Here is a 288,358-nt window from a genome sequence, read left to right as displayed (position 1 = left end):
TATACTATTGTACTCATTCAAACCAAAAATATTATCTCTCAATTGTAACTAAAAAAGATGTCAATACCTTTACCAAACAAAATCATCAATCTAGAATTTACAAAATAATTGCAACTCACTAAACAAATCAAAATTATATTGGTTTGTTATAATTGGGTTTGGGGAAGAACACCAACATGATTTACTTTCTTCTTTCGTAATTTCTAAACCATCGTTAATTTCAACATCATGTTTGTTAACTTTAAATTAAAATTATTAAAGATAAGTTAAGTTAGGTTAGTTAAGCAAATCGGTCCCCACGAAATATCTCGAGCTGGGAAAAAGGTAGCGTGGCTGATGAGGATTCATTTTAAAGCTTAAGGTCCAAGGACGGTGGGAAAAATATTAGAACAGTCACAAACTACCCCTGCTTTGCCCCACAGGCCGTCGAAAATCCAGTCATTTTCTAATTAAAGTACTGCTACAGTGATTCTATATGCTATATTAAATATACCATCTGATTTAAGCATTGCATATTGGTTTGTTTATTGATTTTAGTGTTCTGTTTTAATTTTTATTTATGAAAACCAGCCCCGTTTACAAATACTGTAGCATTGGCTAACTCATATGTGTATCCGAATACAATTAATTGCCTACACTATAAGCGCTGAAAACAATGCTAGTAGTAAGGTCAAATTTTATTCAAAATCGTTCACAGCCAGAAAGGCACGAATTATTTTTATATTCTGAAATATTCAGTCTCTACAGAATCCAATATTATGATTTAAACTTTTTCAAGACTGGTAGTTCTAAAGGTATCAGTTAAAACCCACATTTCAGAGCAACGCAATGGACTGAGACTTCAGTTAAGCTAATTTCAACTCACGTACAAAAATATCTTAAGCTAATGTTTGTAACAAATCCAGCTTCAGTTACGATAAACTCCGTATATCTATTGGGCCATACCGCAGTATGTGAAAATGTTGTCTTATGACGTTGGCAACGCTCCGTGCATTGAACGCGACCAAGAGAATTCCTCCACGGAACAAATTAATTAGAGTTAGTGGGTTTCCGGGTCAGGCAATTCTGGAGTATGGCGGTTAGACAGTTTTACCACCCGACACGGGTTAGCGAGTTTTAGAGTTAGCCAATTCCATCGTCTCTCACATGTATAATACAAATGCAGTCCCTATAGGATACAAATCTATATTAATAAAAACTAATCCCTTTTATATGTTATTATATAACTCGGGCCAGCTAGTATTATTATAAAATTGCTTTCTAAATTATGAACTATGAAGTAATAGTTTTTACATGAGCATTAATACATACAGTATAGGTACTAAATAAACATATTATGACCAACAGTATTAGACAAGCTGAATCAACACACGATAAACACATAAATGAATGTCGTCTGAAGACGATATTAGTTGGCCAGCAACTCTTTGGTAGGATCTACTTTGAAGCGACTACAATACTACCTTACAGAGCTGATCAGAACCCTCTATATCAAACATCAATATGTGCAGGTGATAATCTATGATTATTTTCTGGTTTCATTTTAGCCCGGCTGTTTACTAGCTGTATAGGCTGTTTAGGTTGTTTTAGGTAGGTTGTGATCAAATAACAAACAAGCTCTTATTTTATTTTATTATATATTTAGGAATAAATATGTTCTTGGTAAGTGGTTATCAAACATTGTATGGACCAACATTCTCAATTTATTTATTGAAAGTGTCCCTTGTTACGTTAAAAGAGGTGATAGTTTGGTAATAAACGGCAAAAACATACTTCCTCCATGTTTAAATCCTCTCAGTTATTAAAAACATCGTCTTAAAATTAATACGTTTTAAAGGAGTGATATGAATTAATGTTAACTGATTTCACAGGGTTTTGTTTTATGTAAACTCATAATCTAATCAACTGTTTATCCATCCTTACACTCTCATTTCTGCCAAAGTTATGTTTTGTCAAAGCAATCGACTTGATATCAGTTTCGTGTTTTTTGTGCAACAAAAAATTATTTTATATTATTTAGTGTTCAATAATTGTCTTAAATTTAAGTTATTAAAATATAATTATTGGTGTTGAGAAATCTTCAATGTTCTAAATGCTTGAAAATCTAATACTAGATTATCGAATAATTTCAATTATTATATGGTATAACATAATTCAGCACTTGGCAGGAACTGTTGCCAAACAAAGTTGAACAGTTGGAGCTCTTCCCTCAAACTCAATTACAACAAACCAGGAGACTGTTGATTTGATTAGATATTTGAATGGGTCGTTGTAATTTAATGAGGAAAATTGAATCTTTATTCAACTTTAAAAAATGTGTTTAATTAAAATATAACTGAACTTTAATGATAATTACTTAAATTTAAAATGTTGTTTTTATTCACAGGGCATAGCTTCCTAGCTAAGAGGAAAAACAATTACTGTATATAAATTAGAAACTATAGAAATTAGTTGTTTTATTATCGTTTTCCAATTCAAAATTAAACTTACGTAGTTTAATTTTTTTTTTAAGTTTTGAATTAGATTAAGATAATGTTTCTAAAGTGGGTCTTGTTTTCATCTTTAAACATGTTTCATAATTATCAGTTGAAGAAAATCAAAGATAACAATGTTTATGTGGAAAAAAATTATCTGATTATCGAAGTGGTTAAAAAAAGTTATTATTTATTTTATCTTTATTTTTACCCATAGAACCCTGACGGCTTTCAAAGTTTCTATGCTGTTCTTATGAATACCCTTAATATTAGCATTGTTAAATTAATATATTAGGATTTACGTTTGAAAATTGTTCTGTTGGTGCTTTATCAGAATTGTGGACATTTATTTATGAGTTAATAATTGTTCATACAGCATGTATGTATACAGGGTGATTGATATAAGTGTGCCAGCCGTTTTATTAAAAAAACTATAAGAGATATCAAAAAAAGTTAAAGTGTAAGTGCCTTGGATTTTTTATTTAAAAAATCGTAGTCAAGTCAAAAAAAATATTTTAGCCACCATTTTTCCAATATGGCCGCCATCTTTGATCTTTCTTATGGAACGCCCTGTATTTTGTGATGTATTCTGGTAGAAAATGTAATTTTAAGACGATTTTATTCTTGTAATTTTGTTCACAAACCTGACCGTTTCAAAGATAATAATAGTTAAAGTTTTGAAATTTCTGCATGAGAAAGAGTTTCGATAATGGCCTAAGCAAGCATGCCAGCTGTTTTATTCGAAAACCATTCAAAAGTCCACAACTTAAACCATTATTATCTTTGAAACGGTTAGGTTTATGAAAAAGAATTACAAGAATAAAATCGTCTTAAAATTACATTTTCTACCAGAATACATCATGAAATACAGGGTGTTCCATAAGAAAAATCAAAGTTGGCGGCCATATTGGAAAATGGCGGCTAAAATAATTTTTTTGACTTGACCATAATTTTTTAAATAAAAAATCCAAGGCACTTACCATTTAACTTTTTTTTATATCTCTTATGGTTTTCGAATAAAACGGCTGGCACACTTATATCAATCACCCTGTATAGAACATAATTATTATCTTTAGCGTTCTCTTCCTGTTGCGAAGCTCAAGACCGTTTTATCAGGATTCATCAAGTTCTATTTTGATCCTCCCTTAGATCTCACCAGAACTCAGTTGAATCAATGTAGTTTAGATGGTCGGAGGAAATGTTCAGACTATATGCTTACCATGATAAATGGAACCATTGACTGTCCAGAAGCTGCTGGGAAGAATACCATTCTACATTCCAAATTGGTACCGTAGAAACAAGTTAATTGAACTGAAGTTCAAACTGGTTGGTGATATAAAAACTTAAAGTTTGTACTACACAGAACGACATTTCCTGTTATTAAATAATTGAATTTCACGACCCGGAGCAATGAAGCTACATTAAAACTGATGGTTGTTTAACTCTTTAATTAAAACTTTGTATTTTTTGGCTCCATTTCCTGTCTCCATTTTGATTGTTTTTCTGGCCCAATTTTCAATATAATAATCAGCGTTATTACCTAAAGTGTAGTTTTTTTTTTTTAATAGTGCCCTCCGATTCATGAAATAGCCACAGGATCCGACAAATACTATGAGTATTAAACATTACGATAGGTTATTAATAAACTTAAATTAACAAAGTGTTATTGGTTATTGTGGTTAATTGAACACGTAATGTACCAGTACATAGTCTCATAATATAAACGCGTATAACTATCCTTACTTATAAAATAGTTTCTGTGATTTGTATAGTGTTATCAAACAGAACTATTGTTTTGTGAGTGTTTGGATGACCGTTTTGAATCTCAATCTATACTTATAAAAGGCAAAGCCCTCACTGACTCACTGACTCACTGACACACTCACTCATCACTAATTCTCCCACTTCCCATTTACGTAGGAGGCTGAAATTCGGTACACCGATTCTTTGGGCATTAAATAGGAAAACTAAGTAGTTTTTATTCTAATCGGGCTTTCGGGCTCCGCCCCAGTGGCTCTGGAGTTTCCCATGTTAACCTTATGATTTTTTTTCATATTTAAAAGGAATTAATGAATCTTAACAGCTGTTTCAATTAAACAAGTTGGTTTTGTTCTATGATGTTCATTAGCATTAAAGTAACAAGGATTACCAACAGGGTGCAGCACTATTATTTTTTTAAATTTATGACAACAGCTAATTTGCAACCAAAAGGTGAGTGAGCGTAGCGAACGAACTTCTACCTGGAGGCGAGTTAGCGTAGCGAACGAGCTAACCTGAAGGCAAGTGAGCGCAGCGAACGAGCTCCAACCCAAAGGTGAGTGAGCGTAGCGAACGAACTTCAACCAGGGCGTGATTGAGCCATGCGAACGAGCTCATCTTGAAAATTAAGAAATTAAACGGGGCAAAGCCCGCGGGTACAGCTAGTCTATCTAATATATAAAATTCTCGTGTCACAGTGTTTGTCTGCAAACTCCTCCGGAACGACTTCACCGATCGTTATGAAATTTGGTGTGTAAATTCTGTAGGTATGCGAATCGGACGTAAACTATTTCCCGTTTCGATATTCTTAAAAGGGCTCCGCCCCAGTGGCTCTGGAGTTTCCCATGTTAACCTTATGAGAAATGGAATTAATGAATCTTAACAGCTGTTTCAATTAAACAAGTTGGTTCTGTTCTATGATGTTCAATAGCATTAAAGTTACAAGGATTACCAACAGGGTGCAGCACTATTATTTCTTTTACATTTATGACAACAGCTAATTTGCAACCAAAAGGTGAGTGAGCGTAGCGAACGAACTTCAACCTGGAGGCGAGTTAGCGTAGCGAACGAGCTAACCTGAAGGCAAGTGAGCGCAGCGAACGAGCTCCAACCTAAAGGTGAGTGAGCATAGCGAACGAGCTTCAACCCAAAGGTGAGTGAGCGTAGCGAACGAACTTCAACCTGGAGGCGAGTTAGCGTAGCGAACGAGCTAACCTGAAGGCAAGTGAGCGCAGCGAACGAGCTCAAACCTAAAGGTGAGTGAGCGTAGCGAACGAGCTCCAACCCAAAGGTGAGTGAGCGTAGCAAACGAACTTCAACCAGGACGTGATTGAGCGATGCGAACGAGATCATCTTGAAAATTAAACGTAACGGAGTTAGCGTAGCGAACGAGCTAACCTGAAGGCAAGTGAGCGCAGCGAACGAGCTCCAACCTAAAGGTGAGTGAGCGTAGCGAACGAGCTCCAACCTAAAGGTGAGTGAGCGTAGCGAACGAACTTCAACCAGGACGTGATTGAGCGATGCGAACGAGATCATCTTGAAAATTAAACGTAACGGTACTTAAATTATAAATAGTCAAAGGCAAGACAACGTCTGCCGGGTCGGTCTGTCTTAGGGGAAACCTATAACTTAGGCGATACGAAGTTCGCCGGGTCAGCTAGTCTATATATATAAAAGGCAAAGCCCTCACTGACTGACTGACTGACTCACTCATCACTAATTCTCCCACTTCCCACTTACCTAGGAGGCTGAAATTTGGTACACTGATTCTTTAGGCATTAAATAGGAAAACTTAGTGGTTTTTATTCTGATCGGACTCTCGGGCTCCACCCCAGTGGCTCTGGAGTTTCCCATGTTAACCTAATGAGTACTCATATTTAAATGGAATTAATGAATCATAACAGCTGTTTCAATTAAACAAGTTGGTTCTGTTCTATGATGTTCAATAGCATTAAAGTTACAAGGATTGCCAACAGAGTGCAGCACTATTATTTTTTTTTAATATTTGACAACAGCTAATTTGAAACCAAAAGGTGAGTGAGCGTAGCGAACGAACTTCAACCCGGAGGCGAGGTAGCGTAGCGAATGAGCTAACCATGGTACAGTGTACAGAACAACAGAATATAAATACAGAATATAAACCAGCTCATGATTTGCATGAGCTAACCATGCAAAAAAGTAACCATGTATTCTATTTACAGGGGTTTTAGTATTTTGATTACTATAAAATACTTTAATACCTTTTCTGTTTTCTAATAGCGATATATTTTAATCAGTGGTCCACAATTAATGCAACATCTATACGGTACCGTAGCTATGTTTATACAATCAAATTTAGTGTTGTATTTCTTTTAACTTTCTTTTGAATACAATTATTAAATACCCCCGTTGCAGCAAACCTACGGACTAAGAAAGAAAATGGTTTAAATTTGAACCAATGTTTACCCCATAAAAATCCCCCACAAAACCCTGTTCCCTATTGTTAAATTTGTTAAATTGACTATTGTCTAATCATGCTGGCTCTCAAACTCGTTCAAATAAATTGGAGTTTACACCTTAGTGCCAAATTTAATAAAGAAAATGTTTTTTTACGAGTTCAATATATATATATATTTATATATTGAACACATAGTGTTTATGCCTCTAGGGACATCAAAACTAAAAGTAAATCGGACCCGGGTCTAGGTTTTATCATGATACCTACTGTAATAGCTTATTCCCTATATGGGGAATTCGCCAAAAGCTGAGTATAGTTTATTCACACGTAATAGCTTATTTAACTAAACAACTAGAAGAGCAGTTTCAGTCCTTTAAATTGATATTGCTATGTAAATATTATATCATATTAGACAATAGGGACACAAATATAGCCCACAACAGGTAGGAAATCCGGCATGCATTAGGAATAACAGTTTTAAAGAAACTCTCCAAGTTCTTTTCCCAGGTGGTACATTATTTGACTTTTAAACAACTTATAAACTTTTCAAAGGGACTTGCATAACTATACCTTTACTTTTATAACTTCTTATTGCAATTACACATGATGTGCCAAAATCAATTCGGTATCAATTGCAAAATACAGTAATGAATTTAATATTAGTGATATTGATTTTTTAAGCACTAAAGTGCAATCTTATTGGTTAACCTTTACTTCTTCAGACGCCTATAACGTTAAAACTTTAGAGCTTATCCAAACCCCAGTATTTATAGTTTATATAACATTAACTACGTATTTTATCAAATGTTTAGGTAAATTTAAAATGTTTAGGTATTGTTAAATATATATTTAAAAAGGTTAACTTATTGAGTATAATTAATTGATTTTGGTAAGAGCCCTTCTTACCTGAGTAAACATTAAATGTTACTGTATTTTACCAAACCTATATTCCATATTAAACTGAAGTTACATGGTTCAAATTTTTCATAGAAAATTTGGTTAAAGTTATAATTTAAAAAATACGCATATAAATAATGGTCACCCCCCAATGAATATTCAAGTACACTACATATTTATTAAGGACCATTGAATAACGTAGTTTAGTACTACAGAACTACATTGATATACATTTTTGGAATGCTATTTATTCAATAGCATTTTCTAATGATTATTTATTATACAACTTGAAACCTCATGATAATAAATACAGGTTGTAGACTGATTACGAATTTCATATAAAAGATTCCAAATACATACTTTTTATTCAAACTTTAGACAACCTTTTAAGTCGTAAAGGAAAGTATAAAGCTGATTTAAATTTTAAACTTAGGATGCACCAAACAGAGCTCACAATTTATAGTTAATTTCGATTTATTTCTGAGGGGGAAAATATATTCTCAGGCAGATATTAATTTTATACATGCTTAAGCCTCTATTTAAGTTTAATTGTTTACTAGCTGCTATACCCGTGATTCGTAACGGGAGGAGGACACGAAACAAAACAGCACGGTTCATTAGATCTGCTGTATACAATTGTTAGTCATTCATAAAAAATGTAAATACCCCCGCATCAGCAAACCTGCAGAATAAGCGAATGTCCATATAACAGTATTGAATTTTATAAATTAAATATATATACGTAACATTAGATTTAACAAGTACTTAGGGTTGCTGCTACAGGGAGAGTATATAATAAAGTGTGTTTTTTAGTAAAATATAAATAGCTTATTATTGAAATAAATAAATTTGCCAGTTTGATAAAAATATAGCCATAAACAAGCAAACTAAAAGAGTTTTCTTATTCTCAGTAATAATAACATGAACATTTTTAATTTACAATTTATTTAATTTTCTTCGTTTCTAAAAAACCGCACAAAAACACGCCAATATACTAGGCCTATATTATAATTTGTTAACTCTTTTAAATGGTGTAAAGGGAAATTGGGATATTTTATGTTTTGAAGGTCAAAAATAATAAAAACCAATTTTTATCCCATAAGACCCCCCATAACATCCCGTTTCCATAGTATTGGCCACGGGTCTAGGTCTTACCGTGCCACCTACGGTAATAGCTACTTCCCTATAGGAAAATTCGCTAAAACTAGTAAAATGAAAGTATTTCTTTTAAATTTAGGAAAGGGGTCTGCATTTCCTTAGGTAACCTATTGGTGGTTTACAATATGTACTGTAGACGACATTTGAACCTGTACGTGTAGAGACTCCTAAACGCTACACTCGTCAGTGCAATGCCTACCAACTGAGCTACCGTTCCACGGACAATCCACTTTAAGCACACTTATCGCTTATATAGTTTACGTCACTTTACGGTAAAAGTAAGGTAGATATTTTGTATTTCATTCAAATAACATAGGATACACGATACGTATATACTGGGCACATACGTTATTTACTTATGAAAGTTTTGCCCGAAACTTACACGTAATTATACTGTATCATCGCTGTGATGTCCAAAATTCTGTGATGTTAGGTTAATGATTCTTGATACAAACAATATCAATCTCTAATAAATCATTTTAATTTAATTTCTTTGAACTTAGTTCCAATTGTAAATCTGAGCTTTTATAACCGTTTCTACCTTTAACACTCTTAATTTAGAGATTATTATCTCGTTGTATAAATATTTCATTTTTTTTTTATTTTCACAGTTTCAACTCATCAAAGTTTTGAGTTCTGAGTGGTTGGATAAATACTTATTTGGCATGAAATCATTTTCCATAATATGTCCTTGAGTTGTTAACATCAATAAGATTCACACATTAATAACATCATGTCTCGTCATCTGTAACCTGGTTTAAAGTTTGCTTTCTTACTTAACTGACGATACCCTTTGTTACATGGTCCTTAAACCATTTTTATTTTTAAATTCAACCATAGTTGCAATAAATAAACACCCAGATTTGTTTGTGAATTTAATCTATACAAATAAAATTATCTTATTTAAAATTAAATGTACTTTCAATAGCTAAGGATCTAATGAATGGTTTCTAGATTTGATTACACTCGGAAAATGCAACGTATAACGTATAACGTGTCATGAATTACATGTTTGTTCGCTATGTGTAACTAAATACGACTACTACACACACTGGAAAAAGGTTTTAAGTAAATAAAATTGTTATCAATCATCGATCATTTCCAATAGTTGGTATATTACAAGAAAATAACTCCAGTGATTCTAAACCTTTATTTTTATTTATATATTTTTATAAATACACAGTCTTTAGCAACTATAAAAGTGTTAAGTAGATAGCAAACTTTTGTTGACTTGTACCTTTAAGTTAAAATCCAGTCTGTGTAAAAACAAATGGAACATGAATCAACGTCTCAGAAATCTGCTGTATCTTGCAAGTTACTTTCCAAAACAAACTCAGAAATTCTCTCTCATCGGTAACGTCATTTGAACATTTAACTTGTAAAACTTAGCTGAAGCTGATTTATTCACAATCTTTAATTCGTATAACTGTAAAATATCAACCTAACACGATATGGGGCGCTAGGAATAACCGTTGCTAACACTTATAATTTAAATCTGTAAATATAAAGTCATAATTATTGCTTCCAGCATTGAATTCTTGGACTATTCATTGCCAATGGTTGCGTTATTTAAAACGAATGTAATAGTAATTAGTTAACTGTTAATGAACATTAAAATGTAATTTCCAAACATGGTTAGGTTGTTATCTGTGTGTTGTCTGTTATTATTTCTGTAAAAATCACGGCACAACGTTGCGTATGTCTTTTAATCACACCAATTATGATCTTAACAAGTAAACTATTTTATGAGTTATTAAATAATTTATTCGTTTTTTTAGCCCCATTTAAGTGATCATAATATCAAAGAGACATTATGTCCAACCCTAAAAAAAGGTATAGTTTTCACAAGCTGTTTCGACATTTTAACTGGACTCACTGCGTTACCACTCATGTAACTTTTTACATTTTTGAATACATTATTTCAATTTCTATTACAAGGGAACATAAAAGTTCTTGTGTTAGAAAATCAGATGGTTAATTATCGACGAAACATTTTTACCAAAGATAGTTCTATTTTGAAGAAGTTCAGTTAATACCGCGTGAATGCTATTGCATTGCTTTGTCTTGAATCTTTAACCCCCAATAGAACTATGTATGTAGTTCAAAAATATAATTTACCTGGATGTATTTATTAGAAACTTTCTTCTAAATCGTTAACTAGCAGATCAATTATTTTTGACAATCAGTTCACAAGGAACCACCTTAATGTTAATGGTTATCGGCATTTGCATAATTTTAAATATTTAAGCTACCGGTATGTTAACAGGTTATTATGAGATGTTAAGATATTCCAAAATTAAAGTTAACCCTCAATACATGGGAATGCCCAACTTGGATTACGGCCATCTTGCAGAGCTAAACAATGTTGAATGGCACCCACATATATGCTTTTTCAAACATTCCTATCAGCTCTCTGTTCTTACGTATCCCAACTTCAATTTTTTTTATGGCCGGTATATCTTCTCCGCAATCTGTTCTCAAACCCAGCAATAAGGTTTTTCGGTTCTTTGCCAGGGCCCAAGTTGCTGAACCATACATCACTGCTGAAATAATTATAGTATGGTATAAATTTAATTGGTAGTGGTAGTAATGTAAAATCGTGATTCCTGATCATCCTTGATCTCCTTGTTTAATAACATCAATATTCCCTGGCCTAATCCAAACCAAATTTGCGCAGTCAAACATTTACTGTAAACTAAAAGCTGCCAAGATTAATTAAAACATGTAAACATTGTTAATTTCCTACTTATTTCTCAAAACCTCTAGCAGTAAAATAGTTTTCTTAGGCTTTTCTTTGAAGGCTCGTGGGCAGAGCTTCGATTTGTATACAGCAATGGTATTACTTATCTCTGTGGTCTACTTATATTTACTAATCTTACTTTATCAATGACAAAATCATAGACTAAATAAAATAACCTCATGAATCTATAGAATATTTTGATATCCATCCAGATCAACAACAAATATATGTTCAAACAAATTATATTGCAATAAAACAAACCTAAGAATTTAACCTAAGACCTAAAGAATTTAAACCTAAGAATATTCCCTGGCCTAATCCAAACCAAATTTGCGCAGTCAAACTTTTACTGTAAACTAAAAGCTGCCAAGATTAATTAAAACATGTAAACATTGTTAATTTCCTACTTATTTCTCAAAACCTCTAGCAGTAAAATAGTTTTCTTAGGCTTTTCTTTGAAGGCTCGTGGGCAGAGCTTCGATTTGTATACAGCAATGGTATTACTTATCTCTGTGGTCTACTTATATTTACTAATCTTACTTTATCAATGACAAAATCATAGACTAAATAAAATAACCTGATGAATCTATAGAATATTTTGATATCCATCCAGATCAACAAACAAATATATGTTCAAACAAATTATATTGCAATAAAACAAACCTAAGAATTTAAGACTACTCTAAAAATCAATTAAACATCTACTATATTTTTACTTTCTCCCCCTATACCATAGTATATGGAGAAAGTATTTCGTCAAAATTTTCGAGTTTGAGTTTTGAGTGGATATATTCGTTTTGGGTCCCCCTGGACCCAAAAAAGTGGTTTTCGAAGTGATGTCTGTGTGTGTGTGTGTGTGTCTGTGTGTCTGGATGTGTACAGAGCTAGGGACTACACCTGTGGTCCGATTTCGATGAAATTTGGTATGTAGGTTCTAATCCATGGTATCTCCAGGCGTTTTTTTTCATTTTTTGAAATTTTGATTTTTAATGGGGATTTTCCCATAAAAACCCATAAAAAAACTGAAAAATCGGATTTTCTCGAAAATGGCCCGAAAGATTTTGATTAAATTTTAGTATGTTGTAGCCCTTTAAATTCTGAACAAAATGGTACAAATCCCATTTCTGTAAAAATTACGGTTCAAAAGTTATGGTAAATTATGTTATTTTCCCATAAAAACCCAATAAAATAACGAAAAATAGGATTTCAGAAAAAAATCCGGTTTTATTTTAACATAGTATGTTATGGTCCTTAAAGTTTTGATAGTTTTTTCATTTAAAAAAAATTTTAATTTTTAATGGGAATTTTCCCATAAAACCCCTTAAAATAACAGAAAAATAGGATTTTCCCAAAAATGGCCCGAACGATTTAGATAAAAAATGTGTATGTTATAGTCCTTTATATTCTGAACAAAATGGTACAAATCCCATTTCTGTAAAAATTATGGTTCAAAAGTTATTGTAAATTATGTTATTTCCCCATAAAAACCCCATAAAATAACGGAAAAATCAGATTTTCACAAAAATGGCCCGAACGATTTGGAAAGAAATTAGTATGTAGTCCTTTACATTCTGAACAAAATCGTACAAATTACATTTCCGTATATTTACTTTCACCGCTTACAAATGATAAAGGTTGTTGACAAACTTATGGGAGAAAGTATGTGTCAGAATGCTGATACCGTTTATTTAATGTATATTTAAATAATCTGTAACCTTCTTATCGAATAAATTAACTTATCAATTATTATAGCAATATACATAGTATAAATAAGTCAACGCTACGCATGTCATTTCATTTTTATGCAAATGCTGAATTTGTTTCGAAAACGCTGAATGTTTATTAATGTACAGCTGTTACGTTAAGCAAATATAATAAAAGCTAGAGTAGAATGTTAGCGTCGGCTGCTAGACTTTTTAAAATTTTAAACTTAATTTCTAAAAAACTGAAACCCTAAACTAAAATTATGGCTTCGTCATTCCCTAGTTTTTGAAATTCCATTCAAAACAAAAATCATGAAAATCCGTCAAGTGGTTGATTCAGAATCGTGAAATAAAAAAACCCCGTCACATTTTAATATATATACGAGATGTTAGCCCGTCCTACGTACGGGAAATCAGTAGTCAGTTAAAACCGTGTACAATTCAGATCAGCTAGTTTACACATATAAAGACAAAGTTTCTTGCAGTTTTAATGTGAAAAATCATCTTGTAAACAAAATGTTGTGTGACCAAATTTGTTATTCCATCATAGGCCTATACGATATGCATTTTAAATCCGATAATTTTACAATAAAACAGCAATTCTGCAATTTTTACGATGTGAAAAGCGTTGAAGTGAGATTTGCAAGCGATTCGCACAGACGCACACTGATTATAAGTAGCCTACAGTAGAGAGAGTAATAGTCAATTGAGAAGTGTATAGACCTAGTCAACGATACCACCTTCCATAGCATACCTGCCTCTTCCATAATTATTATTACCACCATACAACTACTATACACAATTTCCAGTAAGACCTACTGGTCCTTTCTATTCTGTCGTTTCTATTCAGACCGAATAGAAACGACCTAAAATAAAACGATAGTATCCAATAAAATTCACAATACACATGATTTAACTTTGGTGTCCTGACATCAAAACTAATCGTCACACCTATCCTTTATATCAATTTCACTGCATTAATTGTTAAATAAATCCTATACTCTAATACGAGCAAAGTTTGCTTGTATGTATGCTTGCACCAAGATCTCGAAAACGGCTCCGACGATTTTCTTCAAATGTTGTATATAGTTTATTTCTGGCCTAAAAACGAGTTTACTGCAATTAGAACTGCCAACAAAAATCTTATTACGTAGAAAAATGAAACTGAAAATCACATTTTTTTAACATTAGTCTTATGGGTTGCTAGGTAACCATGTTGGCTGAATTAAATAACAAGGAAAAAGTAAACAAAAGACTTGTAATAATTTGTCTATCCACAGTATACTAGCAAAACAAAATACAGTACAAAAGGAAAAACATCAGTTGTTACTATTGAGCAAAGATTATCTTCCGATCACGGATCAATAGTCTATTCGGGGGAATGATTCCTTTTACTTACAATGTATTGTAATATTGTTTTTATTTTATGGAATAAATAATTTTGACTTGACTTGACTTGATTATACTGAAGATTACTCGATTCTATAGTCAAGGGTAGCAGTGTGGAGTGTGGGATCTGTTTATGACGATTAGATTACGATATCTGCAATTCCTTAAATGCTATGGAAAGGGAAGAAAACAGGTCCCCGATGTAGGAAGTGATGAAGGAAGTAGTAAAGGCGAGCAGTCTGGAGTGTGGGGACTGTTTATGATGATTAGATTATGGTATCTGCAATCCTAAAATGCTATGGAAAGGGAGGGGAAAAGGTCCACGACATAGGAAGTGGTGAAGGAAGTAGTAAGTAAAGGCGAGCAGTCTGGAGTGTGGGAACTGTTTATGACGATTAAATTAAGGTATCTGCAATCCTAAAATGTAATGGTAAGGGAGGAAAACAGGTCCGCGACGTAGGAAATGGGGAATGAAGTTGTAAGGTTAGAAGTGCAGAGTGTGGGAACCGTCTGTGGCATTTATATACCTGCAATTCTAAAATAGTATAAGGAGGGAGGGCAAACAGGTCTACGACATAGGGAGTGGTGAAGAAAGTAGTAAAGGTGAGCAGTCCGGAGTGTGGGAATTGTTAATAACGATTAGATAAGTTATCTACAATCCTAAAATGCTATGGGAAGGGAGGGAATCAGGCCCGCGACGTAGGAAGTGGTGAAGGAAGTAGTAAAGGCGAGCAGTCTGGAGTGTGGAAACTGTTTATGACGATTAGATTAAGGAATCTGCAATCCTAATATCCTATGGGAAGGGATGGAAAGAGGTCCGCGACGTAGGAAGTGGTGAAGGAAGTAGTAAAGGCGAGCAGTCTGGAGTGTGGAAACTGTTTTTGACGATTAGATTAAGGAATCTGCAATCCTAAAATGCTATGGGAAGGGAGGGAATCAGGTCCGCGACGTAGGAAGTGGTGAAGGAAGTAGTAAAGGCGAGCAGTCTGGAGTGTGGAAACTGTTTTTGACGATTAGATTAAGGAATCTGCAATCCTAAAGTGCTATGGGAAGACAGGGAAACAGGTTCACGACGTAGGAAGTGGTGAAGGAAGTAGTCAAGGTGGGCAGTCCGGAGTGTGGGAATTGTTAATAACCATTAGATCAAGTTATCTACAATCCTAAAATGCTATGGGAAGGGAGGGAATCAGGTCCGCGACGTAGGAAGTGGTGAAGGAAGTAGTAAAGGCGAGAAGTCTGGAGTGTGAAAACGGTTTATTACGATTAGATTAAGGAATCGGCAATCCTAAAATGCTATGGAAAGGGAGGGAAACAGGTTCACGACGTAGGAAGTGGTGAAGGAAGTTGTAAAGGTGAGCAGTCCGGAGTGTGGGAACTGTTAATAACGATTAGATCAAGTTGTCTACAATCCTAAAATGCTATGGGAAGGGAGGGAATCAGGTCCGCGACGTAGGAAGTGGTGAAGGAAGTAGTAAAGGCGAGCAGTCTGGAGTGTGGAAACTGTTTATGACGATTAGATTAAGGAATCTGCAATCCTAATATCCTATGGGAAGGGATGGAAAGAGGTCCGCGACGTAGGAAGTGGTGAAGGAAGTAGTAAATGCGAGCAGTCTGGAGTGTGGAAACTGTTTTTGACGATTAGATTAAGGAATCTGCAATCCTAAAATGCTATGGGAAGGGAGGGAAACAGGTTCACGACGTAGGAAGTGGTGAAGGAAGTAGTAAAGGTGGGCAGTCCGGAGTGTGGGAATTGTTAATAACGATTAGATCAAGTTATCTACAATCCTAAAATGCTATGGGAAGGGAGGGAATCAGGTCTGCGACGTAGGAAGTGGTGAAGGAAGTAGTAAAGGCGAGCAGTCTGGAGTGTGAAAACTGTTTGACGATTAGATTAAGGAATCTACAATCCTAAAATGCTATGGGAATGGAGGGAAACAGGTCCGCGACGTAGGAAATGGTGAAGGAAGTAGTAAAGGCCAGCAGTCTGGAGTGTGGAAACTGTTTATGACGATTAGATTAATGAATCTACAATCCTAAAATCCTATGGGAAGGGGGAAAGAGGTCTGCGACATAGGAAGTTTTTTTTTTTTTTTTTTCTTTTTTTTTTTTTTTAAAGAGGTTGGCGGCCTCTTTTAACCTTGCATTTGCCCGTCCACATAGACTAAGCGCCCGTGCGTGGATCGTTAACAGCAAGGCAAGGAGTGAGCCGGTACAGTACAAAGGTGAACTGTACTGATAAATTTTTATCGGTAGTGACCAGGATCCGAACCCACGACATCGCTGCCTTGGGCCCGAAGTCCGCGACGCTACCGACTGAGCCACCGACTCACTAAGTGTAAAAACTTCCGAAGTGGTAAGGAAGTAGTAAAGGTGAGCAGTCCGGAGTGTGGGAAATGTTTAGAACGATTAGATTAAGGTATCTACGATCCTAAAATGCTATGGGGATGGAGGGAAACAGATCTGTGACGTAGGAAGAGGTGAAGGAAGTAGTAAAGGCAAGCAACCCGGATTGTTGGAAGTCTTATTGACGATTAGGGTATCTGCAATCCTAAAATGCCGTTGAGAGAAACAGGTCTGCGACGTAGGAAGTGGTGAAGGAAATAGTAAAGGTGAGCAGTCTGGAGTCTGGGAACTGTTTATGGGAATAACATTAAGGTATCTACAATCCTAAAATGCTACGAGAAGGGAGGAAAACAGGTCCATGACGTAGGAAATGGTGTAGGAATTAGTAATGCTATCAGTGTAGAGTGTGGGAACTGTCTTTGGCATTTATGTATCTGCAATTCTAAAATGGTATAGGGCAAACAGGTCCACGACGTAGGGAGTTGTGAAGTAAGTAGTGAAGGTGAGCAGTGTGGAGATTGGGAGTGGATTAATGTATCTGCAATACTTTTCAGTATAAACTAATAATTTTCCCCGAGCAAAGCTCGGTCCCCAGGTACTAAGTGTAAACAAAGAAAGGTAAAAACAATAACAGTTTGTTTTGAAACAGCTGTTTGGTTCAAATAACATTCATTTGAAAAAAAGAACTGGTCACATGTAGCAGAAATATTAAAAGTCAACACGCTAGTAAAGCTAATGACGTAATTGTCAATGTTTATTATCCATACCGTTATCAGTTCTATCCTTGATAATTACCCACCCTCAATGAATAAATGTACATCGTAATTTCCCATATTAGTTAATTTAAACTACAATATATTCATAGTTGAAATTAAAGCGATATTTTTACGTTTAGGGGCGCTAATATAGGCACCCCCAAACGTAACCACAACTGAACACGATTTCATAAAAGGATGGTTTGTCTAATTGCAGTATCCTAGGTCAATGTTGACGTTGTGTTCAATCTATGTTATCCATCTGTTTATCTTTGTATAAAACCCGGCTGAGGTTGTGGTGGTAATTTAAAATCGTGATTCCTGATTATTCTTGATCTTCTTTTTATGACATCAATATTTTCGGGCCTAATCCAAACAAAGATAAAGCAGACAAATATTAATTGTAAACAAAATGCTACCATGAAGAATTAAAAAATGTAAACATTGTTATTTTTCTAATCTTTCCTTGAAAAGTGGAGCAGTAAAATAATTTGCATTTATCCTTTTTTATTAACCCTCGTGTACAGAGCCTCGATTTGTCCTGTGGTTTAATTAATTTTGATCTAAACTATTTTAAACTGTGGTCTAATCATCTCTAATAATCTTACTTATTTCCTATAATCAATGACAAAATAAGAGTAAATAAAATAACCTCATAGTTCCATAGTTTATATTTAACCAGCTGTTAGTTAAAACAAATTATATTGCTCTAAAACAAATCGAAGATTACAAAGATTGCTTTAAAAAATAATTTAAACATCTTAGTATTTTACTATGTATATTACTATGTATATACTATGTATCCGTCATCCTCTTACAGAAGAGTTGAACGTATCAATGATTAGCATTACACATAGTATAAATAAGTCAACCCTAAGTATGTCTTTACATTTTTATCCAAATGCTGAATTTGTGACACAAAAGCTGAATGTTTACAGCTGTTATGTTAAGCAAATTATTTTATGCCAAAAGCTAGTTTTGAATCTTAGCGTCGGCTGCTAGACTTTTTTAAAATTAAAACTTAATTTCTACAAAACTGAGACCCTAAACTAAAATTATGGCTTCGGCATTCCCTAGTTCTCAAAATTATCTTTCTTTCAACACAAAAATCATGAAAATCCGTCGAGTGGTTGATTCGTGAAATAAAAAAAACACTGTTTTGTTTTAATATTATAGATGACTTCAAATTAATTGCTTGAAAAGAGACTATGTGATAAACTAATTACGCCATTTTTTTATTTACAAACACAACTTTTTATTAATTCCTACAAACTTGCATTTATACAAGTTATAATATAATATAAGTTATCCTTCTCAACAATAAAGCTACCTAAATCCTTTATGTGTTCAAAATTCAAATGTTCATAATGAATACTGCATATGTACTGTATGTAGGTAGGTACTGTATACGGTTTTATAAAAACCTGTAAATTTGACATAAATTGAAATCGTGTAGAAAGAGTCATTACTAAATGAAATACCCCGCCGCAGCAAGCCTGTAGACTAAGAGAATTTTAATTTTCCTGGCAAAATGTCCACTAAAATATTCCCGACTTAAAACTGTCAGATTTATTTTCTATTTTAAAAAACAACAATTTCAATTCAAACCGTTAGACAAACAACAATGTTTCATTATACTAAATTATTTATTTTGTAAGCTCTAAAAAACTGTCTTACTAAATTGCGAAATGTTTTTAGAGTCAAAAATAGGAAAAACCAATGTTTACCCCATAAACCATCATTTCCATTGTCCGGCCATACTGGTTTGCGAACTCGTTCGAATAAATATGGGTTTACATATTTGAACCAAATTTCATCAATTTGGTGACTTGGGAGCCTAACCATTCAATCAGTGATGAGATTTGTCAAAGCATCGTTCTTCACAAAATGTCTCATTGGTAATGTTGGACGAAGCATGTTATATGTGCTTTCAACCCAAATAAAATAAATGGTTTGGAATAATTAGGTTTACAAAACAAATAGGTTATATAACTTTGATTTTAATTTAAAAGAGGGACAGGTTTTGTAAAATGTTTGAATAAACACTTTAAGTAGAAAAAATAAATACTTAAATCAATTTGAAGTAATTTAAGTAATTTTAAAACTATTCCTCTTTCAAATTAAAATCAAAAACAAAAACAAAATCTTAACTACTTATAATGCAAGTGTTTTTGGGACCCTGTCACAAAATAGATGAAAATTTAAACCCCTAATTAAGGGTTTCCGGTCCGAAAATTCTAAAGTATTCCGAAAGCATGTTTTAGGCTTTAGTGAGCATCACTTATACTCGTCTAATTATATGAATATAAAATAAACCCCATAATTTCAATCAAGATAAAATCCAAGAAGAAGAAGAAGAAGAGAATTGGAAAATAAATTGCAATCTCAAAAAGCCACTAAGAAGAGAGGCGTTACCGGAAACAGTGAGAAATAATGCTGCAATAAACTGGCAGTGCTGAAACTGCAAACTACGACTTTCAACTTTGTTGGTTTCAGCAAATTGACGTCATAAAGAATATAATATTGCTGAGATTAGTGTCGCAAGATGTCGAACCCGATCAACTTAAATGTTTTATTAAGCAGTTATGTTTATTTTACAGAACTTGCTACTAATGCAGTTATCTGTGTATGGTTGCATTTCATACCGATGAGACGTGTGTTAAAAATATAGCGTTTATCAAAAAGCTTACAGTGGAAAATTTTAAATTTTAAGCCTTAGGTCAGGAAATTATTTATTTATACTATGTATAAAGCAATTACAGCTTATTTAATATGGAGTTGGGTAAATGTAAACCTGTTCAAAACTAACTAACTAGTTTTTAGTATTCTAAAGAGGTTTCACATTACTAAAGTTATTTGTAAGATTCTTTGGCGACTAGTTTAAAAAGCGTATATTATACGTGCATGTTATGCTATTTTGATTATATAGCATTCTACAGGGTGTTTTTTTTTATCTGCTTCTTTAATTATGTAAAAACTGCAATATATAGAGATATGCAGTTTGCAGGAATCGTCTATTGACGTAGGGGCCACAATTGTTGTGAATTTAATGTGAAGTTTCCATTCACCCCCTTTCTCCCCCTACCCTTAACTTAAAATGTTTAAATTGCAAGGTTGTTTGACATGCTTTTGACATATCAAATGTGAGGGCACGACAATAGATAACAGAATGGCGCAAACTAGAGATCTTTACGTCAATCATATCAAAAGTATACTGATGTAAGGGAAATGTTAATTAAATTTAAATTATTTTAATTCACAGAATATATGATGTACATATAATATCATGATCAATGGCTAACCAGTTTGACTGTTATTACACTTCACCTTGTTGGCAGAACTGGAGAACAGCTGTTAATAAACTAAAGTCATAAGCAATTTATTTTCCAATTCTCTTCTTCTTCTCTTATATTTTGTAATGAGCTGTTTCTTCAAATCTTTCTTAGTTGGCTGATTCCCTTAAAAATTGTATAAACTCGTGAAAATGTAAGTAGAAAACATTTTAAATATAAGAAAATTGATTTATGTGGTATTGTATTGTTAATAATCTTGTTTACCATGTTTTTACCTATGATTATATATATTCTTTTGATTGTCTGTCAGTTAATAACTTTGTAAATGTCAAATATTAAATACTCAACTTTCATGTTACATTTGGATTGAAAAAGCACATGTTCTGAGAATATTTTATAAATTGTAAAATCACCTTAAATTAATTATGTTTGCCTCAATTATGTGAAACTAGTATTACTTTAGTTTACCTGTTATTATTTCTTTTGAAATTGTTACAGACGAGTTCAAGCATTAGGCCTACTGTACTTGAAACAGTCATAGTCCGTAGGAACTGGGAATCACAGCCTATTTAAGCCAGTCAAACCGTAGGAATTTTACCAAGTAAGACTGTTGCCATTTAATTACTGATATAGTAATATTAGATATCATTTATAAGGAAGATTATAAAGGATTTTCATTATTTTGAATAATAAAATTATAATTTGTTAATACCATGCATTGGAGTAATTTGTGCAGCATCCTACCATCTGAGGGAAAACACCAAATGATAGGTTATCTCAGCAAACACCGTCTTAGCTGTTAGCTTGGTGTTGAAGAATAATAATTCTAAATTAAATCTTGCCTACCTACTCTCCGGTGATTGGCCATACAGGGGTACTGGGTAGCGTACAGAAGTGCGCAACTCTGCTGGTATATTATTAATTTCAACCCTTGCGCTTATTTAAACCTAGACATTGTGGTGAACTTTGCTAACCTCAAGATAACTTTGCTAGCCTACAAGAAAATTTTAAGAAGTGACATAACTTCTGCCATAAAATTAGTTTGTTTCAGCAAGTGATTCATATAAACTGCCAAAATTATTCTGTGTATGAATAGGTCTAGTAATTTCCGACAATGGAAAAATTCAATTTAAATTATTTAAGTAAAGATGAACTTAAGTATGAAATTTTAAGTAGAGGAGAAGATTCTACCTTTGACAACGTAGAAGCACTCAGGAAACAGCTCAGATCTATTTTACAGGTTCAACCAGATGTAAACAATCTTATTGGGAAATTAGCTTTAAGTACTGAATTTCAAACCGTAGAAATTAAGGTAGATCGATTTCAGCTACTTATAGAACAGTGTGATACCCAACCGAGCAACCTGTACATAGCAAGAATGTCAGCTCTATGTACTCATCTGCACCTTAGAATAAGTAATATAAGCGCATGTATGTTAGGACCTAACTACTTCGGTAAGTTGGACAAATTGAAGGTCAAGTTACAAGAACTGCAAAGCAAATTTGATGAAATCAAAAACCAATTATCTTTACATGAATTGAACCAATATGAAGAGGATTTAAATAAGTCAATCATCGAGGAAGAAAACTTAGTTGAACAGTTAACTAGCCCGACAAAACCAAATAGGCCTAACCTAAATCATACTTATACACCGGAAGGGACGAATCAAGAAACTACGATTAAACCTATAGAGCCTACTGAAACTAACCTAAATGAAAACCCAAACATGCAAAATATGTTAAATATGCCTACAAATCATAATCACACGCAAACACACACCATGCCTATATACAAGTTACCTAACCCCGTTGAAGGTTATCTCAGTAAGATAACAGAATGCAATGGACTCGAATTGACCCCCTTGCTTTCATTTTTACGAAATGCAATATTAAGCAAAAATGAAGCTAACATCACTGATCAACATTTGTATGGCATCTGGCCCAATCACACAAAACGGCCCTTGAGCACAAAAATCATGGAGTGTAAAACTGTTGGTTTCACAATGAATAAGTTAGGCCTACTAATCGTAGAAACCTATGTTCCTGTGACGTTAAAGGAAGAAGATGTACCAGATCAGAAGGAAAAAGAACTCGATTTACAAGTCAGCCTAAATACTGCCATCAATGCATCGACCAAAACCTCCAACTTCAAATTGATGTTTGATCATGAGCCCAGCTGTGCGCTAACCAACCTGTGGGACAGTAAGAGTCTGCTATCCAGCGACCTAACGATGGAAGAAATGAAGCAAAGCCTGAACCAAAGCATGAGAAATTCAAGAAACTGTGTGAAATTCGACAGACATTGGTGGAGATTATCGCCTAAGAGAGCAAAACATCCATTTAAGTTAAAGTCTCATGTACTTATTCGTACACATTACTTAAGCAATGAGGCCAAGAAGTTTCGTAAGAAAGGTTAAATAAATGTTTAGTTCAATGCAACCCATCAGAGTAGGCCTAAGCTAGTTGGTTATTTCATGTCATAATTTAGGTCACGGGTTTTATCATGAAAGCAAAGTCCAACTTGTAGATACTTGAAACTTGAATGGAATGATGCCAGGGATGCAACTTTAGTAGAAAGGGAAAAGTTATGTTATTATTAAGATTGATGTATAATTAATTAAGATCGTAGGGACAGAAATTTTTGTTATTTTAATATTGTTAAGTTAGGCCTAGTGATTTGAAATGAAAATTTTATGGAGTTCGCTAATAAGTTATTGCACCACAGTATGATTGTATAAATCCGTGAATGTTTGTGACACGAATGGTTTGTATGTTTGTATGATTTGAATGGTAAGTTACTTTTAGATTTAAGGAACACTTTAACTACACTAGACACTTTCACACACAAAATAAACACAAAACTATAAATTTAAAGTAAAACATCACACGACACACAAAACACAACACACTAGTAAGCAAAACAAAACTGAAATGGCGATTTTTCTTTAAAACAAATCACTTGATGTTATTTTCCAGGTTGGCCAACACAGAGTTTTTTATTTGAGATTTTGAATGTTGATAAAACAAATGAAAAATGAGTTCTATGATCTTAATGTTATACAACTTCTTGAATTGTCAGGGTATATGACTTAAATGTATTTGTAAATAGTTTGTTAGGACAAGAAACATGAACATTTTGAATTATTTAAAAAGATGATTATTGATTATCAATAAAGATATTGCTTTGAATGTTGGTAGCACCGTAGCACGCATGTTGAAGGAATTGATTATCTTGTTTGATGCTGCCATCTAGTAGCCTCTGTTGTAACTATGTTGGATAATAATAATGTGTCTGTTCTGTATAGCTATCTCGCGGTGAATTTTGGTACTAAATACTCATCGCAAAGAACACCGCATAGTATTAGAAAAGTTCACAGATGGGAAATATATGTTTTCTTTTTTCATTTTGAATTTGAATTATGTAGATATAAGTGAAAATTTTGTTGTGAAGATTAGTATGTTTAGTTCTTTGATTTGTATAAAGAGATTTTAGTTGGATTTTAAAATAATTCAAATTTAAAAAGAGGTAGAGGGATATTTTATACTGATGTAAGGGAAATGTTAATTAAATTTAAATTATTTTAATTCACAGAATATATGATGTACATATAATATCATGATCAATGGCTAACCAGTTTGACTGTTATTACACTTCACCTTGTTGGCAGAACTGGAGAACAGCTGTTAATAAACTAAAGTCATTTTTGTAATGAGCTGTTTCTTCAAATCTTTCTTAGTTGGCTGATTCCCTTAAAAATTGTATAAACTCGTGAAAATGTAAGTAGAAAACATTTTAAATATAAGAAAATTGATTTATGTGGTATTGTATTGTTAATAATCTTGTTTACCATGTTTTTACCTATGATTATATATATTCTTTTGATTGTCTGTCAGTTAATAACTTTGTAAATGTCAAATATTAAATACTCAACTTTCATGTTACATTTGGATTGAAAAAGCACATGTTCTGAGAATATTTTATAAATTGTAAAATCACCTTAAATTAATTATGTTTGCCTCAATTATGTGAAACTAGTATTACTTTAGTTTACCTGTTATTATTTCTTTTGAAATTGTTACAGACGAGTTCAAGCATTAGGCCTACTGTACTTGAAACAGTCATAGTCCGTAGGAACTGGGAATCACAGCCTATTTAAGCCAGTCAAACCGTAGGAATTTTACCAAGTAAGACTGTTGCCATTTAATTACTGATATAGTAATATTAGATATCATTTATAAGGAAGATTATAAAGGATTTTCATTATTTTGAATAATAAAATTATAATTTGTTAATACCATGCATTGGAGTAATTTGTGCAGCATCCTACCATCTGAGGGAAAACACCAAATGATAGGTTATCTCAGCAAACACCGTCTTAGCTGTTAGCTTGGTGTTGAAGAATAATAATTCTAAATTAAATCTTGCCTACCTACTCTCCGGTGATTGGCCATACAGGGGTACTGGGTAGCGTACAAAAGTTATGGCAATTCAAAATTAGAATTTTTCGGCCCCTTTTTTAGGAAAACACGTTTTTTAAAACGTCTGTAGCTCAAAACCTGTAAAAGCTAGCAAAGATTTGAAAGAATTTTCATGGCAGGAATTAAATTTTCTACAAAACACTATAAGGCGTTTTCCGATATCACACTTCTTCACCTTCAAAAATCGCCCTACTTCTAAAACTTGTAAAATTTCTCGTATAAAAACACTTAAATAATAAAATACTATCTATCTACTACTTAAAATACTATCTTAAACTAACGATTTTTAACGAACAAGCATGCCAGCTAGTCACACCTTTGAAAAATGCTTGTTCAATAAAAAAAAACCTCAAAAATTCCGAGAAAATTTATCCAGGATCAGCTATATAAACGTATTGCTGAAACTCGTGGAACACAAACTCCCCACTGGATTATACAATGAATAATTTTCCTTTGTGCGCATTACAAGAAGGAATAGTTCACTCCAAAACCCAAATGAAGCAGCGCTAGGATTATAGCGCTAGATTTGGGTTTGTAACAACCGGACCAAAGGTTCTAAAACATCATTTTTTAGATTTTAAAGGAAGTTACAGAATATTGCAGGCCAAGGTCAGAGATATTACTATACAGATGGTTGGTGACAAATAACATATGCCTACTATAAATAATACTGTTCCAATAGTGATTTAATTCAACCCGTATTTTCATAAAATGACCTTGCTCATGATAAATTAGTTATCTGTTCGTCATTAAAACTAAACCGTTCAGTTGGAACTTATCTAATCTTATTCAAGCAGTAAGTTATTCACTTGCCTTCCTTAGTTTCACTAATTATATTACTTGGTCTTGAAACCAACCAGCAATTAATACACCTGGCTAACTCCTTTCTTATCTCCAAATTGACTAGATACCGTACTATAAGTTCATCTCATTTACTACAAAATACTTTATTTTGATATTTCAACCAAATTGTTATGCACCAATAAACTTTTTAGTAAACTAGTTCACAAACTATACTTTACAGTCTGATTATTAAAACATTCCTGCAATGAAAGTTTTAACTGGCCAATTTCTACTCATGTACAGTAATAAACCAAATTTGTTCAGGAAAACCTCAGAGCTTTTCTTATGAAAATAACTGCTTGGTTGATATAAAATGTAGAATCTAATTAAGAGTGATTAAGCGATTAAATAGATATTCTTTCTCTATTTTACAATTCTGATTTGAAGATGAGTTGGAATATAAAGTACTATTATATTATATGATTATATTATATTATGAGGAGCATCACAAATACTCTGTTATTTTCATAAAACCGTAACAATTTAGGCTACAATGATGTTTTTCTTGTTGTTTGCTCAAGAAGGCCAAAAAGAAATAAAAAAAAAGAAAGCTGGTTAAAAAATTAACAACTGAAAAAATACCTAGCTGGTCACATTACAGCTGAATTTGTGAGATATTTCAAGCAGGCGTGTTTAACTACGATTATTGGTTCCATTAAATAGATACTCACTTAATGTATCCCCTATTGTTTGCTAGTATTTTTTGCACTACTGATTCAATAGAATTTACATTTTATATTGTACTTAAACTGTAGGATACACATTAAAAACATTGTCTGCACAAAGCATGTGCAACTCCTGGCAGCAAGTGTTCACAGGTTGGAAGACTTAGGACTGGTGTGGCTGGATCAAGGCAAATGGTGTTGCTAGCTTCTAATATCAGATCTTGGTTCACACGTCGCGGCATAGACTAACCAATGGAGTATGTTTTATCTATGGTTGTGGTTGTAGATTGGTTGCATGTTTGAGACTGAAGGAAAGTGGCGAGAAATATTAGTGTCACAAGAACATTGTTCAATCTTCTCCATTTATAGTATTCTTATAATTAACCTACATGGTTCTAGTTATATGGCTATTTATTTTATCATCATGAAAATACTCTTAGAAATTTCTTAAGATTTTATGGAAATACAGTAATTTGCTTGTTTCCATACTAAATCAAATCAATATGACGGTGCATACTTACAACTATTTAAGTAAATAATCAAAAGTTCACAGGAAAAAGTAAAAATCTTAATTCCCCAATTAGTAAATTCCCCCAACTATAATATCACAATTTTTTCTAGAATAACATGATGCCTATAAGGCTAAATCTCGTTTCGTTAAGGTTTGGGGTTAAGATATGAATCAACGTCTCAGAAATCTGATGCGTCGTGCAAGTTACTTCCAAAACAAGCGCTGAAAGTCTCTCTCGCCAAGGACATTATTTGACTTTTAACTTCTTATTAAACTTTTCAAAAGTGAATTTAACCCCAGTTTCCTCTTATTGCATTTCTTACTGGGGCTAAGCTTTGGACCTAGTGTCTGAAAAACTAATGAGAATAATACAACCCTTAAGTTCTACAGTACTTTTCAATTTTATATTATTTAATAAAATAGTTACAAGGAGGATATCTAAGGAGGATTTTATTGTATACTGGCTATAATGGTAGAAGAAAAATACTTTTGTAGAAAGTATTTTCTACAAAAAATTCCTACTATGCTCAAACACACATGATTATGATTAGTTCACGATAGATTGAAAGAACCAATTAATAGTCTGATTAACCAATTATTAATTAAAGTATTTGCTATTATTAAAGTTTAACATTATAAGGATCCGATTAAGATGGTCAACTTATTCATCCTAGTACTCTAATCTCTAAATATTTTAATTTATTAGTGAATTTACCATATAGGTAATAAGGTTATGGTTAAGACCTATCCCCGGGACCAAATTACTTTATCGTTTTGAGGTCCTCAGAGGCCAAAAAACCATCCGCTAAAATTCATATATGTATATAGGCCTAACATGTGTAATATGTGTGTCCGTTAGCTCGATAACTTTAGCAAAATGATCCGATTTAAATAAAACTCCGTACAAACATGTAAATTTACATTTATTCGAACGATTTTGCAAAACTTTTTGTATTATTGAAGCGTTATTGTATTTATAATTGTTACTAAAAAAAATTTCAATACAAACTTCCTTCGTTATTTAAAAAAATAAAATAAATAAACCGTCGTAATTCGCTTGTTTATGGATATGCTTACATCAAATTTCCCATTTTTGTTTATTTTATATTAGGCTATCAACATTTCTTTAAAAAACACCTTATTACCTTCCTTGTAGCAGCATGTCTATGTACTTAAAAATATTACTTAAAATAGGAAATAAATCTGATAATTTCAAGGGAATATTTTAGTGGACATCTAGCCAGGTAAATTAAAATTTTCTTAGTCTGCAGGTTTGCTGCGGCGGGTGTATACATTTACGGTTTCTCTAAGCTGAGATAAACTCTTACATATAATACATTCTATAGTTATTTTCCTACAGTTACCTAACAATGTACATGTTCTCTCACTGATTTGAGAAAGCAAAGTGGACAATTCGCTCATCAGTGAGACAATGTTAACATTGTCTCACTCTAATTACTTTGTCTCACTCCAGATTTGCAACGTGAAGGCACGAAATAGTGAGCGCGTAACATGCAGGCAACGTCGTATGCGCGCGAAATACGTTGGCAGCACTGGCTCTAAATCAGCTGGTCAGCTGTTGTACCGTTGTATTTGTCACTTCACGTTAAATGTTATATTAAAAGTTCACTTCTGTGTAAAAATAGGTTATGTTTCTTCACCAATTTATTTGTTTTATGGTAACTGTAGGAAAAGTATAATGTGCAACTCGAGTTCAAAGTACAATTACCTCACTCGAGAAACCATTCCTCACTCGCCTGTCTCGAGTGAGTCAATTGCTCACTTTTCTCACTAGTTACACAAATAACTATTGTGCAACTAGTGAGCAAAGGGAGCAATTGACTCACTCGAAAGACGGCTCGTGAGGAATGGTTTCTCGAGTGAGGCAATTGCACTTTGCACTCGAGTTGCACATTATATTTTTCCTACATTTAACATAAAACAAATAAATTGGTAAAGAAACGTAGCATATTTTTACACAGAAGTGAACTTTTAATATGACATTTAATGTGAAGTGACAAATACAACGGTACAACAGCTGACCAGCTGATTTAGAGCCAGTGCTGCCAACGTATTTCGCGCGCATACGACCTTATCTGCATGTTACGCGCTCAGTATTTCGTGCCTTCACGTTGCAAATCTGGAGTGAGACAAAGTAATTAGAGTGAGACAATGTTAACATTGTCTCACTGATTAGTGAATTGGCCACTTTGCTTTCTCAAATCAGTGAGAGAACATGTACATTGTTAGGTAACTGTAGGTAGGTTGAAAACTCTGCTTGGGGGATCCCTGTGGTTCCGGCGATAAAACCAAATGGTAATGTGAGATTATGTGCCCACTACAAGGTTAAAAGTCATTGAAGAGGTAAACTATCCCATCCTCGTTGCCATTGTTAAATATGAAAGAAATAACTATCTTCAGAATCAAACACAATCATAAAATTCATTTGAATTCTTAATCAAAACCAAAAACAATCAACTGTAAACAAAACTATTTTAAACATGTGATTTTATACATTAACCAATATTAATTGCCACATATGATTTAAGACAATATCCATCAATAATGGAATATTTTTTTAACAGTGCCCGAACCAATTACGGTAGTAAAGATGCGGCACTAATCTCAGTTATATCTTATTTTTATGTATGAAAAATAGAAAAATAGGGCTACTATATATAGATAAAGATTAAACATTAATAAACTTAGTACCCAAGTAAAATTATTATTTTATGATATCAGTTTGCTGTACCTAACAAAGTTAAGCACTGTCAGTTTATTCCAGCATTTTATCTTAAAGTTTTCGGTAACGCCCCTTTTCGCATTGGCTTTATGAGATTGACATTATTATTTTACACTTCCTTCCTTCGTGAATTTCTTCGATTTATCTTATAAAGTTGTAATAAGTAAAGTTGTTTTCACATTACATCAACATTTAGTACGACCACTCTGTCTTTGCCATTGTCTGCGTTATTTGTAGTAGTTCATATAATGAGTACAGTAGATTTATACAGGGTGGAACGAAGCTAAAATGTGTTAATTTATCTAGTGTTAAAATTTTTATTAGTTTAACTACTAATATTGGTGACGAAATGGCCTCCAGTTAGAGAGAGGTTAATAAAGCAAGTTTTTTTAATAAATTGTCAATACTTAAGTATAAAAAATTAATGATTATTTGCAAGTTTAATCAAAATACGGTGTGTTAAAAAAGTCACGGAACGGTTTAATATTTTTTTAACCAAAATAGATACGGTGGTGCAGTTTTGTATCTATATATCTATCATGAAAACCTACCTTTTTAAGTAATTTTCAATTTTCCTCTCCTCCAGGGGGACAGCACACAAGGAGTAAGAACAAAGTCTTGAAAGTAAGCATAAGTTGATATGCACATAAAATTAAAAGTCTTTACTAGTAAAATACAAAGCCGTAAATTTGAACCAAAACGGACAGTGAGCTCACAGCCCTAGAAGGCTATACCCTGTTTAGAACATACAATAGCCTCAATCAATGTGATGGTCTGGTTGTGTACTTTTATGACACGTTATTAGCGACACGTAACCAGATTTGTATTGGTGGAGTCGCCACCAGCTTGTCCATAGTTTTTACCTGGGCCAATATTTATTGTGAATTAATATGCATCTACAGAAGTCCCTCCTCGTCACTAGCTTCATTTAACGACAGTCTTCAAACATTTTTTAGTACGACAAACAAAAAGTCACTTTAAATTATCACCGGTGACATTAACTGTGACATTCGTAATCCATGTTTAAATTCACAAGAGGAACGATACCTTGACTTGCTTTATGAATTCGGATTTATTCCATGTATAGATAAAATCACGCGGCCAGTTAGTGATACATGTATCGATCATTATTTTATAAAACTGCAAAACAGGCTGAGTGTCAATGCTTCTGTTTTACAAACTTACATTACAGATCATTTTATTGTTTCTCTTGAACTGAAAAGCATTACAGGTATTAGTAAGGTCAACGAGTTTACATACAAGAATACTAATTGGATACATATAACAGAAACCTTTAAAATCTCAAAATTGGCAACAAGTTTTGAATTCAAATGACTTAGATGCAGCAACTATTAATTTGATTTTGCAGAATATCATAGAACAAAACACGTCCCAACAAATATTGAGAGCTAAAACGGCTAAATTAAAACCATGGATTACGAATGGTCTTCTTACTTCTATCCGCACTCGGGATAAATTAATTAAGTAAGAGGGTTAAGCAAAACCCATTCAACACACAGCTCTGTGTTAGATATGTCAGATACCGTAACTCATTGAAATCCTTAGTAAAACGTGCAAAAAATGATTATTATAGAAATAAATTAGACGAGTCCCAGGGAAATCCAAGAAAATTCTGGGAAATTATTAATGATGTAGCGGGGCGTCCTTCTGGCAAGTCTAAATTTCCGTTGGAAGTTTTCAGTGTGAACCGGGATACTGCCCCCCACCAACGATATTCAACACATTTGTGACACTTTCAACGGATACTATGCCTCTGTTGGATCTCAGCTAGCCGGAGCGCTGCAACCCGCCGGCCCCTTGGAGGTCGATGACGCTGACCACGCCACCGATTCCCAGTTCTCTCTTAGGCCTGTCACCGTTGAGGAGCTTTTAAAAGTTATAAAAAGTATTAGAGGCAACTCTGCACCGGGATGGGATGGCATTCCCTCAATATTTAAAAAAAATAATGTAGACTCTCTCATTTTACCAATATTATACATAATTAACCTTAGTATACGGGAAGGGAAGTTCCCAGAGGTGTTTAAAGTCGCAAAAGTCATACCTATTTATAAGTCTGGCCAAAAAAACCTAGCAATAAACTACAGACCAATTTCATTAATTTGCACAGTGTCTAAAATTCTTGAAAAATGTGTAAAACTCCAGCTTTCGGATTACCTTGAACAAGAGAAAATTATATGTGACGCGCAGTACGGATTTAGACAGAACCGCAGTACATCACACTCATTATTTGAAATAACCAAATTTATTTCTGAAGAAATAAATAATAAGAAATGTGTATTGATAACATTCCTAGATTTGGCTAAAGCATTTGATTCCATTAATAGACAATATCTAATTTCTAAATTGAGACTAGTTGGCATCGGTGGTCATTCATTAAACTGGTTTATCAGTTATTTAGAAAATCGTTTACAATATGTGTCCATCAACGGTGTTGATAGTGATAAAACTAGCATTGACTATGGAGTGGTCCAAGGTAGTACACTCGAGCCCCTCATATTCTTGATATATATTAACAATCTTTTAAAAGTTAGAACTAAAGGGAAAGTTTTTTTTTGTTTGCTGACGACACGGCCATGGTATCGTCTGGACTCACGTGGGACGAGGCATATGAACACGCATCTACAGATATTTATTAAATTAAACGCTGGTTAGACCAAAACACGTTAACCCTTAACATAAACAAAACAAAAAGTTTACCAATATTTTTTAAGAGTGAAAGTGACCCTAGCCCTAGGCAACTATTTCTTCATACCTGCGGCGACTTTCGGTCAGCAGCTTGTACTTGTGACGTCATAGAGCGGGTAGAGAGGTACACTTATCTAAGAATTATAATTGATCAAAAATTTAGTTGGGCTCACCACATTCATTATCTCAAACAACGACTTAGAAAGCTCATATATTGCATTTTCTTAACTTGCTGGTGTGCTGACCACGGATTACTGCAGGACAGTTTACTTTGCCTACGTGCAAGTCTTTGCTTCAATATGGTATACTGGCGTGGGGCGGTGTCTCAGCCTCTATGCTTGAGCCTCTGGCTGTTGCGCAGAGGTCATTAATCAAAACCGTCCTAAGCAAACCATCGAGATATCCAACAGAGGATCTGTACTCAGATTTTCGTGTTCATGATATACGACAGTTATTTGTTAAAACTCTTTTAGTCTTTATTAGGTCAAACAAAAACAACATTTTTACAAATTTGCAGCATAACTATCCCACAAGACATAGAATCAACTTTGGTTACCAATTTCTTAGATTAAATATAACCTCCCTAAAAATTAACCCATATTTTATCGCCCATATCTTATATCACAATCTCCCGCCACAAATCCTGCAGTATGAGGAGAGCAGTGTCCCGGTGTACAAAAGAAAGGTGAGTACTTGGCTTGCCAGCATTGGCCGGACGGCTACGGAGGCGCTGATAAAATCCCCATATAATTGAGCTTATTAGAAAAAAAAAAATGTTAGTAAACTGCTGAGACCCTGGTATTGTAGATACAATTTCAGTTGTTAACTTTAATCTGGTTACTTTAGGAAACTCTACTCTGAAATTACTTATTGTGTTATTTTGTCCTAATTTAATTTAGTACATGTTAACTTTTAAATGACGTTTTTATTTAATATTTACTTATTTTTAAGGAATAGTCACCCAGTATATTAATACATGTTTTACTTAGACAAATAAAATTATTGTATATCCAGAATGTAACAGATATTGTTTATAGCAGATCTAGAATTTTTTTCTCAGAACACGGGCTTATGCCTATGCGGAAAAATATATTTCTTTATAATTTGTATCTGTGTATTGTTTTGTTTAACTTTTGGAAATAAACGATTTGACTTTGACTTTGACAACCGAGTCAAAAATTGCAGCCATTCAAAGATATCTAGGAACTGCAGTTTTGAATTTTTTGGGAAAAAGTTTTTTTTTCTTTAGGGAAAAGCTTATTCCCTAATATAAGAAATTTGCTAAAAGGAAACTCAAAAATAAATTTTCGAAATATCGTTTTCTAGTTTTAGTACAAACAAACAATTGCTAACACAACCACAGGATATAGGCCTACTTATATGGAATTCATTAAATCTTAAAAATCCCACATAGAAGTAATTTTCCATTTTCCCATTCCAAGTAACAAAATAAAAAATCTACCACTCATTCTATCACTTATTAAAAATCTATTGACCTCCGAACTCTCAGATGACACGTTATGTAAGGCTAGATCTTGTTTAATAAAACGTGGTGTAATATGATGAAACTAATATGAACGTTGTTTAATATGATTCAACGTCTCAGAAGTCTGCCCCGTCTTTGCCAGCTTTTTTCAAAATAAGCTAAATGCTAAATGCTAAATGTTAAAAGCTTTTTTCTAAATAAGATTAAATGTCTTATTGCGGCAAAGCTTTAGACATAATGTGTGAAGAACTACGAAAAACATACGATACAACTAAATAAAAAACATCCTTTTAAATTGTAAAAAAAAAACATTCGACTGTATGTGTAAAATTTATATCACTAAACAGGATACTTTAGAATTCGTAACATAAATTTGTAAAGTTATTATGGCTGAAAGAATATTAATAAAAAATATTATCCTTGATATAAAGTAGGTCACACATAATAAAACTATTTTAAAAAACTGTATATGTCTAGGTTTCCCTCAGATTAAAGAGAAATAGTATGAAGAGGAAGCTTATTATTACGAGTAAAGATGAGCAATTATAATTTTAAAATGTACAAATAAAAACTATGACAAATATGTTATTAAAAGAAACTGATTTTAATTAATGAAATTCAGAGTGCAACAGAGTGCATAATGTACTCCAAAGTGTAAGTTATTTAATTAAACCTTAGTTTCTCTAATTACATCGCTTGGTCTTAAAACTCGCCAACAATTAATACACCTCTCTAATCACTTCCTCGATATCCCAATAATTGATTTGATTAGATGTGTTCATATTATTTGGTAAAGTACTTTCATGCGCTCAAACCAAATGAACTGCGTTATCGCTGCTCTCATTGGTGGAATAAGTTTGATCGCTCATTTCGATGATCAAACTGAGTACAATTTGATTGATTAAATTTATAGACCAATGGGTAGCTCAACTTTTTGTATTGCGAATACAAATATGCAACCTTTAGTGACATGTTTGATAAAACCAATAAAATGAAACCTTTAAAGTTGCAGTAGTGTCTGGGTTGTTTCATGTCATAGAAGCAGCGTGAAACACCACCTTTGTTTGATGTAAGAGAGTTTAAAAGCTATGTTTAGGATATACCCGAGCAGGTCAAAGGGTCACTAAATGTGAAGCTGATTTCAAATTAATAAAAAAACTGTTAAATGATTTCCAAAATGTAACTTATATCATAAAATGTAGCTCATACCTGTTATATGTTTCAATATGAGCAAGAGTTTTCTCGTGAACAATTCATGGAAACTTATTTAAGGCCCTTATCTAAAATAATAACGTCATTCGGTGGAGTTTGAAATGTCAAATTTTAAATCTGTTGTGTTCAATTATCTTTTAAATGTACTTTTTTAATGTTTGTTTTTAAATAAAAATCTATATTAAATGTATTCTTTGGATTACAATAAATGTTTTGTAATTATGCTATTTGCCTATGCCTTTTGCAATGATACCATAAATTCCATGAATGTTTTGACTGAGAGTGCTTATTTCTGTTAATTTTAATAAAGCCCTACGTATTATTTAACAGCTAATTTCAAATGCACGGTAGCTAAATTCTCATGGAGCTTGTATTTAACAAATGGTTCACTGAAAAAACAAAAGAGAGCATACTGCAAAGTTTTAGAGGAAACCATACTAAAATAGTTGTCCTATGAACTAATGCTCTATTTGCTGTAACCAAAAAATTTTAAAGTCGTAGTTTCCAGTTTCAGCGCTGCCGTTTATTGAAGAAATATTTCTTACACTTTCGGGTAACACCTTTTCTCTTAGTGATTTTTTAGAATCTTATATATTAAAATGTGACAGGGCTTTTTATTTCACGATTACGTTACAGGTTATTTGTTACAAAAATATTGATTTTCGGTGTTTGCCTACATACTACTTCACTTTAAAATAAAGGATATGTGTAATTTTGAACTATACATCTCAAACAGTTGCGTATAATCAAGTTTAGTCGTAAATGCACTCTGCATAAGTATAAGTTTATGTATAAAAAGGTTTTAACTGATGTTTGGGAAATATTTGTTCAACAAACTATCACTTAATCGTGATATAAGTGGTTTACGTGTTGATACTTTTTTTTCTTTATGTTTGAATGTGTTTGTGTCGGCAAACCAAAATGTTGGATGGTAATAAAAATGGCAACCGGTGTAGTAGGTCACTAGATAACTGTCCAATAAGCTGCAGGATGTCAGTAGAAACCAAAATGGAGTCATGCCATACCATAACTATCCCAGTAGTATGTATGGTTCATAAACTTGGCCACTGACCAAAGAACCGAAAACCTTATTGCTGGCTATAATACAGGGTGTTTTTAAAAGAATGCCGGGATTTTAAATGGTAATTGTTTGGATACTATTCAAGGTAAATAAACGTTTTATACGCCAAATTGAAGCTAAAATAACTAAGTTTTGTTTCCCGTGTAGCAAGGGAGGAAACATTGACCTTGGCATGCGTAAAACAGGTGCGGGGTGATAGGCCACTATTGTGACTCATACGCCTGACGCCAGTCGCCAGTACGACGGTTTAGGGCACAACAGAAGGCACAGATTGCAATTTGTAGTTCGCAGAGTTTATATCCATTGCTAAGTTAAACTAAATTTAAATCTACTTGATGATAAAGAAACTTTAAGCTGGTTTAATGAGTTTCGTGGCACCGAAATGTTTTGAAAAGACATTCACCTGGCCGGCTAAAAACAAGCGATGACATAGTCGAAGAAATCCGACAATTCTGCATCAGAAGCCCAAAACAATCGATTGTCCGACGAAGTCTTCAATAAAATATAGAGTCTTTGTGCCGAAAAATATTCATAGTTAAGACATCAGATAAACCTGCCGATCGCCCAACGCGTACAGACTTTGCCGGTTTTACGCTCATATAAGATTGATTAAAATTTTAATTTTAATCAATCATTCCGAATTGTATGAAAGAATGAGAAAAAACTTTATTCTTTTCCCTTCAATTTGACGTTTAAATCGTTTAATTATCTTGAATAGTCCCCGAACAACGACCGTTTGAAATCCCGGCATTCTTTTAAAAACACCCTGTATTATGGTACAATACCTCGTCAAGTAATCCAATTGTTGATTGAGGTTAACAACCTACATGTTTCGCCGTAAATCCGGCATCGTCAGGCTTTTCAAATATACACAATTGCTGTTTATTTTTTAAACTATCGGATTTAAAATGCATATCGTATAGGCATATAATCGGATTAAAGAAATAGGTGGTCACGTGACATTTGTTTACAAGATGATTTTCCCTATTAAAACAGTTTCAATTTGTCTTTATGCGTGTAAAATAGCTGTTCTGAATTAACAGTTCAGTTTTAATCGATTACTCGATTGCCATGCTTAGTACGGGTCAACAGCTCATTTAATTTATTTTTCAATTTATTCGTTCGTTAATTCTTTTTGGTTAGTAGTGGTGAACCCAGAAAGATACCCCACTTTAGACACGTTTTTCCCATAAGAATAACATGGGGATCATTTTTTGGCCACCAATTCCAAAAATCCTGATCTTTGCCCAAATATCCCTATAAAATTGTCAAACCTTATTTCTTAGTTATTCCCCATAAATATATTCGATATCAAGCAAAAATAAAAAAAAAAACTAATTATTTCATTTATTGACCCATGCATGTGTATATGTATAGTAGTATAGGTTGTCGCCGCCGTTTTTTGTGGCACGAGGTTTTTGGGCCAACTCCCCCCCCCCTCACCCTCACCATTCCCCTCTGCCCCATGCACAATTGCTAGTACATCTACCATTCCCCTTTCCAGTTGATATATTATATTTCTATTTCAAAATCATGTATGTGCGAACTCGGCTCATGGCGTGGGCGCGCTCCCGGCTCATGGTTGTTTCTTGCTTCTAGTGGTGACATGGTGAAAACGTCACTCACTTGGGCTTGCTCCTTGCTAGTCTTGGATCTGTTGAAGTAATTTTTACAAATTTTTAATTTCTAGCTGAAAATTTTTAAAATTTCCAAAATTTTGAAATTTTCGAAAAGTCTATAAATAGAAGTGACACAAATTTTTTTTGTTATATATAAAAATGAGACCCACCTGTCAACACTGCTCCGTATCGCTCTCCACCAAAAGTAATATGATTCGTCACTACAAGGTAATTCATCAAATGAATGTATGCAAAGTTTGTAATTTAATCTGTGATAGTAACATTGCTCTAAAATCACATATATTACAAAGTCACAAGAAGTGTAATTTCTGTAAAACGAATGTTGTTGGACATTTTAGAAGACATGTCAATTCTTGTATCAAATGTCCATACACAATGATTAAATTTGTTGGTGAATCGATTAGAGCTGACCTTGAAAATACTCTGAAGTCTTGTCCTCTTCCGATAAAATGGACGTTAGTTAGGAGAATCAAATTTATAAAATATTCAATGGATCAAAATGGAAAATTAGTTAATGAGAAAGATTGTATTGCGGATTTTAGAAGCCTTACTATCTTAACTATTGAGAAGAGAGATTTAAAGCCTCAAATTGAAAATGCACTTTTAAAGATTGACGCTTCCATACACAAATATCAAGCCCAAGGCAGTGGATGGATATATGACCATACTAAATATTGGCAGTTGCACGTTTACAAGTATAAACCCCTAACTCCAAAATCATATATCCCCACACCAAAAAGTATTCAATCAAAACATGCTGTTTTAAATATAAAGAATTATGATAATAAATGCTTTCTTTGGTCGATTTTAGCAGCTTTACATCCAAGGAACTCTAATGAACATGCTGAAAGGGTTTCTAATTATGTACCCTATGAAAGTCAGTTAAATATGGCAAATATAATATATCCAGTAAAAATATCTGATATAGATAAATTTGAAACACAGAATAATATAAGTGTTAATGTATTTGGGGTTGAATATGATAAATTTATACATCCATTAAGAACAACTAAACTAAATTCTAGTAATACTCATGTAGATTTATTATTATTGCAAGAAGGCCGTAAATCACATTACTGTTTAATTCGTGATTTTGATAGGTTAATGCTACGGTCTACAAAAGATAACAATAAGAAGTATTTTTGCAAGTTGTGTTTGCAACATTTTTACACTAATGATATATTAGAACGTCACACAACATATTGTAAAAACTTTGATGCTCAACGAGTGGAAATGTCTAAACAAGATACAATACAATTTAAAAATTATAAATATCAACTTAAAGCCCCATATGTAATTTATGCAGATTTTGAATGCTTTATAAACTCTAATATACATATTCCATCGGGATTTGCATTTGTCGTAGTAAAAGATTCAAAAATTATTTCTGAAGAGTTGTACAGTGGCAAAAATGTTATGGATGTGTTTTTTGAAAGATTATTTCAGACTTATGATTATATTAAAAATCAAATGGCAATATATATTCCTCTTCAAATGACCCCTGAGCAAGAGGTATCTTTCCAAAACTCAACACATTGTCATATTTGTGAAAAGCCCCTATATTTTGATAGGGTGAGAGATCATTGCCATTCCTCTGGCCAATACCGTGGAGCTGCCCACAATGATTGTAATTTAAACTATAAAGTAACAAAGAAAATACCAGTATTCTTCCATAACTTGAAAAATTATGATGGTCACATAATAATGCAACATTTGGGAAAGTTTAATAAACGTAAATTAAATTGTATAGCTAAAGATATGGAAAAATATATATCATTCTCTGTTGATGATTTAGTATTTTTAGATTCATACAACTTTCTGTCCCTTCCATTATATAAATTGGCTTCCAATTTGAACACATTTAGATTCATACAAAATCCACTACTACAACGTAAAGGTGTATATCCCTATGAATATATGACGGGTCCAGATAAGTTCACAGAGTCTCTACCCCCAATTGAAACATTTTACAGTTCTATAACTAAAGAACATATCTCTCCCAATGAATATGAACATGCTAAAAATGTATGGACCCATTTTAATATAAATAATTTACAAGAATATCATGATTTATATCTCAAAACAGATGTATTGCTACTAGCTGATGTGTTTGAGACATTTAGAGACCTATGTTTAAAAGATTACAAACTTGACCCTGTACATATGTATTCACTCCCTGGACTTACATGGGAGGCCTGTCTTAGAATGACAGGAATAAAATTACAATTATTCAAAGATATTGACATGCATTTGTTTATTGAAAGTGCGATCAGAGGAGGAGTCAGTATGATTTCTACACGTTACGCTAAAGCCAATAATAAATATATGGGCGAACACTATGACCCCAATCAAGAGAGTGTCTATTTAATATATTTAGATTGTAACTCGCTATACTCAACAGCGATGTGCGAGCCACTGCCTGTGGATGGATTCAGTTGGACTAATGAGATAGACTACAAATATAATCAAAATGACGAGTTTGGATACATTTTAGAAGTTGATTTAAAATATGATAAAAGCTTACATGATTTACATAATGACTATCCATTAGCACCAGAGAAAATGAATGGCAAATTAATACCTAATTTAAATGACAAAACTAAATATATTTTACATTACAAAGCATTACAAAAATATGAGGAATTGGGTTTGATTGTTACAAAATACCACAGAATTTTAAAATTTAGACAGTCTAAATGGCTTGCGCCCTATATTAATTTTAATATTGAAAAACGAAAATGGGCTAAAAATGATTTTGAAAAAGACTTTTATAAATTGTTAAATAATAGTCTCTTTGGTCGAACAATCATGAATCAACGCAAGTTTCGTGATATATATCTCAAGGATGAGTCACTATTAACAAAATATGTCACTAATCCAAGGTTTGATTGTAGCAAAAAGTTTGATAACAATTTACATGCTATACATTTAAATAAATTAGTTGTAAAGTTTAATAAACCGATATATTTGGGAATGACCATTTTAGATATTAGTAAAGTAATAATGTATGATTTCCACTATAATTATATGTCAAAATTTAAGAATAAAAGATTTCTAATGACAGATACAGATTCATTAATGTATGCTATAGTTACAGAGGACTTTTACAAGGAAATAGAATGTGACTTACACTATTTTGATACCTCTGGATATAGTAAAGACCATTTCTTATACTCTGATAAAAATAAAAAAGTCACTGGAAAGTTTAAAGACGAATTAGATGGTCATATTATGTATGAATATTGTGGTTTAAGACCAAAGTTATATTCTTATATTCCTCTAAAATGGTTATATGAAGAAGACAAGCAAGCTTTAGAGGTGAAGAAAGCTAAAGGAGCTGATGGTGCCACTGTTAAACATCTCCTCAGACATCAACATTATTTGAACTGTCTTGCAACTGGGCAAGATTACTATGAGAATGTGACAAGAATTAAATCTATAAATCATCATCTTCAAACCTTAACCATGAATAAAAAAGTACTATCTTTTGATGACGACAAGAGGTTTATTCTGGAAGATGGGATCAACACTCTTGCGTTTGGTCATTATAAAATTGATGTTCAAAATGTGTAAGATATATAATAAATACAAATGTAAAAAAAAATCTTTCATTTATTTACCCTTACCATCCTCTTGATAGAATTGGTCAAACATAAATCTATATTTGCCATTATTCTTTGACCTTTCTTTGTCTATTACGAAAAAGCCGTATTTAGTTTTATCCCAACATTGATGACAGAGATTTTTAAATTGATCAAATGAAAAGTCATTACCAACATGATTGTGATATACATGTTTTAAATTTAAATCATCTTGTTTGAATAATATTAGGAAATTTACATTATCACGTAAATGTTTGTGTACTTTGCTGTAAGATTGACACAGGTAAAAACAGTTAATATTTTTATGTCGACCCATTGAGAAAAATTGTGTAATATTTGGACTATTTATGTCATCAAATACAACAACTGACTGTGATTTTACATCATTTGGTGTGATTTCACAGTCAGTAAACATGTGTAATTTCACTTCATCACACAAACTAAATATTTCAATTATTTTTTTATATTTTTCTTGTTCTAACGATTTGGATATTAAATATAAGTTTGTAAATTTTAATCCTTCCTTTCTTACAATTAAGTTATAAATTACAACCGTCTTCCCACTTCCACTTGGACCGCAAATAACACATCGAATATTCGTAGGAAATAGACCCAACTTCTTTGGTATATTTTCCTTAGTATGTACTATTTTAAATTTGTGTTTTTGTTGAATAAAAGACATTTTTTATATAATAAAAATGGTAAAAAATGTTAATAAGAAAACATGTAAAAAGGGCAAAGGTTTATTCCTAAAGCCATACAGAGGTCGAGGGTTATTGAATACTCTTATAAATAACCTTCCATTCCCACTTCACATACCATCATATCGATACTGTGGACCTGGAACGAATATACGTGAGAATCTAGCTAAAAATGTATCTCCAAAAAATAAACTAGACTCTTACTGTAAAGAGCATGACATATTCTACATGAATAATCCCGATACCGCTGCTCGGAACAAAGCAGACATGAGATTAGCAGACTTAGCTTGGACTAGAGTTACAGCCAATGATGCAAGTCTTGCTGAAAGAGCTGCTGCTTATGCCGTGACAAATTTGATGAAGGCTAAAGCAAAGATGGGAATGGGATTAAAATTTAATAAAAAAGATGGACAACTACCAGCTGTTAGAGGCCGCAAAAGACGTGCCTCACTTCAGAGGGGTGTACCTAAAAAACGAGCTAAAAAATCTAACACCAAGAGTAAAAGAGTGCGGAATAGTTAATTTAGACAGTTCATCTGGCACACATTGGACAGCTTATCGTAAAAATAAAGATATTGTAATTTATTTTGACCCATTTGGAATCCAACCTCCAAAAGAAGTAATTAAATATTTTGAGGGATATAAAATCTACTATACAACCGATCAAATACAAGATTTAAATAGTTCTATTTGTGGAATTTTATGTTTATCATTCATAAAAAATATTTCTTTATAAAAATGGATTCATTTACTATAACATTTTCGGGTACAGAGCCAGAGCTAAAGTCAGTATTCTTTCCTCCCCTAGAATTAAATGATGATTATGTTATTGGATTGGTAGATTTTCAAAGTTATAATTCAATATTTAATGTTAAAAAACCACTAAATACTTTAACATATTACAAAGTAGAGAAAATGACATTACCAAAAGGAGATATCTCAGTTGATGATTTAAACCGGTTATTAAATGGAAAACTTAAAGTTATAGTAGGTAAAAATGGAGAAGCATTAATTAATACTAAATCCAAACTTTTATTCAAAGGGCTTATTCCAAAATTAAATCAACTTAAAGGAAAAAAGTTAACCATTAGTGAAGGTGATGATGTTTTCTATTATAACCACAATGCTCCAGTTACAATAGAAATTTCTGAAGGAACATATGAGGTGGTTGAGCTTGCAAAGGAAATTCAAAAGCAAGTCCCAGACTTTTTCCTTACAGCTAATAATAAAACTATGAAAGCGACACTACTTTCTAGCCACGTGTTTGATTTTACAAAACCATGTTTAGGGTCTATTTTATTAGGATTTAAAGGTGTTTCTACTCCTGGTGTTCAGTTTGAATCTACAAATAAAATAAACATTAATAATGTAAATGTGATTAGAGTAAAATGTAATATTGCAAACGGGTCCTATTTAAATGGCAACAAATCACACACCATACATAGCTTTTATCCAGAAGCTCCTCCTGGCTACAAAATTATTGAAGTTCCAAGAAATATTATATATTTTCCTGTAAATAAGAGAAGTTTAGATGTTGTCAGTATTACATTTGCCGATCAACATGACAAGGCAATTGACTTTAACGGAGAAGAAACTACAATTACTTGTCATATAAAAAAGATATGAGAATTTATAAGAATTTATCTATAAGTGTACAAAATGCTAGGTTCCTAAAGTCAATAGGACTAAAGTTAAAATTTTCTATTAATAAAAATGGAAGATTTTCTAGACGTTACAGGGAAATCCCAATTCGACGATAGTGTGGTTAAAATTACAAATCACTCCTATGTTCCCCACAACACTTTAGCAATAAATAATTCTGATGAAATTCGAATATGTATTAATAATCAAGATTTGCTAACTCTCCCGTGTAGGAGTTATCTGTATATTAAGGGAGAAATTAAAAATCATGAAAAAGGTCATTTTATAAATAATGCATTTGCGTTCTTATTTGATGAAATTAGATACGAAGTTGCAGGTAAAGAAATAGACATTGTAAGAAACCCAGGAATTTCTAGTCTTATGAAAATATTGAGCTCTTACAATAAAACTACTAAATTGTCAAATGTAGCATTTGATTCTGACACAAATTTAAAAGAGTTCCATAAAGGTGGCAAGTTTAGTACATGTTTGCCATTAGAGCTGTTAATGGGTGTATTTGAGGATTTTAATAAGGTATTAGTAAATGTCAAACAAGAATTGGTGTTGAAAAGATCCAAAAATGATTTGAATTGTATATTAACAACCACTAGTGCTCCAGCCAGTGGCACTGCTGATACGATTCCCAAAATTACACTTAACTCTATTCAATGGGTCATGCCACATGTGATACCATCAGATGGAGAGAAGTTACAATTACAAAAGATGTTATTGCAAAATAAAAATTTGCAAATTGCATTTAGAAGTTTAGAGCTGCATGAACTTCCATCATATCCCAATACCACAAGACATACATGGTCAGTAAAGACATCTTCAAGTTTGGAGAAGCCTAGGTATATTATATTTGGTTTCCAAACAGCTAGGGACAATAGTGCACGAAAAAGAACTGATGAATTTGATCACTGTAAATTAAAAAATCTCAAAGTATTTCTAAACTCTGAATATTATCCTTATAGTGATTTAAATCTCGACTTTGAAAATGGAGATGTCTCTAAAGCTTATGAGATGTTTATGAGGTTTAGAGAGACTTACTATAATACTATCCCAGATCCTATGATTAGTAGGGCTGAGTTTATGAAGAAATATCCACTAATTGTAATAGACTGTTCTAGACAGAACGAAACAGTGAAAGAAGGAATTGTTGATATTAAATTAGAGATTGAAACTGCAGAAAATGTGCCAGCAAATACATCTGCATATTGTTTGATAATACATGATAAAGTGTTTGAGTACAATCCTTTGTCAAATGAGATAAATAAAATGTAAATAAAAGATGAAAAACATTCAACAAGAATTGGTTGACTCTGCAAATCAAATACGAGAGAAATATAGAGCTTTAAAACGTGGCAAGTTTCTAGAGGCTGAAGAGAGGTTCCAAACATTCCAACCTTTAATAGAGCCATTACAAGAATTAAAGAAAATCACATCAGAGAGGCCTCGAATGGAGATACTCCCAATGACTCCATCTAGAATATCAATGATACCAAGATTACAACCATTACAACCATTACAACCATCCACCCCACAGAAATTAGATTTTGGTCTTTTAGCATCAGACTATTTAGGAAATTACCTCAGTAAAAGTAGTATGACAGACACTACATATGGTATTAGACGAGAAGCAAATAAATTTTTTATTGGAAATAAGGAAGTTGATATTGGCAATGATGATGTTACAGTTGCAAATAAAACCTACAAGGGGACAAAAGGTTTATGGGAATTGTTAACGTTAAAAGAACCTGAGAACTATACTCAGGCTGATTTGCAAAATTATAAAGAGATTTTGGAAGCTACAAATGGACATTTAAAGAGTTACAAAGATGGTGCACCAATTTCAAGTAATAGACATACTAAATATCTTAATATAATTAAACCTCTATTTAAATCTGTTGGTGAAGGTTTGAGACAAGTGACTGGTAATAAAATAGACTATATTTATTGGGATGATCCTAATGAGCTTGTAGATAGGTTAAGACTTCTTTGGCTAAGTCGCCAAGCCGGTAACTCAGGAGTGGATAATGAAATAGATTCCATTATTGAGGAATTGAGAGAAAGTGGAATTATTTATTAAATAAAAATATGTTTATAGATAAATTTTATCGTTTATATAATCCATATAATAAGCCTGCAGAACCCAGGGCGGCAACCATGAGTAGTGAACCTACTTTAAATTTACAAGATGATAGTTGGAATTGTTTAAACCATAAAATTGGTAATGTTAAAGATGGGGAGTTTGTAGATGATGTATCAACTTTAGGACAGACATTAACTAGAAAAGGTGATGTCTTTTTACAAGGTAAAACTAAATATGAGTTTTTAGAATCTAAGAATAAAAAGTGGAATGCTAAAAAACAGAAAATTACTAATGTGGAAAAGGGTGAAAGTTTAGATGATGTGCCCACTTTACAACAGACTTTAATACGAACAGATGGTGGTACATTTGTACAAGACAATAAAAATTATGAATTTTTAGAATCGGAGAATGGTGTTTGGAATGCTAAGAAACGGAAAATTACTAATGTAGAAAAGGGTGAAAGTTTAGATGATGTGCCCACTTTACAACAGACTTTAATACGAAAAGAAGATGGTAAATTTATACAAGATGATAATAATTATGAATTTTTAGAATCAGAGAATGGTGTTTGGAATGCTAAGAAACAGAAACTTAGCAATTTGATGGAAGGTACAGATAGTAAAGATGCTGTGAATGTTTCACAAGTTCCAAAAATGGAAGCAGGCTATTGGAGTTTTTATAATAAAAGGTTAGTACGTGTTAAACCTGCCATTGATGAAACTGACTGTGTTATAAAAGAACAGACTATAACTTTTGATAAAAAAGAAAAATGTTGGGATGCCAAAAAACAATTTATAAGAAATCTACCAGAGGGGGAACATTCGGATGATATTTGTCTAATGTCACAAGCTATGCATTACGATGGATCAAAATTTGTATATGGAGAAACAATTTTTAATTTGATGGAATATAATCCTGATTTATTAGTTGCTGACCCCACATCTTTGAGTGGATTTAAGTATATAGATAATAGACCATATATACCAGAAAACTATGTATTTAAAAGAATGGAAGATAATCTATTGATTGGGGCTAATGGTGATGTATTTAGAGTTACAGGAAAGGATGATGTTATAAAAAATGAATGAAATTGCATACGAACTTCATAAGCCTGCAAGAAAGAATTTCATTAGAAGGTCTTTTAAAGTATTGGGTATAAACGAAACTGTACAAATAGATTTAATTGATATGCAAAACTATGCTAGAGAAAATTCTGGCAATAAATATATTTTAACTTTAATAGATACATTTTCTAAAAAAGCTTATGCTGCTCCACTAAAGAATAAGACAGGGTTGGTGGTTACAGAAGCCATTAAAACCATTCTACCAAAGGGGGAAAACATTCAATCCGACAATGGAAAAGAATTTTTTAATCAATATTTTAGCAAACTAATGAAAAAATTAAATATTAATCACTATCACACATTTTCTACAACTAAGGCTGCAATTGTGGAGAGGTTTCAGAGAACTTTAAAGAATTGGTTATATAGAGAATTTAGTGCTCAGGGGAGTTATAAATGGTTGGATTTACTTCCAAAGTTAATTCGAAAATATAATAATAAAGTGCATAGATCTATAGGAATGAAGCCTAACCAAGTGAATATTAAGAACAGTAAATATGTGCATGAGAGGTTGCATGAAAGGACTTCTAAAGTAGTGCAAGTTAAAAAGCCAAGATATAAGGTAGGTGATAGCGTAAGGATTTCCAAGTATAAACATGTTTTTAGAAAAGGTTATACTCCGAATTGGACAGGGGAACTATTTACAATAGCAGAAGTAAAGAATACAAAGCCTGTGACTTATATCTTGAAAGATGAAAATGGTAATATAATCAGAGGAGGCTTCTATACAGAGGAGTTGTTAAAGACCAAGTATAAAGACATGTATTTAGTAGAAAAGGTAATTAGGAGGAAGGGCGATTTATTGTATGTCAAATGGTTTGGGTTCCCAAGTAGCCAGAACTCATGGATTTCCACAAAGGATGTCCAAGGGAGCATGCCCGCGACCAGGAGCGCGCCCACGCCATGAGCCGAGTTCGCACATACATGATTTTGAAATAGAAATATAATATATCAACTGGAAAGGGGAATGGTAGATGTACTAGCAATTGTGCATGGGGCAGAGGGGAATGGTGAGGGTGAGGGGGGGGGGGAGTTGGCCCAAAAACCTCGTGCCACAAAAAACGGCGGCGACAACCTATACTACTATACATATACACATGCATGGGTCAATAAATGAAATAATTAGTTTTTTTTTTTTATTTTTGCTTGATATCGAATATATTTATGGGGAATAACTAAGAAATAAGGTTTGACAATTTTATAGGGATATTTGGGCAAAGATCAGGATTTTTGGAATTGGTGGCCAAAAAATGATCCCCATGTTATTCTTATGGGAAAAACGTGTCTAAAGTGGGGTATCTTTCTGGGTTCACCACTACTTTGGTTAACTAGCGTATGAAATTATCACTTAATATGTTAGCATTTTCCATACAACAACATCATTGGTAAAGCTACACTGTCTTTTATAAATACCCATTTGTCCCCATTTGTCTTTTGTCCTCATCATTTACAATTAAATAATTATCTATTATTAATAATTATTGTCAAACATCTATCCATCTAGGTGTCTATTTACAAGCAACACATAACAGATATAAAGTCCATGATAAGTTGAAGAATTTATATGATTAATTTTTGATCGCATCAATTACAAACATTTTATTTTGTTTCATTTTTTCGGTGACGTGAATTATTTAAACACTTAACTCTAATATTATATGTTAACTATCTTTAACATGTAACTCTAAAAAGTGTTTATATTCATTATACGTCATATATTGTTGACAATAATACCAATAATACACTCGGTTGATTTCCTTTGTATCAATGTTCATGCTCATATGCTTGTCAAACCACATCACAGACCAAATGGTTAGGTACGCATGACAGTCATGGTGTGAGCGATGCTGCAGATAGTAATGACATAAACCGCTATTGACGAAGGTATGTAGAAACTACTGCTTTTAAAAGTGTTCAAATGGTATATGTAGGTCTACTAACTTTTGGATTTTTAAAAAGTGACATCAACATTAGCGTCTATCTTTAAGTAGGCTAGTTTTTTTCATTATTTTTGTTGAATTCTGGATTAAATGTGAAGTTTATGGAATCCTATATTTTAGAAAAACGAGCTATGTCTGTTTATCCGTCCGTCTGTCTGTCTGTCTATCTGTCTGTCGGTCGGTCTGTCTGTAATATACTCGAAATCCAGCTGAAGGAGTTTAATTAAATTTCGGAATAAGGGACTTATGGGCCTAAAAACGTGATTGACGACATCCACTACCTCAGGGAAATTCGTATTTTCTTACACAGCCCATTTGAAAATTTAGAAATGTAAAATTGGCCTTATGGGTTGCCAAGTAACTATGTTGGATGAACAAAATAACAAGGAAAAAGTAAACAAAAGAGTTGTCACATGTGTTTATAAAAAGCCATCCACAGTAGGCCTATACTATCAAATAACAAAATACAGTACAAAGGGAAAAACACTAGTTGTAACTATTGAACAAAGATTACACAAAAGATTACTCGATATAGGGGAAATAGTTCCGATCAAATACTGATATTTTTATTTAGACCTATCCTACCAAAACTTAATCCCCGAAGTACTGAGGCATTCCAAGTCAAGTAATTACATCTCGGGTGTTTAAATTGGCATCACACTATTACCGCATGCTAAATCAGAGTGAAAAAATAGCTTATTCCCTATATGGGAAATTCGCTAAAACAGACAGATTCGCAGACATAATTTTTTAACTAGAGGTGATAAAGCGAAAAATCTTTGTTAAACGCAATTTTGAAACTAATATGATTTGGTTTAAACCATATTTTTATCGCTGTCATTTGTGAGCGTAAAAGTCGAACAACGAGTTTCAATAAAAAGGGGAAAACATTCTGTGCGAGTACCATTTAAAACCTAAGCAATATCATAAAGTGTATTTTATTTTTGTTTGATTGCATTCTTATACATTACAGAGTTGTTATTTCAGCGATCAAAAGTCTATGGTTTGTAACAAAAATGATTGACTTAAATTATATAATGTATGTTTACAATACTTTTTACGATTAAACCCAATTAACCAAACCGAGCAAGGCTCGGTCCCCCAGTACTTAATAAAGATTCCGGAAATGTTTAAACTTTTTTCAGCAATTTAATTTTTTGAATGCAATTGATATTGTTTCACAGGTTTTTAGAATAAAGTTTAAAGAAGCAAACAGGCAAGTAAATAAACATGCCAGAAGGTTAATTCTATTAAAGTATTGGATTTGGTTAGGTAAACATTTTATATTGGTCGTAAACAAATAATAATAATAGAAATGTTCCTCCCATCTCGGACTTTTAAATTATCAGCACCACCTTAAATTTCTTATGGAGTGTAATATAATTTTAACACGTTCCACAATCTATAAGATTTTTGTATTGGACACTGTTTGCTTATGGAAATTTGAATTATGTTGAAGAGAATAAAAAATAAAAATATATCATTAATTTGAGAGACTTTTTTTTGCTAAATTTTCCCATTGGGAGGTAGCTATTACCGTAGGTGGCAAGGTAATACCTAGACCCGGTCCCAATTTACTTTTTCATTTTGATGTCTCCAAAAAAATAGATAACAGAAGGCTATCTGTTAAAAAATAGATGTCTAAAGGCTTTAAAGTCTTCCCGCACAATACATTTGAGAGTACTTTAATACTTTCTTATTAAATGGCGACCATACAAAGTAGGTATTTTAAGCCAAGTATGAATGGAGATGAGTGTAGGATGAGTGGCGCGATCTTGTAGTCTTGTTAGTGACTAAGGCCCACTTATTCCTTAGACACAGCTGTTAATTATTAGACCATACAGCTAATGGTAAATAAGGGACCTACAGTTTATAGTGGAATCCAAACCACATTTTGCCTTATATACGAATTGGTCTAATTATCAGGATAGTACTCCGGATGGTCGTAGTACTTACTCGTGCGGACGTTAATCCACACCAGGGAGTATCGGTCCACAGTGCATGTCTATAAATATCCACAATTCGTGACCTCCTAGTAGTTGGATTACAGGACGACGCCACTCGTCCCAGTCATAAGACACCTAATGAGATTAAGTCCATCCACCCGCCATTCCACGCAGCTTACGAATTATTTTTTATGCTACATACACTTTGAAGATGTTTTAAAAGTGTATGTTTTATTTACAAGTATGTATGTAGGAAAAAAAAGGTAAAAAAAAATTACGCAATCTCTTCGTCCACGGTTTTTTTCTACGGAGCTGTCCACACTGAACGTTACAACACATTTTTGATATCCTCACAAAGAGACTAATTTATTTATCAAAATTCGGAAAAACTCGGTATTTTGACAGAAGAATATTAGAAATAAGAAGGCATTATTTTAGTCCCAACGTCCAGCGGTCATTTACATTTCATCACATTCATAAGTTAAACATCAGACGGTTTACTCGACCTTTGACTGGACAAATATCGTGGAACGTTGGTAAACCTCAGTAGTTTACTTCCTTGAAATAGCAGAAGTTTTTATATTACATTTGGAAAAGTAGTCCTATCTTTACGACTACTTTTTCAAATGTAATACAAAAATTTAAAATGTGAAACCAAGCAAATAGTCTTTAAATCATTTAAAACATTATATATTTCGCCTATTCTTCTGCATAAAAATAGTAAATTAAAAAAAGAATTAGACGAGTAAAATCCTATCCTTATATAGTTTTTAATATCACTTCAAACTTTTACTTTTATTTTTCCCCTTATACAAAGTATATGGAGAAAGTATTGTTTTCGTCAAAAGTTTAGAGTTTGAGTTTTGGGAGGATATATCCGTTTTGCTTCTCTCTCGGTTAAAAAATACCCCTGCCGCAGCAAACCTGCAGACTAAGCGAATTTCCATTTGCCTGATTGGATTTACACTAAAATATCTCCTTAAAAATATCACATTTATTCCCTATTTAAATAGTATTAGTTAAACGAGTACTTAGGTTTACTGCAACAGGGAGGGTAAAAAAGGTGTTTTTTATGTTAATAGTTTAGTATGAAATGAATGCATTTTCCAGATTAGATCAAAATATGCTCATAAACAAGCAAACTACAACAGTTTACAATTTTCTCCATGAGAATAACATGGAAATTTTAAAGTTGCAATTTTTTTGAATTTTCTCCGTAGCCATTAGGCGCATACTAACGCTTCAATATACAAAATTATTTGTTTTTTTAAGCTCTACAAAATGGTTTGGAAAGAATTTGTTAAATTTAATGTTTTTAGGGTCAAAAATTGGGAAAAACAATTTTTACCCCATAAACCCCTGTTCCCATAGTCCGATCATGCTGGTTCGCGAACTCGTTCGAATAAACGTAGGTTTACACGTTTGTACCAAATTTAATCAAAATAGGATGATTTTTGCTTGAGTTATCGCGCTAACGGACACATATATAAATATACGTATATGAACTTAAAATGATGTATTTTTTGCCTGTAGGGACCTCAAAACGAGAAAGTAAATCGGTCCCGGGTCCAGGTCTTACCATGAGTACTACGGTAATAGCTTATTCCCTATATGGGAAATTCGCCAATAGGTTTTCGAAGTGATGTCTTTGTGTGTGTTTGCGTGTGTCTGTGTGGATGTGTACAGAGCTACAGACTACACCGTACAGTAGTCCGATTTTGATGAAATTTGGTATATAGTAGTAGTATATAGTTTGGTATATAATCCATGGTATTTCCAGGCATTTTTTAATTTTTTGGAAATTTTGATTTTTAACGGTGAATCTCACATAAAAATACATAAAATAAAGGAAAACTCGGATTTTCTCGAAGACGGCCTGAACGATTTTATTTAGTAAGTTGTAACCCTTTACATTCTGACCAAAATGGTATAACTCCCATTTCTGTAAAAATTACGATTCAAAATTATTGTAAATTATGTAATTTTTCCGTAAACCCCCACGAAAAAACGGAAAAATGGATTTTTCTGAGAAAAAAATCCACTCTGAGTATTAGTTGTCTGTTATTGTCCTTATAGTTCAAATTACTACAGTGCAACCCCCCCCCCATTCCTGTAAAATTTGGGTTCAAAAGTGAATGCAACTTTTGTGATTTTACCTTTTAAATATCATAGTTAACCTCATTATGATAAGGTTACTTTTTCCATAACAATAACATGGAAGTTTCAAAAGCATAGTTTTTTTGTGATCATTAATTCTAAAACAACGCTTCCATAAAAACAATTTTTATTTGTTTTAAAAACTATAAACCATGTTTTCAATGAAGATTGAAAAAACAATTTGTGATAAAATGTTTTATTCCAGAACATCCCGTTTCAATTACTCGATTTTGCTAGTTCAAGTGTTTGAGTTCATGCCACTCCTACATGAATGGCGCCAAAATCAAGGCTTCTTTCCTATAGGGGAGTTTGCTAAATGGCTATGTCCGTAACATTTACAACATTATTTTGGGATCTGTAACAATGTCTATTCTTGTTGATTTTCTAAACTAAGAAAGGAAAATCGACTAACAGAGGTTTCTAATTATTTTAAAACTGATTGAGATAAAATTATTGATATTATCATTTTTATTTAGTTACGTTTTTCCAGAATAATGCGGGTTATTGTACATACTATTCGTTTAAGGTTGATAGGTATTTTAAGTTTTGAAAAAAAAAATTGTATTTCGTATGATAAATAGCAATACCGTACTGAAAAACTTCGAAACAACAAATAACCCTTCTATAATTACTCCTGTAGATTGTTGGTAAAGGAATTCTAGAGTTCAAAATATCGTAGGTAAATAAAATTACTACTTCCTCATTTGGAAAGCTCATTTAAAGTCAAAATGAGATGTGTATACGTTGCATATTGGTTACATGGAAAATGAGTTTCAAAATGAATAGAGTTATTTCTACAGAACTTATTCAATTACAACGACCCATTCAAATAACTAATCAAATCAACAGTCTACTGGTTTTGCTGTAATTGAGTTTGAGTGAAGAACTCCAACTGTGTTAACTTTCCTTGCTTACACTTTCGTGCTAAATGTGATATTATTGGATACCAATTGATTGGATTTAAATCAGAGATCGGTGATTTAAATAGATCACTAATCCCTAAAAGGTGACATACAGTAAGTGTAATAGGAGGGTCAAATATTGTAAAGAGGAAGTGTTTGGCAATGTTGTGTGAGTAGGCTGGTAGTGTTGTTAAACAATAACTTGTTGTGCTGACCTACTGAAGGCTGTTGCTTTAAGTAGGCCAGTGCACTTGATCAAGGGGTCAGTTTTTGGTGTGTAGTGTTTGTGTGGTGCACCTGAGGACGGGGTCCTGCTGGGGGAGCTGGAGCCCAAGGCCCTTGGCCTTGGGTCCAGGTAAGAAAATGTTAAGGGTTTTCAAAATTGGGGTTTAGAGTCTTTTCCAAATTGGGGTTTAAGTTCCTAACTCATTTATACAGTTCCAGTCTACTCTACCTTTTTGATTGTTAGTTATCTCTGTGTTCTTTGTGTTGTTTTGAGTAATTAATAAAGCTGGGTTTTGTAAGCGAGTGCTGAGTTTCATTCCTGAGCTACGTCACCCAAAGTAACAGTACGTATTCCAAGAGGAATACGACCGTTACAAGGTGATGGAAGCGCCAGGAGTTTTGTAATTTTTTACAAAACTTCGATCTTGGTACCTCTTGGGCTAAATAATTGGCTTTAATTTTTGGGGTTCTAGTGATGTGAAAAGTTTGGTTTTTGAATATATTTTTTTTTAATTTGTAATCACCACTTTGGTGCAGTTTTAATCAGTTTTTTTGGGAGTTCAGTGTGTTTTGGGACAGCAGTGAACGGCTGGAATGTCGTAAATGTGAAGTTTTCCAGTGATGTTTAGTGCGAGTTTATGTGTCATGTGCGGGTTGCACGTGAGTTCGATATGTGTTCGTGTTTGGTTACACGAGTGTTCTTTGCGTCATGTGCGGGTTGCACTTGAGTTCGATATGTGTTCGTGTTTGGTTACACGAGTGTTCTTTGCGTCATGTGCGGGTTGCACGTGAGTTCGATATTTGTTCGTGTTCGGTTACACGAGTGTTCTAAGCGTCATGTGCGGGTTGCACGTGAGTTCGATATGTGTTCGTGTTTGGTTACACGAGTGTCCTTTGCGTCATGTGCGGGTTGCACTTGAGTTCGATATGTGTTCGTGTTTGGTTACACGAGTGTTCTTTGCGTCATGTGCGGGTTGCACGTGAGTTCGATATGTGTTCGTGTTTGGTTACACGAGTGTTCTTTGCGTCATGTGCGGGTTGCACGTGAGTTCGATATGTGTTCGTGTTGGGTTACACGAGTGTTCTATGCGTCATGTGCGGGTTGCACGTGAGTTCGATATGTGTTCGTGTTTGGTTACACGAGTGTTCTATGCGTCATGTGCGAGTTGCACGTGAGTTCGATATGTGTTCATTGAGTTTATTGTGTATCGTGTTTGGAAGCACGAGAGTTTTGCGTTATGTGCTGAGTGCACATGGTTGTTAAATGTTACGTGCTGGATGCACGAGGTATTATGAATTGTGATGGATGCACAGGGTTTTCATTTGTTATGTGCTGGGAGCACAAGATGAATTTGTGTTATGTGCTGAGTGCATAATGTATTTTTGTGCTGTGTGCTAAGTGCTAGTTGCAAAAGGTTTTTATTTGTCCTGTGCTGGATGCACATGTGTAATGTGTGTTTCAGATGTTGTTTGCTGTGCACAAGTGTGTGTATTTGCCTGGTTAAATTTGTGTTGAATCTGGGATCTTGTAGTTCCCACGTTTCTTGATTATGTGATTCTGTGGTTGCAGATCTGCTATTTCCACTCTAGAGTGTATATTGTGCGAATAATGTGGCAGACACATGTTGTCAAACTAGTCTGTTTCAGCTCTTTATGCGCAGTAGATGCAGTGAATAATGGATCAATATATTATATTTTGTAGAAGTAGTATGAGGGATAATTAATTATTTATAGTGTATTATGGTGTATTGTTTTAGAAATATATTTGAGCTTAGACTTAAATTTGATAGTAATACATTTTTTTCAGATGGGGATTTTTACGAATGGTTAATACGGTTAATGATTATAGTAGGTGTTTATATGTTGATATTTCAGAGTATAGCACGAGCAAAGTTGTGGTGAGAGAAGTCAGCATGTTTGTAGGCTGAGGAATGCTGAGCGTGGTGTAAATGGCCTCTCTGTGACCTGACCTTGCTGAGTGCTGACCGTGTTTTGTTACAATGTTTACCTTTTAATACTGATGCCTAGAGTTTGCTTTGGGAAATCAGTAATGCATGAATGTTTTATTTTGGGAACAAATTTTTGTTTTTACAGGTGATAGATTGTTGGAGAAATTTTTAAAGGGAAATAGGTTTTGCTTACGGGTTAGATTGTAACGATTTGGGCCCAAATCATTTTTTTTCCAGCAATCTGGTTTTTTAATTTTTATTAGAGAATTACGCATGAAATTGTTTAAGTACATTTTTGAAATAACTTCTTTTAAGATGTTGAAAAGTATGTGATGTAAAAGTAGCCTGTGAAGTAAAATGTTTCCTTTGTTTTAATACCGAAAAAAAGTAAAGAGTGATTTAAGATTTTTGTTTAACTTTTATTTTTATAGTAATAAATTTTGGTTGTGTTTTTAAAGATACTATGGGAAATCGAATTTGTTTCGGGAGATAATTTTGTTTTGTTAGTTAAGAGATAAATTGCATGACTCCCCGAAAATAACTGTATTGGGAAATAATGTTTTAAATGTTGCAATAGTGTCCTTTAGTGAATTTAATAGTCTCACAAAATTTTGAAGACAGGACGGATTATGTATTACAAAAATATTTTATTGAGATATATTTTGGTTTTTAGATTTTTAAGTATCAGGGACTTCAGTGGGAGACATATTGTTTACAGTATTTTATTTTTGATTCAGACTTAAATTGCAAAGTACCAGATATGAGAGACAACTGTTAAACTATTCCTTGTTTCGAATGCTTTAAAAAGGTCATACTTGAAGAGTTAAAAGTAAACCAATCAGAAATTATATATAATGTTTTGTTATTTAATCGTATAGGCCTATGATTTGTTAAGGTAACACATTCCAAACACTTCTCTTAGTTTCAAAAATTTTTGTTTTAATGTTGGTTGTTTTGTTTTATTCTTAATGTGAGTTTAAGAATTTCTTTAAAAGTCTAGGGTTTTTATAAGTGGACGTAGCCTAAATTCTATGATGATTCGTTCCTCTATTATGATCCTATGTTTGATAAACACAAGTCCTTATTGTGGCATCGCATCATAGTGAGATCAATATTCTTACATATAGATTACGTTGCTCTGCAAATAACAAAAGCAAATAAAAAAAAAAACAATTTGAATACAGATGATAAACATTGAAACAGGAAATATTTGAAAGTACAAAATAAACAAAGAACAAAGGCGTTAAGTACTACTTGGGTGAAATTCAAAATGGTGTTTTTCGAAAGATAAGTAGTGTGAATCCCAAAGTTTAATGGGGAGAAAGTAAGAGGTTGAACGTTTATCGGACTTTGCGTTTAATACCAAATTGTCATTGATATTGACGTTGAAAAGGGCATTTTGGAGAAGTAGCTACGTTGGTAGTGAATGTTTCAAACTGTCTTCAGACTCAAGATAAAATCAAGAAGACTGTTGAAACAAGAATAGTACAGTGCAATTAGCTTAAAAAAAGAGCAAACCGGGACATCAAAAAAAAAGTTTCAAACCAGTGCCAAATTGTTGAATACACTTCCCTCAATATGTAAAAAAAGTTACACTGATTTGAGTGTCGGGTTTGGGGGGGAGGGGGTGAAAATGGGGTAAAAATAGGACTTTTTTTACTTTTTCACAAATACCTCAAAAACGGTACGTTTTTCTTAAAATATAACCAGTTACAAAAATAATCTACATAAAATTTCGAACAAAATGATACCATACAATACCTATCTACTATGAACGGTTCAGGTAATATTGAGGGGTAAATGTGATTTTTTTCTTAAAATTCTAAAAAAGTTGTTTTTTAAATTGAGAAACCCATGGACACCCATAAAAAAAGTTTCTAATGAGTGCCAAATTGTTCAATAAACCTCCCTTAATATGTATAAAAAAGTTACACGGATTTGAGTGTCGGATTTGGGAAGGAGGGTTAAAAGAAAAGGGGGTGGGAATGGGACTTTTTTTGCTATTTTACAAATATCTCGAAAACGGTGCGTTTTTTTAAAAATATAGTGAATTACAAAAATAATCTATATTAAATTTCGAACAAAATGATACCATACAATACCTATCTACTATGAACGGTTCAGGTAATATTGAGGGGTAAATGTGATTTTTTCCTTAAAATTCTAAAAAAAAAATTGTTTTTTAAATGGAGGAAACCCATGGACACCCATAAAAAAGGTTTCTAATGAGTGCCAAATTGTTCAATAAACCTCCCTTAATATGTATAAAAAAGTTACACGGATTTGAGTGTCGGATTTGGGAAGGAGGGTTAAAAGAAAAGGGGGTGGGAATGGGACTTGTTTTGCTATTTTACAAATATCTCGAAAACGGTGCGTTTTTCTTAAAATATAATGAATTACAAAAATAATCCATATTAAATTTCAAACAAGATGATACCATACAATACCTATCTACCATGAACGTGTTAGGAGATATCGAGGGGTAAATGTGATTTTTCTTTTTAATTCTAAAAAAGTTGTTTTTTAAATGCAGGAAAACCATGGATAGCCATAAAAAAGTTTTTGTTCTTTGCATTTTCTCTATTAACTTACTCGTTTATGAGCTACAGGATGCGGAATGTACACAACAAGCCTTTTTTCCATAAGTTTAACATGCTGTAACTCCTAAACGAGTAGCTTTTAAGAGAAAATGTCAAATTAAAAATGTTTTTAAATTGGATTTATATTCTAAAACAATCATAAACTACAGGGTGTTCCATAAGAAATAACAAAGTTGTCGGCCATATTGGAAAATGGCGAACATATTTTTAAAATTGGGAACCATTCCAAATCGTCTAAAAAAAATGAAGGGGAGTGTCCCATAAGAAGTCGACTGTATAACATATGATACAAAAGTTAGCTATTGGTTCACTTTAGGTGAGACATCCTGTATACAGGGAGTCCTGTAAGTAAACAGCCAAACCCCAGGAAATGGTTCTATGGGTGAAAATAAAAAGGCAATGAATAGCGCCCTGAATAGCGTAGCCTTGATCACAATAATTTTACAACTAAAAATCGTTGTAACTTCAGTTATTTTTTATTCGATCTTCTTAATTCAAACGGTAGAAAGTTCACCGTGTTCCCGTATCTAGGTAGGTTTGTCTTTTTTAGGTAGGTAAGTCATATTTAGTTATATTGTAGTTTTATTTGTGTTAAAATGGAAAATAAAAAGTGTTACTTAACAAAATTTACAAAATTACTTATGAATAAAATTCCCAACCCCATTTTCACACCCTCCTACCCAAGACCGGCACGCAAATCAGTGTAACTTTTTTACACATATTAAGGGAGGTTTATTGAACAATTTGGCACTTGTTAGAAACTTTTTTTTATGGGTGTCCATGGGTTTCCTCCAGATAAAAAACAACTTTTTTTTAGAATTTTAAGGACAAAATCACATTTACCCCTCAATATTACCTGAACCGTTCATAGTAGATAGGTATTGTATGGTATCATTTTGTTCGAAATTTTATGTAGATTATATTTGTAATTTGTTATATTTACAGAAAAACGCACCGTTTTTGAGGTATTTGCAAAAAAGTAAAAAAAGTCCCATCCACCCCCCCTTTTCTTTTAACCCTCCTTCCCAAATCCGACACTCAAATCCGTGTAACTTTTTTATACATATTAAGGGAGGATTATTGAACAATTTGGCACTCATTAGACATTTTTTCATGGGTGTCCATGGGTTTCTCCATTTAAAAAACAACTTTTTTTAGAATTTTAAGAAAAAAATCACATTTACCCCTCAATATTACCTGAACCGTTCATAGTAGATAGGTATTGTATGGTATCATTTTGTTCGAAATTTAATGTAGATTATTTTTGTAATTTATTATATTTTAAGAAAAACGCACCGTTTTTGAGGTATTTGCGAAAAAGTAAAATAAGTCCTATTTTCACCCCCTCCCCCCAAACCCGACACTCAAATCAGTGTAACTTTTTTTTACGTATTGAGGGAAGTGTACTCAACAATTTGGCACTGGTTTGAAACTTTTTTTTTTTTTGATGTCCCGGTTTAGGTCTAATTGCACCGTACTAGAATGCTTTAACAAGTTTCAACAGTCAATAGGAAATGGGGTTTGAACCCTCGAAACTTGTCAACTTCTATTCTTCAATCTAATCATGAAACACCAAAGTTCCTTCAAAACTCTGATGATCACCATTTCAAAGAGCTAGGACTGCAATGGTCTCCAGCAAAAGTTTTTAAATTGTACCCTAGGAAAGATGGTATAGGTAGGAAAAAACCAACCAGCTGCTATAGCCGGCCTACAACAAAACGTTGTGTTCCTGTTCTGGGAACTATTGAAGTGAGGACACTTCAAGGCCGGGAGTATGTTCAGTTCTTTTAGTTAATTTTTTCTTTAGCCTGTTTAAAATTAATTAGAACAGCAGATGAGTTTTAAATAATTCTGTTCAACCTCTATGGTTATTTAATTATTATTTCACCATATGTTTTTATTTACTTTCTTTAATAATAATATTGTCTTGTTTTTGTGTCTTGATTAAAAACAGTTTAGTTTCTTTTGATCTTTTAATTTTTATCTAAATAAGAAATAGAACATGGCACAGTCGAATGAAGAACCCGTATCCCTGAACATTAAGCCTCCTGAATCCTTTTCCTTCAATCCTCACGACTGGAAGACATGGAAGACTCGCTTTGAGAGGTATTATTCAATTATTCCCTTAACAATTTAGCTCTACATTCTGGTAAGCACCAGATTGACATGCTTATCTACTGTATGGGGGGAAAGGGAGAGGATATACTTAACTCATTCAGGTTAAATGACCATGACAAATCTAATTACAAAGTTGTTCTAAAGAAGTTTGACGATCATTTCCTTCCAAAAAAGAACCTAATTTTTGAACGGACAAGGTTTCTAAAACTTAAACAGGGTTCCATGCCGATTGAGAACTTTATCACAGACCTTCACAATCATGCAAAAAACTGTGATTGCGGTCAGATTGAAGAGGAGATAATTCTGATGGTTTTGATTATGGGTATGCAGGACGAATCACTAAGTGATCGTCTTCAACTTGAACCCGAATTAAAACTTAACACAGCTATTAACACTATCCGTAGATCTGAAGAACTAACAAGACAATATTATTATTAAAGAAAGTAAATAAAAACATATGGTGAAATAATAATTAAATAACCAGCGATTGATCTCTTCAAACTCGAAGGAACATGGTTCGTAGTAATCACTGACTGTTTTCCCGTTATTTCCAATTAAAAAACCTGTCAACTGCTAAAATAATCGAGAAATGCAAATCTGTTTTTTGCCGTCACGGTATACCAATTGAGCTGCGGTCAGATTGTGGCACACAGTTTGCTACCAGATACACTGGTCTTGAAAACTCTGAATTCAAAAAGTTCGCTCAAAGCTATAACTTTAAACTTGTGACAAGCAGCCCAAGCTACCACCAAAGTAACGGTACAGCTGAAGCTGCAGTCAAAATAGCAAAAAGTGTACTAAAGAAAAACAAAGAAGATCCATATTTAGCTCTCCTGACTTATCGCAATACACCCCTGTCCACAAATGGATACAATCCGGCTCAACCAATATTAGATCATTACGAGATAACCTGCCTGTTTTACCTAAACAACTTGTTATCAAACCCGATCTCTCTCAACTAAAGGAAAAAGAAGATACTTACAGAGCATCTTACAAGAGAAACTACGATAGACGCTACGCTACAAGAGAACTTCCATCGCTGCATGTAGGTCAAAAAGTATGGATCCAAGACTTAAAAAGAGAGGGGATTATTATCAGCTTAGGACAAGAACCAAGCTCATACTGGGTTAAGACAGGAAACACTACGTTGAGAAGGAATCGACACCACCTTTTGCCTTACAAAGGTAATACAAGCAAACAGAGCAATCCTGTTCCTTTATCCATCAAAGATACAATGACAGATACTCTGCCATTTACTACTGTTACTCAAACCAACTCGTCCCTATCAAATACTACTGAAAAAGCAACTACTACTCCACCTAGAACACCCCAAGATTACAGTAAATCTTTTTCACGACCACCAATTCCCAATCAAGAAGCTGCAATTAAAAAATCATCAAGAGGCAGAATTATTCAGACCAACCAAACGATTTCCTGAATAAACTTTGAAAAAAAAAAACTCAAAGGGAAAGATGTTCAACCTCTATGGTTATTTAATTATTATTTCACCATATGTTTTTATTTACTTTCTTTAATAATAATATTGTCTTGTTTTTGTGTCTTGATTAAAAACAGTTTAGTTTCTTTTGATCTTTTAATTTTTATCTAAATAAGAAATAGAACAAATTCATTATATTGTACAAATAAACATTATTCTATTCTGGTTCTTCTTGTTAACATGACTTACTCATTTTTCTCTCATAATTTTCATTTATTACACACAAACACTCTACAGGCAGGGTGGTTTCCCTTACAGAGTACACAAGAAGGGGCTCATCCCTTGGCTTGGTACACGATTGTATATCGTGTTGTTGACCACATTTGACACAGCGTGGTTGATACCAACAGTATGTCTTGGTATGACCATAATTTTGGCAATAGTTGCAATCAATAACTATCTTCTCGACGAGCTAGAGAATTGAAACTTGAAACATAGCTCACAAATGGATGAAAATGCAATATTATCTATCTATCTATATATTAATTACGTAAGCAGATTCTTTGCGTCAAAATTGTGGGCGACTGGGAGAGGGCTCAAATTAAAGGCCTCGATCCCGTGACGGCGGGAAAAATAGTGAAATTCCCTAAATTTTAACACAAAATTAGATATAACTTAAAATGTTCTCCATAAGAATAGCATTAGAAGCCATTTACTGCTGATTTTTGTTTACTTCAATACAGCTGATCGTGATTTATCATCAAACCAGTAAGCAATATTACATTCGGATTACTTATTTGCCAGTCAATTCTGCGATTTTCTGTATACTATATAAAACCAGGGATAACGTTACCTATAATAATTAAGACTTTTTAGTTACGTCTTAGAAAGTTGAAGTCAATTATTTTACTGTGCAATTTGCAAACTTGTGTATTTTGAAGTAAATTAGTCAAGCGTATGATAAGCAGTAGAATCGTAGGAGATGTCTCAAATCAAAGGAATTGCCTGTTGCTCTAAGCAAAAAAGGTTCAAATAATATAGTTTAGCATGCACGGTAGTAAAGGGCGCATCCATCAACAGCAAAACCTTGAGGTAAGTTTTTGTTTCTTTAAACTAACAAAAAATATGATGTTGAAGATATTGATGAAAAGTAATTTAGTGATTGGTTACGATAACTGGGCAATGGAACCCTAAACAATCGCAAAATAGTTAGTAATCAAGCGTTGATTAGGCCTAGGCCTTTTTTGGTAGAATATGTAAAGTCAATCGCACCTTTAAGAGGAATACCAAAAACTACATACGCTTACACTAGGCTAATAGTAGTTTTATTATTGTTGATCAGATATAAATCTAGGGTTTGGTCAATGGGATGCCTTTACTTATCACTAATTTTGTTAAACCTTTATAAAAGGAGTATAAACTTAGAAATAATAATAACTGGGTCGGGGTGCTAGTTTAGTGGATTTGACCAAGAACTAAGCTTATTTCAACACACCTTTATTTGACTTTTCATAATTGACGAAGACAATTTCCATATTTCAATCAGGGAAGCCTTTTTATCATCATAAACCAAAAGACCAAGGCTACCTTGTAAACCAATTCACATACATGTTTGCTGCCTTTAGCATAAAGTTAAACCTCTGGCGGCATTCAAATTATTTATTTAAAATAACATCAACAAAAGCAAGCAAAGAAAAACTACACGCTGTTTTTTTACACAAAAGAGATGTTGTACATGGATACCTATCCTGGCATATAGATAATTTGATTATAACAGGCTACGTACCTTGACGTCCACAATTCCTTAGTTGGTGTCTGTTGACTATAGTTTCGACTACTACGTAGTCATTATCAAAAACAGAACGTTAAAATAATTACATTCGTTGAATGTCGTCAAATCTTAAATATATCGAACACACAAACAAACATAACACGGACACGGTAGACATTTAACATAATTGGCCGGCCGGCACACGTCACTGAACTGGTCAGACGAGTCGTCGTCGACCAGTTCAGTGACGTGTGCCGGCCGGCCAATTATGTTAAATGTCTACCGTGTCCGTGTTATGTTTGTTTGTGTGTTCGATATATTTAAGATTTGACGACATTCAACGAATGTAATTATTTTAACGTTCTGTTTTTGATAATGACTACGTAGTAGTCGAAACTATAGTCAACAGACACCGACTAAGGAATTGTGGACGTCAAGGTACATAACCTGTTATAATTGATTACCAATTCCGGAAGGCTTCAACATGAATAAAAAGATAATTTGATTCTGAGTTTGTTTAAATATTACAATAATTTGTTTTACATTCGAGCTTTTTAGGTACTTATGTCCCTACAAGCCACTAGTATAATTTAATTTTCATATTTCCCTTGGGCTAAGCCCCATGGTCTTCCGAATTTTTCATGTTTACATTTTGAAAGGATGTATGCCTAAATATATCAATTGAAGTCAGCTGTAAATACTAAAATTTGACAGTTTGAAGTGCAGAGGTTAAGAGGTACAGGTTCTGGTCCCGAGAGATTCTAAATATAAAATAAGCAGTTCAACGTTCAAATTCAAATCGCTCAGCGACTGCGACTCTGACCCTCAAGCAGACCTGCTACAGTCGCTGTGTTCAGCCGCTAGCCGCTCCAGTCACAGTCGCATCAAGGACAATGGTCCCATTTTAAACAACGCTAACCAGTGTTTAGCTACTATCGCTGAGGGCTGAGCTACTATCGCAAGAGTCGCTTCAGGGACAAAAGCCAATTAAGCAGTTACCTTGTTGTTATGATAATCATTGTGAGATCTTCAAAATCATAAAAAAGTATGATATAGCTACTACAGGCCTCATTACCTCCTCCTTGGCTTGATACCCGCATAAGCTGCGTCAATAATTACAGTTTAAAAAATAGCCTAGTACATCCTTAATTTCAATAGGCTATCTACTTAGAAAAGTGCCTATTCAAAAGGCATTACATTATGAGCAATAGCGTTTTAAAAGTGGAAAAAGGTTTAATTTTAAATTTACAGGCATCTAAAATTTGGGGGAAATAGGTAGGGGCGTACTCGTTTGCCCAACCTATAAAGCATCTGATATACCATTTTGTCATTGCAGTGTTTAGGCATTGACTATTGGACAAATGTTATTAAAAACCTGGCTACAACTTTAACATGGGGATGGAATGTCTAGTTGATGTATTAATAGCCAAAGGTTTAGGCTAGTATTTTGAAATGTTTATTTAACCAAGCTCTAGCAAAGTAATCCAATCAAAGGCAAAAACCATCTAAAAGGGTTGAATCTTGTATCTCAAACTGCTGGTGAGACAAATAATTAATTATGAAGAGGCAGATCATTATAACAGGAGTGACGGCCCTGTGCAAAAGCAGGGCAGACTAACGAACGCTTCTTGTTGTAACTGTTACATTTATTCAGTTCATTTTAAAAATAGTTGTTTAGCCTCCGGATTACTGTATTATACTTAAAATGGTTTAAAATACCTGCATATAGTAATCCTTTGTTGCTGATTTAGGCAACTAGTTTCGGTTCTTGTTTAGAACCATCTTCAGGCCTCAAGGTGTCAAGTGATCACTTCATTCGAAGGTCGTTAACAGAGTTCAATAAATAAAACATATACAAAACACGATACACGGAACGGACACACATTACAAAAAACACGAAAAACACGAAGGGACATTGACAATCGATCGTGACCGGGCTGAGGTAAAGTCTAGACTTTATTCAGTTCCTTTTTACTATAATGAGAAAGCAGTAGCATAGATTAAACATACTCCCTAAAGCCGGATTTTCCTAGGCGCGGAAGTGGGGAGCGGAGAGCGGACTCCACTTGTCTTAGGTAATTTAATGTTACTGTTTTCCTAGAAGTGGAGCGGAACACCATGTTAATCTCTTTTCTGCTCTCCGCGTTCCTCTCTCCGCTCTCCGCTTGGCAGGGCCGGTTTAACCCGTACGCGAACTAAGCGGCCGCATATGGCGCCACGAAAAATTGGCGCCATATGCGGAACAATTTTTTTTTTAGTGATCAACGTTATTTTGTTTATTTTCGCTCAGAGTTCAAGTATTCAAAGCACCACAATAAAGGCATTTATTCTGTTTGTACCAACAGCATATGAAAAATGCGTATATTTGTACAGCACTACAACTCAAGGACTTAATGCCATTTGTATAGTAATACCACGAACAAAACAACCTGCGCAGAAATGAAAAGATCACGTGGTTCGCGCCGGTAGGTGTGGCGTACCATTCAAACCTGCGCGGCTCGAAACGGCCCAGGGTTTCTTTGTTTCTGGTATTACTATAGTTTCGATTTGTAGTGAGCTGACGCTCGGCAGTCGGCAGTCGGCAGCGTACTACAGCGCGGCGCCTGTGGGTTTCATTTCATGACTCATGTTCTGAACCACATTGATACCAACTCTGCAATTAAAGAACTTGCCAAGATCAAAGCTAGGAAAACTTATTTTTAACTGCTAAGAGCTTTTGAACTGTTGAAATTGATAATTTTGTATTCTTTTTGTCAAGGCACTGTAATAAATTTGGTTTTCATGTTTTCTTCATGTTTAATGTGTTCAATTAGGCTTTAACTTATATCGCATCCAAGTTATCCTGTAATAGTATATTACGTTACTAGTCCCGAAAATAAGTGTTTACCGGACGAGTGTGGTCGTTCCCGTGCGAGACGGTCTAGTACGGGATTACCATACGAGTCCGGTTAACACATTTTGGACAAGTTACGTACGATAGTTTACGCCATACTACTAAATCTGTACAAATCCTTACATATTACCACCAACTAAAGGACTAACCTTTAAGAGAGGTTATGTTTTTGTTTATAACCACTCATTGTCACCCAAATACAGTGTAATCAGCTGATTGGTGTCCGGTAAAACTCATTACAGTACAGTAGTGCGCAATGAAACCCCATTTGATTAAGCTGGCGGCAAACAGCTGTTTTCTGGACTAAATCCTTGTGTGGGAAGTTCGTCAAAATAGTGTAGTGTGGCGTATTGTTTTCACATTTATAAATAAATTGTTAACTTAGGCCGTGATGCTCGTCAAGCATGACGTCACGATAGAAGACGGCAATGACGTAGGTATTTATTTATTTATTTTCCAAGGAAAGATTAAAACAAGCAGCTGATCACAAACGGCAAACATTACGTCATTGCCGTCTTCTATCGTGACGTCATGCTTGACGAGCATTATGGCCTGTTTTTTTTTTTTTAGTGTAGCCTTGGTTTTGCTAAAGTTTATACGATGCGTAAAAGTGTAAAAATGTTAAATTCCTGGGAATAATAAACAGTCTTTTATTGCAAATTCCAAGTATTCTTCTAACCTAAACTTATAAAAAAGTTCTTCCCAAAATCTTTGGGGAAAAATTCACAAATAGAGTTAAGTAATGTTCATGGGTTGTGGGTGGGGTGGTGGGGGGGGATTCTAAGTGGCGCTGATTCGGGTGTTCGCTAACACTGAAAAATTCCTAGAACCGGCCCTGCGCTTGGGTGCCTAGGAAACCCCAACTTAGGCCGCGGCCTTCGAACTGGCAACGTCGCAAGTGGTGTTGTAACAGCGGTTTTGTTTGGAAGTAGCTAATGGTATTTGCGTATTTACGAAAGATTGGTTACTGGACTATGACAATATTGACTCGCTTAAAATTGTACAGATATAGATTTTAGTTCATATTGTTTCGATTTTCAATTCTGTATGTTTTATTTTCAATATTTTAATAAATTTATGTTCATAAATTTAAATTTAAATCAATAAAGTGCGAATTAATGAGCTGATGTCACCTGTCTACCATGTTATCTTATGGGACGTCTGTTACTGAACAACACCACTTGCGAAAATGACAATTATACCAGGCCGCGGCCTGTAGTTAAAGGCGGCCGTGGCTTAAGGGTGTATGTTTAATCTATGGCAGTAGTCTGTTACAGACCATACAGACCCTAGGAACATGTTCCTAGAGTTAAAAAAAAACTTAGGATTTATTACTGCGGTGAGATGGTCGTTTACGTTTCTGAACTGATTGAACTGAACAAGAAGAAGAAGAGTAACGTTCGTTCGGTTCGTCTACTCGACGTTCTGTACCCACGAGCACCTCAGCTTCCACAAGCAGAGAAGGCCTTCGAACAGTTCCTGGGATAACAGGTATTTGTGTAATAGCTTCACCGTATATCTTTATTGGACCTGTTTCTGTTTAGATAGTTGTTTTTTTCAACAGTTACAGTTGCGAACTGTGCATTGTGATTTTGAAAAGGTGTTTATTCTTTAATCTTTACTGTTTGTTATTGTTTACTTTTGACTTGAGCTGCTTGAAAAGGTGTTTTATGATTATGAAAATTTACGTTTTGTGAGTGTGCTGAAGCTGATTTGTTATTAGGTAAGTATTGACAATTAGCCTAAATGTTTTGCGTGCATGAATTAATTATAAAGATATAAATGTTTACTTAACCTATATTTTTCGGATTCCTCAAGAGAGAGTGATTGTTAGGTTAGGTTAGGTGTTTGCTTGTGTGTGAATTTGTTAGATTGCAGTTTTGGTAGTGGTAGGTCTAAGTTAGCCTCTAAGGTAAACTTAACTTAGACCTAAACTCCACTGAAAGGCCCAACTAACTTAATCAAAATAAACCTAGACCTACCACTACCAAAACTCAAATCTAACAAATTCACACACAAACGCAACTCAACCTAACATTAACAATCACTCTTTCTTGAGGAATCCGAAAAATATAGGTTAAGTGAACATTTAAAACTTCATAAATAATTCATGCACGCAAAATATTTAATTGTTAATACCTGATAACAAATAATCAGCTTCAGCTCACTCACAACACTTTAATTTTCATAATCATAAAACACCTTTTCAAGCAGCTCAACGCTGCTCAAGTCAAAAATAAACAAACAGTAAAGAATAAACACCTTAAAATCACAATGCACAGTTCGCAACTGCAAACAGTGCAAACTGCAACTGTTAAAACGAAACAACTATCTAAACAGGTCCAATTAAAGATATACAGTGAAGCTATTACACAAATAGCTGTTATCCTGTGCATATGGAAGCTGAGGTGCTCGTGGGTACAGAACGTCGAGTGGTTCGTCTTCGTTCCGTTCTGTTGTTTTTGTTTGTATTCGTTTCGTTCGTAATCGTATCGTTCGTATTGTATTGTAAGCATTGTCATTGTAGAGGTTAGGTATAGCATAGCAATCAATCAAATTTCAAATTTGTTGTTATTTAATTACCAGTGAAGTGAAGACCTACTACAGATATTTATCGAAATGGCAAGTATCAATATTTATAAGCCATAGTAACTTATTTGTTTCATGCATATCTTCTACTGAACAACGTTAAGCTTAAGTTTTATAGCGTAGGCTAGCCTATTACATTTCGGCCTGTCTTATAGCGATGAATACGCTTGTTAGTTGTCCTTACTAACCTTAAAACCGGCATTGCCTAACATGTTTCCTATGACTGCATTTAGATTTTTTACCTTATTTTTAAACATGTTAGGTCCACTTATAATTCATTTTTCAAATAACTTACTACACTTTAGGTTATGTTCAAACCCAGCTGAACGAAAATATAATAGCCTATAAGCTATAAACACGAAATTACAGGTTAAATTGTAGTTATAAAAGTCAATCAGCTGATCATAGTATTATTATCTTTGAGTGTTGCCAACTTATGACCAAGCGTACACGGATTACTTGCATAATAAAATGGGGTAACAGATTTTTATCCCCCTAGAATTTTACCCCCCAGGGCAAACGTGACGTCACGAACCAAGGGGTAAAATTCCGGCCGCGAACTTTTGAGTTTCACGACATCAGTTTGATGGATTAAACACGGAATTATACGTACGGTAGGTAGTAGGCCTATATTTTAACGGTTGTGAATTTAATCAGAACACATCAAATTATAAATACCACCCCCGCCGCAGCAAACCTGCAGACTTAGCGAATTTCCATTTGCCTCATTGGATTTACACTAAAACGTCTCCTTAAATATATCACATTTATTTCCTATTTAAATAGAATTAATTTAACGAGTACCGGTACTTAGTTTTGCTGTAACATGGAGGGTAAAAAAGTGTTTTTCATGTAGGCTAAAATGTTAATAGGTAGCCTACTGTAGTTTAGTAAGAAATGAATGTATTTTCCAAATTTAATCAAAATATGTTCATAAATAAGCAAATTACAACAATTGACAATTGACTCTCCATAAGAATAACACGGGAATTTTAAAATTAAAATTTTTTTGAATTTTCTCCGTAACCCTTAGGCACATAATAACGCTTCAATAAGTTATAGCCTACTAAATTATTTGTTTCTTTAAGCTCTACACAATGGTTTGGAAAGTAATTGTGAAATTTTGTGTTTTTAGGGTCAAAAATGGGAAAACCCTATTTTTACCCCATAAAACCCCCCATAAACCCCCGTTCCCATAGTCCGATCATGCTGGTTCGCGAACTCATTCAAGTTTATCCTGCTTTACACCTTTATACCAAATTTCATCAAAATCGGACAAAAATTACTCAAGTTACCGCGTTCACGGACACATATATACATATATATATATTACATGTATAGGCTATATAAAAATTTTAACAAATGGTGTTTTTGGCCTCTGGGGACATCAAAATGAAAAAGTAAATTGGTCCCGGGTCTAGGTCTTACCATGCCACCTATGGTAATAGCTTACTTCCCTATAGGGAAATTCGCTAAAATCTAGAAACGTGTAAGTTAAGAAGAGACATGGGCAGTCACCATTTGTAGAGGCCAATTAAGTAGGCCTAAGATTGGTCTACGACAAAGTAAAAAAAAAAACTAGACCTCTGTGTGGTTTCATTTTAAAAGGCAAACTTATCAATAGGCTATAAAACATTATCATCCACTTTTTCTTTCACTGACTATAATGTGTAATGTGTTGGGTAATTTCCTGTTGAAGGGTACACCCCCATTCATTATTATCGATGAATTGTTTTGATATACAGTAACTTATTGATATTTTAGTTTTTCTTTATGGTGCACATTCCTTCTGTTTGAATAACTTATCTTGATCGCATTTAAATTACAAATTGACAACTAATCTTGTTTGGGCAAAATAATATAGTCTATGTATTAAATGACAAATGACAATTCTTTATTGCACATAACATCTGTTAAAGTTATTACAAATGTAATACACAGACAGGTACATTGTCAAGGTTTCTAATAAATAAGGAAATCTAAATAGGTATAAAAAACCTAGGATTTAGCCAGTAAGTTACCCCTACAAAGCTACAGCATGGTGGAACTGTTTATGTTAGGAGATGTTGATGAGAGATTGGGTGTCTGTTACCACTACCAGGAGTCGTTGAAAAATTCCTCAAGAGTGTAATATGCTTTTTCTACTAAAACTGTTTTGATTTTGTCTGTAAATTTTGCTAAGTTTAATTGCTTTAAACCATTCTGTGTTTTCAAAGAAAAACTCTTAGATTTAAGAACAAAAAATGAAATAAGCAGTAAGTTAGGTTTTTATACATTATTTTAAAGATTATTACTTGGGAAAATTTTTAGCACTATTTGACACTGTCTATAGTTCAGAGTAGCATAGAAAAGCCTAAGTTACGTGAAAGTTAAGTAATGATGTATTCTCAAAAATCACAAATTTAAACTTCCATTGTAGAATACGGGCTTAGCCTATACAGATGTTTTATCTCAATTGGGCCGAGTTAATAAAAACGAGTAAAGGAGTTTACAAGTCTTAAATGTTCATAATTTGAGTATTTACTTGAACAGAAGTGATTAAACACAAGTATTTACAAGTCTGTTAGTAAAGCCTTGCCAAGGAAGTAGGCCTATACCCTCAGAAACCTGTAAATTTTGTGTGAATAATCACGAGCAAATACTTGCCTAATGAGTAAATACTTGTTTTTCAACAAGTTATCAGTAATCCATGCTCGTTTAAGTTTACCAGTTGTCGATAAATGCATGTAACACATTCAGTATAGTGTAAAACATTTATTTAAATGATGATGCATGACTCAAGTGATTTACGCAAAATAATGCATGGGGAAAAGATGGAACCTTAATTAAAGAGTCCAAAAACATAGATTTTTTTTTTATTTAATTTTTAACAGAAGTGGAACTGTATTTCTTTGTTATGTTCAAGCTATGTGTTAGGCCTAATGAAAATCCACAAGTCTCAATAATGCAAAACCTTCACAATTTAAATGTTTAAACAAAGTTCTTGGACCGTCAATAATAATATGAGATGCTTGTACATCAAGCTAGGGTTATTTATCTTTTTATGTCTCAAAATAGCTTAAAAATCTTTCATTTGAGCACATAGGCTAATGTTACAAATTTTCCGTGGTGTGGAAGGACCTCCAGATCCCCCTGCAACATTCCCCCCTAAAAATATACTAAGTCTAGGACTGCCCTTGCAGTGAACGTATGCACGGGGTAGCGGATTTCTACCCCCGGATATTTACCCCCATGAAAAAACGCCTACGTCATTTTGACGTCACGAGGGGCGGGGCTTATATATGTTCGAGAAACTGCCCGCAGCTGGAAATCTACCCCCAGACATCTACCCCCGGACATCTACCCCAGGAAATCTACCCCTTAGCTCTGCCGCGTATCGGCCAATATTCATTGTTGTAATTGATTTTATAAATTGCTTTACCTTCTTATACCCAGTAGTAAACATGCGATATGTCAATGTCTGTTTTAACATTATCCATATTTATAATTCAATGGGATTTTTATTTTGTGGGGAGCTTCCGGTTTATTCAATGTAGGCCTAGTAGTGATAATTGTTTAGTAAACCAAAACTCAGTTGTAAACTGTTAAATTGAGAAAGAGGATCAATAAAAGTCAGGTGTATAATGGTAAATTTTTCATATCATCTAGTAGTAAAAAAATTTAGTTTCTAAGATTTTAGATGCGTACTAAGAAAGGATTTAAAGTATCTTCTCTTAAATACCTAAAATAAGACAATTTAGTTTTAAACTTTAAACTTTAGTTTTAAACAATTAAGTTTCGGTTCTTGTTTAGAACCATCTTCAGGCCTCAAGGTGTCAAGTGATCACTTCATTCGAAGGTCGTTAACAGAGTTCAATAAATAAAACATATACAAAACACGATACACGGAACGGACACACATTACAAAAAACACGAAAAACACGAAGGGACATTGACAATCGATCGTGACCGGGCTGAGGTAAAGTCTAGACTTTATTCAGTTCCTTTTTACTATAATGAGAAAGCAGTAGCATAGATTAAACATACTCCCTAAAGCCGGATTTTCCTAGGCGCGGAAGTGGGGAGCGGAGAGCGGACTCCACTTGTCTTAGGTAATTTAATGTTACTGTTTTCCTAGAAGTGGAGCGGAACACCATGTTAATCTCTTTTCTGCTCTCCGCGTTCCTCTCTCCGCTCTCCGCTTGGCAGGGCCGGTTTAACCCGTACGCGAACTAAGCGGCCGCATATGGCGCCACGAAAAATTGGCGCCATATGCGGAACAATTTTTTTTTTAGTGATCAACGTTATTTTGTTTATTTTCGCTCAGAGTTCAAGTATTCAAAGCACCACAATAAAGGCATTTATTCTGTTTGTACCAACAGCATATGAAAAATGCGTATATTTGTACAGCACTACAACTCAAGGACTTAATGCCATTTGTATAGTAATACCACGAACAAAACAACCTGCGCAGAAATGAAAAGATCACGTGGTTCGCGCCGGTAGGTGTGGCGTACCATTCAAACCTGCGCGGCTCGAAACGGCCCAGGGTTTCTTTGTTTCTGGTATTACTATAGTTTCGATTTGTAGTGAGCTGACGCTCGGCAGTCGGCAGTCGGCAGCGTACTACAGCGCGGCGCCTGTGGGTTTCATTTCATGACTCATGTTCTGAACCACATTGATACCAACTCTGCAATTAAAGAACTTGCCAAGATCAAAGCTAGGAAAACTTATTTTTAACTGCTAAGAGCTTTTGAACTGTTGAAATTGATAATTTTGTATTCTTTTTGTCAAGGCACTGTAATAAATTTGGTTTTCATGTTTTCTTCATGTTTAATGTGTTCAATTAGGCTTTAACTTATATCGCATCCAAGTTATCCTGTAATAGTATATTACGTTACTAGTCCCGAAAATAAGTGTTTACCGGACGAGTGTGGTCGTTCCCGTGCGAGACGGTCTAGTACGGGATTACCATACGAGTCCGGTTAACACATTTTGGACAAGTTACGTACGATAGTTTACGCCATACTACTAAATCTGTACAAATCCTTACATATTACCACCAACTAAAGGACTAACCTTTAAGAGAGGTTATGTTTTTGTTTATAACCACTCATTGTCACCCAAATACAGTGTAATCAGCTGATTGGTGTCCGGTAAAACTCATTACAGTACAGTAGTGCGCAATGAAACCCCATTTGATTAAGCTGGCGGCAAACAGCTGTTTTCTGGACTAAATCCTTGTGTGGGAAGTTCGTCAAAATAGTGTAGTGTGGCGTATTGTTTTCACATTTATAAATAAATTGTTAACTTAGGCCGTGATGCTCGTCAAGCATGACGTCACGATAGAAGACGGCAATGACGTAGGTATTTATTTATTTATTTTCCAAGGAAAGATTAAAACAAGCAGCTGATCACAAACGGCAAACATTACGTCATTGCCGTCTTCTATCGTGACGTCATGCTTGACGAGCATTATGGCCTGTTTTTTTTTTTTAGTGTAGCCTTGGTTTTGCTAAAGTTTATACGATGCGTAAAAGTGTAAAAATGTTAAATTCCTGGGAATAATAAACAGTCTTTTATTGCAAATTCCAAGTATTCTTCTAACCTAAACTTATAAAAAAGTTCTTCCCAAAATCTTTGGGGAAAAATTCACAAATAGAGTTAAGTAATGTTCATGGGTTGTGGGTGGGGTGGTGGGGGGGGATTCTAAGTGGCGCTGATTCGGGTGTTCGCTAACACTGAAAAATTCCTAGAACCGGCCCTGCGCTTGGGTGCCTAGGAAACCCCAACTTAGGCCGCGGCCTTCGAACTGGCAACGTCGCAAGTGGTGTTGTAACAGCGGTTTTGTTTGGAAGTAGCTAATGGTATTTGCGTATTTACGAAAGATTGGTTACTGGACTATGACAATATTGACTCGCTTAAAATTGTACAGATATAGATTTTAGTTCATATTGTTTCGATTTTCAATTCTGTATGTTTTATTTTCAATATTTTAATAAATTTATGTTCATAAATTTAAATTTAAATCAATAAAGTGCGAATTAATGAGCTGATGTCACCTGTCTACCATGTTATCTTATGGGACGTCTGTTACTGAACAACACCACTTGCGAAAATGACAATTATACCAGGCCGCGGCCTGTAGTTAAAGGCGGCCGTGGCTTAAGGGTGTATGTTTAATCTATGGCAGTAGTCTGTTACAGACCATACAGACCCTAGGAACATGTTCCTAGAGTTAAAAAAAAACTTAGGATTTATTACTGCGGTGAGATGGTCGTTTACGTTTCTGAACTGATTGAACTGAACAAGAAGAAGAAGAGTAACGTTCGTTCGGTTCGTCTACTCGACGTTCTGTACCCACGAGCACCTCAGCTTCCACAAGCAGAGAAGGCCTTCGAACAGTTCCTGGGATAACAGGTATTTGTGTAATAGCTTCACCGTATATCTTTATTGGACCTGTTTCTGTTTAGATAGTTGTTTTTTTCAACAGTTACAGTTGCGAACTGTGCATTGTGATTTTGAAAAGGTGTTTATTCTTTAATCTTTACTGTTTGTTATTGTTTACTTTTGACTTGAGCTGCTTGAAAAGGTGTTTTATGATTATGAAAATTTACGTTTTGTGAGTGTGCTGAAGCTGATTTGTTATTAGGTAAGTATTGACAATTAGCCTAAATGTTTTGCGTGCATGAATTAATTATAAAGATATAAATGTTTACTTAACCTATATTTTTCGGATTCCTCAAGAGAGAGTGATTGTTAGGTTAGGTTAGGTGTTTGCTTGTGTGTGAATTTGTTAGATTGCAGTTTTGGTAGTGGTAGGTCTAAGTTAGCCTCTAAGGTAAACTTAACTTAGACCTAAACTCCACTGAAAGGCCCAACTAACTTAATCAAAATAAACCTAGACCTACCACTACCAAAACTCAAATCTAACAAATTCACACACAAACGCAACTCAACCTAACATTAACAATCACTCTTTCTTGAGGAATCCGAAAAATATAGGTTAAGTGAACATTTAAAACTTCATAAATAATTCATGCACGCAAAATATTTAATTGTTAATACCTGATAACAAATAATCAGCTTCAGCTCACTCACAACACTTTAATTTTCATAATCATAAAACACCTTTTCAAGCAGCTCAACGCTGCTCAAGTCAAAAATAAACAAACAGTAAAGAATAAACACCTTAAAATCACAATGCACAGTTCGCAACTGCAAACAGTGCAAACTGCAACTGTTAAAACGAAACAACTATCTAAACAGGTCCAATTAAAGATATACAGTGAAGCTATTACACAAATAGCTGTTATCCTGTGCATATGGAAGCTGAGGTGCTCGTGGGTACAGAACGTCGAGTGGTTCGTCTTCGTTCCGTTCTGTTGTTTTTGTTTGTATTCGTTTCGTTCGTAATCGTATCGTTCGTATTGTATTGTAAGCATTGTCATTGTAGAGGTTAGGTATAGCATAGCAATCAATCAAATTTCAAATTTGTTGTTATTTAATTACCAGTGAAGTGAAGACCTACTACAGATATTTATCGAAATGGCAAGTATCAATATTTATAAGCCATAGTAACTTATTTGTTTCATGCATATCTTCTACTGAACAACGTTAAGCTTAAGTTTTATAGCGTAGGCTAGCCTATTACATTTCGGCCTGTCTTATAGCGATGAATACGCTTGTTAGTTGTCCTTACTAACCTTAAAACCGGCATTGCCTAACATGTTTCCTATGACTGCATTTAGATTTTTTACCTTATTTTTAAACATGTTAGGTCCACTTATAATTCATTTTTCAAATAACTTACTACACTTTAGGTTATGTTCAAACCCAGCTGAACGAAAATATAATAGCCTATAAGCTATAAACACGAAATTACAGGTTAAATTGTAGTTATAAAAGTCAATCAGCTGATCATAGTATTATTATCTTTGAGTGTTGCCAACTTATGACCAAGCGTACACGGATTACTTGCATAATAAAATGGGGTAACAGATTTTTATCCCCCTAGAATTTTACCCCCCAGGGCAAACGTGACGTCACGAACCAAGGGGTAAAATTCCGGCCGCGAACTTTTGAGTTTCACGACATCAGTTTGATGGATTAAACACGGAATTATACGTACGGTAGGTAGTAGGCCTATATTTTAACGGTTGTGAATTTAATCAGAACACATCAAATTATAAATACCACCCCCGCCGCAGCAAACCTGCAGACTTAGCGAATTTCCATTTGCCTCATTGGATTTACACTAAAACGTCTCCTTAAATATATCACATTTATTTCCTATTTAAATAGAATTAATTTAACGAGTACCGGTACTTAGTTTTGCTGTAACATGGAGGGTAAAAAAGTGTTTTTCATGTAGGCTAAAATGTTAATAGGTAGCCTACTGTAGTTTAGTAAGAAATGAATGTATTTTCCAAATTTAATCAAAATATGTTCATAAATAAGCAAATTACAACAATTGACAATTGACTCTCCATAAGAATAACACGGGAATTTTAAAATTAAAATTTTTTTGAATTTTCTCCGTAACCCTTAGGCACATAATAACGCTTCAATAAGTTATAGCCTACTAAATTATTTGTTTCTTTAAGCTCTACACAATGGTTTGGAAAGTAATTGTGAAATTTTGTGTTTTTAGGGTCAAAAATGGGAAAACCCTATTTTTACCCCATAAAACCCCCCATAAACCCCCGTTCCCATAGTCCGATCATGCTGGTTCGCGAACTCATTCAAGTTTATCCTGCTTTACACCTTTATACCAAATTTCATCAAAATCGGACAAAAATTACTCAAGTTACCGCGTTCACGGACACATATATACATATATATATATTACATGTATAGGCTATATAAAAATTTTAACAAATGGTGTTTTTGGCCTCTGGGGACATCAAAATGAAAAAGTAAATTGGTCCCGGGTCTAGGTCTTACCATGCCACCTATGGTAATAGCTTACTTCCCTATAGGGAAATTCGCTAAAATCTAGAAACGTGTAAGTTAAGAAGAGACATGGGCAGTCACCATTTGTAGAGGCCAATTAAGTAGGCCTAAGATTGGTCTACGACAAAGTAAAAAAAAAAACTAGACCTCTGTGTGGTTTCATTTTAAAAGGCAAACTTATCAATAGGCTATAAAACATTATCATCCACTTTTTCTTTCACTGACTATAATGTGTAATGTGTTGGGTAATTTCCTGTTGAAGGGTACACCCCCATTCATTATTATCGATGAATTGTTTTGATATACAGTAACTTATTGATATTTTAGTTTTTCTTTATGGTGCACATTCCTTCTGTTTGAATAACTTATCTTGATCGCATTTAAATTACAAATTGACAACTAATCTTGTTTGGGCAAAATAATATAGTCTATGTATTAAATGACAAATGACAATTCTTTATTGCACATAACATCTGTTAAAGTTATTACAAATGTAATACACAGACAGGTACATTGTCAAGGTTTCTAATAAATAAGGAAATCTAAATAGGTATAAAAAACCTAGGATTTAGCCAGTAAGTTACCCCTACAAAGCTACAGCATGGTGGAACTGTTTATGTTAGGAGATGTTGATGAGAGATTGGGTGTCTGTTACCACTACCAGGAGTCGTTGAAAAATTCCTCAAGAGTGTAATATGCTTTTTCTACTAAAACTGTTTTGATTTTGTCTGTAAATTTTGCTAAGTTTAATTGCTTTAAACCATTCTGTGTTTTCAAAGAAAAACTCTTAGATTTAAGAACAAAAAATGAAATAAGCAGTAAGTTAGGTTTTTATACATTATTTTAAAGATTATTACTTGGGAAAATTTTTAGCACTATTTGACACTGTCTATAGTTCAGAGTAGCATAGAAAAGCCTAAGTTACGTGAAAGTTAAGTAATGATGTATTCTCAAAAATCACAAATTTAAACTTCCATTGTAGAATACGGGCTTAGCCTATACAGATGTTTTATCTCAATTGGGCCGAGTTAATAAAAACGAGTAAAGGAGTTTACAAGTCTTAAATGTTCATAATTTGAGTATTTACTTGAACAGAAGTGATTAAACACAAGTATTTACAAGTCTGTTAGTAAAGCCTTGCCAAGGAAGTAGGCCTATACCCTCAGAAACCTGTAAATTTTGTGTGAATAATCACGAGCAAATACTTGCCTAATGAGTAAATACTTGTTTTTCAACAAGTTATCAGTAATCCATGCTCGTTTAAGTTTACCAGTTGTCGATAAATGCATGTAACACATTCAGTATAGTGTAAAACATTTATTTAAATGATGATGCATGACTCAAGTGATTTACGCAAAATAATGCATGGGGAAAAGATGGAACCTTAATTAAAGAGTCCAAAAACATAGATTTTTTTTTTATTTAATTTTTAACAGAAGTGGAACTGTATTTCTTTGTTATGTTCAAGCTATGTGTTAGGCCTAATGAAAATCCACAAGTCTCAATAATGCAAAACCTTCACAATTTAAATGTTTAAACAAAGTTCTTGGACCGTCAATAATAATATGAGATGCTTGTACATCAAGCTAGGGTTATTTATCTTTTTATGTCTCAAAATAGCTTAAAAATCTTTCATTTGAGCACATAGGCTAATGTTACAAATTTTCCGTGGTGTGGAAGGACCTCCAGATCCCCCTGCAACATTCCCCCCTAAAAATATACTAAGTCTAGGACTGCCCTTGCAGTGAACGTATGCACGGGGTAGCGGATTTCTACCCCCGGATATTTACCCCCATGAAAAAACGCCTACGTCATTTTGACGTCACGAGGGGCGGGGCTTATATATGTTCGAGAAACTGCCCGCAGCTGGAAATCTACCCCCAGACATCTACCCCCGGACATCTACCCCAGGAAATCTACCCCTTAGCTCTGCCGCGTATCGGCCAATATTCATTGTTGTAATTGATTTTATAAATTGCTTTACCTTCTTATACCCAGTAGTAAACATGCGATATGTCAATGTCTGTTTTAACATTATCCATATTTATAATTCAATGGGATTTTTATTTTGTGGGGAGCTTCCGGTTTATTCAATGTAGGCCTAGTAGTGATAATTGTTTAGTAAACCAAAACTCAGTTGTAAACTGTTAAATTGAGAAAGAGGATCAATAAAAGTCAGGTGTATAATGGTAAATTTTTCATATCATCTAGTAGTAAAAAAATTTAGTTTCTAAGATTTTAGATGCGTACTAAGAAAGGATTTAAAGTATCTTCTCTTAAATACCTAAAATAAGACAATTTAGTTTTAAACTGTTAAATTGAGAAAGAGGATCAATAAAAGTCAGGTGTATAATGGTAAATTTTTCATATCACCTAGTAGTAAAAAATTTGATTTTAGATTCGTACTAAGAAAGGATTTTAAAGTATTTTCTCTTAAAGACCTAAAATAAGACAATTATTAAAATTCAAATAATAGTCACATTGAATTTTTTTTAGCATAGCCTAATATATTTTAATATATATCAACGGTACGCCTAAATACCGCCATTGCAGCACATTCGCATATTCAGAGATTGTATAAAGTCTTATTGGAAAATCCTGCCTTAAAACCAAACTTGTCAACTTATGTCCTTAAAAAAGTGTTCAAAAGATTCATTCATAAGAATACCATATAGGCTAGGAAGTGAATAAGCAGGTTTCCTGCCAGTAAAATGTTAAAATGAGGCATTTTAAGGTACTGTAGTATACAGAACAGAATTAGGTGAAACCCGTCGACATTGACGGTTACTTTCAAGGCTTATGCTAACTTAATTCATATAACTGCGATAGATTGAAGTAATAAAAATTTTGAGCATTTAGCTCTTTAGCTTTTTTGATGAGTAATAAGTGTAAAAGCAATGATTACATAATGCTCCGTAATCTTTGGTAAAAGCAATAATGACTATTGCGTTAACCTAGTTACAAAATATGGTTGATCATTCAATGAATAAAATTGTACGTCATAAGAGTTATTATTACAATGTTATCTGGTTTCTCTTCTTTTGGAAGAACCTTTTAAATAGTATTAAAATCGTATTGGTCAATCTTTTGTGATAAACACTTCCGATCTGCACTCGTGCATGCGCCGTTAGCTGTTACTGTATGTGAAAGTTGGTCAACAATTTAAATCACTGTCTGGAAATAAATAAAATGCTTAAGGGTCACACTTTTGAAGCCCTTTATCAACATATATTTTTAAATACCATTTTTCGTTGCGCTGGATCTTAAGATTTAAAATTACACCTCAATCATATATGCACCCCCGTATGCACAATCAACTATTATAGTTTCATACGTACTGAAGAAGTGCTGTTAACTAGTAACAAGTTGATACACGTAAGAGCACATAGGGAAACCCGTTTTAACTTAATAGTAGAGAAAGGCAAATTTGTTTATGAGGAATAAGCTGCAAGCATTCGTACTGTATAAAGTTTACTTTGGAAGTAGTATAAATACTTGCAAGTATACCCTCAGATCAGTGAGTTACCCTCTCATTTAGGTAAGTATTTTACTTGCAAGTAAAGAGTCGTTTTTATTCACAAGAGTTTACTTGGAGGGATGAATGAGGATTCTGAAAATGACACGTTGAAATAAAAGCAATCATTAGTAGTCATTGTATATTTTAGAAGCAAATAAAAAAATAATTTGAAAAAAATCTAATTTTGTCTGTTAGGCTACTGCCTACCTGTGAGGGTATGCAAACTGAAATTGATGCCATTCTGTCAGTAACATCTTCATAATCCAATAGTCAATGGTAACACCTAGTAGTTTAACACATACAGACACTATTCGTTCTACCCTGTATATGTTCTTTCCCTATTTACAATCATTTGTCATTCATAACTTATTCTTCTGTTGATTTCTTTCTTTCAGCTGCCACTTTCACTTCTTCGGACTGCTCAGAACCACCCTATGGTGAGTAAACAAAAAATTTTACTTACACCACATAGTCCTATTTATTTTTATCTCTTTGTTCATGCTGTTGTTTGTTTTTTTTGTTGTTTTTTTTTTCACGTTTGTTTGTTATATATTTTATGTCTCTGTATTATTGAGACCCGTTTACCCTAAACTTAATGTGCTTGGAAATTGAATATGAATCTGAATAAAAACAGTTTTGAATTTAATCTCAGTACGGTAATTGAATGTGTAAATTACTTCAAAATAAGTCAATGTAATGTATCTTCTATTATTCTAATTCCGTAAGGAATTTCTTGTGCACAGCAAAACTCTTTTATTTATTAACCGATTTTGATGTTTGATGTGTCAAATTAAAGGGAGTTATCTGCAGAAGTCATGGAATAATTTTTGTCACGCTCAGTTCAATGTGCTTCGCCCCATTGGACTTTAAATTTTCCATGTATTTTTAAATATAGGCTAGGCCTAAGTGAATATTTAGTTAATTTTATCAAACATATGATTCATTTGCTTTAAAAAATCATCTGTCTTCATAAAAGTAGCCTTTTTCCCTACTGTCATTTTAATGTTTACTTTTTCTGTTTACCTATCAGTTTACTTTCAAATACAATGATAACTTATGAGATGGGATAGTTTATTTATGCAGTTCCATTCATAGGGAGTAAAAATCAATCTATTTCATTATGTGATTGTATTTTTTTCAGATAAGGTGTATTTTAATGTTTTCATAGATATTTTTATGTGTTGGGTTTTCCAATTTTTAATTTTGATTATCATAAAATGCCACCTAGAAGAAACAATTCCGTGTTCGGCTAAGTATTAACAACAGAGATCGTATGATAATAAAGCTTGAAAAGTTACCTATGTTGGTTTTTGAAATTCAAAGGAATGTTATGCGAACGCTTGATTATTTTTTAAATATTGCTCGGACAGATGCTGTCACAACAGACTATTTTGACTTAGGAGATCTTAGCGTACAGTACAAAACAGATTTAAATTGCCAATACAATAAAATGAGTCAGTTTCTGTTTTCGAAATAAAATCCATAAGTAAAGAAGCTAAATATTTGTAAAATAATATTATGGGATGAAGCTTTTATGTCCAATAAGTATGCTTTATCTTCTGTAGAATTATTAATGCGAGATATTGCCAGAAGAGAAGGCCAAGACAAGCTTTTTGGTGGAGCGGTTTTTGGAGGTAATTTCCGGCAATGAGCTACCATAGTCTCTGGTGCGAGTCGCTGTGCAATGGTAGAAAATTCAATAATTAATGATATCACCTTTATGGCCAATGTTTAAAAATATTTCACTTGCTAAAAACATGAGAGCAAATCCAAGTGAATCAATATTTGCTGAATATCTTTTACGAAAAGGGAAAGGCCATAATGATCTTTGTGAGACATTGAAAAGTCTTCCTCCAAAATGTTTGTGAATATAAGATATCAAAATATCATTGACAAAATCTTCAGTGAAGGATTCTCTCAAGATGCTAAAAAAAGACAAAAATCATGCAATAATTTCACCAAAGAATGAACATTAAATAATAAAATAGCCAACCAACTATAAAATGACGAGTTTCTTCTCAGTAGATACTTTGATTCAAGAAGGAGAACAGTTACATCCACACTTTAGCACCAAGTGGTTTTATGTCTCATAAGTTATGCTTTAAAAAAGGTGTAATAGTAATTTTACTAAGAAATTTAAATCCATAAAAAGAACTGGTTAGTGGAACCAGATTAATGGTGAAAGAGGTTAATTATTTTAAATCTTAAATCTGGAAATGATTACTGGAAGTTCGGCTGGAAAACGAGTTTTATTATTACTTTTAAGTTTAGAATCATCAGAAGGAAATTTTCTCCTGAAATTCAAACGTCGGCAGTTCCAATGCCAAATTGCTTTTGCCATGACCATCAAAAAAATACACTTGAAAAAGTTGGTCTTATCTGCCATGCTTTCAACATGGGGCATTGTACGTACCGCGCTTTTGATTTTGAACTAAAAATAATGGTTAAAGAACAACGAAACCAAGGTCATCCGGTTCAAGACGTTATTATTTGCGCAAAGAGATCGTATGGAAAGAGTTTCACCTTAAACATTTCAAAAGTAAGATATTAACTGTTCTGTAGGGCAGTATTCTGAACTCTGTTAAAACCTTTATTAAAACGGTATTGAGTATTGACTTTTGATTTATTATGTAGTGACAAGGTAAAATGGTATTTAAATAATTATTAAAATGACATTGAAATGTAGTTAATATTATTAACTGGAAACAACTAGTTATTTACTATTATTGGTATTTAACTATTTGTTGAGAAGAATATAGAACCAAACTTATGATTTGACTTGATTTCGTTTTGAAAAGGATAACTTATCATGTGTCCTCTTAAAAGTTTAAGGGCTGATTATTTTGTGTTTGATTGAAGATTAAAATTGCACTGATAAAAGATTAGACTTTTGCTAAATATAAGTAGCCTATGTCAGAAATCTTTAATTGTTTGAAAATAAGACTGTTTTATTAATAGACTTAGGTAGGTATTCTAAAAGTAGGTCTAGTATTTAGATTGAAAATACATGCATCAATTTCAACAGAGTTAATTTTTTTTTGTCATCTGTGAGTGTATTTAAGATGGAGGATAAATAGAAAAAATGTACGCTACAAGAGTTTGATCTAAGGTAATCGATTAACATCTATTCCTAAAGACTGAGGAGGTTGATATAGGCTATATGGCCAGAAAAAGTACCTTTAATTATTTATTTCTCAAATTGTTTAGTTTTTTTCTAACTCACTTCTAAAGGGACAATATTTTAGATTCATTGGACTTTCGGTGACGACTGTATCAAAAACAGGAATGTTTCAGTCCACCATTTAAGCCTCAATCATAGACAAATAGAATAAATATAGACTGTCAAAGGAAGCTTCCGGCGCCCACCGCTAGGAGTGCCGTGTAGTTACAGCACACACCGCTGCAGGCAAGGAGCACAGGAGCCGTATGCTACCAGCAGACGCTGCAGCGGTGTGTGCAGTAACTACACGACACACCTAGCGGTAGGCGCCGAAACATATACTAACCGCAGCACTGCTGCTGGTCTATATTCATTCTATTTGTCTATACCTCAATCCAGAGAGCCATCTTCAGGATGACTTAACTTCCACACAGTTGACATATAAGTTTATCCTCAAGATGGTACACTGGTACACTACATGAAGGCCGAAACAATGGTGAACAGACAGAAGTGTTTCATAGTTTTTCACATGGTTGTAACCCAAAAATAACAGATCAACATATGACAGTGGAATGCTATTCCATGCAAATTAGACAAAAATAGGCTAAAACTGTTTTTGATTTAATATTAGTCTCTACTCTAAAATAACAATCAGAAACTGTTACAATACTGTAATACTTTTTATCATATGAAGGTATCTGTGCCAAATTCTAATGTCTGGTTTATTATTTTCACCTGTACATCGTACAGCTGGTAGAGTTGAAGAATGGAGAGACTTACAACGGACATCTCGTCAGCTGTGATAACTGGATGAATATCAACTTGCGAGAAGTCATCTGTACCTCAAGAGTATGTATTTGCTTCTTGTTACATATCATATAAATAGCCCAGTGAGCAAAAGGATAAACTCCATGGTTTGTTAACTATGGTCAAATAGATTATAGAATAGGACTGAAACCAGTTCACTTCGGGTAGGGAGAACGTGGGCTAAGGCAAGCGGCATCCAATCAGTGTTCAGAAGATGGTCCACTGTTGCCGAGGTTGTGTCACAAGCTCAGTCTCTGCCCATCAGCCGACCTGTCATTTTGAGTAAATCCTCTCGTTGTGTTTCTAAATTGCCTGAGAACTTTTATCCACGCAATGAATACGGACATATTAAGCGACGTTGGTGGCCAAGAGTATGCTTAAAACGTTAATGATGTCGTAAATGAATTATATGTAAACTTTAAGTTATTTTTTTTAACCGATATCAAATTTAATGCCGTAGACATATTTAGACAAACCACAATATTAGAAAGTTAACTGTCAATATTGAGTTCTCCGTAAGTGTGAGCTCAGTCGAGCGGCAGTAATAAGAATAACGGAGCTAGCGTCACAATAGGTGTTTAAAGAGAGGTAGTTAGAGAGCTTTGAGGTGATCCCTAAACATTAAACAACTTTGTTTCCGAAACAAAACGAAAATATCACTGAAAGTAACATTAAAGTATGCTTAGCCTATAGTTCTATGGAAGGTTTTATCCTCTTCATTTCCATGTTTATTTTGTTTCATAGCCTATGTCAAACTCTAAGCTGAGAAACATGATATTTTAGAAATTATATTTAAAAGTTGTTTGGAATACATAAAACTAAATATTACTCTTCTTGTACAATAATTTCTTTAATGTCTCAGTTGGTAATCGTATGACTATAGACAGAAGAATTAAATATAGACTGACAATAGTGCTGCGGTTAGCATATATTCTGCCGTCCACCGCTAGGAGTGCCTTGTAGTTTCGGTGCACACAGCTGCAGCGTCAAGCACTAGCGAGCATTGCCATGACACGTTGATAGTTGGAGCCAGGATTGCCAACTTCTGGAGAATTCCCCGTAATCTGGGGAGTAGGAGTTTGTTCCGTTATCATTCCATGTTTTAAACATATCTGGGGATTATAAAATATGGGATTCAATTATAAAATAACGGGATTTCAGATTTTTGTGAAAATTTTTTACTTTACCCATTATGAACAGTGGGTCTGATACATTGGTAGCATTTAGTTTGCAAGGGTAGTAGTGCTCAGCTGGTAGCAGAGGGTGAATCGACAAGACAAATATGAAATATTTAGTACGCTCTAGTGGCACATCACGGAACCTTCCTTTGTCAGTCTATATTTAATTATTTTGTCTATGGTATGACTCTAGACAACATATTTCTAGGGACATGTGACCATATCAAATTTATTTTCATTTTGTATTTATTAATTTTATGATTATACCTTTTTCAAAAACAAAACCTAGGAGCCGTTTTAGCTATTTTGGAGAATTATTTGTAGTATTGAACTACTCTACAAATTGTAAGATTGGAGGTAGGGGATGCCAGGCTGTGAAAGTCGGCTCAACAGCCAAGAACGATTCCCAAACAAATCTAGTGCCATCAAACATCAAAGCAAACTCCAGTACCAGTCCTATTCTGTAATCTATTCCACTATAATTATCGGGTGATTAAGCTTTATCCTAACTAGCTGCATCCCTGCGCTAAGGACTTACACGATAGGGCGCATGCGGAGTAAACCTCCGCAAACTGACATTGCGTCACTGAATTCCAACTGACAGCAAAATGAGGAGGAATACGGGGGTAAAAATAGCTTAGGGGCATTCCCAGGATGAGGTGCGTGAAGTGTAGAGCAGGACACGACTGCTGACACCCATTATTCATATTTATATTAACAAAAACTACAGGTGCGGAGGAGAACTCCGCAAGCGCCCACTCAAGGGTTAACAAAACAGTAATTTACCCCCCCATGGCTCTAAAAAATTAGGGTTTAAAAGTTATTGCAACTTTTGGGGTTTTACCCATAAAATGCCATACTTAACCTACTCCCATCGTTTGGCATGATAAGGGTTGTTAACAAACTAATGAGAGAAAGTATGTGTCAAATTGTTGATCACCATTAAATACTAATAAATGTGGTAGTGAGTGACACTTTGTTGACTACTGTCACACAGCTCTGTGCAGATACAACACAGCAAATCAGCACTGATTCATCATCTCATGATACAGTAACTGGTAGTATTGTTCTGTAAATGCAATTCATGAACCCACACCAGAATTAACAGTTAGGACCTAGAGTTTTAAAAATGCAATAGCCATGTCAATTAATGTAGCCTACACAATGAGGAAAATTGCTTGTAAATTAATTGAAGATGCAAAACCAACGCCAAATTGTATCATGATATTTCATGAGGGAAGTGTAACACAAGATATTTTTTATTCCAATTAAACCTAAGGTAGGATTCTAAAGATTATACTTGTTTTAGGATGGTGACAAGTTTTGGCGGATGCCTGAGTGCTACATCCGAGGCAGCACAATCAAGTACTTGCGTATCCCAGATGAGGTCATTGATATGGTGAAAGAAGACATTGCAGCCAAGAACCGAGGACAGCGGGACATGAAGGGCAGAGGTGGTGGTCAGAGGGGCAGAGGAGGAGTCAGAGGTAAGAGATACGAAAACAGTGTGTAGAGTGAAAAGGCACTACTAGTCAGAGATAAGAGATACGAACACAGTGTGTACAGTGAAAAGGCACTAGTAAGAGGTAAGAGATAGGAAAACAGTGTGTAGAGTGAAAAGGCACTAGGCAGAGGTAAGAGATACGAACACAGTGTGTAGAGTGAAAAGACACTAGTCAGAGCTAAGAGATACGAACACAGTGTGTAGAGTGAAAAGGCACTAGTCTGAGCTAAGAGTTACAAACAGTGTGTGTAGTGAAAATGCACTAGTCAGAGGTAAGAGATGCAAACACAGTGTGTAAAGTAAATATGCACTAGTAAGAGGTAAGAGATGCAAACACATTGTGTAGAATGAAAATGCACTAGTCAGAGGTAAGAGATACAAACCCAGTGTGTAAAGTAAATATGCACTAGTGAGAGGTAAGAGATGCAAATTCAGTGTGTAGAGTGAAAAGCACTAGTCAGAGGTAATAGATACAAACACAGTGTGTAAAGTAAATATGCACTAGTCAAAGGTAAGAAATGCAAATTCAGTGTGTAGAGTGAAATGGCACTAGTCTGAGCTAAGAGATAAGAACAGTGTGTGTAGTGAAAATGCACTAGTCAGAGGTAAGAGATGCAAACACAGTGTGTAAAGTAAATATGCACTAGTCAGAGGTAAGAGATGCGAACAGTCTGTAAAGTAAATATGCACTAGTCAGAGGTAAGAGATGCAAATTCAGTATGTAGAGTGAAAAGGCACTAGTCAGAGGTAAGAGATACAAACACAGTGTGTAAAGTAAATATGCACTAGTCAAAGGTAAGAAATGCAAATTCAGTGTGTAGAGTGAAATGGCACTAGTCTGAGCTAAGAGATAAGAACAGTGTGTGTAGTGAAAATGCACTAGTCAGAGGTAAGAGATGCAAACACAGTGTGTAAAGTAAATATGCACTAGTCAGAGGTAAGAGATGCAAATTCAGTATGTAGAGTGAAAAGGCACTAGTCAGAGGTAAGAGATACAAACACAGTGTGTAAAGTAAATATGCACTAGTCAGAGGTAAGAGATACAAATTCAGTGTGTAGAGTGAAAAGGCACTAGTCTGAGCTAGATGATACGAACAGTGTGTGTAGTGAAAATGCACTAGTCAGAGGTAAGAGATGCAAACACAGTGTGTAAAGTAAATATGCACTAGTAAGAGGTAAGAGAAGCGAACACAGTCTGTAAAGTAAATATGCACTAGTCAGAGGTAAGAGATACAAACACAGTGTGTAAAGTAAATATGCACTAGTCAGAGGTAAGAGATGCAAATTCAGTGTGTAGAGTGAAAAGGCACTAGTCAGAGGTAAGAGATACAAACACAGTGTGTAGAGTGAAAAGGCACTAGTCAGAGGTAAGAGATACAAACACAGTGTGTAAAGTAAATATGCACCAGTCAGAGGTAAGAGATGCAAATTCAGTGTGTAGAGTGAAAAGGCACTAGTCAGAGGTAAGAGATACAAACACAGTGTGTAAAGTAAATATGCACCAGTCAGAGGTAAGAGATGCAAATTCAGTGTGTAGAGTGAAAAGGCACTAGTCATAGGTAAGAGATACAAACACAGTGTGTAAAGTAAATATGCACCAGTCAGAGGTAAGAGATGCAAATTCAGTGTGTAGAGTGAAAAGGCACTAGCCAGAGGTAAGAGATACAAACACAGTGTGTAAAGTAAATATGCACCAGTCAGAGGTAAGAGATGCAGATTCAGTGTTTAGAGTGAAAAGGCACTAGTCTGAGCTAAGAGATACGAACAGTGTGTGTAGTGAAAAAGCACTAGTCAGAGGTAAGAGATACAAACACAGTGTGTAAAGTAAATATGCACTAGTCAGAGGTAAGAGATGCAAATTCAGTGTGTAGAGTGAAAAGGCACTAGTCAGAGGTAAAAGTTGGGAACACAGTATGTATAGTGAAAATACACTAAATAGATAATTGGCCAGTAAAAATAGGTTTTTGCCCGGAAATAATTCTCGGAAAGCTGGAAATCGTTTTAATCCTTTTGTTTTATATAGAAGTAAAAGGATTTGAAGTTTGTCCCATTTTTCCAGCTGAGATTCTGCCTGGGACCACAAAAACCTTGAAATTTAGGGTTATTTTTTAGTTTTTACTAAAACGTAAAAAAACCGTCCAGCCTACAGAAAAACAAATAGTAAAGGAATTGTAGAGCATAAAATTCCGCATCCATTGAGTATATGGTGATGAATATCGAACCAATATTAAGCTATTTATAGTAATTTAAATAAAGTTTTTTTATTAAGAAATTACTGAAAATTGCATATTTAAATTTTTTATTTCTTCTAGAAAATGGATTCCAAGTACATTTTTATTTACAAAGTAATTAATACAAATTACAAATACCCTTGCCGCAGCAAACCTGCAGACTAAGTGATTTTCCATTTACCTGGCTGGATTTATACTAAAATATTCCCTAAAAATTTTCAGATTTATTTCCTATTTAATTAATATTAATTTTAGTGACTACTTAGGTTTGCTGCTACAGGGAAGATATTGAGATGTGTTTTTTATTGCAATGTCGATAGCTTAGTATTAAATAAACAAAGTTTTCAAATTTGGTTTAAATATATCCATAAACATGCAAACTACAACAGTTTATTTATTCTCTGTAAGAATAACATGGGAATTTAAATTTTTTTTTAAATTATCCCTGTAGTGATATGATCAGAAAAAGTAAAATCACGGTGCAGTATAACATCCAAAGTCTTAGCAGTGTGGCTCACATTCAAATCCTTCTGATCAAGTTTCATCAGCACGTCTCCATCAATTATCCTTTGGACAACTTTGGGCGTAGCAATAGCAATGTTGAGAACTGTGCATTTTTTTCTATTTAACTTGAGACCATGTCTCATTGACCACTCACTGACGTTTGCCAAATCCGAGTTCACGCTCGCAACAGCCTGGTCAATTAAATTGACATCATAGGATAAATGCAACTGACAGTCATCAGCATAGGCGTGCACATTGCAGAATTGTACGCTACTGGAAAGGTCTCCAGTGTTAAATGGGATCCAGACAGCTCCCCTGCACGCCCCTGACTTTGGCAAGGGGAAGTGACACATCAGCTCCCACTCTAGTCACCTGTTTTCTTTTTTCCAAGTACGACTGCACCCAAGCAATTTAGTCTTAATTTAGCTAGTAGTAAACTGGGGCTAAATGCACTAGCCATAGTTTACTTAAAAAACATTCTTGGTAGCTGTCACTACAATCGTCTATATATTAGTTAGTGAGCATAGAAATATATTATCATCACCATCATGTTGTTCAATTTCGGAAACTTTAATTTCGGAATCACATGACGTCGGTCGGGTCACTGACCCGATAAAGACACGCTCAAGGGAATTTGTATTCCTATGTGCGACCGGAAGATCAATTCTGACTTTGTATGTTGTTTTTGTTATGTTACTTTCTGAATGTGTACAAGCAGATTTTCGGTATTACATTTTGATGTTGATAATTATTTTTCAAATAAATCTAGTACAAAATGACGTTTTTCTAGATGTTTGGTAATATTTACAGCCGATGCGCGAACGGAAGATCTTTACATACAATACTATTATTTAAATATCAATTCCTTGGTGTCCTTCAGATTACATTTTCAACTATTACATATTAAAAATAAAAAATTAAAATTTTGCAAAAATATGAGTTTTTTTTCAAACTTTAGAGCACATGCTCGACTGGAATATAACGACCAATATTTTTAATATCTTTACCCTGTTTCGGTCTTACAATTTAGCAACTTTTCCAAGGTATTACAACTCAAAAAAAAGTTATTAATTTTTTTCATTCCAACCTACTATGCATTGTAACAATAACAATGCATATCAGCTGATTGACAATGAAGTAAGGAAATCAGGGATACCGACATCTGCTTGTTTTGTTGGTAAATAGTGTATCACAGTAATTGTAATTTGAACTGTGTTTATGAACAATGCCCTGTTCCTAAGAGTATAACAAGTAGGCCTATAAAAGAATAACTCTTTCCATTAAAATTACCTAAGTGGTATAAAGGTATCAATTATTTAAAATGGGGATGCCACTGTGTGCGTATTTTAACACAAAGATGAGTGTAGGATGTGTGGCGTGATCTTGTAGTCTTGTTAGTGACTAAGGCTAACAATGTTGGCCTTAAGTGAAGGTTAAAAAATAACAAGAGTGTTCTGTTTTAGGTGGTTTTGGAGGGAGAGGCAGACCTGGTGGCCCCTTGGCTCGTGGTGGCGGTGGCAGAAACCCTCCACCAAACAAGACAAAGCCTTTGGCTAAATAAGATCCACGTAGATAAATATAGTACTAAGCAATGTAAATATATCTGTAAAACTTATATCTGTAATGTAAAATAAGTAAGTTTATTTGTACTTTATGTACCTATTTAATGGACTTCATGACTAAGTTTCTAATTATCCCACACGGGATATTTGTTTTAGGAGTTTTAATCCTACAGAGTATTTTTTTTTTTTTTTGTGTTAGGATTTGTTTTCTATTAAGTAATATTAATTTTTAATTTGTAAGTTGTTTTTGGTTCAATAAACATGTAAATATTTTTTGAGAGTTTTCATTTATCTTTTTATTAGGGGTTTGTTATTATTGGTATTGGTAGATGCAAACACATAATAGGCCAACCTTGTCTTCTGACCTAACCAATAAACACCTCTGTGCCGCTGTTGTAGAAACTCTGGTTGGAATCATTTAAAACTATCATTCCTTTCTATCTATTGTCCTGAAATTGTATGTCTCAAATTTTGGGATAGATATTGATTATGAAAAGCACTTACTTGGTATCTTCAAACAAAATCTTTGCTTTAAAAAAGTAAAAGGTAAGATAAGTGATTTCCTCCTTTTCTTTGACAGTGTTTACAACCTAAGTGACCTTACCTCCCTAATTCGATGAAGGTGTTTCCTGAAATGTCTTAACCCTTTCAAGAGTAAATCCAAGCCAGTTTTTCTAAATTTACATCTCTGTGAAGCTCTGAAAATATCAATTACCCTGAGTGCAGTTCAGTTGTCTTCAGATCAATAATTATATGTTTGTTTGTGTCAGATGCTGTATGTTGGTTAGGCTATGGTAGTAACACTCTTAACCGAAATGCAGAGCGAGCAAAACAGTTAATCCTTCTAATATTATTTGTGAGAAAGTTTGGATGTTTGTGACAAGTAAATGAAAAAAACTGGTCGGATTGGGCTGAATGAATATCTGGTGCTGTTAGGGTTTGAGTTAGACTAGTATTTTTCTCCCCACTATAAATTCGGAGGTTGCTTATTTATTTTGCAAATAACTTTTACATGGTAGGGAAACCTAGTAAAGTGGACAGTAATATTCTGAAAGAGAATATAATTTCCTACAAATTAGAAACTATACATTTATTGAAAATACCCAATAAAGGCAGTCATAAGTTGCCTCCAAATAAAAATTTAAAAAACACAGTAATTAATGTATTTATTCAAGAAAACGTGTTTTATTTTTAATTTTCATCATACATCATAACAAAAACAAACTCTCATAATTATTTGCAAATCTACATGGTTTAAGCTTTCCAACAACCCTTCAATTAATAAAATCGGTCGTGTAGAACTGTAGATTTAGTTGTACAAAGTTTAACAACAATTAGGTACTCTAATTCAGTATTTTCTCACCACTATAAATTTGGAGGTTGTTTAGCTTTTTTGCAAATAACTTTTAAATAGTGAGGATATTGACCAAAATGGAAGGTGATATTCTGAAAGAGAATAACATTTCCTACAAATTACTATTATGTAGTTTTTGAAAATACTCAATAAAGGCAGCCTAATGTTGGCTAAAAATAGAAACTTGGAAATAAAAACTTGAAAAAAGCAGTTTTTAATGTATTCAATTCTTGGTTATTTTGTCTTTTTCAACCTAAAACATAAAAAAAAAATCAAAATTTCTTAATTATTTGCAAACCTACACAAATTAGGCTTTCCAACAAAATCGTTCACTGTAGAAGTCTAGATTTAATTCTACAAAGTTTACCAAAAATATCTCTAATTCAGTATTTTCCAACAACTATAAATTTGGAATCGCTTGGCTTATTTGCCAATAACTTTAAAATTGTCGGAAAATTGACAAAAAAAGTAGCTCCAATATTTTGAAAGAGAATACAATTTTTTACAAAGTACTACTATGTTGTATTTCTTCAATATAGGCTACTTAGGCAACCAAAAGTTGGCTATAAATTAAAACTTGAAAACAGAATTTAAAAAAACAGATTTTAATTTATTCATGTATTTTTTACTTTTTCATCACAAATATTAAATAAAATCGTACTTTTATAATTTTTTGCCAATCTACATGAGTTAGGCTTGCAAAAAGGAAACTAATAAAGTGTTTTTTATTAAAATATCGATAGCTTTGTATGAAATATATAAATCCGCCAAGTTTAATCAAAATATATCCATAAATAAGCCAACTACACCATTTTACAATATTCTCCATAAGAATAACATAGGATTTTTAAATTAACAATTTTCCGAATTTTCTCCGTAACCAATCACCGTACAAAGACACTTTGATATACTAAATTTATTTGTTATTAAGCTCTTTAAAAAGACCAGGAGAAAAATTTATAAATTTTGTGTTTTAAGGGTAAAAAATTAGAAAACCCATTTTCCCCCATAAAACCCCCCCGTTAAACCCGTTCCCATGGTTAAACCCCCCGCCTCACACCTTCAAACCAAATACACACACACACACACACAGATATATATATATATACATAAAACACACACACACATTTATATAAAAATTTGAACGAATGGTGTTTTTGGCGTCTGGGGTCATCAAAATGAAAAAGTTAATCAGTCCCGGGCCTAGGTCTTACCATGAGACCTACGGCAACATCTACTTCCCTATAGGGAAATTCGCTAATATACAAACATATTGCACACAAATTAGTAAAATTAGTAAATAAATATACCCCCGCCACGGCAAACCTGCAGACTAAGCGAATTTCCATTTGCCTGATTGGATTAACACTAAAAATGTCTCCTAAAAATATCAGGTTTATTCCCTATTTAAATAACATTAGTTTAACGAGTACTTTGGTTTGCTGCAACAGGGAAGGTAAAAAGGTGTTTTTTTTTTGTAAAATGTTACTTAATAGTTTAGTATTAAATTAATTCATTTTCCAAATTTTATCAAAATATGAACATAAACAAGCAAACTACAACAGTTTATAAAAGGTATAAAATTACCTGCGTACTGCCAGAGTGATCCTGTTTGTTCCTTACGGATAACGCGTTTCGAAGACTAAGTCTTCATCATCAGATCTTGTACAAGAACATTAAAACACTGTCACTTTGAAAAGGTCGTCAAGAGTTTACATACAAAACACGGAAACATATTATGTACAAACGTGGATGTTTTACGAATAAAAACGAGTAGGCCTACCGACGAAAACTTACAATGTCCGACCGCACAGTTACAGGTGAAGGTGACCTTTTCCATGACCTTTTCGAAGTGACAGTGTTTTAATGTTCTTGTACAAGATCTGATAATGAAGACTTAGTCTTCGAAACGCGTTATCCGTAAGGAACAAACAGGATCACTCTGGCAGTACTCAGGTAATTTTATATTTATACCTTTTATAGTTTGTTCTGCGATCCAGAGACAAAACAACTCAAAATACAACAGTTTACTTACTCTCCTTAAGAATAACATGGGAATTTTAAAATTACAGTTTTTTGGAATTTTCTCCGTAACCATTAGGCGCATAATAACGGTTCAATATACTAAATTATTTGTTTTTCTAAGCTCTACAAAATGGTTTGGAAAGAAAATGCTAAATTTTAAGTTTTATGGGTCAAAAATGGGAAAAACCAATTTTTGCCCCATAATACCCCCCATAAACCCCTGTTCCCATAGTCCGATCATGCTGGTTCGCGAACTCGTTAAAATAAACGTAGGTTTACACGATTGTACCAAATTTCATCAAAAGCGGATGATTTTTGCTCGAGTTATCGCGCTAACGGACACGTATATAAATATATATATATGAATTTGAACGGATGGTGTTTTTGGTCTCTAGGGACCTCAAAATGAAAAAGTAAATCGGTCCCGGGTCCAGGTCTTACCATGAGTACTACGGTAATAGCTTATTCCCTATAGGGAAATTTCGCTAAATAGAATGAACGAATTAGTAAATTCGTAAAGTACAACAACTATAATGAAATTTATTAAAACAAGTTTAAAAAAATGTTAATATAATATAATAAAAATAAATAGTTCAATATGGTGGTAATAAATTCCCGGAACAAATTAATATTTAAAATAATTACAAAAAAGGCAAAGCTAAATAAATTACATAAAACAAACCGTTACTGACATATTGCACACAAACTATTTAAAAAATTGATTCGTAAAATAAAATTATTCTAATGAAACCCAATAAAACAAGTAAACAAATATTAATATATAATACAAATAAATACATATTCTTATTATAAGAAGGTTCCAACTGAATAAATGATCCTGTCCGTAGAACGGGTACGGTACACAGCTAGTTGTAACATATACCCTATTACTAGATGAGCAATTCATGTATATATCTTGGATCTAATTAAATTTTGTATTCAGGTGTAGTTTGGATTTTTAAATGCACATAATGCAGTTAAATTTTGTGTATAGGAAATTGAATTTAAAAATGAAAAAATATAAAATAGGGCCTTATGAGTTGCCATGTTGGCTACGAAAAATAACAACGAAAAAGTAAGTTCACTGATTGGCACCTCTGCGGCCCCCGTCAGCTTGGCACCACGACAGATTGGCACCACTCCTTTCTCGAGGTTCCAATCTGTCGTGTACTGTTACGACTGATTGGCACCTCTGCGGCCGCCGTCAGCTTGGCACCACGACAGAATGGCACCACCCCTTTCTCGAGGTTCCAATCTGTCGTGTACCGTTACGACTGATTGGCACCTCTAGGACGGGTGCCAATCTGACGTGGTGCCAATTTGTCGTGGTGCCAATTAGACGTGTACCCGTCCCACATAGTGGTGGGCGAAGGCGAAGGTTGCCGAAACGGCGCGCTTTTTATCCCTTGTCTCCTATCCACCCGATGTTCCAGTTGTGTTATATACTTCGATGGTTATATGGGACTCATGGTGTCCCACAGGGGTCTGTACCTGGCCCCCGTTTGTTCACTATCATGACCAATGACCTCATTCCAAATTTTGGAGGAAATGCTGTCTGCTATGCTGATGGCACTACCCTTTTCAGCTTCTCTAAATATCTGATAACTCTTAATGGTCAAATGTCAGAGTCTATGGGGATAGCATCAGCATGGTTCCGAGCTAACTTTTTTAAGTTAAATAAAAGTAAATCCCAAACCATTGTTTTCACTTTAAATCAGATTGATCATGAAGTTTCAAATGTTAAATCACTAGGCTTATATTTGGATCCAAAGTTAGACTGGCGCCGTCATATTTCTCATGTCTGTAGTCGCTTGTCTAGGGTAATTTTTCTCCTGAGAAGACTTAGACTCTGTGCCCAAGGAATGGTTAAAAACAGCATGCTGAATTTTTCAGAATGTACTTCTGTATGGTTTGCGTCTGTGGGGCTCCGCATCTGGGGTCGAGAGGGTCTTGCTTCTGAAAAGAAAGCAATAAGAATTGTGAATGGTGCAGATTATCTGGACCATTGTAAACCAATCTTTGTTGCAGAGTCCTTATGATGACAGTTTACAATCTCTTCATTTTGCGGTGTCTCATGTCATGTCAGCTTAATTGGCACTCTCGAGCTCAGAGGTGGGGTCCACCACTACAACAATAGGAATAAGCAGGATCTAAACATACCTTATGTTAGACTAAAGAAAACCCAGGCTAGTAAGGAAATCTTGAGCTTGAAATTAATGAAAAAATTGTCTTGTACAGTTCGGAACCTGCCAATCACTAAATTCCAAAAGAGGGTGAGGGAGTTTCTATTGGCTAACCCTCTTTACTCAATCCATGAGTTTTTTTTTACTTCCTGACAACTTATTGTAAGTATGTTTTATTTTATGAGTTCTGCAAGTGTGGTTTTATTTATTTTCTATGCATGGAGTGTTGTAGGGACAAACAAATCATATAATTGTTGCAATTTTAAGTACTCTTACTTAGTATTAGTATATTTGACTTTTTCCATACATGTTACATGTGTCATGTTCATGTTCACGGAAATAAAGCATTTAATTTCATTTCATCCATTTTAGGTCCCCCTGAACCCAAAAAGTCGATTTCGAAGTGATTTTTGCGTGTGTGTGTGTGGGTGTGGGTGTGTGTGTGTACAGAGCTACAGGCCACACCTGTGGTCCGGATTTGATGACATTTGGTATGTAGGTATATAGTTGGAAAAAGTATGAGTAGTTAAGTTCATAATAACCCATATTTCTTTAATTTATTGAAACATCAACTATCCAACTCATGGGTAGTAAAATAGGACTAGGCCAGAAAATATTACAGGGATTCTTTTTTACCCCAGTCTTATAGAGGGTTAGGCAAAAGTCTGGAAACCCCCAGTTAACTTTTTAACGCGTTGCAGTAGGAAAATCAAACTCGGCACACATTTACAACATTACAAATTGCACTTTTTCATCAAAATTACACCTTTGCCCCAGCCTCCAAAATGGGGTATTTAGGGGGCAGTCCCAAATTTTCAAATGTAAACACCTATCATGTGACCCTTCATTTTAAAGGGTTTATCAAGAGAAATTGAATGGCGCAAACCAGAGGTCAATATCGCACCCCTAATCAAAATGGCAGCCATTTTAATTATTTAAGACGAGCAAGCAAGATAGTCATCTGGACACCCCCAGTTAACTTTAAAATTTTATATTTTAATACTAACCAGAAGGTGAATTCTCTTTTTTTTATAAAGGTATGATGAGTTTAGTTTTCCTGCTATAACCTGTTAAAAATTTAATAGGGGAAATTTCAAAGTGACTGCCATTTTGATAAGGGGAGTGATATTGACCTCTATAGTTTGCCATTTAATTTGTCTTGAGAAACCCTTTAAAATTAGGGGTCACATGATAGGTGTTTAAATTTGAAAATTTGGGGCTGCCCCCAAAATACCCCATTTTGGGGCCAGATACAAGTTTTAACTTTAATGAAAAAGTGCATTTTTTATGTTACAAACATGTGCTGAGTTTGGTTTTCCCACTGCCAAACGTTATAAAGTTAACTGGGGGTGTCCAGACTTTATCTTGCTTGCTCATCTTAAATTAAAATGGCTGCCATTTTGATTAGGCGTGCGATATTGACCTCTGGTTTGCACCATTCAATTTCTCTTGATACACCCTTTAAAATGATGAGTCACATGACAGGGGTTTACATTTGAAAATTTGGGGCTGCCCCAAAAATATCCCATTTTGGGGGCTGGGGCAAAATTGTAATTTTGATGAAAAAGTGCAATTTCTTATGTTGTAAATATGTGCCGAGTTTGGTTTTCCTACTGCAACGCGTTAAAAAGTTAACTGGGGGGTTCCAGACTTTTTCCTAACTCTGTAGGCCTATACATGATGGAGGCGGTCTTGTGATTTAGAGCTTCCTCATTCCAAAGTTCATAACAGGCCTGACATATTCGACATATCGAGTAACAAGCCGTAAACGCAAATGAAAGAGAAACACGTCCCGACCCACGGCCGCCTTTAACTAAGGCGGCCGTGCCGTGCCCGACCCGAGTCACGAATGGTGAAGGGAGCAGGGAGGAACGAGGAACTATTTAAATCAGAAACGGCTCCATCCAATCTGTTCCACCGAGCGACACTTAACACAAATGTAAAAGTTGCAGTTCTAAAAAAAGTAGGATTTATTACTGCGGCGAGACGGTCGTACTTGGACAGAACACTGAAAAAAAGACCAACAGAACAGAACAGACCACTAAAACTACACTACACACACACGACACAGGTGACTCAGATAGAATAGACAGACACAGACAGACTAACTGTGTGTGGGGCGGAATTATTTTTGTGGTTATGTTATTGTGAAGTGAAAAATGGGAAAAATTATGTCTAGTCTATTGCCGATTGTGTAGTGTATGTGTATTTTTAAATGAAATGTTACTGGCTTGGCTTGAGAAGAAACTTTTGATACTTAAGTAGGCCTACTTACTTACTTTGTCCTAGTCCTGTTGTCCTATTTGATGGTGGTTAAATAATAAGGTATTGTATTGTATGATGACACCTTTCTTTTGTCTGTCAGATACAGTAGTTCAATGTCAGTGATAGTCAAAAAGCAAATCTAACCTTGTCTAATTACACTAACTTAGGTCTTTAATTGCTTACATGATTACTGCTCTCAATTCAATTGATGTTAATAAATAGGCTAAGTTATTAACGTTAAACTTCTCTTGAAATGGGCCTGAATATTATAACTAACTTATAGGCCCTACTAGCTAGGCTCTTTAAGTGTGATTTAAATATTTTATAGGCCTACATACATAAATACTAAGTTACTCTGGACATGTCATTATTTGAGAGGAGATGATAGTTAGCCTATTAATCATTAATTTATGAATGAACACGTAAGTTACTAGCTTAAATAGTGTGAAAAAAAGGCAACTTCTTTTCACCTGTAGGCCCTATGCCTATTGGTCCATTTGTGTGTTTGTTTCCTCCTTTGTTGATGTCATTGTTTCCAGTGTTGGAGTAGAATAGGCCTGGCCATTGACTGTCTTATTTAGCCTATACAATTTTTCCGTTCCTTAGATCAAGAAGTGTAAATTATCACAAAATATTGTCGAGGCCAGTAGGCAGGCAAGAAGGTTGCTCAAGTCACTTGAAATGGCCATACAGTCAAAGCGCCTGAATACACTGACTTTGAGTTACCGGTAATTGACAATTTCTGACTGTTCCTGGCCTTCAGCAGCACTGCTAAGTTAGGTACTCCTTCCATTGGCACGGTCTGGATTCATTGACAATTATGATTTGAAACACGGTACCGTACTGTTTCAATTCATTTATCCATCAAGTTAGTTTTGGCCCACGTATTCAGGGCTACTGTATTCACCCTCTAAAAATGAAGTAGGCCTAATTTCTTTCCTAACTCTCCTTGTACTCGTTTCATTTTTGCACCTGTTTCAAATTCATACTATGGTCCTGCCCTTGATGAATATGATGGGGTTTTCTTTATATGGTATAAGTTATTGTCATGCTCGTGGAACTCTCCTTGTAGTACTCGTTTCATTTTTGCACCTGTTTCAAATTCATTCATACTATGATTCAAGCTTTATCTAGAGTTCTGTTGAAAATTGGAAGATCTCCTATTATTTTCTTCATCTAGGTAAGCCTAAACTTTACATCACCCTGGCTGCTGATTTCAATATAGGCTAAACATCTTAAAAGTTAATGATGAAGAGGGCAAGTATTTTTTGAATTTACTAAGATAATTTGATTTGTTCCCAACCAATGTCAAACCTACCAGACAAAGTGCTTGTTTGAACAATATTTTCACTAATGTCAACAATCAAGCCTTGTTTCACTGTTCCATTACTGAGGAAGGAATAATCAGATCAAGTGGTTTTAAAATTCTTGATTGGTAAAATATAAAAAAACAGATCATTGGATAACAAAGAGGATTCTTATATAGGAAACTCCTTGTATCATCAACAAGACTTGAAAATGTTGTACTGGTAGAGTAATATCGATTGGTATACCTTGTTTTCTATTGATGACATAAACTTAGCTTTTACATTTTTCTTAGGGAATTGGAGTCAATGCGTAAATATTTATTGTTATTGTATGAAAAATGGAAATATAGCAAGAATGTAAACGATAGGAACAATTTTAAAATGTACAAAAGCATACAAACAAGATAAGAGAAGCCAAAATCACTGCTAATTACAAACTAATTGCTCAATCCAAAAATATATTATGTAAAAAAGCTTGGGAAATAATCAGAAAAGAATCAGGACAGATTAAAACATTTTCCAAAACAACTTTAACACCTAACACTCTAAACGATTTCTTTCTTCTTAAAATATAACAAACAACTTTAACACCTAACACTCTAAACGATTTCTTCTTAAAATATAACAAACAACTAATTCTGCATCCCAGAGACCAACTGTCGAACATAATGGTATCTCGTCTCAATATGTTTAGAGCGATCGTAGAACATTGGATTGTTCATAAGTTTAATCGCACTTTGATTGTCCACATGTAGTATAGGAATAGACTTTTCTTTAATTGCGCCAATCTCTTTCACAAGACGATCTAACCATACAAGGGATTTACAGGTCTGCTAGCAGCAGCATATTCTGCTTCCATTGAAGATTGGGAAACGGAAACACACCGTTGAAGCTTACTCTTCCAAATAACTGGTCCACCAAAAAGCTTTAAACGAGTATCACGCTTGTTGATCGTCTAGTTTCCTTATTTCCAGCAAATTCGGCATCACTAAAAGCCTTAATAGAATTGTTTCTGCTTTTCTCAAAAGCAATTCCATGATTTGTTGTTCCTTTTAGATACATTAATATTCTTAATATTGTTGTTGAAATTGATTTAATTGAAAATATAACAGAGGAAAATGGAAATTTGCTTAGTCTGCAGGTTTGCTGCGGCGGGGGGTGTCTCAACCATCCGACAGGTTATTGCCACTGTATTTTGATCTGGCTTGTAGCTACAGTCTCATCCAGAACCGTCTCGGTCTCCGACGTGTGATAGGACCACACATGCCACCGCGCCCAGTAAAATATCCTCTTCTGTAGACATCCTGATATGGACTGACCTTGTGTCCTCGGGAACAGTGATAAAATTGTTTCCGACAAAATCAAAGAAAAGCTCACTATCTGTTATAAACTTTTGTTGTTTTGTTACGAACAAATTGTTAGAAACAAGTAGTACATTACCAACAAAAAGGTCCAAACATTTTGTTTCAGACTGGTGTAAATGCTGCTTAACATGCTACATGTGTGAAAATATTGTGCAAAAGTGTTTTCTGTTAGAGCTAGTTATTATTTTTCAATCCTTCCCAAATGATCATTCATGTTTTGATTTTAGGAAATGGTGGTCCGAGTGAGTTCTCACAGGAATGTTCGGATCCTGTTAGTGGGGGACCGAGGTGTGGGTAAAACTTCGCTGATTTTGTCTCTAGTAAGTGAAGAATTTCCTGAGGATGTCCCTCACAGGGCTGAAGAGATTACAATCCCTGCTGATGTGACTCCAGAAATGGTGCCTACAAATATTGTTGATTACTCATGTAAGTCAATCTTTCTTTTATATTTGAAGTCCATTTTAAAAATAATCTCAGACGTATAGGCTACACAAATTGTGGTTTAGAAAACATAAAAAGAACTTTGTCCTCAGCACTAAATCTATGTAACATTTGTTTGCAAAGGTCAAAGTCCTACTATCAAATACATTCAATATATTCAGTGTTGTATCCGAAAAAAAGGGAGAGTGAGCCGGCCTAGTGTTAGAGTGCAGGAATTCAGTCCCTGAGGTCTATGTTAAACTTCCGCCAATCACCAATAATGGATTTTATCTACCTATGTGATAATGCTGTGACCCTCTAGGCTTACTATTCAGTAATGTAGAAAACAGTACTGTTGGGTTAGAGCCTATTGTCCCAAGATGTGAAGATGGGACAGTAAAATAATTGTGGTGTTGTGTTTACAGCCATGGAGCAGACAGAATTGCAGCTATGTGAGCAGCTGCGTCGCGCCCATGTGATCTGCTTGGTGTACTCAGTCGAGGATGATGACACGCTACTGAGAGTGACATCATACTGGCTGCCATTCATACGTGACCAGCTGTCTCACTCACAACGCCGACCCCCTGTTGTACTTGTGGGAAACAAAGTGGATCTGGTCGAATACTCTACTGTCGATGTGAGTTGTGTAAATAAATCAAATCAAATAAGTCCTTATTGTGCCAACTACACATTCACACTGTCTGCTGTTGACTGTCGAGTTAAAAGTAATATCTGGTTACCGGGTGTCGAGGTTACCCACAGCAAAATGGTATTTCAAGTTGCGACTTTCTCCATTTGAGCCACATTGTAATGTCTACGGAACTGACGCTAAAAAGCTACACAGGAATTGCCAATTTAAAAAACACTTCCACTACAAACACAGGGTGCTCAGACGTACACAACATGAGGCAACTAAAGTACTAATAAGTAATACTAAGTCTGCACGTACGTAGGCTCTGGAACGCCCCTATTCCCACCACCCTCCACCACTCACTCGACAGGGTAGCAATGAAAACCATCAGATCATTTTGCCACTCCCTATGTAACTACAGTAGAACCTCGATAGTTCGACACTTAAGGCCGGCCACACACAGAACCGGGCGGGGCGGGACGCGACAGGGCATTTTGCCCCGGGGCGTCTTGTGCTCTTATGGAGCGCCACACACAGGACCGAGCGAGGCAGGGCACGTCAAACAGACGCCCCTGGGCGCTCGCTGGGCAAAATGTGAAGCTCTCCAAAATTATGCCCTGAGGCAAGTCGCTGCCGGGCAGAACTTTCTGCGCATGTGCGGTCATGTGATTTATTCCCTTACGGGCTAATTTTGATAAGGTTTATTTTACAACTGATACAATTTACATATAAGACTAACAATTTATACGACCAAAGATTACACCCTTTGATACGACTATACAGTGATGATATTACGACAGTGGTTGAATAATTAATAATTTTCTTGGTATTGATAACTGAGGAAAGAGAGGGCCAACGTTCATATCTTAAGGGTTTCAAAAACCACACCTCTGGAGGTATGACTGTTTTAATTTTGTTTTCTATTCTGCTCCCAAGTATAAAGTCAAATTTAAAAGTTGGCTGAATCGGCTCAAGGCTCAGGAAAAAAATCCTATTTTAAGTTTCAGGTTTATGGGGGCTAAACTTTTTACTTGACGTGTCCTGCCTCATTCTGTGTGTGACAGCAACAAGACAGGGCTTAAGTCAGGCGTCTCGTCGTGCCCCTGTCGCGCACCGACCCGCCTGGTTCTGTGTGTGGCCGGCCTAAGGGGCTTTATTGACTCTTTAAATTTGTGAAAACATCTGGTGTAAATCTTCTCTTTTAGGTATACTTTTTATTTTTTACTTTATATTTTAAATTGGGTATTTCAGCCCAAATGGCACTATAATCAGAAAGGCCTATGTTCTCTACCATAGTGTTTGTCAAAGTGAGTTTTTTATTTGTTGTTATAATATTATCAATGACAGTGGCGTAACAAATGTTTACGGGCCCCCCTGCAAAAACTTATTTTTGGGCACCTCTCTCATGAGTTATTTCTTAACCACTGATACAACATAATCAATCGCCTCCCCCTCCCCAGTCCCCCCAGAGTTATTTTTGGACCACCGATACAATGATCAAAAAGATTTATCATAAAAAGATGAGTGGTAAATAAGTTATTAAATTAAAAATTAAAATATTAAATATTAATTTAAAATATTAAATCATGGGTTATGTTCCATAAAAGGGTGTGTTAAGTATTTTAGTCGTGGTTTGATGAAAATGTTATATCACTACCGTACATCATATATACAGGGTGAGTTTTAATTGTCCCCCCCCCCAACTTTTTTCTACATTTTTTCAAATATCAATCCCAGACCACTTCCAAACATTGTTGGGTAGTAAGTACTTCATTTTGACAAGGTGGCCATTTCCGGCCGCCATCTTGGATCCGCCATATTGGATGCAAATTTTTTTTTCAAATGTAAAGGTGGGAGTTTGACCCATTATTTCGAACTACATTTTTACCCTGATTACAATGCCGTAAGCCGTTTAAAAAAATCTTGATTCATTCTAAAGTTATGAGGGCTTTTTAAAACTTTATTTTTAGCCCATTTTAACATTGTGCATTTACAAACTAAGACCATAATCTCAAAATAGTGCTAGATAAAGATAAGTATACACTACCAGTAATTGTCGACCTATTTTCACTTGGTTATGACTGATGTATTTTTTTCGGCCGCCATCTTGGATCCGCCATTTTGAAATGTGATAAATTATTTTAAATGTGAAGGGGGCGTTGTGACCCATCATTTCGAAATACTTTTTTAAGCTGAACTTAATTCCATGATCCGTTTTTCATTTTCATTTTTTGATTTTGAAATATTGACATTTTTAACAAAAAAGTTTCAATATTTCATAAATAAAACTTGATAACAAAAAAAGGGTTGCGGCATTGTCTTCAGCTTAAAAAAGTAGTTCGAAATGATGGGTCACAACACCCCCTTCATATTTAAAATAATTTATCACATTTCAAAATGGCGGATCCAAGATGGCGGCCGGAAAAAATACATCAGTCATAACCAAGTGAAAATAGGTCGACAATTACTGGTAGTGTATACTTATCTTTATCTAGCACTATTTTGAGATTATGGTCTTAGTTTGTAAATGCACAATGTTAAAATGGGCTAAAAATAAAGTTTTAAAAAGCCCTCATAACTTTAGAATGAATCAAGATTTTTTTTAACGGTTTGCGGCATTGTAATCAGGGTAAAAATGTAGTTCGAAATAATGGGTCACAACCCCACCTTTACATTTGAAAAAAAAATTTTGCATCCAATATGGCGGATCCAAGATGGCGGCCGGAAATGGCCACCTTGTCAAAATGAAGTACTTACTACCCAACAATGTTTGAAAGTGGTCTGGGATTGATATTTGAAAAAATGTAGAAAAAAGTTGGGGGGGGGGACAATTAAAACTCACCCTGTATATCAATATCAGTGTTTGTAAATAGTTTTGAAATCAAATAAAAAAACCTTATTTTCCATCCGTGTATCAGAATGTTTATATCAAGGAGGTAAAAAATTATACATTTAATTTATCACATATGTTATCTATTTTTCTTACCCTGATAATTAGACTAATTCGTTAATTACAAGGCAAAAATGTGGTTCGAATTCCCCTATTAACCCCCTTAGGCCACTTAGTTGCCTTTCGCTGTACAGTATTGGCTAATTAACAGCGGTGTCTAAGGAATATGTCGGCCTTAGTCCCTTTCAAAACTAAAAGGTTACGCCACTCATCCTAATCTCATCTCCATTAATTCTTGGCTTAAAATACCTACATTGGTAGGGTCGGTGACATTAGTATTAATTTATTAGGTTAGTTTAATTTTTGGTTATAATTAACTCATACACCAAAAGCTGGTTGATTTAATAGATGACGTACTTTTATCACAGGCTAAAATAGCCTATTGCATTTTTTTATTTTATCTTTGTATATGGATTTCAAGTGTTTATCTTACAACAAATGTCTTTAGTATTGGTTAATTGTGAGGTAAAATAAGATATGGGCTAACAAACACAGTCAGTAGAGTAGCAGTATATTGTATTTAACAAAATACAATCTATATTAGGACAAAACTAAAATTTAAAATAATACAATATTAAAAGCCCCAGCCAACGTTAATGACTCCAGGCTCCAAAGTAACAAAATGCTTGCAGACGACATAAGCAGTGTACAAAATCACTGAGAAGTAAAATATTTCTCGGCGACGAAAGTAAGATTGTATAATAATCAAAGATCCACATTATACTGTAACACGTTAAATCTGTTACTTTAGTTCGTTATCACTGAAGAGTAGGGATGGTCAAGTCTCGAAATTTCGGGAAATTTTCGGGAAATTTTCAATCTCGTTACAAGAGACGAGATTACTTTTTGGCCGAGATTTTTATCGAGACGAGAATAAAAAAAAAAAAAAAAAAAAAAAAATTAAAAACGCCTGAAGAAAGTCAATGCAATACCCGCAATACAGGAGCGTGTTGTAGTTGCGTTTCCTTTTTGAAGGCGTTCTTATTTAATTAATTCTTTTAATGTAAATATTACTTTAATTCTTTTAATGTAAATATTACTTTCATTATTTTAATAATATTACTTTAATAACATTTGAGAAGTTTTGTTAAGTGTAAGCAGTGTGAGGAATGTTTTATTACTATAAAAAAGTCAAAACAAGTAACTATTTTATAAAAATTAATATTGCTTTTATTTTATGATTTATTTTATTTTAGGATAAGTTGAACTCTATCCTAACTGATATCACCATGTTTCCTAATCGTAGGCATTTTTAATAAGTTAGGCGTGATTAATAAAAAAATGTTATGCTGATGTTATTTAATGAAAGATTGTAAATATTCTTGCCTATTATCATTATTTTAGTATTTAAACAGTCATCTAACAATGTTACAAAATCAGGTAAAAATTTCGAACGTGCATTTCCCGTTGTGTATGAGAAGAGAAATCTCGTCTCGATCTCGTCTCGAAATTTTATGAGGAATAAAAAATCTCGTCTCGTCTCGTCTCGAACTAAAATCCAATCTCGTCCATCCCTACTGAAGAGGCTTAACGAAATTAAACTATAACTTATAACAACATATTATTAATAACATCAATGTTATTACTTGTTCAATACACCGGCTAGCGGGCCACCCCCCCCCCCCCCACATTTCGGCCCTTCTGTCACGCCACTGATCAATGCAAGTATTGCTAATAGGTCTAGTCACCTCTTTGATATTTATTTTGAACCCATTGAAGTTTATTATATAATAAAATTCCTTACACTCTGCACTATCTAAAACCTTAATATTACAGACTGTTGCAAACAATACATTGACCTTTTCCTAGATTTAAACATTCTTAACGTAGACTGAGGCTTTTTAAGAAAGGTTCCTAGGGTAAATTTATATTGCACCCTGTAAAGAGATATAATTATAATAGGCTCTAAAAAAATCAATATTTCCACCACTGAGTACTCAAAATAAAAATCTGCATTTAAAACTTTTAGATCATCTTGTACTTTACAATTTATTCCTGAACCTTCTTTTAATAAAATTGCTGTTCCTCCTCTTTTGGCAGATTTTCTTACATAATAGTCTACCATATAGCCCCAAAGCAGAATGGTTCCTACGTGTCTGCAACGGCCTGTGAAAACCTCAAAATGTGTCCGCAAGCGCTAAAACTAAAAAGCTAAATAATGACTTATATACCGGTATATATATATATATATATATATATTCACTCTTTAGGGCTACTAGTAATATAGTTAAATAAAATAAGTAAATTTCAATAACGTGTATAGCCTACTTTTAAAACAAAAAACTAAAAAAACTATTAAGGGGTAGGCATAATCAGGTTATTTAAATTAACTTTTTTTTAAATACGTATATATATATACACATACCTTAACAAGTGTTAACAAGGTCTTCAGAAGTAAAACTTTAAATGTACTATAGTTTCTTTATATAAACACACTAGGGATAGACGGGATTGAAATTTTAGTTCGGGACGGGACGGGACGGGATTTTTATTTCCTTCCCGATTTTCGGGACGGGATGGGACAGGATTTTTTTCTGTGCATAAAAAAAGTACTGTATTGCAGTTACCAAAAAAGACATACAAAATCAATTTTTACCATTTGTGGCACTGATCTATAAAAACCAAAAAATGGGTAACAATTTACAGGTACCTATAGAAACTTGTGACTCGCGGGTCACGGGGTGATCGTCTGTAGAACTCACGGTCACGGCGCGATCGTCGTCATGACTCGCGGTCACGGCGCGATCGTCAGTATGACTCCGCGGTCACGGGGTTATCGTCGGTATGACTCCGCGGTCACAGGGTTATCGTCGGTATGACTCCACGGTCACGGTGCGATCGTCGTCATGACTCGCGGTCACGGCGCGATCGTCGGTATGACTCGCGGTCACGGCTCGATCGTCAGCATGACTCCGCCATCACGGCATGATCGTCAGTATGACTCCGCGGTCACGGCGCGATCGTCGGTAGGACTCTGCGGTCACGGCGCGATCGTCGGTAGGACTCCGCGGTCACGGGGTTATCGTCGGTATGACTCCACGGTCACGGTGCGATCGTCGTCATGACTCGCGGTCACGGCGCGATCGTCGGTATGACTCGTGGTCACGGCTCGATCGTCAGCATGACTCCGCCATCACGGCATGATCGTCAGTATGACTCCGTGGTCACGGCGCGATCGTCGGTAGGACTCTGCGGTCACGGCGCAATCGTCGGTAGGACTCCGCGGTCACGGCGCGATCGTCGGTATGACTCGCGGTCACGGCGTGATCGTCGTTATGACTCGTGGTCACAGCGTGATCGTCGGTAGGACTCCGCGGTCACGGCGTGATCGTCGTTATGACTCGCGGTCACGGTGCGATCGTCGTTATGACTCCGTAAATGTGTCCGCAGGCCCGCGTTTCTCGGCGTTTCGTGTCCGCGACAATGTCGCAGCGTCGCTCGTTGTTCTGCTTTGGGGCCATATAGTAACCTTTAACTTGGTTTAACATGCATACATTTTCCTCTGTCAACCAGTGCTCATTTAAACAAATTAGCCTATTTGGGTATTTTTACTTTTTTTTCTAGAATCAAATTTAACTCATCAATTTTGTTTTTTACACCTTCAATATTTAAATGCATTAAAAATTAAAAAAAAATTGTTTCTTATCTCTACCTAGTCTAAAATTATGTACATAGCTACCTAACCTATGATGGTTGGTGTTGTCTATTGGTCGTTTCCCTGTATTCTGCCGCTGGTACCTCCCTTTTCTTCCTGTGATTCATGCTGTGCTGTGGTTGGCTGTGCTGCTTGGCTGATTGTTCTCCCAAGGATACTGGATTCCACATGGGTGTGCTGGTTTCGATTACTTCACTGTTCTCCACTGGCTTGGTGATCGGCTTTTGTCCATTCCTCTCCTTTGCTGGTGTGTCTGATGGTGATTCATTGATGAGGTATATTTCTGGCTCTGATGAGGTGACATGTGCTGTATCTCTTAAAGTACCTGAGGCTGTTTGGTATATTTTTTTAGCTAGCCATTGTTTGCCCATTTTATTTAAGTGTTGTCCATGGCAGGTGTGGAATTGACGATGAGCAGAACTTCAACCAGTGTTACATTGCTGTTTTCTTCACAAATTGTTTTATAAATACTGTTGGTTTTTTTTATTTCTGAAATGACACAAGACCAATTTTCCGAGTCATGTCTTTTGGGGATTTCAACTAATATCAGAATATTTTATGGCAGTCTCTCTCATTTTATCTACAGCCTTATGTGCTTCATTTCTAGTATTTCATAGTAGGTAGTAGTATTTCGTAGTACTTCATAACATTGTATTACATGTATGCAAACCAGAATCGCTTTTTGCATGAAAACGGGGAAATAAAAATGTCTGTAAATGAAATGAGGGCTCAATATGTTATTAGATTTGATGATACAGCATGCAATTGCCGATTACTTTTTGACGAAAACAGCTTGCAGGGCATGTTTTGGGGTAATCTTATTGTGGTCGGATAGCACGCTGACTATGGTGGGGGGAAGGAGCGGCTAACTTCGCTGCCTATAGGCGGCAGAATACGTCCCTGTCTAGTTTTTTGTTAAGGAAAAGTCCAAATGTTGCAATGGTTATAGCTTTGTTAGGCTAACATTGATTCATTATTTTTGTAAGAAAATACATAATATTTTGACGCTTGCAAGATGAAGAGGCATAAGTACATACTATAATAAGCCTATGTACTTTCACTCCTCCTACATCTTGCAAGCATCAAATTAATTTATCTTAAAGTTTGGATTCCAAAACTGTTGCGGACTATTTGAGTTTCTTTACATTTCTCTCAACACATTTTTTGCCATACTCCAACATCTTGATAATAGGCTAATATTTAATTCGGTTTTTCTATATATTGTATATTGTTGTTGTTATTGTATTTTAATGTGTTTAAAATATTAAAATATTTCCCTTTTTTCTAGGCTGCTTGTGACATAATGGAAGAGTTTCCAGAAGTGGAGAGTTTTGTCGAGGTAATCAATTTATTTATTGTTGTTACATTTATGTTACCTACTTACAATAATTGTTACAGTACCAAATATGAGTATTTTTATCCATGATCATACATGTTGGTTTACTGCACAAAACCTTTTACTTGTTTGCTACCTTGCACTACTTTTCAAAAAACATACATATAGATGGTATATCATAAAATATCTATATATTAATAGGCAAGCTTGTTTCTTTAAAACCTTTTTTCTCAGCTCATGTGGGAAAATTAGGGAACATGTACGCATACTGTTAGAAAGATATATATACCTGTAGATGTGCAGAATCCCTTTATAAATTCAAACAGGCTAAAAAATAAGCACAAAAATAAGTTTGAAATTCAACAAAAATCAACATGGGCCATGTATGGGTTGCCATGCAGGTGTCCGAAATATCAACAAAATATAAACACAAACAGATAATCAAAACAAATGGAAAAAATTACATCCACATGTTTTATTTACAACGTGGGGTGAAAATAGAGAAGTATGTACATTACATATGTTTGGTTGAGTTTTTGACCATTCGACGACCTCTAGTATTAATTAATATGCATGTTAGCATAAGCAGTTTTAAAACTTTTATGTTCAGATCAATTTTAATTTTTTCTATAAAATATTTTACTATTAGGCCTACAGTAAGTCTTGTTTAAGAAATTTGTATATGTTTCTCCTTGTGCACAAAGTATCGTCCTTCTCTGACCGAGCCTGAGAACACTGGGATCTTGTTGTTAGGCGGGTTGGTTGGGAACCAAGCATCCCACGAGCCTTTGCCGCGAGACCACGATGGGAAGGCTCTTGCGAAGTCAAACTTTTTTAAAGCTAGAATACCGGTAATGGTAGTTGATGAGTGCCATGTGTCCCTCCAATTAAAAATGTATCAATTAATCAAGAATAACTAACTCCATGATACATGTATTTTTTTCAGTGCTCAGCAAAATCACTCAAAAACATCAGCGAGATGTTTTACTATGCCCAGAAAGCAGTTTTGCATCCGACAGGACCCATCTATATCAGTGACAGGCAAGACGTAAGTTTTATCTATACCCCCAAGAATGAAATTTTATATTTTAATTAAGATGTTGGGATACAAGAAAAATACACATAAAAATTTAACTGTTTTGGAGTTGTTATCTATGTGGTGCTATTATTTATTTTCTCAATAAATCAATAATATATAAAATCAATTAATTCTGTGTTGTCTACAATAACTATTCATTTTGTCCCTTTTTTAAAAGAAATGATTTGCTATCGGATGTAGTCTTAGTTAATATCATGCAACATCAATAACTATGTTTAACTAATTATCACTGTTTATTTGTAGCTCACGGATGAATGCAAGAAGGCCTTGACAAGGGTTTTCAAGGTGAGCTTATTCATGGGTATTCATTCAAGGTAAGGTATCTTAAAGGAATGTTTCCGTCTTAAAATATGTACACTTACTTAAAAAAAAATTACCCTTACAATTTAAATTTCTTTGATTTTTTTGTATAGACAAAAAGTAAACTTTCTGTAATTAAAGTCTTGTTCTATCTTCCCTGTTCACCAAACAAATCAAGTGAAAACTATCTTTGAAAAAGAGGAACAGTAGGCCTATTTGGTACCAAAGGTACCAAATTCGAAGGTTCGTGGGATTGGGGATTCAAACCCACAGCATCACCACTATGGCCAATGTTTGTTGTTGTTTTCAGTTTTGGTCATGGGTATGCAAAACAGGTTCGTTGATTTGGTTTTATAAATTTTAAATAGTATCAAGAATACCATGCAATGTTTAATCTTGTTTGGTGACCATTATTTAGCTATTGAAGTTTGAATATAAAAAACATGGATTGACCCAAATAATTAACCCCATCATTTAAAGTATGGTATGCAAGTGATAAATTATATGTTTCTCTGTTGAACTAAAGGTGTTGTCTTTCCTGTTTAGGTATGTGATCTAGATAATGATGGTCTTTTGAACGACTCAGAGCTTAACGCCTTCCAGAAACGATGTTTTGACTCCCCACTGCGTCCTGAAGCAATGGAAGATGTTAAAGTAGTTCTTAGAAAAAACATCTCTGGTGGCGTATCGCCAAATAATTGCATCACCCTTACTGGTATGATCCCCAACAACGTTACTTAACAGTCTTAAGTTTATATCTAAAAACTTTTCTGATTTTTAAAACCCCCCAACAAGTTCCAGAAGTGGTATACGCAGTAGTTATCCATTATACTCTGACGTGCCTCACCAAAGGAGACTGATACTATGGTTATTGTACGATATAAATAGGGGTCTCAATCCCGGGCCTTCAATCCAATCCCGTGATTTCGGGATTCATCTCAGCGGATCAATCCCGGGATTATATAATACTATAAATTTTAATTTTTCAGCTATTTTAAATGAGCGAGAAGTCCCCTAGTTTTTTTTTTTTTTTTTTTTTTTTTTTTTAAAGAGGTTGGCGGCCTCTTTTAACCTTGCATTTGCCCGTCCACATAGACTACAGATCTGTGCGTGGAACGTATCCAGCAAAGCAAGGGGTGAGCCGGTACAGTACAAAGGTGAACTGTACTGATAAAAGTTAGTGGCAGTGACCAGGATCCGAACCCACGACACTACTGCCTTGGGCCCGAAGTCCGCGACGCTACCGACTGAGCCACCGACTCACCACTCTTAGTAGAGTACTTTGGTCGTTTGAAAGTTGAGTACTTTAATGTTTTAAACCGGCCTTACCAGTGTTACATCGTGCAATAATTCCGTTTTCTAAGTAAATAAATATTACCACATGGAACTTTCATCACCCGTATTTCTTATTTACAGTATTTAAATGTTGATATGTCACTCTAGAATATAATAAATGCATTTATAAAAATCACGTGCAACCGCACTCGCACGTAGCCTATACATCACGCCAATAGATAGATTAAAGATAGCTAATATAAAAAAGATAAAATGGGAAGAATCACGAGTAGCAGCGTAAAAATGTTATTTTGACTGACAGCTATAAAACAATATAAGATACTGTAAAACGGTAAACCATCTGCTTATGTTGTAGCGTGTGTATGAAAAACGTAATTTAGAATTGTAAGAAATTAAATCACCACACTAATAACCAAATACGAAGATAAAGTTATAGACCCTAAATATAATCAGTCTTAATAATGAGATTATAATGGTGTGTTTATAGTTATATTTTATGGTTTCAATGAAAATAATACTTCAATTTCCGATTGCAATGTTATGTTTGCTACACGAATGGAGTTGTTTACGTTTAATCTCAAAAGTAAAACTCTAAATAACTGATAGGCCTACTGTAATTAAGTTCCAACTAATGTAATATAATTTACAGAAAGTAAATCAAAATCGTCTAAAAACTGAAACATATATTTACATTCGTTCGCCTATTGAGTTTAATGACAATTAAATTTTCCAATTAAAATAAATCATTAGGCCTAATAAATCATAGGTTTTGCAATCCCGTTAATCCTGGGATTACAAGTCACCAATTCCGGGATCTCAAGGATTCAAAAATCGGCCGGGATTCGGGATCCCGGGATTGAAACTCCTTGAGATATTAAACAGCATTTGGGTGTTTCTATGAGTGGTTGCTATGTATTCATTCCAGTTATCTGTGTAATTCCCCTTGATCTCTCCCCCATAGCATTATGTCGCAAACATCATAGTTCCTGTATTTCCATCTGCATTTTTGAATTCTCTCCGCAATCTCTATTACCACATAAACAAGACCGATGACAGCCCCTTTTTCAGTCCCTTCTTGATATCAAACCAACTGGTATACCCTGAAATTGTCCTGACACGGCATTTATGAATCCTATACAATTCTTTAATCCACTTTATGTACCTACTTTTCTTCGAGTCCTATCCTATTCGGTTTCAATACTAGAAAAAAACACCAATTTATCCAATAATGGGCATTTCTTTATTAGTTAAGCTTAGTTCTTTATTAGATTGTGATTACATAATTACCCTAAATAGTAAATGCCTAAATAATAAAAGTGACTAATGTAAACAAAGGGATACACTTTTATGAGCTTAGCTACCGGTACTGACTCAATTTAACGATTTCTTTTACTCACTGGAGACATGGAGTATACAAAAGATTATTGTCATTATGAAATATTAATGGATTTGTTATTGCAGCATTAACCTAGTAATAAATTATCAAAGTCATAAACAAACATAGTCTGATAAACCTCCTTTTATGTGCTCCTAACCAACTACTGTGATTCTGCAAAATTATTCAACAACAACTGAAAAACCAAACCCCACAGGCAATTGATAAACCCATGTTTTTATTTCAATTTTTGGTTTCTGCTTTTTGGAAAAAAACCGACACTTAACCTTAAGAACTGGCCCATCCCTGGTACACATTTTTACTACGTTTTATTGTTCCGGTTGACTTATCTTTTCTTGCATGAGCATGAAAATAATTGTTGACCCAATATCAAATGTATACAGATTAGATCCTGAATGAGTGAAAATGTTTGTGTTCTTAAATATGAATGTATAGACAATTCTGTTGTTTTAAATACATATCATATTACAGCTTTTCAACAAAATTGTAATCTGAGAATAGCCTTGGATGTTAAGAGAAGACAGTTGTAATTTCTTTAGATATGTATAGTATTGAGGTTAGGGTATGTAGTCTAACCTAATCTTGCTTCAAAATATAATGGCCCCACAGGCCCACATGAAGCACAAGTTATAATAATTAACTTGTGTGCTACCTTGGCTTAAGTAAAGAGAAAATTCTATGAAAATAAATGATTTGAGTAGGAAAAAACAACAACAAATAAAAAAAAACACGAAATAGAAGCAATAAAATCAGCAACCAACCCATCACCCATGCAATTAAAATAAATCTTAACTTTATTTGAATGAGGGTAAAAATTAGAATGATTAAACGTTTGTTTGAATTTGAAATTTTCCATCCCAATTTACAATGGTAGTTGACCTTATTTTATACAAACTTTTAATAAAATGAGAAATGTAACCAAAACTTTATAAAAGTTTCGGTTTTGATATTAGACATTTGACGTTTTCTTGTTCCAGGTTTCCTCTACCTTCACTGCCTGTTCATGCAGAGAGGAAGAAGTCACACAACATGGACTGTACTCCGCAAGTTTGGTTACAACGAGAATCTGAAAATGTCCAAAGAATTTCTCTTCCCTCCGTAAGTTTTAATTGCTGAGTTTGATTTAAATTTCTATGGCAAATAGTTTTTTAAGATTATACATCCAAACATAAATTGTCTGCATGTGTACACATAGCCAACCCAAGATCTAACAGAACTGTTAAAATATATGTAAGAAAATAATACTCTAAAAATAAAGCCATAACTTGTTAATTTGGTGTAGGGTGTAGTTAAATAAATCTTATTGGCCTAGTGTCAACATTTTATGACAATGCATAATTAAAACAACTACTATACTGAAGAAAATAAAATCGCATTATCAATACCTTAGCTTAATACTTTATGATTGATCAGTTGAAATGATAATGAAACTACAAATACACAGACTTTATATTGGTCAAACTCTAATCTATATAATTAATACGCCAACAAGAAATCTTTTCTTATGAACTCCTATGCAATTTCTTAACCAATTTGACCATTGACATCTCATTGGAAAGAGTGTGTCGCGTAGATTTGCAAACTGACCTTACATTTTTTTTTTAATCCCTACGGCTCTGCCCCAGTGGCTTTTAAAGTTCCCATGTTATCCTTATATGAAGAAAATGTTTTTTTTACATTATGATCAGCTGGATAATACAATTGCTGTTAATATTTAAGTTGCAATTTGCAATTCAAGAAAATGCGTCATACAAAAATTAAATCTTACTGACCTGATTGAAATTAAATACTTACTCTTTGAATTTGGGTTTGCGTATATATTACAATGGGAAAAAGTGAGAAAGCCTGGACATTTTTATTAAGTATCCAAATAAGAACATTTAATTGACATAGTACTGTATTTCTTGACAATCATTGAAAGAACCGATTTGCACACTGGAAACATACAAAATCATAGAACTCCACCGAGTAGAATAAATAGAGATATTTTTTTTAGAACTTATTATCGTTATTAGCATATATATAATGAAGAACACCTACAAGATGAAGATTCTTACAAACGATGAACGACGATGTTAGCCGTAGTGCTACAATTTTTAGTAGGAAACATGGACTTAACTTTGTTATCATTGCAGAGGAAAGCCCTCTAAGGCTAAATAAATCTGGTACGTTATGGACATTAATCTATGTTTCCATAAAAGTAAAGCGATTTGAGAAGAATAGCCTATGGCTATATCCAAGAAACGAAGAAACCCTCACTAACATATTCATTGAAGGATTTAATAATTATTCATAGTTAAGTTAAACAAAAACCAACTGAACAACATCAGGCCTTTTACTCTGAATTTTCTCAGGTAAATATAATTATCTATATTGCAACCATCCAAAAGTACACCAATAATTTTACAAATAAAATTGTGACAGGCAGGCTATGCAGAAAGTCCTTAGGGTGATGAGAATGAGAAGAACTTTTATCTTTATTAAAGAATGACTGAAATTTATAAACTTACTGCTGGCGACAAGGGTGGTACGATGCATAGGTTTATTAATAACGAAGATAAACATGGACAACCTTATGCGGCTATGAGTCAGGAAATGTTTGTAGAAAACATTAAAAAACAATATCAGCTCATGAAAAAAATGATAAAATATTTACAGGAAATGTTGATTATATCGAACTGTTACATACATCGTGATTATTTCCATGAGTTACACACCGGTAATCTTTGAGATGACTCTTTTAAACTCATTGTAAATATGAATGTTATTAGTTTTGAAATAACTTATTTCTGTAATACTTTGCAATTGCTCGAATTCGAGCGACATGTACACTAGTTCATTAATAAACCTGCTGTAGTAAAGAAAGATAACATTACAATGAATTAAAAATATGTATTTAAAATAAAGAGAGCAATTAGATCCACAAAATATCAGGTGAATCCAAATCCAATTTAAAAAAATAGTAGTGCTTTGTAAAATAATAGAATAACATGAAAGCGAAAGGATTCAAATTAATTAATCAATTTAACTATTACAAACAAAAATAAAACATGTTTACATTATTTTTCAACAATCTAAAACAAAGGGTACTAGCAGAACCAGTTATCTTCTTTGACATTGGGAAACTGGTGGGAGTAGCTATTTTTAGCACATTCTGTAAGCAATGACAATATGTGTGAATGACTCTAATTGAAGATAACAATGAAGAAATTGCTTACTCCCACTATTGTTTGGGTAGATCATTACTAGACATTTAGACATGCAAGCTATCTTGAATAATGAGTCATTATGGTATTGAATTAAAAGTTTAATAATTGTTGTAGCACATTTTATCTCATCAAGAGGATCAGTACATAATTTTAACTGAAAATAAATAATATAGCCCAAGTAGGAGGCTATTTAGTTTGGTATGAGCAATATACATGGTAGTAGTACTGTACATGGTTTAACTTATTATAACAAAATATAAAGAAATAACTAGCCAAATTTAATAAATAAATAATATTAACAATTTTAGTAAATAAACAATAGTTTCGTATCAAGTTTTAGTTCCAACAAAAATTGTTTACTACTTATTCTCAAAATTACCTCAGTGAAATAGAAACTCCCAAGTGTTGCGACCTCTTATTAGAGCTTAAGAGTTAAGATCCCTATTTTAAGCAGCCCATGCACAGTCAGTTTAACTGCTGCAATTTCTCACATGTTATTTTATGAATGAGCAACTAACCAACCAACACAAAACTGTGCAGTTCTTGTAGGTTTGCATGCATAGGCTATAGATCCGTGTAAATGCTTCCTAATTTACCTTAGTTAATCGCACGGCTTGCATAATTCTGTAGAGTCAGGGGCCGGGATATCTTTGTCTAGCTCATTGTTTCGTTTCTAGAGCATGCACCTACTGTTTCTATCCTCTAGTAATGATAAGTTTGTGGTCTTTATCAAAGGGTAGTCATCTCCCAGAATCAGGATTTCAATTGCCATCACATTCCATCCGCCCCTGATATAACTTTTGGCAATATGGTAAAAAAATATACAACACTCGATCCAGTTATAGAATGAGCCAAAGAAGGTCAATGATAAGATAATGATTCTACTCTATAGCTCGCTGATGCTATTTGTTTTAATCCATCTTTTCAATGGCTTATGGTTATGATCTCTGTGATGAAAATATTCCCAGCTGATGTTGGATAAAATTGTTGATAATCGTTTGTTTATGTTGACTGTTTGTAATCAATCTTTCATTTGCTAGACTTAACTCTTGCTTATGAATATTATTATCTGTGAATTGTGTTAAATAAAGCCTTTTCATTCAAGGCAAACAATCTTATTCTCTAGCACTCTCAATCTTAGATATCATATATGATGTACACTGAGAGAAAAAGTGAGAGCAAAACACCCACCAGTTTAGATAACTGAAAAACCAAATCAAAAAGTCAGAAATTTCCCACAGTTCAAATGGACAGTTAAACTGATCCGTGAATAAAAAATTACATTTCTTGAACTAGTATTTGACCTCACCCAAACTTTAAAAATAATTTAAAAAGGGAACTACTCCATGCCACAAAATGTTTCTCAAAACAAATTATCACGTTTTCACTTGCCAAAAATTTAGTTAGTTAAAAAAAATATTGATTTTGTTTTCTGAGCTTTCAATCTGTTAGTACGCGCTAATGTAGAAACCTTATTAACAAGATGATTGACTAGCTGGGTAGCCGAGTAGTGCTTACCTAGCAATCAAAAGGTTGCCGTATCAATCCTGAGAAAAGTCAGTAGCTTTTTGATGCTTCGAAACTGGACCCAGCTCCTGGCTGTCCCTGATCAAAAATAAAAATAAATAAATGGCTATAAATAAATGATCATGACTAACAAAACAGCTGGTCTCAGTAACAAAGCCATCACCTCACTCCATTCTACACTCATCCTTCACTCATATTTGGGTTAAAAACACACTTAAGTTGCGTCCTCATCTCAATTGATATTGATAATGATAATAGAACCCAGTATTAAGTTAAATGTTTAATTTTTCCAGTGTCAAAGTTCCCAATGGGTGTTCAACAGAATTGAACCACAAGGGCCAGCAGTTTTTCTCAGCTATTTTCGAAAGGTTTGATAAAGACAAGGACGGAGCTCTCTCACCGTTTGAACAAGAGAATCTATTTTCTATGTGTCCTGCACCACCTTGGGGATCGGACATCAAACATATCGTTCCCACCAACCACCAGGTGTGTGTACCATTTAGTTTCATTGTCGACTTTAAGGGTCTCTAGATATAAATTTGTATTTTAGGTTCAAGGTTTGTCCCCTTATTTTCAGTACAGAATTGCAACATTTTGGTATTTTATAAATGTTGGCTTAATATTTCTAAGTTAATTTTAAATATCTGTTCCTCTTATGAGTCAAAAAATAAATACTTTTAAATCACAATACTTTTTACTCCTCTGGAACTAAACTTAACCCTCCTAAATGAGGTTATTTTGATTCTTAATTCAATAAACGTATGTTATAGTTCATAGTTATAATTATTGTAATGATGAGGGATTTGTCTCGTAATTTATTTCTGAAGATTATAAAATGAGCCTAGAAGCCTTTTAAGATAATATCGTTCCTCAAAACTGGATGTTATCAAAAAAATCGGAACAGTTAAATTTGTTTTGAATAACTGAATTCGACCAAGCCCGAATTTGTTGTTTGACACTATCTGTTAAATATATGACTTTTTCAGATAGACTGTGTATTTTGACGTTTCAGTCTTAAAAACCAAATCTTTATAACTATCGTTAGTTTCCCATAGCATAATTACATCATTGTATTGTATTTAGTTGGTGTTAACATGAAAAGCAATACATTATTGTCTATTGAAACTAGAGATGTGCTGTTATCCGAAAAATCGGGTCGGATTCGGTTCGGTTCGGAGCCTAAATTTGATATCCGATACTATCCGTTATATATCCGACTTTTTCGGATAGACAACATATTTTGACGTTTTGGACAGAAAACTAAATCTTCATAACCATCATTAGTTTCCCTGGACAAAATTACAGCAATACGTTTCCAACGACGACGACGTAACAGCAAAGGACAAAGAAGCCGTATGATGCAATACCGATGTCTAGTTTAGTCGTTATGAGCTGTTTTGCTTTATGATTAGATTCGTCTGGAACGTTATCAGCTGTTTTGCTTTACGATTAGATTCGTCTGGAACGAACATACATAAAGCAGAAAAGAACTTCCATGGTCAACTCGTGCCTGTCTCCTGATACTAGGGGCGCTATGCGTAATGGTTTTTTTTACAGCACTGTTTTAAATCATAAAAATCTAGCCTACTTATGTGCTGTTACTAAACAATAGATTTAATGTTTCCCGAAATAAGTCAGAATAGAAACAATAGAAAGGCAACACAATAGAAGGGTGGGAGGGGTTGGGCAATGACCTCGAAAGGAGCCCGGGTAACGGGTAGCAACAGTGAGTCGAGTAGGCCGTGAGGGGGAAGGGGTGGGTACGACCTTGAAGCTATATATAGACTTGCACTACTTCCCTAAGTCTAAAGGACTGGCGAGTGGTATTCCAATCACAGGACAAGATACGTTGTTTTTCGAGTATTCATTGCCCGGTTTGACTTTGGATTGTCTTATTGTGTAGAAACTTTGAATAATCAAAAAAAAAATTAGAACTAACCACGATTATTTAGTATTGATTGTGTATATTAAATGATTAAATGATAGGGACCAGGGGAAATATACAAACTTTTGTCATGATTTGAATTTCAACATCAAAATACAATATTGCACAATCAAGATATTTTAGGTCATTGACCTTTATTATACATCCGGTATTGCTGTTTCAGGAGAAACACGTTGATAAATTATAAATTGATATTCCCGTGGCTAAAAAGAATTATTTTATAAACCTATAAAACAAAATCATAAAATCTTACATAAAGATAATAACAATAACAGCAATTGTAAAAAGGGTATAAAGATAACAACGTCATTATACTTTCTCTTTGTTCTTCTATTTCTTGGGTTTCCCTTCATCACGCATTCAACAAGTTGCATAGTTGCCCATGTCGTTATCAGCTTTTGTGATATAGCGCACAGCAGGGGGTAAAAGGTAAAACTTGACGAAAATCGGTTAATTTTTACCTATTATTTAATTACCAATGTACTTGATTGGTAATGTATTAATAAATTGGTCGGTTTTTGTCAAATTTTACACCAAATTTATTAGAATTTCAAGGTGAATATCAATAAAACAATTATTACCAAATATGTTTATTTATTTAAAAGATTGATTTGTGGTATTGGGTTCCCCACTGAGTGCAGCCGAGCGGCACTAATGAGGGTTGAAGTGAACGATAGACGGCTTATCAGACCCGACCCTCCCCAGTGGTCTGGAGAAAGCTTGTAAAAAAACTATTGTTGCACACGCGCGTGACTTGTTAGTTGTTGACCTTGGGCTGCTTCAACTTTAATTTTTTCAAATGAACTGTGATGTTTCAAAATCAAAAACAATAACTTGGGACCATACTGCATAACAATAATGGACTGCAATAATTGTTGAATTTAAAATCCATTTTTAACAATTAATTAGGATTAAAAAGGAATACACAGTAATACCCAATGCCAATACAGTTAGTTTAGTAGCTTGCTTATATTCCCAACGACAACGACTTCCTTAACTAATTCAGATCAAACAAATCTTAAGGTTTTTATTTATAATGAAAAACTTGAGCAGTCAAGTCACGCAGAGTATCTTCAAAGGAGTAATCCAATGTGCAGATAAAGAGCTTCAGTTGAAACCCACATTGATGAGAGGGGGAAGTCCCTGTTGCTGTTAGAACTGCTAAACTTGTGCTCCTCAGTTTCTGCTAAATTTCTATGAAAATACTGTGTTTTTTAACAAGTGTTTTACATGTAAATGTTCAGTTTGTTTTTCTGTGCCAATATAAGAAACCGGTTTTTTTGTTCAAGTAACCAGTTGCAGATGTTTTATGTTTTATTAAATAAAATTTCAAGGAATATCAAGGAATATCAGGTTCGTTCAGATATTAGAGATAAGATGGGTCATGAGATAAGAGTCCAGTGAAGCAAGGTGCAAGTGGTTGACCTTTGAGCCAGTGGACTGATAACGGCAGATCTGTGTTTCAACTCAAGTTTTGTTTGTTTATATTTCAACTGAGGTTTGCTCTACAAGGGATAACAATCTCTAGTATTTAGTGACAGCTAAATGTCACTTTATTGCAGTTGGATATTTCCCAGTTGGGTTTAACTCACAAGAATGTTATAAAATTCTTCAATTGAACTGTATATATTCATTTCTGAAGTTGTCAATACCTTAAGCTGTGCTCAGCTTTAAGTAGAGTTGTAGTTAAATCCAAAAATATAATTTTTCCTTTCCACTTATCTGAGAGAAAATCATTTAATTTTTATAAATACTTCAACAAAATGAATTGTTCTGAAAATGACCTTAATATCAATTTGCCTCGAGGTTGGATAAGAGAGGAAAAGTTGCGAAAAAATGGTCTTAGTAAAGGAAAAGTTGATATTTACGTAAAATCGCCTGGTGGTAAATTATTCCGATCGAAAAAGGAGCTTGAAAAATATATTAAAGATAAAAAACTTCCAATCAAAATTGAGGACTTCAATTTCACTCAAAGAAAGCTCAACAGTAGTAATTCTTCCTTCAGTAGTGTTTCAAATGAATCTTCAAGTCAGGAGTCAATCAACTTGTCTGTCTCAATGAAATCAAGTGATTCACTGGTTACCCCGATAGATATTATTCCTAACACATTGGACATCATATCTGCTAAAACATCTGGCAACTATACCGGTTCTGATGTGATTACAACTGAGAATATTCTAGCTGAAAACCACACAACCAAAGATACAACAGAGACCCAAACCAGCAATAATGCCTCGCTTTCTTTGGCTCTAATGTCGAATGAATGGATAACGGATGATAGCCTCGAAAAGTATTTTGACATCTTGTCGAACAATTTTGTTAAGGATAACACTTGTTTAATTAAACCAGTCATTAGCCATGCGATCAAGTGTCTTGATGATTATGAGTATATCTTAGAACCTTTGAAACTTCATGATAAATCATTCATAATAATACCTGTGAATGATGCTGTGGCTTCAAATACAGTTAGCGGCTCACATTGGAGTTTACTGTTTTACTCAAAACTTGATAACTCATTTTATTACTTTGACTCCCTTGGCAACTACAATCTGAGTTCAGCTAATAAATTAATACCCAGAATTTCAAAACACATTAATTCACAGATCACTCCTATAATTCCTCAAATAAAAATTGTTAAGTGCCCACAGCAGGGATTGAATAAAGTAGACTGTGGCGTATACATGTTGATGTTTGTTGACCTTCTCATTCAGGCAATTGCAAGTGAGGTTACTCATAATATTGAATCTTGTGTCCTGCGACTGAAGTTTGAGGAGTCAGATATTGTGATTAAGCGCTCCACTATTGCTTACCTGCTGTACAACAATAATCACATTTTCTTAACCTCAGAAACACTGAAGAAATTAATATTTCAGCAAGCACCAACAGCCTCTCATAAAACTACTGATCAAACATGTGTCAGCTCAATATCCCTTAATGCAAATCTGTCTAACACTAATAGCAGTGTGAAATCCACCAACAAGGAGCAAAATGAATGGATTGAAGTGGGGGGCTCCAAAGCCTCGGGAGGTATATCTAGAGTTCCTAGGTTAAATACTGAAGGTTTTGGTAGGAACCAAGAAAACGTGTTATTAAGAAACAGGTTTGGCGCTTTGGAGGTAGTAGAGGATTCTCCTTCAGATGGACAGGCTGGTGGTGAAGCCCGGACAGTTAAAAGTGGAAAGAAGTCTAGTCAAAGAAACCTAGTGAAGCCAAAGTATGAAAAGGCAAAAACAGCTGTCTTCTCAGATAATTTCGGTGTTGGTAAGCCTGTTTTGAATGTCTCAGTTTTTTCGGATAGTCAGGGGAGATATATAGGTACTACATTAAAACAAAAGTATCCAGATAAGCTTCAAACTCTGGGATCTGTGATGCCAAATGCTTGCCTCCTTCAAGTCGCCGAGACTGCGTCACATTCAAAGGGTGACATTACAGTGCTTATGGGTGGGACCAATGATACTCTACGTAAAGATCTATCCCCTCTCTACTCTGGTGTGGAAAAAAAGCTGCAAGACATCAGTGCAAATTCGCCTGTGGTTATAACAACAATACCAAGAAGATATGATTTGCATCAAAATGACTCCCTTCACAATGAAATTGACCTTTTAAATAACTACCTTAAAGAACTAGTGGCCCGGCTTGACAATGTATATATTATTGACGTTGATAATTTAAAGAGGTTTCACTTCACGAAGCATGGTCTCCATATTAATAATAGAGGCAAAAATTTCTTAGTTCATCTGATATTTAATACAATTAAAAAAATTCAACCAAACTTATTTCATAGTAAAAAAGAATTGAACACAAACATAACTGTCACAGATATGCACATGTCGGAAGTCATTAAGAAGTATGGAGGCTGTAAAACTGTAGGCTTTGCACACTCTATCTCAGCTGACTTTAGCGATCCTCGCCATATGTCTGCTGGAGTGGCTGTAGTTTTCAAAAAACATTTTGGTAAACCTAGTCCTGAACAACGTCTAACTGAACACCTAGCCTTACAAGAAAATCAAGGTACTTTCATATACAGCCTCATCACTAAAGGCAAATACTACGGTAAACCCAAAATTTTTGATTATGATACAGCTTTTAAAAATTTGACCCAGGATTTCAAAAGAAAAGGTCTAAATCACTTAATTTGTTCACCAATTGGATGTGTGCGAGACAGGATTGAGCTCTACCACTTTATCACCAACCTAAAAAACTTTCAACAGGAAACTAAGGCTACGGTTACTATTGTGTCGTACTATCAAAAATCTCACCGACAACTAAGAAACGGTTTGGCACATGAAGAATTTCAGCATCGACTCGAACAATTAATTCGACTGACAAGACCCACCAACTTACGAGCTTCCGAGAGTCAAAGTGATGATCTTCCATCTGATCCCTCAAAACTGCAAGTTCCACAGCAGCTAGATAATTCTACAGTCGACTCCCGCTTACAGTATTGTGAGAGTCAACAATCCAGTCATCCTGCTTCTCCACAAACTGATTACATCTGCAGCAGTCCCGGAACTCATGACATCAGTAATGAATACAAGGAAATACAGAGGCATACTAAGTTGTCAGCTACTGAGCAGGATGCTTCTATGTCTGAAGCTGTTGTGGCTCCAGGTCCTTCACCCCACCATGACCATCCAACATCACAGAGGCCAGACGATGATGTGCCTATCCTGGCCAGCCTCAACACCTTCCCTCCACTCATCCCATCACACCATCAGTTACAGCATTGTGAAAGTAACAAGTGCAAAAGTGGTAGTGAAAAGCAGAGTACAAGTGGTAACAACAAGCAGAATACAAGTAGTACTAATAGTAAAGATATTTTTTTAGAGAAATAGATAATTTTACTGATGCACATGTCAAGTTAGGGTCTGATAGTAAATTTGGAAAAGATATGTTTTTATTACATTTTAACATTCAGGGTTTTCTAAACAACTATGTAGACCTTAATCTGTTTATTGGAAATATGGATTGCAAAATTAATGTTATATCTATAAATGAACATTGGCTTGATGTTAAAAGTATAAATGTTTTAAATAAACTAGATGGTTTTGTAATTGCTGACTACTATGCTAGAATAGATCAATGGCGGGGGGGTTCATGTTTAATGATTGACAAAAATGTTAGTTTTAAGATTAGAAATGACTTAAAATTTTTAAATGAACAATGTTCTTTTGAAGGATCTTTTATTGAAGTCAAGGACTGGAATTCAGTTTTTATTTCAGTATACAGAATTCCAGGTAGGGACATAGATAAAATATTTTTAGAAAAGTTTGAAATGTTATTAGACAAAATAGCTTTGGAAGCAATGTCAAAAAATGTTTTTATAATGTCAGACACAAATATAGATTTATTTACCGATAAAGTAAGTACTGATAATTTACTAGAAATTTGTGATTGTTTTGGATTCAAACCTAACGTTCTTGTTCCAACTAGGGTAACCAGTATTTCAAGTACTTGCATTGACAATATTATTTCTAACTTGCAGACAAAAAAAACTAGTAGTTTAGTTTTAGACATAGGTGCATCAGACCACAAAGTTTTACTTTTGTCATTTGAGAAAATGTCCTCTCCAAGACTTAAGGGTGTAAATAAAAAACTTACTCGGAAGTTTACAGAAACAAATTTTCAAACCTTTGAAAACACACTAAATAATGTTATTTGGAACCCTTTTGAAACCTTTAATGTAGATACAAATTACAATAATTTTTTTACAAACTTTCTAAATTCATTCAACGAGGCATTCCCCAAAACAGTAGATCGTCCAAAGAATAAACGTAACAAAAATAACTGGATAACAACAGGAATAAAAATTTCAGCAGAAAATAAAAATAAGTTGCACCAAGAATCAAAATGGAATCGTAACCCTCAGTTTTTAATCTATTACAAAAACTACAGAAAGGTCTTTAAAAAAGTAGTTGCATTAGCAAAACTGAAAGCTAATGACGATTTTATTAAAAAATCTAAGAATAAAAGTAAAGCATCTTGGGTAGTAGTGAAAAATGAAACAGGACTTAATAAACAAATATCTGATACTCCAGTTGAGATTAAATTCAAACATGAAAGGGATATACAAAATTGTGCAGTATTGGTAGCAAATAAATTCAATAACTTTTTTATTAATGTTTCTCAGTATGCCAACAAATCAACAGATAAATTAAAAGCCACTCAGTTACTAATCGAAAATCATCCACGTTCCAAATTAACATTTAAATTTAGAAATGTTTCAATTGACGAGTTAAGAAAAGTTGTTACATCTCTCAGTAACACTAAGTCCTCAGGTTGGGATGAAATTCCTCTTTTTGTCATTAAAAGAGTTTTTAAATTTATAGAACATCCATTATGCCAAATAGTGAATCAGTCCCTTGAGGGGGGGGTTTTTCCTGATAAGCTAAAGTTGGCTGAGATTAAACCTCTGTTCAAAGAGGGCGATGTCAACGATCCCTCTAACTACCGCCCCATCGCCCTTCTGCCTTGTTTTTCAAAGATTTTTGAAAAAATTGTAAAGATTCAACTAACAGAATATTTAGAAAGCAATAATTTAATAAATCCTTCACAGTTTGGTTTCCGCCCAGAACTCGGTACTGAAAAATCCATAACAAAAATGATAAACTACATTGCGGAAGCCTTGGATGGATCGCAGAAGACTGTGGGTGTGCTATGTGACCTATCCAAGGCTTTTGACTGTGTGAATCATGAGATACTCATAGAAAAATTAAGTATGCATGGAATAAAAAATACTGAATTAAAATGGTTCATATCATATTTAAAGACCCGAAAACAAAGACTTATTTTACAAAAAATTCAGAGAAATTATAAATCAGAGTGGAACATTAACCCCAATGGAGTTCCTCAGGGCTCCATTCTCGGCCCTTGTTTATTTATTATTTATGTTAATGATCTATGCAATGCTACTAAGATGTCCACCTTTCAATACGCAGATGATACCGCTTTAATATGCACAGGACAAAACAATGAGTTCATTCAAGCCTCAATAACTAAGGAATTTCAACTCCTTGGGGATTGGTTTGCAGTAAATGGCCTGTCCATGAATGTGGCAAAAACTCAACTAATTCAGTTTTCTGCATCCAATATTAACCAAGAAATAATTGTAAATACAAACTTAACTACAATTCATTCACAACAGTCAATAAATTATTTGGGAATAGAAATTGATTCACAACTAAATTGGCAAAAACACATTAAAAACCTATCAAAAAGACTACGCTCAGCAACATTTGTTCTCACAATAATTCGGGATACTACTAATCTAGAAACACAAATAGTAGTATATCACGCATATTTTTCATCGATTATGAATTATGGAATTACTGTATGGGGCTCATCAAGCCAGGCCAAAAAAATATTTATTCTCCAAAAAAGAGCTGTAAGATTAATGGCCAGAGTCTCCCGTAGAACACATTGTAAAGATTTATTTATTAATTTTAAAATTTTAACTTTTTTTAGCTCTTATATTTACAAATTGGCATTAATGGTTAAAAGTGATTTCGACACATTCATGGACTGTCAACAATCTCATCCACATAATACAAGATTCAAAAATATTATAAAACCAGTTCAACATAGGCTTAAAATCTTTCATTTATCCCCTCAGTATATGGGACCAAAAATTTACAATAAATTACCCGCTGGGATTAAAAACATTGCCTCATTCTCTAAATTTAAACTATCTTTAAAAAATTTCCTTTTGGAGAGGGCATTTTACTCGTTAGAGGAATATCTGGAAAATGAGTATATTTGAAAGATATTGCTTCTCCCATAGGTTTGTAGCTTATTATATGCTTTATTTCTTTTGTAAGCTATTTTATTTTAAAATGTAGTATAGTATTAGTATTAGACTTTGTGACAAATCACCTGTCAAGAGAATTGATGTAATGTGATGATGTTTAATAAATAAATAAATAAATAAACAAACTTATAACTTTTTAACTTTTAAAACTTATCTTGGTATTTTACTTGGGGTAATGAAGTTATGTAGGCTAGTGTAATTCTTGGTTCATCAAGGTTCTACTGAATTATGTTTGGCAGTGAATAAGTGTAGAATGAAATTTATAAATTCAGGGATACACACCTTTTACAGAGTTATAAAGCCTAATTGCTCTAATTAACTTGCCACAACATCAAATCTAGAGCCCAGTTTAGTGTATTAGTGATGTTTTCTAAACTTGGCAAACCCCAAGAACAGGAAACAACATATAACATAACCTCAAGTAAACAAACCCAAACGTTTTGACATCAGTCCTGCTGAGCTTAAGTGTTGTGTGAAGATTTCGGCTGCTAGTGTACTTAATTCAAGCAACCAACTTTTGAAAATAGATGTTGTGAATTGTGATTTTCAAGAGAGAAAAACTGTGGACGTGGCTAATTTGAAATTTTATGATTCAAAATCGCCATTTATGTTTATTTACACAGCTTTACAGTGTTTTTATATGTTAAAAACGCATATGCAGCTTATTATTAACCGCGCCGAACTATCCGAATCCGAAAATATCCGAATCCGAACCTCCCAATATCCGATCCGATCCGAACCGAGCCTCAACTATCCGATCCGAATCCGATCCGAAATGAAATTTCACTATCCGCACACCTCTAATTGAAACAGTATTACAATCACAATGTTTTATTGGTTTGCTACATATTTTTAACTTATTAACCTCAACATTAGTTTATTTAGTAAGTACATGGCTGTCAAACTATCTGAATCTAAAAATATTAGATCCAAAAATATGCGAATCCGAACATCTCAATATCCGATCCAAGCCTTAATTATCAGACCGATCTGATCCGAACTGAAATTCTGCCATCCGCACACTTCTACTCTAAACCCGTTTTAAAAATAATTTGAATCAATTTTAGGGATGGTCAAGTCTCGAAATTTCGGGAAATTTTCGGGAAATTTTAAATCTCGTTACACGAGACGAGATTTTTTTTTGACCAAGATTTTTATCGGGACAAGAATATATATAAAAAAAAAAAAATAAAAAAAAAAATTAAAAACGCCTGCAGAAAGTCAATGCAATGTGCAATACAGGAGCGTGTTGTAGTTGCGTTTCCTTTGCGAAGGCGTTCTTATTTAATTAATTCTTTAAATGTAAATATTACTTTAATTATTTTAATAATATTACTTTAATAACATTTGAGAAGTTTTGTTAAGTGTAAGCAGTGTGAGGAATGTTTTATTACTATAAAAAGTCAAAACAAGTAACTATTTTATAAAAATTACAATCTTACAATTTACAATTTATTTTATGATTTATTTTATTTTAGGATAAGTTTAACTCTATCCTAACTGATATCACTATGTTTCCTAATCGTATGCATTTTTAATAAGTTAGGCGTGATTAATAAAAAAATGTTATGCTGATGTTTTTTAATAAAAGATTGTAAATATTCTTGCCTATTATCATTATTTTTGTATTTAAACAGTCATCTAACAATGTTACAAAATCAGGTAAAAATTTTGAACGTGCATTTCCCGTTGTGTATGAGAAGGGAAATCCCGTCTCGATCTCGTCTCGAAATTTTATGAGAAATAAAAAATCTCGTCTCGTCTCGTCTCAAACTAAAAATCCAATCTCGTCCATCCCTAATCAATTTTATTTTTAGCGAATTTCCCTAAAGGGAAGTAGCTATTACCGTAGGTGGCACGGTAAGACCTAGACCCGGGACCGATTTACTTTTTCATTTTCATGTCCCCAGAGGCCAAAAACACCATTTGTTCAAATTTTTATATATGTATATATATATATATATACGTCCGTGAACGCGATAACTTGAGTAATTTTTGACCGATTTTGATGAAATTTGGTTTAAAGGTGTAAAGCGGGATAAACTTGAATGAGTTCGCGAACCAGCACGATCGGACCATGGGAACGGGGCTTTACGGGGGGTTTTATGGGGTAAAAATTGGTTTTTCTCACTTTTGACCCTCAAAACACAAAATTTCCCGATTTCTCTTTAGACCCTTTTAAAGAGCTTAAAAAAAACAAATAATTTAGTATATAAAAGTATTTTTGTTCGATTGTTAGTAACGGAGAAAATTAAAAAAATTGTAAATTTAAAATTCCCATGTTATTCTTATGGAGAATATTGTCAAATGTTGTAGTTTGCTTGTTTATGGATATATTTTGATCAAACTTGGCAAATTTATTTATTTTGTACTAAGCTATCAATATTTTACTCAAAAACACACTTTATTAGTTTCCTTGTAGCAGCAAACCTAGGTACTCGTTAAACCTAATGTTATTAAAATATATTTAACTGAAAATCTATTCAGACAAATGGAAATTCGCTTAGTCGGCAGGTTTGCTGCAGCGGGGGTTTTGAATTTATTAGCCTATTCAAATTGTCTGTTCCGACCTGGGATTCACTTTTGTCCTGACTCAACAGTTTTTGTCTCTTCTGACTCCAAGCTTTGTAGGCTCCTTGTCAAGTTTAAAGAAATGTCATATTTTTACACAGTAGCTTGCTGCTATCTAATCTTTTAGTATTAAAGGTAAGGTATTTACCTGTCAGATAACCCGCTTGAATAACATATTACAATGTTGACATAACATAACAATTCAAGGCAAAAATATGCAATTTTAGTATAACTTATATGAGTCATAATATCATAGTTAGCTAACTTAATGTCGTTTTGAAATATTGTAAAGGCCTATTATTGCTATTATTTCATACTTTTAATGAGTTATATAGCCTATATTGTTTTACTGTCTCAAAGTTAGCAACATTCTTCTGTTCTGAAACAGTATTTACTGGTAGCCTATAACTAGTCAGTAGCTTACTAGATTTTCTGTTTGGTTCTTTACTTGATTTATTGCTGTACAGTGATTAGCAAGTGTTTTGTTAAGTTTGGGGAAGCTGTGATTTCAAACTACAGTATACTCCCTCTTATCCGGACACCTTTTAACCGGATATCGATTTAACCGGACTACACTCGGCGGAAATGACATCTCTTAAACCGGACAATTTTTATCAGCACATTGGTTTAACCGTACTAGATCGGCAGGAGGTGGGCGGTACTGAAACGACTGTTCTCGTGGGAAAGATTTGAGACCAGTTATCACGTGTCTAAATACAATGCTCTCCTAAATTTAAGTGGACTCCTTTACTTCTTTGCGATTGCTCGATTTCGTGATTAGTGTACATACACTAGTACTTATTTAATACGCAAGCAGGTTTTTTGTGACAATTACTCCTCCGAAACTACTGAACCGATTTACAAGTTTTTGGTTCATTGGAAAGAGCGTAACGTGAAGTTGTGCAGGAAACTTTCTTTTTACAGAAATAATTAGAGAGTGAGGCCCTGGGGCCCTTTAAAGTTTCGTATTTCTCCATAAGATTAACATGGGAAACAACCATTGTTATGAAACTGCAGCTGTTGTCAGAAATTAAAAGTGAGAAGAAGAACACATGTTAATTGTAAACGGTCAATAAGTTTGCTAACTAAACAGTTTGCTACAAACATTTACTTACGTGGTTGAAATGAAAGATTTACTATTTGAATTTGGGTTGGTGTAAGTATTACAATGGAAAAAAGCGAGAGCCTGGATAAATATTGATATACTAAAAACTAAAAAGAAAACTGAATTAACACTGTGCTGCATTTCTTAGTAATCATTGAAAGAGCCGATTTGCAAACTATGGTAACATAGGAAATTCATAGAACACCACCAAGGGGAAGAAACAAAAATAATGGTTATTTTCAAATTATTATAATCGTTATTATGGACAACCTAATGCGGCTAGGCTATGAGTAAGGCTATTTGCAGAAAACACTAAAAAACTAGATCAGCTTTTGAAAAATGATAAGATATTTACAAGAAATGTTGATTATATTGATCTGTTATGTACATCTTGAGTATTTCCATAATCTTTCAGTAGACTCTTTTTAAAGTCATCAGAAAATATGACTGTTATTCGTTTTAAAATAATGCCTGTGCTGTAATACTTAGCAATTGCTCGAATTCGAGCAACAGGGACACTAGTTTATTTTATTTTCTTAAACTAACTGTGATATTTCAAAAATAATAATGTGGGAGTTTACTGCATATCTATAATGGACCAAAATAGTTTAATATGCAATGTATTTTAATTCACTACAATTAAGAAATAATTTTATTTTTTTACTTTATCTGTATTTTCTTCTTCTTGGATATTGAGGTTATGTAACGTAATTAATTGTATGGATATCTACGACCATAGTTGATCCGACCCTAGTACTACTGTTCTTTGTGTTTGTCAGGGCTGGGTGACTCTACATGGATTCATATGTTTCTGGATGTTGACCACACTTCATGATCTCCCAACCACCCTGGAGTATCTGGCCTACCTTGGCTATCCCATCACTGACGATGACAACCAGTTGTCTGCAATCACTGGTGAGTCTATTCCATGCACTGTTTACTTTTTACATCATCATGTGTTATATTCTGTTTGAATGCATATGAACAAGAGCTTGCTAATGGACTAGAATTATAATTCTTATGGGTTTTAGTTGGCTGGCGAGATCTTTATTTAGTCTTTAGTCTCTCTGCTTGTCTTTATCTATAGTAAAATCTTTTCTCCGCTAGGCCTATACCATACTCTTTATATCAGGTAATCTGTTATCAGCTATTACTGTAGGTCCTATAGTAAGACCTAAACCTTGGTCTGATTTACTTTTTTGTTTTGATGTCCTCAGAGGTTCAACCCATTCATTCAAATTCATGTAAAAATGATCAGATTTTGATTGAATTTTGTAAAAAGGTGTAAACCTACGTTTATTCAATTGAGTTGGCAAACCCAAAAAGATTGCACTGTGGGAACAGGTTTTATGGGGTAAAAATTGTTTTTTGCATTTTTGCAGCTCTCTCAAATTTTTTGACATCTTGCTTCGAAATATTATAGCCTCCACTGAAGCACAAGTTAATTTTAAACATGTGTACTACTGTTGCAAAAGTATAGAACAAATCTATTTCAGTAAGTTTAAGGGGAAAACACAAAAACTGACAACAGATCAAAAAAGAAACCAAACTGATGAAATCAGCAAACGACCAATCAGAAATATATTGTGAAGCTTAACTTCTAGTTTGGTTAAGTTAACTAAATTGAATAATGAATACAATATGTAACAGTACAACATGGTGGAACATCGCTCATCACACAGCACATATAGTTGCATTTTTCAATCCTTGCTCATTTCATTTTTCATTCTCAAACTCCTCACCCCTAAAACTTGAGCTTGCATAAAAAACATCAAGCTCTTTTGATCTTAGTGATGAAATAAACTAAAACTACCTACGTATTTTCTTGTAAATTTAACTGTATGCAGTCAGTATTGTAGAATCAATGTAACCGTTCGTGCTTTTACATGTTGTGAAAGTGAGTTTTACTCAAAGTAGCCTAATTTTTATTCTTGTGTAGTAACGAGGGAGAAGCAAGTGGACCTACTCAAGCGTCAGTCTACTCGTAACATTTACGAGTGTCATGTAATGGGAGCCATTGGAGTGGGAAAGTCTATGCTGTGCCGGAGCCATATTGGACAGTACTTGGCGGTCAGTTAGGCTATAGAATATAAGAATATAGTTTCGTGAGCTGGTCACAGAAAGCGCTAGTGTCTACACAATTATATCTGGCCAAGTTGATGGGTCATAACAGTTGCTATAGCTCCCAATAAGCCTTTCCATTAGTTTGAATTAGTAAAAAAGTGTGTATTCGACAAAAATTAGTAATTTAGATCAGCACAATCTGTTGGTGGCTCACATTAAGTACTACGATTTTTACAACAACAAAAAAACTGGTGACAACTTTAACATGGGGATGAAATGTCCAGTTGCATCAATAGTCAAAGGTACAAGCAGTGCTCGATTTGTAAAAAAATGAGGTGCCGGAACTGTAGCCTATTTAATGTGATTAGTATCTATTTATGTCTATATTTTTATCTTTCCAAAAGAGAGGTACCCGAACTCCGTTCCGCCGCGTTCCCCCACTAATCGAGCACTGGGTCTACAAGTATACTAAACTAAGTCACAGTTTTAACTCTGTTACAGTACCTAGAAACACTAAAGTAGGTATGCACATTCTGTTTAAAGGGTTGGTGAGGGTAAAACCGGTTTGTTTTTAAATCACAAGTTTCAATCCTAATTCTTATGGACATAGATTTAATCAGAACAGTTGATTGTGTTTGGTTGTGTGTCAGGGCTTTGTTCCATTTGTAATTTATTGGAATCTAGGCTGACACTTAAGCTAGGCTTGAATAACAATTTTATTGAAACTAGATAGAAAGTTTATTTGATAAATATTAACATTCTAAGATGTGGTATCCTTAGGGGTAAAACTGAGACTGTCTCATTCTATGTTGAGAACCAGGAGAATGAAGAATAAATTAATATGTTTCTTAACCACGCCTAATTATGTTTCTAGTACTTCTCTACTTATAGTGAGGTTGTGTAACGTAATTTTATAAATATCTTTTGAGCACAGTTTATCCGCCACTGGTTCTACTGCACTTGTTGCAGTTAATTAACAAGTTCAAGTGGGTGTTGTAAGTTAATTAACTTTTCCCAGGGGAACCGACACTAAAATCTGTTCATAGTGAACAGCACCATACACTAAAATATGTTCATGATTTGTATATTTTAAGTGGTTATGGAAAAAAAGTACGACTATGTAAGTTATAAGCAAGTTTGAACTAAGAAATCCAAATGGAGGAAGTCTCTTACTGAAGCAGTTTCACTTTGTCACAGGATGTACCAGACTCTGAGATCCAGGGTGTGGTGCAATGTACCATCAACATGGTGCATGTCTACGGCCAGGAGAAGTACCTAGTGTTGAAGGATGTAGACTTGCCCAACAAGAACGCAGTGCTGCATCCTGTGGATGTAGCATGTGATGTCGTGTGTCTCGTGTACGATGGGACTGACCCGCAGTCGTTTGAATATATAGCCAATGTATATCTGGTTAGTAAAGTTTCTTAACTCATTGATTTTCCCATCTGTCAAATTTATTTGTTTCTTGTTATGTCGTAAGAGAGTCTTATCCCACAGACTATTGAGACAGGTGTAATGTGTTTTGGGTTTAAGCTTGTCTAATGACACAATTTTGCTCAAACTGCCGTTTCGGTAAGCTGAAAGATGTTTTTAATATTTGGTCCTAATTCCCAGATCTCAAAAGTCTCATTCATGCAAAATATTTTTAACATTACAAATACAAACTACTCTGTGACAAACATTGTGTAACATAACATAAGTAAATGCAAGAATTTTATAAAAGTCAATAGGACTTTCTCTTGTTTTAAGGCACCGGGAAAAACTATTGAATCATAACTATTTTCATGAGCTTACTTTAGCTGATTTCCACTCAGACTTTTGAAAAGTAAATTTTTCAATGTGACTTATATATCATGTTGAATTTTCAGAAATACTACAGAGAAAGCAAGATACCAGTGATGGTGGTGTGTACCAAAGCAGATCAGCCACAGGTTAGTGACATGAAACATAAGTTGTCAATCTCAATAAACCCTACATTAACTGATTAACTGTGATCAAGTGTGAGCTATGCTGCTCAGGGTAATGACTTAAAAGTTTCTTCTTAAAAGGTTCGTCCCCTCAATTTTTGAAATCAGCTCAACACTAAGGAAGAAGAAGAGTAAAAAATTGTATATTTCATTATTAGTGCCGTAAGTGGCATTTTCCTGTACAGCTCAGTTTCATTTGTGAGGCAAAGTCGAACACCAAATTATTTTCACATACGAATCGAAGTCGAGGACAGGAATAATTAGAGCAAATCATTTTGGTATAACTGATACTTTTCTTCACAACGCAAAAATACTGATATTTGATTATCAATCAAATATAATACTGATAATTAACTAATACAAATACGAGGGATGCCCATAAATTAAGATCTCCATCGACCCCAGCCAGGTACACTAAACCAACAATTTCTCAACAATTTGAGAAACAACACTTAGTTACTTCATCCACTAAGATTTGTTAATAGGCCTAACACTGAAGGACAATTAGGCTTGTCATAGTAGCCAATATCATTGTGAGGAAAATCAACACTCCTGCCAAGTATGAATCATGTTCAGCAGGGGGCACTGGTTTTGGAAGGAAGTGGACATTTAATACAATCTGTTATAACAAAGTTGATTGTAAATAAAGAAATATTTTTCCGCGCAGACAAATAAATGTTATGCAAAAATAGAACTTAAAGTAACAAGCTGTTACCCACGGGCTTCAACTTGTTTTACTTCATAAGTATTAATTAAACTATTGATTGGTTAAGTTAATCTGAAAAAAAAAAAAACATAATAGAGCATTGCAAACAAATAATCACACCAGATTTTAATCTATATATATAAAGCTCAAATACCACTGACTCACTCACTCATCACAAAATCTCAGAAACCATAAGACCTAGGAACCTGAAACTTGGCAGGCATCTTCCTTTTGGGTAGTAGACGCTCAGTAAGAAAGGATTTTACCCTCCGACCTCTGGGCTCCGCCCCAGTGGCTCTGGAGTTTCCCATGTTGAACCTTATGAGTACTCATATTTAAATGGAATTAATGAATCTTAACAGCTGTTTCAATTTAACAAGTTGGTTCTGTTCTATGATGTTCAATAGCATTAAAGTTACAAGGATTACCATCAGGGTGCATCACTATTATTTCTTTTATGACAACAGCTAATTTGCAGCCAAAAGGTGAGTGAGCGTAGCGAACGAACTTCAACCTGGAGGCGAGTTAGCGTAGCGAACGAACTTCAACCTGGAGGCGAGTTAGCGTAGCGAACGAGCTAACCTGAAGGCAAGTGAGCGCAGCGGACGAGCTCTAACCTAAAAGTGAGTGAGCGTAGCAAACAAACTTCAACCAGGACGTCAGGACGTGATTGAGCCATGCAAATTTAATCATCTTGAAAATTAAGAAGTTAAACGGGGCAAAGTCCGCGGGTTACAGCTAGTAAGGTAATAAATTGAAAGAATGACATACAAGTAAGAACAGCTGAGGTATTTTCCATAGGCTTTAGAATAAATACAACATAAATGTTGCAAAATCTGGCAAACTTCGTAACTTCAATATGGCCGCCATTCTATGCAAAAACATGGTGAAGAAAACACAGCTGATGACACAAGAACATGTGGGGCCAAACCCAAACAATATGAATAGTAAAAATTTATAAATAAAAATACTTTTTAAAAATGCCATGTTTTTAAACGCACTAAAAAGTAGAAATTAATTTGTAAATATGTTGAGAGAATAAATACTTGTAAGATTTAAAACTAAAAACGTGGGGTGCATGCTAATTTACAATTAACTTCACCTATTGTACTATTATGATCTATTGCATGGGCCCCACGTTTTTCGTTTTAAATCTTACAAGTATTTATTCTCTCATCATATTTTATTATTATTTATAACATTTATTTATTTACAACTTCCTCACCCAACAAGAAACAACACACCCAACACCTTACCAATTCGGTTTCGATGGAGCACGTCTAGTGCAACTACTGAGGAAAGGTAATGGAAATTATGCAACTGCCCCAAACAACATAGCAATTAATCAAAACATCTTAGTATCAGACGAGACAATACTCCTAAACGAACTACATCTTTATAATAGCACAAAACACATTGACATTAAAAACTCATACAACACTAAACTGAACTTAGTCCAAGGTGTGCCAGGATGTGGGAAAACAACTTTCCTACTCAACAACTATGCTACAGGGGACCTCATCCTGTTTCCTACAAGAGATGCGGCAATGGACTTCCGACAGAGATACAAAACCAACCACCCAGACCATAGCCAGGCAAAATGCAATGACACCTTCCGAACTGTGCATTCATTCATAATAAACTCCACCCAACATCTTAAGAGAGGAAACACCTATAACAGGCTCTTCATCGACGAAGCCCTAATGATGCATGCCGGAGAAATACTCTTTGCAGCCATTTTATCAACTGCTAAAGAAGTATTGCTTATTGGCGACATTAACCAAATACCATATATAAACAGAGCAGAGAACCTAGAAGTTAAATACCACAACATTACAGAAATAGCCACAACAACAAAAATACTAAACACCACATACAGATGCACAAAGAGCACCACAGCCATCCTCTCAAAATTCTACAGCCAAGGAATGCAAACCACCAACCAGACGGAGAAAGAACTGGCGACACAGCAGTATCAGGGACTAGAAAGCCTGAACCTCACTCTCAACAAAAATAAATACAAATGCTTGGTCTTCAAACAAGCTGAGAAAAGAGAACTAAACAAGCTAGGTTTCAACGCATCTACGATACATGAATTTCAAGGACGGCAAGCAGAAAACATAGCTGTCATACGAACATCTGCTAAAAGAGAAGAAATTTATGAATCGCAGCACCACTGCATCGTTGCTATCTCAAGGCACACACACTCATTCCTTTACATAACACCCAGCAGTAATGATAAACTAGGCCGTTGGATACAACAAGCAAACTTGCTTAGCTCCCAGGAACTTTCCAAATACCACATCAACATTGAGAAAATCGCAGAACCACCCCTCCCAAAGCATAAAAACACACTACAAGTTAGTAGTTGCACACAAGAACCCCTAAACACTCCCACCTCCCAACATCATTTTTTAGAAGAACACCCTCATCCCAGAGAAAAGCACAAAAACCAGCTCAAAGATGTAACACATCCCCTCCGACACTCCGTACAGTAAAATTCCAAACACCTAATAGCCAACAAGGACTTAAAATTCTACACCAAAACATAAATTGGTTATCTAAAAAAACTGATAGACTAGCACACTTCCTCCAAGATGAAGACCCGGACCTGATCATAATAACAGAGCACGGCGTAGCACAACAAAACTTGCAAAACACGTGGGTAGAAAATTACTCACTTATTGGAGGCTTCTCAAGGAAATCCCATGTCAAAGGAGGAGTGGTCGCTTATGTAAGAAGTGGCTGGGAAAAGCATGTATCACTCATATGCACAAGTAGCGAGGAAACAGAACTAATTTGCGAAACCGTGCTCTTTGAACTGAAGCTAAACAGGAATCCACTGCTGGTCCTCGGAGTATACAGGCCACCAAGTGCAAACCTAGACCAAGCCATCGATATACTCTCTGAACAACTGGAAACAGTGCTCACTACGGATAAGCAAATATTAATAATGGGAGACATCAATGTAAACAACCTAGTTGATGACAATGAAAACGAAAAAATTGAAGAACTCCTAACCTCCTTCAATATCTCAAGACTGAGGCTACCTCCCACTCGAATTACAAGTGACTCAGAAACATCAATAGACTGGATATGCTCAAACATTGATAATCAACAAATAGAAACCTCAGTTATAACATCAGGACTATCTGACCATACCGCACAAATCGCAAAAATCATCACTAGAAAACCGATCATCAACAACATCAAAGAAAATAAACGAATCTTCAACAGAACAACAATAGATAACTTTCTAGGGGTCTGCGGGTCCCCGATTTTTTCGGGTCGGGTCGGGCCAGCGGAAGGCCCGAGAGACCGGGTCGGGTCAGAGATTTTTTCGGGCCAAGATCGGGTCGGGCCAAAAAAAAAATTATTATTTTCAAAGTTATAATAAGTAATTTTCAAAGAAACACTCTTATATATATTATTACAGAGGAATTAAAACGTTAAAATTATAATTAAATATTAAGTTTGCTCACGTTTAAGAACAAAGACACAACAGAGCAAATGCCGTACTGTCACTAGCCAGAGCCAGTCGTCTACTGACAAAACAAAAGCCGTGACACAACAGTGCAAAGAAAACGAAGTCAAAAGAAAGACTATTTATCCAGAGGTACCAGTTTAATTATTTATTGTTTATTCCATACCTAGTTTAAAATATATTTTAGTATTTTAGTTACATAATAAATTATAAACAAAAGAAATATCTGATATAGTGTACAGATCTGTATCTTGTTCTTTTATTTTCCTGTGTCCTTTTTGTCATTCAGTAACAAAACAAAACAACACTTCTGATCGTCTGGTTCGGCATTGTATGGTCACCATTTAATTTTTTTTTAAGTATCAAGTATCAGCAAGTCTACAAAGAGGTTAGGCCTAAATATTTTAAAATTTTATGAAAGTTTTTATCAGTAAAATTATTTTTTTCTTAAGTTAGATTGAGTTTCAAAAAAGATATTTCTAAGATCCAATACAATATTTACAAGACACAAACTACCATGAATTAATTTCTTTGGAAATTATCTGTAACAGTTTTATATTTTTGAATAAAGAAAATATATCTTTTTGTCTCTACTTCCTTGTTTTGTTACTTGCATTTTGTCAGCAATTGGAACAATCGGGTGGTGTAATAGGGGTGGGGGAGGGGGAGGGTCTATGACCTTGAGTGTCCCCGGGCCTGGCTCTGGTTGTGTAAGAGGGGCGGGGAGGGGAGGGGGAGGGTCTGTAACCTTGAGTGTCCCCGGGCCTGGCTGTGAGAGTGGTTCATGGTTTTTTGTTTACATTCTACTACCCTTCCCCCTTCCTTCCGAGAAAAAGACCCTACAGTTTCAAAAACATCGACTTACAGTATAAAAACATTGAGTTGTGTTGCTAATTAGGACACTATAATGTCTCTGCTGTCTGCTTATGTTGCCAAATTAGCATTTAACTTTCTTTTCTCTTGATTTAATATAATTTTCTATATATTAAGAGTTCCTTTTCAGGTACCTAATTATTGTGATATTGTTTGACTTGAGTTTATGGATTTTTAATTCTTTTCATTTATTAGCTAAAATCAGTTGTTTTAGGATTTTAATCTCTTGCAATACCGTAGGTCTTTAACTGTGTATGACATGATATATGCAATTTTTACAGTCTTTACTATAACTAACTAAACTATACCATAAACAATGTATGTGTGTTATTTACTGTTTTAGAGTTTTTAAAGTGAATTAGTTTACTCACAATCTTTTCTTCAATGAGTTCTCCACTTGTCATGTTGCTTAGTCTATTACTATTTTAGGCCCTATAAAAAATAATTCCTATGTAAAGCTGTAGGCCTAGTAATGCCAATAATAAATAATTCTTTATTTATGATGATGTAACTAATAATGCTATTGTAAGTGTGAGGTTTTTATACTTAGGAGGTTAGGAGGCAGGGAATGAATGATTCATATTGCATGGTGGAAACATAGAATTTTTATTTTATTCTTGCTTGCAGTCTTTAAGCCAGTCCACAGGCCCTAAACTTGAGATAAGGTTAATTGATTTGTTTATGATCCTTTTATATTAAGTTCCATTACAAACTTGTTGTAATATAGCTGTTTAGATATTTCAACAGTTATGAAAATGGGAAAGAATGGCTTGATAAAAAAAAATATTTTCTTCTTTCTTGCAGTTGAGGCAACTCCTAAGCTGTAAATAAGTTATGAACATGAAATAATATACATAAATACAATCGTTTTTCATATGTTATTTTTAAGTAATATTATAAACACAGATAGGAGTTAAAAAAAGAAAAAAATCTGGTAGTTAATAATTTTTGGCCCGACCCGATTTTGGCCCGAAACCCGAGGACCAAAATTATCGGCCCGACCCGACCCGACCCGAACCAAAAAAGTCTGACCCGCAGACCCCTATTTAAGACACAGCTACAAGAACAAGACTGGGAAACTATAATACAAACTCATGACGTAGATGAAGCCTACAACAATTTCAGCAACATCATCCAGACAACACTAAACCACGCCTGCCCTCTTAAAACGTCAAGAGTTAAACAACATAAAAGGAGACAGTGTTGGAATCAAGAATCGGCTAGACTTAAAAATGAATATATAAAGGCCTTAGAAAAGGAGCAAACAACCGGACTTATGGAAGACAAAGCCAGAACAACTATTAAAAAAAGGGAGTACGACCAGCAATTGAAAATGCTTCGGAAAGAAAACAACACAGCTCACATAAACCAGGCTGAAAACAAGTCCAAAGCACTGTGGCAAACAATAAACCGAGAAAGGGAAGCGAGATCAAATACTGAAAACCAAATCCATCTTCAAGTCAACAATAAAACAATAGACGACCCAATAGAAGTTTCAAACTGTTTTAATGATTTTTTCTCATCAATAGCCGACCGAACACTCCAAAATAACAATAACTCTAGAACCAATGCCTTAACAGACCACTTACCAGCAACACATCACACACTCCAGTTCAGACGGGTCACACAAGAAGAAGTGCAAAAGGCCATTCAATCTCTAAAGATGAAAAATTCATCCGGAACTGATGAGGTATCAGCTAAACTTCTAAAAAACTGTAAAAATGAAATAGTAATACCCCTGACAGACCTCATAAATAAATCACTCTCACAAGGAAAATTCCCAGATAAATTAAAAATAGCTAAAGTCTACCCAAAATACAAAAATGGACCAACGATAGAAAGAAACAGCTACAGGCCAATCTCCCTAATATCAACATTTTCAAAAATAATCGAAAAGATAGTACTAGCCCAACTCCTACACCATCTTCAAGAACACAACCTTCTCAATAGTCAACAACATGGATTTATCAAAGGCAGATCGACAGCCACAGCCTTAATACAACTGACGGAGCACATACTAGACCAACTAGAAGAAGGCAGCACTTCAACAAGCCTCTTCCTAGATTTTAGTAAAGCTTTCGACTGCCTAAACCACGAACTTCTTCTACTCAAGCTGGAAACACTAGGCGTGAGAGGAAGAGCAGCAGAATGGTTTAAAAGCTACATTAGTAACCGGAAACAGCTTGTGGAAATAGCCTACATAAAGAACAACACTAAGTATAAGGCCCAATCCAAAGCTGTAGACGTGCAAAGAGGAGTACCCCAAGGATCAGTACTTGGCCCAGTCCTTTTCCTCCTTCTCACGAATGACCTACCTAGTTGGATTGGGGAAGATGGACACACCACCATGTACGCAGATGACACGGTTCTCACATTTGCGGACAAAACAATGGAAAATCTGGAAGAGAAAACCAACACACAACTCCAGAGAACAAAGCAATACTGTACCTCCAACGACCTAGTTCTAAACGAAAGCAAAACCGTTCAAATGACTTTCACCACCAAACGCAACAACACAGACATTACAATACCGGGACTACAAACACAAAACACCACAAAATACCTAGGCATCATAATTGATTCCAAGCTATCATGGAAACCCCACATAGACCAGCTCTGCAAAAAGCTAAGTTCAAGTCTCTACGTTATACGTAGGATCAAGCAAGCTTGCAGCCCAGAAGTAGCCAAAGTTGCATATTTTGCTCTATTCGAGTCCCACCTCAGATATGGCATTGCGACTTGGGGTGGAACATCAAAAGGCAACCTGGAAAGAGTACTCTTAAAGCAAAAAAGAGCAATTAGATGCCTTGCCGACCTGAACTACAGAGACAGTTGCCGAGAAGCCTTCAAGAACCTTAAAATTCTCACATCAATTTCACTCTACATAAGAGAAGTCATTATCCACACCACTAAAACAGCCCAGCCAAGACACAGAGACATACACCAGCACAACACACGACATGCCGCCAATTTTTCCCTCCCACAACACCATCTGAGTCTGTACGAGAAGAAACCATCCTACAAAGGTGCTCTGTACTTTAACAACCTACCAGAGCACCTCAAGAGAGAACAACCCAATCTGCTCAAGAAGCACCTGACAACATGGCTTATGGACCGGCCGTTCTACTCTGAGGATGAATTCTTAAACAATAAGCTACCATGAAAAAAAGAAGAAAAAGAAAAAAATTCTAATTGTAATTGCAAATTACTGTAATAGTTTACGTACATACTGTACATTTTATGTACCTGACGCATGAATGTTCTCTAGGAATATTTCAATAAAGATTTTGTCTATTGTCTATTGTCTATTGTCTATTTATTATTATTATTATTTTATGGCCAACATTGGATCACTTAAGTCAATATAATGGTCAGGTTCTTTTTAAATTCTGTCTCTTCTTCTTGTCCGCCCAATACTTCTTCATTCCTTCCGACCGTTGTTTTCTTTCTTCTTCCGAAACCACTCTTCCTTGTCTCTGATTGTTTGCACCTTTTGGCAGGATGATATTTTTGTCTTTGAGTACTGCAAGCGCCTCTGACTTATTTTCCAAATCTTCTAATGATATTTTCAACCTTCTCAGGTCCTCTTTAATCTCTGTAATCCACCTAAAGTCACTCTTGCTATTCCACAACTTGTCAATTATTTTCTTGCTTATTCTATTTTATTTTCCGGTGTCCTTAAAAGATGTCCAATGAATGAAATTCTTTTCTTTTTAATTATACTTGTCAATGGCTCTATTTCCTTGTATACAGTTTTATTTGAGGCCAGTCTCCAAACTCCATCTTTTTGATATTTTTTGTTTATACATGTTCTGATGATTCTTCTTTCTATTTTCAGTATTTTATCTATCGCTACAGTGTTGGTTGTTTTAAATACAGGGTGATTGATATAAGTGTGCCAGCCGTTTTATTCGAAAACTATAAGAGATATCAAAAAAAGTAGGGATGGGCGAGTAGTGTTTTTTTGAGTCGAGTCAAGTCGAATCGAGTAATTAGCCCTAATACTCGAGTATCGAGTCGACTCGAGTCGAGTAGTTCACGAGAAAATCAACAATTTTATTTTACATATATTCCATCTTCATTTTTACGAACAAAGCATTTCTCAATTCACCAAAAATAGACCTGGTTAAAAACTTTTAAACGATGTAAAAAACACAATATGTATGTGTATCAAACTTATATTTTGGTGTTAAAGGTTTATTATTAATTGCAAAAAAACAATTGCAAAAATATGGAACTAAGTGTTTATTTTAAAATAGGCCTACTGTAAATGTTTGAATTTGACTAAAGCATGAGATCTAATAAAGTTTCCTCTAATTTATAAATAGGCTTATAAGTATTTATCTAAGTCATTTCTCAGTTTTTGTATTTATTTGAAATTCCATGAAATTTTCTTAGTTAACTCGTTAGTTTATAATTTTTTTTAAATTACGTAGCCTACATCTTGGTCTACAAATACTCTTTGTAAGGTAAGTTTTTCCCCCAAGTGAGTAAAAACTAACTTCCTATATAATGACATTTTCTCACTAATTATATATCTTCAAAATTTGTTTAACTATGAAAAAGTCACCAAGTCTAGCTGAAAACATATTCATAAATGAGGATATTTTTGAAATACAGAATAACTAATCAAACAATAGTTATTTGTCCAACTAGTGAGAAAAGTGAACAATTGACTCACTCGAGAGAAATCCTTACTCACGAGCCGTAGGCGAGTGAGGAATGGTTTCTTGAGTGAGGCAATTGTACTTTGAACTCGTTGCACATTATACTTTTCCTACAGTTAGTACAGTTACCATAAAACAAATAAATTGACGAAGAAACATAACCTATTTTTACACAGAAGTGAACTTTTAATATAACATTTAATGTGAAGTGACAAATACAACAGTACAACAATTGACCAGCTGATTTACAGCCAGTGCTGCCAACGTATTTCGCACGCATACGACGTTGCCTGCATGTTACGCGCCCACTATTTCGTGCCTTCACGTTGCAAATCTGGAGTGAGACAAAGTAATTAGAGTGAGACAATGTTAACATTGTCTCACTGATGAGCGAATTGGCCACTTTGCTTTCTCAAATCAGTGAGAGAACATATACATTGTTAGGTAACTGTAGGAAATATTTTTAACACTTTTATTTTTTAACTTTTTTTCCTTGAAAATGTCAACAGTTTTTCACTTATTTTTAATAAAGATTATCACTTATCTATTATATTATTAAAGTGATACAATCAAATTTTATGTAAACGATTAAGGCAATTTATCAAATAAAAATATAGGCATATGTCACATCAAATTGAAGCTTAGAGTGTGTAGATTTGCCGAAAAGTATTGATATGGACGAATATCCTAAGGGCTCTGTCCCACAGGCTGATTTCCAAAGGGCTACGCCTGGCATGCTTCCAAAGTTTACATGATTTAGTTTAATTTAGTTAATGAAACAGCTGGTCAGTACAATGAAGTGGTGTTTGTGTATTTACTCAAAAAAGATGTTTGTGATGCTTTATGTAGATTTAGGAGGGTTATGTTTGGTTTTAAAGAAAGGTTGTATACGTTTTGTACAGTATTGCTCAATGTTTCATTATGTAATTTATATAGTAAAGAGTCTTGACTAAAGTTGAAGAATTATGGTAAAACATGTCATTCGTGAAGCATCAATATGAAGAAATTGATGCTGTTGCTACACTTAGGTATGTTGTCATATACCTTTGAATCTATGAACATAAAAAGTACGAGTTTGAAAGTAAGTAGGTTTACACTTTAAATCAGTTTATATTTTTAAACTAAATCATAGACTTGCCGTATTTTAAAACACACATCATAATTACTTTAATAGCTCTCTGGGTCACATTTTCTTCCCGTTGCAAAGCACGGGTATAGCAACTTGTAATTGTTTTAAAGAAGTCCAGATGTGTGAACTTGAAGAGCAGACAAGAGACATACGTCACTGCCACAAAAACTCTTCTCTACTGTGAATGAATGAACTGTTTATTGTGTGAAGCCCCGCCCACCGTCTAACGGGACATGGGGGAGGAAAAGAGAAAGTTTGGCAGAATTTGCGGTACTTCAGTATTAAACGGAGGCCACCTAACCTACAGAAATATTTCGTACCGGATACCAAAAATAACTACATACTTGGAAAGAACACACTTTAATAGATTAACAGGTGAAGTTTAGAATTAATCCGACGCCTGGTTCTGACGTTGTGCAACCCAGAACGCAGCAATGTCGGTAGGCCACATTTTGTCAGCGCGCTGCGGCGGTTATGTTAGGTTGGGTTATCGTAAATATTATGTGTGTAAGACTTTCCTCGCTTCGTTATGAATCAAACGATACCAGACGAGTTATACTTTCTATTATGATAACCCAACCTAACATAACCGCCGCAGCGCGCTGACAAAATGTGGCCTCCGTTTCAGACACAGTGACAGGTAATGGCGCGCGCTCCGGTCAACGACCCTGACATTGGCCTACTTGGAGGGGATTCTGCGAGTAGACACATGACTCATCTGATAACGCTCGACTCACAACAATACTAGAATAGGTCTACTACAACATCTATAACAATTTAACCCTCTATAAGTGCCGCGGCGCGTTTCGTAATGGTGGCCTCCGTTTAATACTGAAGTACCGAATTTGCCCTTGTTCTAAAGCCTGGTTCACATGCCCTCCCTCGCCCTCGGCCTCAGTCGCTTGCAGATTTCCATTACACAAGAGTGTTAATTATTTTGAAATACTGTAAATGTTTGAATTTGACTATGATGAGATCTAATAAAGTTTCCTCTAATTTATAAGTAGGCTTAACTTTTTAAGTATTAATCTAAGTCATTTGTCAGTTTTTGTATTTCTTTTTAAAAGCAATTGCAGTTATACATTAAAAAAATTACAAACATCTTGGCCTACAAATACATTTTGTAAGGAGAGTCTTTTCTCTAGTGAGTAAAAACGATCGTGGTCAAGGAATGAACTGTGCTAAAACAGCACATTGTCAATGTTTACAAAAGTATTTTGACTGAAACCTGAAACCCTGGAATTTTTTTAAGACATTGCATAATAGCCTAAGTCGACGTCTGTGGAGAAAATTATGGCAATAGATAGGTTTTACTTTTAGCCTACAATAAAGATTATTGTTTGGGACTAAAATCTCCAAAAGACCAAAAGAGTGCTTTTAACGAACATTTCATAGTTTTATTTAGTAACAAAAGTGTTTGACTATGTTCCCGATTATACCAAGAACAAGGTTCGGCAGAGTGGATTCACTGTGAACCGGCCTGCCCTTATGCACGACGTCACTATAACCTCCGTGTAGGGGTGTCAACAATGGATCGGAACAATCGAAGTTTCGAACCTGTCTGTAACCTAGTTTTTTATTCTTTAATACTCATTATTTATAAACAAACACGTCCTACATATCCGATCTCGAATCACGATATTTATCGATACCCTTTCCACCCACAATAAAACATTAGACGATGTCAAAGCAATCGTCATTTGCTCCATTGAAACACGAAAGTCGATTGGCTGACATGGTAGTGCATTGACGCCTCCTGACCAATGAGAACTGTTGTTACATACTTTTATTGTCAACATTCACCATTCGTTATAACATTACAAAATCGACACGGACTAAGGCTTATAATATTTTTCAATAAATACATTATGTTATAGTAGCACTTAAAACTTCACTAAACTCTTTAATCAGGTAGATAGTACAGATCAAAATATGGATCTACTTTTTGGCGCAATATAAAGCAAGCCTAACCATACGACGATGTTAAAGTTTAATGGTTGAATATAATTTTTCTAATGATGCGTATAATGCAGGGATTATTAATCTGAAAATTTCAACGTGTTTAGGTTATTTATTTTGTACTAAAAATAAAAATAATACATCTAAATGTCTGACTTATTGATACAGACATTGTTTAGTATAATTAATTTCGTGTTGGCAGGACATTCGCGCGCCGGTTGTCTCTTGAGTTGAGTCTGACATCTTGAAATGTAGATTCGTAGATTGTGTTGTGCAATGCTGAAGCTAAACAATGTCACCGGCACCGTCGCTGTTTTGAACTAGATAGTTTCTAAGTTGGCTATGAAAATTGTTAACCGTGATTACAAAACTAATACTGTAGCTATACAGTAAATAAATGTTAAAATAAAATATTTATCCCTGTCGGATGTCGGTATTATCGGAATCGACTTTTGACAATCGAGTCTTGGTACCGATACCAATGTCCAAGTATCGGTGGTATCGATGACGATAATCGACTCATCCCTTTTTACTAGTAGAGCTGTATCGTGACGTAATCGATGCATTGGTATTTTGATGCATGCTGGATCGAATCGGGATTCGATGCATCGCATTCGCACACCTACTACACCACTGCCTATCACCCAGTGTCAGCTCAGCTGTCGGCACTGTCGCTGTCGCTGTCAGTGAAATGGATGACGCAAGCGAACCAACAATAATAATGATAATGGTTGTCGATTATTAGTAGGCCTAGTATGTCAATATTTAAAGGGGTTAAGGGATTAAATAAAACTCAAACATTTTCCTTTCTTACTATTTATTTGTCAAATATCAATGAAAATAATGAAATCGGCTTAGTCTACTACTCGACTCGAGTCACGAGTATCTTTAACTACTCGACTCGACTGTCGAGTATTGCCAACTACTCGAGTAATTACTCGACAGTCGAGTACTCGCCCACCCCTAAAAAAAAGTTAAACGAAAAGTGCCTTGGATTTTTTATTTAAAAAATTCTAGTCAAGTCAAAAAAATTATTTCAGCCGCCATTTTTCCAATATGGCAGCCAACTTTGATTTTTCTTACGGGACACCCTGTATTTTATGATATATTCCGGTAGAAAATGTAATTTTAAGACAATTTTATTCTTTTGATTTTTTTTCATAAACCTAACCGTTTAAAAGATAATAATGGTTAAAGTTTTGAAATTTCGGCATGAGAAAGAGTTTCGAGAAAGGTCTAAGCAAGCATGCCAGCTGGTTTTTTTTTTTTTTTTTAACTATACGAAATTCCACAACGCAAACCATTATTATCTATGAAACTGTTAGGTTTATGAAACAAATTACAAGAATAAAATCATCTTAAAATTACATTTTCTACCGGAGTACATCATAAAATACAGGGTGTTCCATAAGAAAAATCAAATTTGGCGGCCATATTGGAAAAATGGCAGCTAAAATAATTTTTTGGACTTGACTACAATTAATTTTTTAAGTAAAAAATCCAAGGCACTTTCCATTTAACTTTTTTTGATATCTTATAGTTTTGAATAAAACGGCTGGCACACTTATATCAATCACCCTTTATAGTTTCACTTGCATATGTTATTTGTGGAAGTATGACTGCTTTGTAGTGTTTCAATTTTGTTGCTATTGATAGGTATTTTTTGTTGTATGTGTTTTTAGTAATATGTTGCATTCTGATCAATTTATTAATTCTATTTTTCCATGATGGATTTTCTTTAAGATGGTACGTTATAACTTCACCTAAGTATTTGAAATTTTCTACAATTTTGATGCAATGTTCTCCAATTTTGATTTTGTTAGCCAATGGTGGTTTTGTTAACATTATTTCAGTTTTCTCAAAAGACATTTTTAGACCTATGCTCTGGGCTATTTCCTGAAGTGATTTTATATTATATGATTCTCATCATATTTATAAATTATTTTTTCTACTTTTTAGTGCGTTTAAAAACATGGCATTTTTAAAAACTATTTTTATTTATAAATTATTTTCTACTTTTTAGTCTTTGATGTGTAAATACGTTAAATCTATTTTATATGGCCTGTTAATACATAACCAAAACCTTGTTATCTGTAATAAGATGTTTTATCTTTACTTTGAAATGCTTGTTTTATATTTTTAGAATATCTCGGGAGCAGAACATTTACCTACCTCTTAACCTCTGCTCTTTGAACTGTCAAATTTAAGTATTTACAGCTGACTTAAATTAATTGATATATTTATATTCTTTCATAATAATGTAAACATGGAAAATTTTGAAGCCCATTGGGCTTAGTCCAAGGGGAATATGAAAATAAAATTATACAGTATTGCATTGTTATCCATTTGTGAGCTATGTTTCTAGTTTCTAGTTTCTAGCTCATCGGGAAGTTAGTTCAAAATTTATTGCAAAATTTGTACCGGACAAGAAAGCGGGCTAATATAAACGTTTAAAAAAATCCATTTGTTTAACTTATTTAGAAAAGGTTTGAAGAAAAGTGGTTCAAGAATCGTCAAAGACTTTATTTAGAACACCGTTTCATGACTTATGATATCTGAAATAAAGCATTTTTATATACAAAAAATATTTGTAAAGAAATGGTTTTTTATTTGTTAACATCATTATTAGGTTTTTGTAATATTTTAACTTTTATTTTTTTTCCTAACCTAAAATATACAATAAAGCAAACACTATTTCTTGGAAAAAGTAATATTCTTGTGTATATGTCTGTATTAATTCTGCAGTACAATATTGCAATATACTAAATATGTAAGTTTTGGCACAAGTTAGCATACAGCATAAAAAAAAACTCAAAAAGCTTGTCAAAAAGTAAAAACACTAAATTGGACAATTTTACATTATAACATAAACAATTCTGCTACGTGTAGTTATGGGGGGGGGGGGGCTGCTGGCCTATAATATCTCAGTTCTGGGCCAGGTGCACCATTACGGAACTGCAAAAATTACCATGACACCACTGGTGTTAGTGGTGTTCAGTGATCAGGTTTCTGTAGTAAGGGAGCCAACCGCTGTTAAAATTGACAGTCGATCGATGGATGTGTATGCACTATGCAGAAAAGTGTTCTGGTGTAGAAAGTGTGCATAAGTGGCTTAAGCTTTGCAGAAGGTTGTACACATTAGCCAGCAACGTGTATTCATCAGTTTCCATCGAGTCAGTCGTTAAATTTAGTAAACATTGCTTGATGATCGGCATGTTTAAATTTACTAAGAGTTACTGTAGTCTTTGATAGTCTTATACACGTGAACATATTTAAATATGTGTGAATTTGGGTTTGAGACGTCCCCCTTAAGTTGAGAAATCTCTCTTGTTCAGTCATTCTTCGATCTGCATCTAAAATTCTTCTACCGGTAACTTTGGTCTCTACTTTCAACAAGACTGATGATAAAAACAGCAAATGGCCTACGCCACGGAAAACATCGTGCTAATGTCTACGTCCAACTCTCTCTGCACTTGTACATTAGAATCTCGATTAACCGGGGGCGGATGAACCAGGGCGGCGGATTAACCGTGGTCAATAGATGCCTCCAAAATAAGGTTGCATAACCTCATTGTCCAAGAAAATTTTATAAAATATGTATCTTACTTTAGACTAATGTGTTGGAATGCATTTTATATTTAACTATTAAATTATTTATTTACAGTAGGCCTAAGCCCTAACATTATTGCTTTTGAAACATCACAGTTCAATTGACTAAAGAAGATCGGTAGCTTCTCTTCTCTTCAAGGTCAAGCTATCCCCTTGCACTGACAATCGTCTGCTCCAAACACATCTGCCTGCTGTGCGCTTGCTAGTCACAACAGTTAGGGATTGGGCAATCAGTAACCATGACAACTTTAGTAGCCTGTGATTGGGTGATTAAGTAGCCTAACCATGGCAACTTTAGTAGACTTTGGTTGGGTGATTATTAACCATGACAACTTGTTGAAAGTGTGTATAAAAAGAAACCCTAGAAAGAATAGAATTACAAAGAGAAAGAATATGTCATATTTTTAATTTTTATCATTATTTTATGGCCATTGTTATCTTTATCTTATTTTATTTAAGACTGTTATTATTATCGTTAAATACTACGATTTTATACTTTTTAATGAGGAATCTAATGTTTTTGTTTTTATCGACATTCTTCTTTCCTGAAACAGCATATAACAGTAGCCTATGACTAGGTAGTAGGTACTAGAATTTCTATTAAGCTGTTTTACGTGATTTATTGCTATTAGGATTTTGTCGTTGTATGAGTTTAAGTTTGAGTGAGTAAGCTATGATTTTAAAGAAACGTTACAGTTTTTATTACTACTGAGCCAAGGTTAATGACTTAACATGTGCAATAGCCTACTAATTGTATTTTGATGATGTAATATCACATTAACTCCATTTATACAGTTTTATACTTTGTATGGGTTTTTTATGTAGGATTAATCGTGGTTTCAGTTATCTGTGGTCTCCCTCCCCCCCATTACCTCAGATAATTGAAGTTCTACTGAATAAGATCTCATCCCCAAGACTAAAGACCAATTACTCAATTAGCATCCTTTATGTTCTTCCTAAAGTCTTAGAGTCATTCACTCCCAAGTTTCTGACTTTTTGTCACAAAACAATATTCTTAATAGCTTTAAAACAGGTTTCCATAAATTTTACAGTACTGAAACAGCAATGCTTCATATCATTGATGATATATTTCCTAAAGATTGTAGCAAATGCACTATTTTAAGATTATTTGACTTCAGTAAAGCTTTCGATACAGTAAACAATAGCATTCTTCTTACCAAACTCAAACTTGTAGGATTCACAAACAACTTACTAACATTTTTAAAGTCAGTGATACGAATGAAACTATTGACTAAGAAGTGCCTTGATGAATCATGACAATCTTCTAACAGGACAACCTAATAATAATTAAAAAAGATTAACAAAAGTAAAAACAAGAAAATTTGTATTAAATAAAAAAATATCACAAATTACATAGCATGGATTTCTTTTGCTTCCCTAACATACAGTCACACACACATACACTCTCTGCTGCACCAAGGCTTAATGCCCGCCATCCTGCCAAGCCCCGGCCATCCAGTTAAGATAATATCCCTTCAGCACCACCATCAGTCAGTGAGTGACCTATGATGATTGGCTTTGTTTTGTAGGGGTTGAGTCTTAGTCCATTCTTTGCAGCCCATTGAACAATGTTTTAGATTGTAGATGTCATGATTCGTCAAGGCACGTCTTAGTCAATAGTTTCATACGTATCACTGACTTTAAAAATGTTAGTAAGTTGTTTGTGAATCCTACAAGTTTGAGTTTGGTAAGAAGAATGCTATGGTTTACTGTAATTGTTAGTTTTTTTTAGAGGTCAACTAACTGCAGGAAAGGACCATAAGTTTGCCTCAATAAAGAAGAATTTTAATTTAATTTCATTCAACTACATATACATTTTTAAGCGAGACTCTTTATTTTTAAATTATAAATATTTAAAAAAATGAATTTGCTACAAAATATTTTTAGCCTATCTAAGATTCTTCTTCCCCCTCGTCCACAAATCTATTCTGCCCCACAGGTGAGGCAAGAGTTTGATCTTCAGCCAGCAGAGTTTTGTGACTTGCAGAAGCTTTCACCCCCTCATGCCTTCACTGCTAACAAAGAGTCTGCCTCGGAGCTGTTTGTCAAGTTGGCAACAATGGCTGCTTTCCCGTAAGTTCTACCCTAGAGTTCTGCTAGCTTGTTCAACTGGTTCACACATATTTAAGCAATGATATTTTTTATATTGGCCATGTACAACAGAAAATCAATAAACACATCATTCAGTTCTATGCTCAGGTAGTTTGTTGGATATGTCTGGTTTTAGTGGCATTTATTAATACACATACATCAATTACATTTTCCACAATAATAATTATTATGCGCTAACAAATAAGTTTAGAGCTCAGCAATACAAACTATTGTTGTAATTAAGGATATTTACCTCATTTTTTTAGAACACCATATCATATCAATTATTTAATTACTTAATTTTATTTAATTTACTTAATTTAATTTACTTAATAATTAATTTAATTATTTAATTACTGAGATGCCACCTTGGTGCCCAAATATGAGTGAAGGATGAGTGTAGATTAGAATGATGTAAGATGAGCATTAAGATGATCACAGCTACATAAAGCTGTGTAGCGTTGTTACTGACTAAGATCAGGATGTTCATTAGTCAGGATCATTTATTTATATCTGGGACAGCTGGGTCCGGTTTCAAACCATCAAAAATCGACTAACCTTTCTCAGGATCAAACTGAAGACCTTTTGATCGATAGGCAAGTACGTAAACCATTCAGCTACCCAGCCATAGTGTTGACGATTCTAGTTAAACCCAGCTTAAGCTCAAAATTCAGAGATTTAAAGAATTAAAGGTTGATGAACAAATGACGGTAGAATATAAAAAGTTCATTAAGAATACTGTAGTTTCCTTGTTTGAAGTTTATTTTTGGTGATGGTAACATTATATCAAGGGGTTATTGCAAAAACTGTCCATCACAATTAATCAGTACAAAAAAAAGCAACCTTTGAGATCTGGAACCTTATGTCCTCAAGTAGGAAACTACATAAACATAAAAAAATTAGTAATACAAACCCTGTGAAGGCTGGAAATCACATTTTGCTGTATAGTGTATTTCATTAGACTTGACACGTCTGCATAACATGCAGCTACAAGGGAGACTTTTTTTTGCCTACCTTGTCTTTGTAGTTGCACTTATTTTTATTTCCTTTAAGTAATTTTTGTTTCTCATTTTGACTACTAAACATTTCTTTGTTTTTCATTTGTGATTTCCAGCTTTTGCTGGGTTTATTTACTGATCTTGAAATGTTTTAGGTACTTTCCCACCTGTGGATGGGATCAGATCGCAAATCCTGAAGTGATGGAGAAACTTTGATACATAATTGTGATGGAAATTGTCTATAATATTCCCTCGAATAACATAGGTTTCTTAGCTTACAACTATTTTCAATCCATTGCCTCAAGTTCTCCAACTGAAACCTAAGAAATGTTGATATTTCCTCAACTCCTGTCCCTCCATTACCCTGGTGTAACAGTGTCATTCTGTGTTGTCAGACGGTTCCACGCTGCCTGGCTCCTGTTCTACCAACACACCAGGTTCGTATCGTAATGTTCCATGTTTCTCACATGTTGTCTATTACAGTTGTATGCAGTCTGTGGTTCACCTCATGTTGCATTCTGCACCAGTTCAGTTCATCTCTCACTTTGCCAGGTTGCTTTCTGTGCTTGAGTTGCTGAATTTATTATTTTGCTTGTTTTTTTTTGTGCATCTTTGTTTTCATGCTTTTTTGGGTTTTGCTTGCAAGAGTGCTTGTTCTTTTTTTGTGATTTTATTACCTTTATTTTAGTTTGTCCAACAAAAACATTGACATTTTTATAACTTATCCAAAGTATGGAAGTCTTTGAGGGATAAGCTATAGGTTATGACAATTACCATATTACTGTTATTACTATTATACCCCTCTTGAATGCTAAATACTTTTTCTTGTCACAGTGATGTTATATGCCTTAATCATCTAGAATCAAACATTTTCAAAGCAATAAACAAATTTTAAATTTACCGCAGTTACTACTTTTCTAAATATATTTGTACCAACCCAAAATTAATTTTTCTAGACGTTTTCTAAATTAAAATAAAAGTATAAGCTATTTTTAAAAATCTAACTGGAATTATTGTGACCTTTTTCAACCATCTCATTTCTTAACTTTTCTTTTGTTGTCTTTTTATTTATAAATCATGTTTGATTATTTTTTTTTTACTTGTATTAACTTCAAATCATATTTTTAACCTTAATATTCTTAATCTTTGCCAGTACATTCTTTAATGCATATGTGTGATGACCAAACTAATATTTGCATGGTAAGTTATTTAAATATTACTAATTTATTTAATATAAATTGGATGTAATAATTTGATATATAAATATAAATTGACAGAACAGTTAATATTTTTAGTTCCCTTTATTAAAAAATAACCTTTACATAAGTCTTGATTGCTAAAAAATAACCAAGCTTTTTAATGAACATCTTTCTGTCTCAAAACCATGTGAAATGCTTTAATTACTTTGGATCCTAAACCATTTAAGAGTGTTCTACTGAAAGTCTATTTATAATTTTAATTAGACTGTTTCCAAAATATATTTTATCAATAACCAGTCCTAATAACTTCCAACATTACATTTTTAATTGTTGATGGTTGGGATTTTAAATTCTGCTAAATGCCAATATTTGTCTGGACATACTTCTGGTCTTACAGCCTGATATTATTCACACTTCACTAGAGGGGAAGTGTGGTGTAATCCACTATTGATATGCTGAGTTGTTGCGATTTGTTTACTTCCAAGTCTCTCACTGTTTACTCCTTTAACATCATTTTACCCCACAGATATCAACATTCACTGACCTAAGCTTAAATTGATGAAACTGTGTTAGGTTGCATGCCAAAGAACATCCTTAATTCTTCTATGCTTTTAAAAACTTATTTTTGCAAATGCGACTAAAGTGAAGGTTTTATTAAATGCAACTGAAGTGAAGGTTCTTTTTCAGCCATTTAAGAGATCTCTCCATTCTGTCAAACGAGTCTATTGTATGGAAGGCTGGTATAGGGATTGCATTTGTGGCAGCCGTCGGAATGCTCATGTCAAGACTTCTCAAACCTTCCTCGTCCAGATAGTTCCCACGCGCAGGTGCTGCACAACTAGTCATGTACATAATAGTTTACACAAACTAATTAGATGCGAGACTGATTATATCTTGTAAATCAACAATTTGAACTTGGTGTAAATATTCTAGAGTATTTATTGAAAAGCGATCCTAGACTAAAGTCTAGTTGTCTGAGATACCAATGAAGGTGTAAAATCGTAATATTTAATACTAGAGTTAGTTTAGAAGGTTGCTTTTGTTTTGTTGTTATTTAGAACTATTGATAGTTTACAATATATATTGTTGTTTCATATAACTATACAGTTATACACATAATAGTTTGTCATGCATTCAGGATTAGTTGTACTTTGACCTCGGCTACAACAATTATTTATTTACTGTTTTAGTATATAGCTAAACTGCTTCGAATTAACTTCATTAAATTACACTAGAAAAATGTCTTGATTATTTATTTACTGCTAGTTTTAAAATATAAAATTTTAATAAGAATTAATTCTTTAGATAATGTATCAGTGTTTGCTTCAACTACCCCCAACAAAAATATGTGCTTTTTCATTTATTAAGTCATATTAAATTGGGATTTGTTGATTTGTTACATATTGTAGTTCTTATAAACCTGTAGTTGACACATTGTGAGATTAAAATTTGACTTACTTAAGATTAGTTGAAATAATTAATTTATTGAATTAAATAAATTATGACAGTGTTATATACATGACAATTGTTTTTGTGTTTGCTTTTCTCTAATTAGGTATTGCCTTAAAATGTAACAGACTGCACCTCAAATGTCCTTCCTTAGCCTGAGTTAAGATTGAGGTGGAACTTGGTAAATTTTACTAGATTATAATTATAAATACCCCCGCCGCAGCAAACCTGCAGACTAAGCGAATTTCCATTTGACTGATTGGATTTACACTGAAATGTCTACTTAAAAATTTAACATTTATTCCCGATTTAAATAGAATTAGTTTAACAAGTACTTAGGTTTGCTGCATATGGGAGGGTAAAATTGTTTTTTTTTTGTAAAATGTTAATAGTTAGTAAGAAATAAAAACATTTTCCAAATTTGATCAAAATATGATCATAAACAAGCAAACTACAACAGTTTACTTATTCTCCATAAGAATAACATGGGAATTTTAAATTTACAATTTTTTGGAATTTTCTCCGTAACCGTTAGGCGCATAATAACGCTTCAATATACTAAATTATTTGTTTTTTTAAGCTCTACAAAATGGTTTGGAAATAAATTGCAAAATTTTAAGTTTTTTGGGTCAAAAATGGGAAAAACCTATTTTTACCCCATAAAACCCCCCGTAAACACCCGTTCCCATGGTCCGATCATGCTGGATCGCGAACTCGTTCGAATAAACTTAGGTTTACACGTTTGTACCAAATTTCATCAAAATCGGATCATTTTTGCTTGAGTTATCGTGCTGACGGACACATATATATATATATATATATATAAATATATATATATATATATATATGAATTTGAACGGATGGTGTTTTTGGCCTCTAGGGACCTCAAAACGAAAAAAAAAATCGGTCCCGCGTCCAGGTCTTACCATGAGTACTACGGTAATAGCTTATTCCCTATATGGGAAATTCGCTAAAATGTATCTTAAACAACTGTTTACATTTTTAGATTTTAGGCTTTCTAGTTTCTACTGATTATTTTGGTTGCTATTTTTAATTTCTAGTCTTCATAAAGGTGCATTACACAAAGATGGTTCCTTCTTTTACCATGTGCCAAGTAATTGAAAAAATGGAGCTAAAAATCTTCAATTAATCAAGTTTTTGATTAGTTTTTCAATATTTATTAAGAGTTTGATTTTTATGTATTGCGTTATAGGGTTTTTGTTCTTACTTAGTTTTTACAGCTAAAAGGTAAAATCTTTCACTAAAAAGGATAAATAGTGCTGATGTTACGTTTAAGACATATTTGGTTGGTTTTCTCATAAAAGGAAAATGTTAAAGCTAACCTTAACTTAATTTACTACAGAGATTTATTTATTGGTATTGCAAACCTCTTTGTTTCGTTTTTGAACTACAACAGAGGAAAACCTCAAAGTTCATATCTATATGGGTGAAATCTTCAGTGCAATTAATAACTAAATGCCCATTGTAGTGTCCTCAATTGGTTTGTTAATTTTGTGTACAAAAATTTGAGTTTGAACATTTTATCAGCCATAACTATTCCATGCAGTCCAGATTGCAGTATTGTTTTCAGAAATATAATGCCTTTAACTTATATAAAATATTATTGGACAATCCCTCAAAGGTATCATTCAGTCAGTAAAATTGTCATTTGTTGTTGTATAAAAAAATCTACTACGGACTTAATTGTGACTTGTGTGTTAACTTGTGTATGCAATGTTTTACGGAAGAAAGATAAGATGATGGAAAAATTATCACCCAAAAGGTTGTTACAATGTAAGCTAAGCTCTTTAGTTAATACTCAAATAATAATACAACTTTATTTTCTAGAATCATAATATTGTTAAAATATTGTAGACTGGCCTTGTATATGCTATCAAATTCATTTTAGGTTTGAAAATCATAAGTGGCTTTTTATTACTTTCAAAAAGTTAATGAATAAGTATTTAAAAAATGTTGATAATTTAATTCAGGAGAAATTTTGAACTTCTTATATAATTTGTTTTTAAATTTTTCTATAATAGTTATAATTAGTGGTGTAGTATATATGTTTGCTATTATTACTACAGTACTTTAAACTTTAATATCGATATCACCAGTAGCCATCCTGTTTTTAAATACATCAAATGTATCTGGAAAATAGTTGATCAAACTGTAGGTATGTAAATATCAACGGTGTTGGATGTTGCCAAATAAATTTATATTTAGAGATTTATAATATGTAAATAATTTGTGAATTTTTCAGTGAATAAAAGAATCCAAATATTACTGTACGTTTTCTTTCCAGTATTCATTATTTCATATCCTCCTAAGTATGTTTTCTAATTGTTAGAAATTCCAAAAAGAATAATACTCTTAAATACTGTAATTACGATTCAGTTGCAGTTCATACAACATACATCAAGAATGCATACACTATTCACATTTGATCTTAAACATTCTAATCTTGTACAAAGTATCAACTCCAGAAGGAACAGCTCCTCAGTAATACTGTATTGTCAAATTAAAGGCTATTTTAGATCCTCAAAATGACTGTTTCACAATAGTTGAGTATGATTAAAAATCAAGTCTCGCCCAATATGAGCTGGGTAACGTCTTACACTGCACGGCAGAAAGTCTGCAGTCTGTGGAACCATAGCTTTAACTGGACAAGAATACCTCAATTCTCACTATTTTCGCGTCACCCAGTTCATGCACTGTTTTCATGTAGGCTATATCTTTTTCAGTTTTGATAAAATATTGAAAATAGGCAGTTAAAATACAGATATATTCATCTACAAAATAATAGTGAGATTTAACAATTACTAGTGTACCTGTTGCTCGAATTTGAGCAATTGCTAAGTATTACAGGCGTTATTTTGAAACGAATAACAGTCATAATTTCTGATGACTTTAAAAGATTTCACTCAAAGATTATGGAAATACTCAAGATGTAGATAATAGATCGATATAATCAAATTAAATATCTTATCATTTTTCAAAACCTTTTTAGTGTTTTCTACAAATAGCCTTACTCATAGTCGAATTAAGATGTCCATAATAACGATTATAAATTATAAAAAAAAAACCATTATTTCTATTTCTTTTCCTTGGTAGTGTTCTATGACTTTCCTATGTTTCCATAGTTTGCAAATGGGCTCTCTCAAAGATAGCAACACAGTGTAAATTCAGTTTTCTTTTTAGTATATCAAATTATCCAGTTTCCATTGTAATATTTACGCCAAACCAAATTCAAAAAGGAAATATTTCATTTCAACCAAGTCCATTGATGTTTGTAGCAAACTGTGAAATTAGCAAACTTATTGACTGTTTACAATTAACATATGTTCTTCTTCTCACTTTTGATTTCTGATAACAGCTGGAGTTTCATAAGAATGTTTGTTTCCTATGTTAATCTTATGGAGAATAAGACACTTTAAAGGGACCCAGGGCCTCATTCTCTAATTATTTCCCTAAAAAGAAAATTTCCTGCACAACTTCACGTTACACTCTTGCTCTTTCCAATGACACTAAAAACATGTCAATCGGTTCAGTAGTTTCGGAGGAGTAATTGTCACAAAAAACCTGCTTGCGTATTAAATAAGTATAGATAGATTAAGGATTATGTATCTTCTCTTCTAGTCGTCTAATGCAATAAGAATCCAAACCTCGTGTATTTTACCATACACAAACCAATATTTAGAAGGGTACATTGGACGGTAAATCCAGAGTTGCGAACAAAGGAGCCTAACAATGGAAACAATCCAAATATCAGAACGTTCCTCAAGTTCTTTGGTGGCTGCTCGAACCTAATCACCTAAAATTTATGTAAACTGCATTTTTATGCTTTTAGCGATATTAATATTTAAGGATTTTTATTTTTTACCTAATATATGTTCCAGGGGGAGATAATTCCCCCATCCGTATCCACCCTACTGTAACAACCCTAAAACTCCTAACTATGGTTTCGCATGCGCTTGTAAAAAGATTGAAACATAAAAATGGTTGATGTTTTATGAATGGGTGGACCCAGTGATCTCTGTTAACCTTTGGTTTGAGCCAAAATTGTTCTGGGTGGGTATGCTCACCATTGTCGTAGAAAAAATAAGGGTCACTAATCAATATATGCTTTACAGTTTGGAAAAAGCAGAGTGTAAACACTGTTCCCATGCATTGGGAGCTCCACTACACAACTGATTTGCTAACCACACACTACACAAACTAACATCAGTTTTTCGTATTTCGTCTGTGAGGGGAATGAACCTTGAGGTGACATAGGCCAGGGAATGAGAATTACTGTTATGTACCCGTGCCGACACATCACTAATTACAGCTTGGTGATCGTTGGTATCACACCTTTCTTTACACTCATACTAAATTTAACTATTTTCCTGAGTGTTTGATTTTAACTTAAACTATATTTCCCAATAATTACTATGAATGTACCATTATACTGTTCATTTATTCTGTCTGAGTTGTAGACGATTTTTCAGGCAGACCATCACTGAATTGTTAGGGCTACACATTTTTTGCATACAAGTTTGTATTAAACCTGTGTGTTTCACACTAATTGTCTTTTAAAAAATTATTTTGGACCATTTTACGTACGAAACAATCATTCAAAACCCAGATCGGGTCACTTTTGTGACCTAATGCATTACTATAATTTTTAACAGCATAATCACTGCCGTTCTGAATGAAATCAGGTTTTATCTGACCACAAGATCTCCACCCTTATATAACGGGCTTAAAGTTAGTTAAGAACAAACGTATTATACATTAACCCTTTTTTTTAATCCACTTAACATAATTTAAATATTAATTTGGTCTATTTAGCTATAATTCAGTAAATATTAAGTGTGAATGTAAACAAACTTATTCATCTGTTTAATTGTTAACTTTTTTTCCATTAGAATAACATGGGAACTTTAAAAGCACTGGGGCAGAGCCCTAACGGAATTTCTTAAAATCACTTCTTATTGCACATCTATTAGAACTTTGGTGACCTTCATGCCTATTTCTAAATTGTTACAGTTTGTATTTTTTGAGTTATCTATGTGTGAGTCAGTGATTTATTTGCCTTTTATAAGTATAAAGAGAAAGACAAAGATAGATTTACAAGGGGAGGTTTTGTTTTTGTGTGAATCGGAACATTTTAATTAATACAGTTCATAAATCGTCCCCAAGGCGCGACGAATAATGCATACATTAATTTATTATTCAATGATATACTTTTTAGTCTTTATTGTTTTCGAAGCTGACAAAATAACATCATCTCGATCTCACATAAAAATAGTATGAGAGAGGGTTCAAGACAATTATTATTATATCAAAAACACTACTATTTTAAAAGACATAACAAATGTGAATTGTAGGTGTATACTAAAAAGAGTGATTTACCTACCTCAATTAAGCTACAACTATAGCAATAAAGTAGCCTATTTAAAATTCATTTTCATAAATTCTTTTGTCTCTTATTTATAACCTAACTATACTTTGATGGCAATCAGCAGCACAAAAATTGTAAGAACCGGTTAAGTAGGAAGGATGCAAAAGGGATATTACAGGCAATACCCTTAGCTAAGGAAGAATGAGGAACAAAGAGATATGTATATAATACATACTTTATTCACAGTTCTAAGTGATGCTGCACAAACAAAAAATATCAAAGTTTAATAGAGTAACTATAATCTACCCTGTTACGATGAAGCTTATGAAGAACAACACTACCTGTGTCCATTTGGACTTGCTATTGTAGATTTTGCTTAGATATTATATTATCATTGACATCCATAGTCAAGTGTATTATATTGTTAATATTAGAACATTTCACCTTGAAAAACAGTAAAGTATAAGGATTAGTAATTAATATATATTGCAATGGAATCATTACCATAATAATTAATGAACATATTTCACAATTCAGCAAATGTACCTATGCATTCTTCATTGACAAACTAAAATCCACCATAGTAAACATTTTGATTGAATTAAAGACAAAATGAGATGTTTTGTTTTATGATTTTCAATGATCAGGTAGTAAAAAACATGTCAATAGAGTATTTTTATTAATTTGTTAACCTTTTTTACAAAAACTTTTATGAATGAGGATTAGTTTAAACAAAATTGTGTATATAACATGTTTAAATTAAAGTAAGAGGAAGAAGTGTAATTTCAAATATGTGATGATAATTATTGGGCAAAAAATGCATCTCTCTCCATTGACAAATGTATGCTCAGTTCTCTCAATAATGAGTTGGATCAGTAATAATTACATGTCCTATACAAACAAACAAAACTTCTTCATTTGCTTCTTAAAAATAAAAATAGAACTATTTACTAATCTCTTAACACTAAGCACTAATAAAAAGGCTGGCAAACAAAAATAAAGCTATGGATAAAACTTTTAAAATATCACAAAAGCTAAAATAATTATAAAATCTTTGAAATCATGTAAAATAACTATAAATATGTACAAGATCTAAAATCAATGTTTTGATAAAAACTTAAAAAAATATATTACTTACAGTATTATTTAACATACGGGCAGACATGTATATACTACTATTCAACTTTATTAATTCAAACGTAGGGACAAATGTTGCTGAAAGTATGTTTATACGAAAAAAATTACAATGGTTAAAAAATATTTCTTTTTTAAATTTGAGTTTGATACATTCATACTTATTTTAAATGCTAGGGAGTTTTTACTGATAGTCTTTCTACAATGTTAAGCTGATTTGATTGATTATTGAATTAAGATGGAGTTAGCCTAATTAAAACTTTTCAGAGAATAAAAAAATGGCATTACTGTAAGATACTTAATTAAGCTTCTGGCTTTAAAATATGCAAGTTGTGTTTTGGTAGTGTTACACAGGGTTTTCTATGTTTTTATACTACCTTAAAATTACTCGAATTGAAATAATAATATAAAAAAACTCAAGATTAGTAATTTAGGTTTAACCTTCAGATCTCGAAAACTGCACAGCATTAAATGAATGAATTGCAGGAATATTTTTTATGACAAATTAAGAGTAAATAGATGTTTAAAGTTTGAAGGTGCAGTTGAAAAAAGTCTATCCGCCAGTCGAATTAAGCATGGTATGACAGGAAGAGTTTTTAGTAACTTATAAAAACATCTGACTTGTGTGGTGCGACGAAGTAGGTTGTTCCACCAATTACACAGGATGGCTCACTCAACCAAAATCAAAAGCAAGTGTTTCTTATGACGCATCCAGAACACTAACTATTTATTCCAACTGCACAATGGTTAAACATCAGCAACATTTGATCCACTTCATAAGCACATCACACTGATAGATACAGTATTACCACAATACCTGAATAGTATAAGTATATAAGATGTTGCTGCAATATATCACAACCAATGGTTAACTCTGGAAGAAAAATGCAGGGAGATTAACCCCACTCATTTATTTTTGCAATTGTTATGTGAAAATATACATGTGTGTATGATAATTTTTATTAAATCCAATAGTAGAATTATTATTACCAGGAAAACAATGATTGCAGAATGAAATTTGTTATCACCTATTTAGGCTCTACCGTGTTGTCAAAATAGAAGATTTTATTTAAGTATAATAACACCTTCTTAAAACTGGGGTTGATGCAAAACCCCCATAGTAGTTAGGCCCCGTATAACTGTCATGTATTTAAGTGACTGTGCATCTATTGTTCAACTTTAGAAAGTTATTTAGTTATCTGACAGAATAAACTTAAAAAATAGTATGGATAGTATGTGTTGAGTTTTATAGAAGTGACCCTTTGAAATGTTTATGTTACTATAGAAATTTTTACAGTTGAAAATTAATGTGTCTCAACTAATGTCAGAAATTGTTTTACAAATCACATATTTTCCACTAAAGTGTATTATGCAAACCTACAGCTAATATTTTGTTTATAAAAAGCTAAAAATAAACCAATATAGATTCTGTATATAAGAATGTTATTATAAAATTTAATATATGTAAAAAGCTCACCTCCAAATAATTAAAATTCAACTAGTATAAAAGTTTGCAGTTTGCACACAGCTCATACCATTTTACTCACCTCATTTGGACACCATAATTAATCTCATTAAAACAATAAAAAATACTGTACATACATTGATATAAAAAGCCATCTATTTGATTTCTTCATATAGTTGTACTTTAAAATTTCTCAAACCAACCAAGCAGTAATATATTGTACAAACTGGGAAATCTATAAAACAAACATGTTCACACTGCATATTTCCTACACTACGTTTGATTGAATCCTAACATTAAATAACTTTGAACTACGACATATAAAATTTCAACACCAAAATTCAACATTAATCCTTCGAGGACGTTATATTTAGAACATTCGATGACGCGTACGCTTGAGCCTTCTCTTTCTTATTAGTAAAATATATATACACATAAATAATTTATCTATCTGTTCAGGCGGACGGCTCTGCGTCCTGGAACCATCATCTGGACGGACAAGAGTTGCTGAGGCTGTTGCCAGACTGGAGGCTCGACATTGACCCTCTGAAATAACATAATTGAATGAGCTATTTAACAAGAATGGTCCTTTGTGTTTCCTAACCTGACTTTCTTAGTTGTTGTTACTGAGATAGTAGATGTGACATAAAAGATGCCGTGGCTTTAGCTTGACTTGGTTCTTCATCTGATGGTAATTTACATCAGTACACTTTCAGTAACTCAATTCAACTATGTCTATTTTAATTATAAAACTGGCAAATACAATTCAATTGACACTACACAAGCATAAGCGATTTTTTTATGTAATTGTTATCTTTATGTCATTTTACGACTGTTGTTATTATCTTAAAGTACGGCACCATGATCTTATACTTTTTTATGAGTTATCTAATGTTTTTATCAACATTCTTCAGTACTGAAAAAAGCATGTAGCAGTAGCCTTTGAATAGCAATAGGCTTGTTATTATTCTGTTCTTTACGTGATTTATTGCTGAACAAGTTTTGTCATTTTAAGCGAATTTCCCATGTAGGGAATAAGCTATTACCGTAGTACTCATGGTAAGACCTGGACCCGGGACCGATTTACTTTTTTCGTTTTGAGGTCCCTAGAGGCCAAAAACACCATCCGTTCAAATTCATATATATATATATATATATGTGTCCGTTAGCGCGATAACTCGAGCAAAAATGATCCGATTTTGATGAAATTTGGTACAAATGTGTAAACCTACGTTTATTCGAACGAGTTCGCGAACCAGCATAATCGGACCATGGGAACGGGAGTTTATGGGGGGTTTTATGGGGTAAAAATGGGTTTTTCCAATTTTTGACCCTAAAAACAAAAAATTATGAATAAATATGTCATAATTATTTTAAATATTTGAGTAAAAATGTAATCAGGCAAGTTGAAATTCACTTAGTCTGCAGGTTTGCTGCGGCGGGGGTATTTTTTCTTAAGTAAAAGTTTGATTAAGCTGTGATTTGAAATATTACAGTTTTTATTTCTGAACAAAGGTTATGCCTTACCATATCACGACTACACAATAGCCTGTTAATTGTATTTTGATGATGCCACGTTAACGTCCGTTTATACAGTATTGGGCGTTATTTATGGGTTTGTAATATGTATGTTTATGTCATGTTGGGTTAACGGTTGTTTTCAGTAATCTGGACTCCCTCCCTCCATTACCCCGGATAAATGGTGTTCTACTGTATATAGTATAGCAGCTAATTGTTACTCGCATGTATTTTCACTAAATGCCTTTGGGAAAAGGTGGTGACTGAGGCTACTAGCATAGGCCTACTTGTGACAGCCAGAAGCAGACAGTCCTCTTCCTGTCGCAACGTGAAACACTTGTTAAGTACAGTTCTATACTACAATACAACACCGGCACCCGATGGTGCGTCGGACTACCGAGCATGTCGGACTAGTTAATGTCGGATTATCAAGAAAGAGCAAACTGTATATCCTAGCGATCAAGAACAGCTATGTCCAGTTCTGAAAAGTGTTAAGATGTTTTGTAGCAAGAAGTTAAATGAACATTAGCAAAAACCGAAAGTTTGCTTAGGGAGTTTAAGTACTATTTTAATTATTTTTGCAAAAAATATTCACTGACTTGTAGTCGATACAAACAAGCTAAAAAGTGATTTATTTCTTTGAAAACTTTGAGTATTTTTTTAGCCAGGATTAGTGCTAACTGCTAACATGCCAAGTTGCTTGATTGAAGGAAAAATTGAAGATGAGTATGAGATCAATTTTAGCCTAATGGCCAAGAATATCTAGACCCAGTTTTTATAAGTGGTCTAAAGGGTGGTTTTTTACTATTAAGTTAATTTTTGTCTGGAACAAATAATTGAAAAAATAGCTTATAATTGAATTAGCAGGCTTACAGTACAGAACTGAGAACAGTATAAAAAAATCTTCACCCTAGATAATCATGCTCTCCCTCACAGTACCTAATTACTCTAAAGGCCTTTCCAAAAAGTTTTCTGGGAACAAATTTATTTAAATAAGTATCTCTAAAAGCAAGTTAGCATCTATCCCTTTTATGGCGTGATCACAGTGACAATGTACCTGTAGTCAGCGCTGCTCAGCACCTCGTGGAAGTACATGACTCGTGCTCTGTGTGTTGCAGTGCTGTCTCCGTTACATCGCCACTGCCACTGCAGCACGTACGTGCCTTTGCCTGCAGTTACGTGTGATCCTTGGATACTCTCTCCATCATGACACGTGACTAGCGGCTCCACACGTGACCAATCCTCTCCCTCCACCCACGACTTGTCTATTACTGACCGGGTCTCTCCATCTGCAACACAAACACTGTCAGACAATAACCTCTCATCAATACGTTGTTGTCTAGAAATAGAAGTAATGTTTGGCGTTTTAAAAATCTTGCAAAGAAATAGTGATAGGCGGATCCAAGAAAATGTAGGTACTAGATCCGGATCTTGAAAAATTTGCATCCAGATCCAGATAGGTACTGTCATAAGGGTAGGTTGTTAAAAAAATATATAATATTTACAGAAATCTATATATTTAATACACAGTTGTAACACTGTTTTCTCAGTAATTACTGGACCGATCTACAAGATTTATGTCTCAAATTAAAGGGGATAGTGTGTAGATTTGCCGAACTTCCTTAGAATTTACGTTTTTTCTAAGGGCTACGACCTACAGCCCTTTAAAGGTCGAGTCAATACAATTCTTATTGAAGAATATAATACACAGTTTATAAATTATTCGTCAGCTGTTTAATGTTTGTCAGACATTTGTTATTATTTTTATAACCTCACTTTCAGTATGCAATTATTAAACTTGGAGTTTCTTTTTATTAACACACGATTTTGATCAAGGAAAGTTTATTTGTTAACTTATTTTTGAAATGTTTTAGTTTTCCTGTAAAGTGATCTGAAGGAAAGTGGTAATTGAGTTTAAGTTGGAGTATGGAATGTGAAAATTGCCCATAGTAGGGAACGGAAACTTATTGTTTTGATCAATATAATTTATTCTCTACGGCCACCAGAATAATCATAGGGAAATCCGCTTGCAAGTTGTACATATAATTGCTAATGAGTGGGAAACATACAAACATTTTATAGTAGGTGACGAATCTTACTCAAGATCAGTGTTAGACGTTCAGTGGTACCAAACTTTACCTTCTCGAGATGGCAAGTACGCTGGGATACGTGGAACTACAATATATCAGTGAATTTCTTTTCAAGTACACAGGGAAGTTGCTTGAGAAACTGTGACTTACCATTCGGTTCTGGCGAAGGAGTATGTGACTTGATGTTTAATGGCAATGTTGACTCGGGTCATTATAGCGTTATAAAACTTTATCATTAACCCCAGGGTGTGAAAAGTACAAAAAGAAAAAGAAAAGGTAATCATTAACCGGGCGTAAAGAGACATACCGAAAGAAAAAAAGGAAGAGAACCATTGAACTAAAAAGGTAACGAGCAGTGTTGGTGTTAAATGTGCTCTGGAAGTCCCTACAAAAAAATACCAAATCTTTTGAATTGGGGTCGTTAGATTGGATTTGTCACTACTTCAAATCTATGAATTTCGAGTCAGATCAGACTAACTGGGACACAAAAATGTTTTAGTTTTCCTGCAAAGTGATCTGAAGGAAAGTAGTAATTGAGTTTAAGTTTGAGTAGGGAATGTGAAATAATACCCATAGTAGTGGACGGAAACTTATTGTTTTGATCAATATAATTTATTCTCTAGCCTATAGCCACCAGAACAATCATAGGGAAATCCGCTTGCAAGTTGTACATATAATTGTAATGATTGGTAAACATACAAACATTTTATCGTAAGTGATTAATCTTACTCAAGATCAGTGTTCGACGTCCAAATTTTACCTTCTCGAGATGGCGAGTACGCTGGGATATTTGGAACTACAATTTATCAGTGAAGTATACCCTAACTTTATTTTTCGAGTAGGCCTACACAGGGAAGTTGCTTGAGAAACTGTGACTTACGATTTCGGTTCTGGCGAAGAAGTATCTGACTTGATGTTTAATGGCAATGTTGACTCGGGTCATTATAGTGTTATAAAACTTTATCATTAACCCCAGGATAAAAAAAGAAAAAGAAAAGGTAATCATTAACCGGGCGTAAAGAGACATACAGAAAAAAAAAACATGTAGAGAACCATCGAACTAAAAAGGTAAAGAGCAGTGATGGTGTTAAATGTGCTCTGGAAGTCCCTTCTAAAAAATACATTTTTTTTTTTAATTGGGGTCGTTAGATTGGATTTGTCAGTACTGCAAATCTATGAATTTTGAGTCAGAACAGACTAACAGGGACACAAATATTTTTTCCTTATGTTGTCACAAGGGGAAGGTAAAATGAACTCCTTATCAACATTTTGAGTTTATGGAAAATCTTATCAACAGCGACTATAAAAAAAGTATTAAGGGTCAAAAGAGTTCTAAGTCTCACTTGAATCAACATCTTTCTGGTAGTGGTAGTCTACATAGTTTTAAAATCCACGACTCCTTTTCCATCAAATTGGACCGTTAATACCCTCTAACATTGAACAAAGTATGCCCAACTTCATATATACGACGTAAAAACAGCTTTTACTCACAGTATGTGTCAAAGATTCATGAAATGCGACCAACTGCTGATGCGTGATTTACATGTAGGCTATCATTATTCCATACAAATGTAATGACAAAAAAACGACGAATATAGGAATATACTTGAGCAAATTAACTAAATATCATAAATAGCTGCTTATTAGGTTATCAGCCTTGCCCAGTTCGTATACTATTTATTTTTCAAATGAAACTCGAATTAATATAAAACATTCATTTGGTTAAAATAATATATCGGTTTGATTAACATAAAATAGTTTATACAGGCAAACTATCAGCTCTATTTCATGTAAAAAATTAAACAACCCCTAAATAAAATACAAAGATAAACACTAGGCCTATTTGTTAATTATTATTTCTTTTGTTGCTGACAATATTCCCGTGGCGGAGCACGGGCGGTTAACTAGTCCAATTTAAATCATCTATAATATTAAAACGAAACAGTGTTTTTTTATTTCACGATTCTGAATCAACCACTCGATGGATTTACATGATTTTTGTGTTGAAAGAAAGATAATTTTGAGAACTAGGGAATGTCGAAGCCATAATTATAGTTTTGGGTCCCAGTTTTTTAGAAATTAAGTTTTAATTTTTGAAAAGTCTAGCAGCCGACGCTAAGATTCTAAACTAGCTTTCGGCATAAAATAATTTGCTTAACATAACAGCTGTAAACATTCAGCTTTTGTGTCACAAATTCAGCATTTGGATAAAAATATAAAGACATACTTAGCGTTGACTTATTTATACTATGTGTAATGCTATCATTGATACGATCAATTCTTCTGTAAGAGGATGACAGATTAATTAAATATACATAGTAAAATACTATGATGTTCAAAATATTTTTTAAAGCAATCTTTGTAATCTTTGATTTGTTTTAGAGTCATATAATTTGTTTTAACTAACAGCTGGTTAAATATAAACTATGGAACTATGAGGTTATTTTATTTACTCTTATTTTGTCATTGATTATAGGAAATAAGTCAGATTAGTAGAAATAATTAGACCACAGTTTAAAATAGTTTGGACCAAAATTAATTAAACCACAGTACAAATCGAGGCTCTGTACACGAGTCTTAATAAAAAAGGATAGATGCAAATTATTTTACCGCTCCACTTTTCAAGGAAAGAATAGAAAAATAACAATGTTCACATGTTTTATGAAATCGTGTTCAGTTGTGGTTACGTTTGGGCCCGCCTATATCAGCGCCTCCAAACGTGAAAATATCACTTTTATTTAAACTATGAATATATTGTTGTTTAAATTAACTAATATGGGAAATTACGATGTACATTTATTCAATGAGGGTGGGTAATTATCAAGGATAGAACTGCTAACGGTATGGATAATAAACATTGACAATTACGTCATTAGCTTTACTAGCGTGTTTACTTTTTATATTCCTGCTACATGTGACCGAAACGGCACACGGAAGATTTCTCAGGTTCCGTTTGACGTCACTAACTGCTGACGTCACTTTGAGGGAACACCAATACCGCAACGATACGGCTTAAGCCATCGGCCTTGGTGGTGCAGTGGATAGCGTTGCGGGCTGATAATCCTAATGATCCGGGTTCGAATCCCGCCGGCGGCACTAACTTTTTATCAACCATTTTTCCATATCAGCAAGTTTGGTTGGTTTGGTTAGGTTATGACAGTTTAATTTTATAATTAAAAAATTATAAAATTGAATTTTAGGCAATTATAATTTTATTTTATGAACAAAACTATTTTTTAGATTAGTAAACCTTTAATCGATTTTTCCATTATCAGCACGTTTGGTTAGTTTGGTTAGGTTATGACAGTTTAATTTAATAATAGAAAATTATAAAATTGTCTGTTTCTTCAGACGCAGCAGTTAGTGACGTCATCAGTTAGTGACGTCAAACGGCACCTGAGAAATCTTCCGTGTGCCCCACCGTACATGTGACCAGTTCTTTTTTTCAAATGAATGTTATTTGAACCAAACAGCTGTTTCAAAACAAATTGTTATTGTTTTTATTTTTCTTTGTTTAGACTTATTTATTTAGTAATTAATGCAGTGAAATTGATATAAAGGATAGGTGTGACGATTAGTTTTGATGTTAGGACACCAAAGTTAAATTATGTGTACTGTGAATTTTATTGGATATTATAGTTTTATTTTAGGTCGTATCTATTCAGACCTACTGGAAATTGTGTATAGTAAGTTAGTTGTATTGTGGTGATAATAATTATGGAAGATGCAGGTATGCTATGGAAGGTAGTATCGTTGACTAGGTCTATACACTTCTCAATTGACTATTACCTTTGACTATTGGGTACAGAAGTTGTATAAGATAAAGAAGTGTTGTATTAATAGTCAAAGCTATTACTCTCTCTACTGTATGCTACTTATAATCAGTGTGCGTCTGTGCGAATCGGCTGCAAATCTCACTTCAACGCTTTTTACATCGTAAAAATTGCAGAATTGCTGTTTTATTGTAAAATTATCGGATTTAAAATGCATAAAAACATATTTGGTCGCACAACATTTGTTTAAAGATGATTTTTCACATTAAAACTGCAAGAAACTTTGGCTTTTTTAAACTAGCTGATCTGAATAAATTGTACACGGTTTTAACTGACTACTGAATTCCCATACGTAGGACGGGCTAACACCTCGTACTGTTTAAAACTAAATTGGTATTGTTTAAAGTTTAATAAACTGAAATAAACTAGCTGTGAATTAATTGTGAGAGTGATGAGTGATATCCATAATGGTGGCCTACCTTAAGAAATGTAGCCCTTTCTCTTTAAACCTAAATTAATAATTTAGTCATTTTAAATAATCAAAATAGTTTTTCTTTCAGTAAGTGTGTGATTTAGAATTTTTTTAATTGTGTATTTGAGTCGGGTTCGGATTGGTGTACCACCCAAAAAAAACTAACACTAGGTCAAGACCACCCTGTATAATAATGATTTCTTCTCAGCTCCATACGTTGGAGACCCCTGATTTAGAGGTTTGAGTTTGAGTTTGAAACCCTTACAAGGCATAGAAACTGGTATGGAAGTAACTAACAATGAGTGTTTTGAATTTTTGATAGGAAAATCGTGGCATAGGTTAGAAACTGGATTTTTCATATTTCCGTAAGAAACAATAGCTAGGTGTTGACTCTGGGTTAGGGAAATCTTGCAGAGGTTGAAAACTGTAATTACAGAAAAGAGAAATACCTTGTTTGACTTGGTAGCAGAAAGATTTTGCTGTTTTATAAATTTATTTGAGCAGGATTTATATACCTGACACTAAGTTTCAACTAGCCTAAGACTGATAGAGTGGTCCATTGTCGATGATGCCAAAAATGGATCACAAACAAAGATATCACAAATGAAATAATGAGCCTCAAATAAAATAATAAGCCTATCAGTTACATTTATGTTTGTTTTATTTGTTATCTGTAAACTGTATTACTTAATTTGATGACCCCTTGAGAAGGGGATACTTTCGTAGCCTGAAAATGGTGAGAGCTCTACTTTACTGCTGAAACTTATGAACAGTAGAACTTTGCTAATCCGTCACGTACGCGAACGGGAGCATGGTCGGAACAGCAAAAAGGTCGGAATATCAGAGGAACGCGTTTATTGACATTAAAACATAGTAAAACTATATTTTTAACACACCACGGTAAATCCAACATGAAATAAAACAGTAATTCCTAAACAACACCTAATACAAATAGACATTAATGTGATAATTTACATATTAAATCATAAAAATACAAATTGTAGGCTATTGCGCAATCATGATAGGCTAATTTTAATTATGTTAAGTCATTAATTAACCTTGGTTAAGTAATAACTATAACTTTTAAAATCAGAACTTTCTCAAACTTTTACTCAAACAAACAAATTGCCAAACATTGTAAAAGCAAAATGAAAAACAGAACCATAGAAAGTCCAGTAAGCTGCTGCTAGTCATAGGCTACTGCTACACTATTTCAGGGCAGAAGAATGTCGATAAAAACATTAAATAACGCATAAACAAAGTATAAAATAATAGAAGCCTACTAAAAGATGATAACAACAGTCGTAAAATACAGCGATAAAGATAACAATGACATAAAAACAGTGCTTATTCGTTCTCTTTGTTCTTCTATTCTCTTCATCCACCCATTCAATAAGTTGCCAGGGTTACTAATAACCCAATCACAGTTCACAGGTTACCGATTATTGGTGTCACTTATCTTACCTTGACTGCCTGGGCTAAGATCCTTGGGTAGAGGTTTCTCAGTCCGCAACACACTGAAGGTGACGTCTTGTCTCATCACATCAAAGTCCCAAGTAATGACACAGCCAGGGTCCTCTACACAGACCAACACCTCGTGTACCTGACAACCATAAACACATCACACTCATAAATAATCAATAATTTGGGTATGTCAATGTTATGTTAGTTAAAGACGAACAAGGTTAAATAAATGGTGCCACTCTCCGTAAAGGTTACAGATTTTTTGTTTGATATAGTCATAGGTCCATGAGTAATTCTTTCATGTACCTACAAACTTTTGATGCATAAATTGATCTGTTTCATGTTTTATTACTGGGCCTGCTTGAATTTGATTTTACTAGGCTACCTATAGTTTAAAACTAGATTTGTCGATTTGTGTTTCTTTTTTTAACTTGTTCCAACAGTTCTAGGGCTTTACTTTATCAGTTTTTGTTGTTGTTTTTATTCCAACAAAATACTTCACAGTAAAGACTGAAAGAATCATGTAATGACGATTAAGTGTCTTCATTACTCATATACAAGGTTGTAGTTTTAACACTCAAGTGTCAAAACACCTTTTTACTTATCATGAAGGTAAAATTTGTGGTAATTCTGGGTAGCCACAGATCTCTTGGATAAAAATTCACATATATTTCCAGTTTGTTTTTTCGGTCACCAGGTGTAGCTTTTTACAAGGGGTCTATGGGTCCCTGAAATGTGTGGGTCAGATCGGACCAACTAATGGCCCCAGGAATCGATTCAGGGCGAAATAGAGTTGAGGTTAAGGTTTAGGGTTGAATCGAATCGACCTAAAATAAGCGTATATTTCCAATTTCCACGATCACAAAAAGCATTTTTGAAGATACGCAGTCAAAAGTTTAGATTTAATCACGATTGCAGGTGGTGTTCACGGTTTTCCCGTGATCATGGGAACTTAATTTGGCTGTGACAACGGAAAGCGTTCTGGATTTAAACATGACAACAGAAGATGTTCCCGCTTTTGCCGTAACCAAGGAAGAGTTTCACAAGTTTGCCATGGCCACAGAAGATGGTCTTGATTTTGCTGTGATCAAAGAAGACGTCCTCACTTTGGCGGTAGACGCAGATGATGTTTACCATTTTGCCATGGACGTGGAAGATGTTCACGATTTCCACGTGACTGTTGAATATGTTCATGATTATACCATGAATGCACAAGATTTTTCGATTTTACCATGACCGCAGACGATGTTTTAGAAGTCAGGTTTTTCATGTGCTAACAAAGTTTTATGAGGGTTCATAGCAAGGAGATACAGTACGTCGGTGGATGTTAAACCTTTCTAGATACATCTGAGATCTAAATTACAACATAATTGCACTAAAATCAGGCTTTCCTGGTGAAATAAAAAAATCACACATAATTCTGACCAAAAAATATTCCTATAGTTGTAAGAGCATAGAAACAGCTTCAACATTTAAAAACACAGCAGTATTGTCTTGTAACAGATACAAAGTCATGGATATTTTTTTTTACAAACAAAAATCAACTACAATCTGTTTAGATGGGAAAAATTTGTACTTTGAAACATGCTTAACATAATATCGCACATGTGAATGATGAGAGTGTGACATAGTGTACCTGTCCCTTGCCCAGGCTGACGGAGCTGTAGATTGTGTCATCCGTCATGTGACCTCCCTCCTTCTCTAGCTCCCCCTCCGTCAAGTAGAGATTCTTAGGCACCAACCCTCCCTCCATCACCTTTGTCTGTCAATCAGAGTCAACACAACCAGCGTTATTCAAGACAAACTTTAGAAATAAGACTTCCAAAGTCCAACAAAAATATTGTTGTGTAAAGGGTAGAACTGTGTCACTAAGCTGGTGTTGTGCTGATAATTCAACCATAGCATAGAAGGCCATCTTCAAGCAGTAATGGGGCACCACTACTGGGTACACTACAAGCTGTAATGTTCTACCACTGATCTGATAATCAGCATCATTAAACTGACACATACTTTCTACCATTAGCTTGACATTAAATCATCACGGTTAAACAGAGGGGGTAAATCACAAAAATTGCATTCACTTTTGAAACTTTATTTCTACATTGCCTTAACAAAATGGTGGTATGCCAAAATTAAAAAGAATGATAAGGACTATAGTCCTTAGATAACCCGGACATCATATTAATAATTGTAACAATAAGTTATAACATAGGCTACTAACTTTCAATCAAAATTGCTGAAGCAGTTTTTGAAAAACATATTATTTTTCTGTTATTTTATGTGTTTTCATGGGAAAACTGTGTTTAGATTTTGTTTGGAGGGGCACAAAACAGTAATTTCCCCAAAATTAAACTCGAAACTGTGGACGAAAACAATTCTTTCTCCATATAATAAGTTTAGGAGAAGTAAAAAATGGAATCTGCAACAACAGCAGAATATCAGTATCATGGTAACAAATTTCCACCCTGACAGTGTTGTTAAAGACTCTAGTGTGTTTTATTATTTTATTCCAAACAGGCTTTTTGTAAAAGAACTACAGATAAAGCAAGTCAGCTTAAGTTACCATATTCATTTGGACATCATATTTAATATCAGTAGAACACCTCATATTATCCAACCTCGGCATAACCAACTTCTCGGGATATCCCACCTTAGGTCCCATTAAAAGCTATACTTTAGGCAATGAATTAGATATAAAATTAAAATTATTACTGAGGTAATGTTGGGACATCCATAGAGCGGCTTGATTTTTGAGTCAAGCTGAGCCTCACATATGAACTCGAGAAAAACGCTACATAAAAATTCAAAAGCAAAAGCATCAAGTTGCAAAACAAAAGAAAAATCGGGAGAACTCTAGTAAAATCAGTGACTTTTCTGTGACTTCTGTAATTTCCGTGACTAGTGGACACCCAGTATGTTCACAGACACATATACAGTATGTCTATACCACAGGATACAGTATGTCCATATAAGGTGCATACAAACTCCCTGGAAAAATTTTGTGTATGTTGGGACACATCGTACCAACTAATTATTATATAGAATTTTAGCCTCCTGGACGCATTTAAATACTATAAATTTGTGTAAATACCTGCATTTATGTGATCTTGTTTGTAGCTGAGTTGCTACGGGTTTCAACTCACATTGGAGTCATCGTCAGGCTGTCAAAGATGTCTTCTCGCTTCATTCGAAGGTCGTCAATAGATAATAAATAAATAAACAAAACACAAACACGTACATGGACATAAATATAAACATTTAGGGCAAAATTCTAGTCATTTGTCATTTGTATCAGTTCAGTCATTTGTATCATTTAGGACTAAATGTTCATATTTATGTCCGTGTGGGTGTTTGTGTTTTGTTTATTTATTTATTATCTATTGACAACCTTCGAATGAAGCGGGAAGACATCTTTGACAGCCTGAAGATGACTTCAATGTGAGTTGAAACTAGAGGTGTGCGGATAGTAAAATTTCAGTTCGGATCGCATTCGGATCGGATAGTTAAGGCTCGGTTCAGATCGGATTAGATAATTATAGGTTCGGATTCGGATAGTTTGACGTTCAAGTACTTAATAAATAAATATTGTTGAAGTTATAATTTTCATTTTCATACACATAAACTACAATATGAATTGTAAACTATTCATTCAGTATTGTGATATTGTAAGTCATTAATCTTGGTTCAGTTATAAAAACTGAATTTAAAATTCACAGCTCACTCAACTTCACAAAAAAGACTACCGTACCTTATATCTTGATGCAAACCATTTATATGGCAAGGCCATGTCTCAGTGTATATCTTATATTTTGGTGAAGTAATTTATTTGGCAAGGCAATGTCTCAAAGTATACTTGTATGTTGATGCAATTTATATGGCAAGGCTATGTCTCTCAGTCAATTAAAGAACAAATAAAGAATTTAAATTCAAGCTATAAATGTTAAAATTTTTGACGTCCGGTTAGTCTTAAACCACTTTAAAGGGGTTTTCTTTTTCAAAAATACATCATTTTTTTATCAGAAATGTAATAGACATGGAGTGAAAAAAACAAAAAAAAACTATCTTTAATAATGAACGAATTATCCCAATTAAGCTACTAAGCTAATAACAGCATAAAATTGGGAATTTAATACAATTCTTTCTTTAAAAACCGTCAAAATTAAAACAATCACATTTTAAAAAGCCCACAGTCAATCTGTTGCGTTTGGTATACTGAAGGTATAAAGCAAGAAGCATGCAATGTTTGAGATTCGCTTACAAGGTAATGTTGGTAGAACTCTGCTGGGACATCACTAGGGACATGCACGGAGGTCTGGCAGCATGCACACAAACACACACGACTACACTGACATGCCCCACACCAACACACAACACAATGAACATCAATTGACTCGTCGTTGTATGATGTCATCAAATGTGTCTAATAATGTCAAAAGTAGGCACAAGAGTAGTTTTTCATTCAAGATTAATTATTACTAAGAATAAATTTGTTAAGGATTTTTAATTTTATCTGAGCCAAAACTAACTAACTAACTAACTGATTAAGTAAAGTTGATTATTTTTTAGCTGTCAAGATTTGATCTTTATTTGTTATGGGTTCTGTATGATAGGGTGTGCTGGGCAACCCCTGCCTTGTGGTGAGTCCCACCCAATATGACCTTATTTTGTTATTTGGCCTCTTTTTTTAAAGTGAAGTCCTCATTATTTATTAATAAACATAATAAGTATATATGCAACAATAAAAGATATATTTTCATTCTCGTCTGATAGATGATGGTAGATTACCCTAATTTTCACCTTAATCCTTAATTTTCAAAGCCTGAGTAATAGATTGATATATTGGCGAACACATTTATATTAAATCCATTCACATTGCAGCCTGTTTCAACAATTACTTCATCCTCACACACATATACAAATTTTCTACATTTATAAACATTGAATTAAAACACTTTCATTTTAGTAAACAACTACAAGCTAAGACTTTTGTAAATTATAAATCATACCAGCAACCTAAATTGACTACAACATCAGTGAAATGTGAAATTTGTATGCGATAGTGTGTTTTAAGTATATGACTTGTCAATAGAGCGAAGAATGTTAATTATCGGGCAGTTGGTTACCAACTGTTGGATTCCTAGCTCTTGTAAATATAACTTACTAAACTTTCATATTTAAGTAGACAAAGGACAGGATAAGCAGGCATACCTTAAAAATTGTGGGCATCCCACAAATAAACACCAGGTTTATGGGCTATTTAATTTTTTTTTATATAAGAAAATCATAAGAAATAAACTAAACCTAACAGATAATAATTTTAACTAGTTGCTCTGTCCCTGCTTTGCTATGGGGTGAGAATGCAGAAAAGAATAATTCGTTTTCTTAAATCTACTATAAGAAACAGTTACAAAACACTTACCAGGAAACATAAAGGCAAAGCTTAATCGTACTTAAAATAATTAAATAAATAAGGTCTTTATTCATGAGCGAATTTCAGTTACAAAACTGTTTTACAAATTGACTCAAGTCAGGACTTAAACTAAATAAAACCTCTTATAACTACGAAACAAAATAAGAAATAAGACTTATTGATTATTTAAATTCAGATTTCTTAATGTATTACCATCACTTTATACAGTGTATTGCATTTGAAACATAAGCAAAAGTCTAATTCATTGACCACATGGCACCAAGAAACAAATCTATACTATTATATAAAAATCTAATGGTGTCTGTATGTGTATTACTAATAGGTGCAAAAACTACTGAACCAACTGGGCTTAAATTTTACAAAAATATAGTTACCATACCAAGGACCATTATAGGACTATTCACACTTCCATACTGACCATGGGCTTTGCCCCTTTGGCTTTAAAGGTTCTGAGGTGAGGATTTTAAAAGTAAATATTGATTGGTCTCCATGGCTGCAATGAGAATACTCACAATGTTTACATTTGCTTTGACATTTCAATGTAAACAAGAAGAACTGCCAAATTGCATATTTCACATTTTAAGACAGCTGATCCAATGAAATTTAATATGATATTTCATACAATTATATGGTTGGTTTATTTAATCTAAAAACTTATCTAAGATCATTTATTCAAAAACTATGTCAATGATTATAGAAATAACAAAATATTCTAAACGCATTGCTGCATCACCTCAGGCTCTACTTTTGATTTTAAGGTGTCTTAAGTGTTATGAAAATAATGTTATTGATATTTTTTCATGGAAACAATAAGAAAATAACAATGTATAGATGTTTTATATGCATTTGGAGTCTACTTTAAGTAAATTCGAACTGCTTAACATGTGTTAGATTAACTTTACATAACTTTCACATCACATTGTTTTTTTTATATGTATATTTAGGTAAATTTAGTTATTGTGTTTTGCTACTATACCAATGCTTAAATTAAACTAAAGAATATCATCAATAACTAAATTGTATATCGTTGATTTAAATACTATTATTTTATCTTAACATAGTTTTCAGTTCACATTTACTTTATTTGATAAATTTATTATTTGTGTTTTGTCACATCACTGATTAAATTAAATGAAAGGAAAATATAATAAAACTAAGCAGTACACAGTGTTCATTTGTTTCTAAAATCAATGAAATATCTGTTACCATGTTTACTTAATGGTAAGTGTGAAAATGTAAAGGCAATAGACGATGGAACTGAGTAAAAGAACTGGTATGATATTAAGTTGTTTGTTGATATTTTTGTAGAGTAGAATCAGAGATGCAATGAAACATATACTGTATTCGCTATTACATTTTTTTGTCCTTGGTCCTTGATGCTTTGACAATCATATTAGTTTTGTCTGCTGTCGTTAATACTAAAATTATTTGTTTAACATTTTTTATAGTACAGATATAGTTTTTTTAATATTTCAAAAGACTATTGATAAGGCACAATAATATTTCTAAAGATTATAACAGCTGACTTTGTTTTGCTAATGATTTATTGTGAGTGAAGAAACTGAAGATGGAAGGATTTGTTATACAGGGTGTCCATAAAAAACGTTTCAGGACTTTGGGAAATGAATCCCCATACTAAAAGGAAGAAAAAAGTTTATGGGAAGGTATGTCCGAAAATCCATATTTACGCAGATATCCGCCATTTTGTTTTTTATACAAAAGTATTTTTATCTGTGAAGTTTTTTATTCGATGATTATAAAACTTGGTAAACATGTTACCATACACAAGACCTATAATAGAAAAAATAATAAAGTTGTTCCGATTGTAAATTTCAAAATGGCGGCCGTTTGAATTTTTCTAACTTAAATAACTCGAAAACGGCTAATTCTATGAAAAAATGTCAAGAGTACTTTTTTTTAGCATTTTTAATTTCCTATCAAACGATACCAAGATCAAAAAGATCGGACAAAAGATAACTGAAATATACCGGTTTTGTGTAAAAATAAGGCAAAAATTAAGGGTTCCCCGACTAACTTTGCCTTATTTTTACACAAAAACCGGTATATTTCAGTTATCTTTTGTCCGATCTTTTTGATCTTGGTATCGTTTGATAGGAAATTAAAAATGCTAAAAAAAAGTACTCTTGACATTTTTTCATAGAATTAGCCGTTTTCGAGTTATTTAAGTTAGAAAAATTCAAACGGCCGCCATTTTGAAATTTACAATCGGAACAACTTTATTATTTTTTCTATTATAGGTCTTGTGTATGGTAACATGTTTACCAAGTTTTATAATCATCGAATAAAAAACTTCACAGATAAAAATATTTTTGTATAAAAAACAAAATGGCGGATATCTGCGTAAATATGGATTTTCGGACATACCTTCCCATAAACTTTTTTCTTCCTTTTAGTATGGGGATTCATTTCCCAAAGTCCTGAAACGTTTTTTATGGACACCCTGTATAATATGAAAAAGAGTGAAATTTAAAAAATGTTCATTTAAATTAAAAAATTAGTGTTTTTGCAACTTCAAAATAGAAATTTAAAATTTCAAAAACAAAGAAAAAAGGTATGCAACAAAGGGAGATGAAGGTAAATCATGTATGTGAAAGTTTTATTCGAAGATATGGTAAGTTTTTCTCATATCAGCCCACACAAGATTTAAAATTAATCAAGCCCAAAATGGTGGTATCCACTACTTACCAGATTTAAAAATGATAACTTAAACGTTTCTATTAAGGCCATAAAAGTTGAATTTTGTTTCTAAAAGCATTGGTGGATGTGTAACTTTATTATATGCAACAGATGTAAAGATAAAAATGTTTCTTTTTTGTGTCCTCTTCCCGTTGCAAAGCACGGGTACAACAGCTAGTCTTCATATAAACAAATTTAATTAAATAGCAGAACGAAGCATAACAGCTGGGTTAGTAAATTTTCTTTATGAGAAATGCATTGGGATTTTGATGGCCTGTGGGGCAAAGCCCGAGAACTTGTATTACAGGAATTGGTGAAAGGGGGTGTCTACACAAAAAAATACTTAATTTGACACATCGTTTGTAAAAATCCTTCCATTATTGACGGAGGATTAGTGTTTTGTAGAAATCACCTTCACGTATTATATATAAGGATTTATATATTTATGTGGGTTACTTTTTTTCTCTTCATTAAAACATCCTTGTAAATATTTGTCTAAAAACTTTTTTTCAAATCTTGAATAAAGCTATTTACTCTGAGACCCCACTTGACTCAAAAAGTTTGAGCTTGACACCTCTATTTAACCTTAGTGTTGTTATTTTATATTTACAATTGTATATTGCTCACACTCACTCACACTCTTAACCTTGAATAAATAGTCAGTTGATATTCAACATTAATACAAGGTTTTAATTTTATACTATGAATTTAATTTATGGATTAAGTAAAATAGTTTGGCACATGTAGGGGCTCTTCCCTTTGGTGTGAGATTTATGAGAGTAATTGTTCAAGAATAATCCATAGTATAATTCCTAAGTACCTGGTGTCCACTAAAATTAACGTTTCCAGTAAAAATATGTATCAATAACAACACATCAAAAACCAGATCCGAAAGTTTTTTTTTAAGTAGGTGTGTTGTTTTTATGTAAATTGTTACTGGCACAATAATCTGTAAATTTAGTTGAATACACACAATACAGTTTCAAGGGATACACCAAATACAATGTAGAGCATGCTATATGAAGCAGCTGACATTTACCTTGCACTGTCCTCCCAGGAATTCTGGAATGTTTTCCTCCGGAATGTAGTTACTGAGTCCCCCAGGACCCTGGTAGTCATTACCTCCATAAAACAGGAACTTGCTGCGAGTTGTGTCATCTGAAAATTGACTTCACTGAAAAACTGTTTAGCCAGTTATTTATGATTATGTTAATCGTTTACAAAAGCAAAAATCTACTATAATATCAGTAACGTTTGCGCACAATGATTTCAAAAACAACATTTTCTTAGGCCTAGCACAAAACTGTAAGATGTGACCAATGGCTAAGTCAATTAACTGGTAAAGGAAACCCCATGTCAAATATAGGCAAATAAACTATTAAATATAAGATTAACTAAGTTATTATAACATAAAGTCTTATACAATGGCTCAAATTTAAAAAATGGCAATACTGTAAAGTACTATTATTAAATGCAAACTTTTTATTGTTGGTATTTCTTTTTTACGTGTAGGTAATTCAAGTTTACTTAGGCCTTCGTTTTTCAATGACTTGAAATGACTAGGTTGAGCAAATAGCACCAATACGTGAGCATGAAAAATTTTATTTGTATCATTTGTTTTATTACATATTTTAAACTTTATTCCAATCAAATCAAATCCATTTATTGCCATCAACATTCAGTAAATGTATAGCAACGTCATACAGTTTTAATTTGTATTTTTTTTAATATCATGGATATTGCAGATATGTAGGACTCTGTTTATTTAACATATCAAACAAATTAAGCATCACAAGCAATGCTCGGTCCCCTGGTACTAAAACTTATGAGGGTAGTATTATCTGTGAAGTCATCACCATACAGTGACGGGGGACGGTATTTCACTGAACAGATCAGTCAGTGGCGGATCCAGAGGGGGGGCGAAGGGGGCGACCGACCCCCCCTCGGGCTTACATATATGTATTTTTTACTGCATGTAATACAGTAGTGAATACACATTGCTTAAAATAATTTGTCACACTAACTTTGGACAAAGAAATGGTATAAAACTGCCATTTTGGAGACTTAGTTTACATACATTTTTCGGGGGGGTACCCCCAAACCCCCCACAACCCTCGGTTCGCCCCCCCTCCTTGTGACTGTTCTAGATCCGCCACTGACATCAGTAGCCTATAATGAAGGGTAGTATTATCTGTGAAGTCACCACCATACAGTGACGGGGGACGTTAGTTGTTGTAGCCGTACCTATGAACGTGCTGACCAACGTCCACAAGATGGGGAAGACCCTGGGAGCTCTAGTGATCAGAACACGGCCTAGAGTCTCTGGGTAGTTGGCCTCCACGATCTCTATGATCCTCAGTAGAGCCTGACAACAAAATGACAAATAATTATCAGCAATTTACACTCATAGCGACTGAAAATTTTTATTACATTTTTCTTAATACACTTTGTGTGCACTGTCATTTTTAGGTGTTGGACATGGGACAAGACTGTATGTCACTGCAGATATATGTATATTAGGGGTCTGCGGTACAGAAAATTTAAGGTCGGTACGGTTCGGTACGGTACAATATTTTGTACCTCGGTTCTCGGTACAAAATCGGTACGGTACGTGGCTACCCGTATTTTTGCGGTTTTCTTCTCAGAACTGTATCTAAACCATTATTTTTAACTTTAATACATAGACATTACTATGAAAATGGATAGTATCCAGATCCTACATTCATGGTTTTCTAACAACAATTACTGTACCACATATTATTAAAACAAAACCTTTTACTACTACGAGGATTGTGTCAAGAAAAATCACAGTTGAGATTAAGGCTTTACTTTTTTTACTCTGAGATACTTTGAATAGCCATGATAAAGTAGTTTAAAAATAGGATAAGAGTTTTTATGAATAAACATGTTTGAAACATTTATTGACAAGATAATTTCACAAAACTGGTAAATTATTTCCAAACAACACAATGTCTAGTTGTTTTTTTTTTTGTTTTTTTTTTTAAACATATAAAAGCATTCAGTAGAAGACAGTGTAGTTTTGCCAGCTGTTCACAGCAGATGACAATGAAAAACTGGAGGTTATGATGAAGTAATGGCAAAGACCATTTTTTTTTATCAGCTTCAAAACTAGTTAAGTTATAAGATGGATACAATTCTTGCAAAGTTTTTTTCTGAAACTAAAATTTGGATTATCACAGAGTAAGATTTGATGTTGGGCAATTAGACTTTATAACTGTGTAAAAGGTGTGTATCCCTAAATTTATAAATTGCATTCTACACTTATTCACTGCCAAACATAATTCAGTAGAACCTTGATGAACCGAGAATTACACTAGCCTACATAACTTCATTACCCCAAGTAAAATACCAAAATAATTTTTATAATTGTATTTGAATCGTATAATCTTAGTTTGTTAAAAATGGATTGTATGTTCAACAATAATTGCAGTCCATTATTGTTAAGCAGTATGGTCCCAAATTATTGTTTTTGATTTTGAAACATCACAGTTCATTTGACAAAATTATAATTGAAGCTGCCCAATGTCAAGTCACGCGCGCTTGTGCAATAGTTTGTTTACAAGCTTTCTCCAGACCACGGGGGAGGGGAGGGGAGGGTCTGATAAGCCGTCTATAGTTCACCCCCAAGAAGGTCCGACCCTCATTAGTGACCCTCATTAGTGCCGCTCGGCTGCACTCAGTGGGGAACCCAATACCATAAATCAATCTTTTAAATGAATACAAATATTTGGTAATAATTGTTGAAATTTCAATAAATTTGGTGTAAAATTTGACAAAAATCTGCCATTTGGACCGATTATTAATACAATACCAAATACTAATAAAGTAGTACCGTACATTCATTGGTAATTAAATAATAGGTAAAAATTAACCGATTTTCGTCAAGTTTTACCCCCTGCTGTGCGCTATGTCACAAAAGCTGATAACGACATGGGTGATTAGTAACCATGGCAACTTGTTGAATGCGTGATGAAGGGAAACCCAAGAAATAGAAGAACAAAGATAAAGATTGACGTTGTTATCTTTATACCCTTTTTACAATTTCCGTTATTGTTATCTTTATGTAAGATTTTATGATTTTGTTTTATAGGTTTATAAAATAATTCTTTTTAACTACGGGAATATCAATTTATAATTTATCAACGTGCTTCTCTTCTTAAACAGCAATACCGGATGCATAATAAAGGTCAATGGCCTAAAATATCACGATTGTGCAATATTGTGTTTTGATGTTAAAATCAAAATCACGACAAAAGTTTGTATATATCCATGGTCGTCAATAGAAAGATAAAATATCCATAACAAATATTTAATTTATAAAATAAGATTGTAGATTAGTTACAAGTTTAATATGTAGCCATAAACAGTTTTATGGCAGTAGGCAATGGCCAGCGGCAAATTCAATATTCACGAAAATACTGATTAAGTTAGAGATAACATTTAACAGTCATCATAAAACTATTATTTTTATGATAAAACAGAATTGGGGAAAGTCGTAAAGAAATAAAAGTGATAAAACTCAACAGTTACTTCAATACAACAATTATTGTCGTGATAAAATGTTAATGGATTTGGGACTGCTAATGGGTTTTTTATTGCATCATCACGCTAGTAATAAATTATGAAGATCGTAAACAAACAACTGATAAGACTTTTATGTGCTTGGAACCAACTGCCGTTGACTACGATAGTAAACTGAAAGTAATTTATTATTATAATAGGCTGTACCGAACCGAATTTGTACCGTGTAAAATGCTGTACCGAACCGATGACGGTAATTAAGCTTGTACCGTACCGTACCGACTTTTTCGGTGCACCGCAGACCCCTAATGTATATAACTTACTGCAGATGGTGAGCAGTTGAGGACTTATTTGAAAAAGTAAGACTATTTTACAGAATTTTGGCTTACAAAGGATGGAAACCTCTGAGCACTTATGGCTAGATTGTCTGGCCCAAAACAGGTTTACATCTCTGGGAAGGCTGCATTTAGAACCTACAGAGATGAGGAAACTGGGCGTCTCACAGCTCCTAGGCTATGCCAGAACCCTAGGATTGTCAGACTGATTTGAAGGGTACTACATTAGGCCAACAGGCCGAAGTAGCTGGGAGTAGACTAATACCCTTAACCTCCCCCCCTGTGAAAAAAGCAATCAGTTAAGCCTACAGGTTTAGAGGCGTTACAACTAGGAAACTGCGGGTCCTTAAAGTTTTAGAGGCTGGCCAGGCTAATGGTTGTTTAGAGATATCAGTTTGGACTAGGGATGGATGGCATTGAATTTTTAGTTCGGGACGGGACAGGACGGGATTTTTATTTCCTTCCCAATTTTTGAGACGGGACAGGATTTTTTCCTGTGCATAAAAAGAAAATCTTGAGTATTTTAGTTACCAAAAAAGACAAACAAAATTAATTTTTACCATTTGTGGCACTAATCTATAGGGGTGGCTGAGTAGTGATTTTTCAATTCGAGTCGAGTCGAGTATTTGAGTAAAAACTCGAGTATCGAGTCGAGTAGTTGCGCGTTAAGTAGGCCTAGGCCCAGGGTTTAAGCTGCGGTAGTATTTTTAGCATCTTGCTATTCACAACTTAAAAATGCTAAGTTTACATTGTTTTGCAGGCTAAGCCTACGGCAAATTTTCTACAAATAAAATTGAAAGATGTTATGTTCTAACAAATGTAATATTAGCCTACTGGAATTTTTTGTTTTAAATGCTTAAGTTAGGCCTATTGAATAATATTTTTTCTACAGTTAACTTAGTTTTTTGTCTTTGCAGAGAGTTTGCTCATTTTGATGAAACAAATTTCATCCTAGCCTAAACCCTGCCTAGGCCTAAATAGGTAGTTTAAATACTTATACCAAATTTTATAAGTTATATGGTTACTAATTATTAGTACCTCTTACCTTAGGCCTAATAAAAAAATTGGCCTAGACTACTTGTTGGCTGCAGCATTAAATTATTTAGGCCTACACATCACTTGTTATTGTGTGTTTTATTTTTTCTTGCCTTTAATTCCTCTTCACTAACATGACAATCAACCTAACTAACTAACTTAATAAGGTAACTTTAAGAATAATTTCAATTCAAATAAGAAACAGAATTTATAAAAATAAATGTATTTATAAAACAGAAAACTAATATCAAACTAGGCCTACATATTGTGTTATAAGTTAAAAACATCAATATGCAATTAGGTATTTTAAAATAATCACTTGGATAAGCACTTCATCTGTCTTAAGTTTGAAGGTTATGGGTACTAGGGCTACCCTCTTCACTCAGTACATTTATAAAAATGATCAAGTCACTAGTTTCTGACAGACTGACAATATCAAACAAAAACATAGTAGGCCTATTATCTTGAAATAAAATTCCACATTAAACACTTAATTTAAAATTAAAACACATTTCACTGTAGCCCAGTATAAATTTCCCAAAAAATTCCTGAATCAAAAGTAATCCCATCCCGAAAATCAGGAATATTTTTTTCCCAAAATTCCGGGACCCGTCCAACCCTAGTTTGGACCAAGCTCGGCTCGGGTTTCATTTACGATCTTTGAGTCAAGCTTCCTCACGACGTTATTGCAATTGAAGAAAGAGTCTGCAAAGATTGTGCAGTAAAAAACAATTTCCCCGTGATTGCAGGAGAAGCTATAGTCGTGGACAGGTTAACATGAATCCAGGGGTTGGGCTTGTTACCTAAAGTAGGAATTGTTTACAGTTGCGGCAGATGTCATGATGTATTTACTCACCCTGATGCCTGGTCGCCAGAGATGCCTCATGTTGAGACCCTCCAGGTCTACCAACAGACACCAGGTAGAGATTGGACGACCTCTCACTCTGGTGGCCTCATCAGTCAACTTGAGGCCTTCCTCACATACATGCAGTGTCTGTAACAAGCATATCAGTGATGTATTGTTTAGACCCTCCAGGTCTACCAACAGACACCAGGTAGAGATTGGACGACCTCTAACTCTGGTGGCCTCATCAGTCAACTTGAGGCCTTCCTCACATACATGCAGTGTCTGTAACAAGCATATCAGTGATGTATTGTTTAGACCCTCCAGGTCTACCAACAGACACCAGGTAGAGATTGGACGACCTCTAACTCTGGTGGCCTCATCAGTCAACTTGAGGCCTTCCTCACATACATGCAGTGTCTGTAACAAGCATATCAGTGATGTATTGTTTAGACCCTCCAGGTCTACCAACAGACACCAGGTAGAGATTGGACGACCTCTAACTCTGGTGGCCTCATCAGTCAACTTGAGGCCTTCCTCACATACATGCAGTGTCTGTAACAAGCATATCAGTGATGTATTGTTTAGACCCTCCAGGTCTACCAACAGACACCAGGTAGAGATTGGACGACCTCTCACTCTGTGTAATAACTGTGTATTGTTGTCTTAATGCAGAAAAAATTGTCACTTTTAAAAGATGTTAATAATATGAGGTGTAAACCAAATGTAAATTATCTTTATCATAATTCTTGAGTGTGGCAGATTGCGTGAAAATATAAAAATATATTTTGTTCTTACCGTCTACGCAATCAGGGGCGATACTGCACTACGGCCATTTCAGAAATAACTCCATCTTCAGGTGTGTAGTGGTAGTCTTTATTTGCATTGTGCCAGGGGTTAAAAAAATATTGAACATAAAAAACAGGACGGACATACGTTAATACATAACACATTTAGAGCATGTGTGATAAAATCATGAGGTTTGGTGTTCATCCTTAAAAACTGAGGACCGCCAAATGGTTTGTTTAGTATTTATTTAACTCCTGACACAATGCAAATGAAGGCTTTTTGAGTTAAACGTAACAAAAATACTATAGTTTAGTGTTCCATTACGCACCTGAAGATGGAATTATCTCTGAAACGGCCGTAGTGCAGTATCGTCCCTGTTTGCATAGGAGGTTAGAACAAATTATGTAGGGGTCTGCGGGTCAGACTTTTTTGGTTCGGGTCGGGTCGGGTCGGGCCGATAATTTTGGTCCTCGGGTTTCGGGCCAAAATCGGGTCGGGCCAAAAATTATTAACTACCAGATTTTTTTCTTTTTTTAACTCCTATCTGTGTTTATAATATTACTTAAAAATAACATATGAAAAACGATTGTATTTATGTATATTATTTCATGTTCATAACTTATTTACAGCTTAGGAGTTGCCTCAACTGCAAGAAAGAAGAAAATATTTTTTTTTATCAAGCCATTCTTTCCCATTTTCATAACTGTTGAAATATCTAAACAGCTATATTACAACAAGTTTGTAATGGAACTTAATATAAAAGGATCATAAACAAATCAATTAACCTTATCTCAAGTTTAGGGCCTGTGGACTGGCTTAAAGACTGCAAGCAAGAATAAAATAAAAATTCTATGTTTCCACCATGCAATATGAATCATTCATTCCCTGCCTCCTAACCTCCTAAGTATAAAAACCTCACACTTACAATAGCATTATTAGTTACATCATCATAAATAAAGAATTATTTATTATTGGCATTACTAGGCCTACAGCTTTACATAGGAATTATTTTTTATAGGGCCTAAAATAGTAATAGACTAAGCAACATGACAAGTGGAGAACTCATTGAAGAAAAGATTGTGAGTAAACTAATTCACTTTAAAAACTCTAAAACAGTAAATAACACACATACATTGTTTATGGTATAGTTTAGTTAGTTATAGTAAAGACTGTAAAAATTGCATATATCATGTCATACACAGTTAAAGACCTACGGTATTGCAAGAGATTAAAATCCTAAAACAACTGATTTTAGCTAATAAATGAAAAGAATTAAAAATCCATAAACTCAAGTCAAACAATATCACAATTATTAGGTACCTGAAAAGGAACTCTTAATATATAGAAAATTATATTAAATCAAGAGAAAAGAAAGTTAAATGCTAATTTGGCAACATAAGCAGACAGCAGAGACATTATAGTGTCCTAATTAGCAACACAACTCAATGTTTTTATACTGTAAGTCGATGTTTTTGAAACTGTAGGGTCTTTTTCTCGGAAGGAAGGGGGAAGGGTAGTAGAATGTAAACAAAAAACCATGAACCACTCTCACAGCCAGGCCCGGGGACACTCAAGGTTACAGACCCTCCCCCTCCCCTCCCCGCCCCTCTTACACAACCAGAGCCAGGCCCGGGGACACTCAAGGTCATAGACCCTCCCCCTCCCCCACCCCTATTACACCACCCGATTGTTCCAATTGCTGACAAAATGCAAGTAACAAAACAAGGAAGTAGAGACAAAAAGATATATTTTCTTTATTCAAAAATATAAAACTGTTACAGATAATTTCCAAAGAAATTAATTCATGGTAGTTTGTGTCTTGTAAATATTGTATTGGATCTTAGAAATATCTTTTTTGAAACTCAATCTAACTTAAGAAAAAAATAATTTTACTGATAAAAACTTTCATAAAATTTTAAAATATTTAGGCCTAACCTCTTTGTAGACTTGCTGATACTTGATACTTAAAAAAAAATTAAATGGTGACCATACAATGCCGAACCAGACGATCAGAAGTGTTGTTTTGTTTTGTTACTGAATGACAAAAAGGACACAGGAAAATAAAAGAACAAGATACAGATCTGTACACTATATCAGATATTTCTTTTGTTTATAATTTATTATGTAAGTAAAATACTAAAATATATTTTAAACTAGGTATGGAATAAACAATAAATAATTAAACTGGTACCTCTGGATAAATAGTCTTTCTTTTGACTTCGTTTTCTTTGCACTGTTGTGTCACGGCTTTTGTTTTGTCAGTAGACGACTGGCTCTGGCTAGTGACAGTACGGCATTTGCTCTGTTGTGTCTTTGTTCTTAAACGTGAGCAAACTTAATATTTAATTATAATTTTAACGTTTTAATTCCTCTGTAATAATATATATAAGAGTGTTTCTTTGAAAATTACTTATTATAACTTTGAAAATAATAATTTTTTTTTTGGCCCGACCCGATCTTGGCCCGAAAAAATCTCTGACCCGACCCGGTCTCTCGGGCCTTCCGCTGGCCCGACCCGACCCGAAAAAATCGGGGACCCGCAGACCCCTAAAATTATGTAATTTTATCTTTATCCATAGATCTAGTGACCCTTAACAAATTGACAGAATAAATAACCCTGCCGCAGCAAACCTGCAAACTAAAAGAATTTCCATTAACCTGGCTGAAATTCCACTGCATTATTCCCTTAAAATTGTTAGATTTATGTCCTATTTCAATATTATTAATTTTAATAAGTACTTAGGTTTGCTGCTACAGGGAAGAAAATAAGGTGTGTTTTATTGAAATATTGATTTTCCAAATTTCATTAAAATATGTCCATAGACAAGCAAGCTAAAGAAAGCAGTTTATTTATTCTCCATAAGAATAACATAATAATTTTTTATTTATACTTTTTTGGATTTTTTCTGTAACTGTAAGGTGTACAACAACGCTTCATCAAACCAAATTAATTGTTTTTTGAGCTCTACAAAATGGTTTGGAAAGAAATTGCAAAGTTATGTTTTAGGGTGAAAAATGGGAAACCCCCATTTTTACCCAATAAAACCCCCCATGAACTCCGATCCATAGTCCGATCATGCTGGTTTGCAAACTTGTTCGAACAAATCAAATAAATGTAAGTTTACACGTTTATACCAAATTTCATCAAAATCGGATAATTTTTGCTCTAGTTATCGTGGTAACAGACACATATAAACATATAGATACATGAATTTGAACCGATGGTGTTTTTTTTTTACCTCTGGGGAACTTAAAAGGAAAAAGTAAATCGGTCCCAGGTCGTCGAGGTCGTAACATGAGACCTACGGTAATAAATTATTCCCTATGGGTAATTCGCTAAAACGCTAAAAGAAAGTTTATTTCTCTCCAACCTCATAACTTTACATTTAATTGACCATTTGACCTTTACCTTCTGAGTAGAATAGGTTTGACAGTACCTGTCAGCAGTTCCTAATGGTACCTATCAAGGTGGTTTGGTGGAATGCCATTGTCAAACACTTCAGTTAAGAAAATATAATAAATCCACTTTAGTAGCTTTGTTGATAATTTGAATACACCACACATACGGCATAAACGACATAGAAATAAATACTCTTGGTTTGATAGGGTGTAGGGATGGACGAGATTGGATTTTTAGTTCAAGACGAGACGAGACGAGATTTTTTATTTCTCATAAAATTTCGAGACGAGATTGAGACGGGATTTCCCTTCTCATACACAACGGGAAATGCACGTTCAAAATTATTACCTGATTTTGTAACATTGATAGATGACTGTTTAAATACAAAAATAATGATAATAGGCAAGAATATTTACAAACTTTTATTAAAAAACATCAGCATAACATTTTTTTAATAATCACGCCTAACTTATTAAAAATGCCTACGATTAGGAAACATAGTGATATCAGTTAGGATAGAGTTCAACTTATCCTAAAATAAAATAAATCATAAAATAAAAGCAATATTAATTTTTATAAAATAGTTACTTGTTTTGACTTTTTATAGTAATAAAACATTCCTCACACTGCTTACACTTTACAAAACTTCTCAAATGTTATTAAAGTAATATTATTAAAATAATGAAAGTAATATTATTAAAATAATGAAAGTAATATTATTAAAATAATGAAAGTAATATTATTAAAATAATTAAAGTAATATTATTAAAATAATTAAAGTAATATTATTAAAATAATTAAAGTAATATTTACATTTAAAGAATTAATTAAATAAGAACGCCTTCACAAAGGAAACGCAACTACAACACGCTCCTGTATTGCGGGTATTGCATTGACTTTCAGCAGGGGTTTTAAATTTTTTTATTTTTTTTTTTATTCCCGTCTCGGTAAAAATCTCGGCCAAAAAAAAAACTCGTCTCGTGTAACGAGATTTAAAATTTCTCGAAAATTTCCCGAAATTTCAAGACTTGACCATCCCTAATAGGGTGTTAAAATTAATTTAAATTTTATCTTGTGATGAATAAAAATAGGCGATGCAAATAGATAGGTTTGAAATATAAAAATGATCTACCAGTTTAAGTAGTCCGTCTTCACCGATAGCTTTGAGCAATCCCTTAACATCCATCTGACCCAGCCGCAGCAAATAAAGAGGTTGGCCATCTGGAAAAAAAACATTTTTTTCATTAAACTAGTACTATAACAATAATTATTGAAACTTTAACTGCAATAGAAACTATCTATTTCTTTCTACCTGGGAGTTTAAACAGAATACAACAACTTTCTGCAGGGAGAAGTAATGTATAGGACGGTGAAGAGTGGAGTGGAGAGGTTACAGCTTCTGGGTGGTTTTAGTTCTGGAATCCCAAATAAAATAAAAACACCGAGTGTTACGGTTATTGCCAGACCACACTAAGTGCCGTACCCTTGTCACTATGGTGCCAGCCGCCAGGGAAGTAGTCCTTGACTACCTGAGGAGCCTGGTACTCTGCGATGATGCGGTCAACTGCGTGTTTCTTGCGCCAAGTCAATGACTCTGACAACATGCCTCGGGCTTTCTCCACATTGAAGTCCCGGGCTCGCAGAAAACGCAACAACATTGTGTCACTTGGCACCTGAGGGAAAAATAGAAAAGTTAGTAACGTACAAAAATACAATATTGAAGAAGATTTAATCTTGAAATAGGAAGACGGGATGTGGAGAACACTATAGAGCTCGGGAATCTGTACTGAATACCAGAATTGGGGTAGTGAAAATATGTGGAGGGGTCACATGGCTAGGTTATGTAGGAAGAAAGGATGTGGAGAACACTATAAAGAGCTCGGGAATCTGTACTGAATACCAGAATTGGGGCAGTGAAAATAAGTGGAGGAGTCACATGGCTAGGTTATGTAGGAAGAAAGGAGGATAATACAACAATAAGAAAGCTGTGGATAACACTATAGAGAGCTCGGGAATCTGTACTGAATACCAGAATTGGGGCAGTGGAAATAAGTGGAGGAGTCACATGGCTAGGTTATGTAGGAAGAAAGGATGTGGAGAACACTATAGAGAGCTCGGGAATCTGTACTGAATACCAGAATTGGGGCAGTGAAGATAAGTGGAGGAGTCACATGGCTAGGTTATGTAGGAAGAAAGGAGGATAATACAACAATAAGAAAGCTGTGGAGAACACTATAGAGAGCTCGGGAGTCTGTACTGAATACCAGAATTGGGGCAGAGGAAATAAGTGGAGGAGTCACATGGCTAGGTTATGTAGGAAGAAAGGATGTGGAGAACACTATAGAGAGCTCGGGAATCTGTACTGAATACCAGAATTGGGGCAGTGAAGATAAGTGGAGGAGTCACATGGCTAGGTTATGTAGGAAGAAAGGAGGATAATACAACAATAAGAAAGCTGTGGAGAACACTATAGAGAGCTCGGGAGTCTGTACTGAATACCAGAATTGGGGCAGTGGAAATAAGTGGAGGAGTCACATGGCTAGGTTATGTAGGAAGAAAGGATGTGGAGAACACTATAGAGAGCTCGGGAATCTGTACTGAATACCAGAATTGGGGCAGTGAAGATAAGTGAAGGAGTCACATGGCTAGGTTATGTAGGAAGAAAGGAGGATAATACAACAATAAGAAAGCTGTGGAGAACACTATAGAGAGCTCGGGAGTCTGTACTGAATACCAGAATTGGGGCAGTGAAGATAAGTGGAGGAGTCACATGGCTAGGTTATGTAGGAAGAAAGGAGGATAATACAACAATAAGAAAGCTGTGGAGAACACTATAGAGAGCTCGGGAATCTGTACTGAATACCAGAATTGGGGCAGTGGAAATAAGTGGAGGAGTCACATGGCTAGGTTATGTAGGAAGAAAGGAGGATAATACAACAATAAGAAAGCTGTGGAGAGGTCAACTAGAAGAAAGATGTCCATCAATAGGACCAAGATACAGATGGAATGACCAAGTATTTAAAGATCACAGGAAACTTAAGAACAAGTCAAAAGGTAAATTGTTGGTGGACAAAATTAAACTTGAATTTGAGTTGCCAAAAGGGTTAATGAGTATGTTATACACATTGATAATTTAACTTCTTAAAACACAACTGAGTTTTTATACTTAAAGCAATGTCATATTTTAACTTAAAAAAATATTGTTAATACTAATATTACTCCATAAAAAGCTGCGTTAAGTTTTATCCCAATACAATCATTATAAGCAGTGCTCGATTTTGGGGGGGGGGGGGTGGATGGAGTTCCGGTACCTCTCTATCTGAAAGATAAAAATATTGGCATAAATAGGTACATAAATAGGTTCTAATCACATTAAATAGGTTAGAGTTCCGGCATCTCATTATTTACAAATCGAGCACTGATTATAAGTATCCCTTTGATACAGGTAACAGTTATGATATCAGAAGAGTTTGTAGTTCACCTTTCCCTTCTGCAACTGAGAAACCCAGTTGCGTAGTTGTATCAGTCGAGACTCTTGCATCGGAGTCAACTCACCCAGGTACCTCTGTATGTAGTCAGCGTCCAGCTGGTACTGGCATTCTGTAACCATGGAGTGTTGGAAGTAACAAATGTACAGTGATAAGAGATTCTGACCTAGTTGGCTAATTGAATCCACTGAATTAAGGTTTAAGTACTTTGAAGATATCAAGCTGTAATTTTACCGAGATTACGATACCGGTTAAGCAAATTTTAAATTAATTTTTAAGGAAAATAAATGTTCAATAAACAACCAAAAATATAGTTTTCATCACTCCAGACAGAAACTAACTATTTTCGATGACAGCTGATATCAAGAAAGCAATTGTTTCCCAAGGTCTTATTTAGAACTAGCTGTGTGCCCGTTCTACGCACGGGGATCTTATCATAGTCAGTTAAAACCTTCTTATATAAAGCACAGCAGTTGGTTTGCATACTTTCAGATATGCTGACAAAACTATTCCTTCGCAAATACAGTATCTGACAGTTTCAAGCCAAAACTAATGCTTCGCAATTAAATGTCACCCGGATCTTGTTGGTCCATATGTTATATCCAATGATTAAACTAAATAAACGGTATCAGCATTCTGACACATACTTTCTCCCATAAGTTTGTCAACAACCTTTATCATGTGTAAGCGGTGAGAGTAAATATACGGAAATGGGATTTGTACAATTTTGTTCAGAATTTAAAGGACTATAACATAATGGTTAAAAGTATTTAAGGTACTACCTCAACCTTTTAATTTAACACTTTATTCGGGTTGACATTTTCATTATCAAGGCGCTCTTGTCCTTTCCATGAAACATTGAGAAATAAGGACATTAATGCGTTACCATCATACATACACACAAAAATACCGAACTTAATTAGGGAATCTGCTACGCTTTAAGCATAAAAAGGTACATATAAAATTAGTACTTGAAATCTTTGTTAATGCCATAAAATTTGATCATAACAATTTATATTTGCTTGGACCGGAGATGACTCGAAATTCTGTCGAAATGCTATCTGAATCGGTTTGCTATATGAAATGTAATACAGTAGGCCTACTATAGACGATTTAGATTGGTAATTTGTAATAAAAATTACCAAAATAGGCCACGAACTATTGATACATAAACAACGTTCAAAGTGTTTGAACAATTCATGATGGTTTGCTGAATAAATGTTTTACTAAAATGCGTTATAGTTTTCTTAGCATAACATTTTGGAATCCAGACAGAAAAAGCAAAAATTATACAGTTAAGACATCAATTAAATTGAATAGGCCTACGCATGTAATAAATAAGGTGCAACACCAACGATAACTAATTTGTAAATTACTGTGATGTGTTGGTACGTAAAAATGATTCTTGCTGCTACTAAAGGTTAAAAGGAAAAGAACCAGTACCGTACCAAAAACCAACGTTTACAGTTAAGAACTGTAGTACAGCCGACCAATTATATGCGTTAATCAAGGTTATTGATCTCTTGGTTTTGGATTTTCTCGTAAAAAGTTATCAGCAATCAAAGTTATTTCCCATTAATTGCTTTATTTGTACACAACTCTTAATGTAAACTTATCGGTGTCAGTTTGAAAAAAAACCTTATACAACATAACTTTCTGTTATTTAATAGATTACATATTCTCTAAACAATGGTTGCTGGTATATATATTAACATTATAAGGAAATGTGACAAAAATCACACAACGTTGGTTTTTTGGACGTTTATAATTTTATTTCTTAAGTACCTAGGTAGGCCGTGTATTCTATGGAAAAGTACCGGTATCAAGGATCGTTGTCGAAAGGGTTGTTATAAATAATTGGGTAAGCATACGTACCACACGTACCCAAGAGAAGGGCTATGGGCCTATTGGCTGTATGGTCCAGCGATTGCATCACACGGTGAGTAGGAACTATTGACTTTATATAGTCAATGGTAGGAACAGAAAGTGACACATTGGAAAATCAAGTTCAGCATCATCCGTAAACCTCTGTTACAATCACCCACTGCAGTTGTAATTTTTTGCTTTACACATTACACAACCGCCATTGAAGAGCCGTCAATGAGTGGAACATTGTTTCTAAGCTATTGGCGACAGTCATTAGTAAATTTAAGTTTTCCAGCCGTATACAACACTGATTCAATCATGATTCAATGTCTTCTTTCTGGTTATCAAAACTCCAAAACAATTTTATACACATATTTCTGGTTCCTGACCTGGATGATGCCTAGTTATTTAATTTACGGTTACACTATATTATTCCACTTGCGATTAATTAAATCCTTTATGTAATAAAAACGTTTTTAATCTCACTTGGATGGGATTTGCCTTCAAAACGTGATCGGAAATGGTTGTGGTGTTTGTAAACAACATTTGTAAACATTTCAGTGACAGCTAGAAAAAATAATCTTGATCCGAACAGCTGTTCGTTGTTTCATAGATGATTATGTGATACAAATTGGAAAAAAATTTCACAAAAATCGCACAAAACTGCATTTTTGAACGGCCGTAATTTTAATTACAAAGTAGTGAGACCATATTTTAACCCATTGGCGCCGACTTACGAGCGTTACTCGTACGGCCGCTGCAGGCCCGGAGGCCGACTTACGAGAGCCGATCGTGTCAACGCTAGGCAGCGCCATTTTTATTTAGTTATTATTATTTTTCGCCCTTTTTGTTTCTTCTTACTATTATAATGTTTATAAATATCTTGCTTCTTGATTTGCGTATTTACTCATTTATTTTAGCGAATAACAAACAATTTTGTGTTGCCATGGAAACCACACATCACCAAAAATCAGCTGTGGTAAGGTAAACAAACAATTTTAAAAAAATTTTATTACTTATAAAAGTACACAACTTTTGATTTTTCTACGTAGGGAATCGATTGACCTTTATAATAGTAGTGTTATTTGGTGTCTGGATTAATCTTGGAATTTGTATATCAAGTTTACTTTCAAAATATTGTTTTTAAAATTTTTATTTTTATAATCTTTTTATATATATATATATATATATATTTTTTTTTAGTTTAGAACTTTGACTATCCAATTAACACTTTTCTGTAGACAATTTTACTGTAAACAAAATGGTGAAAGAATTATTAATTTATTACCTAAGGTTTTCTTTCTATAGCAGCTAGAGTAAAAGTCTACAAATTCGGTAAAATTAATTGCCGCCAGAGGGTGCTGCAGGTAGCGGATTAATTCCTTCCCCAATGGGTTAATGGCTAAAGACACTCTCGCCAATCCAGTGAATACGTTAAAATGACTTGGGTCTTGATAGGTACTCTCGTTTTCCTGGAGAAGATTGCGTAAAATGCCATCTTGAGTGTGTCAGACAGACAGACAGACAGACAGAAATTTAGATGAGACTTGTTTCGGCTTCTTTAATGTATAAAACGTAAAAATAACCTAAAAATGTATGATTCTGAGCAATGTACAGACAAAACTCTAATTTTATTTATATAGATAAGGGAAAATGATGTGCTGATTTTCCCTTGCTCTAAATTTGTTTTACCTTGCTCTCAATCAGTTCTCCATTTGCCTACTACAAACGCTAGTGCTTTTTTATAATTCATTTATATTATTGAAATCAGTTTTTTTTACTCTGTACCTTTAAATGTTAACAAAAATATCCATTAGCTAGTTTTACTTTGTAGTTTGTAATGTGTATTTACATCACAATGAACATAATCTTAAACCTAAACTTCTTATTTTAACGTTGTTATGTAAGTTTGCTATAATCTTTTTAGTACTATGTTCGTATTTAAGATAATGCAAATTAGGAAATACTAGATTTTTAATTATACTGAGGTACTTTATTTTTATGTTAGCATTTTAAAGTGATTTTCTGGCACTTGCTCCAATTATTCTCGTCCTTGGCTTCACCTTGTACGTGAAAATCTATACTATTATATAAAAATCTAATGGTGTCTGTCTGTATGTGTATTACTAATAGGTGCAAAAACTACTGAACCAACTGGGCTATAATTTTACAAAAATATAGTTACTATACCAAGGACCATTATAGGAATATTCACATTTCGATACAGACCGTAGGCTTTGCCCCTTTGGCTTTAAAAGTTCTGATGTGAAGATTTTAAAAGTAAATATTGATTGGTCCCCATGGCTGTGATGAGAACACTAACAATGTTTGTTTACATTTGCTTTGACATTTAAATGTAAATAAGAAGAACTGCTAAACTGCATATTTCACAACTTCAGACAGCTGATACAAAGAAATTAAATATAATATTTTTAATAACTATGAGGTAGGTTTATTTTAATCTAACCTTTTATCATGGATTATTTATTCTAAAACTATGTCAATGATTATATAAAAAAAATATTCTATAACCGTTGCTGTATCAACTCCAGCTCTGCTTTGGATTTTTTTAAAGCGTCTAAGTTATGAAAATAATATTATTTATATGATTTCATGGAAACAAAATTACAATGTATAGATGTTTAATATGAATTTGGAGGCTACTTTAAATAAATTCTAACTGCTTAACATGTGTTAGATTAACTTAACATAACTTGCACATCACATTGTTTTATATATACATATACTAGCTGTTGTACCCGTGCTTTGCAACGGGAAGAAGACACAAAATAGAAACGTTTTAATCTTTACATCTGTTGCATATAATAGTTACACATCCACCAACGCTTTTAGAGACAAAATTCAACTTTCATGGCCTTAATAGAAACGTTTAAGTTATGACTTGTAAATCTGGTAGGTAAGTAGTGGATACCACCATTTTGCTTTTGATTAATTTTAAATCTTGTGTAGGCTGATATGAGAAAAATAACTGACCAAATCTTCAATAAAACTTTCACATATATGATTTACCTTCATCTCCCTTGATTACAAATCTACTTATTTATTACAGTATTGACATTTTAAATTTCAATTTTGAAGTTGCAAAAATACTAATTTTTAAATTAAAATGAACATTTTTTAAATTTCACTTTTCTTCAAATCACAAATCCTTCCATCTTCAGTTTCTTCACTGACAATAAATCATTAGCAAAACTAAGTCAGCTGTTATAAACTTTAGAATTTATTGTTGTGCCTTATCAATACAGTCTTTTGAAATATTAGAGAAACTATATCCATATAGTAAAACATGTACTTACCATTAAGTAAACATAGTAACAGATATTGCATTGATTTTAGAAACAAAAGAACACTGTGTACTGCTTAGTTTTATGATATTTTCCTTGGTTTAATTTAATCAGTGGTGTGGCAAAACACAAATAATAAATTTATCAAATAAAGTAAATGTGACCTGAAAGTTCATGTTAAGATAAAATAAGAGCATTTTGTATTAACATTTGATAATTAAATATGGTTACACATAAACAACATATTTCAGAACACAAAAATCAACGACGTACGATTTAGTTATTGATGATATTCTTTAGTTTAATTTAAGCATATGTTTAGCTAAACACGATAACTACATTTACCTAAATATACACATAAAAACAATGCGATGAGCAAGTTATGTTAATCTAACAATGAAATATAGCAGTTTTCAAATCAAAACATCTATACATTGTAATTTTCATGCCGTTTCCATGAAAACATATCAATAACATTATATTCATAACTTATACGCTTTAAAAAATCCAAAGCAGAGCCGGAGTTGATACAGCAACGGTTATAGAATATTTTTTTTCTATAATCATTGACATAGTTTTAGAATAAATAATCCAAGATAAAACGTTGGATTAAAATAAACCTACCTCATAGTTATGGAAAATATTATACCTATTTAATTTCTTTGTATCAGCTGTCTGAAATTGTGAAATATGCAATTTTTCAGTTCTTCTTGTTTACATTTAAATGTCAAAGAAAATGTAAACAATCATTATTAGTGTTCTCATCGCAGCCATGGAAACCAATCAATATTTACTTTTAAAATCCTGACCTCAGAACTTTTAAAGCCAAAGGGGCATAGTCTACGGTCAGTATCGAAATGTGAATAGTCCTGTAATGGCCCTTGGTATGGTAGCTATATTTTTGTAAAATTTAAGCCCAGTTGGTTCAGTAGTTTTTGCACCTATTAGTAACACACATACAGACAGACACCATTAGATTTTTATATGATAGTATCAGAGGTGCCCATCCCCCCTAAACCCAGAGGCGCAATCCCCCCCCAAGCCAAATGAGTAGTTCCCCTCCCCAATTTATGTTGTCGTTTATTTAAACCTACCCTCCCCCCACCAATTTATCTGACAATTTTCCCTTTACCTCATAAAATGAGTATTTAAAGTATTTAGTAAACTCGAGGTACAGTACAAAAAACAAACTTGCTGATTGAGAATCAAAATTAAATGTTTAATAGGAAACGTCATTTAACAATACATATCTAACTAATCGTTGAATTAGAAGTTTTTCAATTTACAAAATTCCGAATTTGTATCGTCAGCCAACATGTGCTCAGTATTGCTATAGACAACGTCTTCAACACGTTCAACAATATACTCGGTGAATTACTCTACTCCAAACCAGTACTGTAACTCTACAATATATTAGGTGGCGTTAATGTTTAGAGGGCTTAAGAAATCAAACAGCTTTAAGTGTATTAATAATACTTTGGCATAAAGTATCTTAATTGTTTAAAAATTATAGACAGAGTCACGAAATAAGTCAGACTTGTTGCTCGCCACATCCAGGCTGCCTTCTACAAAAATCGCCGGGCAAAATACCATGCCACCAGAACAAAAGGTTTTTGTGACAAAGTAATCTTATAATTCATTTTTATAGCCCCAAGATTGCCTTTAATGACTAAAATGGTAGGAACGCATCTTGTCAGATAATCCGTTTGTACACAAAACACGAAACGATTACAGATAGGCCTAACAATTCACGCGTGTATATTACCGTCAGCAGGAAGCAGGACTAAACTGAAGTAAACTGAATCAGGTTATGATGACGGAAAGACGTGGTCTCTGGATTGTCGTCTGTGTTATCAAAAGCTGATATTGGACTAATTGTAGTGACGGAGGAAAGTATGTTGAAAGTATAATGGGATTCATAATTGAGTTTTCCATTCAAAACCATTGACAATAATAACCAATTTATATGCTGGATATAAATGATGGTCTAGAAATTCTACAGTACTGCACGAAAGGAAATTTATTAAATACTTTGAGGAGTTTGAAATATATGAATACATAAAATTGGGGACAGCACAAAATTTTTGAGTGAAAACACTCAATTAATTATGAAACCCATTATATTTTCAATACTCTTCTCAGTCACTACAATAGTCCAATATCATCTGTTGAAAACGCAGACGACAATCCAGAGACCACGTCATCGGTCCATCATAACCTGAACCTGATTCAGTTTACTTCCAGTCTTGCCGACGACAATGTACATGCGTGAATTGATAGGCCTATCTGTAATCGTTTCGTGTTTTGTGTTAAATGTTTGTAACGTATTCTGACGACACCTCCAGAAGTAGGGGTCTGCGGGTCCCCGATTTTTTCGGGTCGGGTCGGGCCAGCGGAAGGCCCGAGAGACCGGGTCGGGTCAGAGATTTTTTCGGGCCAAGATCGGGTCGGGCCAAAAAAAAAATTATTATTTTCAAAGTTATAATAAGTAATTTTCAAAGAAACACTCTTATATATATTATTACAGAGGAATTAAAACGTTAAAATTATAATTAAATATTAAGTTTGCTCACGTTTAAGAACAAAGACACAACAGAGCAAATGCCGTACTGTCACTAGCCAGAGCCAGTCGTCTACTGACAAAACAAAAGCCGTGACACAACAGTGCAAAGAAAACGAAGTCAAAAGAAAGACTATTTATCCAGAGGTACCAGTTTAATTATTTATTGTTTATTCCATACCTAGTTTAAAATATATTTTAGTATTTTACTTACATAATAAATTATAAACAAAAGAAATATCTGATATAGTGTACAGATCTGTATCTTGTTCTTTTATTTTCCTGTGTCCTTTTTGTCATTCAGTAACAAAACAAAACAACACTTCTGATCGTCTGGTTCGGCATTGTATGGTCACCATTTAATTTTTTTTTAAGTATCAAGTATCAGCAAGTCTACAAAGAGGTTAGGCCTAAATATTTTAAAATTTTATGAAAGTTTTTATCAGTAAAATTATTTTTTTCTTAAGTTAGATTGAGTTTCAAAAAAGATATTTCTAAGATCCAATACAATATTTACAAGACACAAACTACCATGAATTAATTTCTTTGGAAATTATCTGTAACAGTTTTATATTTTTGAATAAAGAAAATATATCTTTTTGTCTCTACTTCCTTGTTTTGTTACTTGCATTTTGTCAGCAATTGGAACAATCGGGTGGTGTAATAGGGGTGGGGGAGGGGGAGGGTCTATGACCTTGAGTGTCCCCGGGCCTGGCTCTGGTTGTGTAAGAGGGGCGGGGAGGGGAGGGGGAGGGTCTGTAACCTTGAGTGTCCCCGGGCCTGGCTGTGAGAGTGGTTCATGGTTTTTTGTTTACATTCTACTACCCTTCCCCCTTCCTTCCAAGAAAAAGACCCTACAGTTTCAAAAACATCGACTTACAGTATAAAAACATTGAGTTGTGTTGCTAATTAGGACACTATAATGTCTCTGCTGTCTGCTTATGTTGCCAAATTAGCATTTAACTTTCTTTTCTCTTGATTTAATATAATTTTCTATATATTAAGAGTTCCTTTTCAGGTACCTAATTATTGTGATATTGTTTGACTTGAGTTTATGGATTTTTAATTCTTTTCATTTATTAGCTAAAATCAGTTGTTTTAGGATTTTAATCTCTTGCAATACCGTAGGTCTTTAACTGTGTATGACATGATATATGCAATTTTTACAGTCTTTACTATAACTAACTAAACTATACCATAAACAATGTATGTGTGTTATTTACTGTTTTAGAGTTTTTAAAGTGAATTAGTTTACTCACAATCTTTTCTTCAATGAGTTCTCCACTTGTCATGTTGCTTAGTCTATTACTATTTTAGGCCCTATAAAAAATAATTCCTATGTAAAGCTGTAGGCCTAGTAATGCCAATAATAAATAATTCTTTATTTATGATGATGTAACTAATAATGCTATTGTAAGTGTGAGGTTTTTATACTTAGGAGGTTAGGAGGCAGGGAATGAATGATTCATATTGCATGGTGGAAACATAGAATTTTTATTTTATTCTTGCTTGCAGTCTTTAAGCCAGTCCACAGGCCCTAAACTTGAGATAAGGTTAATTGATTTGTTTATGATCCTTTTATATTAAGTTCCATTACAAACTTGTTGTAATATAGCTGTTTAGATATTTCAACAGTTATGAAAATGGGAAAGAATGGCTTGATAAAAAAAAATATTTTCTTCTTTCTTGCAGTTGAGGCAACTCCTAAGCTGTAAATAAGTTATGAACATGAAATAATATACATAAATACAATCGTTTTTCATATGTTATTTTTAAGTAATATTATAAACACAGATAGGAGTTAAAAAAAGAAAAAAATCTGGTAGTTAATAATTTTTGGCCCGACCCGATTTTGGCCCGAAACCCGAGGACCAAAATTATCGGCCCGACCCGACCCGACCCGAACCAAAAAAGTCTGACCCGCAGACCCCTATCCAGAAGGGGATCTTTTTTAAATCCTGACTATGGTGGAGTTAAAGAACCAACAAAACATATGTAGCATGTAAAATTCGACACTGGCATGTTAAGGATTGTCTGACAAGGTGCTTTACCATTCTTAGAAGCAATCTTAATTACGAACGGCAAAATGTTGATGGTGTTGATAGTGAGCTACTTTTAGTGAGAAACACTTTTTCGGACTGCTTGTACAAAATTATACAGCCATTATGACAGCTAGCAAAAATTAAAAATCCCCCCCAAAATCTCTTAAAAAAAAGTCCCCCCCAAAAATTCTTGTGGCGCAAACGCGCCACAGTACCCCCCCTCTGGGCACCCCTGGATAGTATAGATGGTAAATTAAGTTATTGTGTTTTGCTAAACCTATGATTAAATTAAACTAAAGAATATCATCAATAACTAAATTGTAGGTCGTTGATTTTTGTTTTTTAAAATCTGTTGTATATGTGTAACTATAATTAATTATCAAATGGTAATACAAAAAACTCTTATTTTATCTTAACATAGCTTTCAGTTCACATTTACTTTATTTGATAAATTTATTATTTGTGTTTTGCCACTCCACTGATTAAATTAAACCAAGGAAAATATCATAAAACTAAGCAGTACACTGTGTTCCTTTGTTTCTAAAATCAATGAAATATCTGTTACTATGTTTACTTAATGGTAAGTGTGCAATATGTAAAGGCAATGGACGATGGAACTGATAAAAAAAACTGGTTTGTATATTAAGTTGTTTGTTGATATTTTTGTAGAGTAGAATCAGAGATGCAGTGAAACATACACTGTATTTTCTGTTACATTTTTTAGTCCTTGATGTTTTTATAATCATATTAGTTTTGTCTACTGTCTTTAATGCTAAATTATTTGTTAAAAATTTTTTATAGTATCTATAGATATAGTTTCTTTAATATTTCAAAAAACTGTATTGTCTTTAATGCTAAATTATTTGTTTAAAATTATTTATAGTACCTATAGATATAGTTTCTTTAATATTTCAAAAAACTGTATTGGTAAGGCACAGCAATATTTCTAAAGTTTATAACAGCTGACTTAGTTTTGCTAATAATTTATTGTGAGTGAAGATACTGAAGATGGAAGGATTTGTGAATTTAAAGAAGAGAAATTTTTAAAAAAAGTTCATTTAAATTTAATAATTAGTAATAACTTCAAAATTGAAATTTAAAATGTCAATAATAAATAAAAAGATATGTAATTAAGGGAGATGAAATGGTGGTACCCACTACTTGCCAGATTTAAAGGCATAACTTAAACGTTTCTATTAAGGCCATAAAAGTTGAATTTCGTTTCTAAAAGCGTTGGCGGATGTGTAACTATTATATGCAACAGATGTAAAGATTAAAATGTATCTATTTTGTGTCCTCTTCCCGTTGCAAAGCACGGGTACAACAGCTAGTAACTCCATAAAGATTTGGTGTTGCTGTGTTCGGCTTTGCCTCGCACATGAAACTTGAGGTACTGGAAAATACCACTCTTTGCACTAGTGATGAAGTATACTATTTTCACCAACAACAACCAGAGCATTGAATCAGGCCAAATTACTCATTGTGTTCTGCCCAACTTTAAATAATGTAAACATTTGAAATCATAGACAATTTATAGGCATGCACTGTGGGTGCGATACTCCCTGATGTGTATCCTGATAATTAGACCAATTCGTTCAAAAATGCGGTTCGGATTCCACTATAAACTATAGGTCCCTTAGTTGCCATTGGCTGTATGGGCTATTAATTAACAGCTGTGCCTAAGGATAATGTCATGTCGAGGAGGTGTAGCTGGGTGTTTAGCTGGAGGTATAGCTGGAGGTATAGGTGTAGGTGGAGGTAGGTATGGCATGTTAAGGAAGTTTACTACGCTGATTTTCCTCCACCACTCCAGTCAACATTCAGTCTGTCTCCAACTGTGTGGTGCAATAGCACGTTATAATTGGGGTTTCTGTAAATAATGCTTTCCAACAGTAGTGATGATAGTGATGAGATGTCGTCAGCAAGTAAGTAGTGGTTTACGAGTACCTTAAGTAATCGAGAGTTCAGTGCTCATCCCATTAATCAAGTACGGCAGAAACTGGGTGAATATCATCACTTGTTTCATGAACTTAAGTCGTACCCAGAAAAAATTCATCAGTACTTGAGAATGGCTCCTGAAATGTTACATGCATCAAAACATTTCACCAAAGCTGGAGAATCTGAAAAGGTACCTTAACGTACTTGTAAACCTAATCGGTCCAGAAGAACAGCTGGTAATTGCCATAATGTAGTGGCACTTGTATTAGTTTAATATATGAACGGACCAATCACAAAGAATCAGCGAGCTAAGCGACGAGGTAAAATCAAACTAGTTTGTTCTCGAAAAGCAGGCCAGCTAGGCCTCCTTGTAAGTGGCCTCCACCTATACCTGCTCACTATGCGAGCATCCGTAACAGATCATGTGTTTGTTTTACCTTTGTGGTTACGGCGAGCTACGCCTACATCTACAACTCCACCTACACCTCCTCAACATGTCATAGTCATAGTTCTTTATTAATTTTTTTGTACATAGTTTGTACAGTAAATAGCGTCATATATAATACAATACTAAATCTAATTAAAATCTACTATTTACAATTAACCAAGCAAAAATGAAAAGTAGTAACAAAAATATTTATATCTACAGTAGGTTATATCTGGGAGGTGGAAAATTCTTCTATGGAGTAAGGGGCCAGTTGTATTAAATATTCTTTCAGCAATTTCCTGAACTTATTTAAATTATTTTCTCTTCTTATGTTTTCTGGAATATATTTAAGAAAAGTATATCCTATGTAGGTTGGTTTCTTTTCAAAAAACTTTAATCTATGTGGCAGGATAACCTCATTTCTCTTTCTAGTATTATACGAATAAGCTGGGGACTTAAAATTGATAGTTGTACAATTCTTTGCAATGAGAGTAGTTTCAATAATATATTGCCCGTAAACAGTTAAAATATTTAGATTTTTGAAATGTTCTTTTGCTGGTGCATCATACTCTAACTTACCCTAAGGAACATGTCAGCCTTAGTCGCTAACAAGACTACAAGATCGCGCCACTCATCCTATACTCATCTCCATTCATATTTGGCTTAAAATACTTACATTCCTATGGTAGCCATTTTAGAATAAAGTATTAATTTACAACATCTTAAGACCTTTTAACTAATAGAGAACTTTGTACTCACCCACAGAACTTTGTTGGCCAGAGTTTCGTCTGTTTGGTTGAGAGCAAAGTGACATTTTCTCCACTGAAGTAGCCAGATCTCCAGCACCATTTGTCATCAGAGAGCTGAAACAAACATATACCATCACTTTCAAACAAATACAATGCTTAACAAGTTTGCCATTTACTTTACATGACATTTGGAGCAGATTTTTCCATAGCAATACACTTGGTGACTCATCTTGTTGACAATGAGTCAGATTTGAAAGCCTTTGTGAGTGTTTGCGTTGGAGCTAGAGCAGATGCCTCCATTGATTGATGCAGCAAGAAGCTTGATGTACACTTAACAAAGCTGAATTCACAGAAACATTAAGGAAGAAGGCATGATAAAATCGTAATAACATAAGGGCGAAAATAGATTATTTATTTTACTTTTGAACCATGGAGAAAATTGTAAAGCTTTAATTTATAGTAGTATTTTCAGTTGGTTTACCAATATACCATTACACAATATTTTATCATCCAAAGTCTAACGGAAAATTGGTATAACCCTAGGCATGTTTTGAACAGTTAAAGTTTTTATTTGGTTAATTATCCATACTATTCAGTATACCCAGGGATATATGATTAAAGGAATGATTTCTAAGCCTTGTTATACCCTAAAAAGCTGTTAACCATGGTTAGTCTATAAAGAAAAGATGTACTGGGTGTTTGTTTTAACACAATCCAAACTACAAGTACCACGAGGACAAAACTAGCTCATATTTTGGCATCCCTGTTTCTTTATTTCATTGCCAATCAGCTGATATACCGGTACTTGATTGCATAGTTATCTATGAGTTTAATTGTTATTGGAAATGTATTGTGAATAAGTATCAACTTGGTGTTTTCGCAACCATGAGAAAAAAAAAATGATTACGTCTTATTTACAATAAATGCTAAAACCATCCAACTAACTATGGAACTATGCTGTTCTCTATCAATAACACTGAACATCATAGATAACTTTAACTATGTTCTTTGACTATTAATCTATGATGCATATTAGCTGATCAGCAATGAAGTAAAGAAAACCGGTTACCATGATATGAGCTGGTTTTGTTGTTAAAAAGTGCATCATGTTAGTTGTAATTATTTGGGTTGTGTTATCATTCTGATTCTGGATATTGTATAAGTATAAGACAAGCATAAAAGTTTTTCTATTAAATAATGAAAACCATACAGACAGTATCTTAGATTAATATGAAGTATCATGTTAGTTTTAATTGTTTGCATTCTAATGTGTATAACTAAATGGATACATAGTAACTAAGTACTGTAAAATTATCTGTAACAATAATAAAATGTTTATTAATGGCTAAAAAGTATGAAATTCTTAATCATGGGATATATATGAAGATAGTAGGCAAGTTGAAAGCACAAAGCAAGAAGCATCAACAAGCTTACAATTGTGCAAAACCAATCAAAAATAACACTTACCATAATCACAAAGTGAAAAATAATATTTACATTATAAAACCTCACTATTTGCGTGTAAAAAAATTCTATTTAAATTTGAAATGTTATATTGTCTACTCAATGAAATTTAACTCCTTAGTACTGCAGTAAAAACTCATTTTAATTTTAAAACTCAGACACAAACCACTAAATATTTAGTCAATTACCAATTAATTTAATTTAGTTTTACACATCTTAAGACTCATCAAGATTCCATGAGTTGGATGGTTGGAAACTATACCTAACATGAGACAAAAATTGTCAGTAGGTAAAGGTGGTTTCACACTGGCGTCCGCGGACGATAATTTCGTCCGCGGACGATAATTTCGTCCGCGGACGGATGAAATGATTCGGATGGATGCTACGCGCCCCCTTCACATTGCGAGCTACGTTTCAAACGTCCACTCATTCGCGCATGCGCATAGGGAAGTGGCCATTCCTACTAAAATCATAGATTAAACATACTTCCTCTTACCACTCAGTGGAGGTGTGCAAAATGTCTGAGCCTTCTGTCCCATGGTGTCAACCCGGATTTTCTGTTCCGTGGCTTGATTCAAGTAGTGATGATAGTGACGACGAGGTTGTACTTTCGTACTCATTATTGACATAACCTCTCCTAGAGGTTATGACTAGTGATTTTTAGTCCTTTACTTAGTGGTAATATATAAGGATTTGGACAGATTTAGTAGTATGGCGTAAACTATCGTACGTAACTCGTGCAAAATGTGTTTAAAGGACTCGTATGGTAATCCACACTTGTCCGGTAAACACTTACTTTCAGGACTAGTAACGTAGGCCTAATATAGGCTACTAATATCCTACAAATCATTGTAATAATGATTTACTGTACAGTAATTCGTATAAATATACATGGTTATTGGTTAGGATATCTATCTTTTTATCTTTCTCTTGTTGATCCCTATAAATTTCTATAGTTGTATCCCAGATAACTGGGTAAGCACGGACAGCCTCAATTAATTCAGCCAACTATGACTGTAAACACAAACTACTAAACACTGTGGTGATGCGAGTGACACATGCCTCGCTGAGAGCTACACATGGTTTGGTGCTCAGTCTGCGCATGCGCGAGGGCGTGATCGTCCGCGGACGTTTTAGAAAAATCGCTAACAGAGCGATTCCACCAGATCGTCCACGGACGAATTTCTGCATCCGCGGATGGACGCTACGTTTCAATGGGCGGTGTGAACGGTCCCATCTGATAACATGGGCAGCGATTTATTTTCGCATCCGTCCGCGGACGAGAAATCGTCCGCGGATGCCAGTGTGAAACCGCCTTTAATCATACAATCATTGCGTCTGCTCAAAAAGAATTCCCTTTGAACCTCTTTGCAAAAACTCAAACCAAATTGAAATTCACACCTCAGAATATATTTATAATGGTTAGTAATTATTACATTTTAGATAGTTTTTCAAAACAGTTAAATACAACCGTAAGACAAAGTTCGCACCAGATGCTACATGAAAGTTAAACGAGGAAACCAAATGTGGGTTAAATTATAAATGACCTAAAACAGCTTAAAACTACTCACTTTTCAGATTTGGCCCCTCCGTTGGTTTGAGGTTCTACACTTGATTCTGGGGATTCTGAGGGTAATCTGCCGAAAAGATTTGCTCCAGTTAAACACTCAAAATAACCCTCGAAAAAGGAGCAATCAAGAAATAGATATATTGAGTTTGAGTGCTTGAATGTTAAACCAGGTAAAACTTCTCAAGGCTCAATTTTTTAAGAAAATTAAATAATAAATAATCATAATTGAGGTTCTAATTATAACAAAATAATTACAAACCTGTTAAATTGAACTTGCAAATAGGTATAAGAAGAAAATGGTTATTTTTGCTTATTGAGATCCACATAAAGCAAGAGTAATTCTGCAATTAAAAACCAATAATCAGGACGTATTGAGCTCAATAAAGTACAGGCTATTAAAACAAATTTATTTACAAGAAATATGTTTAAGCTGAAAAGTAGTAAAAAGCTGAAGTTCAAAGCCAACACACTTGAAAACACAGAAAAATATAACACCAAATTATGAAAATAGTTAATTAAGGAACTAAAACACTAACAAGAGTTGTTGATAAATATTTACATTACACTATAATATTACAGATTTAAAGGAGGGTACACAAACAGTGATTTTGAGAGATTTTTAAGATAAACAGGTACAAATTCACAGTTAATTCTTATACTTCAGCTTTAGAAATTGAATAGTTTAGAGATACAACATTTCTAGAGGTTTTGGTGTAAGGAAAGCATTCTCAGCAACTAATAATTATTTGGCGTTACAAATTTTGAATAATTTTTTAAAAGAATTAGTTTCACGTTAAACATTATTGAGCAAAATGACATCTAATTAGCTTTACAATTTATGATTACTTATTGTAATTTTAAAAACTGTAGAGTTCATATTAGTTTACTTTAGGGATTTATATTTTTTATTGGTCTTAATGATGAACTTTTAGATCTTTCACTTGAATAGCTAACACATTTGATAAAAAACAGGTTTAAATTATAACAAAATCCTCTAAAAAACTTGTACAATGACTTTACTAATGTTATAGAGACGCTTTTGTTAAGAATCAGGAAAGCGAGCAAAAGTTCCTTATGGTTAGCATAAATTTTTCAGGGATAGCAAACCAGCCACCAGCCTTTGTTGAAAGCTCTTTTGTCCACTATCTTGACACGGTCATTGTAAGAAAATAATCAATCATCCAAACATAACCATATAAATAATGGTAAAATCATTAAATATATTAAATAGTGTTTACAAAGTAGAACATTTTAAATGAAAATAACTACATTAGTCCGGATTTTTAGAGCATACTGTTAGTAAATTTTAATAAAAGTTTTTAAACAAAATATTAAGTCACAAGTTTCATCGATCTTTAATGAAATAATTGAGGCGTGATTTGAATTTTTAGTTTGAAGCTCATATTTGGAGATTGTAAATTTAGGCAATGTTATTTGAAGTATTATTGTCGACACTTTCCATTTCGATTAGCATGAAAGAAGTTTTTTGGGGCTTTGTGCATCACTTCTCCATGTTGTTTGTTTCATTGTGGTCAGTACGGTACAGTTCTTCCATCATTGTTTTCTTGGTTCCATCTTTGAGTGGGTTCGTGTACTAATCTTGTTACAGATGCTTTTCTCACCTGAGGTTGGAATCAGCCTCTACACTGTGAAAACCTATTAATTAAATGTCCACAATAGTCCCTCAAATATCATAGGCTTTGAATATCGGAATACTTTATGAAAATAAATTACTTTTATTGACATATTGTTTGTATGTCGGTTAAGTACTCACGTCTCCTCAGGGCCGGTCCATCGCGCCACTTCTGTGATGCCTTCTTTACGCAGCTCGTCCATGAAATGTTCGATGATCTCTTTACCACGTGCAATGTTGTCACCATACTGCTTCATGGCCAGCTTCTCTATGTTATGCTCAAAACCAAAGAAGAACTTGATGTCTACGCTGGCATTCTGCTCAAAACAGGTCCAGTCTGGGTTTTCAGGATGGACCTAAAAAAAGATAAATCTTAAATTCAATTTGGTCATTTGACGATTGGGTGCATTATTTGTTTCCAGATTGTTTACTACATCAGTATTATAATATAATACTGTATGTGTCTAGGGTGTATTTCAACTTGAATATGTATAGAAGTTGCAGGTAGGATAGGTGAGACTATTTATGTAGCTTTGTTGCTGACTAAAATGTGCTGTTTCAATTCCAAGCAAGACCGGTTCTAGACCCAGATGCCAACTGCCTTTGGGCAGTCACTTAGTAATACCTAACAAAAGGTTAACATTAGCCTAGATAGTAACAAGTCCTTGTTTGGACCGTTTACTAATAAAAATCTTTTAAAATGACAATAGCACAAATAAGTTCAATTGTTTTCTTTAGAATTACTAAAAGACGAATGATCAACGACAGGTTAATCATTTGGCAATTAAATGGATTTTCTCTCCCATCTAACTCACAGGAGTAAATATTATTGGTTTGCTTGTATATTGAATAGTTTACCAAATCTGTGGAAAATATATACAATTTACAAGGCCCCAAAATACTGTGTTAACTGAGGGAACTGGTCTCAAGTAAAAGGTTTCTCTTAACAGGCATTCTATAAACATGTTTAAGTTACTGTAATTCAATTTATATTGCTGATACCTGTATTTAAACATCTTTTCAGTGGTAAAAACATAAAATTTGTTTAAGTTTTTAGCATTTTATGGCAGCCAAATATGCTGCCCAATATTTTTCTTCAGCAATTTTTTAAAATTATCAATAAGATTTTACAAGTACGGTAATTCAAGAGCAATTATTTTTCCAAATGTTTAAAATCTTCATGCTTTATTAATTTGTCATGAGAGTTGTGAAATACTTTTTGTTGTCATGAAAAACACTCAAATCAGGTAATAATTATTCGGCAAAAGCTTAAATAAGTAATTTATCACTCCTGGCATCACTGTTTTTGTTTTGAGAACCGTAAGTCTCAGGTTAAGTCTGCCCAGCAAATCTGCAACCAATTCTAAACAATAATTTGTCGAAATATCTGCATTTTGAATTCTCAAAACATGCCCTAAAACATTCAACCCATTTCATATATTTTTATTCATGAATGTTACTTATGTTATTCATGTTTTATTTATGAATGTATTTGAATGTTACTGTGTAATATTCCTTTTTGTACTAAGAAGTTAAAAATCTTCCTATTACTACATAATATTAAGTGAATATGGCTAAAAACTCTATAATACACTGTTTGGATAGAATTGTTCAAAGTATCAAATTTATATTCGTAGTATTTTAGTTAAATTAGGATATTACACCAAATACAATAAGTATGTTAAATATTCAAGGACTTCACTATCACAAATTCATCTCAAGGCAGTAGAAGATGTAGGTTAAAAAAACTTGCATGTCGGATAAACATTTCAAATATAACAATAGAAAGAGAGCAAAGTTCAGTAGTTTAGTTTGCATCTTAGTGCAAAATTGTTGAGATCAGACAGAAGGCAACTTATCACAATCATTTGCGCGTTGAGTGTCATCTTCATGGTGGGCAACGTCCTTCACACATTTCTTGATAAGTAGGAACAACAACATTAGATAACTGACAAAACAATTCCTCTGCTGTAGACCTTTACTATAACTGTATCAAAGGCTGCTTGAATGTTTCCCTTTACTCGACTTTCACTTTCAAAAGAATTCTTTTGTATTTCAAACTTCAAAGCTTCAAAATAATACTCTTTGTTTTTACCAACTATATCTATTTAGAATTTAGATTTGGAATGGTTAGTAATTTTAAAGGTGAGAATATTACAAACCATATAGAGTCCAGTACATTGATTTATTTATAAAAAAACATTTTAGAGTTTTATGTTTACTATAAATATGAAACCTAGGTAGGTATGGAATAGAGCAGTACCTCCCTTTCGGAAACATAAAAATATTGGCGTAAATAGGGATGAATCACATTAAATAGGTTATAGTTACTGCACCTCATATTTTTACAAATCGAGCACTGGAACAGAGAATAACTGTTACTGTACCTATATACTTTGATAAGGTAGACCATCAATTCAACACTTTACAAATTGTCTAAACTGTACAGTTAGTTAATGTTGTATCAATCAATCACAATAATTTTTGGTCTTGCTTTAAAATATTTTCTAGTTATTAGATGCTTTGAAACTAAATACAATTTTATTATGAAAGAGATTGCACTTAATTTCCAACTACAGTAATTACAAACAAAACACTATTTAATTCTGAAAACTTAGTTTTACATGTAGCTTTGCCTTTATAAAATAAAAGTTTAAATGGCATTCCAACTTTTGTTACACTTAAAAAACTGTCAAGATAAATATTTTACTTTTAAAAATTGTTCACACACAGTAAATTTTTTTTATCATATGAAATGGTAATAACTATTAGTAGACAAAGTATTTTTTGGAAAATGTTGATTGTTTTCTCTCTATTTTCATTCCTCTGAATTTGGCACTGTGGCATGGGACACCTTGTATATGTAACATGATAATTAGGTGAAATACTTTATATCCAAAACAAATTATAAAACTCAACTGATTTTATTCGCATGTCGGTGAACCGCGATCACGCTATATCAGCGTCACCAAGGAGTTTACCTCCAGGAACCGATTGAACACTATTTTGATCTCACACCTCCCCCACAACACCCCTATCAATCAGTTGAAGCCTGAAGAGTCGCGTAGTATGGAGCCCGACTCCGTGAGTCACCGATGGTGTTGTTTTTGTTAATATATTTTTATGAATATGTTAAGTAAGAGTTTTTGTTGATTTCATGAAAATGTTTAATGATTATAAATGGTTTTAATACGTTTTCTATGATTATGTATTTAAAAAAATGATTGTCTAATGCCAACACCCGGAAAAAACTCTGTGTATCACCGATTATGTTGTTTTTGTTTGCTATATTTTAAAAATATGTAAAATAAGAGTTTATTGATTTAATGTACAATTTGATTAATTCTACATGTTTTAATATGTTTTTAAATTAATAGATGTATAAGAATATTCTTTGTCTAATATTTCAACAACCGGAAAAAAAAACTCTGTTTGTCACCGATCGTGTTTTAAAATCAAAGACACTGATAAAGAGTTAAACAGCAACCAACTAAAGGCACATCTTTATGTTTGCAAATGCACAGCTTGTGTTTCACAATTAAGTCTGTGAACATATCCTGTAAGTGGCTGGCAAAGTTCCATGTGGCCGTAACATCAACGATCAGAAAGCTGGGTCACTTTGATTCATGTAACCTACTTCCGTTTGTGCTCTGACATTACCGTCTTTCTTAATGTGTTGTTTAGTCTTTGGAAAGACATTCTCTGGGGTTGGCTAAGTAAACTTTTGTTATTGTGCTGAATGTCATAAATATGTTGTCTAAAATATTACTTGGCACTAAAATAAATCAGAGAGAAGTTGTATTGTTCACTGTAATGATAAAAAAATAATGAGAGAATTACTCAGACGTTATGATGCATCTAAATTAAATTAAAACCCTGTTAATTTTAAGAATTGGTAAAACCTCTAAACCTCTGACTAAACTTAACTTAATTATTTGGTATGGGAGCTGTTAAATTTCTAAAACCACTATAGAGACATTACCAGGTTTAATTAAATTTGAATGACTCTAAATTGGTACTGATGGTTTATAACAGTTGGTCCATTTGATTCTATGACTACTTCAATTCCATGCAAATAGAAATAAAATATCTGAAGTACAAACATCTGGATATTAACTACAGATGAAGTACTTATATTGTGTATGAAATCTATTGAAACATATTACTATGAAAGTAATATGTTTCAGATTTTAGATATAAAAAACATTTGAATACAGTAAGGAATGAGAATTATTTCTTCAGTAATTGTTTTTTACTAAATAGAGGAAAGCCTTTTACTCTCTAAAACCGTTTACTACTTGGGCTGTACATAAAGCCCATGTATTTGATAGACTGGCTAGCCTGTGGACACATTCACTGCTGAATCAATCAATATATCAGCCTTTATTTCTTGTCCAAGGGCTACCATGAAACCTGTCTAGAAACAAAATTTGCAACCATCAGAGTAAATATTTCCTGATATGGCAATTGAATTTTCAAAAACTTTTAAAGTAAATTATTACATGTAAATAACTATAGTTCGGCCGCTTGGATAGCAACCTCCTCTAGCATTGGTTAGCATTAGCGTGCAGGTCGCTATCTAAGTGGCCGAACTATAGTAGAATATTTACCCAAAATACATATTTAAAAGTTAAGTGGTAGATCACATTGCACATAGCTCGCTTTACCAATAAATTAGTATATTGAGTGCTATTTATCGAGTGCATTTCAATTTACATTTAATGTCATGTTTTGTTTGTTAATAACCAGAACTGCAGGCAACCTATGGTAGTTTTGGTAACTAAAATTAGAAAAGTATTATTCAAAGCATTGAGTAAACAGACTTAATAAAAGAAATACTCAGTTAATCATATTATAAAATAAGAAGTTTGATGGAGTAAATAGTTTAAACAGGTTTAATGTTTTTAATAATTAGAATAGATTCTAAGCTCCCACAAGTGATGCAGAATACATGTTCAGATAAGTTAAAACTTGTACATTCTAGAGAAGAATAAGGAATCAAGTGACAGAACAAACAAGACATTATTGGTTTCTCCTTTTAACGTTACCCAGGTTCCAATGGAAGGTCCTACAAAAGGATTCTAGCTTTTATACAAACAATTCAGTGTTTATTGATACAATACATTTTTTTTCTCTTGATTAGCATTTAAAAAAATTGAACATTTAAAACAAAGTATAATTTTTGTTTAATAATTTAAGTTTAATTATTTATTCATACTGGCACTATAATTATTTGTTTATTTGTTTTATTTTTGTGCCATGAACAAAAAATACTTTTTTGGCTACCTAGCGTCTAAAAGATGAATTTATTTTGTAAGACATTGACAATATTAAACTTTGATAATTTTTTTAAATCAAACGTTGCACTTTTTTGTATGAAACCAAAATGAGAAAAAAATCCCGAGAAATCAATAAGACATTAAAAATGTGATCCAATAGTGATCCAATATTTAACAACGATTGTCAATCTGTAAAAAATTCATCACAAACAATGTTAGGAAATTAAATGGTCCTTAAATCGTGTGAAAAAACTGGAAGAAAATAGTAAAAAAAATTTAAATCCGGCAAATTTTATTTTCAATTAGTATTTCTATAAATAATCTAGGATTAAAAGCTTTCTATATTTTTATGTCCAAAACTTGCTGAAGTATGCATGACTCATATGAGTGCAGTACAGCTTTCAAGTTATTTCGGTTTCAAAAGCAACAAGAGGCAAGGCACATCGGTAAACACTCCAGAGAAGATCCCAGAAATAGCCTTCAACATTAGAAAGGACTTCTTGAAATGTCAATAGCATCAGCACAATAGAGTTCTAGCTTAAATTATTGAATTTGTACTACACATGTTTTTGTTTGAGCACACAAAACGTTAATTAATTATGTTCTCTACTTTTTATATTTTTATAATTTTTACGGGGACTTTTATATTTTAAGAAATAGGTTTTTATGTTAAAATTAAGTTGACTTGTGAAATAAATTTATCGTATAAACCTCATAGCTAAATTTTAAGAGTTATCAGTAAAACCCCAAAACAAAACTAAAAGTTATGAGTAAAAGTAAGTGGGTAGCTGAGTGGAGTGGTTATACAATAATGTTCACTAACAGGATGCCTATGTGTAATGGTTTTCAAGCCATGAAGTAGTAATCACTAGGTTGCTGTTTTGATCTTGGGAGAAACCAGTGGTATTTTAATAGTTTGAAACTAATTTTAGACCCAGCTGCCCTTGATCGTTGGACTTTAAACAAAGGTCCTTGGTCTTGGCACATTCATTGTGTCAATCAGTAACAAAGCTAAACAAGACATCATTCCCTTTCCACAGCTATTGATCACACATACTTAGGTTATACTGTAATAGACTTGGTGAAATCATACTAATATTATAAATGTGAAAGTTTGTGTGTTTGTTTGTTTATTTGTTTGTTTGAAGTTCAATCACGCATTAAATACTGGTCGGATTGTGTTGAAATTTGGTATGATGATAGCTCACATTCCCGATTAACATATGGACATATTCTTACCTCAAAAATCCTTTCGGGCTCCGCCCCAGCGGCTCTAGACTTTCCCATGTTAACCTTATGAGTATTCATATTTAAAAGGAATTAAATAATTTTGCCAGCTGTTTCAACTACACAATTTGTTTCTATGATATTCAATAGCATTAAAAGGTTACACGGTTTACCAACAGGGTGCAGCACCATTAGTTCTTTATACTTTATGACAACAGCTAATTTGAACCAAGCAGCAACAAAAACCTGAGTGTGATAACTTTACTTCTTTCTATTGTTTAGGTGAAGTGGTAGAACATTATGGCTATGGTAGATGTTCTGTATACTATAGTAAACCAAATTTTCTCAAAACGTGTCCACTCTAATTGCAAATGCAAAGTACGAGTATTTAGCTACAATAAGCATTGTATACCAACCCCGTACGAAGGACGGGTACTCAGCTAGTAGTGATATAATTATAAATGGTTATTTATATCACCTTATAAAGCAATAAATATTGAAAGAGCAAAATATCATTGTGAAAAGTTACAATGAAAGAACTATTGGACATCTTTCAAATCTTTTGGAAACAATGCTGACTTGTGACAGTTGAGTAATAAACGCTAAATCGCCATTACACACCAGTTACATTGATAAAACTCAACAATCCTATTGCCATACAAACTAAAAATGTAATAGTTTTAGGTTCCACAACAAAGTAAAACAGCAGAAAGACAAACAACTTACAAAGTATCGACATTTCTCCAGAACTTCAACTCTGTTAGAGAAGCTCTCATTGTAAGCTTCAATGATCAATGTACGAGTCTTCAGATTTAACTCGTTCTTTTGGATGAAAAAAACATGGTCCACTCCAATGATCTGAAAAAATAAATATAGTATTTAGACATTAATAATATAGAAACTGTAAAAACCTTGAGTGGCTGAGTTTTGATTCAGTAATAGCAGATCTATATTTATTTATTTAATATATATTTATATTATAGGCCTATTATTTATATTATAATAATTTAAATAGTATAAATATTTAATTTCTACATTTCTATATTACTATTTTTACTTGTCTGTGATAATAGCCGGGGTTTATTTGTATTTTGAGAATATTTATCTTAATTGGGTCAAAAATGGAAATTAAACTTTTCTTATGGATATTTATTTAACATGCAGCTAATTTTTAAGCTTACGACAGCCTATAAAAAAAATGTCATGGGCCTTATACGAGTTGCCATGTTGGTTACGAAATTCCAAAAAAGAATATAAACAGACAATCAAAACAAAATGGAAGAAATTCCAATCACATGACGTGATATTTACAGTGTGGGGTGAAAATAGTGAAGTTTGCACAATACATACTTGTTTTCGACCACGGGCCAACTCTAGTAAGTTACTAAATACTTCCAAAGTTAGAATTAACTTTGGTGATTGGGTGTTAATTGTAGTAAAATATACCATGTTACACAATGATAAAAATGTATAACAATGGTATATGTACAATGGTATAATTGTGCCAGGTAACAATTTTGGCATAATCAGAGGAACATTTCAGTAGCAAGGAAAATGTACATCTGATGTTCTTGACTCCAGCTGATTCTTATTTACCCCAGAAAGGGATATACAGAACTAATTCAGACCACAACAAAAAGTGTTGAAAACAAATTCTGCAGCGTTTTTTGATTTAGTATCACAAAATTATAAATCACATATACAGCTGATTTATTTGTGTCGAAATCATATCAATAAGTACAACATACATATAACTTTGTAATCTCTAAAAATTAGAAGAATGAGTAAAAGCAAAATTATTTTTCAAAATACTGGTAGTGACCACAAAGTGTAAATACAGTAGAACCTCTTTAATCCGAACCCCCGTAGTCCGAACGTCCACTAATACGAACCCCTCATTGCTGTACTCTATACACAGTACAGCAGTTCTTTATTGTATACTGTATTTAATGTACAGTACTGTTTATTCACCATGTTTACTACTGTATTAAATATACACTGTATTTTAATTTATAAAACATTTTTTTCACTTTTCCCAAAATAATTTAGATCAATTTTAGCCATGTTTTAGCTATTGTTATGTAAAAATACCCCCGTCGCAGCAAACCTGCATACTAAGCGAATTTCCATCTACCCGGCTTGATTTCTACTAAAATATTCCCTATAAATTTTCAGATTTATTTCTTATTTAAATAACATTAATTTTAGTGAGTAGTTAGGTTTGCTGCTACGGGAAAGATGTTGAGGTGTGTTTTTTCAATTGAAATATTGATAGCTTAGTATGAAATAAACCAAATTGCCAAATTTGATTAAAATATATCCATAAACAAGCAAACTAGAACAGTTTATTTATTCTCCATAAAAATAACATGTGAATTTTAAATTTACAATTTTTTTAATTTGCTCCGTAGTCAATGAACATTCAAAAACACTTCAATATACTAAATTATTTGTTTTTTTAAGCTCTTCAAAATGGTCTAGAGAGAAATTTAGAAATTTAATGTTTTTAGGGTCAAAAATGAGAAAAACCCATTTTTACCCCATAAAACCCCCCATAAACTCCTGATCCCATGGTCCGATTATGCTGGTTCGCGAACTCGTTCGAATAAATGTAGGTTTACACGTTTGTACCAAATTTCATCAAAATCAGATCAATTTTGCTCGAGTTATCGCGCTAACGGACACATATATAAATATATATATATATATATATGGATTTGAACGGATGGTGTTTTTGGCCTCTGGGGACCTCAAAATGAAAAAGTAAATCGGTCCCGGGTCTAGGTCTTACCATGAGACCTACGGTAATAGCTTATTCCCTATATGGGAAATTCGCTAACAACAATATGTTCTGTAATCCGAACTATTCACTAGTCCAAACTACCCCTGGTCCCAATTAGTTCAGATTAAAGAGGTTCTACTACTGTATTGTGTTTAGAGTTATAATAATTTTATTTATATAGATTCATCATTTTTTTAACTTTCATATCACTTATATATTATTATTAAAACCACAGCTGTCGTAATCAATTATGAAAATTCCCATCACTGAGACATTCAAACATAATTTAAAACTATGACAACTGAACCAGCAAGTAATAACTCATAAATTATGGAATAAAATAAGAAAGGTCATATGAACAGCAGAGAGAGAGAGTAAGAATGACTCATGGTAGAAGGGTCAACCCGGGACAAGGGCAGTAACGTGACTGCAAGGTTTACGAGTGAGATTCCGAGACAGATTGCTCACATGTTTCCTTGGAATACAAACTACGTTGCTTGTTGCTGTTTTGATTCAAGTCTTAATAAGAATTATGATCCTTGTCAATCTACAGAATAGTGTAAATTTGTCATGATTTGCCAATTAATTCAAGGCTAAAAATAAATCTATCAATATTTTTTTATTAATCATTGCCAATTGTTCTAAATTGAGATTTTTAATTAGCCAAAGTAGAAGAAATGACATTTTATGAAATAAAGAAGTTTTTCTAATGTTATTGTTTTCAATGTAGTGTTTGTTTAGAGGAATTATTTTTGTAGTCTATATAAAATTGATTATTTACTGTCTAATTTATTACACTTTATTCCAACTACTTTAACCCTTAGAAGACCATTTTCGGTATTTTTTGCTAAAAAGACAAACTTCCAATACTTCCGATATACTGAATTGGAAGTTTAAACAAACTATGAAAAAGCATGCGAGAAATTTAAAAAAGGACTGCTTTTCAAAAGCTAAGACATTTTTTCTATAACATTGCAGAAACTATTAAAATTACCCTGGCAGCGTGTCTTATACTGTAAGGTCGGTCTCCAAAGGGTTAATTTGGTGTTATCTTTACGAACGACGTGTTCAAGAAATGTATTTTATAACTATTTTTAATCATATTGTGAAAATACCAATTTCTATTTGCTTGATTGGATTTGCATTAAAATATTTCCTTAAACATGTCAAAATGTATTCCCATTTAAAATAAGATTTTGTTTATCGAGTACATAAGTTTGCTGCTACAGGGAAGAAATAAAGTCTGCTTTTCGTGAAAATATTAATAGTTTAGTATAAAAGAATAAACTCCCAAAATGTGATCATAACCATAAACTAGAATACAACAGCAGTTTATTTATTATCCACACAAATATAGCACAGGAAATTTCAATTAACACTTTTTTTTTTCTTTAAAAACATGAAACGTACAACGCTTCAATGTACTAAATTATATTAAGTTATTTTTAGCTCTACAAAATGGTTCAAGAGGATATTGTGACATTTTATATTTTGAAGGTAAAAAATGGGAAGACCTCTTTTCCTCCCATGAACCTCGATTCAAATCAAATATTTCATTATTCATAACATGTAAGGCAGATTATAAGTATGTTTATAAGATGGAATGGTGTCAGATCTTATTTCTAAGAAATAAAAAGTACATTGAAATTAGTCTAGTCATAGTTATTGTAACTATAATTATTATGTACATCTAAATCTTACTAACGCCATCTATTTCATTTAAAAATTCATTAATTGAATAACAAGTGTTCTCAATCATGAATGCCTAGAAATTGTTATTGAATTTGCCAATGTTAGTCTCTGTTTTCTGGCTATCTATTAAAAAATTTGGCACCCATATTATATGTGGTCTTTTTTTATTCTAAATTACGATCAACAGTCTTTTATATATATTTTTCCTTACAAACCAAATTACTGCAGAAAGATGCTTTAAAGTCTTTTATATACATTTTTCCTTAAAAACCAAATGGTTGTATGTTCATTTAAATTAAAATAATCAATAACTGTAATGGAGCGAGATGATGTAGTGAAACCAGACAACCATGGACAGACAATCTACATGTTAATGAGTCTGGGAGGTGTTGTATAAACAAATAGCGACATGACAGGGATACACTATACACTGTGTAGCTTGGCTTGAATGATTAAATAACCAACAATTATTCTGTTAAGTCAATAGCAATTAAATCAATAAAGTTTATTGAAGAATTTTTCTTGTAAAACTAAACTCAGCATACCTTTTTATAAAAAAAGAGAATTCACTTTTTGGTCAGTATTAAAATATTAAATTTTTAAAGTTAACTGGGGGTGTCTAGACTTTCTCTTGCTTGCTCATCTTAAATAATTGAAATGGCTGTCATTTTGATTAGGGGTGTGATATTGACCTCTAGTTTGCGCCATTCAATTTCTCTTGATAAACCCTTTAAAATGAGGGGTCACATGATAGGTGTTTACATTTGAAAATTTGAGGCTGCCCCACAAATACCCCATTTTGGGGGTGGGGCAAAGTTGTAACTTTGATGAAAAAGTGTGATTTCTTATGATGTAAATATGTGCCAAGTTTGGTTTTCCTACTGCAACGCGTTAAAAAGTTAACTGGGGGGGTTCCAGACTTTTGCCTAACCCTGTATAGTACAAACATTATTTTTCGTACAGTTACCTAACTACAGTACAGATTCTCTCACTGATTTGAGAAAGCAAAGTGGCCAATTCGCTCATCAGTGAGACAATGTTAACATTGTCTCACTCTAATTACTTTGTCTCACTCCAGATTTGCAGCGTGAAGGCACAAAAGTGACCAATTCGCTCATCAGTGAGACAATATTAACATTGTCTCACTCTAATTCCTTTGTCTCATTGCAGATTTACAACCTGAAGGCACGTTTCTTTACCAATTTATTTGTTTTATGGTAACTGTAGGAAAAATATAACGTGCAACTCGAGTGCAAAGTAACTATTTCCCAGACTTGTGACCAACTCCAATCGATTTCTCAGGGCCAAATACCCCATATTATAGAAAAAATCTAAAATCCTCAGACAGAAAAAAAGTTTGCTCTTGCCATACATGCGCTTTTTTTAAATTATAGGATTTAATTAAAAACCCATTTTTGTAGTTAATTAATGGGTCAAAAGAATTTTACATCAGGGGTACTGTGGAAAGAAGTCAATGACTAATTTCATATATATATATGTTCATTGATTAATCTTTTCTGCTGTATAATTTATTTGTGAAGATTGTTAAGATATGATGGAAAATGGTCAGTAAAGTAACTTATGAAAGTTGCACTGAAGACCTGACTTTTATTTGACTCATATTGATAATTACTACACAAATTTCATCAATATAAATATTCCATTGACAAATAACATACAAACGGTTGCATACGGTAACTATTATAATATGTATCTAATATGTAACTATGTAATATGTATGTATGTTTTACCCATTCCACAAGACATTTACATTTACACACTTACCATTGAAAATAGAAAATAGTTCCGCCACAGCAAACCTGCAGGTTAAGCGAATTTCCATTTAGCCGGCTGGATTTATTGACAGACTTTTTACTATTTATATAACATTAATTTTTAATAAGTACTTAGTGTTGCTGCCACAGTGAAGGTAATAAGGAATTATTTTATTGAAATGTTGATAGCTAAGTATGAAATAAACAAATTCGCCCAGTTCGATCAAAATATATGTACACAAAAAACCAAACTACAACTGTTTAATTATTATTCTCAACAATAATGAATGGGGAATTTTAAATATAGACCCAACAGTTTTTTTTTTTTTTATTTTCTCCGTAACTGTTAGAAATACAACAACGCTTCAATATATTAAATTATTTCTTTTAGTAAGCTCTACAAAATAGTTTAGGCAGAATTTATTAAATTTTATGTTTGAGGGTTCAAAATGGCACCAAAAAAACCCGTTCTTAAAGTCCGATCATGGTGGTTCGCATCATACTCATTCAAATAAACGTAGGTTTAAACGTTGTACAAATTTTCAACAAAATTGGATCATTTTCGCTCGGAGAGTTATTGGGCTAACTTACACACATAATAATGAATATAGGTATATATATGAATTTAAACAGATATGGTGTTTTGGACCTTCGGGGACAAAGTAAATAGGTCCCAGGTCTATGTCATACCATGACCTAAGGTAATATTCCCTTTATGAGAATTTGCTAAAACTGGTAACAAATTTACCATTCATTTTAGAAACAAAAGTCAACTTATACATAACTTAGTTTTTAAATGTTACCTCTTGTTTACTTTAAGCAGTTGTGTACCGTGTACCAAAACTTAACCACTAAATTAATAGCAATGTACTAATGGAAAATGTCAAGCGTAATTAAATTTAAAATAAGAGTAAATATTTTGCTAGTATCAGAGCACTTGAATGAAACCATGCATGAAAGACAGGTAATAAAAGGCTTTAGATTTAACAATATGATGCGAATTGTAGACTTGTGCTTGTGGTAGTATCTGGCCAGACTCAATGATAGATTTATAGGCATAGGAATAATTGAAAGACTTGTTAAGCAGTTTAAATGGTAAACGATAAGTTTTCAAGATAGTTCTAAACCAGTCAACATTGTAATTGTATTACTGTTTACATAAAAATATACAGTATCAAGAAAATAATCCTCAATTTAAAACTCAGCGGCAGAGCCTAGATAGCAACGGTTATAGAATCTATAAAATTAATACGCTACATGAAACTTTGTCGGCTGAATTCCTCCGCCATTTCTTAACCGATTTTATCCATTGATGTCTCATTGGAAAGAGCGTGTCGCGTAGATTTGCAAACTGGCCTTACATTTTAGAAAAAGTCCCTTGGGCTCTGCCCCAGTGGCTTTGAAATTTTCCATGTTATCCTTATGAAGAGTATAATTGTTTACATTTTGATCAGCTGTATAATTTAATTGCTGTTATTTATTTTTCAATGCAATGAAACGCATTGAATACATTTATTTACTATTTGAGTTTGTGTAAACATAACCCCCAAGACGGATCGTGTTAGTATGGTTGTATCTTAAATTTGTGTATTTATTGTTGTTGTGTTGCTATAACGGATCGTGTTAGCATGATTGTAACTTCAATTTGTGTAATTATCGTTGTTTTGTGTAGCTATAATTTGTTTATTTGTTGTTTTTTTTTTTTAATGCCTCCGACGCGACGACAACGAAACATAGACAGGAGGCTTAATCATGATAACGACCGCAGCTACAGAACAGTGGCGCGTAATAGGCTTAACTCATCACAGTCAGCACCTGACCCTGGACAATCTCAACTATTAGGTTACAAATGCGCCCTAACACTACCCCAAAACGACTTTTCGTTCCCAATTGGCCCTCTGACCTGTGTTGCCTGTACAGCGAGGCATTTTGAGAAGGAGAAAACCGGCCGGAATGCTTTAGGTTTATCAATAACGAAGATAAAGATGGTCTGAGTTACACACCAGTAATCTTTGAGTTGACTCTTTTAAACTCATTGTGAATATGACTGTTATTCGTTTTGAAATAACTACTGTAATACTTTGCAATTGCTCGAATTCGAGCAACATGTACACTAGTTTAACTTATTTCCTCTGTACAGTATTATCATTTAATTTGTTTAAACCAGCTGTGTGGGATTGGTCGCCGTTTCAAAGAAAAGTATTTAAGTATTAAGGAATCAAGTGAATTAGACAGTTCTGCTTGTTTATATTAACATTGTGATTTTGCTCTTTGTTGGCATGGAGATAATAAATATTTACTTAAAAAACTTTCACCTCAGAACTAAAAAAGCCCTTGGGGCAGAGTCCTAGGTAAATTTTGAAGCGGGAATAGTATACAGTATTTCTTAACAAAATACAAATTCTAGGAGCTGCAGCTTTATTTGTGTTTAATTTAAGCCCTCTTGGTTCAGTAGTTTTTGTGTGTTCCTTGGACAAACACAAACACAAACACACACACACACACACACACACAGACACCACCTCTTCTTTATAATATTATATGTATAGATATAAGATATTTATTATGTTTAACCATGCCCCTACAACTTTTGACAATTAATACTATAACTTTAAATATTATAAATAATTGGTTTAGATGTGTTAACAGCAACAACAATATTTATGTTGTTTATTTAACAGTTATTTATAATAACAGAAGTTCAAATAAAATGTTATCAAATTATTTATCAACATACCAACAATAAATTCAATGAAAATTTAAAGAACACAAAGGGAATAGCAATACTCAATATTCTGGAAATAAATAATAAAACGCCTCCCAGCATTGCATAATGAATAAGACGGAATACAAGAATTTCCAATGGTAGGGGAAATTATTTCTCTTCAAGGTACTCTATTTTAAACATATTTTTGCCACGTGCTTAATCAACCGCTCTATTTTAAACTTTAAATAAACTGATACCCTTTTTTTATTGTTAGATTATTAAGAAGTAGTAATATTAGAAAAAATCTTCAAAATGTGATGCCTGAACTTGTACGGTAGCACATGACTTCATCTCATCCGGTGAGCCCCTATTTCCGGATATAAAATAAAAATATTTTTTTATTAAATTACTGTTCTAATATTACAATTAGATTAATACAAGAGCTCGCCCCGTGGTCGAAAACTCAATCAAAAGTATGTATTGTGCAAACTTCTCTATTTTCACCCTACGCTGTAAATAAAACATGTGATTGGAATTTCTTCCATTTGTTTTGATTTTCTGTTTATATTTTGTTGTTATTTTGTCACCAACATGGCAACCCATGAGGTTAATTATTTTACATTTTAAATTAATTTTTTGTGCTTATTTTTGAGCCTATTTTATTTCTAAAGGGATTCTGCACATCTACAGGATAATATCTTTCATTTGGTACCAACAGCGTGTAATTTGCTCCAGTAGAATGGTCAGGCTAGCTGCCATAAGTTTTGGAAAAGTTTTTTAGTACAGTATATATATAAAATTATTTTTACTGGCTGTTGATCTATATGTACATTCTATTTTATTGTCATCCTGTTTGAATGACCACTTGATAAAAACTTGAAATTCACTTAGTCTACAGATTTTCTGCAACAGGATATTTTTTTTTGTAATTTCAATTAATGTTATGAGTAAATTTTTTAGTAAAAATTTTAAAACTCCTTTCAAAAGAATAGGCTAATTTCGGAAAACTTGAATCAATAGATAAAAATCACATTCTAAAAATAGGTTATACAGTTAATTAAACAATAAATAACACATTGGAATGAAACAATTAGGATATACATAATTTTCAACATTTTCCTTCACACTGTAATTTTAAAATAATATAAAAATTATTACGTGACCAAGCAAATCTATTTGCTTGTAAACCAACCTGACCGACAATTTGGCAGCGGTAAATTCCAGAACAAAGCCATTAGTGACCCACAATCTCAGTTTGACAAAACATACTGTGGGAAGAGAAGATTCATGAAACCGCCAAGGTAGAAGTGGCAGAGACCAAAGTAGTAGCCTACAATCTGTCTTCCGTTGTTGGGACTGAGTGGAGTTTAAATACTCTATGTTTTCAACGATAAAGTCTCTTGCTCTTTTACCTGGATACGGTTCTTTTTGTAAATTATATTGAATAATCAATTGAGGAAGAAGTTAACTTCTAAAAGAAATACTTTAATACTTTTTTAATAGTTTTTCTTTGAAATGGCGACCATACAAAGGTAGGTATTTTAGGCCAAGTATAAATGGAGATGAGTGTAGGATGAGTGGCGCCATTGACTATACACCTCTACTACTATACACTAGTAGAGGTGTATAGTCAATGGTGGCGCAAAGTATATAGTTAAACTAAATTTAGATTAGTTTAAAAAAATTGATTTAAGATGTTTTGCAATAATTGTCATGTCAATTATTAAGGAAAGGCTGATAGTGATAATTTTTGTGGATGACAATAATTGTGAAACAAGCGATAGCATACACTTTCACATAGTTGGTTTTTTACACAGATACATTTATTCTGTAAACCTTTTACGAGTTGATATATTATTTACAAGTCGAGAGATACTTTGTAACTTTAAGTAAATAAGGCTATGCAGGGGTGCCCAAAGGGGGGGGGGTTGTACCTGCACACTTGCTCAGCAGGAATTTATGGGGGGATTTCTTTACATAAAGCCGTTGATGATTTATATAAGTATAGCCCTAAAAGTTTATTTTCAATAAATTTACAAGTTGAATTTTATGTTTTGTATCGTGTTGGCTAGTTTTAACACGATACAAAACATAAAATTCAACAAAGATTGTCTGAGGTTCAATGTAATACCTAATTTTGTACAGATAAAAAAAAAATTATAGGCTCGATTAACTAAATCTTGGCTATTCTTATTTACATTTTATTTGTTCATCGCAACAACATGTTGTCTCCGTGACTGCAAGATGATATTAGAGTGGAAAACTTATTCAAATGGTTATATGTGTATGTGTAAGTTTATAAATATATATATATATATATATATATATACATATATATGTGTGTGTGTGTGTGTGTATCCATAAACATGATAAATTGAGTAATTTTTTCCAATTTTGATGAAATTTGGCTTGACCGTGTAGCCCGGGATAAATTTGAATGGGTTTGCGAACCAGAAAGACCGGACGACCATGACCATGGAAACGTGGTTATAAGGAGTAAAAATCGGGTTTGCAGAACATGAACATTTTTCTCTAAACTATTTTAAGAGCTTAAAAAAAACAAAATTATTTAGTATCTTGAAGTGTTTTTGTACGGTTAATGATTTTGGAGAAAACTGGAAGAAGTGTAGGCTAAGCTTGAAATTTCCATGTCATTCTTAAGGAGGATAAGTAAACTGTTGTAGTTTGCTTACTTCATTTATAGTATTGGGGTACCGAACGGTTGCGGTTAATTGGGTTTAATTGTTATTACAATATTGTAAACAGACATTTTATAATTAACAAAAAACATTTTTATTAAAAACCATAGACATTTGATCGCTGAAATAATAACAACTCAGTAATGTAAAAGTATGCAACTAAATAAAAATAAGATACACTTTTATGATCTTGATATGTAAACTACTTTAAAGAGTGCATACAAATTTTAAAATTTGAAACATTGAGTTTAACTCAGTGCACTGAAACGGCACCAACACAAAACACTCTCATCACTCATCAACACTGACTTGACTCTATTTTTCCTATATCAAGTAATCTTGTGTGCAACCTTTGCTAAATAGTTACAACTGATGTTTATCACTTTGAACTGTATTTTATAATTTGCTAGTATACTGTGGATGGCTTGTTATAAATACATGTTATAAGTCTTTTGTTAAATTTTTAAACTTGGCAATCCATAAGGCCAATGTTAAATTGTTAAATGAGTTGTGTAGCGAAATAAAATTTCTCCTGAGGTAGTGGCTGTCAACAATCTTGTTTTTAAGGCTGTAAGTCCCTAATTCCAAAATTTAGTCAAAATTCTTATGCCTGATTTCAAGATAAATATTACAGACAGAAAAACAGACTTTGCTCGTATTAGTGTATAGGATATTTTGATCAAACTTGACAAATTTATTTATTTCAAACTAAGCGATTCATATTTTACTAAAAAACACACTATATTACCCTCCCTGTAGTAGCAAATCTAGGTGCTCATTAAACCTAATGTTATTTAAATAGAATTAAATGAAAATCAAATCAGATAAATTTTAATTTGCAAAGTCTTCAGGTTTGCTGAGGCAGGGGTATCTTATAGTTGAGCTCTATTTAGATTTTGACAGAGCTTTATTAAATCCCACCTGTAAAAGTTATAATACAAAAGTTTATTTAATTACAAAACGAATTGTGTATGTTAATACGCTATATGGAACTTTGTCAACATTAAGGTTTTTTTTTGTTTTAAGATTTAACCCCACATATAGTATGCCAAAATGTTTGTCTAGGTGTGTAGATTTGCAAACTGACCATTTTGTAAAAGGTCCCTGAGCTCTGCCCCAGTGGCTTTTAAAGTTACCATTTTATCATTATGAAGAACATATTTGTTTACATTGTGATCAGCTGGATAAATTAATTGCTGTTAATATTTTAGTTGCAATTTAAGAAAACATGTGTTACATACATTTACTGACTTGGTTGAAATGTAATATTTACTATTTGAATTTGGGTTGGCGTAAATATTACAATGAAAAAAAGTGAGAAAGCCTGGTCAATTTGATTTACTAAAAAGAAAACTGAATTTACCCTGTGCTGCATTTCTTGATCAATCATTGAAAGAGCCGATTTGCAAACTATGGAAACATAGGAATGTCATAGAACATCATCAAGTAGAAGAAATAGAAATAATGATTTGTTAGATAATCGTTATTATGATTATCCTAATGCCTAATGCGGCTATGAGTGGGAAACATTTGTAGAAAACACTAAAAAACAAGATCAGCATTTGAAAAATGATAAGATATTTACAAGAAATGTTGATTATATAGAACTGCTATGTACATCGTGAGAATTTCCATAATCTTTGAGTCGACTCTTCTAAAATCATCAGAAATTATGACTGTTATTCGTAAAAAAAAAAAACGCCTGTTATACTTCACAATTGCTCAAATTCTAGCAACAGGTACACTAGTTTTATGTTTACTTGAGAACAATGAGTTATCGATTAAAATCATCAGTTTAGTTTCTTTGACGCATCTTGTCAACTAAATGCAGTTTACAAGACAAATCTGGCCTGATTTTGTCACTTTTGATCAAACGTCAGCCCAATAGGGGAATAGTTCAATTACAATGCCCTTGCACGAGAGGAAGTAGGCCTTGTGTGTAGATTGCTTGATTGTGAGTCGGGTTGGGCCCAAGGGCTTTGAAAACAACTACAGTACTTGCATTTTATATATGTCTCTTGTACTAGGAATATAAATGTTTGAATTTCTGTGCTTTGTAAGGCTTTTCAAGGGTGTAAGAAATAAAGTGCTTTATGTATATTCATCTTATCTTAAGTACTAATATTATAAATGTGAAAGTTTGTGTGTTTGTTTGTTTGTGTGTTTGAAGGTCAATCACGCATAAACCACTGGATGGATTGGGCTGAAATTTGGCATGATGATAACTCACATTCCCGATTAACACATAGGCATATTCTTATCTCAAAAATCCCTTCGGGCTCCGCCCCAGTGGCTCTGTAGTTCCCCATGTTAACCTTATGAGTATTCATATTTAAAGGGAATTAAAGAATTTAGTCAGCTGTTTCAACTAAAAAAGTTGGTTCTATGATATACAAAAGCATTAAAAAGTTATAAGATTTACCAACAGGGTGCAGCACTATATTTTTTTGCATTTTTATGTAAACAGCTAACTTGAACTAAGCAGCAACAAACAACTGTGATACGCAATGAGAACTGTCAAAGTAGGATTGTTTACAGTTATGTTTATGTTTTTAATGTCATGAATAATTTGTGACTTTTTTAATTTGTAATACTTTATTTTTCTTTATTGTTTAGGTGAAGAGGTAGAACATTATGGCTATGGTAGATGTGTAATACCATAGTATACCGTCAATTTAAAGAAGCAAATTTTATCAAACTTTGTCCTCCCCCATTGCAAACGCAAAGCTTGAGTTAACTGCAATAAGCAATTTAAACTTATATGCCAACGCCGTACGAAGGACGGGTACTCTGCTAGTCTTTTATATAATCAGACTAAATCAAAATACGAACAATTCAGAAAATTCAGAAGATTAGAATAAATTAACACAGGTTCTTATTGTGATTAAATATTATAACAGAGACTGTCAGAAAAATAGTTTTTACTGTTTACTATGATTTATTTGCAAGGATTATAGATGCATGAACAAACCATCTCAAACAAACTATTTTTGCAGAGACAGAACTTTTAGCAATACAATGTTTCTTTGTGTATCCATTTATGGAAGCATACATCAACTAACAATGAAATGTTATTGCCTCTTGGGAAGGTTAAGAAGATAGTTCACTTTCATTGCTGGTTCAGTTGTTTGGCATGTATTTCCCAGAACTAATATAAAATGTAACAATTACAATTCCTTGATTCTGTCTCATACTCATGGTAAGACCTGGATCTGGGACCATTAGCACGATAACTCAAGCAAAAATGATTCCATTTTCATGAAATTTGGTACAAACAAGTAAACCTACAGTTTAACAGTTATTTAAACGAGTTCACGAACCAGCATGATCGGACTTTGGGAATGGGGATTTTTTGGGGGTTTTATGGGGTAAAAATAGGTTATTCCCATTTTTGACCCAAAAAAAAACCAAAAAAATTTAGCAATTTCTTTCCAAACCATTTTGAAGAGCTAATAAAAAACAAATGATTTTGTATATATAAGCATAACGCTTATTTGTACACATAAGAGTTATTATGCGCCTAATAGTTACGCATAAATAATTATATTTTGCAAAATTGTTTATTCATAGTGTTTTAGAAAGAGTAGTGTTGTTAAAACTGCTAGCCTATTTGAAGCATGGCTTGTGGACACTAACTCCTGCTGACAAAGGTACTCTATAAAACAGTGTCCACTAATATATAAAATTGTTATATTTTACTACTGCAGAGTAAAATATAACAGGTACGAAGAAAAACAGAATAACATAACAAACAGCATAAGGTTGCTACCACCCAGTGGCGGCGATAAGAGCCTGCGGGCCCCCTCTCCCAATAATCTTTAAAAACATGTTCACATATATTATCGCCTAAACTTGCATTTTTGCAATTAACTTGAGAAGGCATCTCCCGAGGCCCCAAGGCGTCATCATCGTCTTCCATGATCGTGGCAAAATCGTGAATACTTCTTGTAGTTATGGAAGAAACATTATCATAGTCTACCGTGATTGCAAATGTAACCAAACCTATGATATCATCAGATAGCACCATCATCATCTCCCGCGTTCACGGCCCAATCTAATATCACGGCCTAATATCTCCCGCGACCGTCGGTGGTAATGGGGAAATAATTATTTCCGCAATTGCGGTAAAATCCTAGATATATCTCTCGTTGAAAAAAAGAAACGTCATTATCGTCTTCTGTAATCGCGGCCAAATATTGAACATCTCCTGTGGCCGCAGAGGCCAGCGACATCGCCAATGTCACCCGCGGCAAAATTTTCTTTTCGATATCCGCGATCGCGGCAAAAGCATAGGTCTAATCTTTCAATTTCGTGTCCGTGATCCTCGTGGACATAAAAGCTTTTTAATTGGGCATTATTTTATTGAGTACTGAGAAAATCGGCTCGAGTTTGATTTTCTTACTTTGTGCTTGATCTCTCAAGCTTGTAGGCCAGGCTCTGCTTGGCTTGAAATTCGACATAATATTACAAAAATCAACCGTTTCCAAGGCAAACCGATTTTGAACCGATCTGATTTGGCCTGAGGCTTATAGGTAGGTAATATTTTTTTACCTGACTCGAAGTAAACAAATTTAAAGGGCAGCCTCCAGGGGCACTTAAGTAGTAGAGAATTTATATCCATCAGCCAAGTAATATTGTCAGTCTGTTGTAAACTACTTGTCCTAGTGCTTTTGCTGGTTTTAACAAATTTTTTTCATGAAAGAACGTAATTCTAATATATATATTGTTATGATAGGGGACCCGTGTGGCTGAGCCTGTCGCACAATCGCGGGCCCGTGACCTGGTAAAATTTACCGAAAAATCCTGGTCAAGGCTCACGGGCCCCCCTTGCTTGCGGGCACGCAATCGCCGCCAATGCTACCACCTCTTCCAATCACTAATAATTATGCAACATAACAACATGACACATCAATACTTTTACTAATCTTGAATAATTTTACCAAAGGAATAATTTTACTAAAGGCAAATGAATTTCCCATATAGGGAGTAGGGAATAAGCTATAACCATAGATCTCATCGTAAGACCAGGACCCGTGACTGATTTACTTTTTTGCTTTGAGGTCCCTAGAGGCCCAAAACACCCATTGTTAAAATTCATATTTATATATGTGTGTGGTAGCAGGATAACTTGAACAAAATTGATCCAATTTAAATGAAATTTGGTGTAAACTCGCGTTTATTAGAACGAGTTAGCGAACAAGCATGATCGGACTATGGGAATGGGGGGGGGCCCCAGGGGGTTTATGGGGAATGGGTTTTCCCATTTTTACCCTAAAAACATTAGGTTTTTCAATTTGTTTCCAAACCGTCTGGTAGAGTTAAAAAAAACAAATTATGCACTTAACCATTAAGAAGAAGATTCCAAAAAAACTGTTAAATTATTCCCATGTTATTCATATGGAGATTTAGTAAACTGTTGTAGTTTGCTTGTATAAATATATATTTCTTATCAAATTAAGAAGTTTTTTTATTTCATATTATACAGTATCAACATTTAACTGTAAAAACTATTTTTTCACCATCCCTCATCAAACCTAGGTATTAACCCTTTCACCTCTATTGTCGGCCGTGAGCAGACATCAGTCGTTTCGCAACCGTATCATATTAAGGCTAAAAAAAAATTTAATTAAATTAAAAGTTATTTTGTGAAATTTTTAAAAATATTTTTTATTATTAGTTGGAAATAATTTGAAGTTAATATACTGGTAGACTTAGTGATCCCTATAGTAAATTAAATCTAGGGCATGGGGGCGGAGCCATAAAATGATAGTCAAAAGGGTTAAACTAATCTTATTTAAATACGGAATAAATATGACATTTTCAAGGAGATATTTTAGTGAACATCCAATAGGCTAAGGCAAATAAGAATTCGCTTCGTCTGCAGGTTTGCTGCTGCGGGGGTATTATTATAATCACCAAGAGTTTCTTGACCTTACTAAGCAGATACTCAGCAAGAACAAAAGCGATGAAAGGTCAAAGTTTATGAGCTACGAAAGAGTTTGGTATTGACCCGTGATTGTCCTTACTTAACATGTGCAAAATATAAACACATGTTATGTGACATGTGATACAACAGCTGATATGTTATCAGCACTAGTTTCACTGACAAAGGCTACAACCACACTTATATAGCTACTGCCGTGGAAATAAAATGCTATCAGTCATTCAATGGAAATTTAAATCAGTTGGGAATTGAGATCTGAAATTATTAAAAACTAGCTGTTACCCACGGGCTTCACCCCGTTTGACTTCATAAGTATTGATAAAATTATTGATTGGTTAAGTTAAGCGGAATAAACAAAACAGAATACAGTAAATACAAACAAATAAGTAGGCCTACAGCTGAGGTATTTTTAACATTAGGTATATGGAAAGTTCCCTTTAGAAAGGAATTACGACTTTAAAGGGCAATTTATGAAATAATGGATAGTTTTGCGCAAGGTTTCTCGTCACTTTTGAGCATTTTAAGTATATGGTTTATAGGGGTGTGACTTGTAGTTTTCTCAAAAGTTCATGGGTACTTTGGGCTTTATATATATATAACTGTTTAGGAAGTGACATAATATATTTTTTATAGGTTGCAGATTGTAGATAAGATAGATAATAGCAATTAGCCACATACACTCAGCCACCAGTAAGATTGACTATGGAGAGAAGAAGGCATTTTACTCCTAGTATAACACTATAGCCAGTTTACAGAGTCACACCAACTTTTTTAGGAAGCAAATTGAAAGAAAAACAAGTACACAAAGTATGAACTACAGCATTTTTGTCACCGTCACATACACTATCGCCGTAACAAAATGTACAAAATAAAATACAATTCTGACACCAACACATTTAACTATTAAGTAGTATCTTAATCAGCATATTAGGTCTTGTTAATTTTATGGAAAAAATATTATAAAATACCCCCGTCGCGGCAAACCTGCAGACTAAGCGAATCTCCATTTGCCTGAAATGATTTTAAATTAAATCTATTTAAATAGTATTAGGTTTAACGAGTACCTAGGTTTGCTGCTACAGGGAGGCTAATAAAGTGTTTTTAAGTAAAATATTAGTAGCTTAGTATAAAATAAATAAATTTGCCAAGTTTGAACAAAATATGTCCATAAACAAGTAAACTGAAACATTATACAATATTCTCCATAAGAAAAACATGGGAATTTTTAATTTGCAAATTTTGGTATTTTCTTTGTAACCAGTAATCGTACAAAAAACTTAGGTATACGAAATTTTTTTTTTTTTTTGAAGCTCTTTAAATGGTTTAGAAAGAAATTAAGAAATTTTGAGGGTAAAAAATTAGAAAAACCTATTTTTACCCCATAAACCCCCCCCCCCCCTTAAAACCCTGTTCCCATGGTCCGATCATGCTGGTCATTCAAGCTTATCCTGCCTTCAACCCAAATTTCATCAAAATCGGACAAAAGACAGCAAGATGCTCAAGTTATCGCAGTCCCGGCTCCAGGTCTGGTGCCACCTACGGTAATAGCTACTTCCTATAGGAAAAATTGTATAGTAACACTTAAAACATATATTTACACTACTTATACTGATTAAACAAGGCAGAAATGAGAGATGGTAGTGGTGATCGATTTTGATTGTTTACTACGATTATCATCTGACCCAAAAAGGGGAAAAGGGGTCCCAATATCAATAAGGACATAATAAACCTTGGTCTGATTTAAATTAAATTTGGCTATAATAGGTATAACTGGATAACTTGAATGGGTCCATGAACCAGCAAGATCGGGTCATAGAAAAAAATTGTTACGGGATTTTTTCATTACAGCTATCAAGTAAAGCTTAAAAACAAATGGTTTTGTAATTTGAAGCATTGTTAAAGGTTACGGAGACAACTCCAAAAAATACTGTACATTCAAAATAACCATGTTTTCTTGTGGATGAAAAGAAAACTGCTGTAGTTTGCTTGTTATGGATGTATTTTTCAAATGTGGCAAATGTATTTATTTCATCTTATAGGCTACTCTAACATTTTATCAAAAACACTTTTCCCCTTTCCCGTAGCAGGAAACCTAAGCAGTGGTTAAATCTAATGTTATTTTAATGGGGAAGAAATATAACTTGTTTATGGTAATATTTTGGTAAAAACCTAATCAGACCAATAAAATTTTTCTTCAAGTTATTGTACTAACGGACACATCTATATCTATAAAAGAGAAAGTATGTAAGTATATACCCTATGGACTCCAAAACCGCTCGACAGATTGTAATGAAACTTTCAGGCATTATTAAGCATTATTCAAGGATGGTTTGTGTGAAGTTTGGTGCAGACCCATCAAAAGGGCTCCATCCCAGAGGGTTTTAAGGGGTCCAATGTCAGACTTTGGGAACTACAATGTTTACAAATAAATAATATAATTTACAAGCAGATGTTTATACTTTCACCAACTGTTTTGTTTTAGTCATGATTTGAAATAGTGCCACACTGTTTCCACAGAACTCAGCACAGAAAACTATTTTACTTTTGGATAAGTACAAATATATTAAACCCCAATCGCAGCACACCTGTGCACTCAACAACGTTTAAATTCTCCACTATTAAATATATAAACATAAATACTAAAAACCTTTATCAAAGTATTATAAACAATAAAAGGGATGGCAATGCCTTTATATTTTCATCTTTTATTCTATACCCAAACAATCTAACATAAATTAAGTGAATAATAATCGTGTGTGCTATCTCAGGTATTCAAATGCCTCCCAATTTGTCATTAACCCACCACATTACTGTCATTAAAAGAAGGAATTTCAATATAATACTAATGCGAAACTTAAATCCACCGAAGCTGTGCAACGTTACCAGACTAACGATTTTAAAAATGACACCAAAACTGATTGAAGCAAAAATTATCAGTGGTAAGTTTAAAGGAGAAATAGTCTTAATCCCAAGAATACTGATGATTTCATCCGAATTACCCTCTGAATTTAAGCAACTACAATTTCCATTGTGCCTTCCTTTAGCAATCACCATTATAAGGCACTAGGGCAATTCCTGACTATCGCCGGTTTAAATTTAGAAAATGCATGCTTTTCACACGGACAGCTGTATGTTGCGTGCTCACGTGGTGGTAGGTTCGCCTAAAAACGTATACAGTAGAACCTCTTTAATCCAAACTAATTGGGACCGGGGGTAGTTAGGACTATTATTGAATAGTTCGGATTACAAACATATTGTTGTTTTTACATAACAATTGCTAGGGAAAAGTAAAAAAATGCTTTATAAAGTAAAATACAATGTTTATTTAATACAGTAGTAAACATAGGGAATAAACAGTACGGCACATTACAATAGAAACGATTACGGTGCGTATACCAATAAATACAGTATCCAATGAAGAACTACCGTTCTGTGTATAGAGTACAGCAATAAGGCGTTCGGATTAGTGGACATTCGTATTACGGGGGTTCGGATTAAAGAGGTTCTACTGTATATTTATACACCTAATGAAAAAACAAAAAACATTGTTTATCCACTGGCAATTAAGTAAAATAAATATTCCATTTTTGTTTTTGGTATACATTTTTATTATTTATCGTAAAGAATAAATTTCCATTAAAAATAATAATTTTTAGCGCTGCAAATCGTGCCGGGTAACTATATATATATATATATGTGTGTGAGAATTTGAACGAATGGTGTTTTAATCCTCTGCGGACATGAAAAATAAAATGTAAATTGGCCCCGGGTCCAGGTCTTGCTATGAGACCTACGGTAATTGCTTATTCCCTACCCTATACAGGAAATTTCCTAAAGGGTCGAATAAGATTGTAACAAGGCCAGGGTTTTGACTATTCCTTTAAATAAACGTGTGGCATAAACCCGCCACAAAATGCTTTTTAGCCTAATATATTTGAAATTGCAATATAAGTCACCTTTATTGTTATCTAAATGCTCATATAGTGATGTTTTAGATGTCTAATTTACAAAACAGACAAATTGCTAAAGGGTATTCAATATTCAGCAAGGTTCAAAGTGACAGAAGTGCCCCGAGCTCCAGGCTTTATAAGCTTAAAACCCCATCTTATAAGTTCAACCTCTTTGTAGAATAATAGCGACAACATATAATCAATATGTTGGTAAATTAATACATGAGAATCAATGAGAATGCTAAATTTTACACCCTAATGTTTCACAACTCAATGTGTGTTTTTTTGTCAATGGTTCAAAAGTTTGAATATTGTACACTAAGGTCATTAGTGCAACATTTATTCATGATTAAAGAAATGTCTTAATAATGTTTATAGTAAAACAACTCATGAAAAATCTCAATTTATTTTTGGATGAAATCTACAACCATCCAAAATGACTATCAAATGACTTATCTTTTGAAAATTAACTAGAATATTTTAAACAAAGATAAATTACATATTATTGAAGGAAATTTGATTTTTTTACAACCCTATGCCCAAGATATATTTTTTGGAAGCATGGCTTAGAAAGTACCTAGTCAAAATGAACCAAAAACAAGTGGAAACTATTTATTTTTCTAAATTTACAATCTTTTGATAATGAATACTAAACAAGATATTGAAAAATAGTACAGAACAATACATGGTTTCTCATATATAAGCAAAACAACTAAAAATGGTACCAAGCCACACCCAGCTCAAGGGCTGGAGGCTGGGACTTTTTGTATATTCACCTCCTAACTATACCATCATAGTTACAAAGTCAGAAATTGTGTTCCAAACATTTTCCTCTATACTGTACCTTTTTCTGTTGTCTGTAACTATGATAGTTGAAATGTCTTCCCCACAAATAGTTTCTCCATTTTCGTACAAAGTGCACGATTGCACTAGCTTCCTTTACAACCGAACTGCACTTTTGTTAACTTTGATACAAAGCTCTTAAAATGAAAGCGACAAGCCTTCTATCCTGTGACAGAACCAGATGCATCTGTCACAATGGTAAAGGATAAAGAAGATTTACAGGGCTCATTGAAGTGTTTTATATAATTTTTTTTGTTTATTAAATGTATTTATTGTCTGTGCTGATGATGTAAAGACTCAAGAGCCTCCTCTTTTAAGATGATCGTTCTTAGTCTCTTTCATCCTCTAAATTACTAAATCCACCAAAATATTACCTTCTTGATGAGGAAAGGAGCGTCCACGTTGAGCTTACACCGACGCTCAGTGACTCTGATGGCTCCGTCGGGCGATGTCTTGTCTTCAGTGATCTCACAAGCCAGGACTACAGGGATCAACTTGCATGTTGGGAACCTCCTCTCATACGCCTGCAACAGAAAACACTCTTAGAGGATGTTGAAGAACTCTTCACTATCTAGCTTTTGATTGGAGATAACACATTACTAGAAACAAATTATTTCTTGGTGAAATATCCTCTGCATCACAGAATTTGAGCTAAAATGGTTGAAATTACCTAGCTCTATTAAGTTATGTTGTATTAGTAGTTTCTGACTACTAGACTGTGTTTTCAATCCAAGCTGGACAGATCATTAAAAACCATTAAAAAACACACAGGACACAAACAGCGAAAATATGTCAAATAGAGTCACTTTAGGCCCTAGTGATGAAATATACTATTAACAAATGTTTCATTCAAGGGATTAAAACAAAAATAAATTTTGTCATCATAAATAATCCTTTTGTTTTCATTGCAGAAGATACGATATATTTATCTCTAAACAAATTATTCAAATCAACACAATGTCGCCAGCAGAACAAAAGAATATCAATGTGTTTAAGGTGATGGCAATGCTGCAGTAGCAGTCGCAAAATCAGCAGTGAGCTTACTCCATCTAACTGCCAGCAAGCATGCGAGGCCCAACCTGACCTTATTGCATTCCACCAATCACACACGACATTGGCCCGAGCTTTTGTTATCGTTGTGATTTTCAACACAATCTTTTTGTGAGCAACTTTACTTGCTCTATTGCCATATAAAGCAGCGAGACCTGCCAAAAAACTTTTTAATAATGAACATAGTCTATTCAACACTCATGTCTAGATTGGTTTCTTATGTAAGACTTATTTGTTTGCCCAATGTACTTCAAACTGTAAGGCACTTATCTAAAAATTAAGATTAAAGACTCTCTAGATTAGGCCCGGTTCACACGAACGACATACCTAGCAGACTAGGCTTGGACTAGGTAAGCACTAGGTAAGCACGAGTGGGTAGCGGACCTCAGAATCACACCGGTTCACACGAGCGACATGTCCACGGACTAGGTGAAAATATCGAGATCAAAACCACTCGGTTCCATCACTGGTGCACAATGAGAACAAAGGTAAGAATGCGAGCTGCAGCTCGACTACCCGATCGCTCGTGTGAACGCTCCCATAAGGCTACATGTACTGCTACGCAGTTCGACTGGGCGACTGGGTAGTTGCCGCGACGGACTGTTAAGCGGGGCCCGACTAGGTTTTGGGACATCAAGCTCGAACACGACTAGCTAGTCGGCGTCCTAGGCTCGTGTGAACGGCTCCATTTGATCCTGTGGTCCGCTACCCAGTCGTGCTTACCTAGTGCTTACCTAGTCCAAGCCTAGTCTGCTAGGTTTGTCGTTCGTGTGAACCGGGCCTTATAATCATGATCAATCCTTTAAGACAGTGACACATAGGCTACCTATGTGAGTATTTTAAGCTGAATAGGAATGCAAGGTAAGTGTACCACGGAATGAGATGATCTGTGAAGCTCTGAATAAGGCTGTTTAGCCAAAACCCCCAAAAAAATGAAAGTCCAATGATCATGGGCAGTTGGGTCCAGTTTTGAATCATCCAGTAGCTTTTTCTCAGAAACAATCTAGCAGCCTTGTGATTGTTAGAAAAACATTATAACCACCCAGCTCATAGCGCTCAGCATTTTATAATATAAATTATTCTTTACGCCAGGTAAATAAACAACCTCTGTGTTGAAAATTTCCTTACACAAAAATCCAACTACATAAAACACACAATGACACCTGCGACTAAACTTGCAACACTTTTTGATGATAGAAATCAAGCATTTACTGTGGAAAAATATTGCAGAAAGTACTCAATGACACTACTTCCAGACACAATTTATTCTGTACAAAGATTGTGTAACTGTCCCATACACACATCTGATGACCCTGAAACAATTGATAACTGATAACTACTCTTAAAAGATGTACTATTTCCCTATTGTTGTTGTGCTCTGATAGGTTGTGTAATGCCTTTACCCCGTAAAAAACTGTTAAAAATTTGTGATAAGAAGTTTGTATGGACAGTAGAGTTATTGAGTTATGGAACAATTATTGATATAGAAAAGTTGTGAAGTAATATTACATTAGTTTGTATTACTTTATACATAAAATGTTTAAAAAAATCCGATTCCAAACTTTTACTGGGTGGAATACATTTGGGGTAAAACGTTTCTTTAGGGAGCTGTCATTTCCAAATAAAGCTTGCCTTGCAAAAATTTTTATTTGCAGTCATGTTAAAAACATCATAACGAAGAACAAGAATTGTATAATAATCCTGATATTGAAGTTATTTAATTCTGTTATGGATCAAAAGTGTCTAGTAATATAATAATAGGTCCTGATTTCACCATACAAGGTATATTGAGCCTAGACACAACAATTTTTTATCACAAATGTTACAGCTTTACAAAAATGAACAGAATTGATTTGTTAAGAATAATTTCTGACACTAAATAATAAAGAATGCATATTAAAATTCCAAAATATAATTTGAAACAAGTAAGCTTTAAGAACAGATGGTAAAAAAGTCAAATATTTCACAAAAGTGCAATTTCAAAGATAAATAATTCATAAGATTCTGCTGAGATTAAACCAATCTCAGATTTTAATTTTAATTCATCAATTTGTAGGATTTTCCTTTCAGATTACAATTTTCTGGCTTAAAAAATATAAAAGTGGCATACATGCACACTCTTCTCCTAAGATCCGTAGGATAAATGTTATAACTTTTATGATGTTTTCCAAATTTCTTATACAAATAAACCCAAGATTGTTCAATAGTTGGAACAGAACTATGCCAGGTTCAATAATTAAAAGGAATTTGGTTTAAATTACTGCTAGGCAATATCTTACAAAGTTATTGCAAAGTACAGTAGAACCTTGATAACAAGACTCTCATGGGGATTATAAAATTAGTCTGGTTATTAAGGTTGACTTCTTATTGAAGTTTGCAATAACATGTGATTAGAGGTAAAATAAATTCAAGGGGATTTGAAAAATACACTTGTTATCAAGAGTGACTTGTTATCGAGGGTCTTCTTATCGAGGTTTCACTGTATACGTTTTTACATGTAAAACTATCTACACTAAATTAAAATGTTAAAGTTATAAAACTCTAAACTAGATTCAATAAGGAGTGTATTTAGTAGACTCAGAAAATCAAGATTGACTTAATTAACTAAAAATAAAGATAATATAGGATTGCAAAAATATTTTACAAAGAATTTTTTTCTAACTTTGGCTTAGGAGTGCTGATAGCAGGTGATTATTATTATTCGCCATCACACTCTATTATTCTATGCTCTATTGTCTGACAAACAAACATCACACAGCAAATGAAAGAAGGAATATTCAACAGATTCTTGGCCTCAACTCATTTATTGCTATCAATATAAAAACTCATACGACAGTTGGCATTATTGATAACAAACAGCCCATAAAGAAACAGATAGTAACTAACTAAGTGCAACAAACAAATATCATTAGACTCAACTTCAGTGGCAATCAAAAACTATCGTGATAGGAAAACTTGACTCATTTGGAGACTCATTGAGCACGTGATAAGTTCCGCAAAGTTGCCACTGCAAACTTTTCCGAGTAGGCGGATTTCCTAATATAATTGTTTCATGAAAACAACCCATATTGTAAACTGATTATGTAGGCCTACTTTTAGGTTTGTAAGTTGTTGTTTATACATAGCAAGATCATCATTGATTTGTGTTATCTTATGTGAATAACAAACAAGTTGTTGGTTTTAGCTAATTTCCCTAAAGGGAAGTAGCTATTAGGTGGCACGGAAAGACCCAGGACCAATTTACTTTTTTCATTGAGTTTTAATTGTCCCCCCCCCCCCAACTTTTTCTACATTTTTTCAAATATCAATCCCAGACCACTTCCAAACATTGTTTGGTAGTAAGTACTTTATTTCGACAAAGTGGTCATTTCCGGTCGTCATCTTGGATCCGCCATATTGGATGCGAAATATTTTTTTTCAAATGTAAAGGTGGGGTTGTGACCCATTATTTCGAATTAGATTGTTACCGTGATTACAATGCCACAAACCGTTTTTAAAAATCTTGATTCATTCCAAAGTTATGAGGGCTTTTTAAAACATTATTTTTAGCCCATTTTAACATTGTGCATTTACAAACTAAGACCATAATCTCAAAATAGTGCTAGATAAAGATAAGTATACACTACCAGTCATTGTCGACCTATTTTCACTTGGTTATGACCGATGTATTTTTTTCGGCCGCCATCTTGGATCCGCCATTTTGAAATATGATAAATTATTATAAATATGAAGGGGTGTTGTGACCCATCATTTCGGATTACTCTTTTAAGCTGAACTCAATTCCATGATTCGTTTTTCATTTTCATATTTTGATTTTGAAATATTCACATTTTTTACCAAAAAAAATCAATATTTCATAAATAAAACTTGATAACAAAAAATAGATTGTGTCATTGAGTTTAGCTTTTAGATTTATTTTTATCAAATTTGGCAAACGCTGCAGCTGGGGTGTTTCACAGTCCTTGTCTGCAATTAGCTTAGTATAAAATAAATTAATTTGTCAAGTTTTATCAAAATCTTACTAATATTATAAATGTGAAAGTTTGTGTGTTTGTTTGTTTGTTTGAAGTTCAATCACACATTAACTACTGAACGGATTGGATTGAAATTTGGCATGATGGTAGCTCACATTCCCAATTAACATAAAGGCATATTCTTATCTCAAAACTCCTTTCGGGCTCCGCCCCAGTGGCTCTGTAGTTCCCCATGTTAACCTTATGACTATTCATATTTAAAGGGAATTAAAGAATTTAGTCAGCTGTTTCAACTAAACCAGTTGGTTCTGTGATATGCAAAAGCATTAGAAGTTATAAGATTTACCAACAGGGTGCAGCACTATATATTTTTTTGCATTTATGAAAACAGCTAATTTGAAATAAGCAGCAACAATAGACTGTGATACGCAATGAGAACTAACTGTCAAAGTAGGATAGATGTTTTGAATGTCATGAATAATTTGTGATATTTTGCGAATTTTTTTATAATTTATTTTTCTCTATTGTTTAGGTGAAGTGGTAGAACAATATGTCTATGGTAGATGTGTAATACTATAGAATACTGTAAATTTAAAGAAGCAAATTTTATCAAACTGTCCTCCCTCATTGCAAACTCAAAGCTTGAGTATAACTGCAATAAGCATTTTATACTTATATGCCAACCCCGTACGAAGGACAGGTACTCTGCTAGTATATCCATAAACAAGCAAACTACAACAATTTACTTATTCTCCATAAGAATATCATGGAAATTTTAAGTTAACAATTATTATACAAACTTTTTTGCTCTTCAAAATAGTTTGGAGAGAAATTACAAAATGTTATGTTTTGAGGGTCAAAAATGGGAAATGCTAATTTTTACCCCAAAACCCGTTCCCCTGGTCCAATCATACTGGACCCGGGAACGGCCTACACCTATAAGCCAAATTTCATCAAACTCAGACAAAAATTACCCAAGTTCACATTTACGGACACATATCTTATATAAATCTGTGCCCTGGTGTTCACAGATATTCTTTTTAACTGATGGCCTTCAAAATGAGGTGTCACTTGATGGGGCTTTAAATTTTGAAAATGTTGAGCTGTCCCCAAAATACCTCATTTAGGGTCTCAGGCAAAATTGTCATACCAACCAAAAAGTACTTTTTAGTTTCTTGTTACAATGATAATGAGTTTAGTTTCCCTGGTACAACCCGTGAAAACGTTAATAGGGGATATTGGTGTATATTTTTACATGGGGTCTCTCAGGCTGATGAAAAATAATAACGCCCGCCATTCTTTAATGGGTTGAGGTAGAGACCTCTAGTTTTCACCGATATTTTCTTTTAAGCTAATGGCCTTTAAAAGGAGGTGTCACTTGATAGGGCTATACATTTAAAATTTGTGAGTCACCCCCAAAATAACCCATTTTGGGTTTTCGGAAGACATTGGGATACCAACAAAAAAGCGCACTTTTAAGCCATACAGAGGTGTGAAGTTTGGTTTTCCCGATACAACGCATTAAGAAGTTAATAGGGGGGTACCATATTTTTGCCCAACCTGTATAATCTTGTGACTGTACCTAACTACCTGTAAATTATTTCTTTGAGTTTAATTTCAAAAACATGCTTTGTAATTATTTACTTTTTTGTTTACCTTTTCTTTCTTATGATGTTATATTTTTTATTGATGTAATAAATCTTATAAAAAGTCATTATGGTATTCATTTATCACTGCACAACCTCAATAACCACAGTACAAAACCTTGATTATTTTTGTAATAACCTACACCAAAATCCCACAGAAGCCACTTTCAGTCTTTAATTACAATGAAGAAGAAATATAGCATGAAAACAGCCAAAAACCAGTTCTGGAATCTGGTTTGGCATTGTTGATGGGTTGCGTCATCCCAAGTTACATAATGTGGAAATGCAAACAACACATAAACAAATAAAATTTATAATACAGTGATTTGACACTCTCAATAAAGAAACAGTGTATAATATCAAAATCAGAACATAGTAATGTATTACACTATGCTACTACTGTATTCATTAAACCAAGTCTATACAATTATGTGTTAAGCTCTTTCATTGCTACTAGTGTACATGTTGCTCGAATTCGAGCAATTGCAAAGTATTACAGGAGTTATTTAAAAACGAATAACAGTCATATTTACAATTAATTTAAAAGAGTTAACTCAAATATTACCGGTGTGTAACTCAGACCATGTTTATCTTCGTTATTGATAAACCTAAAGCATTCCGGTCGGTTTTCTCCTTCTCAAAATGTCTCGCTGTACAGGCAACACAGGTTATTGATAGAGGGCCGATTGAGAACGAAAAGTCGTTTTGGGGTAGTGTTAGGGCGCATTTGTAACCTAATAGTTGAGATTGTCCAGGGTCAGGTGCTGACTGTGATGAGTTAGGCCTATTACGCGCCACTGTTCTGTAGCTGCGGTCGTTATCACGATTACGCCTCCTTTCTATGTTTCGTTGTCGTCGCGTCAGAGGCATTTAACAGGAAAAAACAACAAATAAACAGATTATAGCTACACAAAACAACGATAAATGCACAAATTTAAGTTACAATCGTGCTAACACGATCCGTCATAGCGATACAAAACAACGATAAATACACAAATTTAAGATACTGTACAACCATTCTAACACGATTCGTCTTGGGGGTTATGTTTACACAAACTCAAATAGTAAATAAATGTACTCAATGCGTTTCATTGAATTGAATAATAAATAACAGCAATTAAATTATACAGCTGATCAAAATGTAAACAATTATGTTCTCCATAAGGATAACATGGGAACTTTCAAAGCCACTGGGGCAGAGCCCAAGGGACTTTTTCAAAAATGTAAGGCCAGTTTGCAAATCTACGCGACACGCTCTTTCCAATCAGACGTCAACGGATAAAATCGGTTAGGAAATGGCGGAGGAGTTCAACCGACAAAGTTTCATGTAGCGTATTAATTATATAGATACTTGATAAGGTAGAAAACCCAAAATCCACATTAATGTTTTTACTTCCAACAACAAACAAAAACAAGAATGTGGTCAAAATAACTTCTAATCAAGTTAAATCATAAAGTGAAATCATTGTAAGCGATTGTGAAATCCATTAAGTGATCCCCTACATAACTGTGACAAAGACTCATGGGAGACTAGAATAGGATCCTTTAGTGATCCTTGTAACATCAATCATGAGGACATTTTTGATCCCCACAAAAACTGAAACAAGTTAATAAGCGAGGATTACTATTCAAGTTTTCTATATCTTAGATTCACAAGAGTTTTCCTCCTCCTAAGTACTCACTAAACCTTTATTTGAAAAAAAAATATTAGAATGAGGAATAAATCTGACATGTTTAAGAAAATATTTTTGTAAAAATCAAATCAGTCAAATGAGCCTATTAGCTTACACCGCAGGTTTGTTGCGGCTGGTTTTTTTTTATCTGTTCGGTTACAATATCCCTACAGTTTAAAAACTGTTAAACTGTAAAGGACAGTATGTAAAGGAAGTCAGAAATTTAGTACCAGCTGGAGTGTTGTTAAGGCAGCTAGAGGAGGTACAAGGCCAATGGCAAGGTGGTTGTGTATTGTGTCAGTGGTTGTTATGGCTAGATAGTAGTTGGAAGTAATGTGTCCAGCAGGAGTGTTGTGATGTCAGCTAGAGGAGGTACAAGGCCATTGGCAAGGTGGTTGTGTATTGTGTCAGTGGTTGTTATGGCTAGATAGTAGTTGGAAGTAATGTGTCCAGCAGGAGTGTTGTGATGTCAGCTAGAGGAGGTACAAGGCCAATGGCAAGGTGGTTGTGTATTGTGTCAGTGGTTGTTATGGCTAGATAGTAGTTGGAAGTAATGTGTCCAGCAGGAGTGTTGTGATGTCAGCTAGAGGAGGTACATGGTTAATGGCAAGGTGGGTGTGTGTTGTGTCAGTGGTTGGTTATGGCTAGATAGTAGTTGGAAGTAATGTGTCCAGCAGGAGTGTTGTGATGTCAGCTAGAGGAGGTACATGGTTAATGGCAAGGTGGGTGTGTGTTGTGTCAGTGGTTGGTTATGGCTAGATAGTAGTTGGAAGTAATGTGTCCAGCAGGAGTGTTTTGATGTCAGCTAGAGGAGGTACATAGTTAATGGCAAGGTGGGTGTGTGTTGTGTCAGTGGTTGGTTATGGTTGGTCATGGCTGGTTAGTTGTTGGAAGTTATATAGTAACAGCAGGAGTGTTATGTCAGTTACATTAGTCATTAGTTAGAAGGTCATTGACATGGTGGTTGTGTGTTGTGTCAGTGGTTGGTTATGGTTGGTCTTGGCTGGTTAGTTGTTGGAAGTAATGTAATAACTGCAGGAATGTTGTTATGTCAGCTAGAGGAGTTACAAGGTTAATGGCAAGGTGGTTGTGTGTTGTGTCAGTGGTTGGAGGTTGGCACCAGCATACTGACTGGCAAAACACACACAGTCACATCACCTGTGTAAACTCTAATAGTCGAAAACAACCTTTGTTTACACAATATAGAGACCTGACTCTGGTAGGAAAGATATTTTAGTCCTGTACCATATTCAGGTGAAAATATGTGTACCACAATGTTACCATAATCAAATATCATGTATTTGTGTTGGCAATATGAGTAATAAGGTGATATTTTAAATGAAGGAGCTCATGACTATTTGGATGATTTAATATCACGCCACACCGCATCCCATGCGGCCATCAGGGTGGTTATAATGTAAAACCACTATTTTTATTCAAAATAACCTGTCTCCTGAGCACAGTTTGAGTCCATGATCAATCATTGAATTACAAAACAAATATATATTTAATAATAATCCTACAGCCTAAACAATGTTTGCAAACAAAACCGTTTTTTTCAACCTCAAACTTCAAAATAAAAGTATCACCAATCAATGGACAAGAATTGTAAAGGAGTTAAATACAATTTCAAAGATAATTTTTACTTGAGAACATCATATACCTATGAATACCACTGCCTTTAATAATAAAGTATTGGGTCCTTGTCTGAAGTGATAAATTACTGATATTTTATGAAAGTATGTTCAATGGGTACCGGTACCTTAGTTAGTCAATAGTGGTTAGTGTCTTGGAATTGGGTGTAAGAGGAACACCCAGCTGATTCCCAGCATATCCACAAGATTTTAGCGATTTTTGAATGTTTTCTATTAAGAAGTTTGGAGGTACTTTAGTTGAAAATGCCACTAGCACAAAAAAAATTAATGTTTTCCTCTAATATTTTACCATAGACAAAACATACTCCCTTAGTAGATTTCTCATCCTTATGGAACAGCTGAAGACGATTTTATTGTTAGTTCGGTACGGTCTACTGGAGAAATCGTTTTTTGTTCACAATTTGTTTCTTGTTATTTCAGTAATTTAAAACCTCGTTTAACCAAATAAAACGATCTAATCATAAACAATACCTCATCTACTAGTTACCGGTATATGACCAAACAATAAAGCCGAAATCAAAAAATTAACCCTCAAATAATGGAATCAAAATTTTGTCGACACTAGCACCCAGTGTCACCGTACATGAACTAAACACGAAAAACGAGCTTCAAAATTTACAATGGGATGAGAAGTCTACTTGTGTTCAAAAGATTCAAAAGCTTTATTCACCATTCAATACAAAATGTACAATAGGCTTTGTCTCATACATTAAATAACTTAACTGCTAAAATAAATAAATAAAATCATTCCAAATGGCAAAGGGTGTTGGTTAGTCTATGATTTTACAGATACTTTAGTGAGAAAGAAATAGAATCCCTACAAAAGATTAGCCACCCTACCTAAATTAGGAGTTAATTTAAAGTTACAAACGTAATTTAAATGTGACTGCAGTTTGACTTGACCTTGGAGTTTGCTTATCATTGGGATCATTAGTAATGCTATTATTGTAATGGGAAGAAATGTCATTTAACATGCCTAATCAGCATGAGGCATATTTGCAGTCATTTGACACATTATAATTACTGTATGTTCATATTATATGAACTGTTATTATCATTGCTATGTCACTTGGTTTTCAACCAAATTTTTTGCTTGATTTATATTTTTGCTATGGTTAATATTTCATCAAATATCATGTTACTCTTTCTTTGTTGTCAAACTCTTAAAGAAAAGTGGCAACACTTTCATGATAAAAACCAATGGAGTTTTGTGACTGATCTTCTACAACTTTGGATCTTTCATCTCAATGTAAATAATTTTGTTTTGATTTTGTGTGGTAGGTGATATAGCTAGGCTAAGAGAAAACAAGTTTTATAGTACAGCAGTCAAAAGTTGCCACGTGTTTGAACATTTTGCTGTGTTTTGTTTACACTTTACTTACTTACTTTCCGTGTCCGGAAATCAGACTTCGCTTTTCCAAAAATTAGCTACCGATATGGCTTTGTCATTCGCATGTAAAAGATCATCTAATGTGCAAGACTGGTCTAGGCGTGGGCAGATCAGCAGATGGCCAGGATCCTGAATAGCACCACACGCGCACAAGATGTTTTCTTCGTCTGGTAAGAGACCCCATTTCTGCATGTTTGTCTTGCATTTTGGTACCTCGACCCTAATTCGATTTAGGGTCTTCCACACCGTGTAATAAAGGCCTCCACCAGGAGCCAGTTCCTCCCTGACTGGTATAGGAGGGTTAGTCAACGTGGCTTCCCACCTTGCCACCCGATTGCTTGAGAGTGATCCATCCAGAACTCGTGTCCGTGATAAGAAGCTCTTTCTGGACCGAAGCCGTCGCTCTGCAGGTTCGTGGCCGTGTAATGGGTGACGAGGGTCTGTCTCTTGCTTAGTCCTTTCTGCGTCGGCAGCGACATCAAGTCGGATTGATGGAGGGGCGATCCCTATGATAGGATAGAGTTTGTGTACTGGGGTTGGTTTCAAACACCCAGTTACAATCTGAGCCATGTCATTGACTGCAATGTCAACCTTTTTTGCATGTGACGATGCATTCCATACTGGTGCAGCGTACTCCGCAGCCGACACACTGAGCGCTAAAGCTGAGGTTCTGAGGACATTAGGGTTAGCACCCCAGCATCTGCTGGTGAGCTTCCTGATGATATTATTCCTCGCTGAACAATGCGCCTTAAATGCCAGTGTGCGGTCCAGTATGACACCAAGATATTTGGGTGTAGGACAATGCTGAAGACGGTCTCCCCGCCACCTCACATTCAACTCACGGCCTGCTTCTCTATTGTTTAGGTCAAAGGCACAAACTTGGGTCTTAGCAGGGTTCGGCTTGAGGTGATTTGCGTCATAGTACTGGGAAAGTTCATTTAGAGTCATAGTCAGCTTCTGTTCCACCTCTTCAAAACTCCTACCTTGTGCCGCTACCGCCGTATCATCGGCATATATATACTGACGTGTAGCGTTTGGCAACGGTTGGTCGTTAGTGTAAATGTTATAAAGAGCTGGGGCTAATACGCTACCCTGAGGCAATCCATTTCTTTGATTCCTCCATCTACTTTTCTTGCCTTGAAGGGACACGAAAAACCGCCTGTTATGAAGAAAAGTGCCTATCATTGAAGTCAGCTGATAGTCTTTGGTAATACTGTACACTTTTCCCAAGAGTCTTCGATGGTTTACGGTATCGTAGGCAGCTGTTAAATCTACAAAAGCGACACCCGTGATCTGTTTTCTCTCAAACCCATCCTCAATGTGCTGGGTCAGGTTTAAAACTTGGCCACAACAAGACTTGCCTGACGAAAGCCTGCCTGTTGTGGAATGATCTTTTGTTCCAGAAAATCGCAGATTCGATTGAGTATCAGACGTTCTAATATTTTATATGGGTGGCATTAGAGAGAAACAGGTCGAAAGTTCTTAGGATCGTTTGGATCTTTCCCAGGTTTGAGCAGTTACACGAGCTTTCCTCGATGCCTTTGGTATATGCATTTGGCTTACGCACATGTTCATGAGGCTCAACAACCATTGCATGGCATTCTTACCTAGGTTCTTTAGTTGTTCGACTCTGATCTCATCAATACCTGGAGCTCTATTAGTCTTTAAGCTGGTAATGACTGCAGTTAGCTCGGACGTGGTGAATGGTTCTTCCAGGAAGTGATTCTCACTTGCCACATCACGCACAACAGGCTCCTGGTATTTCCTTCCATAGGTTTTGCCATTTAAAAAAAGGTTGGTAGCGGCTTGATCGGCAGTAACTGTTGTAAAGTTGACTTTTGGTTTTGTCGCATCTCTATTTATGTTCTTGAGGAACTTCCAGGCCCGTCTGCTGTTCACCTGCATATCTAAACTCTCCACAAGATCACGCCACTTAGTTTTGCGATTTTCGGCAATGACTGACATAAGCTCTTCACCTGCTACAACCGTACCGGACCGGAGCTATTACCGTAGTACTCGTGGTAAGACCTGGACCCGGAACCGATTTACTTTTTTGTTTTGAGGTCCCTAGAGTCCAAAAACACCATTCCTTCAAATTCATATATATATTTATAATGTATATGTGTCCGTTAGAGCGATAACTCGAGCAAAAATGATCCGATTTTGCTGAAATTCGGTACAAACGTGTAAACCTACATTGAAACAAGTTGCGATGCAGCATGATCGGACTATGGGAACTGGTGTTTACGGGGTAAAAATTGTTTTTCCAATTTTTGACAAAAAAATTTGCAAATTCTTTCCAAACCATATTGTAGAGCTTAAAAAAACAAATAATTTAGTATATTGAAGCGTTAGCATGCACCTAATAGTTACGGAGAAAATCCCAAAATATTGTAAATATAAAATCCCCATGTTATTCTTATGGAGAATAAGTTGGCCTAAACAGTTGTAGTTTGCTTGTTTATGAACAAAATTTTTATTAAATTTGGAAAATGCATTTATTTGTTACTAAACTATTAACATTTTACAACAACAAAAAAACACTTTTATACCCTTGCTGTTGCAGCAAACCTAAGTACTCCTCAAAACTAATCTATATATTTAATACGCGACATGAAACTTTGTGAACAATAAGGCTTTTTTGTTTTAAGATTTAACCCCACATATTATATACAGTACCAAAATGTTCGTCTAGGTGTGTAGATGTGCAAACAGGCTTTAGATTTTTGAAATATATTTTTTTAAGGGCGTGGGCTGCCCTCAAAGTTCCTTCCATAAGGATAACATTGTGATTAATTACAATGTTACTAGTGGCTTGTAGGGGCAGTAGCCCCTATGTATATATTGTAGTAATTATTTTGTACAAATTATTAGTCCCATGGGTTACCCTACCTTGATTATCGTTTAACATTATTGTATATTATAATATGTATAATAGTTATTACATACCTGCATAATGCATTTTGAGGTCTGCTCTGTTAAAAATAAAAATTACAAAGGATTTTTCATGCGGTGTGTTTATAGTATAAACTTTCTAATCATAATACAACTAAGGATAATTTTCAATGATAATCTTCATGACTATTAATTAAATGTATATACATTTCTTTGAATATAGACAAATTCACTTAGATAAAATACATGGAGATAAATTTTTCAAATAAATGCCAATTTTTGTGAAAATTTTCCTTGTAAACTTAAACGGCATATTAGGATCTGTGGATATTAGTATTATTTTTGGCATGGAAAATACGTTTCCTTTGCATACTCCAGTAATTACTACTAACTTTACACTTTTTCCAGTAATACCTAACACAACCAATCGTACTCCATTAACTAATCCAGACCCTAGCTTCATATTTCTAATGAGCATCACTATTGAACCAACTTTTAAAACTAATTTGTGTGGTGGCATTCCAGATCGTGCAATTAAATTAATATAGTCAATTGGTAGGTTCAACCTCTCTTAAGGGTTAGTATACATATTACAGTGAATATTACATATTACCATATGCTTTAAATAAAGTTAAACCACATGTTTTAATGTAAACAAAGCAAACATGACCTAGATTCCCATGTTATTTAAATGTGAATTATTTTATTCTGTCACAACCTTTTGGTGCATAATTAAGAAAAATGAATAATTTTCCCCAAAATTTCATGCCCAGACCTTTAAAATGAGACCCCTCCCAGCTTTCTACGCCCTCCGGTTCGCTCACAATTTCATTGTAAAATTTTGGGCTTACGGAATTAGATATATAGATTATATTTTGAAACAGATGTCAATACATTAGTTTAAAAAAATTAAATCCCAGCTGTTTTGTTTGGTTTTGAAAATTAGATCGTACAACTCTGCGCTCGCAATCGTCAGCACTCGAGCTAAAATTGAAGAACATAACTGTGGTGGGCCTTTCATGTATGAGGTGCACGACACAATTTATCACTCAATTGGCACCTTACAACCGTCAGAAGGGGAGCATCACACATATGCCCAAATTTATATCTACGAACGTCGAAACCGCTGTTCAAGAAAGAATGTCAAACAAAGCTAATGGCACACTGAACTCATGCACATTTTGACTCAACATTTGGTTGATATTAATCCATATGCGCAAGTTTTCAGCATGATGAGCTCCGTCCTGCAAAATACTCCTACTGAACAGCAAAAAGAACTTAGAATGCATATAGTCAACGATCGAGCTCAAGACCAACGCCGATACAACGAAACAACTTCTAACGACGTTGCTATAATATCCTAATTTATTATTCGTGCGAATTCGCACGGGTTCACCTAGTTCTATTTAAATAGGGAATAAATTTGATATTTTTAAGGAGACATTTTAGTGTAAATCCAATCAGGCGAATGGAAATTCGCTTAATCTGCAGGTTTGCTGCGGCAGGGGTATTTTTAGGGAATAAGTTATTACCGTAGTACTCATGGTAAGACCTGGACACGGGACCGATTTTTTTTTTTCGTTTTGAGGTCCCTAGAGGCCAAAAACACCATCCGTTCAAATTCATACATATATATATATTTATTTATTTATATATATATATAGATATATATATATATGTCCGTCAGCACAATAACTCGAGCAAAAATGATCTGACTTTGATGAAATCTGGTACAATCGTGCAAACCTACGTTAATTCGAACGAGTTCGCGATCCAGCATGATCGGACCATGGGAACGGGGGTTTACGGGGGGTTTTATGGGGTAAAAATAGGTTTTTCCCATTTTTGACCCAAAAAACTTAAAATTTAGCAATTTCTTTCAAACCCATTTTGTAGAGCTTAAAAAAACAAATAATTTAGTATATTGAAGCGTTATTATGCGCCTAATGGTTACGGAGAAAATTCCAAAAAATTGTAAATTTAAAATTCCCACGTTATTCTTATGGAGAATAAGTAAATAGTAAACTGTTGTAGTTTGCTTGTTTATAAACATATTTTGATCAAATTTGGAAAATGTTTTTATTTCTTACTAACTATTAACATTTTACAAAAAAAAAACTGTTTTACCCTCCCTGATGCAGCAAACCTAAGTACTTGTTAAACTAATTCTATTTAAATCGGGAATAAATGTTATATTTTTAAGTAGACATTTCAGTGTAAATCCAATCAGTCAAATGGAAATTCGCTCAGTCTGCAGGTTTGCTGCGGCGGGGGTATTTTGTAACATAGACTATAGAGTATAACCATATACAAATAGAATAAATATAGACTGTCAAAGGAAGGTTCCGGCGCCAGGCCCAGTTCTAGGAATTTTTCAGAGTTAAGCGAACACCCGAATCAGCGCCACTTAGAATCCCCCCCCCCCCAAACCCATGAACATAACTTAACCGTATTTGTAAATTTTTTCCCAATAATTTTGGGAAGAAATTTTTTTATAAGTTTAGGTAGAAGAATACTAACTTGCAATAAAAGGCTGTTTATTATTCACAGAAATGTGACATTTATACACTTTTACTCATCATATAAACTATAGCAAAACCAAGGACACACTAAAAAAACAGGCCGTAATGTAATGCTCGTCAAGCATGACGTCACGATAGAAGATGGCAATGACGTAATGTTTGCCGTTTGTGATCAGCTGCTTGTTTTAATCTTTCCTTGGAAAATAAATAAATAAATACCTACGTCATTGCCGTCTTCTATCGTGACTTCTTTGGGCTGACTGGACTCGCCACCAGATGATTTCTACAAAAGTCTACTCATTGATTTGGCTTTTTTTTCTTCCTCTTCCAAATTCGCCTTACGCTTTCTATGACAAGTGCCAGACGGTTTCTTTTTTTCTGCCATTGTTTTCATAGTTTCGGCTCGCAATATGTTTTACTCATTAATTAATATATCATAATTAATTAATACGCTAATTATAAATTAAACTTAAAACACTCGTAATAATTCGCTTATCAACAATCATGAATCATCAAATCAATGCCAATACGATACTGATACGGTATAGGCCTACTACGTATACAACTAAAAGAGTGCAATACAACGTAGTGCTCTGCTCTAGGATCAGAGGCAGAAAGGAGTGAAAGAAAGGGGAAGTTTCTTGTTGTGACAAGTGGCGCTGCGCGCTCGCTTATCTTGATCATGAGTCATGAAATGAAACCCATAGGTGCCGCGCTGGCGCTGACGCTGCCGACTGCCGAGCGTCAGCTCAGTTCAAATCGAAACTGCAAATGGCATTGAGTCCTTGAGTTGTAGTGCTGTACAAAATATACAAAATTTTCAAGTCCTGGTGGTACAAACAGAATAAATGCCTTTATTGTGGTACTTTGAATACTTGAACTCCGAGCAAAAATAAACAAAATTACGTTGTTCACGTAATAATAAAATGTTCCGTTGGCGCCAAGGCGCCACTTTTTCGTGGCGCCATATGCGGCCGCGTAGTTCGCGTATGGGCTAAACCGGCCCTGTCCGGCGCCCACCGATAGGAGTGCCGTGTAGTTATGGCGCATACCGTTGCAGGTGAGGAGCGCAGGAGCCGTATGCTACCAGCAGACACTCAGCGGAGTGCATCGTAACTACACAGCACTCCTAGCGGTGAGCGCCGGAACATATGCTAACCGCAGCACTGCTGCCGGTCTATGTTTATTCTATTTGTCTATGGTATAACATTCTATGATAATTACACCAAAATTTCAAAACATTTGGCCCAGTGTGAATGATAAATATGCAATTTATTTGAATAGGTAAAACAAATTATGGGAGTAAACAAAGTGTATCAGAAAATGTTGAAAGAGGAATAGAATAAGAGTCTTGGGAAGAGATTACTCAACTGCCACACACCTTATCTGTTTTTTTTTAACAACAGGAATAATATTATCTTAAATGGAAAAACATTATTGAAAGGAAAGTTTATCAGTTATTAGTGTTATAATGTTTTACATCAGTAGTAAACAAAAAATCAGGAAATATCCACCACAAGCTGTGCAAGGTCAAAAATATCTGCAGGCAAATAATTACTGCAATTATGTCAGGCGATCAAACTATAAATAAGATATATGCATGAAGGAAAGCTTGAAAAATACATTCTTTTACGGTACCTTTAAAGTAATTTAAAGTCCCAATGATTTTTAAATTAATTAAGTGCATATTTTGAACAATTAATTGAGTTATTTTGGTATATACTAGAACTGTAATGCAATGGATTTCTTTTGACACGTCACACATTGTGGGTCTTGGCATCACGCTAAATGTGTAAAAGTGGGTGTCAAACAATTTTCCGACTTACAAAAGATTGAAAACATTGTTCGCTGGTTTTGTGGGGAATGTGACACGAAGGTCAAGGACCATATAGCAGCACAGGTGAATACTCAAGACTATATTGCTCTTGGAAGAAATACCCGATCTAAAAGTTTACGTAAGTTCTTTTCAAAAATTAGAACTATCATTAGACAAGAAACTGAACATACTTATTAAGCAGAGCATTAAAACAAAAGCAAGGATTAATCAAATCTTAAATCTTATTAAACCAGACGGGTATCCTGCACAAACAGGCACATTTGAAAACAGCTTGTACATCTACTGACGTCACCATCACTGGAGAAGATGAACTTGAAGAAACTCAATCCCAGTTGGTCGAAGAAGTCGACAATGAAAATTCAGTGACAGTGGCTAGCCAAAATCACAAAAAAGAAGACACAAGAAGTAGTGGACTGGATCAGAAACACCGGAATGACACTGAAACGCACACAACTAGCGGAATTGCGGAACTTACTGAACAAATTGAAACAACTGAAACCGAGAGGTTAGTGTTAGAGGGAGTTGGAGTTAAAGAAGTTGGAATCGGAAGTGAGGTTAATAATGGTGAAGATAATTACCAAATTACCGGCACAAGTACTATTTTTGAGGCGAATAATCAATATTCCAGTGTGCTAAAATTTTTTAAAAATCCCAAAACAAGTACGGAATTGTAGCATGTTCCCATAATGTAAAGAACGGAAAGTAAATAAAAGAAACGTCTTATAACACTTAAAACATATATTTACGCTTATACTGTTACTCACAAGACGGTAAATATACAAAAACGATGGTAAGTGGTGATCAATTTCGATTGGACACTCCAATCATCATCAGACCCAATAGGCGAATGACAAGAATCTTGAATGGCGTCCCTACTTATACCCTATTGGCTACCGGAAGCACCGGCCAATACATTTTTATAAGTACAACTGGAATCAAAATGTATTTGTTCATTAATCAACTTATTTCTATCTTTACATTTTTCCTTATAAATATACAATTCCTCCCAAGCATTCATTACATATCCTTTCTTACAATTCTTTAAAATATCTAGACTATCCTCCATTTTTCCTAGTGAGTGCCCATTTTGTAACAGGTGTTGTGCGACATTTGATCTTTCCGGTTTGTTGTTCCTCCACGCAGATATGTGGTTTTTGAAGCGGTTTACGAAGTTCACAGTCTGTCCAATGTAGAAGCTATCACAATCGTTACAATTGATTTTATAGATGCCCGAAGTGTCAAATTTGTTAAAATCTTCTATTTTTGGATGCAGTATTTTACTCATGGTGTTCTGAGTCCTGTAGGCTATTGAAACTCCGTATTTCTTGAATCTGTTAGCAGTCCTTTGTGTTGTAGTCCCCGTGTAGCTAAATGTGATATATCTGGTGCTTTCCTCTTTTATCTCTTCTAATGTTGTTCTGCTGTTTAGTGTATTCTGTCTATCGATTTTTCTCCTCGTCTTCCTTGCGATGTCCTCTATCGTCTTGGTTCGAAATCCATTCACTTGGGCGATCTTCTTAATGGTGTCCAGTTCTTTTTTCCTATTGGCTTGGCTAAGTGGGATCTTATAGGCTCGGTACAGCATAGATCTAAAGGCTGCGGTCTTGTGGATTGTCGGATGGATAGACTTGTTGTTGATTGTAGTGTCCGTTTGCGTAGGTTTCCTGTAGATGTCAAACTCTATCTTGCTCTCTTTTCTCTCTAATGTGAGGTCCAGGAAGTTGATCTTTTTGTTTTCTTCAAACTCGTTGGTAAAGGTGAGGTTTGGGTGGTGGCTGTTTAGTGTCTGCATCATCGTTTCATGCTCCTGCTCCTGGGCTTGTCTGAAGATAACAAGAATGTCGTCTACATATCTAACATACAGTTTTACATCATGATTCTTTCTTAAATTCATTAACATTTCTTTTTCCTGGTGCTGTAAAAATATTTCTGACAAAATTGCCGAAAGTGGACTTCCCATACCTAAACCATCTGTTTGTTCGTAAAATCTATTGTTAAATCTAAAATAATTTTGCTTCAAAACAGTCACAAGCAATTTTACAATCTGATTGACATATTCATCGTCTAAACTATTCTGCAAAAGCCTACATTTAACAAGATCTACAGTTTCTGATACAGGTATGTTTGTGTACAGATTTGCGATATCAAATAGTTTTGGTCTGGTTACAAAACTGTTGTTTTGTAACTACCATCTAGGCCTACTTCTGAAGAAGCCTCTGAAAGAGGCGAAATATTAAGTAAATTATGTGTGTGATTTTATGTGTTCTTTGACTCATCTGCAACCTTTCATCAGGTGAGTTAGCTGTGTCCTCTCCATCCTATATTTATTTATTTAATCCAAGCTAAATGCTTTTTCCTAAAAACAAAAAAGATAGTAAACATTACTTTTGCATACAGCACATTCTTTATGTGTAGTTAACAATGTAATGATGAATTTTCACAGGTGATAAACATATTACAAAGACAGATCTGTTCACAGTATTGTAGCGAAAATGTTACTTTACTACCTAGATAAAAGTTACTATATCATAGCTGGGAGAGCACACAGCACATGTGAGTTATTTGCAGACTACTCGTTATGGAAGCCCTTCATGGCTATAATGCCACTGACATGACTGTTATCTTGGTTTCAGGTCAATGTTGTCAACAAAGTCCATCAAATGAAAACAATCCAAGCCTGGCAGGATTTTTACTAAAATATTTCCTAAAATTGTCAGATTTAATCTAAATAACATTAATTTTAGTGAGTACTGTAGGTTTTCTGCTGCAGGGAAGATATTGAAGTGTGTTTTTTTTATTGCAATGTTGATAGCTTAGTACTAAATAAAAAAAATTCTAAATTTGGTAAAAATTATAACGGTTAATTTATTCTCCATTAGAAAAACATGGAAATTTTCAATTTACATTTCTTTTTTATTATCTCCGTAACCGTTGGGCATGTACAACACTTCAATATACAAATTTTTTTTGTAAGCTCTAGAAAATGGTTTGGAGAGAAATTATGAAACTTAGTGTTTATAGGGTAAAAAATGGGAAAAATCAATGTTTACCCCACAAAACCCCCCATAAACCCCCGCTCCCATAGTCCGATCATGCTAGTTCTCAAACTCGTTCAAATAAACGTAGGCTTAGGCCTACACATTTGCACCAAATTTCATCAAAATCAGACCATTTTTGCTCAAGTTATCGCGCTAACGGACACACACACACACATATATAGGCCTATGTATTTATTTATTTATTTAATATTCCTTTTATCAATAAATAAAAAATAAATGGTAGGCCTATTGTGTCAACGCAAACAACACATAAGCCAACACTGGCTCACCTTCAGTGTATGATGGACCCTCGAGGTTAGACAAAGCCAAACAGATGTTATGATATCAAAAATTGTTGCACGACCTAACTTAATTTTAAGTTTAATTGGTTCGATAACCATAAGGTAAAAAAGCTACCAAACCATTGGAATAAAAAAAATTGAACTAAAATGTGTTCTCAACTGTGTTTAAAATTCTATGAATCCACCACACCTACAAAATTAAACTACATAATAGTTATTTGTGTAACTAGTGAGCAAAGTGGCACTTTGCTGCACACGAGAGCAAAAGGAATGATCTCGAGTGCAGCAAAGGCCTTTTGCACTCGTGTTACACATTATATTATTCCTACAGCCACTATAAAGCATATTAATAATTAGTCTTTCGAACACTATACAACACGTTTTTAGGTTCAGCTGGCAACAAATATAGGTGCCCTAGAGAAAGTTGTTACCGGTCCGCATCACTCCGCTATTTTTTCCTCGGCAAGCAATGTGCTCCGCGACTTGAGAAAATAGTTCCGTATGTTTTTGTATTTTGAAGTGGTTTCCGCGTCTAAAAACTGCTTTAAAGGTATTTTCTTGTTTATTAAGATTGTATGAATGTTTTAAAAACGTTTAAAAGAAAAGTCCAGAAAGTTCAGAAATACCGAAACTATACCCTAAACACGAAATGACAGGTTAAATCGTAGTTATAATAGTCAAATCAGCTGCTCATAGTATTATTATCTTTAAGTGTTGCCAACCTATTTCCAAGCGTACACGGATTACGTGCATAATAGAACCACGCTGTTTTGTGTTGTTTCGTTGGAATCCTGATGTGCGCCAAAGTATAAACCGTACGACAAAGTAAAAATATGCAGCAATTAGCAGCTTTCTATACTATAAACAGTACAAGGAAAAAACTTATAGTTTTTAGAAAGAATCAATAATCCTGGGAACCGTTAACTTATTTTTATTTTGAGATGATATTTTAACTACTTAAGGTTATTTTCAAATCACTTTGAAAAGTAACTACTTAAAATAATTATGAAGAATTTCCAAATAAAACATGGATAATCTTTCTTTTCTGTATACTACAGTAATATACTTTTAAAATGACACCAAGAAAATGCTACTACACATACAACGCACATTTTTAAAATGGTGAATAGTTTTCGGTTCAATTTTTACGAACTAAGCGCACCGAATAGTCGGATTAACAAGATTAGGGACTAGAGTAATGGCATGCAAATCAAATCCAGGAGAGAAAATGATGTAACATGCATGCTTTCTAGCTCAGTAAATAGACCATTACAGTACAGATTTGCTTTGGCTTTCAAATAGGCTACATCTGTTTTATGTTACACAGTATTTTTTTGGCGATTTTGTTAATTGGTTAGGCTACTGGATATATTTTATATGTGTGGGAAGTAAGAAAAATTGAATACAGTATTAAACTTATTTTGAGGAAAAAATATGAGCATTAAGCTTCTATACCTCGTATACAGGGCCACTGTAATTGCTAAAAACAATTCAATGCTTCTTGAAAATATGCTGCTGACTTTTTTTAAAGCATAGAACACCTTCGGGACCTTCAGGATCACATCTCCAAATATGGGTTGAAGTCCAAGCATTTCGTTGGATATATAGGTAGCAGAATTTCAGTTTAAGAAACAAAACCCTCCAATAAACTTAGTAAGAGACTCCATGCTTTTTACAAGGCAGCAGCAAGGACGTAAAGACGAAGTAGCCTATTGAGTGAGGTACAATATGATAAGTAAAAATATGTTCTTTTGCGCATACCCCAGTAAGAAATTTATTAAATTAAGTCAAGCGTTCAAGCTAAGCTAAGCTAACCTCCTAACCCAACCTACTCTCAACTTTCAAAATCCCATTTGGTGACAGAAAAGACATGTGAGGAAGATAGGTCAGACTATGCAGGTCTGTGACTGTATTAAGTTGGAGTCAAATATAAAAAGCTGTTTTCTCTCCACAGTTCACATACGGACTCTACCAAATTACCATTAAAATCCAGAAAAAACACTTCAAATTACTATTTCAAAAATGCAAGCATTTTTTAAAAAGTAATTTGAAGTGTTTTGTTCAGGATTTCAATTTTACAAAAACAGTCTGTAGGCAACATAAACTAACAACTCGATACATTATAACCTAAACTTTACCTTCCTAATCTAACGTAACTTCAAAACACTTATTGCAGTCACCAATTCACATACAGCACGACCTACCACCCTGACATGCCTTAATAAGAACTACATGTAATTAGTCCGTACCAGTCCATCTATATCTCCATAATGTGACGAAATTCCTGAGAACATTAAGTTATTTGACTACAGAATCACTTGAAATGTTATCCATCCTATCTTGTTTATTGTGTTGTTAAGTATGTTTTTACGGCGATATCTTGAGAAATATTCATCAGCGGTGAAAAATAATGGTATATTTGGATTCAAGAGGGAAAAAACTATAAAGTAAGATATCAAAATTAAAAATTCTTTTGGAGGCACCTATACGGAATAAATACTCACTAATTAGCCTAAGTAAAATGAAAATTTTTATTTTACAGAAATTGTTTTGCATCAGAGTTGATAAAAACAGTTCTTAACTTATTTCTATTGGAACTAATTCTTCATTTAATGTTATAGATTCACATTATTTGTAGCTAAATGTTGCAAAGTTAATAGCAAACTTATATTTGTTCGCTGCACGTGCAGTTCTCACACTCATTGTTGGTTGAGGAAGCTTATATAGTCTTAAATTATTACTAGGCCTATTCATTACTGTATTGTATAGGAAACAAATATAATCAGTTGGGGTACATTTGAACAACATGCTTACCAGAGGAAAACATGGTGTTCAAATGTACCCCTCAGACTCTTGTTCAAATCTACCCCACTAGGCACCATTTTGCAAAAAGTTAAATTATGTTTTCTTGAATTGTAATTTATCAATGCGAAATGCATAATTGTATCTAAATATGTGTATAAGCCATAAGGTAAATGGATCAAACTTATCTGTAATGTAGTTTTTCTATGGAAAATTTACAAATCCCTACCGGTACTGCTAAAAAAGTTTTCTTGTGGTCCTCTAAAACTTCTTTTCCCAACAACAAACTAAGAACTGATCAGAAATGGAGGGAGATAAATGCAACCTGTTGTCCTATTTGAGGGCTACATTTTACAGCTGGTTCAATGGCCTGCGAGTATAAAAATGACAGCCAATTTAAATATAACTCAAATGTAAATGTTGTGGTCTAAGATTGCAATTAGGGGAACTTTTTACTGAATGGATTAAGTTTTATCCCTCATACCAAACCACGAATAAACACGGCAATGCCAAATAAGTTTAAGTTAGGCCTACTCACTTTTCAAGATAAACAATTAAATTTTAGTCACACTACACATTTTAAGTTACTGTTGTTAAATTAGCTGTCAAATGATGATACTTAAATTGGTGTAGGCCTAATTGCCGTTGATAAATAGGCCTAAATAAAAACAAAAAAATTGAAAACTGCAATCCAGCCAATCACGCAGAAAATAAATTATTTAATTAATTTACTCTCACTGTTCAAGATCAAAATTATTTTGTCGTTTTAGCTTAATTCAGTTGGTTAATTTTTTTAAGTTTAGCCTAACTTAAATTGTTGTTTGTTAAGTTATTCTGCGTGTTCAGCAGCTTGTTAGTGATAGAGAAAGAAGGTATAATTTAACTTATTTAATAATAAACTAGTTGCTCTGCCCGTGCTTCGCTACGGGGTGAGAATGCAGAAAAGAATAATTCGGTTTTACTTATAAGATAACTGTAATATACTATGAGAAACAGTTACAACACACTTAAGTTACCAGGAAACATAAAGGCAAAAGCTCAATCCTGCTTATTGATTATTTAAATTAGGATCTCTTAATGTATTACAGTTAGTTACTATCATTTTGTATAGTGTATAGCATTTAAAATATATGCAAAAGTATAATTCATTGACCACATGGCACCAAGAAACAATTCTCCTTGTAAACAAATTAAATTAAATAGCAGAAAAGCATTTCTGACAACAGCTGTAGTTTCAAAACAATGTTTTTTCCCATGTTAATCCTATGGAGAAATACGAAACTTTAAAGGGCCCCCATGCTCTCTAATTATTTCCCTAAAAAGAAAGTTTCCTGCACAACTTCACGTTACGCTCTTTCCAATGACACCAAAAACATGTCAATCGATTCAGTAGTTTCGGAGGAGTAATTGTCACAAAAAACCTGCTTGTGTATTAAATAAGCACGGTATAGATACCTACTGTAGATTAAAACTACCGAATTGAAAATATTGATTAATAATCGATATTTTTAAATATAGGTTACCAAACTAACTTATTTTAAAATAAAACTAAGTATCATAACCTAACCTAACCAACCAAACTTGCTGATGGTGAAAAAATTGCATGAAGGTTTACTTATCGAATCGATAATTTTAATCGATATTAGCATAGCCCAGTTAAGAAACTGTACCCAAATTTTTTTTTAACTTAGGCCTAATTATAGGCTATAGGAAAATGGTAAGTGTGCAATGACAAAATAAGTTGAACTGACCTAACCCAAAAACACCAACACCAAGTAAACATATGGTTCAAACGAATCACATATTGTCTTGGAGATAATGTTAGCCTCGGATTTCCATCAGAGAGGGAATTTGTATATAATGAACATGGACATCTTGTGAAGCAAGGTTACGATATAATGTTACCAATAAATTCGATTAACTTAAGTGGAAAGGGTAGGCTAGAAGACACGTAATTTTGGTGTAGGAGTAGGAGATCAAATCTTTTAAAGTGGGGCAATCGTTGAATCGTAACCAATCATTGAGTAAAGTTAATAGCTCAACATAGTCAGTTAATCGAATATAATTCCATACGTACCTTCATAACAAGTTCAAATGGATATTTGTAGACCCTGACGGGGGATGTATAATTTTGAACCATTTTTATAGTTTTTTGACACACACGCACTAAAATTCACAGAAACTTACAAACCTGGCACCATGGCTAAAAGTAAATTACAATTTTACGACACAGCACGACAGCAGCCGACTAAATTAAACAACAAAATTTAAAATAACCAGAACAATCCGATCGGACAATTTCTGCTATTTTTGACAGCCCTGTTACTTCCGCTGAGGTTGACAGATGAACTGAACTGAGCGAGCGTAGCCGTCCGTAGCCGAACGTAACCTAGCAGCAACAGCAACAGCAACTAGCGCAGCACTCAGCAGTGTTGCCACACTCACACAGCTCCGGAAGAAATCACTCCTCACAAGCATAAAAATCCCGCTTTCCCTCACTAATCCGCGGTCCGCGCACAATACATTTAACGTATTTTTCTCCAGTATTCGTGCGTTTAACATGGTTTAACCATTTACCATTTACCATCCAAAGTCCTCGCCACTATCCAAGGAAAGGGGAGTCGTCATCTTCTTCATCTCTTCAAATTTCTTCACTCCTTGTCTGTAGAGTGATAGTTGAAAAAGTAACATTGAAGAGTAGGCTGTGACAAGTCCTCAAAAAACTTGGAAACCAGCCTAAACCAAGAAAAAACATAAATATTAACACAACTAGACCAAAGGATTGTGACAACATTAAGATTACACATCTTAATGTTAGAAGTATAATTAATAAAATTGAAATTATTGAACAGTTTTTGCTCTCAGAAAAACCCGATTTATTTTTAATCAACGAGCATGGATTAGACCAGTTGAGCCTAAGCGCACTAAACATATCAAATTATGAATTTCTAGCTGGATATTGCAGAACAGATAGGGGCCTAGGTGGAGTAGCTATATTTAAAAACATACACATCACTGTGATATTATAGAAAATACTAGCTGACCCGGCGAACTTCGTATCGCCTAAGTTATAAGTAGTGGTGAACCCAGAAAGATACCCCACTTTAGACACGTTTTTCCCACGTTATTCTTATGGGGATTATTTTTGGCCACCAAATCTAAAATCCTGATCTTTGCCTAAATATCCCTATAAAATTGTCAAACCTTATTTCTTAGTTATTCCCCATAAATATATTCGATATTAAGCAAAAATAAAAAAAAACAAATTATTTCATTTATTGACCCATGCATGTGTATATGTATAGTAGTGTAAAAACGCTATTCACTGGAGCAGCAGGAGGTGCAACCCCAATTGTACCATAGCACCCTATCATGTGTACAGTTTATTGTGTATCTGTTTTGGTTTAAATATATATATATACACGCTATTCAATGAACCAGGAGCACGTGCACCCCTCCAACTGTCCCATAGTACAGTAGTGTAAAAACGCTATTCACTGGATGAGGTGCAGGCGGTGCAACCCCCAATTGTACCATAGCACCCCATCATGTGTACACGATATTTTACTCGATTGTTTTGGTTTTAATATATATTTGATGGAGCAGGAGCAACACCGTATACTGTAGTTGAATTCCAATAATCAGTTTGTCGCTGCCGTTTTTGGGTGAGTATAGTTCTCAGGTTCTTTTAACGTTAACAATTCCCATAAACCTTTTGTCCCCTTGTAGGTTTTATTTGCAACTGTAACATCATCATTGGCAATATCAACTTCCTTATTTCCAATAAAAAATTTATTTGCTTCTCGTCTAATACCATATGTAGTGTCTGTCATACTACTTTTACTGAGGTAATTTCCTAAATAGTCTGATGCTAAAAGACCAAAATCTAATTTCTGTGGGGTGGATGGTTGTAATGGTTGTAATGGTTGTAATCTTGGTATCATTGATATTCTAGATGGAGTCATTGGGAGTATCTCCATTCGAGGCCTCTCTGATGTGATTTTCTTTAATTCTTGTAATGGCTCTAGTAAAGGTTGGAATGTTTGGAACCTCTCTTCAGCCTCTAGAAACTTGCCACGTTTTAAAGCTCTATATTTTTCTCGTATTTGATTTGCAGAGTCAACCAATTCTTGTTGAATGTTTTTCATCTTTTATTTACATTTTATTTATCTCATTTGACAAAGGATTGTACTCAAACACTTTATCATGTATTATCAAACAATATGCAGATGTATTTGCTGGTACATTTTCTGCAGTTTCAATCTCTAATTTAATATCAACAATTCCTTACTTCACTGTTTCGTTCTGTCTAGAACAGTCTATTACGATTAGTGGATATTTCTTCATAAACTCGGCCCTACTAATCATAGGATCTGGGATAGTATTATAGTAAGTCTCTCTAAACCTCATAAACATCTCATAAGCTTTAGAGACATCTCCATTTTCAAAGTCGAGATTTAAATCACTGTAAGGATAATATTCAGAGTTTAGAAATACTTTGAGATTTTTTAATTTACGATCAAATTCATCAGTTCTTTTTCGTGCACTATTATCCCTAGCTGTTTGGAAACCAAATATAATATACCTAGGCTTCTCCAAACTTGAAGACGTCTTTACTGACCATGTATGTCTTGTGGTATTAGGATATGATGGAAGTTCATGCAGCTCTAAACTTCTAAATGCAATTTGCAAATTTTTATTTTGCAATAACATCTTTTGTAATTGTAACTTCTCCCCATCTGATGGTATCACATGTGGCATCACCCATTGAATTGAGTTAAGTGTAATTTTAGGAATCATATCAGCAGTGCCACTGGCTGGAGCACTAGCGGTTGTTAATATACAATTCAAATCATTTTTGGATCTTTTCAACACCAATTCTTGTTTGACATTTACTAATACCTTATTAAAATCCTCAAATACACCCATTAACAACTCTAATGGTAAACATGTACTAAACTTGCCACCTTTATGGAACTCTTTTAAATTCGTGTCAGAATCAAATGCTACATTTGTCAATTTAGTTGTTTTATTGTAAGAGCTCAATATTTTCATAAGACTAGAAATTCCTGGGTTTCTTACAATGTCTATTTCTTTACCTACAACTTCATATCTAATTTCATCAAATAAGAACGCAAATGCATTATTTATAAAATGACCTTTATCATGATTTTCAATTTCTCCCTCAATATACAGATAACTCCTACATGGGAGAGTTAGCAAATCTTGATTATTAATACATATTCGAATTTCATCAGAATTATTTATTGCTAAAGTGTTGTGGGGAACATAGGAGTGATTTGTAATTTTAACCACACTATCGTCGAATTGGGATTTCCCTGTAACGTCTAGAAAATCTTCCATTTTTATTAATAGAAAATTTTAACTTTAGTCCTATTGACTTTAGGAACCTAGCATTTTGTACACTTATAGATAAATTCTTATAAATTCTCATATCTTTTTTATATGACAAGTAATTGTAGTTTCTTCTCCATTAAAGTCAATTGCCTTGTCGTGCTGATCGGCAAATGTTATACTGACAACATCTAAACTTCTCTTATTTACAGGAAAATATATAATATTTCTTGGAACTTCAATAATTTTGTAGCCAGGAGGAGCTTCTGGATAAAAGCTATGTATGGTGTGTGATTTGTTGCCATTTAAATAGGACCCGTTTGCAATATTACATTTTACTCTAATCACATTTACATTATTAATGTTTATTTTATTTGTAGATTCAAACTGAACACCAGGAGTAGAAACACCTTTAAATCCCAATAAAACAGACCCTAAACATGGTTTTGTAAAATCAAACACATGGCTAGAAAGTAGTGTAGCTTTCATAGTTTTATTATTAGCTGTAAGGAAAAAGTCTGGGACTTGCTTTTGAATTTCCTTTGCAAGCTCAACCACCTCATATGTTCCTTCAGAAATTTCTATTGTAACTGGAGCATTGTGGTCATAATAGAAAACATCATCACCTTCACTAATGGTTAATTTTTTGGCTTTAAGTTGATTTAATTTTGGAATAAGCCCTTTGAATAAAAGTTTGGATTTAGTATTAATTAATGCTTCTCCATTTTTATCTACTATAACTTTAAGTTTGCCATTTAATAACTGGTTTAAATCATCAACTGAGATATCTCCTTTTGGTAATGTTATTTTCTCTACTTTGTAATATGTTAAAGTATTTAGAGGTTTTTTCACATTAAATATAGAATTATAACTTTGAAAATCTACTAATCCAATTACATAATCATCATTTAATTCTATGGGAGGAAAGAACACTGACTTTAGCTCTGGCTCTGTACCCGAAAATGTTATGGTAAATGAATCCATTTTTATAAAGAAATATTTTTTATGAATGATAAACATAAAATTCCACAAATAGAACTATTTAAATCTTGTATTTGATCGGTTGTATAGAATATTTTATATCCCTCAAAATATTTAATTACTTCTTTTGGAGGTTGGATTCCAAATGGGTCAAAATAAATTACAATATCTTTATTTTTACGATATGCTGTCCAATGTGTGCCAGATGAACTGTCTAAATTAACTATTCCGCACTCTTTTACTCTTGGTGTTAGATTTTTTAGCTCACTTTTTAGGTACACCCCTCTGAAGTGAGGCACGTCTTTTGCGGCCTCTAACAGCTGGTAGTTGTCCATCTTTTTTATTAAATTTTAATCCCATTCCCATTTTTGCTTTAGCCTTCATCAAATTTGTCACGGCATAAGCAGCAGCTTTTTCAGCAAGACTTGCATCATTGGCCGTAACTCTAGTCCAAGCTAAGTCTGCTAATCTCATGTCTGCTTTGTTCCGAGCAGCGGTATCGGGATTATTCATGTAGAATATGTCATGCTCTTTACAATAAGAGTCTAGTTTATTTTTTGGAGGTACATTTTTAGCTAGATTTTCACGTATATTCGTTCCAGGTCCACAGTATCGATATGATGGTATGTGAAGTGGGAATGGAAGGTTATTTATAAGAGTATTCAATAACCCTCGACCCCTGTATGGCTTTAGGAATAAACCTTTGCCCTTTTTACATGTTTTCTTATTTTTACCATTTTTATTATATAAAAAATGTCTTTTATTCAACAAAAACACAAATTTAAAATAGTACATACTAAGGAAAATATACCAAAGAAGTTGGGTCTATTTCCTACCAATATTCGATGTGTTATTTGCGGTCCAAGTGGAAGTGGGAAGACGGTTGTAATGTATAACTTAATTGTAAGAAAGGAAGGATTAAAATTTACAAACTTATATTTAATATCCAAATCGTTAGAACAAGAAAAATATAAAAAAATAATTGAAATATTTAGTTTGTGTGATGAAGTGAAATTACACACGTTTACTGACTGTGAAATCACGCCAAATGATGTAAAATCACAGTCAGTTGTTGTATTTGATGACATAAATAGTCCAAATATTACACAATTTTTCTCAATGGGTCGACATAAAAATATTAACTGTTTTTACTTGTGTCAATCTTACAGCAAAGTACACAAACATTTACGTGATAATGTAAATTTCCTGATATTATTTAAACAAGATGATTTAAATTTAAAACATGTATATCACAATCATGTTGGTAATGACTTTTCATTTGACCAATTTAAAAATCTCTGCCACCAATGTTGGGATAAAACTAAATATGGCTTTTTCGTAATAGACAAAGAAAGGTCAAAGAATAATGGCAAATATAGATTTATGTTTGACCAATTCTATCAAGAGGATGGTAAGGGTAAATGAATGAAAGATTTTTTTAACATTTGCATTTATTATATATCTACACATTTTGAACATTGATTTTATAATGACCAAACGCGAGAGTATTGATGCCATCTTCTAGAATAAACCTCTTGTCATCGTCAAAGGATAGTACTTTTTTATTCATGGTTAAGGTTTGAAGATGATGATTTATAGATTTAATTCTTGTCACATTCTCATAGTAATCTTGCCCAGTTTCAAGGCAGTTCAAATAATGTTGATGTCTGAGGAGATGTTTAACAGTGGCGCCATCAGCTCCTTTAGCTTTCTTCACCTCTAAAGCTTGCTTGTCTTCTTCATATAACCATTTTAGAGGAATGTAAGAATATAACTTTGGTCTTAAACCACAATATTCATACATAATATGACCACCTAATTCATCTTTAAACTTTCCAGTGACTTTTTTATTTTTATCAGAGTATAAGAAATGGTCTTTACTATATCCAGAGGTATCAAAATAGTGTAAGTCACATTCTATTTCCTTGTAAAAGTCCTCTGTAACTATAGCATACATTAATGAATCTGTATCTGTCATTAGAAATCTTTTATTCTTAAATTTTGACATATAATTATAGTGGAAATCATACATTATTACTTTACTGATATCCAAAATGGTCATTCCTAAATATATTGGTTTATTAAACTTTACAACTAATTTATTTAAATGTATAGCATGTAAATTGTTATCAAACTTTTTGCTACAGTCAAACATTGGATTAGTGACATATTTTGTTAATAGTGACTCATCCTTGAGATATATATCACGAAACTTGCGTTGATTCATGATTGTTCGACCAAAGAGACTATTATTTAACAATTTATAAAAGTCTTTTTCGAAATCAGTTTTAGCACATTTGCGTTTTTCAATATTAAAATTAATATAGGGCGCAAGCCATTTAGACTGTCTAAATTTTAAAATTCTATGGTATTTTGTTACAATCAAACCCAATTCCTCATATTTTTGTAATGCTTTATAATGTAAAATATATTTAGTTTTGTCATTTAAATTTGGCATTAATTTGCCATTCATTTTCTCTGGTGCTAATGGATAGTCATTATGTAAATCATGTAAGCTTTTATCATATTTTAAATCAACTTCTAAAATGTATCCAAACTCATCATTTTGATTATTTTTGTAGTCTATCTCATTCGACCAACAAAATCCATCCATAGGTAGCGGCTCGCACATCGCTGTTGAGTATAGCGAGTTACAATCTAAATATATTAAATAGACACTCTCTTGATTGGGATCATAGTGTTCACCCATATATCTATTATTTGCTTTAGCGTAACGTGTAGAAATCATACTGACTCCTCCTCGAATCGCACTTTCTATGAACAAATGCATGTCAATATCTTTGAATAATTGTAATTTTATTCCTGTCATTCTAAGACAGGCCTCCCATGTAAGTCCAGGAAGTGAATACATATGTACAGGTTCAAGTTTGTAATCTTTTAAACACAGGTCTCTAAATGTCTCAAACACATCAGCCAGTAGCAATACATCTGTTTTAAGATATAAATCATGATATTCTTGTAAATTATTTATATTAAAATGGGTCCATACATTTTTAGCATGTTCATATTCATTGGGAGAGATATGTTCTTTAGTTATAGAACTGTAAAATGTTTCAATTGGGGGAAGAGACTCTGCAAACTTATCTGGTCCCGTCATATATTCATAGGGATATACACCTTTACGTTGTAGTAGTGGATTTTGTATGAATCTAAATGTGTTCAAATTGGAAGCCAATTTATATAATGGAAGGGACAGAAAGTTGTATGAATCTAAAAATACTAAATCATCTACAGAGAATGATATATATTTTTCCATATCTTTAGCTATACAATTTAATTTACGTTTATTAAACTTTCCCAAATGTTGCATTATTATGTGACCATCATAATTTTTCAAGTTATGGAAGAATACTGGTATTTTCTTTGTTACTTTATAATTTAAATTACAATCATTGTGGGCAGCTCCACGGTATTGGCCAGAGGAATGGCAATGATCTCTCACCCTATCAAAATATAGGGGCTTTTCACAAATATGACAATGTGTTGAGTTTTGGAAAGATACCTCTTGCTCAGGGGTCATTTGAAGAGGAATATATATTGCCATTTGATTTTTAATATAATGATAAGTCTGAAATAATCTTTCAAAAAACACATCCATAACATTTGTGCCACTGTACAACTCTTCAGAAATAATTTTTGAATCTTTTACTACGACAAATGCAAATCCCGATGGAATATGTATATTAGAGTTTATAAAGCATTCAAAATCTGCATAAATTACATATGGGGCTTTAAGTTGATATTTATAATTTTTAAATTGTAATGTATCTTGTTTAGACATTTCCACTCGTTGAGCATCAAAGTTTTTACAATATGTTGTGTGACGTTCTAATATATCATTAGTGTAAAAATGTTGCAAACACAACTTGCAAAAATACTTCTTATTGTTATCTTTTGTAGACCGTAGCATTAACCTATCAAAATCACGAATTAAACAGTAATGTGATTTATGACCTTCTTGTAATAATAATAAATCTATATGAGTATTACTAGTATTTAGTTTAGTTGTTCTTAATGGATGTATAAATTTATCATATTCAACCCCAAATACATTAACACTTATATTATTCTGTGTTTCAAATTTATCTATATCAGATATTTTTACCGGATATTTTATATTTGCCATATTTAACTGACTTTCATAGGGTACATAATTAGAAATCCTTTCAGCATGTTCATTAGAGTTCCTTGGATGTAAAGCTGCTAAAATCGACCAAAGAAAGCATTTATTATCATAATTCTTTATATTTAAAACAGCATGTTTTGATTGAATACTTTTTGGTGTGGGGATATATGACTTTGGAGTTAGGGGTTTATACTTGTAAACGTGCAACTGCCAATATTTAGTATGGTCATATATCCATCCACTGCCTTGGGCTTGATATTTGTGTATGGAAGCATCAATCTTTAAAAGTGCATTTTCAATTTGAGGCTTTAAATCTCTCTTCTCAATAGTTAAGATAGTAAGGCTTCTAAAATCCGCAATATATTCTTTTTCATTAACTAATTTACCATTTTGATCCATTGAATATTTTATAAATTTGATTCTCCTAACTAAAGTCCATTTTATCGGCAGAGGACAAGACTTGAGATTATTTTCAAGTTCAGCTCTAATTGATTCACCCACAAATTTAATCATTGTATATGGACACTTGTTGCAAGAATTGACATGTCTTCTAAAATGTCCAACAATATTTTTCTTACAAAAACTACAACTCTTGTGACTTTGTAATATATGTGATTTTAGAGCAATGTTACTATCACAGATTAAATTACAAACTTTACATACATTCATTTGATGAATTGCCTTGTAGTGACGAATCATATTACTTTTGGTGGAGAGCGACACGGAGCAGTGTTGACAGGTGGGCCTCATTTTTATATATAACAAAAAAAATTTGTGTCACTTCTATTTATAGACTTTTCGAAAATTTCAAAATTTTGGAAATTTTAAAAATTTTCAGCTAGAAATTAAAAATTTGTAAAAATTACTTCAACAGATCCAAGACTAGCAAGGAGCAAGCCCAAGTGAGTGACGTTTTCACCACGTCACCACTAGAGGCAAGAAGCAGGAGCATGCCCGCGACCGGGAGCGCGCCCGCGCCATGAGCCGAGTTTGTGTGCAAACCACGCACATACATGATTTTGAAATAGAAATATAATATATCAACTGGAAAGGGGAATGGTAGATGTACTAGCAATTGTGCATGGGGCAGAGGGGAGTGGTGAGGGGGGAGGGGGGGGGGTTAGCCCAAAAACCCCGCTCCTCAAATAAAACGGCAGCAACAACCTGATTATTGAAATTCAACTATAAACATAACACGGTGTTGCTCCTGCTCCATCAAATACATATTAAAACCAAAACAATCGAGTAAAATATCGTGTACACATGGTGGGGTGCTATGGTACAATTGGGGGTTGCACCGCCTGCACCTCATCCAGTGAATAGCGTTTTTACACTACTATACTATGGGACAGTTGGAGGGGTGCACGTGCTCCTGGTTCATTGAATAGCGTGTATATATATATATTTAAACCAAAACAGATACACAATAAACTGTACACATGATAGGGTGCTATGGTACAATTGGGGGTTGCACCTCCTGCTGCTCCAGTGAATAGCGTTTTTACACTACTATACATGGTCAATAAATGAAATAATTAGTTTTTTTTTATTTTTGCTTAATATCGAATATATTTATGGGGAATAACTAAGAAATAAGGTTTGACAATTTTATAGGGATATTTAGGCAAAGATCAGGATTTTAGATTTGGTGGCAAAAAATAATCCCCATAAGAATAACATGGGAAAAACGTGTCTAAAGTGGGGTATCATCTTTCTGGGTTCACCACTACTGTTATAGGTTTCCCCTAAGACAGACCGATGGAAAGAAAGTACCGTTACGTTTAATTTTCAAGATGATCTCGTTCGCATCGCTCAATCACGTCCTGGTTGAAGTTCGTTCGCTACGCTCACTCACCTTTGGGTTGGAGCTCGTTCGCTACGCTCACTCACCTTTAGGTTGGAGCTCGTTCGCTGCGCTCACTTGCCTTCAGGTTAGCTCGTTCGCTACGCTAACTCGCCTCCAGGTTGAAGTTCGTTCGCTACGCTCACTCACCTTTGGGTTGGAGCTCGTTCGCTAAGCTCACTCACCTTTAGGTTGGAGCTCGTTCGCTGCACTCACTTGCCTTCAGGTTAGCTCGTTCGCTACGCTAACTCGCCTCCAGGTTGAAGTTCGTTCGCTACGCTCACTCACCTTTTGGTTGCAAATTAGCTGTTGTCATAAATGTAAAAGAAATAATAGTGCTGCACCCTGTTGGTAATCCTTGTAACTTTAATGCTATTGAACATCATATAACAGAACCAACTTGTTTAATTGAAACAGCTGTTAAGATTCATTAATTCCATTTCTCATAAGGTTAACATGGGAAACTCCAGACCCACTGGGGCGGAGCCCTTTTAAGAATTTCGAAACGGGAAATAGTTTACGTCCGATTCGCATACCTACAGAATTTACACACCAAATTTCATAACGATCGGTGAAGTCGTTCCGGAGGAGTTTGCAGACAAACACTGTGACACGAGAATTTTATCTAAGAAGATTAAACCAACAACAATTGGCAATAACCTTATCAAAGAAACAGTTATTTAATGTTCCGAAATAAATTTTACCATAAATAAAGAACGTTTTACTGTTGCATCAATTTATAGATCTCCATACCAGAATAACCTAGATGAATATTTCAACAAACTCAATGAATATTTAATAATTTAATGCATTTGGATACAAAAGACAGGTATATAATTGTAGGATCAGACTTCAATATAGATTTATTAAAGAAAGACAATAGTTATCATAGATTCATTAATGAAATAGAAAGTTTTAACTAGAGACCAAATATAACAGAGCCTACTAGGATTACAGAGACCTCTAGCACTTGTATAGACAATTTCCTCACAAATTTTAGACCATTGCATGCTTTGACAATTGAACCTCATAACTCTGGATTACCGTGCCATTTCCATTAAAATAAATTTAAATTCAGATGATTCTAATAGACAATATTCAAATCAAACCACGATAGAAAAGAGAAACATAACGACAGAAAATCTTAGAGAATTAAAATTTAGACTTAAATATGAAAACTGGAATTCTGTGTACTTGGCAAATGATGTCAACGAGATGTATACGGTAATAGCTTTATTGACACGTTAAAGTATCATTTTGATATTAGCTGTCCACTAGTTAAAAATAAAATAAAAACAGGAAATATGAAAAGGTCCAAGTGGATGACAGCGGACATTCAAAAGTTGAAGGAGGATATGTTCAAGCAATAGAAGAAATATATGTCAATTTTGATGGAGTTCCAGATCGAAAACACAAAGAATGGAAAGCCTAATATTATTTTTAACAATCATAAATATAGACAGAATTATGTGGCCAAAAGTGGAGAAGTCACCTGGCGTTGTCTTGGTAGGAGCTGTAATGCCACAGTAAAGACTGACTCAAATATATTACTCATAACTGCAACCAACCCAAAACACTCTGGACCTCACCCAGTGACAATGAGGACACTATTATCTCCTAAAAGCACAACACCTGTTCAGTCCACCAATAAAGAGGTCTCATTGGAATCATCTTTCGAATCGTCATTACCACAAATTCAAGTTGATTTGACTGACTCTTCCTTAGACCTTACTACTGACACAGATGAAGCAGTATCCTCTGCCGTGTTGGATCTACAAGAAGAAAATAGGCAACTAAAGGAGAAAAATGAAACACTTGAAAAACAGTTAACATGTGTTTTGGACCATTCGATAGAATCAGACGCCCGGCTACTAGAATTTACAGAAGAGATTTTCCCCATACCAGATTATCTTCCTAAAAATGACAAATCTAAAATGATAGGTTGTTCTGTACAGTGTAAACCAATGACAATAACCTCAACTACTTCTACTGAAGACCTTACTCTACAAAATAATGCCCACAAAACTTTAATATCTTCTGGAACTCAAACTGACAGTTCATTGATGAATAAAATTGTGATTACCACGGAACTACTAGGAACAAGCTGGATTTCTGACCTAACACTGCAGCCATATATGGAAATTTTAAATAGTCGTCTCTTAGCCCCGACTTCAGGAATAATAATAAACCCTTTGGTGGTCAGTGCTATAAAAAACACTCTGGATATCAACAGCTTTCTTGACCCTTTGTTAGTAAAACAGAAGAATATTATTATCATGCCAATTAACGACTCCGAAGATCTAAACGAATCCTCTAATGGGACTCATTGGAGCGTACTGATTTTGGACAAAGCTAAAAATCAGTTTTATCACTTTGACTCACTGAACAATTACAACTTGACCTCAGCAAAAAAGGTTTCAGAGAACTTAACACGATATATGGGAGGGGGCTTATCTTCACCAAGTTTTGTGTCACTGAAGAGTCCACAGCAACCAAATAATTATGACTGTGGAATCTATACATGTTGGGTCATTGAGTCAATAGTACAAGATGTTGCTACCACTGGGGTTTTAAACCTTAATTACATTAACAATAAAAATCTATCTGAACAGGAAGTGATACAAAAGCGTTCTATGCTAGCGTTTGTTTTACTGAATCCCTCAACGCTGAATGATGAGCTCTTCCGTTCAATAATGGTTGATAAGGAGGGAAAATCTCATGGAGTAGTTAAAGTAAGAAATAATACTGACAATAGAAACCCTGTGCAATTAAATGACTGGATTCAAGTGAAGACTAAAAATAAAACAAAGAGTCCCAAACTAAATACTGATATCCCAAAATTACTTACAAAAAACAAATTTGATGATTTGCAGAAACTAAACCAAAATAATGAAGACCTCAGAAAACAATCTACGGGCACAACACTCTTAGCAGATGTAACAATTGACACAAATAACCATAGGAAAAATAACAATGTTAGATACAATAAAATAAGTAAGCACATTGATGTAAAGACTTGTCCTAAAACAAATGTAACACTCTGCTCTGACAGCCAGGGTAAAAACATAGCTCACAAAATAGAATCTTACAGCGGTACTAGAATATCTACTTTTGGATACGTTAGAGCAAATACGACACTCCTACAAGTATTAGACTCAGCATCAATAGTTGAGAAGACCCCTCTTATCATCTTGGGAGGAACTAACGATAGCCTAAAATGTGACTTCTCAGGTATATACCGAGATTTGGAGAGTAAACTAACAGATACCTGCAAATCAAGGTCAGTTTTTCTATGCACTATACCTACTAGGTTCGACTTACCGCTCAATCACCCAGTGAACTTGGATTTATTACAAGTCAACAACCATCTTAGAAGATTGAAAACTAAGATTAATAATCTGTTTCTGATAGACCTGGAGGAGCTTCATAGGTTCCACTTTACGAGACATGGACTTCACTTCAACAACCGAGGCAAGTCAAAGTTAGCATTTTTACTGATTGAAGCTATTACAAAATGGTATAACAATACTAGTACTGCAACGGACACCCTCTCTCAAACACGCAAGGAGTCAACTGAG

At 33.9% G+C, this 288,358-nt stretch overlaps 3 protein-coding genes across 8 annotated transcripts; 2 read left to right on the top strand and 1 right to left on the bottom strand.

Annotated features, from left to right (window-relative positions):
* Positions 1–77,388: 77,388 nt before the first annotated feature.
* Positions 77,389–93,667, top strand: LOC128982430 (U6 snRNA-associated Sm-like protein LSm4). Its single transcript, XM_054401392.1, has 5 exons — positions 77,389–77,527; positions 82,844–82,885; positions 86,359–86,457; positions 88,903–89,080; positions 93,296–93,667. Exons 1-5 carry the CDS (start codon positions 77,525–77,527, stop codon positions 93,391–93,393), a joined length of 420 nt encoding a protein of 139 aa, XP_054257367.1. The 5' UTR covers positions 77,389–77,524; the 3' UTR covers positions 93,394–93,667.
* A 7,392-nt stretch (positions 93,668–101,059) lies between these two features.
* Positions 101,060–161,305, top strand: LOC129005004 (mitochondrial Rho GTPase). Of its 5 annotated transcripts, XM_054433771.1 has the most exons (16): positions 101,408–101,643; positions 104,120–104,318; positions 104,738–104,949; positions 112,837–112,887; positions 113,831–113,932; positions 114,227–114,268; positions 114,830–114,998; positions 117,953–118,073; positions 122,005–122,197; positions 135,919–136,054; positions 137,079–137,209; positions 138,401–138,613; positions 139,072–139,134; positions 157,558–157,691; positions 159,103–159,144; positions 160,594–161,305. In XM_054433771.1, the coding sequence occupies exons 1-16, from the start codon at positions 101,632–101,634 to the stop codon at positions 160,718–160,720; spliced, it is 1,947 nt and encodes a 648-aa protein (XP_054289746.1). In that variant the 5' UTR covers positions 101,408–101,631; the 3' UTR covers positions 160,721–161,305. The 5 variants fall into 5 exon arrangements, with proteins under 5 accessions (XP_054289740.1, XP_054289732.1, XP_054289729.1 ...); XM_054433765.1 differs by lacking the exons at positions 101,408–101,643; positions 159,103–159,144; positions 160,594–161,305 and adding exons at positions 101,060–101,217; positions 159,191–159,612; XM_054433757.1 differs by lacking the exons at positions 101,408–101,643; positions 159,103–159,144; positions 160,594–161,305 and adding exons at positions 101,060–101,281; positions 159,191–159,611.
* A 5,653-nt stretch (positions 161,306–166,958) lies between these two features.
* Positions 166,959–274,811, bottom strand: LOC129004993 (protein real-time). Of its 2 annotated transcripts, XM_054433732.1 has the most exons (16): positions 274,532–274,811; positions 248,045–248,194; positions 226,005–226,136; positions 218,914–219,128; positions 217,141–217,206; positions 214,116–214,219; positions 201,212–201,330; positions 199,214–199,403; positions 198,863–198,951; positions 193,554–193,691; positions 189,030–189,150; positions 187,825–187,943; positions 180,294–180,419; positions 178,658–178,796; positions 171,916–172,147; positions 166,959–169,886 (listed from the first exon to the last, which is right to left on the bottom strand). In XM_054433732.1, the coding sequence occupies exons 1-16, from the start codon at positions 274,592–274,594 to the stop codon at positions 169,826–169,828; spliced, it is 2,064 nt and encodes a 687-aa protein (XP_054289707.1). In that variant the 5' UTR covers positions 274,595–274,811; the 3' UTR covers positions 166,959–169,825. The 2 variants fall into 2 exon arrangements, with proteins under 2 accessions (XP_054289707.1, XP_054289717.1); XM_054433742.1 differs by lacking the exon at positions 217,141–217,206.
* Between the last annotated feature and the right edge of the window lie 13,547 nt (positions 274,812–288,358).

This window comes from Macrosteles quadrilineatus, unplaced genomic scaffold (genome assembly GCF_028750875.1).
Source record: "Macrosteles quadrilineatus isolate MER2022 unplaced genomic scaffold, UCM_ALF_1.0 Scaffold_1__1_contigs__length_201487025, whole genome shotgun sequence".
Taxonomy (NCBI): Eukaryota; Metazoa; Arthropoda; class Insecta; order Hemiptera; family Cicadellidae; genus Macrosteles; species Macrosteles quadrilineatus.
This window is presented reverse-complemented; position numbering and strand designations above follow the sequence as displayed.

Bases quoted from the DNA above. Each gene is read 5' to 3' on its own strand.
- LOC128982430 (XM_054401392.1), top strand. The intron at 82,886-86,358 runs GTGAGTAAACAA...TACATCGTACAG, and splicing joins CTGCTCAGAACCACCCTATG to CTGGTAGAGTTGAAGAATGG. The intron at 89,081-93,295 runs GTAAGAGATACG...GTTCTGTTTTAG, and splicing joins GGGCAGAGGAGGAGTCAGAG to GTGGTTTTGGAGGGAGAGGC.
- LOC129005004 (XM_054433754.1), top strand. The intron at 114,999-117,952 runs GTATGATCCCCA...TTCTTGTTCCAG, and splicing joins TAATTGCATCACCCTTACTG to GTTTCCTCTACCTTCACTGC. The intron at 118,074-122,004 runs GTAAGTTTTAAT...TAATTTTTCCAG, and splicing joins AAAGAATTTCTCTTCCCTCC to TGTCAAAGTTCCCAATGGGT.
- LOC129004993 (XM_054433732.1), bottom strand. From the start codon at position 274,594: ATGGTTCAAAATTATACATCCCCCGTCAGGGTCTACAAATATCCATTT. The intron at 217,207-218,913 runs GTGAGTACTTAA...TCTTTTCGGCAG, and splicing joins TGGACCGGCCCTGAGGAGAC to ATTACCCTCAGAATCCCCAG. The intron at 199,404-201,211 runs GTGAACTACAAA...TTTTTCCCTCAG, and splicing joins CTCAGTTGCAGAAGGGAAAG to GTGCCAAGTGACACAATGTT.